The 240,784-nt window shown below is 33.3% G+C and overlaps 4 protein-coding genes across 4 annotated transcripts; 3 read left to right on the top strand and 1 right to left on the bottom strand.

The window, feature by feature from the left end:
- Positions 1-13,681: 13,681 nt before the first annotated feature.
- On the bottom strand, positions 13,682-26,663 carry LOC123665726 (guanine nucleotide-binding protein G(s) subunit alpha). The gene is made up of 9 exons (XM_045599987.1): positions 26,559-26,663; positions 23,789-23,950; positions 23,063-23,146; positions 21,646-21,779; positions 20,844-20,972; positions 18,960-19,139; positions 17,708-17,906; positions 14,588-14,744; positions 13,682-13,836 (listed from the first exon to the last, which is right to left on the bottom strand). The coding sequence occupies exons 1-8, from the start codon at positions 26,661-26,663 to the stop codon at positions 14,598-14,600; spliced, it is 1,140 nt and encodes a 379-aa protein (XP_045455943.1). The 3' UTR covers positions 13,682-13,836; positions 14,588-14,597.
- A 33,728-nt stretch (positions 26,664-60,391) lies between these two features.
- LOC123665638 (origin recognition complex subunit 6) lies at positions 60,392-64,285 on the top strand. The gene is made up of 5 exons (XM_045599912.1): positions 60,392-60,539; positions 60,983-61,171; positions 62,037-62,092; positions 62,804-62,964; positions 63,865-64,285. Exons 1-5 carry the CDS (start codon positions 60,468-60,470, stop codon positions 64,161-64,163), a joined length of 777 nt encoding a protein of 258 aa, XP_045455868.1. The 5' UTR covers positions 60,392-60,467; the 3' UTR covers positions 64,164-64,285.
- Positions 64,286-64,383: 98 nt separating this feature from the next.
- LOC123665358 (sodium/hydrogen exchanger 10-like) lies at positions 64,384-90,694 on the top strand. Its single transcript, XM_045599671.1, has 22 exons — positions 64,384-65,652; positions 65,725-65,950; positions 66,505-66,658; positions 66,937-67,111; positions 70,468-70,703; positions 71,118-71,239; positions 72,321-72,447; positions 73,254-73,332; positions 73,967-74,067; positions 74,413-74,546; positions 75,508-75,611; positions 77,842-77,953; positions 78,344-78,519; positions 79,170-79,288; positions 79,777-79,921; positions 84,635-84,738; positions 85,044-85,191; positions 86,313-86,466; positions 87,261-87,352; positions 88,667-88,697; positions 89,806-89,888; positions 90,620-90,694. The coding sequence occupies exons 1-22, from the start codon at positions 64,384-64,386 to the stop codon at positions 90,671-90,673; spliced, it is 3,945 nt and encodes a 1,314-aa protein (XP_045455627.1). The 3' UTR covers positions 90,674-90,694.
- A 9,288-nt stretch (positions 90,695-99,982) lies between these two features.
- LOC123665717 (RNA-binding protein fusilli) lies at positions 99,983-226,712 on the top strand. Its single transcript, XM_045599978.1, has 14 exons — positions 99,983-100,251; positions 148,751-148,843; positions 186,826-186,908; positions 193,607-193,782; positions 196,795-196,884; positions 198,251-198,305; positions 219,367-219,477; positions 219,789-219,921; positions 220,938-221,075; positions 221,475-221,690; positions 224,452-224,619; positions 225,194-225,274; positions 225,607-225,723; positions 226,117-226,712. The coding sequence occupies exons 1-14, from the start codon at positions 100,123-100,125 to the stop codon at positions 226,669-226,671; spliced, it is 2,145 nt and encodes a 714-aa protein (XP_045455934.1). The 5' UTR covers positions 99,983-100,122; the 3' UTR covers positions 226,672-226,712.
- The last annotated feature ends 14,072 nt before the right edge of the window (positions 226,713-240,784 follow it).

Below are 240,784 nucleotides of genomic sequence, written 5' to 3' on the forward strand. Positions count from 1 at the left end.
TATATATAATTAGCCATAAGTGCGCTTGTCTTGTACTCTGCAGGGCATTTGTGTGTCTCGAATTTCTACCTCGACTGATTTCTTAGTCACCTTAGTGGAACTAAGTGCATTTTTTTTAAAAGTATGAACTATGTTTAGGTTTAAGATTTCTTTGTAAAATTTGTTTTGTACTGTATTTTAAATGTTTTTGATTTTGACATTTTTCAAGATACGTGAGTTATCATTTAACTGCCTTATTCTTGACAAAATAGATTCTCATTCAAAATTTTAACTTTTGTATGTCGATTAATGACTTTTTTTATCTTTGCTTTTTTGATTAAAAAAGTATTTTTTGGTTAACATAAAACTAAAATTTCAGGCTTTAAAAGCTTGAATTTTTTATTTTTTTTATGTGAAGGGTTGTGTTTTTTATGTAATATTTTAGCCAAGTATAAGCTTGTACAGTGTGTTTGATAATTTTCTTTTCATTTTTAAGGCCATATCTAAAGTAATATAATTTGTATTATGTTAAAATTACTCTAAAAATTTGTTTAACTGTAATGCTTGAACATATTTATAGCAAAATTGCATTTATTTCAAAATGTACTGAAAATGATTTTTAAAAATATTTTTGATAAAACGCTATAACTTTTTCCATGTTGGAATAAATAAAATAAGTGTACATTTGGTAAAGTTACAATACTCTCATGGTAAAAGAAAAAGGCTTTATTACTCGTATTTATTTATTTTTTTATATTTTGATTTTGTTTTTAATATTTCTGAGACAGTTTTGCATTTTTTATAATTTTAATTTACTTATTCTACTTCTCGATTATTATACTTGCCTTCTTAATTATCTGCTTTTTTTATATATTTCTAAATACACACTAAAATTTAAAAAGTTAGAATTTTTTAAACATTTTCACAATACTTAAAATACTACAATAGTAAAAGCAATCCTATCTTGCCTTTACTAGATTTTTAAATGTATGTAAAAAACATTAGATGTTTTAAAACAAAATAAAATAACATTAAAAGGATTCTTAAGTATACAGATAAAATTGTTTATGTACTAACAATTTTATTTAAATAATCCCAGGGACCAATGTCAAGTTAAGAAAATGCAAATAGGCTAAGCTTTTGTCGTATTTTCATTATAAATTTATTTTATAGTTTAAAAAGCGTGTGCCAATATTATAAATATGTCTCAAAACTTAACGTTTAGAATATAAATTGCCATTTGAAATTTAATATATTAAGTTTTGATGTATCATTTGATTAAAATGTTTAGAAAAGTAATGATTATGCGTATGTATTATTCAACAATTTTATATAATGTGAAATACTTAAATTATACTATTAAGGAGAATGTACAAAAATGGCCATCTACATAATTAAACTTTATGAACTAAATAACATATTTCTACTGAGGATTGTAATCAATTTATTTACTTTGAAACATAAAACAGTATATTCAAGTTTGTGCCTATTTTAAAAAATGTCTATTACTTTCAAATTTAAGTGGAATTGTGGAAAAGTAATTTCAAAATTAACTCCTAAATTCTAATGGAATTAATTTCACGTCATTTTAAATGTCAAAAGTAGACATTGGACATATAGCCAATAGTCTGCTAGCTAGCAACGCTAGGTGCTCTATTGACATCAAACTTAAATTAAATGTTTGTTAATAATTCATAATATAGGTTAAAGATCTTTATTTTCTCATTTAAAACCATACAGTCATTTGCATGAGAAATAACATTATATGACAGATTTAGTTACAGTCCAGTATGTAGGTGGCAGACCTGGTCTGTGATTTTTTAAATCGTACAACCAACGCGTGTAAAAAATGGAATATGGAAAAAAATATATATAAAGATGATATTTAATTTATTCTTAAACTGAAATTCAAGGATCTGGAAACCGATATTATAACTGCTCATAAAAAAAAGTTGAATTGAGAACCTCCTCCTTTTTTAAAGTCGGCTAAAAAGTACTCATCTGTTGGCCAGTTGAGATGTTTTTATTAAAGTTTGGTATAATTATAGACTACATTCCAAATTAGCAGGCAGTTTTGAATTTCGTATTAAGAGATCTAATTTTTAATATAGCGTTAAGAGTAATTAATGCTTTAAATAACATAAAATGCTCTCTAAGCTCTCTCTTTACTAGGCCAGTTAATATTACCTGCTAGTGTAACAAAATGAAAAAATTAGGATTTACATAAATTGAAAATCTGTTTCTCGTATTATATATTAGTGTTATAACACTTACAGGGGCCTGTTTCCAATTGTGGATAACGCTATTTGATAGATGATATCGAATAGATAAAGTTCTTGATGTAATTTTCTTTTCCACCAACGAATTTCACTGTATTTATCAGATGTTTGCATTTATTCACCAAAATGAATTTTGTAAGTTGTAGTTGTTAAGTTGAAACTTAAATGTCCTATTCTACCTCCCGCTTAAATAGTTGTTATTAAAGTCTAATCGTAACTTATTTGCCGGATAAACTATCCACAACTGAAACAGGCACTAACATTTTCTAGAACTTAGTTGCAAACAGATCAGGAATAACAATTACGCTTAAGTTTGTCTACTTTACAAGTAATTAAGTTTAGTTTTAATAAAGTTGAAATAGTCTTTGCTTTTTGTTTAGTCATGTGGCCACTAAGTCTTATAAAATAAGGGTTTTTTTTTAAAAATTTTCGTTATCACAAGTTGTTTGCTAAGACCATAATTAGGTGTTTATATTTTACTGTATGAACATTTTTGCAACGTTAAAAGCGGAGAAAAGACCTTTGTAATAAAAAAAAAATTAGTATGTTAATGTAAAGTAATACGTAAAAAGCTTAACATCAGATGGTTTGTGACATGTGGAAGGCAGATTTGATTAACTTTCAAAAATTGTAATTTAAAAGTTAAATTTTTACTCAAAACTTCAGATTCGTCTATTGAGTACTTGAACCCAATTTAATTTCTTTCAATGTAGACTATATAGTGTTAATGTAAAAAAAATGGGCTTTTACAAACGAGCTAAGTTTCAAATGTTGTCAGGTGGATTTGTTGAAAAATTAACTAGTTTTGAAAATGACTTCCTGATTATATTAAAATGGAACACAGTAAGGAGACAAAGACAATACAAAAATATATTTTAATTAAGCGTCATAATCTTCCACTCATAGATTTCCAACTATCGAACTCTTGAATGAATAAGCTAGTGAAGTAGGTTGTTATTTAAGGTCCTAACAGAGAACTGGTCATTTTGAAATTCAATCCGCAAATGTATTGTTACAATTTGAATTGCATAATTCAAATTTATAAAGCGTTTCATGTAATAATAAAGTTTTTGAGATTTTTACTTTTATTTGTAATTCGTTTAATGTATACGCAGTTGGAACATTTATTTCTACTGTATCGATATTCGTGGCGAGTCCAAAGATGTTTCGTACCTATACATTGCCATAGACTTGTAAATATTTTTTTTTTGTATTTGTTGTGTTTTAATTTACAAACATGGATTTGTGCAAACATTCAAGTTTCATACAGATTACTTCTACATGTTGACATATTTTTAATTTTGGATGTAGTTTTTGAGACAATGCGCTTATGTCTTGGTTTTAAATAAAAGCTATTTTTGAAATATTTTGAGTTTTTTTTTTCATAAAGTACTTAATATTTCTCCGTACCAAACTTTTATTTTATACTAGCGGACCCGGCAGACGTTGTCCTGCCCGGAAAACAGCTACCAAATTTGATAGCTTACATACCGATAGCAGCGCCACCTAACGGGTCCAATTGAGATAAAATCTAACATATCTTTCAAGTCAGACAAAATTACAGATGCTTACAAAATTTGATAAAAATTGGTTCAGTAGTTTCGGAGTTACATACTGATAGCACCGCCACGTACCAGGTCCAATTGAGATAAAAATTACCAAATCTTCCAAGTCAGACAAAATTACAGATGTTTACAAAATTTGATAAAAATTGGTTCAGTATTTCGGAGTTACATACATCCTTATTGGGCATGAGTTACCCAAAAAGCCACATCGATCATTTCTATATCACATAGGTATAGAAGATTCGTACCAAATTTTGGAGTCGATAGTTTAAAAACGGGAATTTTCCATTGTTAACGCCCCCGCAACAATATAATAGGTAATGTGAAATAGTTAATACCATTTTTACTGTATGTAAATTAAATTAAAATGCGGTCTACGAACAAGATCAATTTAATCATTAATAACTTACGTAAAATGCTCCCTAATATAATATTTAGCATGAACTTTACTGAATAGCAATAAAGTTCAAATTGACTCTACATTTTAGTTAGAAAACGTTGGTATAGGAAAAAGAAAAAGGCTGTTTTTAGGGTTTTCACGGAAATTATTCGAATTTTTCTCGCCGTAAAAACCATCGAGATTTTATACGAAAACTAGCTGTCTCGGCCAACGTTGTCTTGCCGCTAAACGCTATTTTAAAATAGGGGTTGGTGGTAGAAGGGTAAAAATTTAGGGTTGTATGTATTTGTTAACGCCAAATCATAATAAAATAATAAATAAATAAATTATCTAAAAATTAAAAAAAAGGTTAGGGGTGGACTACTCTTAACATTTAGGGGGATGAAAAATAGATGTTCGATTCTCAGATGTAACCGATATGCACACAAAATTTCATGAGAATCGGTCAAGCCGTTTCGGAGGAGTTTAACTACAAACACCGCGACACGAGAATTTTATATATTAGATTTTACAAACCAATTCTTATTTAATCTAAGTTATAAAAAGAGCTAGAACGTTTTTTAACTCAACGATTTTTTATCTTTTATATTACATGGATAGATATTTTTTAATAATAATAATTATAGGTACTAACACCTTGTGCGATCTTACCTGCATTGAGTTATGAGTTAGATTGATTGACATGGTTCTCGCTGCTCAACTCCTTAGTTATTTCAGCCTGAGGATCTTAATAACCTTACATTTCATTCTTTTAACGCGAAAGTTAAATGAGCAGCAGATCTTGAGATTGGTTTATTCAAACAAAGTGTTTATTGTATTGAATTAGATAAATTTATGATGTGAGGGATCTGTGTCAAATAGACATTTTTTTATGTAAGTAATATATATATCCACGGGCTTATAATGCCCGTGCTTTTGTCTATTACTGTGTGTGTGTGAGTTTAGGGTGTGTGTGTGTGAGTGGGACGCTCATGGACCCTGTGACCCGTTCTGCAGACGGTAGACTGGTCTGGTTGAACGTCGCTTAAGTAGGGTGGCCTGGGGGTCGGGGACCTTCAGCTGGCTTGAGACCCCCCACCCGTCGGAAGGGGTGGTCTTACAGGTGCCGCTCCTCTGGTGCCGGGGTCCAGATATTCTCATTCGAGCCAACCGCTGGTGTGAGGTGGTGCATGCTAATGCGACCCCACCTCGCCCCACTCACGTGAGTCAGGCGGAGGTCTGCTCACACGTGGTGGTTTTTGGTCAGCAAGACTCTGGCATAGCCTCTCCGGTAACCCGCGCCAGAAGGTATCCTTGATGGATTTTCCCCACGTTAAAAAAGGCTATGTCCTCAGTCAGATATAGTAACAAATATTGTGAGCAGGTGACATGTAGTGATTTCGGTACATACGACTGCCTTGTGTTTATCCTGATCATCTCATGGCTATACTGTTTCCGTTACCGTCTTTTTACCCGACTGCCAAGGAAGGGTTATGTTTTTCGCGCGTATCTTGTATGTATGTATGTATGTTTGTATGTAATATTCTTTACTACCTCATATTTCCAGAACCACTGAACGGATTTACATAATTGAGGTATCGTTAGGTTCGTCTTAGCTGCCCAAGTGTTCTTAGATAGGTGACATTAAAAAAAATCAAACATGGCGACTGCGCGAAGCCATTGTAGTTAATGAAAAAAAATTTTTTTTTCTCGAATACTACAATATGGGTATCAAATTGAAGGGCACAATACAAGGATTTTAAAAAGGTATATCATGATTATTATTATATAATGACTTGAAATTTGAATAGAGTACAGAGTTTTTTTTCTTCTCGGCCTACACTAGGGACGTTACATGAAACAAATAACGTTATTTATTTTATCATTTAATAAAGCTGACGCCGAAGACGGGCAGCAGCGTCTTCGGTGCGACAAAGCCAGTACTGCGGTCACCAACCCGCCTGCCCAGCGTGGTGACTATGGGCAAAACACATGAGTTCACGTTATTTTTGGCGTAAACTTGTGGAGGCCTATGTCCAGCAGTGGAATGTATAGGCTGTAATGATGAAAGCTGACGCCGCGTTGGCGCAACGGTCACAGCTACGGATTGTGCCTGTTGCGCTGGCGGTTGCGGGTTCGATCCCCGTTCATGACAAACATTTGTATTGGCCATACAGGTGTTTGCCGTGGTCTGGGTGTTTGTGCAGCTCTTGTGGGTCTCCCCACCATGCCTCGGAGAGTACGTTAAGCCGTCGGTCCCGGTTGTTATCATGTACACCTGATAGCGATCGTTACTCATTGTAGGGAATATATCCGCCAACCCGCATTGGAGCAACGCGAAAAGAGGCCTATGCCCAGTAGTGAGATATTACAGGCTGAAGCGTATAATAAAGCTGATGAATTAACAGATGGTGTTGAAGATGTCTACCGACATAATAGAGAATAATTTAGTAGTGTTGTATTTAACTTAATATATAATAACAACAATACATCTTTTAATTATTTTTTTTTTGTATTCCTTAATGATGTAAGTTTACTTTGATGAAGATAGTTCGTTAAAATTTCTTAGTTTTCAAAGAAAAATATCGCTTTTAAAATTGTGCTTATTTGGAAAATATTCGTAACTTTAAATTTTTTTATCGTTTAATAGAGATACAAATGGAATACAAATCTGTGATAGTCGATATTTTTTTAAAATGGTTTCAACGTAGAGGTTATTGAAAAGTAGGACTTCAAAGTATACATTGCGACCGTTTACCCTGGGAGGAGGCTGATGAAAAGGTTAATAATTTTATACACATAATATAAATCAAAATTCTGATCTGACTATCGACTACAACAAAGGTTGTTCTATTATATTTCAAGAATATAAATTACATTATTGCATCCAACACTGAGATTAACGACGTCAAAATATTACAATTTCGCGGATCGTTACCGATTTTTGTGAAATGGCTCTTAATTGATTTTGCTACCATGACTTTTTTAAATAGATTTTTTGAAGTGTGTATAACCTTATAGCCAAGTAGATTATTTCATCCCATTTACAAAGCTTAAGCAGTAAGAATTTAAAAATACTTTAGCGAAGTATCTAGTCATTAAAACAATTCAAAAGTAATGTCACACAATTTTTATTAAGGAGATTTAAATTACATTGCCCTACGTAGGATGTATAGGATGGGGTTCAATAAATAAAAAATCACAATTTAAAACAACATTTATTTTTACATACATTAAGTCGGATTCAAAATACCTGAAACATACTGATTTTTGTGTACACATCAGTTATAGATTATTAATTTCATGGACAGTAAATAATATAATTATTTCCTTTGCGTTTTTCTTGAAACGATAAAATTATAAGCGTTCGTTATTAATAATAATCACCTCGCAGTAAACACTACTATACACGTAAATATTAAAAGTTTCTTTTTAATGTTTAGGAATTTCATTTATTATGTATATTTTTTTTAAATTAAATCGTTAAAAATATAGATTTATTTTTGAGTATATATTTAAACGTAGGTAATAAGAGTAAATACACCATAATCCGCAGTCCGTCGGTAACGAATAAAATGTTAAGTGCTGATCTCGAATACCATAAAAACGAAAGTGTTTGAGCTATGCTACTTAAATTTTTTTATATTTATTTAATTATACTTTTTTTATATATAAAATAAAACTACCAAAAATTGAGAGAAAACACGTTCGTGCTACAATGGAAAAAAATCTATGAGCACTAATTTAAATGCCATCATTATAATATCTAGAGCGTCAGACGTGACAGGGTGACAGTGACAGACGTAAGGGCTGGCGGACGAGTCGGCCTACGACGAGTAAAACGTTACCAAAAATATTTGCACTTTTGAGAGTTCCAACTAAAGTTAACCGTCCTCACATACGTATTGTGCGCAAGTACATTCACTTAACTACTATGAAAGATATATCAAAAAAGGAGGAATCGTTCAATACTATTCGGTTATTGGCAACGGACGACACATCACCTACTTAGTCGGGAGTCGAGCGCGCGAACTAAACTTACTGCACTACGCGGTACAGAGACACGACTCCGGCAGTATCATCTACATATCGAAAAACATAGAAAATATTCTAAGCTACTTTATACATACATGAATCACTTGTTTATTGCGTATTCTTAATTATAAGAGGGATAGGTTCGAATCAAATTTACGGGTACAAATTAACGCCGTTCCGGGCCACGGTGGGCCACAGCGGACCACGAATAACTTCCATAGTCATCGCGTTTTATTCGATGAACGACGTTATAAATGTCCCAAACTGCGGTATAGTGTTAGAACTTTACGCGACCGCGCCGTTACTGAGTGAGATTCAAGAAATTCAAAGACAGGAAGCTGTTTTTTTATTATTATTTAAATATAACGCCAAGGTTATTATCGTACGTTGTACGCGTCTCGCACACAGTATGTTTAGATACCCTCATATTATTAACTGGCCAAATACAAAATGTCACAAAAAATGTAAATCCTACAAAAACCGTAACGCTCATTTTACCGGAGAATTAAAACCGTTTAGCTATCGATTTGCATCCGACTATTACTGGACAGTAGACCGGGGGGAGTGTGGTTTCGAATCGGCAGTCTACATTAATATTAAATGTTTTGTTACTTCTGCATCCTCTTCAATATCGCGATAAATCTAAAACTTAATTAAATAGCTACCAAATATATTTTTTTTAAGTTACATATACATAAGTATATAAGACGCCATGTTATTTCACAGTGATATCTAAGATGCTATGCGGGAATCGCTCTTATTGCACATAGTCATACTATATATTAAGAATATTTTAAAGTATCTAAATATTAAAAATCAAGTTTAGACACAGCAACACACAGTTTTCTACAATTTCGTGTATAATTTAAATTTTTACATAGTTTGATTAAATGTAAAAACAAATGTAATTTCAAGTCACTTTTAAGCAAATACACTAAAAGTTATATATATAAATACTAAAATCAGAAAGAAACGAGCGACTCCCCGCTGCATAGTATAACATACTCGTTCAACATACATCAATAATTCCCTACTTACAATCAAAAAATTAAAAACAAGAGATAAAAAAGAAATACATCATTCATAATTCATATATATATTAAAAAAAACTATAATATAACGACATGTTATCATTATAAAGCAAAAATAGCGTTAATTTACAAGTTACTAGGAAGGATCTGCTTATATTATAGACATATTTGTAATTATATATATATAAATATATATATATTTAATGGTAACATTATGGTGTTTCCGCTAGCAACACTTTAATTATGGCACATTACACTAACCAGCACATCAGCATTGTATATTAAGGACCATACCATAAATATAATAATTACAATTTAATATATTCACTAAGCGTGTTAGGAAATGCGAAATAATAATAATAATAAAACAATATATTAACTAACCTACCGACTCTTAATTAATAAAAGAAATAACGAAAAAATAGATCTCTTTGATTCACTAACAACGCATTTTTGTAAGTACATAAACCAATTCTATAAATAATATATTATTATATTATTAATCATTAATTTATTTAGGGCGATAATGTTAGTAACATTTGTACTTAGGTCTAAATATGTCCTAAAAGTAAATGGGAAACATTATATAAATTATAATGAAAAAAAGTACAATAAGAACAATTCAAGTCGAATACTGCTACAATCGATATTTTAAGTGCCGCATCCGACACTACCAACTCTTTGGACCTTAATAGTTAAAAAAAATTCACATAAGCTATTCTATAAATTAAATATATATATTAAAGTTTATGCTTTTCGTTATTTTAGTCCATGTGCGCTTTATTCAGCGTAGGTCATACAATAAAACAAAAAAGCTACAAAATGGAAGACGCTTCGTAAAACTAAACGTTAAATTAAGAACGCGCGAAATGACACGCTTAAATATAGAATAGAAATCTCCTCAAAAATATACAGACAGAGAAAACAATGTTTGAGAATCAAAACTTTTTCTAAAACAAGAAAAAACCAAAATTGGCATATATTATTGTATAGAAACTTTTTCTAAAAAAAACACAGGCATACATTATTGTATATTTATCTAAACGAATAATCAACATTTACAGATCGAATACGAAATAATTTGGTCTAAACTTGGGTTTTTTTTTTTTTTAATTATATTTACAGTCTAACACACGAATGTATTTTGGTGCAATAAATTTTAGATTTTACAATGACATCAAGATTTTACAAGATTAGACTTTATAAAACATTACAATGAAGTAACAAGTCATTATGTCCTTAATGTTAAAAACATACATTAATAAGTACTTAAGTAGGGTGGGCTGTCAAATATATAAATATAAAAAGGTTATTCTATTTCGCAGATTATAAGAACATACTTTTTTTTTCTAAAACAAAGCTGTGCTTTACTTCAAAAGTAAATTAGGAACAATTTTTTTTTTTTTTGTAAAATAAAGCTAAATGTAACTAATTATAAGAGTATACTATGATGAAATATATGATTGGTAACCATATAATATCCCTAGGTTTTTTGAAGTGGAACTTCTTCAACCCATGAGAAGGCGCGCTATGAGCATTTTGCTCACCAAATTTTATATCAATAATTTTCTATGTTAATCGCACTGTGTAGTCGCCAGCTTCTCTGTACCTTCCTAAATATTCCTCTCCTTTATAATGCGCATGACAAGATGCTACTAAGGCCCAAGGCAAAAAGTGCGGCATTTTGCTCATTGCGTGCCCATCCGTGTACATATTTTCTTCTTTCTGAGATAATATGTTTTGCAATGTTTAAGTGTCAGATTTTCACAAATTAAGCAATAACAATGTACATTATCAGTCAACAAAAAATATTAAGATTAATGACTGACAAAATCGTCTAAACATATTTAACGGATTGGTCAATGGATGTAATTAAGAATTTGGCTAAAATTAAAATTAGACCTAATTTCCTCGAGATAAATACACAAATTTTATAGAAGATCCTGAGAGACCTCTTATATACGCATTAATTCCATAAAATAATCAAAGAGCAAAATTCAAAGGAAAAAGGTGATTAGTTACGATATCAAGAAATATAAGTGTATAAGGTGAAGCTTAAGGATGCATTTTTATATTGAGAAAGAAAGGGCTGTTTTTTTTTTATACGAGGAGTTTGGAGAAAAATTATCCACTTATCAGGAGTTAAGCAGGACGATAAGAATTCATAAACTACAAAATAATGCAACCTTACAATATTTGGCAATACAGTTGGTAACGTCACATATATTGTGACTAAAATGTGTGCAAAGCATAACGATCTTAAAGTTAGAAGGTTTACTCAGATTTTAACCTAATTATAAAGCAATGTGTACCTGTTCTTAGTGCTAAAATCGAACCCGGACCTAGTACACCTTTTCCAAGTTAAAGTTACAATGCACCAAGTATGTGACATTGTAGTGTAGTATGTATAAGGAAAACACACACTTCTCACGATTGCAAAGAAGAATAAATAATTCAAATATATTTAGAATTTGTTATTTTGTAGATTTTTTTAAGTCTGCCAAGAACTATGAACAATTTTTTTTTATTCGTTCATAAAACTACATTTTTAGTATATTTTTAATTAAATAGATTGAATAAAAATTGAATGTTGCTTTGCTTATTACAATTATTTTTTACGGAAATACCATATTATCTTTACAAATAATAATTTTTTAAAGGGCGCACCTTCTCACGAGTTAAAATCGTTGTGATTTGAAACTCGATGAAACGAAAACTGTGTCAGGATAAATAAAGAAACATACATGTATAGGAGATAATTAAATACAGTACTGCTTAAAACGCGTAAGCGACTCATTTTACATGGCGCTTAAGACCTTTTTCATGAGACAGTGATCCTCGTCGATAGAACAAACCGCAACACACGACTTTTCAGAAATTTAACTTATGCCGTGTATGAATTGCACACATAGTTTTTTTTTTTTTTTTTTTTTTTTTTTTTATAACTACTGTTATTAATTTTTTCTTTCTTTGAAGTATAGCTTTCGTGTGTTAGACTTTATTCGAATAATTTTATTACATCTATGGTACGTATATTTCATTGAGTCCCAAGATTTAGTCAATGATAAAACAAACAATAAAAAAAAAACAATCTGTCAACAAGGAATAAAAATGTTACTAGGTATATTGTTTAGTAAAAGCAAAAAAATGTGCTTCTTCACATCAATACTAAATCTAGCCTCCAGTTAAAATAACACTAATGATCCTTAATATAAAATGGTATTCAAACGCTCGCTAACCACTTCATTGTTTTAAATACATATTATTGCATTGATTTCTTTGGTGTTATAACTTTCGTAGATCGTAAAATTTTATATGTATAGACTAAATGTTGAAACATCAAATAATAAATAAAAATTTAAAAAAAAATATTTGACAGGTGGCGCCATTTCATAGTACAGACTAAATAATAAACGAGAATAGACAAACTATTTTTTTTTTAATGAAGGCGTCAAACTGCCCTACATCGAGCGAATGTATATATATATGTATATACATATATTTTTTTTTTAAATTGAAAACAGAAGTTGCCAGCGTGCTGAACGTTCGGAAACACCACGTGAAAGGAAATCACAGTGACACTGGCCGCTCGGCGGTCGATATAATAACACTAGCCACGCGACATATATAAATAATTCTATTACATGTATAAAAATGTAGAATTAAAATGTTTTCCACATACGCTTATTTATTGTACTACATTCTGTAATTGTATTGTGCGACATTGATTTCTATTCGGTTAGTGTGCGATGCTAAAATAATAACCAATCTATTAAATAACGCGACTATAACGCCACTTTAACTTTTTTAATTATATCTGTGTTGGTACAATAAAAGGAATACGTTTGACGTTTACTCCCGTTTTGCCATGCGACAGGGACAACTATATATTTATCAACCACGTCTTTTCTTACATGTTCTAGTAAGTTCGATTTGAAAGTTAACGCTTGAAATAGATATAAATAGCGTACAACTTCTATCGCGTTACAAAGAGACGTCAATATACGTGTTACAGGGAGGCGAGGACTTACTATCGCATGACAAAAAGGAATTGACGAAAACTGTCACTACTTACTGTAATTGTGGCATTTGAAGATGTGGCACTCATAGTGCTGCCGATACTTTTAGTACGGGCTATATATTATTACACGTTATTAACGGTATTTGTTGCAGATCTATCGGCACGGATATTGAGCTCTCGGCAACAGAGAACAGCTCTGCGCATTTAGCATGTGTCGTAAACATAAGACAGTTTTGTTCAGTACAAAAACAAATATATATATATATATATATACAAAACGTATCAGTATTTATCACTTATTATACAGCTATACCAACGTCCATAATATGTTACAAGTAAAATTGAAGGTGAACGTTCAATATCCGTGCCGATAACTATACTGAACGTACTTGAAGCGTAGTACTGGCGGTGTTTTAGTTCTTTGATGGTACTTGTAGTACAGTGGGTCTTTGTAGTTCTTGTCGCGTGGTAGTCGCGTAGCGGTGGTACTACTGTGTCGCCGACTGTCAAGCCAGTGTCGGCGCGCATCGGTCTTCTCTTTTGTCTTCTATAAAATATTTAAAAATATATTTCTATATCAATACCTGTAGGAAAGTTAAGGAATATCTGTAGGTAATTAATAACATCTTAAAAGCTGTTCTTTGAAGCTTAAGCCAAAGAATATCACAAACAAATAACATAGCTCTCAAGTAGTATCGTTTTCCTGTGGTGAGTGAGGTGGTCAGAGCCAGCGGCATATTCTAAGATTTAGCGCCCTGTGCCAAATATATTATATTTCGGCTCACCTTTTTTTCACGGCGCACATTGAGTAAAAGGAAAATTTCCGAAATATATTTCGGTTGACCTTTTTTTAGAAACAAATCGATTATAGCAAATAATTATCGATTCTTGTAAAAATCGATTATTTTTCCCATCCCTAGTACGTATGCTCGGTTAGGGCCGCCACTCTTGCTCGGCCTACGCCGCCCTAAGCCATAGCCTTTTTGATCCTAGAGTAAATACACCCACAGTCAGAGCTCCTGGGAAGGGTCGGGGGTTCAGCAACCAAATTTAACTGAGGTAGGTAGGAGGAAATTTCCTGTTAAAAATATGGAGACTCAGGCGATTACAGCTAAATAATACTGTTTTCAAGCAGTGCTGTGTTCCAATTAGTGAGTAAGGTGACCAGAGCGTCTGGTAGAATTGGGGACGGGGTCGGCAATGAGCTTGCGATGCCTCTGATGATTCAGGCATCTCTAGACTACGGTATCCGCTTATATAATACGGTAAGCCAATATAAACAATAGCAAAAACAGTACCGGGGGCCCGTTAGAGCAGCTCGTACTGGCGCAGGTGCATGCGCTGTATGATGTCGCGGCAGTCGTTGAACACGCGCTTGATGTTCTCCGTGTCCACGGCGCACGTGAAGTGCGGGTAGCAGTAGTGCTTGCCGTCGCCGCTCGCCGTGCTGATGCGCTGGGGAGGGGGGGGGGGTCACTGGTGCTGGTATTACTGGTGCTGGCATTACTAGCGCTCGTGGGGCGCCTTCAGCCTGTATTATCCCACTACTGGGCATATGCCTCTTTCCCCATGTAGGAGAAGGATTTGAGCTTAATCCACCACGCTGCTCCAATGCAGGTTGGCAAATATATTACCTACTGTGAGTAACGATCGCTATCAGGTGTACATGATAACAACCGGGACCGACGGCTTAACGTGCTCTCCGAGGCACGGACTGCACAAACACCCAGACCACGGCAAACACCTGTATGGCCAATACAAATGTTTGTCATGTGCGGGGATCGAACCCGCAACCGCCAGCGCAACAGGTACAATCCATGTCTGTAACAGTTGCGCCAACGCGGCGTCAATTACGTATATTGTTTCCTAATGTTTACGGGGATTTCACTCATAATAAAGCGACTTATTCGGATTTTATAGCGGTTTATTAAGTTTTTTAGATGCTCGTCGTTTCGGATAATTTATGGCAAACATGGGCACGCGAGGACTTACGTGGTAAATAAACTATCTCTAGTTTCTCTAATCAAATATTAAAATGTTTGCGCGCGTTGGGACACACAACGACAGCTATAATGTTGTACAACCCGAGTGTGGCTGGTCCGCCACTGGTGCTTCTGGTGATACTGGCCTTATTGGTGTTACCGGCGCTACTGGCCTTATTGGTGTTACTAGATACATGTTTGTATCTTTTCATATATATTAACCCGTATGAGCTCAACTTTTTTTTTTCGTAAAAACTGATATTTTTTCGTTTTATTCTAAGTCCAATAAGCATAAAAATTAAGGTATTCTGAAAATTAAATAAAAAAAATATGCCGTTTTGGACATTTTCACCGCCCCAATTTTGGGGCGCTGAGCACGGCAGATGACGTCTATAAACACTCCTTAATTTTTTCAATTGCATTTATTTTAAAGGGTAATATTAATAAAATAACTGTTATAGAGATTGTAAAGAAATTTTTATTACATCTAAGAACATCTATACACATCCAAACATCAGAATAATACCACTTTTTTTATTTATACTATTGCGGTAGCAGCCTATATTTTGATCTAGACGATCTACTCCGCCCATATATTGATTATACATTTGAACACAAAAGGGCTGTTGAATCGAAGGTTTTTTTTTCAGCACTTGACCATCGCTTGCGGATCCAACTGGAGAAACACCTTCACAGGTCGAAGCTACGGTAACGACGTTACTGACGTTGTGTCGCACTAGGGACACGCCTGATGTTTCATCAATGATTTGATGAAACATCAGGCGTGTTGATCATAGCTCCCACGCTGTTTTTTTTTTATGTTGTCGATTGACTCTAGCAGCGCATTTTCGACCCTTTGGCCCGTATTATTCATGTCCCCCGGTGACCAAAATCCTTCAAAGCGTTAAGCAATCTAAACGATGTAACGAAATTGTCTATGTAAACATGAACTTGAAAATCTGTAGGCAATTTGGCCGCCAAGTTCGTAATGACAGATCCTCCAACACCTAGATCGGGATTAGTGTTACCTGTGCTACCTCTTTTTGGCGCAGAAGTGGATGTATCTCCCGATAGGGATATCTTGTCGTCATCAATCGAGTCCACTTCTATAAGTTATCTTTGTAAAAGTGAACCCGATTTGCGCACACATACAAACAGCGCCTCGGCTCGTAGTTGATTGCCTGTTAGGTGATTGATATTACCTACAAGCACATTTACTTCGTCACTATCGCAGTCTCTCGCCAACATTTGGTTGCTGGGCTATGTGTAGATAGTGTCCTCATCTTCCGTCTCCAATAAGTCGATAATTTCTGCCAAACTCAACCCAAAACAACATAATAAATATAAAAGTATAACATATAAAGTACCAATATAACTGAAAGTTGCTATAAACAATGTAAATAAAATATAACACATATACTATGAAGTTTGAAATCAACATGCAAGTACGTGCCCAGCGCCCCAATAATGGGGCGCTATAAATAATGCCTCTAAAAAACTAAATCTCAACCGAAAGAATCGATTTTTATCACAAAACTAATCAAATATAAAATAATACATATAAAAAAACTGCTTTACACGGTTTTACTTATAAATAAATAAAAAATAAACTTACTTTTTATTCCCGCCATCGTGAACACCACACTTGCACTTTCTATTCTTCCAAAAAACAGAAAAAAATGGCGCCAGCAACTTTTCGTTTTTTTTTTTTATAATGTCAAAATGTAAACAAAGCGAACAGTACCATTCAATAATCAAACCACAGTTTAAGTTCGACACAGAAAATAAATAACCTGCCGTTTTAAAAATGGGGCGCTGAGCACATATGGGTTAAATACATTTGGCATTCAGTAGCTGATATTAGTATCAAGATTATTAGCTGATCATAATGAGACAATAGTGATAGTTGATATCAGTATAGGCTCATTATAACAAGTATAATCGTTATTTTTATTACTTTTAAATGGAGTTTTCAAGAGTCTTGATTTATTTTAAGTCCGCTAGCTGTCGTAAACGATAATATTGTGTGGTTGTGTCTATTTGTGTGCGTATCCATGTGTTAGAAGTGTACCTGATTTTGCTTATGTATGTGTGTGTTCGTTTGTGCGTGCATGTGCGTACGTGTGTGTGGATGTGCGGGTGCGTGTGTGTGTGTGGATGAGCGGGGGCGTGCGTGTGTGGGTGGATGTGCGGGTGCGTGCGTGTGTGTGGATGTGCGGGTGCGCGTGTGTGTGTGGCTGGATGTGCGGGTGCGTGCGTGTGTGCGTGGATGTGCGCGTGTGCGGGTGCGTGTGCGCGCGTGTGTGTGTGTGTGGATGTGCGGGTGCGTGCGTGTGTGTGTGGATGTGCGGGTGCGCGCGTGTGTGTGTGGATGTGCGGGTGCGTGCGTGTGTGAGTGGATGTGCGCGTGTGCGTGTGCGTGTGCGAGACACTCACGAGGAACTCGTCGCGTATGAAGTACTTGGCGCGCGACACCTCGGGGTGGTCGCGCGCGTCGGGGCAGGCGTCGGGCGGGGTCTGGTAGCGCGAAAATTCCGCGAAGTAGTCCTCGAGCCGAGACTTGCCTGCCAGTACTTTCTCAGCGAGCAAGTCCTGCTTGTTGAGGAACAGGATCACGGATATCGTCCGGAGCCACCTGCAAATATATTTTAATACATTGTATGATTGATTCAGCCTATAATCGCACCAATAAGCATTGACCTCGTTCTCCATGCTCCTACGTTAATTATTTAAATACTTAATACTTACTTCTTACTAATACGACGCAATTTAGCAGGTAAAATCTTTTAAAACATACATTAGTTCGGGAAGAGTATCCTTCCACATTGGTATAGCAAAATGCAGGTAACGGAAATAATCACGGTGTCCGATTATACGGGGACATTTCTAGAATTTAGGGATCTGAGTGACTATTCGAGTGTGATATAGATATATATCTTCTTTAAGGTTGAGGTACTTCCCAAGTCAGGCTGCAAATTTTTAGCAAGATGTTAATTGCTTTTGCCCTATACCAAAAAACTTACTGAAATGATGATGATCTAAAAACTTGCTTTAGTGTACAACAAAACATCCCCTTTACTAGTTTGGGTAAAACTTAAAAGAAGATATAACCTTCAAGGCGTTTTATCCAGCCCTTGCTCATTCTTCTAAGCTAAAAGAAACAGCGATGTCAATTGATACTTTGAACTGTGTGTAGGTGTTTTACATGGCTAGCATTCTGTTCTAGGGGTTGTGGATTCTATTTTCACCGCTGTGTAATATATATTATATATGTATATTTATCAACAAAAGGTATATCGTCCCAGCTGTCACTTCAAATATTGCCATTTAGTTGCCTACCCTACGAACGGACTACCGTGTCCATATGATATGTATATAATATACATCATTACAGCCTATACAGTCCACTGCTAGACATAGGCCTCCACAAGTTTACGCCAAAAATAACGTGAACTCATGTGTTTTGCCCATAGTCACCACGCTGGGCAGGCGGGTTGGTGACCGCAGGGCTGGCTTTGTCACACCGAAGACGCTGCTAGTCGGTCGGCTTTTTAAGTTCCAAGATGGTAGCGGAACTGTGTTATGCCTTAATCGCCTCTTACGACCCCCACGGGAAGAGAGGTGGTGGCTATATTCTTTAGTACCGTAGTAGCCACACGGTACAAGTAGTATATAATATACAAGTCACCGGTTATTCCATATGCTCTTGAAGAGGTCGAGGGACTCTCTTAGGCGGTTCTGCGTAGGGTCTTCACGGAGCACCATGTTGTATGAGGAACACGCCGTCACGAAGATTATGGCTGTCACGTCATTAAAACATTGGATCCACTTGCGACGCTCATCCCTCTGACCACCCACGTCGAACATGCTGATAGACAAACAGACAAAGTTTTAAGGCCAGTTCTAATGTACAAAAATCGTTTCGTTCGATAATAATGTTAAGAGGACAGATTGCACTCCTTTATGAGCAGTCGGAAGGTGTCTAACAAGGCTCGTTTGGCTGTGCATGAGGGGGTGTTGGTTTGGTTGGCTGGTGTTGGTTGGGTTGAGATGAGAGCGTTAAGAAGTTAATAATGATAGGAGTTAAACTGAGTGACAGGATAAGAAATAGTGAGATAAGGAAACATTGTGGTCTGAAAGAAGATATAGTGACAAAAATTGAGAAAGGTATGCTCAGATCGTTTGGCCATGTCGAGGCCATGAGTGAAGAACGATTGACAAAAAAAGTGTATAAGGTGAGTGTGAATGGAAGGGTTGAAAGGGGTAGACCTAGACGGACGTTTCGAGACCAAATAAGGGACGTTTTGAAAAAAGGCCAGGTCAAGAGTACCCTAAACTGAAGAGCATGTATGAAGGGAATAATAAAAGTGGAAGCGAAACAAGTATGTAAGAATCGTAGCAAGTGGAAAGAAGTGATCTCTGCCTACCCCTACGGGAAAGAGGCATGATTATATGTAGGTACTACAGACTTTTGGCTTAATCCAAGATGGGACAACTCAAAGTAAGATTTTAGGCACTGTGGTAAAAGGTTTTCTTGCATGGATAGGATTTTTTAAACCGATTTTCAATACTTTGGGTATGTGGTAGACAGTTGGGTATTCAATTTTGCTGGGTATGGTTGTTAAAAACAAAATTCACATTTGGATAATGTGAATTTTTATCCTCTCGACAAAAATAAAGATATTATTATATCGTTAAGGTGGCAAACAAGCATAAGGTGGCCCCTTGTGGACAAGCGGCTACCGTAGCTTAGGGTCGCCTCCAGTGTTATTTAGCTGTGATCTTCTCTAAGGTCGAGGTGCTTCCCCAGTAAATTTTGAGCAAGATATTTCCTGCTGTGCCCTACCTCAGTTATAAACGTTACAACCTTCGTTGTATTACTTATTGTGGAAATTAAAGTCGGTTTTTTTTTTCGGGCACACAATTACTATTCATTTTAATACATTTTTTCACAAGTCACCCATCAAACTAAAACCAAAACTTTTGTATTTTGCTGGAGAGATTCAGTGATATTCTTTACTATTTAGGTGATAAGTAATAAATAAGCACATTAGACTAATATTAAATAAATAATATATTTAAGTAAATAACTGATTTTGAAGAATTTTACAAAAAAAAAAACTTAATCACCTGTCGTTTTTGTTGTACTGTATAGTTTTATTCTTTTTATAGTGAATTTTATTGGAAATAAATATAAAAAAAGAAAGTTTTTGTTTTGGAAATAATAAGAAAATTTTCAAAGTGTGACATGTGGGTGCGTGGACGCAACACACGTAGAATACTATTTATACATTTTTAGGTGGACTTCAACTGAGCACAGCAGAAAATATCCTGTTCAAAATCTGGATCAACCCGACAGGGGTAGTACCTTACAGAAGACCACAGCTAAATAATACTGATCTCACTGTTGTGTTCCTGTTGTGAGTAAAATATACAGAGCTCCGCCGAGCCAGGAGGTTACGCGCTTGCGATGCTTCTGGTGTTGCAAACGTCTATAAACTACGGTAATCGGTTACAATCAGGTGAGGCGTACGCTTGTTTGCCAACAAAAATGTATTACATAAAAACTTACTGAAAATTAACTTTGTCGACGACGAACTGCGTCTCGAATATACCGGAAGTGAGCACTCGGCAGCGCAGGATGTCCTGCTCCGAGGGCGTATAGTCCGGCCGCTTGATGATGTGTACTTGGTCTAGGAAGCTGGGGAAATCACAGGTATTAGCTAGTATAGCTAAACTGGTTTATCGCTTTTACATAACTATAAACGCGTAATGTAATTAAATAAATATTTATTTTACCAATGGTTATTTCAAGGGCACCTTCGAATCGTCATTTTTCAAATTAAAATTCTAATTTTCGTTTAAAGTGTTGTTACCACTGATTCGGAATGTAGATTCTGCAGAGAAGAATCGTCAAGAAACTAAGCAGATACTCTTTAAAAAAAAAAACTGAGTTGTAATATAAAATCGGTAATATTTTGCAAGAAATATAGCATCACTATATTCACATATCTTCCTCTATCTTCTATATACATAAAAATGAATGTTTGTCTCTGTGTCTTTTAATAGAATCGTGAACTACGCATTTGATCATGTTATGATCTTCAGCAAAGTGTTGTGCATGAGCCCACAAAGGTTTCGGAGTTGGTACGATCAAAAAAACGCGCGCAGGGTACAGCTAGTCATAGATATAATCTGTTTTTTAACTTTTTTTCTATTTTGTTTTTAGGACTTTTTCAGTCCATCAGTCCCATAAAGCCCTATATCACAATCCACAGATACAATCTTGCACCGTATAATAAACTTTAGCTATAAATTTCTTTATATAAAAAACTTTCATAATAAAACCCCAGTAGCATTCCGCCAACACTCACTACTTGGCACAGTCGATGAGCTGGTACTCGTTGCTCCGCTCGTAGGTGCGCTGGACACCTTGATCCTTCCAAAGCTCCTCCGTGTGCTCGTAGAACTCGGGCGGGTAGTCGAAGTCCGGTTGAGAGGCTACGTCCTGGAAAAAGGGCAGATAGGGTCAGAAGGTCATGTCATGTCATGGTAGGGACATGGGAATAATCCGCTGGACCGACGATCTACATAAGATTGCCAGTGTAGGCTGGATGAGGATTGCGGAAAACCGGGATGTCTGGCGCGAACTTGGGAAGGCCTATGTCCAGCAGTGGACTGCGATAGGCTAAAGTGAGGAATAATCCCATCATGAGCGTATCCAGAATTTGGTAAAGGGTGGGGCAGAAGCAAATAAATGTAAAAATTCAATAAGTACATAGTAGAAAATTTAAAATACTTTTTTATTACCTTTACTATCTAAACTATTTCCATAAGATCCTGCGCTAGTTTTTTCTAATCTATAATTTAAAGTATATATTCAAAAATTCTGTTATTAGCTTTGAGTCAGGGCCCCATCTTGTTCCACTGTGGGTACGCTCATGTATTGACGGGATATCGCGAACCTTGAAACATGTGTACGTCATCTGTTCTCTTGTATTGGATGAATCTCAGTTCTTGTATTTGGATTGTGTAAAAAAAAATTTTACTAGTTCTATATCAAAATCAAATACTTTATTGAAATAGGCTTCAAAAGAAGAACTTTTGAATCGTCAACAAGTTATTTAACAAAGTTAAGCTATAAACTCCGAAGTTACTCTTTTTAAAAACTGCTTTTGTTATAAAATTGGTCATATCATATAGTATACATCTCTGCAGTATAATTGTAGGTCTGTAATATGAGATAGGGTACAGAAGCTATCCTGCTCAAAATCTGGAGCAGATCGTCTGGGGAAGTACATCAACCTTACAGAAGTATTGCTCTCAAATAGTTTTAATTGTTGTTTTCCTGTGGTAAGGTAGCTGAGCTTCTGGGCAGAGAGTAGGATCGGCAACGCGTTTTTTTATACTGTTTGTGTTGCAGGCGTCCACAGGCTACAGTATCCGCTTACCATCAGATGGAGCATATGCTTGTTGCCATTGTTATAGTATAAAAAATGCGACTCCGCGCATAAGTGAGAACCCCTTTCTTTCCTTCCCAAAATCTACCCAAGACTTTGAAGGCAGTTGTAACATTTTTATGGTCGCACTTAAGAGAAATTAATTTGTGACGGTGAATGACATATCACATTATTTAGACATCTATAGTAAAGACTGGGGGTATCGCGAAGTTATTGATAGGATGATAGGACTGTAAAACATCAAGGTCTAAATTATAATAATCTACATAACAGAAAACAATAAAATCAATATTGCAAGTGTAAGTAGGTCCTACTGGTACTAGGAGTTTACCTGTATATAATCTACGCGAGCCTTATTTTCCGGCTTCTCCAACGGAATGGGCGGAGTTAGGGTACTCATCGCCCCAGTAATAGTCTGAAATAAGAAAATACAATATTATCACTAAGCCTAGATAGATCCATACAGTATTTGAAGGTTGGGAGGTTCAAATCAAGACCACTATCCTTTGAGGCTTTGGTCAACAGTGAAAGACAATGTCCGTGACATGTGTACAATAAATTAAGTTTAAATCTTCTACTTAAAAGAGGATTAAGGAACTTTTATTGACAGTAGTGTACTTAGGGACTATAAAAGCGAAGTAATATTACATTCTTATGAATAGTAAAAAAAAACTTTTATTGCAAAGAAAGGATATATATACTATAAACAGTTTATTATAATAAATATTCATTCAACGTTCCGAAATCCCAAGTTATATTTCTTGGGCCCATAATTACCACAACCCCAAAGTATGGATACAAAAGTAAATCTCACATCACAGTTGAAATTCATTACTCAAACCCAAAATGTAAATTTATTGCAGCAAGGTACTTTTCCGCGAATACTTAATTATTCCAATAGCAAGTCATACTATTTCACTGCGGATTGACTGGTCAGGAGTTTTCCTGAGATGTTAATAGTTCAGTTTATAAATATAGAAAATTTACCTCTAGTAATCTTTCGGGATATTGTTTTGATATTAGCCTATAAAAATTACTATAACTTTAGTTCACTCACAAGTATGGCATCTCGAATGTTCTTCTTGATGTCTTCGATTTTCTCACGTCTCTCCTTGTCAGAGAAGCCGTTGACATGGAGAATGCGCATTTGTTTAACGATAGTCGACTTTCCCGACTCGCCTGCTCCTAGTAGTAGTAGACGATGGGTTGCGCGGTATAGCTGGAAAGGGATAATTATGGGAAACAATTAGAACATGCATTGAAATATTTTTTTTATACCACTCTAGTAGTGACAACCATCCAGCCTAATTTGATGGTAAGGGGTTGTAGCGACATCTATCTACACCCTGTTCCTCATATCCCCAAAGGCTTACCGTAGCGTATAGACGCCTACAATACCTGAGCCATTGCAAGCGCGTTGCCTACCCTCCCTACCCTACTCTGGCTACCTAACTCAACACAGAAACACAATACTACTTGAGACCAATATTATTTCGCTGTGATCTTCTATAAGGTCAAAGTACTTTCCCAGTTTGGGGTAAGTACTCCAGATTTTGAGTAGGATATATATTGTAATGCCCCAAGTTAAAATTTATTACATCTCAAGTACTTTCAAGCAGTGTTACGTTCTTGTGGTGAGGAAGGTGACCTACGATAATCACTTAGCATTAGGTGAGCCGTATGTTTGTTTGCCGACCCAGTTGTATTAAAAAATATATAAACTTAAAAACAGCTATATATTTGTTTCTTTTCTTAGCTTAACTTAATGATAGGAAACAGTTTACCTTGAGCCACATAAGATAAAAATATAGCAATAATACTGTTGCCAAAAAATCCAAATTAATTAATTACAAAAAATGAGCTTGAGATTATCTAAGATGATAAATCAGAATTAGTAGATAGATCATGTCAAAAATTAATGAATTCATGACTAGATGGTAAAAAAAACGTGAAGAAGAAAATTCGTGTACCTACCAATGTATACGAAGTAGTGATATGTTAAATAAAGAGTTAAATGTAAATATGTAATTATGTTGCAAAAAAGTAAGTTAAACAATAAATTCTTTATACAAAGTACAATGTAAAACTATGTTAGTTTATATTAGGTATAAATTTGATTGACTTGCATATTATTGAAGTTATACTTCTTTTAGAATTTTAAATTAACGTCTTAAATAGTGTCATTAGTTACAGTGAGATAGAATCTTAGTGACATTTTTGTTATTATTAGAATCAAATAACAATGATTAGTTTCTCTGCTTTCCATTTTACTTACAAGGTAATTCATTATATTTAAAAGATGCTTTCAATTATTTTACATTTTGTCATAAAAATATCTATTTATAAATCTACTAGCTGACCCGGCAAACGTTGTTTTGCCAATAAACTATTTACTTTAAGTGAGCGGGGATTTACTTATAATAAGAAAGCGTTGTAGACAATGAAAGTATGCTTTATTTAGTGCAGAGAAAAATTAAATTTAATACGTATCACAGTCACTGTTACGATCGATACACAAATAAAACCAAAAAAAAATGGCCGAAAACGGTATAGTCAGTAAGACCAGCTTCATTCTCATCCCTACCCCGTGATTTTTGCTGGATGAGAGGTGACAGCGTTAGACATCTAGCGGGCGATTGATAGTTATCGACCGGCGAAGGCAGAAGATCAAATTGAATTGAGAAAAAAATCATAATTAAAGGAAATTATTAAAAATAATAAAAAAAAACAAAAATTGCAATTGAAAAATAGGGGTTGATCGTAGAGAGGTGGAAAATTAAGTGTAATATAATTTTTTTTATTCTAAGTCATGACAAAAATCTTGCTAAAAAAATTATAATTAACAAATAAAATATAGGGGTTGATCGTAGAGGGTTAAAAATTTAGGGTGGTATGTACTTTTTAATGTTGTATCATAAGAAATAAATAATCTAAAAATTAAAAAAAAAATTATGGGTGAACTACCCTTAACATTTAGGGGGATGAAAAATAGATATTCGATTCTCAGACCTACCCAATATGCACGCAAAATTTCATGAGAATCGGTCAAGCCGTTTCGGAGGAGTTTAACTACAAACACCGCGACACAAGAATTTTATATATTAGATTTTCAAATATGATAATGACTATTCTTTTGATTGTGTAATTTTACTAGTTTACTCTCTATGCAGGTTTTTTCCTATAAGGAACGTATATTTGTAATTTGTGTTTATTTTTGAGCCCACACAGCGATTTCTCTTCGCAGAAATAAATAACTTGTAAAGTCTCAGTCATACAATGTACATGTTTTGCGAAAAAAAAAGGAAATGTCAGTTATACGGTACGTCCAAAAATTTGTCGGGAGCGAGAATAATATGGATTCTTGGCACTAGCCAAAATAACATTTCAAAAATTATTGCTTGCTATAAGTGAGTCTAGTCAGAAGAAAGATTACATACTTTTAATATGTAATGTGGCAGATGAGAAGAAATAAAGAAATCTACGGGATAAACTATCTCTTGAGCATTTAATATATTTCAAAGTAACTAATAATTAGTCAGATAATATTTTACAGTTTCGTTGTTAAATACGCAACCATTACAAAACAACTGACAACTTAATGACGCAGCGGTCAAAGCAACTGATTGATCCGCTAGTGATCGCGGTTTCGATTCCCTCACATGACAAATACTTTTAAAAGTCATACAGACGTTTGTCGTCTTCTGTGCGTTAGTGCTTGTGTGCTGGTCGTTTCCAGACGACCGACACAAAATCCTCGTACTGGTAACTGGGAGCCGTTATTCTATATTGTGAAGTATAGAATGTTAAAAAATATTCAGATTGTTCACCTGCTTATCTTTCTGAAGTTGGCGGGTGATGGCGTCACTACGTCGCTTCTGTGACTTGGCGTCATCCTCGCCGCTCTTGGCGCCCGGTGACCCGAAGCAACCCATGGCGGACCACGCCGCCCACCTGGAACCAAAACAATTCTCATTAAAATATATAATTTTTAATTCTCATTAAAAATTATTGACAATATGGTCGCTCGAGAGCTTGACTAGGGAAATACCTCCAAGTTACCGAAGATCACAATAGTAAGAGTAAGGTGACCAGATCTCATATTTAAAAAAATTGAGATTAGGTATTGTGAACCTGAGTTATATTGATGTATGAATATTAATTTTTATTTAAATTTAAACCAAACGGTAGCGAGCGCATATTTTCGTTGTTTCTTTGTTATTTTATGAAGATATTATAAGACACGGACATCCGTAGATATACCATAGAAGAACGTGGCGGATTCACCTGCCCTTAAAAAAGATGGCCTTTAGCAAAAGGTATAATATATATATTGTTATTTCAATAAGATTTACGAACGCTATACCTTACATATGCTTCCATACCTATAGTCAACTCTATATAGCCGTAGTAAATAACTTTCGTTTTCAAAGTCGTAACACGTCAACAGGCATAACGTGGAGATTATAAAGATCCGTATACGACCTCATCCGTCCATCCGTGCCGTTCGTCAAACTGTTTGTAGTCAAAGAGTTTCTTAACACCGTTACTAGGGCATTATGTTATTTTATTGAAATGATTTAACTAAATTTTAGTAATTATAAATGATTTTATTAATTATGGCATAACTAAGTCCACTACTACCTTGGAACTTAAAAAGCCGACCGATGGCGGGATAACCATCCAATTGCTGGCTTTGAAATACACAGGCCGAAGACGGGCAGCAGCGTCTTCGGTGCGACAAAGCCAGCCCTGCGGTTACCAACCCGCCTGCCCAGCGTGGTGATTATGGGCAAAACACATGAGTTCACGCCATTTTTGGTGTGAACTTGTGGAGGCCTATGTCCAGTAGTGGACTGCGAAAGGCTGCTGTGATGATGATAATGAAGATGATAACTAAGTCTGTCATTAGTATACAAAAACGAGCATAAGTTTGATATAAATAGTTCTATTCCTACGCAAAATATATAAGACATATTTAAGTTCATCATAGAATCAACATCAAGAATAATGTATCTTATGTACACATATTTTTTTTCATCGTTTTTGACGTGTTGGCGCAGTCGTCAAGCAACTGGCACATGCGTTAGCGACCAAACATTCAATTTTGGATGTTTGTCACTGCCTGGTCGTTGGGTCTCTATTGTGTGTTTCCAAGTCCCCAACTCAGGATTTTTATCCTATCGTTATAGCCGTTGAATGTAGGCGTTTGTGTCTCTGTTCTGTGTGTTTCCAAGTGCCCGTCACAGGATTTTCATCCTACTGTTATAGCCGTTAAATGTGAAACATTTATTTCTCTTGAAATCTATGGTCTAAAACGGTAATGTATAATGTTGAACGATTAAAGAAACATTTAAATATAAGAAGAGTGATACGAAGTTTGCAGTTCCCTGAAATATCTTACAGTAGCCTGGTATCTAAGTTTTAAATCATTTTTGATATCAATAAGACCGTGTGATGGATTGGATTGGATGGATTTATTTTTTTCGTATCGTGTTTTAAACAAACAAAACGTATGACGTACTGTTGTCCCCATAACGTAAGAAAAGCGTCCAACACGCTCGCTCCGCGACTAATAGGGCAATTCATCGGATAACTCACGCGCGTAACGCTGCAAATATGCTAATGTGCTCATTATGAACGCCTTTTGTCGTAATGCTAAACGATTTCGGCGGCTAATTCGATCCTTGCTTTTGGACAGTCCCTGTGGTTGAGGCGTTTTGTTTATGGTTTACGTTTGTCTTCGAACGCAATCGCGCTAATTATCTATGTATTTGACATCTATTGTCTATTGTCAATGACGGGTTAGTTTGAGTTAAGTTGTAGCTTGTAATGTTTGGATAAAGCGTGTTGGCTCAAAGGTTTGTTTTAGCCCCGTTCCTATATTAAAAACGATTCGTTAATCGTGAGCAAAACGACGACGACGACGCTTTGGCACAGCACAGGTTGTGGTTGTTGCGCTAGCGGTTGCGAGTTTGATCCCTTCACATGACAAATATTGACCATACAGATGTTTGCCGTGGTCTGTGTGTTTGTGCAGTCCTTGTGGGTCTCCCCATCGTGCCTCGGAGAGCACGTTAAGCCGTCGGTCCCGGTTGTTATTATGTACACCTGATAGCGACCGTTACTCATAGAGGAAATATATCCGCCAACTCGCATTGGAGCAGCGTAGTGGATTTAAGCTCTGATCCTTCTCCTACGTGGGGAAAGAAGCCAATGTCCAGCTGAGCTGAGATATTACAGGCTGAAGCGAGCGAGCGAGCAAAACAAATCGTTAGCTACACAAAATAGAACCTTTAATAGTTTCTAAGGTTTTTTCGAAAGGCTTAAACACAAATGGAGTTTTGCTCATTAATAACAGTACCTGGGTGACCGAGCTTAGCTCGGTATTTTAAATAAAACGTGTTTTTTGGAAATCATATTTTTTTTACCGACAATAATAAAAAATATAAACAAATATAAAAAATCGAAAATAAATAAAATTATTAAAGAATAATAATGATAAAATATGAACATATTTTTTTTGATTTTACCGACATAATAATAAAAAATAAAAACTGGCTATTTAAATTTAAAAAAAAAAACGAGTGCAATTAGAAAAAAAAAGATAAAATAATAATCGATCTGGAAATTTGAGGATTTAAACCGTGGTCTTTTCGGTCGATCGCGACCGACCGATTTTCATCTGCGTTACTAGGCACAACTTTATTGACAAGTGCGAAATTTACTTTCGTATTATAACGATATTGTAGCCATTTATTGACTGTCTAAAAACTGGGATAAAACGACACTTTCTAAAAATAAATCCTAGCTAAATTTATTTATCTCCCCCGAAATCCCCTGCATACTAAATTTCATGGAAATCGTTGGAGCCGTTTCCGAGATTCTATATATATATATATATATATATATATATATATATATATATATATATATATATATATATATATATATCTATCTAAAGAACTTAAATAATATATATATCTTAAGAACTTAAACTTACTAAGATATTTACAGCCACAATATATAAATACAATATCATCTCTTTTGCCCCTAGGTTGCCTGCCAGAGATCGCTTTTCAGCGATAAGGCCGCCTTTTGTACCTTATGATACTTTGTTAAAATCAATCTGATATGTATTATTTCTGTTTTGGTGTACAATAAAGTGTATTTTTATGTTATGTTATATTTAGAACATTTTTAAAACGTATTTAAGTTAAAATCCCGCGTTCTCATTTTTCATTTTCGATTTGAGGTATTATTTTGAAATATCACTTGATTGAATTAGGAAATATAAGCCTTGTTTAAACTTTTAACGTCTGTCATCGTCACCCATGTTGTTGTTCAATGAATTCTATTAAATGTTTTACATAGTTCACAACCATCTTGTTTAATTAAAATATTTAACGTATATATAGTAATAAACTTACAGTTTAAACTTCTAATATAAAAATTAAAAAGCATCCAAACACTTAACCTTCTTCGTACCTAATGTCTATATAAATAAAAATAAATCGCCGTCATTCATGTACACCCATAACTTTTGAACGACTGCGCCAAATTGAATAATTCTTTTTTTGTGTTCATTATTAACAGGACAAAGTTTAAATAAAAGAAATTAAAATAAAAAACAATATTTTCATAAAAAAATCATATAGCGGTACGAAATTCACCGAGGTAGCTAATTCGTTTTTTTTTTTTTTTCATTTTTCAGAACAATCGATCATAATACAAATAAACACAAGTTATATATATGCGAATGGGAATTTTCCACTTATAAAAAGGAAACTAGACCGATCCATTGTCTAGACAAATCATACCTTTCATAATCGTACAAGCGATTAATTATAAACAGAGGAGAGACAATGGGATGTCCATTTATTGATGACACACACGAACGACGCCGACGCTTCTATTGTGTGAGTTTGTATTGAGTATTGACTATTTCATACTTAAAATAAATATATAATATAAAAATAAAAATGTTACTAAGAGCAAAACTCGAGAATTGCTACAATTTACTGATCGAATATATACTTTGTAGAAGGTTCTGACGGAATAAAAAATTAAGAAAATTGGAAAGTTTCAAAAAACAAATTTACTTCATTGACGCGCTTGGATATTTGTAAACCTTTATCAATTACTTAGTTTATTTTATAATTTCAAAGCAATAATATTTTACAAGTTGATAAACTACTATTAAACTAGTTATAGTTATTTTGTTAAGCCTGCGGTCACCAACCCGCCTGCCCAGCGTGGTGACGAACCCACGAAGCCGACCGATGGCGGGATAGCCATCCAACTGTTGGGTTTGAAATACACCGGCCGAAGACGGAAGCAGCGTCTTCGCTGCGACAGTCAGCCCTGCGATCACCAACCCGCCTGCCCAGCGTGGTGACTATGGGCAAAACACATGAGTTCACTCCATTTTCGGCGCGAACTTGTGGAGGCCTAAGTCCAGCAGTGGACTATATTAGGCTGAAGAGATGATGATGAGTTATCTTGTATACAATTATATAAATATCTCTATGTCTATTATTCAAAAATACAACATACAAAAATACAGTTGTGGTGCGTGTGCCATGTACGCGCCTAACAATAGACGGTTTGCGAGATCGTTTCCCGCCGTTCGTTCCGTTTTTTTGTATTAGTACAAATATTTCTTTTTGGTTTGGACGCCTGTCATTGTGGATCTCACCAGTGCCTCGGAGAGCACGTTAAGCTGCCGGTCCCGGTTGTTATAATATTCACCTGATAGCGATCGTTACCTCAAATTTGCTTACAAGTTCGACTTTCTCTTTACACGACTGATATAGATCTCGGCTACTTGACTTGTTGTTTATTTATCTTTTCCTATGTGTACTACTAGTAACTAGTTTGGAACCGCAACTTACTTTCATATAATGACATGTGAGGATACAAATCATTCTGACGGTTTCATTATTCTTAATTAAACAAGACAAACAAGCAGTAAAGAATATAGCCAACCCCTCTCTTCCCGTAGGTGTCGTAAGAGGCAACTAAAGGACAACACAGTTCCACTACCACCTTGCTGCAACCATCCGACTGCTGACCTTGAAATACACTGACCGAAGACGGGCAGCAGTGTCTTCAGTACGACAAAGCCAGCACTGCGGTCACCAACCAGCCTACCCAGCGTGGTGACTACACATGAGTTCACGCCACTATTAGCGCGAACTTGTGGAGGCTTATGTCCAGCAGTGCTATAGGCTGAAGTGAAGTGATACAAGACTTTCAAAAATGTTTGTATCATATTGTTTTTTCGGGACGTTTTAGATCAATAGAAGATAGATAATTATATTATTTAAGTAATCCAAGAAATTGACAACATGTCAAAGGTTTATTGATTGGGTATCGAACTATCTTCTTTCACGAGCGTTTTGAACGCTAATTACTACCACTGTTATGTCTTTTTTTCCATTAAAACTCCAGATTATTTCTACTGAATATGTATTAATACGATTAAGTGACAAAAAACAATTAAAAACTTTAGGTCCTTAAACCAGATTTATGTTTCGACGTTTACAACTAAATACGTCTAAGTTATATATAAAATAATGTAACTTTAAAAATAGTTATCTTGTGTAAACAAGTGGTATTACACACAAATATTTTTTTCTTTATTCGTTCAACTATTATTATTATAAGCTGGTTACAAAAAAATTGTATATCTGTGTGAGTTCTATTGTGTTGCCATCTTCGTCGACTATACGTTACATATTATACAGTTTGTCTTAGTATGTTAGAACTTCGGAAGTAAGTAAAATTTAAACTGAATTCCTTTGCAAAGTGCTAACTTTTTAACGTTTAACAGTTTAAATTTTTTTTTTAATTATCGTTTTTAAATATATTATATAGGTATTACTGTTTGTGTATACTTTTCAATAAATTTACGACTATTTAAGACTAAAATAAATAAGGAGGGTAGGTATCAGTTAAACTGTATTTTTTATGTCTCTTACCTCATAACTCTTTACCTGGTGGGCCGATTTAGATGATTTTTCTTTTTAAACGAAAGCTGGTGCTTGCCATGTGGTCCTATTTAAATGTTATCGAGACATTAAGCTAATTACTTTTTGAATTATCTCTAATAATGCGTATTTACTTAACTATTTTTTCGTCTACCTACGTTGTATTAGTGGTCGATGTAATTGTAGGTAGTTGGGCCTTTTTCGTTTGCGAGCAAACGCAATTTGGTTTGTGTGTTTTTGCTTAGCAACACATTTAGTTATTTATTTTTATTGATATAAATACTAGCATCCCGCCCCGGCTTCGCACGGGTTTTTAACATTAATAGAATTTTTTTTCATTTATTTTTGATAATGTAATATAGCCTATTTCACCCGCGGACAGTGTAACTTCCCAACAGTGAAAGAATTTTTCAAATCGGTTCAGTAGTTTCGGAGCCTATTCAATGCAAACAAACAAACAATAAAAACTTTCCTTATAATATTAGTAGGTATGATTGATTATTAATACGCAAATAGCCGTATCATACAAACGCAACCGCTTGTAAAAGCAAGCACAATTACATAAGCTACACATGGCTGTATATTGTAATTCATGCGCGTGCTCAGTGACGAAAGCAATGAAGCGCACCGCATCACTTATCACCATGTATGGGAAAGTCATGGCCCTCGTTTTATCTGCGGCATCTTACTCGAAAGTGAGAATGTGTTACAATACTAATAACGCCCTGCGATTCTGCCCGAAAGGAGGGCTCGTTAATTAAAACGTTACGTCGAAGTTACATAGGGGTGGGAAAGTACAAAAATTTTCAAGTTGCATTATGTACTTGAATAATTGAATGTACACTTAACTCGATCGAGTGAACTTTAGTAGGTTAGAGATTGACCAGCCTATTGCCGTTATTGGTAATGGTCATTACTTGCTTTCTGTTCTAGATTTTTGGGCCTAATTACGACCTGAGTTCGGGTCTAATAATTATATGTATATTCTATTTTTTTGGAATAGTATAAAATATTGTAAGTATAGTAAAGTGAAACAAAGAGCAAATGAATGAACAATATTAATAAGACATAGACGAATATAAAATTTATTTTATGTTCAAATATTTAACGCTAACATATTGCTAAAATTATTTCAAAACCTATTAATATATTGAATATTTTTGCTAAGAATTAGTAGAGGTACAAAACTGCGAAATATATATATATATCGAAATATATATATATATATATATATATATATATTAATCGAGCATCGAGCATAAAAGGAAGGCAACAAATTTATATTTCGTTTATGTGAAATGGTCGGTAAAAAACTATTAATATTATTGTCCCATTATTTGTATTTACTATGAATAAAAAACCTTGCGCGGACGGCACACTCTCATTGGGTAATCCTAAGATTGAATCATCCTAAAGTCTCAATTTTTTTCCCTGTGAACTACAGTAAACTTTTATGCAATTGCTATGTGGTATACTTTAATATTATATGGGATAGCGTTAAAAATGTTCAGGGTGAAATTGCTATTCAGAAATATTCATAATATAAAATAAAACCTTTACAATGAACACTTTACCATAAAACATTGACATTTATAATATTTTGTAATCATTTTTTTGCGCTAAACATAAAAAAAGATAAAAAAACAATTAATAACAAAAAAAAAAAACAAACTAATAACAAATCGCTTTACGGTAACATTATTTAACAAATTATAATTCGTGAAAATTTAATATATAGGTAAAGAACATGGCCTATTTTATCGCTGATGCTGTTCATTCACTTATACACTCATTCACCTCTAAAAATATTATGACCACATCCCTATTTGCCTTTTAAAAAAAGATATTGAAATGTCATATTAAAAAATATTAGTTATCTGTACTCTCGGGATTCGTATTTTAGTTGTTTTGTGTTTAAAATGATAAATTGATATTTGTTTTTTGTGAAATAAATTGTAAATGGAGTTTTACAAATGTCCGTAAGCTAGTGTGTTGTGAAAGTGGGTGATAAATGCAAAAAAAAAACGTGAATAGGGATTGACAGGGGTTTGTTTACCAAATAAGAGTCTTCCAAAAAAACGGAATATATGTATTATACATAATATAAACCTTCCGCTGGAATCACTCTATTTACTAAAGAAAATTGAATCAAAATCCGTTGCGTACTTTTAAAGATTTAAGCATATAGACAGCGGGAAGTGACTTTGTTTTAGACTATGTAATGATTAGTGACTTGTAACTCATTAATGTTATATTTTCAGGTTGTTAAAGAAATTTTTAGTTTCTAAGATTTTTTTACTTTAATTATACCTCAAACCAATTCGGTCACCAACCCGCCTGCCCAGCGTGGTGACTATGGGCAAAACACATGAGTTCACGTTATTTTTGGCGTAAACTTGTGGAGGCCTATGTCCAGCAGTGGACTGTCTGTATAGGCTGTAATGATGATAATGATGATACCTCAAATGAATTTGTTGTACTGTAATTTCAACCTCAGACATCACACACTACTCTGTCAGTTATTACTGTCACTTAATGTGTCCAGTAATTATTTGTTTGCAACTTGTTTTCTCAAACAATGCCAAAAATAAATTTAAAAATTACTACTCAAATAATTCAAATTAAGCATTCAAGAAAATATGAGAAGCGGAAAAACCGAAGCAGAGACATGCTCGGATTTTTTTTTGCTCGAATTTTTTAAGGTCGAAGTACTTTATTATTATATAGACCATAATCCTATATAGTAGGTAGATTATACATATTTGTTTAAGTTCAGGGTTTTACCCTTTTTAACTATACCTATGACCACAGAAAGTATCTCTTCATAATCCTACTAATATTATAAACGCGAAAGTTTGTATGTATGGAATTATGGTTGTATAGATGTATGGATGTATGGATCTTTGTTACTCTTTTACACAAAAACTACCGAATGGATTTTAATGAAAGTTTACAGTAATATAGCTTATACATTAACATAAGTCGATTCTATAGAATAACACCTAGGCTATAATTTTTTGAGATAGTGTGTGAATTGTCCAAAATATAACTGTAATTATCAAGTAAATTGGAAAAATTCTGCCATCTGCGAGCTATTCTGGCGAAAAACTGTGGAGTTTACATGTATATATAATGTATAGGCGAAATGTTTATATCAATTAGTCCTACAAAAAAGTTCGCGACAGTATATATCTGAGGCTTACTCATAAAAGATAGATCTTTTATGAGTAAGCCATTATCGCCAAAACAGTGAACCATAAATACAATAAAAATTGATAATACATTTCTAATGCACATTAGGTAGTAACAAATTGATTAAACGGTTTTATTTAGCTCACCCCGTTTGTTTTATTTTTTATTTATTATTTATTCTTGGGTCAAATTTAGTAATTCAAATTTCACCCTCTTCCTGTCAACCGATTAATCTGAAATTTTGTATACACTTTGGGTTTTGGTGACAATACAATTATGTTTATTCATTATCATTATAAATTCAAGATGGCCGCCGCTACAAAATGGCGGATAATTTATGTTTTATTAATCCCATCAATATGGGTATCAAATGAAAGGGCTCAACAAGCAGAATACAATATACTATAAAAAATTGAAATCCAAGATGGCGGCCGCTACAAAATGGCGGATAACGTAGGTTTTATCAATCCCATCAATATGGGTATCAAATGAAAGGGCTCAACAAGCAGAATACAATAAACTATAAAAAATTGAAATACAAGATGGCGGCCGCTACAAAATGGCGGATAACGTAGGTTTTATCGATCCCATCAATATGGGTATCAAATGAAAGTGCTCAACCAGTATAATCAATGTACTATATAAAATTAAAATCCTAGATGGCGGCCTCTACAAAATGGCGGATAACTTAGGTTTTATCAATCCCATCAACATGGGTATCAAATGAAAGGTCTCAACAAGTAGAATACAATTTACTATGCAAAATTGAAATCTAAGCTGGCCGCCGCTACCAAATGTCTGATAACAATTTTTTATCAATCCCACCAATATGGGTATCAAATAAAAGGGCTTGACAAGAAGAATACAGTGCACTATACAACCTCAATATTTAAGATGGGCCTTGCAATAATGAAGCACTAAATGAATTAAACAGAATGCGAAATAAAAACTAAAAACTAGAAAATAAAAATAGGTAAAAAAACTTTTTAAGTTAAACGGTTTTATGTTAAACATACATTGCAATGTTTAAGATAAATGTACTAAAAACCAAAAAATAATAAAATAGATACAGTCGTGGGAATTATAAACATATGCATAGACTAGACTAAAATAAAACCGTGGGGCACGTCAATTGTCTACAAATTATCGACTTAATGTGCGATAGAAGAATCGTTTAATTCGTCGTTAAAATAGGCAGTTGGCCCGCAGACGGTGAGGAAATTACTTACTATTTTCTTGCTCATGGAAATTCCAATAGTTATACACTCCATGTAAATAAAAGAGATGTTTCAACTAGTTTATCGTTGGACATTCACACTGCTGGCTGGCGAGGAATCGTTTCACTGCTCGTAGTTTGTCTTTAATCGACAAAACATATGATAAAAGTACTACTCGCTCACCACTATGAAACCCTAAAACTCGCTTATAATCGAGCTTGCTAGCTTGTTTCCACATTCTAGCCCTACTTATCACACGTCCATCGTTGTCGGTTGAACAACTGCCTTATTATAGTGTAACATTACAAAACAAACATTTTAATCAACGATTGTAGACAATTGACGTGCCCCACGGTTTTATTTTAGTCTAGTCTATGCATATGTTTATAATTCCCACGACTGTATCTATTTTATTATTTTTTGGTTTTTAGTACATTTATCTTAAACATTGCAATGTATGTTTATTTTTATATCAAAATAAATACTTTTATTAAACTTCGTCTTTTACACTACATTATTTAGACGATACATTACACAAACCTTATACATATAAATAAAATTGGAGCGTCTGTTTGTAATATTAAAATAACCGCTTTATACTAAATGCATATATGTTTGTCTGTCTCTCTGTCTGTTCCAGCTAATCTCTGAAACGGCTGGACCGTTTTTACAGGACATTCAGTGGTAGATAACTGATGTAGCAAGAAGTAACTTAGGCAACTTTTCTTTTATAAATTTATTTATTCTATAACTCGGCGAACTAATAATATTAGAAATACATAATTTAGAAGTTCTTATCCAAAATAGTTTCACAAAAGACCATTATTCTTGTACGACATAAGTAACATTCCATTTCCGTTTATTTTCCTGTTTTTCCCGCATCGCTTCAAACCGATAGACGCACATGAAAAATGGAACAAAAGCATCTGTCAGAGCGCATGTTACGTTCATACGTGTCATGTGTAGTGGCCTCTTAAGGTACCTATACTCTTTTTAAATGCTAATGCCTTATTAAAATTTCCTTTTAAAAATAATATCGTGCTTGTTGTATATGGCAACACACCTCTATTGTTATTAGTGTTAATAATAAGGTTGATGGCACTGGCAACATTATAAGAGTTAGAATATGAAAACTATGTAGTCAAGACGTAATAAAGATGGCTCGTTGCAAGAACTCTTTTATTTAAAATACCACAACATATAAAACATGGTGTCAGGTGTAAAAATAAAGAAATAATAGCCGAACATTCAAGAAATCGACAGGGAGAAACATAGAGAGGAGAAAGAAACAGTTAAAATTGTGTAAAAATATACGCAAAGATGGAGGGGTTAAGGCCGCCAATTAATCTGATTTTATCAGGGTCATCAGAAAACTTTTATACGTTTAAAAGAAAATTTTTAAATTACATAGAAGCTGCGGGCTTGACTGAAAAGTCAGAGGAGCGAAAAATGGCGTTGTTTCTGAATTTAGCGGGGGATGACGCCATGGATGTCTATACCACGTCGATGGAATGTTTAAAGGTAAAAAGCTTAGAAAAACTCTTAGAATTATTTGAAAAGCACATAAAACCGAGAAAAAACATAATCGCTAACAGTTATAAGTTTTTTAACATGTCACAAGCCGAAGGGGAGACCTTTGAGCACTATGTAGCAGAATTAAAGAAACAAGCTAAACTATGTGAGTTCAAAGAAGAAGACAGGCTTGTGAGGGACATGATAGTGATTGGAATAAAGGACAAAGGTGTACAAGAAAGGTTACTACGGGAGAGTGACTTAACTTTGGATCAAGCCATCCAGTTTGGAAGAGCAGCAGAAATAGGGAAGATACAGGTAGGAGCATTAAATGAAAAGAAAGAAATAGACAGTATACATAAACAGAGAGTAAACTACAGGAAGGAGAAGAAGAACTACAGAAATAACTGTGGGAAATGTGGTAAAGTACATGAACCGAGAAAATGTTCAGCGTTTGGTAAAAAGTGTGTGTTGTGCAATAAACTGAATCACTTCGCTGTGATGTGTAGGAATAAAAACATACTCAGGAAGAAGAAGCAGGCGTACAGCTTGGAAAAGGAGGAAAATAAAAGTGAAAGTGACAGCGATCATAATTATACAATAGGAAGTTTAAACTATATAGACAATATTAAGTTACAGTGGAGAGAAAAAATAAATATTCTAGGTTTAAATATAGAGTTTAAGCTAGACACGGGTGCGGACTGTAATACGTTGTCTTTAAAGTTGTTCAAGTGTATTAATAAAAATAATAAGTTAAGTTTGAAACAAACACCTGCTATTCTTGTTGTTTATAATGGAGAGAGAATTAAGACAGCGGGACAAGTAGAACTAAGCTGTGTTGTAAAAGGGATAAATAAAAAGGTATGTTTTACTGTAATTGATTTAGATGTACAACCTGTAATAGGACTACCAGATTGTATTAGGTTAAACTTGTTAAAAAGGATTGATGAAATACAAAGTGATAAGTTGACAGAAAAGGAAAAATTTATAAAAGATAATAAAGATATTTTTCAGGGTCTAGGGACGATAGGTACTTACCAAATAAAAATTTTAGATGATGCAAAACCTGTTGTTAAACCTATAAGACGAATACCTTTAGCCATAAAAGATAGACTTAAGGAAACATTAAATAATTATGAAAACAGGAATATTATAGAGCGGGTAGAAGGTCCTACTGAGTGGTGTAATAACCTAGTTATAGTGGAAAAACCAGATAAATCTTTGAGGTTATGTTTAGATCCTAAAGAGCTTAATGAGTATATAGTAAGAGAGAGATATTTTATTCCATCTCCAGAAGAAATTTATAATAACTTAGCAGGTAAGAAAGTGTTTACTGTTTTAGATATGAAAGATGGATTTTTTCAGATAATGTTAAGTGATAAGGATAAATTGTGTACTTTTGGCACTCCATATGGTAGATATAGGTTTAAGAGGTTACCGTTTGGTATATCATCTGCTCCAGAAGTTATGCAAAGAACAAATACTAACATTTTTGGAGATATTAAAGGAGTAGAAATATACTATGATGATATAATAATAGCAGGGAAAAATAACTCTGAGCATGATGATATATTAAATAAAGTGGTAGAAAGAGCCAGAAAATATAATGTAAAATTTAATAAAAATAAAATACAATATAAGTCGGACCATGTTAAGTATGTGGGATTAATAGTATCACAGGAAGGTATACAAGTTGATCCCGACAATGTAAAAGCTATATTAGAGTTGAAGGAGCCTAGTAATGTAAAACAGCTACAAAAATTTTTAGGCATGTGTAACTATTTGAGTAGATTTATACCTCATTATTCTGTAATTACAGAACCTTTAAGAAACTTACTTAAAAAAGATGTTTTGTGGGAGTGGTCTGAACCACAAGATAAAGCATTTAAAGAATTAAAAACTAAGTTAAGTAATACACCTACACTAGCTGTCTTAAACAGTAAAGGTTCTATAGTGTTGCAAACTGATAGTTCTAAATCTGGCATGGGAGCGTGTTTGTTACAAAATGGTAAACCTATTTCTTTTTACTCAAGGGCTTATACCGAATGTCAAACTAGATGGGCACCAATAGAAAAAGAATTATTCGCTATCTGTGTTGCATTAGATAAATATCATCAGTTCGTGTACGGCAGGAACATAACAGTGGAGACTGATCATAAACCCCTGGTCACAATAATTAATAAAGATATAAATAAAATAAGTGCTAGACTACAGCGTATGATTTTGAAATTGTTAAAATACGATATAAATATAAAGTATATTCCAGGTAATAAAATGTATATTGCAGACTACTTGTCAAGAAATTATATAAAAAATAATGCAGAGATAGATCCAACAACACAGGAGTTAGTGCATTGCTTTGAAACAGATTTAGCTATAACAGATAGTAAATTAGAAATGTTACAAAAAGAAACTAAAAATGATATAGATTTAATACAAGTAATTAATTGGTATAAAAATAGTTGGCCTAAAAATAATAAACTAATACATAATAAAGAATTAAAAATATACTACAGTTTAAAAGAATATATACATGTAAAAGATAATATAGTGTACTTACAGGATAAAATAGTTATACCAAAACATGTAAGAAAAGAAATGCTTATGATTATACATACAGGACATGCAGGTATAGTGAAGTGTAAAAAGAGAGCTAGAAATGTTATGTATTGGCCGGGAATGTCACAAGATATAGAGAGATTTGTGTTGTCATGTAGTTCTTGTGAAAAGTATAGACCGTCTAATAGTAAAGAACCTCTTATGTCTCATGATATTCCTAGCTTACCGTTCTACAAGATAGGTATGGATATATGTACTTACAGCAGAAAAGATTACCTAGTTGTTGTTGATTACTATTCAAAATGGATAGAAGTAAAACATTTAAATGATAAAACAGCTGATAGTGTAATTAAAAATTTATTGACTATTTTTTCTACTCATGGCATACCAAAATATATTGTAAGTGACAATATGCCGTTTGGAAGTTACTCTTTTAAAAAGTTTACAAATTCATTAGATATTCAATTAATTTATTCAAGTCCTAGATATCCTCAGTCTAATGGTTTAAGTGAAAAAGCAGTAGGAATTGTAAAAAACATGATGAAAAAATGTGAAAACAATAATGACTATGATTTTTGTTTGTCTCTGTTACATTATAGATCTACACCAGTTGCAGGATTGGATTATAGTCCATCAGAATTATTAATGTCTAGACTTTTGAGAACTAACTTACCTTGTACTAAAGATCATTTAAAACCTAAAGTTGTTAATGTGCAGGAAAAAATGTCACTCAACAAACAAAAAACAGAATTTTATTATAATAAAACTTGTAAAGTTAGAAATGTAAATTTTAAACCAGGTCAAAATGTTGTGGTGCAGAATAGACCAAACAGGGTGTGGTATCCAGGCAAAATTATAAAGCCAGAGGGCCCGAGATCTTTTATTGTCAAAAGGGAGGATGGAACAGAAGTCAGGAGGAATCAAAAGCACATAAATTATTCACCTAATCAATTTAATGTCAAATCAGAAATATTTAATACTCCGTTGATTACTGTTCCTTCACAAAATAGTAAGAGTTCTGAAAATGTTGGTCATAAAGTCAGTAGGTATGGTAGATTAATAAAACAACCCTCATACTTCAAAGATTACACACAATAGTAATGTTTAAAAAAAAAAAAAAAAAATATGTCTTGTCTTAAAATTTTATTTTGTTAATTTAAGTTGAATTTATGTTTAAGTTAAATTTAAAACTAAAAAGGGGGGATGTTGTATATGGCAACACACCTCTATTGTTATTAGTGTTAATAATAAGGTTGATGGCACTGGCAACATTATAAGAGTTAGAATATGAAAACTATGTAGTCAAGACGTAATAAAGATGGCTCGTTGCAAGAACTCTTTTATTTAAAATACCACAACATATAAAACAGTGCTCAAAATATTACACGAAACCAATGTATTTGACGCAATTAGTAGTAGACTCTACACTTCCTACGGGTTCGATTCCTCCCCAATGTAACAGATTTATATTTGTTTTAAGTGTAAATAAATTTATTTAAAAATATATATACAAAAGCTTTTGAAACCTACCTCAATAAAGTATTTTTTTTTCTTACAGAAACATGAATGACATCACAACAACATCTAATTTAAAATATTAAAAAAAAAACAGTGTATAAATTTCTCGTAAACGAAAAAAAAACCCACTTCAATTACATCGACCAGTGTTAAATACAATGTAGGTAGACGAAAAATAGTCAAGTAAATAATTATTATTAGTTAACTCAAGAAGTACTTGTCAGATCACAATTAAACTGAAATGGGACCACGCGACAAGCACCAACTTTCGATTAAAAAAAAATTATCGAAATCGGTTCACCCAGTTAGACGTTCGAATTGAGAACCTCCTCATTTTTTGAAGTCGGTTTAAAAAAAACGTAACACCTAAAAATACTTTCGACTATTCCAAAGAGTCAATGAAGATAGCCATCGTTGTAAGTTATAAAAATAGACATGCATATTACCAACACAAAAACGTGTGTTTATCTTCGAACATCGCCGTCTGTACGAAAAGGAATACTTTATGCCATTTTCCTCTTTGATCTTTAAATTATGCATTTCCAGAAATAAAACTTACCCAAAATAGCAATAGGAACAATCGTACTATAGTAAAAAACCTAGCATCAAGATCGGAAGACAGAAGCGTTGCGAATTAGCAAAAAATTGACAATTTTTTTTTTCAGAAGATTTTGTTGTTTCCTTATTGTTTTTCTTTTTTGTGCAGTCTAATTTGTTTGTATATTTAATGGGTTAATCTTACAAGCTGTACTGAATATATTTAGTTATGGAAACCTTTAGAAAACTTGAGCCTTGAACGGAGCCAGGAAATTGAGGGCGCTGTATAAACTCCAAAAGATGGAGCTTGAGTGGACATTTAAGTTTAGAAAATAAATGACAATAGATATATAGAACAGCAACTAGTTAGATATAAAGAAAATTATTTGCCTCTATCTACTATACTATCTGTATATGAATGTAAGCTTATAAGCTTCATAAATTACTAGCGAACTTCGTATCACCTTATTTTTTTTTCATAAATATAATAATTTCATATATCAAAATAAAATATAGCCTGTCTTTCAAGTTGGATCAAATTGCACACGGTGTGCAAATTTGATTAAAATGGATTAAGTAGTTTAGGAGTCCATCGCGGAAAAACAACGTGACGCGTAATTTATATATTATATTAAGATGACAAAAATTAGTATGTAGTACGTAATAAAACCTTAAATTAAACTTAAGGTAGTTTACTCAAAACACTTTGTAAAACTTAAGTATTACTTAAAACAATTAAAAGGCATCCAAGTAACAGATATGCATAGAGCGCAGATCTCAATAAATCAACAAAACTTTGATTTACGCTTTCAATATTTCAACTCAAAATATATATATATATATATATATATATATATATACTGTAAATAATACGAAATTATTCCAGTTCCGTAACAGCTTTTTTTAACTAGCAACCCACGCGATTTCGCACGTTTAAAAATAAAATTAAACCGGTCAATGAGTGTCATACTCTTTTACCGATACATTTTTCGGCTGCATATTTTTCCTCTTACGTTTCTTCAGACATGTTGAAATTTTGTAATGAATGCTTTAAACTATAAGTAAAAAATGAATGTGCCAAAATAAATTAAAAATGTTCACGTTTTCCTGTTTATAATACAAGTAGCAAAACGTGGTTTCACTCGCTGTTATACTTAAAGCTACTGTTCCGTTACCACCCTACACTCAATGTCTCCCAGTAAGATGTTTTTACTGTACGAGTCCAGCAACAACAACTCAAGCACAAATGGCCAGACCACGACAAACATCTAGCCCGTACAAAATTTTTGATATGTGCGGCGATCGATCCAGAGAACGTTAGCTATTCAGCCAGTTGTTATGACCACTGCGCTAACGCGTCGTCGAATAAACAATAAATAAATTGTAATCGGTAAGACAAAGCCAGCCCTCAACCAACCCGCCTGCCCAGCGTGGTGACTATGGGCAACACACATGAGCTCACTCCATTTATGACGTGAACTTGTTAGCCTATGTTCAGCGGTGGACTGTGATAGGCTGAAGTGACGAATCGGTGTATTTAATTAAGAATTATTTGATTGCAGCACTCATCATAATTACAGTAGTTACGAGTTGGTAGGTAGGTACTTCCGCTGAACCCTACAATAATCATATCATCATCCATCAAGTGTCACCACGTGGTCATACGAGCTTTATACGTAATACTGCCTACATGTTCGATTATCTGTCGCTTACGCGTTCGTACGTCATTACGATACTTCGACAAAGCTGTAACAACCTGTGTTAGCTAGTTTAAGGGCTGTGTGATTTTATACAGAGTTGACAAACTTCAAAATAAATATTTCTAAGGACTCTCTTTATTCTTTACTACCGTAACCAGTACTCGGCATTATCATTATAAGGTAATTTTTTTCAAGAATATGGCCATAGCCGAAAAATCTAGTCTTTGTGTCTTTCAAACATCGAAACATGAATCTAAACAATTTTCAATAATAAAATAATTATGTTGCTATCAATATATATAATAAAAATGTAACGGGTCGCTGTCTGTACATTTAAGATATTTGGAAAAAAAAATATTGGAACCTTTATCAACGCAGATAGCACTTAAAACAATGATTGTCAGAATTTTTGTCTGTTTATCTGTGCGTTTGTGCACGCTAATCTCAGAAATGGCATATCCGATTAAGATGTGGTTTTACTAATAATTAATGTTTGTTTCATGTCTGTTGGTTCAGGAATAAAAAAGTTAAGCCAATTTAAAGAATCACGTTGAACATATATGTAAAATCACCGTTCCACGCGGACGAAATCGCAAGCACAGCTAGTTTATTACTAAATATGATGGTCTAGACTAAATAACGTATAATATGAAGTAAAAAAATAGTTTATTATGAATAATTATGACGTTAAGGCTAAATGCAAACCGACGCAAATTCGAAATTTTAGACTCGTGTCGCAGTGGTCGATAAACGAACCTTTTTATTCACTGAAAAAAAAAATAGAAATATATTAATTAAATTACACAAAATTATTACTCATTATTAAAATGTAACTAATAATAAATAGGAAAACGCAGAAATTACAATAAAATTTCCACAGATATTTATTTTATTGATTTTTAAACACAATACTAAAACAATGAAAACAATTTTGCGTTGGAGTTTTATTATTTTACGTCAGTTAATTGTCTATAGTAGTCTAAGGCTTAAATGAAACAGACGGTTTAGGTGAAACTGTTTTGTATTGATACATATTTAAAAAGGTCGTCAATAAACCGACCACCTAGACGAAGAGTTAAGCTTAAGACTATAAACATAACGCAATATCATTGATGAATCATTCTCTGTACTAATTAAGAGTCGAACACATAGGGGTAGAAATCCGATGACAATGAAATATACAAAAATAAACTTTCACACGCATCCTCACTATCACATTACGTCAATCTAATCTCTATACACATAAATAATATTATATCTTGTTCACGTGATACGCGCGTGTTAACACAAAAAATCATTAATGAATACCAAAATAAGACCTTTTAAATGATGCCTTTCGTTAATATATAAAAAAAAAAAACATTTTGTTTAAGACAAAAATAAGTCATTTTTTATAAATACGCAAGCCTGAAATCTTGTATCAAAAGTACCAAGTTCAGGACCCGAGGTCGTAAATTGTAAAGATGGGTAGGATGATCTGAAAGCGACAAATGATTGAGAATGGTGACAATATTCAGTGATGGCTCATTAGAAGCCGTAAGGCACACCGAAAAAGGGACATACTTTAATTACAAATAATTATCAAAAAAACACCTAAGTAGGTAATTATGAAAAGTTCGGAATAAAATTTATATTATTATATACTAAAAAAGATTACAATAATAGTACTAAATAGACAAATCAAAACAGTATAATAAATACTAGCAATACCCGTGCGAATAATTCAGACTAAATAAGTAAAAAAATTACCGACCGTCATTCATGTTGATGTTGTTTCAAAATTAAAGCCGTTATATTTAATGTATAATTTTAAAAATTAATTAATTTACAAAAATAAAACCAACAATAAATTATTTAGTTGTGGATGCCGGAACAGCAAGCAATCATCTATAAAATGATATATAATTTATGTGGAGTAATTGTGAGGGATTTTCTAAAAAGGGAGGCAAACATCTTAAAACAACCTTAGCGTATTAATATATATATTATGTTTCACGTACACACACGGTCGTCTGTTCCTAAGGTAATAAAAGAACATAAAAATAACACATATATGAATAAATATATACTATCATAAATAGAACCAAAAATTCCCGGAACAGAATGCAGGATCACTGCAAACTGCGCCAAAGGCGTAGTCGTTGTTATAAAGCAACTTTATAAACTAATTGCCTATCACTACCATTGTTATAACGAGGAAACCCATTTAAATATATATTATTCATTACAAAGAGATCGATCGAATAAAAAACAGAACAATGTGTTTATCGTGAGAAACGACATCCTTAGTTATAAAAATAGTTAGATAATTTTCTTTGAAATTGGCGATCCGATGTTAAGCCAGCGATGATGTTATACTTACTAGCTGACCCCGCAAACGTTGTTTTGCCATAAATGATATTAAACCCCTTAATCCTCTTCCGCCCCCCTTGTTACTTGGGTGTATGAAAAATAGATGTCGGTCAATTCTCAGACCTACCCGATATGCAAACAAAATTTCATAAAAATCGGTTCAGGCGTATCGGAGTATGGTAACTAACATCGTGGACACGAGAATTTTATATATAAGATATGTAGTATATACGCGACTATTATGTTATAGATTCAAAATTAATTGAAAGTTACAGATGATGTAAATAATATTCAGAGCTAATTTAAAAAAAAAAACTCGAAAAGTAATATAAATATTAAAAAATAATCGATTAACTTTTATCGAATCTTTATCAAATATTGCGATTTTTTTTTGAAATTAAATAGTTTTCTGAATTTATTTTAGTTACAAATACAACTCATAATACTTATTTTACTACTATATACTTTTTAATACTACTTTACATTGTGATTCATAATAGTATGATCTAGGCATAATTCAAGATTTGTCTGTTATTAAAAGTAGAAAAGTTATTTGTATACTGACACGTGCGATTTTAATTAATTCAACGTAAGGTTGTTTTTATAGCCCATGACATATTCGGTTATTTTTTTTAAATTACATAATTGTGTTTGCTCGCAAACGAAAAAAAAACCGACTTCAATTACATCGACAAGTAATACAACGTAGATCGACGAAAAAATAGTCAAGCAACTACGCGTTATCAAAGATTACTCAAAAAGTAGTTATCAGATCTCGATAAAATTTATTTGTGACCACATGATAAACATCAGCTTTCGATTAAATTAAAAATTATCAAAATCGGTACACCCAGTAAAAAGTTATTGCAGATTTTCAAGAGTTTCCCTCGATTTCTCTGGGATCCCATCATCAGATCCTGGTTTCCTTATCACGGTACCAAACTAGGGATATCCCCTTTCCAACAAAAAAAGAATTATCTAAATCGGTATATCCAGTAGAAAGTTATGCGGTATAATACAACGTAGGTCGACGAAAAAAGCGTCAAGTAAAAACGCATTATTAGATATAACTCGAAAAGTAGTAACCTTTCGATTAAAAAAAAAATTTGTCGAAATCGGTCTACCTGGTCAAAAGTTCTGATGTAACATACATAAAAAAAAAAAAAAAATACAGTCGAATTGAGAACCTCCTCCTTTTTTGGAAGTCGGTTAAAAAGTTCCTATTTTGTATCATATATCACGATTATGATTCAGAATGTAATATCCCACAGCTCCTAGACCATAGGTCTCTTTTACAATATAGGAGAAGGTTCGGAGCTTAATCCACCACGATGTTTCACTGCGGGTTGGCGAATAAACTATCGTGTTGCATTATGAGATGCTGTAATATAATAAAAATTAGAAACTGTACGTTTGTTTGAATGCGCAAACTCAAGATCAACAGATTTAGATTATAGCATTTATTTTTGTGTTATAGATACATACCAATAAATCAATCAATCAATCAATGTAACAAAGTTATATATTGTAGCAAAGGGATTTACAAAGTAATAAAAAAAATATCGATCCAAGTTATCAACAAAGCATAACTAAAGTTAAAATAATAAACTCCGGTAATATACTTGTTACCGAGTGGCAACGATTAATAAATCAATGGACAGACGCTCGAGGTACAAGAAACGGCTTACTGTTAACAGCTGATGTTTCAAGGTTACATATAAAGTTTTAACACATAAAAACCGACGCTACACATTCGTGCAAATATCCGGTTCAAAATGAAGCTTGAAAAATTATGTTTGAGACGACGAGAATAGTTAGGAATATTTTGCAAATTTTTTATAGGTATACATACTTGACTTTTTTTTTCTAGTTTAAAACACTTAGTTGTCAATTTCAATTTATTTTGGATTAACAGTGCCAAAACAGCACATACGATTTTAAAATAATAGAACACAAGAAAGGTTGAGATGACTCATTTCGACGAATTATTTGAACTAGGATTTCGTCGAGATATTAGGTGGCGTTTAGGCATCGCAAAATTTTCACAAGTAATAAAACTATCAACATTGCATTTATATTTAAGTTATTAAATTTTATCGTAAATCCTGCAAAATGAATGCGGATTAAGTTTTGTATTGGAATTTTACTGGCAAAGCATTATTCAGTAGTAAATAATGAACAAACTAATAAAAAAAATTGTAAACTGAAGTTTTATAGTAAATACTAGCTGTGACCGCGGCTTCGCCCGCGTTGAAATCAGTGTGTCACAAAGTTTTCCCTGCAAACTTCCAGTGAAACTCTCATCGAAATCGGCTTAGCCGATCCGTAAACCTTCCCCTTGAAGCCATCTCCCCATTGGTGAAACCGCATAAAAATCCGTTCAGTAGATTTTGAGGGAATCGATCACATACACTTTTGGGGACTTGGTTTTATAATACACTAACTGTTGCCCGCGACTACGTCCGCTTGGTTATGAAGACATGCATTACTATTAAGATTTTTAACGCAAATAATTTTTTCATTTCAGTCACTTGAAATGCTTATCACACTGAGTAACTTTTTAAAAAGGCACAATTTAGTATAATTTAATAGTCGTTTTTATAAAACCTCTATAATACACCACATTCTTAGTTTTATTTTCAGGCTGCAGTATAAATAACCTATCAGGTGAACTTATAGCTGTTGTATATGTTTCATACAAACTATCAACACCAATTAAGCCCCTTACCGGTGGAATATCGCAAAATCCGTTCTTAGCGGACGTCTACTAACTATAATCTACCTCTCTGCCAAATTTCATCTTTGTCCATCGTAGATGGATGAACCCTCCAGCGGTTTTTGAGTTCTCGTGATGAGTGAGTCAGTGACCTTTCTCTTTTATATCTTATAGGTTACGATGCATTATTTGGACACTTCCTCACCATCTATAGAGCATACATTTTAAATGTCAAGTCTCTTTCTTCAAAAACATAGGACTTTTATACAAACTTCCAACCCCCGTTTTACCCCCTTAGGGGTTGAGTTTCGTAAAATCCGTTCTTAGCGGTAGTTTACACCCTGTAAGGAACCACCCTGCTAAATTTCAAGTTTGTAGGTGTTATAGTTTCAGAGATTTCGTTATGAGTGTGTCAACCTAACATCCCCCGTTTTAACCCCAAAAGGGAGTTGATTTCTAAAGATACATTATTTGGACACCTTCTCATCATCTATAGAGCATACATTTTAAATTTCAAGTCTCTTACTTTAAAAACATAGGACTTTCATACAAACTTGCAACCCCCGTTTTACCCCCTTAGGGGTCGAGTTTCGTAAAATCCGTTCTTAGCGGATGTCTACGTCCTATAAGGAGCCTATCTGCCAAATTTCAAGTTTTTAGGTGTTATAGTTTCGGAGATTTCGTGATGAGTGAGTGACCTTTCGCTTTTATATATATTATTATAGATTATAGATTATAGATTATAGATATAGATTATAGATATAGATTATAGATTATAGATATAGATTATAGATTATAGGTTATAGATTATATTTGTTTCTTTTTTTTTGTATTTAAATCTTTATCGGTTTATTTTCATTCGTTATTGTAACTTATTATTATCGTTCGTTAAAATTGTTTACGTAGTTTTCTATAGACTATTGACAGTCGAGACGTTCCAGTGCGCCGGAGAGCGTCCCACACTGCGTTTGCCAACACGCGGTCTCCACTCCAGGACACGTCTGCTCCAGCGATCATCGGTTCTGCGACACAGGTGACCAGCCCACTGTCACTTCAACTTGTTAATTCTGAGAGCTTACTTTCGTTCTCACGCGGATAGTTTTACTCCTGATCCTATCTTTGAGAGAGACCGTAAGCATAGCCCGTTCCATTGCATTTTGAGTGACTTTAAACTTGTGGACTAGTCTGCGAAACTTTTGTCTTTAAGCATAGCGAAATCTTTGATGTGAAGACTCGACGAAGCCTGCCAAACGCCGCTCAGTCTAACCGAATCCTCCTATCAGCTTCCTGTTCGAAGTTGTTTTGGCCTGTTGAATGGTATGACCTAGGGAGACATAATCCTGAACAACTTCGGGAAGTGTACCATCGACTGATACCGGTCTCGGTATGAGTTGGTCTTAACCCAGGATGAAGCAAAATGAGTGTTATTCGCTGGTCTTGGATACATACACGGGACGGTCATCGTCGTTGCATCTTACATACACCCCAGTACCTCTATATATTGCCAGTCGATATGCAATCTCTGCAAGAGAATCCAGGACAGCGCAGGTCTCGATAGTGTTGGGTGGCAGTCTCCCTTAACCCAGTGATTCTTAGCACCCTCCGCCCTATCGTTACCGCGACTGCTCCCGTAGCCGGCACTTTTGTTGTTCTGTTTGAAGCCTAATTATTGACAATACTTAGGGTTTCCGCAATGCTTGAAGACAAAATTAATCTAATAAACAAATAAAAAATAAAACCTTTCGAAGACGATAATTACGAATAATTTATGAACGTATTAATGATACCAGTTATATTTAGTAATATTTGAGAAAGTCTCTCTAATTGTTTTCTTAAATACGTTGGAAGCATGTAGGCCTGATGATCTTGTCAATTTCACTTATTCATATATACTGGAATTGGAACATAAAATAATGTTACATAAAAAATGCGTATGTATTTATATAACTTCCTAAATTTCTTATTTTCACAAAATTAATGAAATAGCAATGAGAAAGCTAATTATTTACAACTAAGAATTTTTGTCTGGGAGATTAGTCAATGTGTCGAAAACGCCAATTATTAAAATTTAAATTTCTTTGTGTCTACGCAAAAATCTTGCAAGATACTGCTTTTAACATAGGCTGTAAAAAGATCACAAATCTAATCGGAGCAGTAGCTGGTAACTCAAGGTTAGGCTAATTAAAAAATAACTAAAGATACGAAGACAAGTGTATATTATTTATATACATAGATAGATCAACATTATTAATATTTATATATACATAATATTCTAACATCTAACATATTTTATAATAGAAATTAGTACGTTCGGTGAGTTGAACAGAGATATATTGTGTGCTTGAAATTAATCCGAAGTGAATCACGCGTCGGAGCGTCGCGAACATAACTTAGAAATGTTTATTTTCTTTTTAATACCTATATTATCAATGGACCATTTTAAATAATGTTAAATTTATAAACGATCACTTTATAGTGCAAATAACTGTACGAGCATTATAATTTAAAAATTTTGTATAGTGTAGGGTAGAGAATGAATATAACGACGTGGGGAAGTACCTTAATCTTACAGAAGATCACAGCAAAATAATACTGCCTAATAGTGTTGTGTTCAAGCTTCACCTTTCTATATGGTCAACTAAGGCCTCGTTCCTATACTCAAAAAATGATCCATTTAACTCACCAACGTAGATCACGACGTAAAGAAAGACTAATCGTTTGATGAATATAGAAACCGAGGTTAACAGATTTTGCCTAATACTGGAATGTTTATAGGCTAATTCGGGTCAGTTTAAATAATATAGATATTTATATAACAAAATTTATTAATCAGGTTATCTTCTAAAATATAATATTTCAAAGCAGTCACTTAATATTGTATATAATTAGTATATGACCAGTCAAAAAAGCGTAACACAATCCAAATACAATTCCTATAATTTACCGAACAGTACTTGACTCGACCAGAACAAGAACTGAGAATCATCTAATACAAGATAAAACAGATGTACGTCTAACACACGTGTTGCAATGTTCACAATATTCCGTCATTGGATTATTCCTATGTCCCTGCCATGACACTGTTTTCGGTTCATGGGGATATTGCAGCCATCATCATCACTAACACATCTATGTATTCGAGACTAAGGTATCTGCGATCTGTCTTTCTTATTTCAAAAAGGTTTAAGTACCAAAAAGTTTTTGTAATATAAAAATTGCTGTTTTTACTTCATTGTGTGAAAAGGAATACTTTTTATTTTTATGTGTTGCAAATGAAATAAATATAAGCATAAATAATGTGCAAATTGCAAATGTGTTAAAAGTTCCTGCAAAATTCAACTAAATTTAACGAATTAAATTTTAACTCTGTCGAGAGCAGAAGGTACATCGACCATTTAATCGTGTTCTCTTCATTCTACAGGATATTGCCTAAATATTATGTACTAGTATACAAAATTAAGAGCAGACAAGTAACCATAATATTTGCTAATAGTGAGAAGTATATACTGTATCCAGTAATGTAACACGGCGATCTATTGAAGTGTTGAGGCGTGAAAGACAAACAAAATTACTTTAAGTAAACAGATTTAATGCTAGCTGTTGTTTATGGTTCTACGCGTAACTACTAATTAAAAATATATGAACTTGCAATTTAATTCATATTTAACTTGCAATGCATGTAACTGCGTTTGTTAGGGTGGAATCTTGCAACTCAAATTTTGAAGGATTTCTTCAACCGTTTTAGCTGAAATTTTGTATAGGTACAGGTTTACTTAAGATGACAATGCATGGTTAGCTGTGTGTGTGAAGTCATTCTACATTCAATATGACGGAACATCCAAGATGACGGACTAGTTACTTTTAATGCACTCCTATAATATGAGTATCAAATGAAAGGGGTTGCTGAGAGTAACTCGAAAAATAAAGTGACGTCACTCTAAATCCAATATGAAGGTCTTCTAAAGATGGTGGACTAAGTTTTTATGCTATTTTACAATATGAGTATCAAATGCTGCTTGACATATAAACTCTGTTATGACGTTGTATGTTAAAAGTCAAAGTTTTATAGGTACCGTTTATTTTATTCTTTTCAGCGAGTTCATATAGAAGCTTGCTTCTTAAAGTGAAGGTTAGTTTTACTTTTATTTTATTAGTACTCATCAGCTCAGCTACAATTTTATTGACATTAGACACAGCAGAAAATATCTTGCTCAAAATCTGGAGCAGACCGACTGAGTAAACGTCTCCGTCTTATTCACGGCTACTGCTTTTGAAATTATCTGACTTTGGCACAAGAAATACCTAATTAATAAATATCAAATCAAAACTGATTTAAATTTAAGACATAAAAAGACGTAACGTTGAAGAAAGTAAAATATTTGACATGTTAAAAACGCGAACTTCCGTAATAAACCTAAAATACTAATAAATATCATAATAATTAATTAAGTACGGACTTACTCTTTTCGTTCGAAATTGTAAAAGCTATATAGATCCTTTAATATGTTTATGGACTTTAAGTTATTACAGCTATTTTGTAACTTGAAAAACGAACATACTGCGGTAATAACGTACAGCAATTAGTACAATAATAATGCATGATTCATGACATTATTCTATAAACCAAATAAAGGTATATTTAGAACGAGCGAAGCTAAATTTTTTCGTTGCTATGTGTGTTATCACTTTTTTTTATGAAAATGCATTCGCTACAATTATCTTAGCCGAGTCAACATTGTATGTAATGTGATAAAAACGGGTAAGGAGTCTGTATAAATATAGTCGTAAGAGTCGTAACTCAAGTCGCTTGCGCGCAGCACGCAAAAACTACAAACGAACTGGGTTGGCGAATTTTCCTGTTGGCATATTGCACTGTTACCGTCTGTTAGTGCATTTTTTATCCGTTAAATTCTATCCTGCACATAAGTTACTAATAAGCTTTATTAGCAGGAGGTAAAATAAAATAGGTCGTTAGGGTCGGTTACACCTCAAATTATATACTACAACTTTTAAATTAATAAATTACGAAAATAAATTATTACATTTCTAAAAAAATAATTGACATTTGATGGTGATAATTCATCTAATAGCTTTATCAGCAATCTGTGGAAAATACCCTACATTTAACTGTACAAAGAAGACACAAATACATAAAATTTTAATAATGCCCAATAATACAAGGAGTACTACCCGCCTTTACATGATATATGTACATGTATATTCCTACAATGCGATGTACACATAATGTTCTAAAATCACAGCATTGCATACCAAATTTAAACTTTTTTTTTTTTTGATATCGCAGGGTAACCCATTTACGGGTGATATCCAGGATGCCCGGGTAGGCATTCCCAGACCGTATGTCGGCTTAGCACTTGGGGGTGCACTACCGACCAAAACCCCTGCGGGAGCCTTCAGCCGCTTTAATTGGAGGGTCCCGGAACTGCAGGCAACAGGATCCCTCCAGCGACAGGCTGGCCTCGGCGAAAAGACCGGACTTCTCCTCCATGGGACTGTCCGGCTCACCTCTGAACAATCCCGACGACGCCATGTCTAGCAGGACCGGGTTCCCATCCCGGCCCGACATGGGCATAGGGGCGTTACTGGAGACGCATTAAGTAGCGCCTCCTACGCACCCCCGTTCGTCGCCTGCGGACGGAGGCCTCGTCGGCGGCCCCCTCTCTCATCCGCTCGTCGTTCTCCTTCTGAGACATTACTGTCTCGCAGAAGGAGACCATCGCCTTCCAGGACTCGTCGTCACCGAGCATCGCGGTGATAACGCTCGGCAGTGACAAGTCCCCTCCGAGGACTGTCGTCAGATCGCGACGTAGCGCCGCCCATCTCGGGCACACCTCGAGGGTGTGCTGGGCAGAGTCCACCGCCGCGCCACAATCGTGACATTCAGTCGTCGGCTCCCTTTGGGCCGTCCGACACAAGTATTCACCAAAGCAGCGGTGCCCGGTGAGAACCTGCGTCAGACGGAAGGTGAGGGGTTTGCGCTTACGGCGCATCCACCGCTCAAGGACCGGGCGCAAGGCAGCCGTTACGCGTGTGCCATACTGCTGCTCCACTAGGTCCTCCCCCCACCTCCGCATTAATGCTTCTTGCCCCATCCGGCGCACCCGTAGGATCCCGTCCAACGTGAGGTTCTCACCGAGAGCCCTCCTACCCGAGACGTATGAGTAGGTCTCGGCAAGGACCTCCGCATACCAAATTTAAACTAACGATAGTTACGTATGACTCCAATTTAATATGGGTAACAATGTATTATATTTTCTGGGTTTATGTATGGCATATATTATATGGATTCATAAATTTTTATTGTATTTTTTTTGGATAAACTTAGATTTAACCTATGAAACTTCCAAAATACTATTATACGTAACAATACTACATACGGAAAGAATGTGAGGTCTTTTGTTTTTTTGGCATGACATGATATATCCGTAACTCAATACTCCAATACCAAAAATAAGTTAATGAATTTGAAATCCGAAAAAAGAATAGTTGGAGAAGATTATAGGCTATCAAATATCATGTAGTGTACCTGTGAGCATTTGCTACAAATGTTAACCAATATTTTAAGTACTATGATTCATGATACAATGCAGGTGAATTAAGCAATGTATTGTAGTAATATTATAATTCAATGCAGGTAAAACTGTAATATACAGTTTAAACTTATAATAAAGTTAATTATAGAAAAGGGCCCCTAGACAGTAATTATAAAAATATTATTAGATATACGATTATAGAAAATGTTTTATTTATAGCACTCTATATTGTCTGTCCCTAGACAAGAGTGGATTCATAATTTTATAATTATACTTGAACCAATATAAAAAAAAGGCTGCTAATCTATTTTATGGTCTAATCATCTATTCTCGAAAAAAAAAAAAAAAACAAAATTTGTCCAGTAGTGGTTCTTAAAACAGTATATTTTATTTAGAAAACTACAGAATTTTACATTTATGGTTAAGAAATGTTTTAGAACTTAGTAATATAGTAATGGTTTTTTTAATTATAATACTATAAAAATACCTAATTAGTCTGACAATAAATCTTGATAATAGTAATTTGAATCAAACAAACACAAAAACTTTGTTATACATATATAATATAGATAATTATTGTAAATAGTGGGAAAATGTTATGGTATATTGTTTCTTATTTCTATTATATTCAGAACTCAGAGTCAACTAAGAATCAAAAAAAAGTATGTCGGAAAAATTCTGAGCAATAACACAGCACGTACATATTTATATTTTTCCTTCTTATAGATCTTTTTCCTTTTTGACGTAAAAATGTTATCATTTAGTATACAATAAAGCATATTTGTATTGTATTGTATGGTATAGAATTTAGTATATATTTATAATACTGTTTTTTATCGAGATATATAATAAAAAACTATATAATTATATATCAATACTAATCATAAAGATGAAAAATTTCTTTGATAGTTTGTTTAAATCAGCTAACATCAGGAACTATCGGTTCGAACTGAAAAATTACTTTTGTGTTGGATTGAGCTCATTTACAGAGGAAGGCATTTTTTTTCCACAAATTAATGTGTTAAAAACTACGGGCACAGCTAGGTTTATAGAAAATAATCTCATCATGTTTATTACTTGCTCTTTAATAACCCATTAGTCGAACACCAGTATCACGAAAAGTTTTACAATTACTTAGAAATTTGAACATAGTTGTGAGCTTCCCATACTTTTTTTTAACACAACAATTTTACTTTAGATTGGCCTTCGATAAAAATCGGTACTTTACCATAGAAAAACAAAACAATAAACAAAATAAAATTTTACGAGTGGATAAATATTGCACTTCAATGTTTTACAACTTCAACAATCAATCAGCCAGTTGCCATGGCTTTAACAAAACACGTTAAAGTCAGATAGTGGCTTGTACTTGCAAAATTTAATATTGTTAATTTTATTACTTTGATTAGATTATATTTTTTTGTTTGCCCCTGTCTTACCTTGTTTCTCTGTTGTAAATATATCTATGATATAAATTTTATTGTCAATAATTATTTTTTTGCTCATTTATATATTATGACAGGATATGTTATACAAGCTTACGGTATAATAGTAAGCCTAATATTTTTTAAGGTTTTTTTATATAATGACATCGTCATATTACCTATACATCTAGTAAACATTAAATTACATTTTATAAGATAAAAAAAGTTCTGATTTTATTGATTTTGATGAAGAACAATGATTTGATAAAACAGTTCTCAGTGTATAGAACTATATTCACTATACTACCTAATAATACTAAATTTTACTTTACGCGTAGAAGGCAGGGGTGATGTAAAACTGAATTATTTGATGAAATTTCAACATTAATATTTAGAATAGTCATACAGGGTATATTATACTATCAATTCCACTAAAGCAGTATTCTGGAATATTTTGTACATTTTCAATGCTTTCATAATGAGTATGCATTTGAAATTACATTATTTTACACTTTGAGGTGGTATATTTATATCTTTCTATAAAGTATAGTTACGCCTAGCTATCTATCTATTCTCTGTTTATCTATTTGGTTGTTTACAACATATCTTTTAAGATAGTACCAGAAGGCAACCTGTTTTCTCTTGTTTATACTATAGACAGATTAATCTTCCACATATAACTCAACAATATCAAAATCTAGACAACTCTCTGAGACACGATTATGTTTGTACAAGGAGTGTGACTTACCAGCAAGTAGGAGTGGCGTTATCCACGGTGTCTTGGTTGGCCTGCGAAGGAGACTCGGCTCCCCGCGCGCCACCCGCCACTGAAGAAGCCGTGGTGCCGCTGTGCCCACTCACTGCGCCCACATCATTCACCACACTTTTATTATCTCCACCAAACTGACACCAATCGCATCTCTACCTGAAAACACCACTCGGTTGCACTTCCAATGACCACTCGAGTTCGCGTATGCACTTGAAACGAAACGAAGACACTCGCGGGATGTATTACACGCGGAAGGACTACGAGAGCGGTACGATGGAACGATCACGCCCAAAATTCACGAATATATCCCTAAAAAAATGGCAACCTTCAAATATAATGACCAGACTCATCTCGCGAGTCCACCATGGATTACTGTAATATTTATAAACTTTCACGTTTTAATTATAGACTAGACGTTACTAATAACGTTTGAACATAAGTAAAAGATGAGAAAATAATATTTATAAATAGATTCGGATTATTTTGATACAAATCTATATCGGTCGTATATCACTGCATACACACCCTCGATTCGGGTGGAGTGGATCCTCTTCTCTCTCTCAATAATAGTTTTAATATCCAAAACTTAGCACGGATTAGTTAATAAGACTACAATTAAATGACCTACACCCTGATAACTACAAAGACATTTTTGTAGCAATGACAGCGATCCGTATCGGCTTCACAGAACCTACAGAAAAAATCAACATGTCGCCTACTGTGATATTACGAAAAGGTGTTTTATCATTGCATATTCTGTTGAATAGAGATAAAGGGGCGTGGTCAACTAAAATTCAAGATGATGCAAATGATCTTGATATCAGTGATGACTTGATAATTTATTAGAGAGTTTATTATACATTTTGATAATTATATTTAAGGTATTTCATATGAATATCACATTGCGATTGTATCATAGTCAACAAGTGAAAATGTGTTATCAACAATTATTTAATGATATAAAATTGTATGTTCATATTGTATAATTGTAATATTCTACATTTACCACCATATTTTTTATTTTTACTAGCTAATGTAATGAAAGTACGTTACCGTCTCATGAAGTACCATATTAAACAAGTATTTAAAAATAATTTCATACCTTTTTGTTAAATGATAGTCATGAAAATAAAAACGAGCTTGTATATTTATACAAACAGAAACTTGATTTTCATCATGACTTGCAAATATTAAATAAACCAATTTAAACTAATCCTCATAAAAAAAAAATTAAGTGCTAGTCTAAAATATATGCAATTCGAATCTAAATAACCACAAAGAATTCAAATCTTTTTAAAAAGAACGCGTCAGCTGTTTACTTGTCATGTCGGTGACAGTTTGACGTATGAACTACAAATTTACGCGCGTAATTCTAGTGCATTTTTGTTTGTAAATTATAAAAGAAAATTAAAAATTTGTCGAATGAAAAAAAAAAAAACACAGTATTTTATTAATTATATATAAACGTCATGGCTACACATCATAAGACATTAAAGATGATTGCCACTAAGTTGGGACTTGGTGAAGAAGACAAAGTTATTAAGTAATTTTCAAACTAATTTATTGAATTGCGCCATAAAATAATAGAAAAATCCCCTGTTGCTTAAAATACTCCTTATTGTTAATACTTATGATTTTACAGTAAGGCAGCCGAGTTCGAAAGATTACTGCAAACGAAGTCGGTTGCCGGCAGTAGTATGACAGACACTAGTAAAGTTGTGATTTGTTTGGACCTAGCTGCGTCTATTTTCGGAGCTGATCTGGATAATGTAAGATAAACAAAATTTATATAAAACAACTTTCAGTACTTTTTCACAATTCAAAATTGGCCCCAATCTGAGACATTATTATTCAAGGAAAATATAAACATAACATCTCAGTTGTTTATGTGGTTTTAAACTGAACATTCTGATTAACATAATACACAATCAGTTTATGCAATTTTCAATTCAATTTCATCGTTGTATGGTTTTTATCAGTCTACTCATTCTTATATTCTTATTATTTTCATTTATTTAAACTCTAAGTTCATACTGAAATTTGAAAAATGTCAATTCCTTTAAAAACAAGTAAATATAATTGAAAGCAACTAATTCAAATTAATGAATAAAACAAATATCAAGTAAATAAATAAAAAGTTTCCATACGAAACGAAAATATTTAAATGTTTCATAGTATATTTTTTTATGATTAAATAATAATTTTATTACAGAAAGCAGCAATCAAATACTCAGGCTTGAAAGGTCCAACATATACAAACTGCAGGAAGATTGTTGAAAATCTTTTAGAAATTAATAATGAAAAACTAAGTATCCATTTCCTGTGTGTATCATTACAATGCTCTGGTGTACAAAGTTTGGCTGAAAGAATACTCGAAGAATACCAAAGACAAGCTAAAACTGTAAGTAATTTAGCTATTATTATTATATTTTATTTATTTATTTAAAAGTAACTTTATGGAGTTTTTTACACTCTGTATGAGGAGTGAGTGTTGTAAAATATAAAATACAAACCTGCTTTATTTTATATGCTAATGATACATAGGATAAAAGCAATAAAAGAAAAAGACATAAATATATAATTATGTAACGTCATGTATAAATCAGATGATAATCTTATATATAAAATTCTCATGTCACAATCTTAGTTAACATACTCTTCCGAAAGGGCTGGATCGATTTTTATGAAGTTTTGTGTACATATCGGGTAGGTCTGAGAATCAACCTACATCTATTTTTCATACCCCTAGGTTATAAGAAGGATTAAGGCGGTTAAAAACATATATGGCAAAACAATGTTTGCGGGATCAGCTAGAAATTTAATAGAATGTAAACAGCACTATTAATTTCCCCTTTTTAATGTTAAATATATAAAGATGTCTTTCCTATAATGAAAAATGATAAACCAATAAGACAAGAATGATAGTCTAAAGCACGGGTGAGCAACCTGCGGTCCGAATAGAGATTTTGTGCGGTCCGCCAGAAGTTTTCAAGTTTTCAAAACTGTCAATTTTATTATAATAAGGCACCAAAATTCAATACTTGTACCATTGAGCCTTATTATTTTCCATTATTCTGTGCTTTTGGCCTGAATGTCAATTCTTCAAAATTTTGCAGCCCTCTAGTAAGAACGGTTGCTCACCCCTGGTCTAGTGTTATCATCAGATTATTATTCATTGTAGTTACAAAATGGTACTAATTTTTATTTTTATTTTATTTTATTTTATTTTTTCATTTGATAATTTATAAAATGTACATTTTTTTCAGAATATTGATTTAAATTTGCCTCAGTATGTGTGTATGGCTGTATATCAAGCATGCAGGTATGTTATACTAGTTAGAGTAAATGCTTAAATTTTGATTATATTTAAAACATTGTTTAACATAGGCATATTTTAGGGGACTGCAAAATTTGCCTAAATATTATTTTTGAAACATTATATAAAAAATAAAAAAAGAGTAGCCGAAATATATTTTGCCTTGATTCAAGAATTTTATGGAATTATGGAAACATTATTTCTATGTGGTGGCTATATTATTTACTACCGTAGCCACAAAGCTTAATTCAGAATAATAGAATGGGTGACCCAAAAAAAGATTAGCTAAAATAATGGCGACTAGCAAGGCTGTTGAAATGTCAGTAGGGATGGCAAAAATTAAACAGTCTACAGGTGGCAAATTTGTAAATCCACCATTAATTGTTGCATAGTTTTATATTCACCTATCTGCTATCTGCAATTATTTAAACTACTAGATAATTTGCCTCTTGTTGACTTGTAAAAAATTCATAAATTTTAGTATTGTTCTTAATGATGTGGAAGAAAGAATCTTTTAATAACAAAAGTATTTTATTCTGTGTATAATTATAAAGCAACAATTATGTGAAGTTTCAGTTTTTCAATGATGTGAATTTTTTGTCATGCCAGACATTTATAATTATTAAATTAATGCTAAAAAAATTCTCCTTGTTATTTCGCATTGAAAACATGCGTATGATTTACATTTCAAGTTTAAATAAATAAATTACTTTTTAGAGTTAATAAAGTTAAAGTTCCAAAGACTAAAATATTAGAAAAGTCAAGATTAAAACCAGCACAGTGGGCAAAATTAGACGCTGATTGGACAAAGCTGGTTGATGAAAAGTTTGCTACTCTAAAAAAAAAGGGTAGACCTGCTAAAAATACTGAGCAAAATGGTAAGTATTATTAAAATAAAAAATAGCTTTATTGAACGAGGCTTTTCAAAAGCACTTTCGAATCATTCGTATTGCAGTAATAAGCCTAAAGCTAAGTCAGCCTGTTTATTTAAAAATAAAAAATAAGCAACTGAAAGAAAGTGAAAAAGAGCAAGTGAAATTCATACTGCCATTTTTTCGTAATTTTGTTTTAATTTTTTAATAATAAAAATTTTCTCTTATAAAAACCTTACCCTATGACGAACTATGACGGACTATGACGAACGCAAAAAAAGGATAAATCAATTTTTTGCAGTCATTCGGAAGTTATATGTACATACATACATTTTGGTGATTCATTTTTATAGTTTTAAACACAACCATATAGAGTTAATTATCAATTGGATAGGTTCTTAGGTGGTGACTATGGGCACAACACATTAGTCCACGCCATTTTTGGCGCGAACTTGTAAAGGCCTACGTCCAGCAGTGGACTGCGATAAACTGAAGAGATGATGATGATGAGGTTCTTATGTGCCTAGACATTCAGTGTGATCAGTCTGATTTGATACTTTAAACTGTACATAAACTTTATATTGAATTGATTAATTAATTAACATTTTGTTATAATTAATTAAATAAATAATTAATTAAACAATTAATTTTGAAACTTATTAAAATTGTGTCCTAGTAAAATTTAAATTGCAGTGGAAACACCTAATATTAATTTTTCAGTCTATAATAATGGAACTTTTTTAAAGAATTCTTTTGAACTGTATTAGGTAGACATTGAAACTGAGCTTGGTTTTTCTTCATAAATATTACTAAAGTGGTACAGATATATCTATGTGTGCATGAGCAACACATTATATGGATTTTTTGACAGAAATCACTTTAAAATGTGATTTAATACATTTTCAGAGGAAGACCAAATCATGGAAGTAGATAGTCAAAGTCCTAAGGAAGAGAAGCCAACGGAACCTCAGATAGAACCTTATGAAGATTGGAAGAAACGAATGCTAGAAGCTGCCTATAAGGAGTTAAAAGCGTTAGAACTGAAAAGAAAAGAGGCAGAAGAGAAAGAAAGAGTTAAGAAGATAAAAGAAGTGATGACGTCACCAAGACGATCGCCTCGAAAGACACCACAAAAGTTTTCACCTTACAAAAGCCCTGTAAAACCTGTTAATGGAATAAGGCTCTTGTTTCCGCGGGAACTATGATTTTTATTGCCATACTTTAAAAAATTGGACATCGTGCCTTTCTGATTACAATTTAAGTTTTATTTATGAAAATTTATATAAATTAATTAGAATTTAATTTTAAAATTATAAATTTGAAACTAATAAAATGACTTTTCTTAATATTTTTTATTTATTTACTGTGATATAATTTACCTTCACACATATCTATATGGTCATGGATACGTTTTGATCTGCAAAAATGTCTTTTATAATTTCTTTTATTATAGCTAACCTTATACCCGTCTTTGTGACTGATACAATCAAATCAGAAAATGGTACAAATGAAGAAATTAAATTTGATGACCCACACCGACCGACGTTGGCGTACCCAACGTCTTTGGCCTTCCTGTTCTTATTTACGACACTTCTTATCGGTGTTATAATAAGGGCTATAGTACTTTGGACAAATATGTGCATTCCGTATAGAGTGATAATGTTTTCATTTGGAGGAATTGCAGGATTTTGCGCCAACGTTTACCCAACGTTCAAACCAATCGTCCAAATTTGCTACATCGATGTTGATTTGTTATTGCTTATATATTTGCCAATAGTAGTTTTCTATACGTCGTATACAGTGGATTCTCATTCTTTTTGGAAGTGCTTTCCTCAAATTTTACTAGTTGGTGTCCCGGGTGCTGTACTAACTGCGTTAATGGTGGCCTTTATGGCGTACAACTTGATCGAACCGTCTTGGAATTTCTCTACCGCTTTTCTGTTTGGGGTGGTTTGTTCACCGATCTATCCCATGGAAGTTGTAACACAATTAAAAGAAATGTCTAAAGGGAAGTATATAAGCGTTTTGCTTCTAGGCGAAGGTTTAATAGGAGATGTGACAGCCATGATCGAATTTACTGCTGTTTTTGGATACTTAGCCATGGCTTTAACAAATGCGTCTCAAATTTCGATACTACTGCTTCGCTTTGCAGGAGGGGGTATTCTGTTGGGTTTAGTTATGGGAAAGATCATTGCTACGTTATTGTCTATTACATATTATGACTTACTATGCGTTGTTACTGTTACCTGGGCGGGTGCGTACCTTACATACTATATTGGTGAGAAATTTTTCTACGTGTCAGGGTTACTGGGAACTGTCATTGCCGGTGTTATGGTTAGTAATAGGAAGTCAACAGTTGCCGGCGACGTGGAACACATTGTGGCACACTTCTGGAACATTCTAGCTCATGTGGCTAATACGCTAATCTTTACAATTGTCGGCGTGGTCATATTTGAAAAGCTAAGTTACGTGATAAGTGTACGTCAAGTGGCGTTAACTTTTGTTACATATACCACAGTGTATTTTTCGAGATTACTGGTATATGTGGCAATGACTCCCGTATTGAGGCACATTGGATATGGAATATCCTGGCAGCACTCGATGGCATGCGTTTGGGGAGGATTACGAGGACCATTATCGCTTTGCTTGGCTTTGATTGTACTTCAAACACCATCTGTAGGTGACGCTGGTGAGGTAAGGAGACCCCTTTGTGCCTAAGGAATATAATTTCAAAAATAGTTCTTAATAATCTTGGTCATATTTTAGATATTCATTATACAAACAGCAGGTTTAGTGATAATATCATTACTTGTAAACGCAACATCAATGCAAAAAGTACTAAAGGTATTGGGCTTAGCTGAAATATCTCTGGCTAAAAAAGCAAATATGACTAACAGCGTGAAACGGATAATGGCGACTAGGGATCGTTGTATATCTATGCTGAAGATGGACAAGTTTTTAGCTGACGCCAATTGGGAACTTGTTCAAGGAGGTGATTTTTTAAACTGTTATTAGATTCTTCAAATAATTACAAATTGAGCCTTTTGTCAATATCAGGCAAGCGTTGGAGTTTAATTCATAACGGCGCTCCCCTGTAAATTAGCAGATAAATAATTTCCATTCCATAAGAAACTATCCGCTGCTAGAAATTCAAGACAAAAACCAAGACCGACAGTTTTACGTGTTCTCCAAGACACGGGCTCTAGTGAATGCAAGGACATACGCCAAGATCACATTTGTGTTCTAGTGTCTATTGTTGATTTATTCATATTTAAAATTACTTGTGTGATGAAATAATTGTTTGCTTGCAAACGAAAAAAAAAAACGACTAATTTACATCGACAACCTCGACAAAATTTAATTAATACGGCATGACAAAAGTTAATAAAAAAAAGGTGCATCAAAATCGGTACACATTGCAAAAATTTATATGGCAACTCAAATACAATCAAATTGAGAACTTCCTCCTTTTTTGCTGTAGGATAAAACTTTTTTTTTTCTTTCTTCAAAGCATAAACACTTCATTACGTAATTGTATATTTAAAGGTACAACAATAAAACACCCGTATCAGATTCAAATGTCTCGAGACGAGGACAGCGAGGACGAGACCTACATGGGCTACCACTACACGACCTGTCCGGACTGCGAGAGGGAAATTCCTAATGAACCTACAAAAAAGGAGTTTGCGGAAATGATGAGGTAATTAGAACTTTTAACGATTTTTTTTTTTGCTAAAATCTTCTGATTACTCGTATGAAACTACTTGGTGTTGAATTAATATACACTATACATTATATTTCTTTTACATAATCTTAGATAATCAGACTTGAAATTGAAATGTCGAGCTTTAAAATTTTTACTTATCCTATGTAATTACTAATGGGTAAAAATGTCCTGAACAATATAAACAGACTAATCCCACTCTTTTTTAATAAAAAAGATTTTGGGCAAAAATGTAACACTACTGAACTTTGTAGAGAAGCAAATCAACGCGTACTTAAAGCGATGAAGATTTCCTACTGGCGTCAGTACGAGCATGGTAAGATAAGTAAAGACGGGGTGCGGACGTTAGTACAGGCAGTAGAAATAGCGGCTGACGCTGATGATGGGAGGATTAATTTGGATCAGTTGGGCACGTTGTGGAGGCCGAAGGTAAAAATATATTTGAGAAAATTTAATTTTGAGTAAAACAAATACCAATGGTAGGTAGCCACACAAAATACACACAATACCTTACTGCGCCTCGGTAAACGATTTAGACTAAGTATTTTACTTAGACCTAATCTGGCCATGGACCAATCATAAAAAAAAAACAGGTAAAAAGACATTTGGGTAAGTCTTTAGATAAAGAGCCGTCGAATTATCTAAGCTCAAAATTTGACCGTTTATCGACATAATTTCGTTACAAAAAAATAAATAAAAAATAACCCTAACCTATCTAACTTTAAAATGACGGTTCTTAATCTAAAGACTAGCCGACATTGCGACGTACGTTTATTACAAGCATTCTTAACAGCGCTATATAGTATTAAATCCTGTTTCAAGGGTTCAAAAAAAACACAAAACGGAAATGTCCAGACATCACAGCCAATACAAAGATTTGACATGTGCATCAAATAACTTAATAAAAATTTAGTTTCCAAGCCCTAAAAAAATAAAACTTAATATTTATTATTAACAGTTCAAATTGTTACTGGTAAATTACTGTAATGAAATTCTTACTACGCTTGGGTTTTTTGTTCTAGACGAAGTCACGGTGAGTTTTACATTTGGCTTGACACCGACTTCAAACCTAGCAGTAGATAGCACATACAAATACTTAATAATATTTTGTTAAGGACTAGCTTCTGCCCGCGACTTCGTCCGAGTGGAATAGTTACTTTGGGCTAACGCTAAATTTAATAATTTGCGAAACTTTCACTGTTTACGCAACGCTCAAAAGGAAAATAAATCCCAATTTTAAAACATTCTTCATTGGTGCTCCGCTCCTATTGGTCTTAGCGTGATGATATATAGCCTATAGCCTTCCTCGATAAATCGGCTATCTAACACTGCAATAATTTTTCAAATCGGACCAGTAGTTCCTGACAAAAGCGCGTTCAAATAAACAAACAAACAAAATCTTCAGCTTTATAATATTAGTATAGATAACAAGTATGTTGCATTTCAAAGAATTCATCATCTTCCTGCCCTTATCCCACTTATGTAGGGTCGGCACAACATGTTTTCCTCTTCCATTCCTCTCTATTATTCGTCACTTCAGTGCTTACTCCTTTCTTTCTCATATCCTCACTCACACAATCCATCCATCGCTTTTTCGGTCTGCCGAACGCTCTTCGTCCTTCGACATTCATCCCTAACATTCTTTTACCGACATAGCGGTCATCCCTCCTCATTACATGCCCATACCACGCTAACCTATTGCTCCTCATTTTCTCTGTCACGGGTGCTACTTTCAAACTTCCCCTTATATACTCATTTCTAATCCGATCTTTCCTCGTTACTCCACACATCCATCTTAGCATTCTCATCTCGGCTGCGTGCACTCTTCTTTCATCCGTCACTTTTGTTGCCCAACATTCCGATCCATACATTACGACAGGTCTTATGATCGTTTTATAGATTTTCCCCTTAAGTTTAAGGGGCATTCGTGGATCACAAGCTGTTCCAGAGACCTGTCGCCATTTCATCCATCCCGCATTTATTCTATTTTTCACGTTACGGTCTATGTTGCCGTCATTTTGTATTAATGACCCAAGGAAGCGGAAGTCGGAGCAGACTGGTAGGGATTCACCATCCAAGGCAATATGGGAAAAACCGGACGAACCGCTGAAATCGCAGAACAAGTGCTCGGTTTTAGACCTACTTATCCTCAATCCCGCGCCCTCCAGTCTTTCCTGCCATTTTCCCAGTCTGCTCTGTACCTCAAGGACATTATCTCCGACAAGAACAACGTCGTCAGCAAACAGCATACACCAGGGTGCTTCCTCCTGTATGTCTGATGTTAGAACATCCATTACCAGGAGGAATAGATACGGGCTTAAAGCCGACCCCTGGTTCAAACCTACAGCCACACTGAACTTGTCAGTTACCCCGGCTTCGGACCGGGCGTGGGTGCTATATATAGCTCTATCATACATCGCCTGAACAAGTCGTACATACTTCTCTGGCACTCCTTTCCCTTTCATAGCCCACCACAGAACCTTACGGGGGACCCTATCGTATGCCTTTTCCAGATCTACGAACACCATATGTAGGTCTTTTTGTGCGAGTCGATGTTTTTCGCAGAGTTGGCGGAGTGCAAATATGGCGTCCGTAGTTCCCCGGCCCGGCATAAATCCAAATTGGTTCTGTGTGACCTCACATTCTTCTCTCATTCGTCGCGCTATCACTTTCTCCCATATCTTCATACTATGTGACATGAGCTTTATTCCCCGATAGCTGCTGCAGTCCTGTATGTCACCTTTATTTTTAAAAATGGGCACCAGTGAACTGTAGCACCATTCCTCGGGTATGACCTCTTCTTGCAGCAACTTATTGAAAAATAAAGTCAGCCACTTCCATCCATCCGCCTTCAAAAACTTCCATACTTCCGCTGGTATACCATCTGGCCCAACTGCTTTTCCATTCTTCATACTCTGCACTGCCATCTTCACTTCCTCTATACTTACCTCTTTCACCATTCCTTCATTACTTCGCACATTTTCTAACACTCCGCTCCATTCATTTTCTTCATTCATCAAGTTATTAAAGTATCTCTTCCAGCGTTCTTTTATTTCCTCATCGTCCGTCAAAATCTTCCCCGCTTCGTCTTTTATACATTTCATATGGTTTACATCTCTTGCATTCATCTCTCTCTCTCTTGATATTCTAAATATATTTTTTTGACTTTGTGGGCTCTCTAAAAAATGATACAACTTATCTTGAGCCTTGGCCCTTGCGATAGCGACTGCTTTCTTAGCCTTCTTTTTAATGTTTTGGTAATCTGATCTCAAAGAATTGCGTTTTTAAATAATAATTAACTCTTCTTTGGGTATCTTAAAATGTTCTTTTTTATATTACACCACCTACCTATTCGTCCTCTCAATGCTAACTCTTCCTTGCTGAAAGAAATCGTTATCGAGCGATAGGAAACAAGTTTTGGCTCTCTTTGGTTGTAGGAGTGAGGCCAAAGGCAAGGTATTATAGTGCCGTACAATGATTGGCCAGTCTCTTTTTGGGCTAAAATTGATTCGTGGGCTTTTCGTAGTTGGTTCCTTTACTCTGCACCTAGAGAGCTAAACCTTAAGTATTAATTAGTTTTTCCTAAGATTATTCTTAAAGATAATGATATTAATAATAAACGCGTCGCAATCAACGGTTCCTATAAGATTTTCTCTTGTGTCGGAGGTCCGGAAACATAGAAAATACACCTACACGAACGCCCAGACCATAACAAACATATATATATGGTCCATACAAATGTCTTTCATGTCGCCTTATATACACATATTTCCCCATGTCCAAAGGCTCACGCAGTCTGGCTCCGTCGAAAACTAGTAGACATGATGATGCCAGCCCCAGCCAACGCTCAAGTACCGAGACACAGATATCGCCAGAATTGCTACCGCCTGGTCTCCAGCTTGTGGTTCGATGGGTTCATCTACCTCATGATCCTCTGCAACACGCCAGTTATCCTCTGTGAAGTTATGCTGAAGCCTCCCGTCACTGCCACGGTGGTGTTCACGATTAAAGCTCTTAATTTGTGAGTTTTTTGCTTTTATTCAGCCTATAACATTTTGCTGGACAGGCCTGTTTATCCGTGGAGGAAAATGGTCTGTGAGTAATTTGGCTGAATTTTTGAGATGATGCAAAAGTATCAGTAAATTTTAAGTTTATTTTTGTCAACTTTTGAAAATTTAATCGTCACTAGTTTTATATATTTCTAATGTTACTTTAAAAAAAAAGGGGGGGGGGTTCTGTAAGTGATATAAGATCACGTTTACTTTTTCAATTCATTGTCATATAAAATTTTAATTTTTCGCCTTAAAAAGCGTATAATATCGCCCTTAAACACCCAATTTAAAGGTGTTTTTATTTATTTATTTTGTTTATTGTTGTAGTTTTTGGATAATTCATAGATTATGATGATATTTATGTCCCAATTACTCATTTCCAGATTCTTCTACATAATATACGTACTTGAAATGGTTATCAAAATGTTGGCTCTAACTGTCCGCGGATATTTTAAGTCTCATTGGAATAAGTTGGATTTCTTCATAATCGTTATGGCTACGGCTGGTGAGTTTAACCTCTTTGTAGATTGTATTTTTCTTTTAGACAATGTGGTAAAAAAGTGTGTCTTGTATTTATATAGAGGTAAGTAATGGTTTATCGTTATTTTTATTATTTTATGTATCTCATCATCAATAAATCTTCTGTACATAATTGAAATAGACATATTTTCCAGTAGTAATTGGAGGTTATGATAAACCGGATAAGTTTATTCAAGAAATTACCGAACCACCTACACGCATACAGACATCCAAACCGAAAAGAAATATTTGTATAAATAGAAAAAAATTCATCCCGAGCGGAATCGAACCCGCAAACCATTGGTGTTTTAGGCGACTACGAGCACCACTACACCAGAGCGATTGATACCTTTTGTTATATTAAAATTAATTTATATAAGTACCTATATGATTTTAACTTCATAAAATCCAATAGGTTTGTTAGATTTAAATAAAAAATGTTAGGTTAGGATTTTATCGCGGTTTATTAACTTTTTTTTTTATTCCCGACGTCTCGATTACTTTACAGCAACCATGGTCACGGAAGGACTGAGGTGTCAGACGTCCTAACGTTACAAACTACCCGACATACATCAATATTTTATTTAGTCCTATCTACGCAGAATGTGCTAATTGAGTCTAATCTGTGGTAAATTATGCTTGGTTTTTGATTTAATTATATTAATAATGGGGTCCCAAGCAGGTGGTAATTGCCAGCCATCTTCTCTATTGAAATTTGGTTTTTTAATTTCAATAGCCTCACGGATCTTCCTTGGTTGGAGTCGGTGTTCTTTTGCGAGGATCTGTGGTTTATCGAATCTAATATAATGACTTGCTGTGTCTAGACTGCGGACTTAGTATTGTTTTTAATTCTTTGTATTGGTCAGGGTTAAGGTTTTACCATAAACCTAATATTTCTATCGCCCTTATAATACTATTGAGATTGCACTCTGGACTGCACCGATCAATCTCAACCGTCTTCTCCATTCTACGTGTCACAAATACTTGGGACTATTGGAACCCAAATAAACAAATTAATATAAACTAAAACATTCTTCTTTATTATAAGTGTATTATGTTGCTTGCAGACCTGATCTTGGACATAATCGACGCGGTTAGTTCGTGGGACAAGTGGAACAACACCAACTCCAGCGTGCTCACTGCAACCAAACTGCTCCGCATGCTCCGCTTTGTAAGGCTCTGCAAGCTGGCCAAGTGAGAACTTCTCTATCTACCTTCTATCCTATCGTACCTGTACCTATCTATCTCCTGTCCTACCTGTACTTGTCTATTTCCTATCCTACCTTTACCTGTTTCTATCTACCTGTATCAATAACGTAGTGCTCCATTATGTTGAATATTAAATTAGTAACAGAATGATGTCGTCAGCTTTGAAACATATTTTACCATTTCAAATCACTAATAATAGCTAAAATAATATATTTACGAGTATAAAATTAGGTTGGTTGACGAAATTATTAAACAACAACAACAACAACAACAACAATACACTTTATTGTACACCAAAACAGAAATAATACATATTATGAACTTAAACAGAGTATCATCAGGCACAAAGGGCGGCCTTATCGCTAAAAAGCGATCTCTTCCAGGCAACCTAGGGGCAGAGGAGATGGTATTGTGTCAGTGTAGGTGTACAAATTGAGACATAAACGTTTGAATATATTTACTTATTTACATACATACATACATACACATATACATACAAATATACATAAACATATACATACACAAACACATACATACAAACATACATACATACATATTTTACCTTATATTAAATTTTATATATATTATTTTATATAATTTAATAATTATATATTAAATTTTACCTTATATATCGATCATAAAATGAACTATAAAATATAACGGTATGAATTATTTAAGTGGGCTTAATAATCTATGGCGTTGAATTAAGCTGCCATATAAAAGATTCTAAAACAACACAGAGTCAACTTCGTAATAATACTAATAATATAGGCTTTTGTTTTATTTTGTAGAGTATCCGTTCCTAAAATAATGGCGTACATAGACAGAATGATTGACATACAACTAGCATTTGGATATGACGTTGGAAAGGTAACTCATATTAATTTCTTTTTTTGAAAATAAAATCTTAAGAAGTTTTTATTCTTCCAGAAAAATACAGAAAATAAAACTTTTGGTAGCGCAGAGACAATCATAGTGTACAAATATTTTTGGTTAACATTAAATAAATCAATAATTAATAAGTATATCAATGATCGTACCTAAATAAAAAGTAATCTGTACCCTATATCTGTATTCTATTATTGTCTTTATAGAAATTTAGCGTAATATAAAAGTATTTTTTTACACAACTAAGTCGGAAAACAAGCGCAGGACTCACATGGTGGTAAGCGATTACCGTACCGTACCGTAGACGTCTGCAACACTACAAGTATCGCAAGCTCGTTGCCAACCCTATCCCCCCAGAAGCTCTGGAACCTTACTCACCACAGGAACACAACATTGCTTGAAAGCAGTATTATTTAGCTGTGATCTTCTGCTGCATGCTGCTCCAGATTTTGAGCAGAATATTTCCTACTGTGTGGAAATGATATATAGTAATATAAAATTTTTAAAGAATTTAAATTTAATTCCGTTGTTATTTAATATAGATACTATTATCATATATAATGTATAAATAATTTGTGTAATCTATATTTAAATTGATTTTAAAATAATGTTTTAGGGCTTTGTAACAGGTGAACAGGAAGTATGCAATCTCCTTCCCCAGCTGATAGACAATAAGCAAATACAGGAAACTTTATATAGCAGATTAGAAAACGATAGGTAATCTTTATTATCTAGACCTTTTCGATGGGCCTTAATATTATAATCTAGATATGACAAATTACTAAATTTTTGATCTAGTAGCGTTAACTGCAAATTTAGACGAACTATTTTTTTTTCATTATGTATTATTTATTTAAACTAAACAACTTGCGTCGCCCGTTATATCTGTAATATGATTTTTTAGTCTATAATGTGGTCTATCAACATTATTAAAACAGTTTTAAACCAGTCTAAAATTCTGACGTGTACAATCAGACATTTTTTTTGTTGTTTATGGTTTCTTGTGTACCATCTTTTTTTGTTTATGGTTTTTTTTTTCTTTTTTATGGTTTTTGTTGATAGGTTGTCGGTGACTCGTCAGCTGGGGCTGCTGCAGCGCGACAGGCCGTGGACCGCCATGACGGTGAAGACGCGCCAGGCGGTCTCTTGCACGCTCAACGTGATGTTGCTGGACGCGGGGCAGCTCAAGGAGGAAGGTGGATATTATCATTTCCACCACCCAGTAATAGCCTACCTTCTTTGAGTTGTATCCAGTAGGAAGGCAGGCTACTCCTTTTTGATGCTGGAAATACGCCATCCTCTTGGAAGGCAGCCACTCCTTTCCGTGATCTGATGGAGACACTCTGAAACATGCCCAGAAAGCATCTACGTCAGTCTAAAGGTCAGTAATACTCCGTGAAGCTTTCTGACCCAGCGACCAAGGTGGAAACGTATTAGTAGAAGATCCGGAGTAAGGTCGACCTTCAATCGACCTTACTTCAGATTTTAGACTACGACGTCATTTATAGAGTATGGTATTTTTCACTGACGCATCTGGACTCGGCTGTTACGTGGCATTTAGGTCTCGTAGAAATCAGCCAAGTTATCAAAGTCGATATGTGTATTTTTGTTGATAGTGCCATTTGTTCACTGGATATCCTCAAAAGTCACCATCATTTATTTTTTGGACACGAGGGTAGCAATTTTTCAGGCGAAAAAAAAATTATAATATTTATAGTCTTTAATACGAACAGTACAGTCATATAGAAACTACTATTGAACTGAAATAATCTGTAAATATCTAACCGTTGAGTAAATGTCTCTCTTATACAAGAAAAGCATCAGAACTTAATCGGCCACTATGCTCCACTACGAGTTAGCGAATTCATAGTTTTCATGAATAGAAAAGAGGTAAATAAATACTCTATGGCTAAAATGGCAGGGCTTCTAGATAATGTAAACCACATAATTTGAGCAAATAAAACTATTTTATTATTAAAAAAAAAAAAAAAAAAAAAAAAAAAAAAAAAAAAAAACTTGAAAACAGCGTTTTTAACGAAAGAAAAGTTATTGTGGGCTTTATTGAAAATAACTTTTTAGCAAAATAAAAATTCTAGCCAGTTTTTATTGTGGACTTTTGTTATTATTACTAAGCTTCTATCATCATGCTTTTCCTAGGATTCTTAGACGAAGTGGAATATCGTCTTTTAATAAACGCTATACAAGATAAAGTTCAGTTGTGTCGACATAAAGGCAGCCTCGTGGCGCCCTCTTCACCGGAAGTGAGTTTCTTTATACATTCAAATCATCACTACATAGTTAGTACTCAATATAAAACAAAGTCGCTTTCTCTGTCCCTATTTCCCTATGTCCCTATGTATGCTTAAATCTTTAAAACTACGCAATGGATTTTGATGTGGTTTTTTAAATAGATAGAGTGATTAAAGAGGAAGGTTTATATGTATAATAATATCCATTAAATAGTGGAGAAATACTGTTATTTTTGAGGTTTCTAATGTGATGTCGTAAATAAGTACATTTTTTCCGCTTACGTTGCAAACGCAGCCTGAACCCTACGAGATTTATCAAAATAATGTACTAAGTATTGTACACATTGAAAAGGTCTACAGAAAACTCCGCTATGGTATATGGCTATCTCTTATGGATATCTCACAATAACATTTTTTGTCGTTTACTTTTTACGACAAATAATGGCTAATTTTCGAAGCGATTTTAACCAATACAGCATTAATCCTTATCTAATTAAATACCTTTAATACGTTGTTGATTTAATATAGATCTATAAGGCCCTTTACAGCATATGATTTAAATGAATATTTTCTCTAGGCTTTTACTTTACTTACTTTCTCGGCTTTTACTCTAAAGTTAACGCGTGCGGGCCACGGGCAGTAATGAATAAATCAAAACTACTGGATCGATTGTAATCATTTTTTCAGTGAATCACATACGCTATTATTATATTTTATACCCGTGCGAAGCCGGAACAGGTCGCTAGTTTATTATATTATGAACTTGAAGAGTTTGTTTGTTGAATGCACCAAACTCAGGAACTGCTGTTTTGAATTGAAAAATTATATTTGTTTTTACGGAACCAACTTCGTCGCCCAACGGACTATCCGTTGGGCGACGAAGGCTATATGAAACTTGAGCACGTTTTTTCCTTAAATTAACGCGAATGAAACCGCAGGTACAGCCAGTAGCTATTACAAGACATCCATAATAATGAATAATAAATAGCTCATACTGCTCATGCTGTAGTCACATTTTTACTGTCACTCGTACCATTTTGAAGTATAATTGACCCGATTTTATTAACCTTTGTATAAATTAGAATTAAATAATACACCCATAATAAGCTAAAAATTACGATACCTATTGAATTTTAAATTGTATGTAATTAGTATTTCTTTATTATTATTTCTTTAGCGTTAAAATCTAGCGGTCTTTCTGTTTTCTGTAGGATATGTGACTGAATTTTTTATTATTTGATAATAATGTATTCACGTTTATTTAAGACTAGCTGTGCTCGCGACTTCGTCCGCGTGGAATAGTGACTTTACATGTTCAACGGGATTCTTTAAATTGGCATAACTTTTTTATTTATAAATAAATAAAACAAACAAATAAAAATTACAACATACACACACGGTCGTCTGTTCCTAAAGTAAGCAACTTAATGCTTGTGTTATAGGTAACAGCCGACTGGTATAGCTATATTTTTTTTTAATGATAAACAAACATATAAATAATGCATATATAAATAAATATATATATTTCACACAGACTCGAGGTGGAAATCGAACCCACAACCCCCGGAGCAGAAAGCACTACAAACTGCGCCAACGGGCTAGTCATTATGAACTGATAGACATGAAACAAATAAGTGGATCTTACCACAATATATTAATGAAAACCACATCTAAATCGGATAAGCCGTTTTTGAGATTAGCGTGCACAAACGTACAGACAATCACAAAAATTCTAACAATCATTGTTTTGGGTGTTATTTGCTTTGATAAAGGTCCCAATAATATTTTTTCTCATATATCTTCCATGTACAGACAGCGATCCGTTACATTTTTATTATATGTATTGAAGAGTACCTGTAGAATTTGTAACTGATTTTTGTCAGCTGAGTCAATATCGGAAACGGTGGTGGTTTACATTGACAATAAATAAATAATCAAAAACGTTTTAAAATGACGAAATAAAAAAATGGTTATCTGTAAAGTTGGTTTACGGACGATAGTTTAACGTGACAACGTCATAATAAAACATCTCCTCGGACGTATAGGCCAATCGAGTGGAAGAGAGATAGATGCGGCGCAAGCGTACAATGAGCGTAACGGGACAACGATTCATCCTTTTTCGTGCATGCCGCCGGCGTTCATCGATTTATTAGACGTTGTCACGTCAAAATTTATTGATTTGCACATTTGTTTTTGGGAACGAATAATTGAAGGGATATAATTATATGATTATTTACCGTAGACTCAATTACGAGCGGTGTCGTGGTTACAAGGCAACGAGCGTGTTGCTGATTTTTTCATAGAAAACTCTGAGATTCACAATTACAACCTTAACGACATATTAATATCGAGGGGTGAGTGGAGATTTTTAAATTCTATATATCTATGATCGAAACCTCTTTGGTAGTTTACATTCATATCGTTTATTACATAATGGGCCGTTAATAACGTAATATTCAGAATATATTTATCAAAACAATATCGGTCACTTGATCTGTAATCTATAACAAACTACAGATAACTTTTTGTAGGTTTTATTTAGTATTTTTATGTAACATTTGAATACATTATGATTTTGTTATCAGTGCTTTTAAGTTTCTGAATTGTTTTGCTAAACTCCTATTTTAAAACGATAACTCGCGCCGCTACCACAGAGCAGTTATTAAGAGTTTTAAAATCAGAACAGTTAAAGCTGATAACTGAAAAATCCTGAAATTCAGCTAATGCATTAATTACAATCGTAGGTGATAAACCAAGAGGCCTATACATCCTCGTATCTGGACTGTGTGAAGCTACCTACATACCCCCTGAAGGGGACATGGATGAAGCCATCCCCAATTATGAGTTCAGAACTGATCTGAAGTTCATGGAGCCCAGTAAAGACTATATCGTGTCTGGAAATGCAATTGGAGTTTTAGGGGTTAGTTTTAGAATTTGGGCTTATGTTTTTATTTTTGGAACTAATTATATTTAGACTAGTAAAATATATATAATGATCACATTAAATGTGTTCTATTGTAATGTACCTACCCAACATACTCGTATATATATTTTTTTACTTTAATTTTTGTAATGACACATCAAGCTTTGGTATTCATAAAATATCGTTTCGTGTGTTAAGTTTTACTTTGAAACCAAAAAATAGGGCATAAACGCTAAAATAATTTGTGTAAGAGATGTGACGCTTAAATATAATATTAATGTATTTATATATCTCGTTACTGATAGAATGAGAGGGAATAATATTAAGCTAAAAAGTTTTAAAGTAACGCCATTTTGGTCATCAGCTTCTTTATTAATTTTTATCTCAAACAAAACAAAGTTAAAATTTTTAAAATGCTTTTAACAATAGAATTAAAAAAAAGAGTGTGCTTTAGACCACACGACTGAAGTAAAACTTCTGCACAATAGCCCTGCATTGTGTCTTAGATATACGAAACGTGACTGGCTATGAGAGAAAAAGAAAAAGAAAATATGTACTTTCGTAACGCTCTCGTCACGTATTCACCAGTTTACTCCCCAAATCAAGCGTTTGTAAAGAAGTTTTAGTTAAAATATATATATAACTAGGTCCTCACAAACCGTCCGTACAGCTACACAGTGAGGTGCGACTCGGCCGTACAAGCCTACTACATCACAATGCCCATCATCAAGGAAGCGTTCAATCTCGCACCTAATCCTATTATGGGGTAACTTTACTGCTTTTGTCAATTCTTCGGTATCATATTGTTAAAAAAAATTATTTTAAATTAGAATTTTAGTTAAATAGCGATTATTATTAAATGAAAAGTTGCTATAAAGCCAGCCCTGCGGTCACCAATCCTGCCCAGCGTGGTGACTATGGGCAACACACGCGAGTTCGTGCCATTTTTAGCGAGAACTTGTGAAGCCTATGTCCAGCAGTGGACTACGATAAGGCTGAAGTGAAAAAGTTATGAGTTGGCACACATAAAAAATACAATCGAATTAAGAACCTGCTTTTTAAGTCGGTTAAAAACTTCATAAAAGGAAGTCATAATTCATTGATAAACCCCAAAAAAAAAATACTTCATCTTTTTTTAAGCGATAAAACCTCTTTTATTATATCCTGTATCTTTTTAATAATAACATTTTAATTAAAAAATTTATGTATTAAACTTTTTATTAGTTATAAATTTATTTAAATAAAATATTCCAGTTTAGAAGCGGCAATGTGGCGCGAAATCGGTATAAAACTGTCAATGATGATATTGCCCACCGTGCCTGCGTATCACAGCTGGTCGATAGAAAAGATTAGTATGCGTTTGGAAAACGCTTTCGTGCCTTGCCTTAAGGCTTTCAAGGTATTCATTAAAGAAATACGTTCGAATTTTTTATTTGGAAATATGTAGAGTCATTCGGGGCAACTGTGCGCACTTTTGCCTTTCATACGATACTGTGTCTTAAATATTAAAGATAAAGAAATATAAAGTTTATCTTTAAAAAGAGCATTTATTAGTCTATAAATGGAAATTAAAAATTAAACAAATTTAAAGTAATTCTTTTTGCAATAAACATTTAAAGAGAAAAAATCGGAATGCGTTCACTTGACCCATATTGCGGGTAACTGTGCGCATCACTATGGGGTAAGTGAACGCGTATGGGGTAAGGAAACGCATTCTGCAGTAAAACACACAAACAATTACAAAAAAAAAAAAATTGGAGACAATATTTTCTGGAAGATCCTATTATTAATTCAGTCTGCATTTTCAGTCGCAAGGTAATTTAATTTAGAATAGTTTTTCGAGATCAATCATATTTATCTTAATCACAGAGTTCAGTAACGTTAAACCTTATAACGTAACATTTATTTTTCACTAAATAAAGGTCACTAATAACAATCCAATTAAAACTAGTTTCAACGAATAACAACAAAAACAAACGACTATTATTTCTTATTATTAAATTTTTGGAAATCAAGATTGTTGCCACAGCCAGTACTTATTTAGTTAAGAGTATCAATATATTTTTTCTTAAAACCTACAATACTCGAACATTATTAATTTTCAATACAATTATCACATTCAAAAACGCCTCTTTCATAAGCAGTGCACTGTTCGTGCCACAATTCATTACAAGCATTACATTTGATCCATTCCTCTGTTGGTGGATCTTTGTATTTTTCTTGACAAAGTGGACAGTGGCGTTTTAATAAACATGCAACCAAGTCACGCCCTGCCATTTTTGAAGAATAATTAAATCTGTGTGCTGTGTGGCTACGGCTCCAAAGAATATAGCCAGCCCCTCTCTTCCCGTGGGTATCGTAAGAGGCGACTAAGGGATAACAAGGTTCCACTACCACCTTGGAACTTAAGAAGCCGACCGATGGTGGGATAACCATCTAACCGCTGGCTTTGAAACACACAGGCCGAAGACGGGCAGCAGCGTCTTAGGTGCGACAAAGCCAGCACTGCGGTCACCAACCCGCCTGCCCAGCGTGGTGACTATGGACAGCACACATGCAAAACGCGCATTTGTGGTGCGAACTTGTGGAGGCCAATGTCCAGCAGTGGACTGCAATAGGCTGGAATGATGATGATGATGATCAAATCTGTTATCGATACTATTCTCAGAAGCGTATTCATATGCCAATCTCCTTAAATCATTTATGGTAAATCCAAAAAATCTTTCATCCATTTTCTTACAATGAACGACAAACCCTTTCTCTTGTTCACTGTTGATTGTTGACATAAAACGATTCATTGAGTATGCGGGTTTATCTATGTTAAGGAACGTCTCACATCTTGCGTTGCAACTCTTGGTTCACATCGTGTGGTCCGCACTTTAATTTATCGGTCATCGGTGTGAAGTGTTTATAAACTGTGAGTGCAATAGACAATCAGTGATGTGACAGAACGTTAGGTATATAAGACAGTGATTTGACATTTAAACTCTCTTTCCCATATTTCTTCTCGTCGTACGAAGTGTTTGCTAAACAATGTAATTTTGTAATACAGTAATCTATTCTCTTCCATCTTTCATTTCTCCAACTCTTCAAACAATAATAAAATACAAGCAACAAACAATACAACGAAACAATCTAGTTTAAGCCTCTTGCGCAAACTGGATTCACTTATACCTATGGCAGCAGCAGGAACGCGTTTGTTTTGTCCATTTCGGATAAGTTCTTTAGCCCTAGCAAGTTGTTGTTCTGTCACTGGTGCTAGTTCACGTTTATTCCTAATATATGTTCACGGCATTATGATAAAATCTGCAACATTAAAAAATCAAAATACATAAGCACCTTCAAGAGGTGTAATTAGAATTTTATCTGTTAATCAACTAAGGCGTTATGCCATCAAAAATTTACTAATGCGCGGGTAAGTGTACGCGTGCGCACACTTACCCGCGCACACTTACCCCAGAAAGCCAAAATACAAATAACTGTTCATAAAGGATTTTGACAGCGAACATAACTTCAATATTCTTTTTCACAAATCTACAAGAATATGCTTATTATCATGCAAAATATGACTTACCTTTACTGGATTTAAAACTAAGACGCGACACGAGTTTCCAAAATGCCAAAAATTAACAATGAAACTGATAAGAAGTAAATAAAACGTCACGCTGCGCAATGTCATGTCACAACTAGTTTGATGCTCCAGCGTCCTTGTTTCACCCAAACAAACCACCCTTCCCGCGCACCTCCTTCCAAAGATATACACAGTGCGCTCACTTACCCACTGCGCACGGTTACCCCTAATTACTCTAGGTGTCGGGACGGTTTTATGATGGACGGTGTAAGAGGAGAACCTCGTACGTTAAAACAAAGTGAAATTCCTATAATTGAGTAGGAATTTTATTTTGTCGCGTTAAATGACCTCATACATAAGACAATATATAGAAGCCGGACGCCCTATCTTTTTTTTATGTCACTAGGTCGACAAACAAGCGTACGCGTAATCATAAAGCGTAATCGTAATCGTAAGCGTAAATCAGTCGCCTAGAAAAAGTAAATAGCAACGCTAATGCATAACTGTGCATCAGCAGGAACGAAATCAGGCGCTATTAAAAATATATGCTACAAACCTGGCTACAATAACAAATACAAACAACACACACACAACAAACAAGTACAAAAAATATTATTAGATATGTCAAAACAATAACAGAATAATAACAGTATTCAACCTAATTAGTCAATGAAACAAATTATGAAAGAAAACTGAATACAACTTACGAGTAGATACTAGAGTAGTTATTGTTTTACTTGGCACCAACTTCAAAATTATAAAATATTTATTTAATCATTTCTGATTAACTAAATCAAAATACGAATTACTTTGTACTAAGTAAATTTATTTTTCACTTTTTAGTTTCCTTTTTGAAGTCGGTTTTTTTTTGTTAAAAATTATTTTTCTCTTATGTCGGGGGTTCGGAAACATATACAATACACAAGTACAAACACCCAGATCATGACAAACATCTATATGGCCAATACAAATGTCTGTCGTGCGCGGGGATTGAACCCACTAACGCCAGCGCAACAGCCGGTGCTGTGAATGCTGCGCTAACGCGTCGACATACTATGAGTAAAGTTCGCTATCAGGTGTACGTAATAACAACCGGGACTGACAGCCTAGCGTGTTCTCCGAGGCTACGTTGGGAGAACCACAAAGATTAACAACTAGACTAAAAATAAATATTTATATAAACATAAATATCCACTCCGAGCTGGAATAGAACCCGCGACCGTCGGTGTTTAAGCGCCGCCGACACGGCACATGCCACCATTATATCAAAGCGGTCGTCAAACAGCAAAAGGTAACTGCTGTAAATTGTTGAGAAATTCCCTCGAGTGTTTATGGGCTCCATCATCAAACCTGATCCTGCGACACAGATGATCACACAGCAGGTAATTGCTATAAATCGTTGAAAAGTTCCCTCGACTATCTTTCGTCTCCATCATCAGACTTTAATGGCACTTGTAACTCATATAGGTGCAAAGTTCTCATCAATAGAAACAAATTAAGTTCAAACAGCAGGTAATTGCTATAAGTCGTTGAAGAGTACCCTCGACTATCTTTCGTCTCCATCATCAGACTTTAATGGCACTTGTAACTCATATAGGTGCAAAGTTCTCATCAATAGAAACGAATTAAGTTCAAAAAGCAGGTAATTGCTATAAATTGTTGAAGAGTTCCCTCGACTATCTTTCTTCTCCATTATTAGATCGACTCCAGACCTTTAGTAAATAGTAGTGCTTTATAGTACTTAATGAAAACATGATTAAATTTACTAGTCACCCTTACGATTTTTGAAAGTTTCCCTCGATTTCTCTGGGATCCCATCATCAGATCCTGGTTTCCTTATCATGGTACCAAACTATGAATATCTCCTTTCCAACAAAAAAAGAATTATCAAAATCGGTTCATAAACGAAGAAGTTATCTCCGAACATACATAAAAAAAAAAAAATATATATATATATATATATATATACGGTCGAATTGAGTAACCTCCTCCTTTTTTTGAAGTCGGTTAATAAAAACATTAGGTTACAGTTATTGTTGGTCTGTATATTTGTGTCCTCAATATAAAACATATAACTGCATAAAACCTAGTGCAGTTTCCCCAGTTGTTATCGAGATGGCCATGCCAAATATTTGGTTTAAATTTCTTCTTAGTACATCATCTAGCAGTGAAATCATTCATGTTATGGTACAAGTATCTAAGTCCTAATTCCGTTTCAACGAAAGTAATACAAATATAATAATAATTTAACTGAGGTAGGGCATGGCAGGAAAAATCCGGAGCAGCGCGATTGGGGAAGTTCCTCGACCTTACAGAAGATCACATCTTAATAATACTGTTTTCAAGCAGTGTTGTGTTTCTGTGGTGAATAACGTGACCAGAGCTCCTGGCAGGACTGGGGGTAAGATCGGCAATGCGCTTGCGATGCTTTTGGTGTTGCAGCTACGGTAATCGGTTACCACCAAGTGAGCCGTACGCTTGTTTACCGACTTAGTTGTATAAAATATAGCTATATGTATAAATAGAATAATGTTCTCGTAGATATTTGTGGTGAATGAACTAATGGAAGACATTATTCTGATCGACGGTATCTGTCAAGATACTGCGACTAGAGAGGTGTTCCAACCGCCGTGCTATATTCCAAGGTTTGATATTATTATATTTCTGTACCACTAGGATTAATTATCAGCTCATGGCAAGCCCTTACTATAAGCCTATGGAAGCCTTCAACATCAGGAGCATGGCAAACATGTTGCCGACTTACCCCCCACCCTCTCAGGAGCTGTGGCCACATTTCTCACCACAGGAACACACCTGACAGCAGTGTTATTTAGATCTAATCCCTTATAAGGCGAAGATACAGCGATTAGTTGACGCATTGGCTGCTCGTAACAAAAAGAGGTCTCCGGCAAGACGGTTGACACGACAAAATATGGATTAATTGTTCCAGAACAGTCCATCGCCTGATCTTCCCTAAGTCATCTCAGCTTATCGTCAGTGGGTCGTGCCCTGAAACCAAACTGTTAATCGTTCCTGCCAAAGACTCAGATGAATTGGACATTATGGAAGATGAATTAGATGACTTGCAGTGCGAATTGGTAAGTAAACATAATAAATTACCTCACACCCAGCGACCTCCCCCCCCCCTTGATAAACTTTTCTGTGGGGGTCCTGGAATACACCCAATACCCACATCACGGCAAATATCTGTGTGGCTTAAATAATTATTTGCAACAAGTGAATCAAACGCACAAGCGCCAAGCGACAGCTACCCCTAAGCTTTGTTTTTGATACTTTAATTGGAACTACTCTCCGCGCCATTTATTTACATTAGCCTACAATTATTACCTTACATGCTATCGTTGGTATTGATAGGATTTTTTTTTGGTGGACAATGTTTAGACGAAAGATTAAAAATAACAAAAGAATAAGAATTATTTTTAATCTTTCAGTAAGAATTTTTTCGTTCTTAAAAGTATATTTAAAGTAACAATAGTGAATCTATCTGCTGGGTGGTTACGGGAGTAACCAACGCCACTCTTCCCGTGGGTGTCGTAAGAGGCGACTAAGGGATAAGACAGTTCCGCTACCACCTTGGAACTTAAACAGCCGACCGATGGCGGGATATCCATCCAACTGCTGGCTTTGAAATATACAGGCCGAAGACGGGCAGCAGCGTCATCGGTGCGACAAAGCCAGCCCTGCTGTCACCAACCCGCCTGCCCAGCGTGGTGACTATGGGCAAAACACATGAGTTCACGTTATTTTTAGCACGAGCTTTTAGAGGTCTATGTCCAGCAGTGGACTGCGATAGGCTGAAGTGAGTGATAGTGTATATGTATACTAATACATTTCATTTGGAATATTTTTGAAGTAAAACTTCTTAACGCACGGTTGACTTGGGGAGTAAGCTGGTGAATGCGTGACGAGAGCGTTACGAAAAGTGCCATCGGGCGAGACGATTGGAAGTTGAGAAGGAGATTAGTTAATGAAGATAGAAAGAGAGAGAGTTAGTTTTACTTCAGTTGTGGTTCTGAACATCGTTTTTTTTTTTTTTTTTAATTAATCTCAGGAACTATTGGTTCGAATTGAAAAATTATTTTTGTATTAACCACTAACCGACTATAGGATAACTAATATTTTAGTACGCCTTTTCCACGAATTAACGCTTGTAAAACCGCGAGGTAAAGCTAGTAAATGTATTCTTTTCCACTTTCAGGTGTCAAACGTTTCTTCGAGATGTTTGTATCACAGAGTGGCTAAAAAGCTGTCGAGTGAGATTCGAGGCAAAAGTGCCTTGAGGATCAGGAGCAAGCGACGCCGGGGCGCGAGACGGGTCAACTACAGGGAGTCTGTTTGGGCGAACAAATTGTGTAAGTCAGATGTTTGTTTTCATTTGGTAATTATTGTGTAGCCTATAATTGTTATCACTGAAAGTTCTCATAGAATTGGATTAAAATGCTCCATACCTAATAATATAATTTTTGTGATATTTGCGTTTATAATTTTCTTGAATATACTTAATTTTTATGTAGGTACTGTAGTTTTGTGTACGTCATTAAAATTCTAAAACAGGGATCATCATTATCATTCATCATTACAGCCTATACAGGCCACTGGACATAGGCCTCCACAAGTTTACGCCAAAAATAACGTGAACTTATGTGTTTTGCCCATAGTCACCACGCTGGGCAGGCGGGTTGGTGACCGCAGTACTGGCTTTGTCGCAACGAAGACGCTGCTGCCCGTCTTCGGCCTGTGGATTTCAAAGCCACCAGTTGGATGGTTATCCCGCCATCGGTCGGCTTTTTAAGTTCCAAGGTGGTAGCGGAACTGTGTTATCCCTTAGTCGCTTCTTACGACACCCACGGGAAGAGAGGGGGTGACTATATTCTTAATGCCGTAACCACATAGTAAAACAGATAAGTACCAGACAGTACAGTAAACAGGGATCAGATTTTGATTAAAAATTTCTTAGGCAATTGTCTTCGTTGCCAAGTTATATACTGTTGAACATGATACATGGCGCTATAATTAACTTCTAAGATGTTTGTAGAAAGGACAATGTTCGTTGAGTCCGCTAATATAATAATTATATTTAATAGATTTTAAATTAAACAAAATTTAAGATAATTTACTTATATATAATTATTATTTATATATAAAGCATCAGTGACCGTCACCGTACCGTCGATAACGGGCGATCCGAGCGAGAAGGAGATTAGCTCCAAGTATTATAAACCAAGTTTTGCTGATATGGTAAGAATTTAATATGTTGATATTTAAGAATAAATGTATTATAAATCTGAAGTTGTCCATAAGGTATGTTCCACCGGTTGCTGACAAACTTAACTGAGGTAGGGCACAGCACGAAATATCCTGCTCAAATCTGAAGCAGCCCGGCTGGGGTAGTACCTCGATCTTGCAGAAAATCTCATCTAAATAACAATGCTTTCAAGCAGTGTTGTGTTCCTGTTGGTGAGTAAGGTTACCAGAACCCCTGCGGAGAATTGGTGGTAGGCTGGGCAACGCGCTTGCGAAGCTTCTGATGTTGCAGGCGTATATAGGCTACAATAACCGCTTACCATCAGATGAGCCGTAGGCTTGTTGGCCGACATAGTTGTATATATAAAAAGTTAAGCTTGCGCATAAGTGGGTCTATACTGGTGGCAGGACTGGCAAAATGCCACGGGCCTGAGAGGCTGCGAACACAGAAGTGACCTAACATAAACAAAATTTAGTATAAAATATAAATTTTACAAAAGTACGATTTTTTTTTGGGCCCTATCACATGAATTTGCCACGGGCTTATATTTTTTTGACATTTATTTTTGTTATCTATATATATCCTCGTTGGTCTCCCGATAGCATCTCAGACAGCTGGTAGAGCTATCTGCCCCAGTCGTTGTCATAGACAGAGAGCCTTGAGAGATTTCAAAGATGCGAATAGAAATATCTGACAGATAAAGTGAAGGTTAATGAAGAAAAATTTTACAACAAGTTCTTTATTATTTGACAGCATGATGTCAGATAGCCTATTTAGTTTCTGATGAAAACAGGGCCTTACTCTAACAATAAGTAGTATTAACTAATAACTATAAAAGGGACTAATACACTAGCGTGTGAACACAGCAACGGGCTAGTAGATGGCGCTAGCGGTCGCAGGTTCGATCACCGCACATGACAAATATTTGTAAACTATACAGATGTTTGTCGTGGTCTGGGCGTTAGTCACTGTGTTATATATATATATTTTTTTTTTTTTTTTTGTAGACTGGCATAGGATTCACATTCTGCTAAATGTATATTTGTATGGTTGACTTATTTAATGTACTATAAAAGTGTGTACGTGTCCCACAAATGGGTAAAACATTTTTCTGCTTTTATGGAAAAGTATGAGAACGTAATTTGCCACACTGCTTTAATGTGAATTGTTAGATATATGGTATGTAAATGTCTCAGTTTCCTGAAAACAACTTTCATATTCTAAATTTTCTAGAAACATCCAGAAGATAAATTTTATTTAAATGCATAATATTTATATATATTAACTGTACTTTTTTTATGTTACAGCCTGAAAAGCTGCAGTCGACAAGACAAAAAGGTTAGTGGTTTAGTATGATGGAACTCAAAGTAACTCTATTCACAAAAGTCCGAATATCGATATAAAATCGATATATTTTATAATGTCGGTTCCCTAAAATAAATAATAAATAAAAGTGTCTTCACACTCAACGGCCCCCAGTATGATCTCATGTATCAGGGGTCTATTACTAATTATAATAATGAAGTTGGTGTTTTTATTATGTATATATAAATATAATATAAAGAATGCTTAAATTATAATCAAATGTCTTAACTATTAATCATTATTTGTTGTATTCAATAAAAGTAGGTAGCGAAAAGTTAGCGAGTAGTAAAAAATATATAAAGAAATAATTGGTAAATAAATCATGACTTATGTAATATATGTATGTAAATAAACGTTCGCTAACATAGTTTAAAGGTGAAGTAAAACGTGCGAATAACGTACCTTTAGAAAATAATGACAAACAGTAATAATAATTTAGTTATATACTATGTACAATGTACATAGTATTGGCGCAACGGTCACAGCACTGGTTTGTAGCTGTTGCGCTGGCGGTTGCGGGTTCGATCCCCGCACATGACAAACATTTGTATTGGTCATACAGACGTTTGCCGTGGTCTGGGTGTTTGTTCAGTCCTAATGGGTCTCCCCACCGTGCCTCGGAGAGCACGTTAAGCCGTCGGTCCCGGTTGTTATCATGTACACCTGATAGTGATCGTTACTCGTAGTAGGGAATATATCCGCTAACCCGCATTGGAGCAGCGTGGTGTATTGAGCTTCAACCCCTCTCATGGAGAAAAAGGCCTATGCCCAGGAGTGGATGTTACAGGCTAAATCGTGATCATAATGTGAGTAAGGTAGCCAGACATCCTGGTGATAGGCGTCCGTAGCCCCGTAATGCCCAAAACGCTAATTTATGGACAAAATTTAGCCGTCGAGATATAACGTATCTCGATCAAATTTGAATGGGCCTACGGGACAAGCACTACCTTTGGGTTAAATAAAGAATCATCAAAATTGGTACATTCAGTAGAAAATTATGAGGTAACACATATAAAAATACAGTTGTATTACGAACCTTCTTTTTTGGAAGTCAGTTAATAATTTATACACGTAATACCAGGCGAAATAAAGCCTCCGCAGTCGGTCGGAACTCCAAACCAATCTCAAGCATCGTCTATGCCCGCACAGATGTCTGAACACGAGGTAATATTGTTACCTTATAATAAATAATAACTAGCTGACCTGGCGAACTTCGTACCGCCATATTATTCATAAATATTATAATTTTTCCATGAATATAATAATTACATAATATATCAAACTAAATATAGCCTTTCAAGTTGGATCAAACTGCACACGGTGAGCAAATTTGATTAAAATCGTTTAAATAGTTTAGTAGTCCATCGCAACTTCTTCACGCATGCTTGAGCTGGTGAATGCGTGACGAGAGCGTTACGAAAAGTGTGATTGAGCGACGCGAACGGAGCAAGAGAGAGAGGTGCGAGCACACGATTTTCTCTCTCTTTCTCTCATAGCCAGTTACGTTTCGTATATCTAAGACACAGTGCAGGCCTAGTGTGCAGAAGTTTTACTGCAGTCGTGTGGTCTAAAGCACACTCGATTTTTTTACGATTTATTTATGTTTTGGATAGGCTTATTTTTTTTGTAGAAAGCTGCGTTTGGAATGTAAAAGAAGATCCAAATAGGTTGATAACACTTTTACCATTACAGTTACATCATTCACGTTAATAATTTAATAATTGTTCACTCCTATGCAGTTTGTAATTTTGATAAATCTAAATGTATTCTTCTTTTACCAATATTAATTAATTATTAATTTCTAATATTTCTTTTATTGATTAGTACAATTTTATTACGATTTATTTTTACGTTCCATTTTTTTTTTCATTTTTGATTTCTTTTATTATTTACAGATTTACAACACGATGCTGACGAAAAATAAAAGAAAATCATCTGACAACAAGTAAAATAAATAGTTTGGTTAAAACTTTTATTGTTTTTATGAAAACCTACATGTATGTCCACTACTTTATTTGCTTAATATACCCCGATGTTTCCTATCACTAAGACTTAAAATACAGTCAAACTTAAATCCGACTTTTTTTACAAACATCCTTTTTTAATATTGTATGAATTACATTTACAACTTACAACACACTTTGCTTATTTTATACCGATCCTTATTAATATGTCTCCAATGTATAAATAAAGTTACTTTAAATTATTTTGTTTGCCCGCACATAAAAAAAAACCGACTTCAATTATATTAACAAGTAACACAACATAGCTAATCGAAAATATAACCAGTAAAATACGCATTATTAAAGAATTCAAAAAGTAATCGTCTGATCTCGAGTAGATTTAAATTGGACCACACAAGCACCACACAACACCCGCTTCCGATTAAAAAAATACGTTATATAATATGTAGAGATCAAAATTGGTCCACCCCATAAAAAGCGATGTGTAACACATAAAAATGTAGTCGAATTGAGAATCCTCGTCCTTTTTTAAAGTTGGTTAAAAAGATTTCGACTAATATTATAAAGCTGAAACGTTTGTTTGTTTAAATGCGCTAATCACAGGAACTGGTTCGAATTGAACAATTCTTTTTAACCGACTTCAAAAAAAGGAGGTTACCTACTCAATTCAACCGTATATATATATATATATATATATTTAGGAGAAACAAACTTATTTATTTAAAAAAAAGACAGAAAACCGAACACTTAACTTCTATTTATTACTCATTTTTACAAATATAACAATTATCACAAAAATTAACCTTAACCACTAACTTAATCAAAAATAATGACCGAGAATTACAATTTTAATTAACCAAGCAAACAACCGTTACTTTGAATATAAAAATGATCAACGCACTCGTCATGAAACAACGACCTATCGTTTCGAAAGCCGAGAAGCAAATGAGCCCTCTGAACGGGTAGGGACTGCTTTTATTGACGTTGTTGCATGACGTTACAAAACGTATTAGCGGGTAGGGAACTATTTTTATTAACACTGTTGCATAACGTCACGAAACGTATTAAAATAATCGAGATTATGCTAACAATATATATATATTCGGGGATAACTTCGTCGTTTATGAACCGATTTTGATAATTCTTTTATTTTTTGGAAACGAGATCCCAAAGCTGGAACCATGATAAGGAAACCAGGATCTGATAATGGAATCCCAGAGAAATCGAGGGGCACCCTCGAAAACCGTACTGACGACTAGCGCGTTTGTTATTTATTTTTTTTTGTCGACTTGTGTTGTATTACTTGTCGGTGTAATTGCAATCGGGTTTTTTCGTTTGCTAGCAAAATACAATTATTGTGTTGGAGTTGTCCACTTAACGAGGAAATTATGGGCTAACTTTTTTCCTCAAATTAACGAGTGTGAAACCGCAGGGCACAGCTAGTAATTTTATATACCTAAGACGTAATAGTGGCGTAATATGATTTGGACATAATTTTGTAACAGGTAGAAAAATTATTCTGAATTTTAACTTCTAGAATGACTTTTTAATTTTTATTTAATTTGATCCTCTACCTTACCTTTTTTGGTTGCATCGTAAAATAGCACATACGTAAAAAAATATTATGCGTTTAAAAGAAATGAGAAAATTTATGATTGAAATGAACGATATTATTAAAGGCTTATTCTGTCAAAAAAAAAAATGTTTTAAATATTCGACAGTGGAAGCCTTGAATGCACTAATAAATCTCTGTAACAACAAGTGTACGTTTTAAGCCTTAACTGCCTCCAAACAACCTTCCATTAAGTGCATTGAGGACAAGTCGAGAGTTCCGGCTGAGATACAACGGCAGGTATATAATTATATTACTTTTACTGTGAACTTAACACACGTAATGCCACAATAATGGCGTTGATGAAGCCGTTGTAGGGGTAGCTGGCTATTAGTTCTGTCTCAAATTCTGTGATCACAAGGAAAAAGGGGATAAGTCAATTTATAGTCAATAAATAAAACTTTGAAAAATGAGATATTTGCACTTATGAGAGTTGTCACTAATATATTTAACACAAGCTGTGCCCGTGACTTCGCCCGCGTGGAATTTAACAAAAAAAAGTTATTGTTCAGTTCGCAGTGTTATAAAATAAATAAATGTCTAGAATAAAAGTAGCCTAGTTTACTCCTTATTACTTCAGCTATCTGCCAGTGAAAGTCCCTTCAAAATCGGTCCAGCCGTTTCAGAGATTAGCTGGAACAAATCGATAGATACAAAAATTGTGAAAATTTTTGTATCTATCTCTATCGTTATTTTGGTATATGTACCACGTGCATCCATATACAATGAGTAAAAAACGGTTATTTAATATTACAAACAGACAAATTTTATTTATTTTTATTGACGAATAGATTAAATAAATTACAATTTGCTTATGAATCACATGACTTTTTAACTAATTAATAACCCATTATGAACTAGTTCAAATATATGTACTTATCTCCTTTTTTCTTAACACCACAGAATTGGTAGCGTGATCGTGACCTATCTTCGATTTTGATTTAGTTTGTTTCTATATCCTTAGCACGTAATTTCACTATTCTTTATAACGTTCTATCGCTTCAGTCATTAGACTGAAGCGATAGATCCCACTGCTAGGCATAGCGTCGTCTAATAAGCATTATTTTCTAACGGCCTCCAGTAGGGTTTTCTCCTGTGTCTGGAGTCCGGTAACACACACAATACACGAGCACAAATGACTGACACCACGTGAGATGACATCACGACAAACGTCCATATGGCCAATAGCAATGTTTGTCATGTGCAGGATCGAACCCGCGACCGCTAGGGCAACATAAAGTGCTGTGACCGCTGTGTTAACGCGTCATCTTATTGTCCAATCTTTCTTCTCATTAGATAAGACGACTTTTTTCTACGACTAGGATGACAGACGGTTAAATGTCTATGGACGCTTGCAAACACACACACACACACACTTCAGCCTATCGCAGTCCACTGTTGGACATAGTCCTCCCCAAGTTCGCGCCACACATCCCGGTCTTCCGCAATCCTCATCAAGGATTAGAAATGAGACTATCCGCGAGAGAACGAAAGTAACCGACATAGCCCACAGAATTAGCAAGTTGAAGTGGCAGTGGGCTGGTCATCTGTGACGCAAGACCGATGGCCGTTGGAGTAGACGGGTCCTAGAGTGGAGACCGCGTCTTGGCAAACGCAGTATGGGACGTCCTCCGGCCCGTTGGACCGACGATCTAGGTAAGATTGCCGGTGTAGGCTGGATGAGGATTGCTTGCAAACGTTTGGTATAAACTTCACGATCCTTCCCAGGAGCTATAGCTAAGTGGCTACTTAACTCGTCAAAAAAACAGCACTTCGTGAGTCCATTACTTAGCTGCGATTACGTAGATGTGAGAAGTTTTGCAGATTATTATTGTACAGGAGTAATTTTATTGCAGAAACACCAAAGGAAGAAGTTATCCTTGAAGAAATAACTGCTGTTAAGGCGCTTCGAATGTGGGATAATGTCTTGTGGGATCATGTTTTACAAGACCTGTAGGTACCTAATAGTAAAACAAACTTTTTTATGATAATCGTAGCATCGTGATAGACGTTTTAAATGAGCCTTTACGTACGGCTAAAGTCTAAGCTTAAATTACACTTAAGACAATCGTGTTGAATCAAAATATTTCTTGTCGCTATTGTGTTAACAATTATTTCGGAATACCCACTAACAACTCTTTATTAATTAATCCTGGTTTTGTTCTGTTTAAACTTTTGAAGTATGTTGTATTAAAAATTTATAAGAAAATGACCAAACATGTAGATAGTATGTATTATATTTTATAACAATAATGTAGGACAGTAGTATTGGTAGGTATTTGAACAAGATTTAGTCTTAATGTATCTTACTATTGAAACTATTATATTATTTATATGTTTATGATTAAGCTTCTATCCTTGTTCTGTGCTGTGTGGCTACGGCACCAAAGAATATAGCCACCCCCTCTCTTCCCATGGTTGTCGTGAGAGGCGACTAAGGGATAACAAGATTCCACTACCACTTTGGAACTTAAAAAGCCGACCGATGGCGGGATAACCATCTAACCGCTGGCTTTGAAACACACAGGCCGAAGATGGGCAGCAGCGTCTTAAGGTGCGACAAAGCCAGCCCTGTGGTCACCAACCCGTCTGCCCAGCGTGGTGACTATGAGCAACACACGCGAGTTCGCGCCATTTTTGGCGAGAAATTGTGGAGGTCTATGTCCAGCAGTGGACTGCAATAGGCTGGAATGATGATGATTCTATCCTTGTCCTACCCGGAGAAAGAAGCCGAAGCCCAGCAGTGGGATGTTACAGGCTGAACCGTGATATAGACACCTACAGTTTTATAATTTAAGATAAATAGGAAATTGAAAATGCATGTTTTTAAACGAAAATGAATATTTAGTGGAGTAAATAATAATCAAATTAAAAAAATGAAAGAATAATTGGCGGTACCTTATGTAATATCTGTAACGCATTATAGCGAAAAATTAAATCCTTTACGTCTATTAAAATTATTGAATCAATAGATATTAGGTTACATTAAAATTCAATGGTTTTGTAGGAATTTGTAATAGGTAATTTATATTTGCTAAATATGTAGATTTCTTGCTTGAGGATGTGACTAGGAATATCTCTGCAATGACCACGAAGGCGTTGGACCACCTGTTGGTTTTTACGCTATGGTACCTAGTATATACATACATATACTCTCTAAATTATGGAAAGAGAATGCACAACCCACTCATGTACCTACAATAGTTACAAGCGCGTGAAGTTGGCGCAATGTTACTCGAAGAATGTACTAGTAACAAAATTATGAGGCTTAAAAGTTTTTCAAAAGGAATTCAGTCGCTAGAGATATTTTGATTTTAACTTACAAACGTACTGGCTACGCCTCGTGCTTTTATCCGCGTAAGTTCCGATCCCATGGGAATTTCGGGTTAAAAAGCAGCCAATGTGTCTCGATATCCAAGCTATCTACGTAACGGACTTTTGGAATTATAGTTAAGGTTTAGTTCAATAAAATTTGTGGGCAGTATTGTACGTACTCTAGTAGGAAAAAACTTAGGGGTCACTCAAGCATTACGTAAGCAGAATTTTAGTAATTTTTAACCCCTTCCTATCCGTTGTCAGCGAAAGTCAGCAAAATTATACCCCTATGCTTACGTAAACATTGTTATACATATTTTAATATCTATTCAGATTTCTTATTAATATTAAAATTTTTATTCAAGAAAGTTGTTAACATTCATAAACGTATCATGTATAGGTGTTTTCTAGTAAAAACTTGCAACGAAATCTTTTTGTTTGTAACTGGCTGGTTTTAATTACAAGTAAAGGTGACATTATAAAATGAAATTAAAAATTATAAAAATAGAGCAACGCGTCCTGCCCGTGTTAACATACGGAGCCGAATCGTGGTCACTAACGAAGGAACTGGTCCACAAGTTGAAAGTCGCGCAATGTGCAATGAAACGGGATATGCTTGGGGTTTCTCTCAAAGATAGGATCAGAAGTAAGACTATCCACGAGAGAACGAAAGTAACCGACAAGCCCACAGAATTACCAAGTTAATAGCCGTTGGAGCAGACGTGTCCTAAAGTGGAGACTGCGTCTTGGCAAACGCAGTGTGGGACGTCCTCCGGCCCGTTGGACCGACGATCTACGTAAGATTGCCGGTGTAGGCTGGATGAGGATTGCGGAAAACCGGGATGTATGGCGCGAACTTGGTGAGGCCTATGTCCAGCAGTGGACAATAGCAATAGGCTGAACTGAACTGAACCGAACAACTAAGGAGATATGTTTATTTTTATGAATGTAGTTATGTTACAGTTCGCATTTTTTAAACTCTTTTTGATTAAGAAAACTAAAAAAAATACAACATACTCGTAAAAGCGTGTGAAAGCGCATATATCGTCTAGTTAATGTAATAAAGCGGTAGACCTTGTTATCGGTTTTTGCCTCAATCTGTTAAACGTGGATATAATTAAACAAAGTCAATTTTTTTATATATTATTATAATATAATCTTTATTACGATAACGATGCTTGACGACAGATGGCGTAAGGTTTTTAATATAGACTTTATGTTGATTTTAATTAAATTTATCAATTAACAATGCAATTATAAAGCTTTGGCATTAACATCAGTATCATCTCAGTAGGATAAAATTCTGTGTAGTAAAACCGGAAATACAAATATTACTCAATAATATCAACGTCAAGGGTCTTGTCAAAATAAGGTTTGCATGGTCTATACAAAAGTTTGTAAGCAGGAATTGCCAACTCATAGATAGTTGATAGAATAAAGCAACAAATTCGAGCGGCGTCTAAGCCAACCACTGATTATGCACCAAGCTTTTGCTATGATTATTTGCATTTTAGCGTCAAATTCAGAACCCTGACAGGTAACACTAACAGTGATTAAAGGAACAGGCACGTTTCTAAAATTAAAATTCACCTATAAAAAATGGATACAATGAGAACATGGTATTGATATGACGTTCTCAGGTAAGAACGACCCAAAGTTAACAAATCTATGAAAGTCTTCTATTGTTCTCAGTAGGTAGTTTGTTATAAATAGGAAGTTGAAATAAAAGGAATAATAAATAAAATAAAAAAATGTTTATTGTTTAAATGCGTCATTTTAAGCCTTGTCAGTTTACAACGCATTGCAATTATTTAAAATGTTAACCGTTCCTAAATCATTAAACAAACTGGATTAGATAGGGCTATTGTTAGACTTTTTGTGAACTAAACTTAGTTTTCTACCTGTTAACAATTTAAACCAACCCTGCCCAGCGTGGTGGCTATGGGCAAAACACATGAGTTCACGTTATTTTTGGCGTAAACTTGTGGAGGCCTATGTCCAGCAGTGGACTGTAATAGGCTGTAATGATAACAATTTAAAGATTTGTAAAGTTACAAATTAATAACCGCTCTGGTGTAGTGGTGAGGACAGTCGCCTAAAACACGATGGTTTGCGGGTTTTATTCCCGCTCGGGATGGATATTTGTATTTGTACAAATACTTGTTTCCATCTCCAACCGTGTCTCGGAGAGCACGTTAAGCCGTCGGTCCCGGTTGTTATCATAAATACCTGATAGCGATCATTACTCATTGTAGGGAACATATCCGCCAACCCACAGTGGAGCAGCGTGGTGGATTAACCTCCAATCCTTCTCCTACATGATGTAAGAGGCCTCCGAGTTCCCACCAGTCGGATGTTAGTCTGAATGCAGATTACAAATTAACAATGCTCATACACGTTTGCATATATGTATCTAGATTCATACACTCAAAGTTCACATAACAATTTAATTATAGGGCAATGTAATTTAAACTTTAATATGAGCGTTATTCAGTACATAACGATGTTTATGCAAAACTGTAGGCAAACACAAATGGGTCACCGGGAATATTTATTGTTACAGTAATCCGAGTTGTGGGCGTCCATCTTGGATTTAACGCTCGAGCGAACCAATCAGGTATAAGAACGACGGGGCGGCGCGCGCGCTTAGATTAGTGACAGATTTATCTTTTAATTACTTTTGAGTTCAATTTCGTGTCATATATTTTCTGAGATATTGTATGAATACTGCTAATTGAAAAAAGTTTCTTATATTTTATTATATACCTATACTTTTTGGATAAAACTTGAGCAAAGGAAGAAATCCGTCAACCCGAATTAGAGCAGCGTGGTGGATTAAGCTCTGATCCTTCTCCTACATGGGGAAAGAGGCCTGTGCCCATCAGTGGGATATTACAGGCTGAAGCGTAAAGGAAGAAATATCTTTCCAATTTAATTTTACGTTTACGTTTTTATTTTTTTATTTATGATTATTTATTAAGGAACATTGTAGTGACGAATGCATTTTATTTTAATTTTCCGATTAAATTAAATATTCAGAGCAGAAAAATTGAATTACCAAGGTACCTACCTACTAAGAATAACTTGCTGTAAATTCTGGAATATTTTTTTTATATAAAGCATTAAAACTTACTTTTTACAATAATTAAAGTAATCATTCAATAACAAGTAATAATAAATAAGCAAGTAAGTAGGTAGGTACGTATTACATATTTGTATGTGTGTGTAGGTTAAAACGACACATTTCAAGAAACCAGCGTTGTCATTCTGTTGATGTGTTGTTGGGGTCACAAGGTCTTCGAATTAAAATAATTATACTCGTAATAAATTTACCTAAGTACTTAATTTAAATTAAACCATAATATACTCGTATGTCGAAAAACGTTATCCCTATTTATACAAGTACATTTTAAGCAGTATACTCAAAGTGTGAATTACAAATATGAATTTGAATGACATAACGTTAGTAATCTCAGGTTCATGATTAAAGATTCACCAGTAGGTATTTAGTAATTTTGTTAAAAAAGACAAAAAAGAATGTTGTGATAGGCATTAACAAATCGATATTAAAAAGTTGATATCCACCCACGTTATTGCATGTTAACACTGCCGGCGCTGCTTTCAACAGTTTCAACAAACCGTTAACCGACAATAAAATTACAACGAAATCAAATACCACTTTCCCTCCATAACCTTAACAAGGCCGTGGAACAACGAACGCAATGTATGAACACGCTCACAACAAAATCCACATCTAGATAAAAACCTTCACAAACAAATTAATCTATGACAATGTATTGACGGAATAACGAAGCGTGGTTATTTATTATACATTGCAGCGTAAACGTGCTACGTGCATTTATGGAATTGTGTTCGAAAGGCGTTTTATTGTGTGCAAAGCGTTAAGTCCGTCATGACGCGGCAACTATCTCATCAATGATAATGCGCGGTTTGGCAACGCCGCTTCGCTCACCTGGCGCTTACCTGCGCAGTGTCAACGCGGGGCAAGTCAGCGGCAGTCGATCCTACGATCCGACGGACATGAACGTGTCGACATAAGTTAGTGACCGTTTCATTTTATAAATATTTACAATATTATCCATCAAAACTTATACCTCTCCGCACACATCGAACGAAGTGAAATCAGTGACTGAAACGAGAAGTTCTCAAGCGTATCCAGGACTGGAACGAAAATACAAATCTCGAATCGGCAACAATCGAGCAGCCATTCGACTTTCGGGCACGAATTCGTGTATCGGCCGAATGTGATGTTAATTCCAGATTTTCACTTACGGAAACGGCTTACGTAGACGACTAGCGGTAAAACGCCGAGCGCGCCGCACGCGAGTTAAGTAACCGTCAGGTTTCTAAAGTGCTTTCGGAGTCGTGAATTTTCGTTCGTTCGGGACTCGAAACTATCCCGTTAGCGACATTAGTATGCGAGTGAGCTGTTAACTGGTCTCGGTGGACGGTGTGTTAAGAGTGCAGTGAGAAAGTACATGGCGCGATGATTAGCGGAGGTTGGGTGTGCGCGTTGCATGTCCGGACCGCGGGGCTCGGAGGCGCCGCGCTCGGCTCCGACGAGGAAGAGATCGTGTACCTCGCCTATGTCGTCATTGACGTCCTCACTAACCAGGTAAGACAATAAACTCGATCACACCTCTAATTTGGACAATTACTACATCTCTGTTGTTGAGCGTTGAACTTGTGATTGAAATGTCTGTTCGCGTAATTCGAATGAACAAGGAAGCGTCGAATGATCGTAATTATCTTAATAAGTTTAGTAACAGACTTCTGATGAAATTTTTTATTAACCGTTGTAAAAGCGATATGGCAAACGATTTGCATATTGTGTGAACGTTTATGATACGTATAAAATACGATATAAAACTGGCACGAAATGAATTCGATGTTGTTTTCAAACTTAAAGCGCCAAATTTAAAAATATTAGTTGCGCGAACAAAAATGATTCCAAAAGTAATAAAAGACTTACGTAACGCTATTAAAACAGTAGCAACAACAATAAAAATGATAATAAGTCATGGAGGCATAGTATCGCAGTTTCTTATAAAGCGGAATCGTAGACTGTAAAGATTAAATTAATATTGTTAGTAAATGAGGTAAAATGTAAGCCTACCTACGTTATAGGTATATAACGTCGCATAATGGCGAAATACTTATATAATAATTGTGTTTGCTGGCATACGAAAAAAACCGACTTCAATTACATCGACCAGTAAATACAACGTAGGTAGACGAAAAAATAGTCAAGTAAATACGCGTTACCAAGGATTACTCATAAAGTTGTAATCAGATCTCGATGAAATTTAAGAGTAACCAATTTATAAACATTAGCTTTCGATTAAATTAAAAATAATCAAAATCGGTACACCCAGTAAAAAGTTATGCGGATTTTCGAGGGTTTCCCTTCATTTTGTCTGGGATCACAGCATCAGGTCCTGGTTTCCTTATCATGGTACCACACTTAGGATATTTCCTTTCCAACAAAAAAAGAATTATCAAAATCGGTTCATAAACGAGGAAGTTATCTCCGAATATATATATTGTCGGTCGGACAATACGGTCGAATTGAGTACCTAACATTCTTCTTTTTTGAAGTCAGTTAAAAATGTTAGCTAAAAGTTTTATTTTAGAATTCATTAATAAAATATTTTGATACCGTTAATAGACCGATTAAGCCGAACTAATAATATTCTTTATCCGACTGCGACGAAGTCAAAATGACGCTATTTTATTTCTACGTATGTATGTAATCATAAATATACATATTATTGTCTATTTCTATATTAAATTAAAACTTCTAAACGGATTGATTGAATTCGACAAATTATTCATTGCTAGACGTACCCTAATGGCGTATCAATGTGTCCATTCAAAATAAGTAAAAAAAGTATGTAAATATGATGGCTGAAAAAGTGGTTTTAACTTTTAATTTTTATGTTCATCGAGTCAGATACCAATAGGATAAAAGATGAGTATAAGAAGATTTACCCACAATTTGATACATATTTTTATTTGCTGTGCAGTATAGTGACAGCGTCGTATGTTTATTTAATATTAATAGTCGAGTAGTGTCTTCTATTAAAAAAGTTTAATGTTCTAAATCTTACCTCACCCATCAATTAGCTAATTGACTTTTAATAATGGATTTCAGAGAAGCAAACCGACAAAAATGTATAAAACCTGTTTATAAGTACCTATTGTAATAAAACAAATTGCAATAAACTTAAGTTCTTTACTCATTTGGAGGGCTAATTATCATCAACATATTTGATATCGAATGAACAAGACAATTTGGAAATTACTTTAAACAAAAAAAAAAACCGAAAAGTGCGACAGGAAAAAAAGGAAAACAGTTGATATTATTATTTACTGTATTAATTACAATGGAACACACAATAGCATTCAAATAAACTGAAGAAAAGCCGGAAGCAGAAATAACATCTTATATTAGATACCAGTACAGAAATTATTACATTATTATTCCGATAAAAATATCGTCGTTGAAACTGCGATACGCGTAAGCAGCAGTAGCAAGAACGTCGTAATTACACTGTGACAAATTTTACAGGAGAGAAAAACTTCTTATTTTCTTTATTTGTGAACTTTAACATAAGAATTTACGTATTTTCCCCTTTGATTCATTAACCGTTAAAACCTTTATTAATTAATTTGTGGATTAAAAAACAGTTTCGCGGTAAGAATTTCATATTCAAAAGTTTATCGAAATTGACTATTTCTGCAACTTACGCGGAATTGTTACAAGAATGAAATAAACGATTATATAATAAATTTTATTATTTATAAGCACATTTTTTATAGTTAACATTTTGACAACATAGTGTAGCTGACAGAAATATTTCAAGCAATTAGTTTACAACATTAATCAGTTACCAGAAGACCCTCGTTAAGGAAACAGTGACAATCGTATTTCTCGATCATCATCAGATTGCTCAAACAGATGATTACTAATTAATGAGGCACTAATAAGGTGTTTAGTTTTGAATAGATAAATCTGTCAACTAATTCGAAATTCTCTGTTTGTTGTTGTCTTATTTATAAGATAATCGACGATTTTCTTGATATTGATAGGACAAAGATATGGACGAGACAATGTAAAGCTATTACCTAGTTTGTTTATACACTATATACCTAGTATATATAGTAGCTATTTCTTGTGACTTCTCTCGTTTGTATACTTAGATGTGGATATTTGAGATTTAAACAACTAAGTTATTAAACATATGTATATCTGAAGGAGTTTTCTGCTGGAATTGTACAATTTTTTGGGATAAGACGTAGTCTACGAGCTCGTATGACATTCCTGGCCTTTAAACTACGAAAATGCTAGAAAATATGTCGATTCTTTGCTAAGGTAAAAACAAAGCATATTTATTCCAAGGGAACCGTAAATTTTTGCGATATAATTAGTGGTTTAGTCCCATTCCAGACTCTAATTCAATCGAATCTATCGGTATTCCAAATTTCATCCACCCAACATCACGTTCTAGCCGCTAGAATCTAGCGTAATTGAGGAACATACCTACATCCGTTTTTGCATTTACAACAGTAGCACGATTGTGGTAATAGAATTCATAGCTATTAATTTGTATATTTTTAGGAATTAAATCGAACCATTTTGCCTGAGTCAACAAGCTGCACTTCTCGTTCAGTTTCTGTAAAAATTCTGCGTAATTTATTTTGCGCAATTCATCACTAACCTGCGAGTAATTCAACGGAATTAACGAGTAAAAAATGTAAGAAAAAGTATTCGTTTGTTACATTAATGCAAATAAACAAGAAATAAAGTTTATTAAGCGAAAAATTCACACAGATCTGTGTATAATATTACATAACATCTTCAATAAGAAGTTCGTTTTAAACGTTTAATTCTTTTAAATATTCTATTGTTATGAATTATTCTTCTATTATTCATTATATTATTATTCTAAAAACTAATAACTAGCTGGGATTTAAAGGAAATTTATGATATGAAAGCCTGTTGTTTGTTATTCTGGTATTCCAGATGTCTAAATAACAAGTTTTACGTAATCAAATCCGTTCAGCAGTTTTGGCGTGATTGTGGATTATAAGAAAAATTGTTCCCAACACTATATGGGCAAGTCTCGAAATAAAAATTATTATTGTGTAACAAACATTCGTGTAAACGTTCACATTTATATTCTAATGGCCTGTTTCACCGGTTGTCGATAAAATTTATCCTGCACATAAGTAGCAAATAGACTTTAACTGCAGGAAGTAGAATTTACCATTAGGACTTGATATATGACCAGAAACTATAACTTTTAGATCCACAATTTCGAATAGAAATATGCCATAAATATATGCCGTGAACGATATTTTTCACCATCGAATTCCACTACAGTAACGTAAGTAATTCTGTAAATGGGTTCCCTGCGATACCAAAAAAAAAGTTAAGTAAATAAGTGACTTAAGTGCTTTCAATAAGTAATGAATATTTATATCATAAAATTAATAAATTTCAATGACAAAATGTAAATTAAGTAGGAATCAAAAACAACGATACATGTACAAAACTTTGATTTATTTTAAACTACTTGCCCTGGCAAACTTACACCGTAATCTTTTTGTGATAATAATACCAGTTTTTTTATTTCTTTTATACAAAACTTGTTGTGACAAAACAAAAACAAAAAAGAATTCTCCGATTTGGTGCAGTTGTTGGTAATCTCTATATTTCAACGACCCATTTTTATTTATCTATAGGTACAAATAAATAAAATTGGAGTGTCTGTTTGTAATTTTAAAATAACCGCTTTTCACTAAATGCATATGGATGTATACACGGTACATATACCAAAATGACATTTTTTACAATTTTTGTCTATCTATCTGTCTGTCTGTCTGTCTGTCTGTTTGTTCCGGCTAATCTCTGAAACAGCTGGATGGATTTTGACAGGACTTTCACTGACAGATAGCTGATGTAGTAAGGAATAACTTAGGCTACTTTTATTTTAGAAATTTATTTATTGTATAACTCTGCGAACTGAACAACAACGTTTTTGTTAAATACCACGCGGACGAAGTTGCGGGCACAGCCAGTATAAACATATAATACAATATCAATCAAAACATATCATAAAATAAATACTAAGGCTTTATCCCACAATTACTTAAGGTGAGATACAAGCCATACCTACTTCTAAAAATAACATTAAAACTAATATTACCTACTTCCTCTACGTTTTATTTATTTTATAACTGATTAAATATTAGTTGTGTACTGTACAAATACAAATACAAACATTCTTTATTGTACAACCACAAACAATACATGTAACATAAAAATATTTTTGATATGATATTAAATAAATATTTATTAAAAAATGTGAGAAAAAAAATTAACAAATAAAGAAATGTACAAAAGGCGGTCTTATCGCTAAAGAGCGATCTCTTGCAGACAACCTTTAGAAAAAGGACATGAATAAAAATAAAGCGACATTAAGGTGTACTTTAAAATAATATATTATATAACTTATACATACTGTATCTGAGATAAATCACGTTTGTACAATAGAACTGTTTGTTTTGAATTAAAATAACGTAAAACTTATCTTCAAATGTAATTTAATTTTGGTGATAATAATATCTGAATGGTAAATAATCAATCTTTATTAGATAATGGAAAATGATGATAATTGATTTCAAATTAGAATTACAATACATAAGTATAATATAAGCGCGTAACTTAAAGAAGATAAACAACCTTTTAAATATACCTCGTGCTTTCGTCAAATCACTAACATGGCGTAATGTTATACAGCTCTCAAAAAAGTTTAAAATATATATTGTATTTATTGTATTTTATTTTGTAGGTACGTGTACTATAACATTAGTAGTCCAAAATCTGCTTCAAAGTATTACAATAATCACTTTGATTATTTGAGACTCGATGTCGTGAAATTTAATGATATAATTAGTTAATTCATATATTCATTTGAATTAATGACTTTTCCTGGTCCCGAAAAAGTTTAAATATAAATAATATTTAAAGTAACCTACAATGTAAAATGAACACTGGTTACATTTAAATTCTATGATATAAATAATAATTAATTTTTATGTTTTATTAAGTATGTCGGTAATGATTTTATGTTACCATTTAAACTTTTATGCAGTTGTAAGAAACGAGGTCATAATTTTTTTATTTGATTACATTTAAAATAAAAATAAACGAAGTATATTTAAGTAAATTACGAAGTAATTAACAAAAAAATTATCTATTTTTACATTATTATTATTGCTATTTAATTACACTATCCATTTTAGTCCATTGGGAAAATTTCTTATGATGATATCATTAAATCATTTGTGTGACACTACACAACTCACGCACACAAAAAAAGACTACATTCGAGCAGATACCAGAACATTCGAATTTCGTACGAGTCGTGTTATTATAAACTAGAATAGTTTTTAATTATAATAAACATAAGTAGAGTATTTTACCAATTGTTGATATTTATCTGACATTCAATGGTATTCCACAGATAAAACTTCCTGATATGTTTTTCAACATTAAACTTTATCTTCTCAGTCAGTCATTTCTATTCAGACTGTGAATCCAGAAGTGATAGTTTATGAGTTAAGATAAAAGAGTTAGAGTTATTAATAAAGGATTAAGATAATTTATCTTATTTTTTTTAATAATACAGAGTGAATATAACCAGATAATAAACTGTGAAAAAGAACAATGATTTCTTTTTGACATCATTAGTCGATTCCTTCAGAAGGATGAATATTGATAAGTACAAATTAGTATGATAATTATTGATAAAATAATATTCAATTATAAATATCGTTGTCCATTTAATCTTATTTTATTATACTGTCATTTGAGCAACTTTTGAATTTCGGTGCCTATTTTCAGCAACGGTTCGTTTTACATACTAACCGTTATATTGGAACTCAACATGTTCTAAATTTAACTTTTCGAAAGAAAAGTAACTGTTTTCTGAATATAGAAACCGGGTATGAATGGATATATTAGTACAAATATAGTCATAGGAGATAATTAGTCTGGAATAGCACAAAGCTACTTTTAACCTACTTCAAAAAGGAGATTCTCAATTCGAATGTACTTTGTTTTACATCAAAACTATACTGGGTGTGCAGATTATGATGATTCTTTATTTAATCGAAATCGGTACTTGTCATGTGGTTCTATTTAAATATATTGAGATCTGACAAGTATTTTATTACTTATTCGTAACAATGCGTATTTAATTGAGTGTTTTATCGTCTACCACATGCTACCCACCTAGTTGGCTAATAAAATTTGGTTTACAGAAGAAAAATTACGTACTTCGCAAATCATCCTTTCATTACACTGCTTTAGTTTGACGCGTCATGATAGTTCCCATATAAGCGGGAAACAAAAAAAAATGTTCGACAAAAATGTCGTTCACAGCTTCGATTTAATTGGTCACGACCTAGTCAAAAGTTTCCGCCCAATCAATGATCGTTAAATAAGTTCAACAATTGCTGTCTTTTATCAGCAGAATGTACAGTCTGAGTCAGTAATATATATACCAAAAATATATTTAAGATAAAAATGAAAACTGTGAATTTTCATGAATACTACTTTTATACGTAAAACCGTGCCGTGTACAAGAATGATTAAGAAAAACTGGTAGATTTTGATACAGCAGAAAATATCCTTGCTCAAAATCTGAAGTAGTCCGACTGGCATCCGCATTACAGAAGATCACAGCTAAATAATTCTGCTCTTTAAACGAGAAATTTATAACAAGTTTTATAAGTATAGTTTTTAAGTTTTAATAATAATTAATAATTAATTCTTAAAACCGCAGTATAAAAAAATAAGACTGACTTTCACATGTATTCATTTCATCATGACATTTGGTCTTGCTTTTGCTTTTCTGCCAGTCGGAAAGTGACGTTATACAGCCTATAACAGGGATGTCCAAGATACGGCCCACGATCGATGTCACAGAAAGAAGAATCATGTCCTCACTCGATTTATCTACGGAAGTTTTAAAATGGGCACACTATACGCACACTAAATTTTTTTAAATTTGAATTTGGCCCGCCTAGACATTCTAAATTTAATATATGGCCGGCTCTCTGCAAAATTCAATTTGACACCCCTGATCTACAACTTTACTTGACTGTGAAGTGTTTATTTATAAATCGATCTCCGGGTTCTCGCGACGCTCAATCGAATAATAATAAAACAACAACTATTTCATAAACTTATTGAAAATAGATAAGTGTTTATATAATTGTGTTTGCTCGCAAACGAAAAAAAAACCGACTTCAATTACATCGACAAGTAATACAACGTAGGAATGTAGGTAGCAACCTAAGTAGACGAAAAAAAAAAATTTTTGAATATCATATCAAAAATTGACCGCTCCAGCTCCAGCAGCTCCAGCAGCAAATTTCGCTCTAGCGGGTACATCGTTCCATAGCTTAATTGGCTAGAGCGCCGACACGGTATGTCGGAGACGCGGGTTCGAATCCCGCTGGAGCGGTCAATTTTTGATATGATATTCAAAAATGTTTAGAATTCCTAATTGTGGGTAACACAAAAATAAAATCGTACATATTAAAAAAAAAATTACAAACGCACTACTCTTTTCTCTGTAATTTCATCATCGGATCCTGGTTAACTTATCATGGTATCATACTTGGGACATCTCCTTTCCAACAAAAAAAGAATTATCGAAATCGGTTCATAAATGACGAAGTTATTCCCGGACATACATAAAAAAATAAAAAATAAAAATATACGGTCGAATTGAGTAACCTCCTCCTTTTTTGATGTCTGTTAAAAACTATTTTGATAGTTATAAAACAATCTTTTTTTTTTCATTTTCTAGGCATATTTCGATCACTATATATCTCTTATATTATAGATATTTGAACTGGATTCTGCCTCCTTTTCTTGACAGCCTTGACTCCTCTCAACTTGTAGTGAATGAAGAATAACAAAACAACCATTTATGTAAATTTTTACTGTGAACAGAGATTGAAAATAAACTTAAAAAAAAATCACACGATTGACGTTAGTACGTAACGCTTGCGTCATGTGCTCGCCTTTATGTATGTCGTACATGTAAACAATCATATTAAAGTAATTTTTATTTAAAATTTTGCGTGTGTCTTTATTTACAATTTTTGAAATCCGCCATACTATGTGACGTATGGTTTTTTGTTTAGTCTTTGACTGTAATAGGTCTAAATCTATACGTCAAACTTGTGTATCTCGAGTAATTTTTGGAGAACTCACAATATACGATTTTATGCTACGTTGGTTATGATATGATGCTGCGTTGTATACTTGTATTTTTTTATCTATATATTCTTATAAATTTGTATAAAAAATCATTACATCCCCATAGCATTGCATCGTCATGTACTTTGGTACTTAATTAACTTAGGTTCTATGTTTTTTAAGTATTTTATTAAAAAAAAAAAAAAAAAAACTGAAAAATTGCATGTCTGTATGCAGTCAATAATACTTTAATTTGTAATTTCGATTTTAATGAATTGTTAATTTGCTTAACTAAACATTTATTAGTAAGCAAATTTCAATAAACGCACTTCCGTAAAGTAGAAGTGTAGAACAACGTTAGGTATTTTAAAAACAAATAGGAAATATACAAATGTCGGCGTTTTCCTGGCAACTTAAGGGCAGAGGAAATTATGCAACCGGTGGACTTGTTTTCATGTTGCAATGTAAAAGTATGTATAATCCAGGTTAAGATTGTGTTTGTCTTAATAATTGTAATTGATATAAATAAATATACTCGCTGAAAGGTATGTGACGTTTAGCATCCAAACGACTTCGCTAAATTTGATAACTCGCTTTTTTTAGTTCTTTATTGCATTACAAAGTAATTAAGTATAAGGTTTGTATAAAAGAAAAAAAAAAAATAAGGATGATGCGTATTTCATCGAGATATATTTCTAATTCTAACAATTATTAAAACATTGGATTTTGTATTGATATTAATCTTATTGTTTATTCGTTTAATATCGGAACAGTACAAAGATATCGTACACAACATAATTTATTTACGACTTGCTGCTCGAACAGACTTCGTTTTGTCAAAAGTTAATAGTAAAAATATTTTTTTTTTATTAATTTTTTTAGTATTAAAACCTTCCGTGGGCCTTTAGGAACAAAAAGAAAAATTGCTGAATTGGTCGAGCCATTCTCGAGTTATGCGCTTAGCAACATTCATTTTTATTTATATAGATTGGTCAGTCGCTATCTTTATTATTTGTTTTGCTGGGTAGTTACACAATAAATACTGTTATCACTTATGCTTCTAATAATTTTATAAGGTCGTAGTGTTCTTACTGTGATTATTTGTCGAAGTACCGGAAGAGCATAAACATGGATACACCATCTTCCGAATAGTCACTACTAATATTATGATTGGTCAGTCTCCATCTGTGTCGTGTATTGGCGGGATTGTAGTCCTATAAATATGATAATTTGTAAGAGAAGAAGCAGTTATTGTTCAATTATTGTGCGGCTAACGTACTCGATAAGTGGCGTATAAGTGATTAGTGTGATAACGTATTCAATGTTGCAAAAGTGTGTATTGTGAATGAATAACTATAGATTTGAAGTGAGAAATAAGTGTTTCGTTGAGTGTTCTCAGTCGTGTTCTACACGATATACTTTTATATTTGTGTGTTAAATTTTCAAATAGTAGTGATAGTAGAGATAAATCTTCGTATACAAACACACATAGTTATCTTTATAATTTAAATTGATATAGATAAGTGGCTAATTTTAAAACCATGAACAGTCGCACACTACTGACGCGTTTGCATTAAGTATTTACGCGTTTCAATTTAATAGGAAGAGTAAAAAAAATATATAAATTGGATTTTTTTTGTTAATAAACAATGGACTCTAAATTGCCTGCGTCATTTGTTGGAATTTACTCCCTAATCCGCATTGCATCCGCATTTGTGCAGTTAACATAATAAAATAAAAAAACACGACAAATAATAAACAAACACAAATAAGGGACATTAGTGTGTTATGTTTTTGATGCAATTAACTGTAACGGGTTTCACAATATGACAGCTCGTTCCGCCATATTGAATAACCGGTGACGTCATTAAGCTATTCGGGATATTAAATTTTAAATACATAACTTATATTTTGTTGTCGATTAACACACAAAAAGTTATCGTGATAACAGTCAATCGACTGATAAGCGTCGCAGTGTGTCATGATAAGCTTTATTTGAGAAGTGTTCGGCCTTTCCTTCTTATCGTTTACTAAATAGCCCTTGTGATTCCGTCTTAGTTAAATTTATATAGTTTAAATTTGGATTGGAATTTACTGCTGCTACATGTATCTATCAGATTATCAGATTCTCTTGAATATTACAAATTCTGTAGAAATATGACTGCATCGGTTAAATTTTTAATACTTCGATGAAGTTCGTTAACCAACATTTTATGCCAACAATCGATGTCTTATTACTAACATTCAACAACATTTATACCTTCGGATACTATTGATGATGTCGTAGGTAACAAATCATTCATCGATTTCTAATTTCAGATTATTTTTAAATAACTATATACAAGGTACCATAAGCAAATAATATTTTTTATTTATTTAATAATATACTTTATTTTAATGTTTTTCTTTAATTGTTTAGACACAAAGTCACACCTTAAAAAAAAAAACTTTAATATAATATTGACGACGACGGCTGTTGGGCTGGCGGTTGCGGATTCATGATAGCGATCGTTACTAATAGTAGGGAATATATCCGCCAACTCGTATTGCAGCGGCGTGGTGGTTTAAGCTCTGATCCTTATCCTGCATGGGGAAAGAGGCCTTTGCCCGCCAGTGGGGTATTACAGGCTGAAGCGTATAATATTCACGTGTCAGTAATTCAGTAATTATTTGCATTAAAGTCTTATAAGATAACAACGGAAAAAAACAGATTAATTCTATGTTTTTATTTACATTTGAAATAACTTCAGTTACACAATACGACTTAACTCATGTACGTACGTAACAACTCATTTTCATATATCATGACACAATATTTTTATACAAAGCTATATTTACAGCTAAGTTAACTTTAAAGCCAATATCACACATATTTTATTACCTATATTAATTAAAACTGTAGTCATAAAGAAAACCATAAATAATAAATCAACGAATAGAAGCCTTACTCTATGACCTCTCATTGAATAGAATCCTGAGTCAGGAGCTTTGGCCAATTCAAACATCTATAATAATGAGTACACTTTGTCAACCAACTGTAAAAGATTCTTCTAGCTACATTTCTAGCGGAATATTTTTATACCAAAAGAACTCAAAAAACCTTAAAAGAATATTATTATATTTTAATAAACTATTTTTATACAACAAATATGTATAAATTGTTTCTGTGTGTTAATATCATAAGTATACTTTCAGAATCAATTTATCTATACAAATAAATAAAATCGGAGTGTGTAATATTAAAATAACCAAAATAACATATTTTACAATTTTTGTCTGTCTGTTTATCTAGACGGGACTTTCACTGGCAGATAGCTGATGACTAACTTTGGCTACTTTTATTTTAGTTTTTTTTTTGTTACATTCCACGCGAATGAAGTTGCGGGCACAGCTAATATTGAAATAAAAATAAATAACACTACACTTTTTTTACATCGGGGTCAAGTACCCATCTATCTTATACCATCAGAAACGGTAGTCATTGTAACTGACGATCCGCTGGCGCAACGGTTGACGCACTGGCTGTTGCGCCAGCGGTCGCGGGTTCGATTCCCGCTCACGACGGACATTTATATCGACCATATAGATGTTAGTCGTGGTCTGGGCGTTGTGTTTGTGTATTGTATGTGTTTCCGGACCCCAAGTACAGGAGAAAATCCTACTGGGGGATCCGTTGAGTGTGTAGCGTTTAATAAAAAAAAAAAAAAAAAAAACTGTTTTATTCTTTAAAAAACCATATAAACAGAATTTCTGTACAGCTAACCACTTTCGACTATTACAATTATTATTCTAAGCGCGCCATTTGCCAACTATCAAGAATGTTAAGATTCAAATTGTAAACATGTTCAGTTAGAGTACTCCACTTCTCAAAAAAAGTAATATTTTCAATTCTAGACCTGTACTTACAGACAATCATTAGAATACGTGAATGGAATTGAAGTTATATTAAGTTAGTTTAACTGTGAAGGTGAAGGGATTTTACTAAATTATTGATATTATGATATAAATTTAGTCACAAATAAAACACCTAATACACGTCTAAAACCATATCGAAAATCTACAGACCTATCTTGTACCGAAATATTACATGTACTTTACGAAAAAGATTAATACTAAAAAAAAGTTGCATACCACTAAAAAGGGGTGGGCATGAAAAACATGGGAAGACATGTGCACTTGTAAAGATACAATTTTTTTTTAAATATGTATGCATGTGTGTGTGTATTTTTGATTTTCTTTCTGTTTTTTATTTTAATCTGTACACTCTTTCCGCTTTTTATTCGACTTCCAGAAAAGGAGGAGGTTCTCAATTCGACTGTATTTTTTTTTATGTATGTTACTTCAGAACTTTTGACTGAGTGGACCGATTTCGACAAAAAAAATTTTTAAACGAAAATTGGTGCATGTCATTTCTCTCTGTCGTTCATATCTCTTTGTCATGAAAATAGCTATTGAACCAGATATATTTAGTGTGATACTAGAGATAAATGAACAAAATTAAAGTTCAATAAATAGATTATAGAAATTGACTGCTTATAGACCAACTCGTTGATGAATAGATCATCGCTTCACCCTATCGCAGTCCATTGCTGGACATAGAACTCTCTAAATTCGCACCGAAAATGGCGCGAACTCATGTTTTTTTGCCCATAGTCATAGTTAGTCACCACGCTGGGCAGGCGAGTTGGTGACCGTAGGGCTGGCTTTGTCGCACCGAAGACGCTGCTGCCCGTCTTTGCCCGTCTTGATTTGATGAATAGATCGTTCAATTAGTATTATATTAAAAAATAATAATAAATCTCATCATCTCTTTCTCAAAGACCCATACTATGCTATACATTTAACACAAGTGTTGGACTCTAAAAACGCACAACACACAAACGCCCAGACCACGATAAGCATCTGTATGGCCTACACGAACTGATAATACATAAAGATAAAACTATGCCTATTCATTTGTCATGTATAAAGAGGAATAACTTGGCAACTAACGTGTCAATCATTATCCGTGGCAACTTTGCCAATGCATCACAAAATGACTAAATACGTGTAAGGGCACGAATATAGCAAAATTAATAAATTATTTTTAAAATCATACGAAGTCAAGCAGTTCGTCTAGTGTTAATATAATGTTATTTTATGTGTGAATAATTAACACTTCGTATATAATTAATCAAACGCAGTCGCCCTTCAAGCGACCATAAAACATCAAAACTGAATTCCTCACTTTAACCTCAATAAAGATTATACTACTTCGAATGCATCGACTGTATCTAATACCTCGTGACTTGCTGACAATTAATATTTAACCAACTTTAAAATAGGAAGGCTCTGTATTAACTTGTATTTGTTTCCTTTGTTTTTTAATGAATACCTAATTTCGTTGAGTTTGTAGCGTTTACTGCTTATGTAAAACTATTCGCAATTGTATCAAAAATCAACTATATACCATTGTAATGTATGGTACATTATTTTGTATATAATTGTAATGTGGAGGCGTTTTTTTTTTTTTTAGTGTGGGGTAATAGAGCATTGAAAAATGTCACAGATCTTAGAGCATGAGTCATCGAAAGAACAGCAGCGATGACTTTTTTTTAATTTAATTTCTTGTTTTTTTATTAAACACAGATTATTAAGATAAAAGAGGATTAGAGTTACTTTAATTAAAGCATATTAAACAATTCATACTATATCTTTATATAACAAAATGTAGGTTAACTCATTTAAAAATGATAAGTTTGCATATTTTTAGCTTGTGACAGCGTAATACGATCTGCACGTATTATTTGTCAGTCTTAATTTTTTAACGTTTCGTCAATATATAAAACAATAATATAATATGATCAAAATAAATATTTTACTGAATGCATTTAATGTCAGACAATGTTTACAAAGAGTTTATAATTATAATTTTTTTTGTGTCTGTCTGTTTGTGTGTAATGAACTTAATAGTACAATATCTTACAGCATAACCATAATATTTATACCACCTTAAATACATAAATCGTATTAGTCCGATAAAATTAGACATGAAAATAGTGATCAAAACACACACACACATCAGCCTATCGCAGTCCACTGCTGGACATAGGCCTCCACAAGTTCGCGCCAAAAATGGCGTGAACTCGTGTGTGTGAGCCCCAAATGTCCCCATCGATTCCATGTGTGCTAAAAGTTGTTCAAGGTCAAAGGTAAAAATTTTCGGTTTTGTATTTTTCTCGAAAAACATTAAGCTTAAAAAAATATAGCTCAGATAAAAGTTGTAGATCATAAAATTATCTACAAAATGGTCTTAATCCTTTTATTGACAATCACCATTCCTAAGATAACGCGATTCTAAAAGCTGAAGGTGTCACATTCTACATTATATTTACACATTTCCACATCACCTGTGAGGTAGTGTACTTGGCGCGTTTTATTTAACGTGGTTCAAATTGGCATTGTACTCGGTGAAGTTAGGTACGTATTATCACAGTGTACTAAAAATACAGTGGTCCCAACGCCTTTGATGTTTGACAAGAAGACATCGCATGTCGTACCCCGCAGCACGCAGGGTTGTCAAAAGTTTTGTTTTTAGTTTAATTTAATTAAAATATAATATTATTATTTACTTCTTGAAGTTTTTCATAGCAACGAATACACTTTGTATTTCGCGGAGAGAGATTTAAATTTTACAATGTTTTATATAATATATAATAATCAATGAATAATAAATAAACTTTCAAATCACATATCTATTATACATTGGCAACGAATAAGTATTTTCGCTTTCTAGATTTACTAGATTTGAATTTTTTGTTATTCAACAATTATTAAAGATTTGACTTTACCCTAACAAACATACATGCATATTTATAATACATACTTACGTTACATTGAAAGTTAAATAAAAACCTAAAAAAATATACAAAATGGCTAATGTTTTGTCTAATATTTTTTGAGATGTTTCTATCTTTTGTGTAATATTTGTCTTTTTTCCGGCATCTTGTTTACGGTGACATAATTAAACATATGACAAAATGTATAAGCAGTATAAAACAATATTAAAATGGATGAAATTGCAGTTCTCTATTTATGCGTAACCACGACGTGCAATCTCTTACAGCACCGGTAGTATGAACCATTTCAATTGCTTACAAATTTAAAAAAAAAAGCGTTAATCCTAAAGGTTGTGTCCCGAGCTACTTACTAATTCGAGCAGCAGCGGCGTATGCAGCTGGGGCTCGCCTACCTGCGTCTCACCCCTCCACACCCCGCATAACTGCTCTGTCAGGACAGCTTCCAAGGTCTAGGGTCTAGACTAAAATTCAGCCCTCGGAGTTTGTGTGATTTGAAATATCTATTAATTATATTAATGTACTAATATATATTCGAACTATATTTACGATAACCCAACATGACTAAAAAACATTATAAAAAATAAATGACGTATAACCTTGAAATCAAATCTAAATTTATAGACATAAAATGTATACATTTATCTTGTGCTATATTTGCATACAGAAAAACTAGGGAAATTATACCGTAATAAATTATAATAATAGTGTCAAGTGGTTTTCTTAGTAAGACAGTACACGTGGACTACGCAAAAACTATTATAATTTAATAGATATTACGTCAATATGTGCTTTATGAGGGTAGAAGCTTCGAAGTAATTAAAAATAATATAATAATCGATTAATTAAAAAAGGTTTATTATAAAAGGCATATTTTTTATATTTAAAAATATGTAAATATTTTAAACATATAAATATTTTTTGGCCCACCAAACTTCATGACAGTTTATTGGCGGAATTGTTTTTATTTATTTGTTTTAGTGATCCGCAACTCTTTTTGTGATGTTTCGATTCTATTTACCTCTATCTATATTATTTAAGTATCAATTTAGCCTCATTATTATTCCTTCTTTCATATTCCATGTATTTAAGTCGATGACTGATAACATATTATGAACGAAAATTGATAACAAAATTAACAAAAAAAAAAGTACTAAAGTAATGAAGAATTAGTAAAATTGGTTTCAAACGATTTTATCGACTGGAAAGTAAGGCTGTCGGCCACGGTTGTTATAATAGGCACCTGATGGCAATGGATACTCATAACAGGGAATATTATCTGCCAACCCGCAGTGAACTGATTAAGCTCCAAGTTCCAACCCTGGATGGAGAAAGAGCCCAATGCCTAGGACTGAAACGTTACAGGCTAAATCAATTTATTATCGATCAAGCATTTCTTTTGTATGTACATAATAAAAATATACACTTCTTAGAACTATTATTATTAGCAATTTACATCGACGGCTTAAATTATTCTTCATTTATAGGAGAATACATAAATTATTGTTCAAACGCTGCTGTGTAAAGATTTATTACTACAATTGTATAAACATAATGGAACTGTAATTTTAAGAAACTTTTATTAGTTACAAGAATTATTGAGAAATTCGAATTATAAATTGTATTAAACTACGACTTGAGCGCGGATGAAACCGCAAGGAATGGTTAACACAACAAAAATATTCAAGTGAGTATATATATTACAGTATAAAATCATAGATGAAGTAAAAAAAGTAGATAATGCGCGGCCTATGTTGTTACTGAAGCCACAAAACTCGGCTCCTTCAAGTAAACACACGCACTCACGCACACATATGCATCAAACTACGCTCATTTTCGTTAGTATCTCACGGGACCTCGTACAGTAACTTTGCCTTCAAAATGCCGTTCTTATGTAATTAAATGGTGCAAAAACAATACCAAAGTGAATAAAAAGTCTCAAGAAATATCGTTTCACACGTAAGTACATACAAAACTTTATATTTCTTGTTATTCCAAAATAATATTGAGGTTATTCGGAACTTATAATTTCGATGTCCCGAAATGACGTACCGAGGGAGTGTTACCAGTAATTTTTATTTCCATTAGCCCAAAATGCGGGTAAGTAAATTGTAGGCAATCATAGAAAAATAATTAAGTAGAAAGTGGACATCATTATTGTGTTTTTTTTTATCGTGTGATTTTATGTTTTACCTAAATTGAAGTCAATATGAATTTTTAACTCGTTTTTGTCTGTTTAAATTTGTGAATTAACTACTCATATTTTACTACTAAATATCATGATTTTAGGTTTCCAACGAATATTTTAATAGGAGATAGATAGAATAGGTAGCTGCTGTGCGACTGAGCTGAAATGAACTACAACGACAGCCATCCTCATCTAGTGTGGTTTGTTCAAACCATTTTGATAAAGCTGACATGTACGGTACAAAACGTGGACTTGGCAGAGTATCATCACGTGTATACTACTACTTACTACTACGTATTTTAATGTTGTATTTTTTGTTCTAGGACCTATCGGATGAGTTTAAAATCAATCAATAACCAAGATTCAATCTTTGATACACCTAGAAAACATAAACTAAGAGAAAAGTTTAAAAGACAGGAACTTTATTTAAAAAAAATTAAATCATTACAGCAAAGAGTTAGACGTCTTTAAAACAGGGACTTGCCCTTCAGAGAAACCATAAATTACTTAAAAACACAATTTTCATTGACACAGATTTATATAATTCATTAAATCAAAACATGGCTGCAATAGATTTATTTAACAATTTGAAGCGAAAAAAGGAGTAAATATATTTAAAACTATAAACAGGTTTTTATTTTCACGTACCCATTTTACCTATATTAAATTAATTGTTTAATAAAAATTTTAGGGACTTTTTTTAAAAAGTGTCAACACTTCACTCACTCACACATATTTAAAAAAGTGGCTTCACTTTTTTGTTCTAAGTGCGTTATCTATATTTTTTACTTGATCTATGTATAAAATTTAGTATTATTATTTGTCTTTAGGCGCAAAGAAAACCGAACGAATATAAAAATATTTTGCTAAATAAAGTTAAGCCCTATGAACATAAGGATAAGGAAAAAATATTATTTTTAATTCGTACTAATTTATTTTTGTGTTACCCACACTAAACCGGAAAAAGAACTACTATAGACGCATAGATCAAGTAAAAAGAATAGATAACGCACTTAGAACAAAAAAGTGAAGCCACTTTTTTAAATATGTGTGAGTGAGTGAAGTGTTGACACTTTTTAAAAAAAAGTCCCTGAAAATTTTATTAAATGGGATTAAACACAATTAATTTAATATAGGTAAAATGGGTATGCGAAAATAAAAATCTGTTTATAGTTTTAAATATATTTACTCCTTTTTTGCTTCAAATTGTTAAATAAATCTATTGCAGCCATGTTTTGATTTAATGAATTATATAAATCTGTGTCAATGAAAATTGCGTTCTTTTTTTTTTTTTTTTTTTATTACGATATGGGCTTACTCTTGACCTCAGTCTAGCCCTAGAGCACAGACGAGGTCGAAGATGGAGCGAGTTCGCCCAGAAGAAGCCTGTTCACTCGCGCTTTAAATATGTTCGGGTTATATGAACTCGGAAATACAGACGCTGGCAGGGAATTCCATTCCTTGGCTGTGCGCATTAAAAAAGATGATTCGAAGCGCTTTGTACGTATGAAAGGTATATCAATCAGGTAGGAATGAAAGCCTGCGGTACGTCTGAAAGTCCGATGGAAGAAAGGAGATGGGGGTATGAGCTCGTGCAGCTCCAGGGCACACTCTCCAAAGTACAACCTGTAAAAGACCGTTAGACTGGCAACCTTTCTTCGGTGAGCCAGAGTGTGAAGAGATTTCACCAAACTGGCATTACCGATAAGCCGCTTGGCTCTGCGTTCCACTGAGTCCAGTGTGGCGAGTTCTTAAGTAATTGATGATTTCTCTGAAGGGCAAGTTCCTGTTTTAAAGACGTCTAACTCTTTGCTGTAATGATTTAATTTTTTTACATTTTTTTTTAAATAAAGTTCCTGTTTTTTTAACTTTTCTCTTAGTTTATGTTTTCTAGGTGTATCAAAGATCTTGGTTAACGACTAATTTAAGACTCATCCGGTAGGTCCTAGAACAAAAAATTCAACATTAAAATACCTAGTAGTAAGTAGTAGTATAAACGTGATGGTACTCTGCGAAGTCCACGTTTTGTACCGTACATGTCAGCTTTATCAAAATGGTTTGAACAAACCACACTAGATGAGGATGGCTGTCGTTGTAGTTCATTTCAGCTCAGTCGCACAGCAGCTACCTATTCTATCTATCTCCTATTAAAATATTCGTTGGAAACCTAAAATCATGATATTTAGTAGTAAAATATGAGTAGTTAATTCACAAATTTAAACAGACAAAAACGAGTTAAAAATTCATATTGACTTCAATATAGGTAAAACATAAAATCACACGATAAAAAAAAAAAACACAATAATGATGTCCACTTTCTACTTAATTATTTTTCTATGATTGACTACAATTTACTTACCCGCATTTTGGGCTAATGGAAATAAAAATTACTGGTAACACTCCCTCGGCACGTCATTTCGGGGCATAGAAATTATAAGTTCCGAATAACGTCAATATTATTTTGGAATAACAAAAAATATAAAGTTTTGTATGTATTTACGTGTGAAACGATATTTCTTCAGACTTTTTGTTCACTTTGGTATTGTTTTTGCACCATTTAATTACAAAAGAACGGCATTTTATAGGCAAAGTTACTGTACGAGGCCTCGTGAGATACTAACGAAAATGAGCGTAGTTTGATGCATATGTGTGCGTGAGCGCGTGTGTTTACTTGAAGGAGCCGAGTTTTGTGGCTTCACTAACAACAAAGGCCGTGCATTATCTACTTTTTTTTACTTCATCTATGTATAGACGGCGCCGCAGTCGCTTAGAACCGAGTATACCTAAAATCATCGTATCAAAAATTTCGACCTAACGGGTACATTGTTCCATAGCTTAATTGGCTAGAGCATCGACACGGTGAGTCGGCGATGCAGGTTTAATCCCTGCTGGAACAGTCGATTTTTGATATGATATAAAAAAAAAATTGTATCTGTGATGTAGATGTAATCATGTATTGTTTAGTCTATGGAATGTGTATTTACACTTGAGTCACCGAGGAGTTTTTATATTATGTGCGTTTCCTTTAAGAATGTTATTAATTCAATACTATAATGTTACTAGCTGATCCCGCAAACGTTGTTTTGCCATTTATATTATCAACCCCCTTAATCCCCCGCCCCTATAATTTAGGGTTATAAAAAATAGATGTTCGATTCTCAGACCTACCTGATATGCACACAAAATTTTATGAGAATCGGTCAAGCCATTTCGGAGGAGTTTAACTACAAACACCGCGACACGAGCATTTTATATATGTATATAGATAGTTTTACTGTAGTTTTAGATTTGAAATGGTATTCGTATATTTTTTCATATTGTCATACTAATTGCGTCTTTTTATTTTTAATTTTGACACTAGGTTGTTGACATTACGCAGTTGTTCTTATGAAAAACCATAATAGAACTTTTAGACTAATGGTACCTTTAAAACTAATAATTATGTTAGTACTCAAAACATTGCTTTTAGTGAAAACAATTGAAACGTTACAAAATATTTAAAAATTATTCCTTTATATGTTTATATAATAAAAACAACAAATATCCTCGAAAATGTAATCTTTATTTTCAAACGTATAAAACAAATTGAATATAAAAAGGGTTTTATGCAAAAACTTAATTTAAAAAAAGTTGTTTATCATCGTTTCAACTCGGGTCTATTGTCTGTAAGTCTAGATCTTCAGGTTAAACTTTGTCTATAATAAGTGTAATTTAAACACCGCTCCTTGACGGCTTTGTTGTGAATTTGTGAAATATATGTTGCAGTACCAGTTTTGTTGGTGTTATGTTGGAAATTTACTTAAAATACTTTTTAAAAAGTAAAATTTATGTGTATAACGGTATATATACATATAATACTGCGTTTGTTTATATAGTGGTGTAGGTTAAAGAGTATTATTATTATTTATTTAATGTAATACCTGTATAAAAATAACGCATAGATTATGTCCTCCTTGTATCCACCTTTATTAAAAATAACATGCAGGTATTGTATTATTGTTACTTGTAAGTACTTTGTTTATGTAACTCAGTATTTTAGTACTTTTTGTTGACTGAATGACCACATGCGGTGTTTTCGGGTATCTCTTAAAGTTTTTGTTAACTTCGAAAAAATTATATTTCTATTTCGTTTCGGTTTTTTGTGGTGTATGTTATGCGATATTATCCGAATTACCGATTTTAATGATTCATTATCTACTACATCATTTGTGTGGATTCACTCGGATTTAAAATAATTTTACATTCCTTATTGGACTATTAAATGTTTTTTTTTTTTTTTTTAATAATTACATTAAAGTGTATTTAAAAAGATTTGTCCATTTGTGACAGTCATATACGACAGTCTGCATGGACGCAATATTAGAAAGCTCTTTATAAAAATAGCTGATTGTACCTGGTTGCGGGTTCGATCCCCGCGCCTAACAAATATTTGTATTGGCCATATAGGTGTTTGCCGTGGTCTGGGTGTTTGTGCAGTCCTTTTGGGTCTCCCCACCGTGCCTCGGAGAGCACGTTAAGCCGTCGGTCCCGTTTGTTATCGTGTACACCTGATAGCGATCGTTACTCATAGTAGATAATATATCCGCCAACCCGCATTGTAGCAGCGTGGTGGATTCAGCTCTGATCCTTCTCCTACATGGGGAAAGAAGCCTATGCCCAGTAGTGGGATATTAGAGGCTGAGGCGTTATAAAAATAACTAATGGGGAAAGAGACCTATGCCCAGTAGTGGGATATTAGAAGCTGAAGCGTTATAAAAATAATTAGCTGACCCTGCAAACGTTATTTTGTTTATATTAGTTATTAACCCCCTTAATACCCCTCCCCCCCCGCTTTATAGCATAGATGTTGGCCGATTCTCAGACCTACCCGATATGCACACAAAATTTCATATTAATCGGTCCAGTCTTTTCGGAGGAGTATTGTAACTAACATTGTGACACGAGAATTTTATATATAAGATTAATACATCTATCTACGTATGTATAGACGTGATGAAGAGACAATTATGTCGCCAAATACACATGAACACAGGAAAAACCAAAGGACACAACTAATATGTACACCATCTAAAGAATGTCTATTCATAATAAAATTACATAATATACAAGTCTGACCAAGTTTTATAAATCAATGCTGTACATTCAAGATATATAAGAGGATAATATGGCAATACCAGAAATTATTTATAAAGAAACTGGTTTATGACAATAGTTCTAGTGTCGACTGTAATTTTTATAATTATGATCTACGGGTTCGTACAAACAACGTCAATTTCTGTGGCATTGGATAATTCGAATGTATTTTTATTTATTTTTTGCGACTGGTTCTCTGATTATACTTAGAAGCTCACACCTTAATGGCAGAATGGAATCTGTTTACGAGTTACAGCGCAAGCGTGTTTCATTTGTATTAGATATACATATATAAAAAGTCCTTCTCTAGATTCTAATTTATCTTTAGATTAAATTGTATAAAATCAGACCAGCAGTTTTTGAATACTTATGAATGACCGCTACTTTCATATCGTCCATATATAAATAGAAATAAATGTTGCTAAGCACATAACTCGACAATGGCTCGACCAATTCGGCTAATTTATTTTTTTGTATTTTCCTTAAGGTCCACGGAAAGTTCTAATAAAAAAATAAATTGATTTTTACTATTAACTTTTGACAGAACGAAGGCTGTCCGGGCAGTTAGTTTATAATATTTGTATTTGGAGATTATGTTGAACATATTTTTTTCTAATGTTTACGCGAATTTCATTATAATGATTGTTTTAAATTAAATGGTGTTAAGTATATTAGTTATAGCTTAGTAGGTACCTTAGAAACAAATGACTATGTGTATCAAAACGTGCCAATTATGAAATTTTTATTCATCGTCTTCGTTGTCACCATATTAATGAGTATAAAAAAATCAAGTTGCTTAAAAGTCCGCTATAAAGCTATTAGTTATATATAACTTAGACGCGTGGAAAGTTCCGCTAAAATCATAGTTCAAAAACTTGTTTTAAGCCCTAATATCTTCGGGGCCCTTGGGTAAGAGGTCAAAATACACATTTACGGAGCTGACACAATCACGGATATCCAATACTTTATTCTTGTTTGCTATTTAATATATTCGTAAATGAAGAACTTTGGACCTCTTGAACCGACTTCAAAAAAGTAGGAGGTTCTCAATTCGACTGCAATATTTTTTTAATGTCTTTATAACTTTTTACTGGGTGTACCGATTTTGATGAATCCTTCTCTTATCTTAGGACCAATAGGTCCTGAGAAAGAGAAGAGAAGAAAGTTCCTGAGATTAGCGTGTTCAAACAAACCAACAAACCCTTCAGCTTTATAATATTAGTATAGATGTGGTTAATAATCTTTTTAAAACATTGTGTAATAAAAAAAAATGTTTATATGTGCAATGGTACATCATATACACCGCAGACATTTGTGATTAAGATTTTTATACAAACCAAAAGTTCAAAAAAGATCTAGGCGAATAATTAAAAGCCAAGTTTAAGTAAAAAACACCCATTATTAGTATATATTTTATACATTACTATATCTAATATTATATTCATTTTAATAATCAATATAGTTTTATGTATAAAGGAGTTTAGTTACTAACCAAGTTTCTCTTTCATACGATAGGTCTCTAGGTCGGCAAACAAGCGCACGACTCACCTGATGGTAAGCATTACCGTAGCCTATAGACGCAGAATCATATCATGATAATCATCTATAGATCAGAAGCATCGCAAACGCGTTACCGACCTTGTCTATAATCCTCCCCAGGATATCTGGTCACCTTACCACAGTTTACCATATAGGCGCGCATGTATGTATGTTTATTGTGTTATGTTAAAATGATTAAAAAAAATATTTAGAATAAATTAAAAGTTTTTTTTTCTAAGTTTGTGACACCTGTTTTATATGCATTTAAGATAACAGTCGCTTTGGAACAAAGCAGTGAAATAAGGCAATTTATTTCGTAACAGAAAATTAATTTCAGATATAATGACAATGTAATCGAAGCGGTTTCCGTTGCGAACTCTTTATTAAATTTTAATGATTAGTTCTAGAGATAGTGTCATTATAAATAAACTTTGTTTCAATTTTTACAACTGCTTTTAAGGAACTACTTAATACTCGTCATTTCACAATAGTTAAATAAAATATACGTACCTTCAAAATAATGTTATTCATTTCGATTGGTCGCCACGGAACCCGTCTCTTGTGTAATTAATTAATTAGGCACAAGAGTGACCGTGATTTTAAAACTGTTAAAAAAAACTGAATGTAGTTTATGATTTTAAAACTGTTAAAAAATACAACTGAATGTAGTACTTATATATAAATTGAACATTCAAAGTTATCAATATATACTATAATAATATTATAAAGCTGAAAAGTTTGTTTGTTTGTTTGTTTAAACGCGATAATTTTAGGCACTACTACTTCGAATTGAAAAGTTCTTGTTGAATCGGATAGCCTATTTACCGAGGAAGGCGAGGGGTAATTATTCCTCAAATTAATGCGGTGACACAGCTGGTAAATGTATAAACCGAACATTCAGTTTTCTGTTCAAAATAAAAGATTGTAAATAAAAGTAAAAAAAAAAATGCTCCTGTGATTTCTATTAAATGTGAATAATACTCGTACTATGTAGTTATAGAAAGGGGAAATTTTACGTTCGAGGCAATAAATCAAAGTTTAGAAACCGGCTGAATCTTTACTAAGCGAACAGTTAGGTATAAAACGACGCTATTCATTATAAAAAAAAAAAAAAAAAAAAAAAAAAAAAAAAAACAGACTAAATCTCGAGAACACTTGAATTTTAGTTACGTTGAAATTATTATTTTTGTTGTCTGTTAGATTATATAGAATTTTTAAGTTATATAAGCGTACATAGATGTTATATACTGATATTATTGTAATGTGTTTTGTGTTATTTGTTAATGTAGCGTATTATAATAATTCTTGACTTAATTTATAGTCTTGTTACACTTTTATTAATATTTAAGTAGCCACTATAGTTTGTTATATTTATTAAATCATTTATTTATTTATTCATTTATGTAGAACTAATATGTACGATTTTATTTTTGTGTTACCCACACATTAGGAATTCTAAACATTTTTGAATCACTTCAGCCTATCGCAGTCCACTGCTGGACATAGGCTTCCCCAAGTTCGCGCCACACATCCCGGTCTTCCGCAATCCTCATCCAGCCTACACCGGCAATCTTACGTACATCGTCGGTCCAACGGGCCGGAGGACGTCCCACACTGCGTTTGCCAAGACGCGGTCTCCACTCTAGGACCCGTCTACTCCAACGGCCATCGGTCCTGCGACACAGATGACCAGCCCACTGCCACTTCAACTTGCTAATTCTGTGGGCTATGTCGGTTACTTTCGTTCTCTCGCGGATAGTCTCATTTCTAATCCTGTCTTTGAGAGAGACCCCAAGCATGGCCCGTTCCATTGCACGTTGAGCGACTTTAAACTTGTGGACCAGTCCCTTCGTCAGTGTCCACGTCTCGGCTCCGTATGTTAACACAGGTAGGACGCATTGCTCGAAAACTTTTGTCTTCAAGCATTGCGGAATCTTCGAAGTGAAGACTCGACGGAGCCTGCCAAACGCCGCCCAGCCCAACCGAATCCTCCTATCGGCCTCCTTCTGAAAGTTGTTGCGGCCTAGTAGGATAGTATGGCCTAGGTAAATATAATCCTGAACAACTTCGAGAAGGGTACCATCGACCGATACCGGTATCGGTATGACTTGGTTGTTAAACATAACTTTCGTCTTATCCAAGTTCATACAGAGACCGACACGTCGGGAGGACTCGTTTAGGCCGGCCAGCATTTGGCCTAACTCATCCAGCGTCTCCGCAAAGATGACAATATCGTCGGCGAAACGAAGGTGAGAGATGAATTCACCGTTGACGTTGATGCCTCGTTCCCCCCAATCCAAGGTCTTAAAAACATCCTCTAGCGCATCATCTCGATTTTTGAATATTATATCAAAAATTGACCGCTCCAGTGGGGATCGAACCCGCTGCATCCGCATCTTGTTTTCTAACTACCCATTATACAATATAAAGTTATGGTATTACAATGTATGTATTGCAAATGAAAATCTTTCAGATGTCTGCTCACAGGACATCGAACAATAACTAGAAAAGCAATTTAATATTTTTTTACGGAACTCACAAAAAGTATCGTATTTTGGAGGTTTGATTATTTCGTATCGTTTACAGTCTTTCTAGAATAGAAATTGTTATGTAATATAAAAAGAAAATTTAGATATGTCAATTTTAGGATAATACAAGTAAAGTAATGGAATTGGCACAAAAAATTTGTTTAAAGACATGTCACCGTTAGATTACAGGCCAGTTTATTTCGTTTTAAAATACCGGTTTTTCGTTAATCAGCCGAATAAAGTTTCATATATTCACATATATATTTAAGGTCAACGTTCTCTTTTGAATATATATTATGTTGACAAAACGATTTATTATAATGTTGTACTATTCAATAAAATTTATATATATAAATATAATATATATAGTATAAAAGTAGAAAACACCATTTACTGATTAATCACGAAATCTCAGAAACTATAACACCAAGGAAACTTGAAATTTGGTGGGTTCCTTATAAGGTGTTGACATCTGCTATGAACAGATTTTACGAAACTCCACCGCTAAGGGGGTAAAACGGGGGTTGGAAGTTTGTATAATTGTCTAATGTTTTTATCTTTTTTTTATTTTTACCTTTTATTAGGTATTTAGCTACGAACACGCGTACGAAGTCACGGGCGGCCGCTAATGTATTGATATGTATTTTATATGGAAATAAAATACTTTGAAAATATACATTAAAATATGAGATCGCAGTTTTTTTTTTCTTGACAAATAAAAACAAGGAATACATATAGTATATTGACAATGGCACGCAGTAATAGTAATAAAAAAATCTAATGTATGGAAGTCCATTGCGAATTAATAGGTGGGGTCGATAAAGCGCTGTATGAAACCCTAAAATATTTCTTAAAAGTTATAATGCCTTTTAGTAAATGGTACTTTTCAATAGCTTTTGAGATTTTTAAACAATAGTTTCACTCGCCAAACGTATCAATAACTAAGTAGTTATGCCGGTATTTAGTATTTAGTATTTAGTAAAGGCTATTCGTATTACGTTTAAAGACGTTATGAAAGATATATATATATATAGGTATATATCTATATATTATAATACGTGAAGGAAAAACTTTGTACCTCTTACTACGAAAATTTGAGGAGTTTGAAATTTCGCACACCTATAGTTTTTACAGAGAAGGAGTGATGATGAATGATGATGATGAGTCTGTAGTCAAATTGTCTGTAGTAAATTTTTAAAAAGATTCTTTATTTTCATAATTTTTTGGTTTTCTTTATATGTAATTACTTAATTAGTCGTTGTTTCTCTGAGTTTTTATAACAAAATATTGTTGAAAAACTTCGCCTTGAATCAAAATCTTGGGTTTCCCAAAGCATGTGAAATTAAATATTGCGCTTCTATCTTATCATTCATAACATTGTTTGATATGTTGATTATCTTGTGAGCTGTTTGTATACATCTTAGATATGTATACCAATAGTTGATTTGAGAGCAATAGCTGGAGAGTAAAGATAAAGAGTATTTATTTATCTATTTTAAATGTAAGTAATTTGTTAATAGGAAAATATCTAAATGAGTATGTCGAAGTTCGTTACTCCTTCTTCAGTAGTGCATAATGCGTTCCTAATTTTTAAACTGTAATAAAAAAAAAATACTTAAATTTCCGTAGCCATAAATTTAAAGAAGTCTATATTTTTACAACAATGCCATGAATATTAATGTGATCGCAGATAAAAAACAACGTGTTTAAATTTCGAATTATGTTTTATTTTCAGTTATCAAGCTCTATACTCGTACGTTTGAATCATCAAAAATTTGAGACTAAAACAACAACTGTATTAATAAAATAACCAATTTAAATTAAGACGAAATTATTAAAGATGAAGAAATAAAAACTATTATGATGTCCTTTTATATAGGTAACGCGTTACTTTTACACGTGACTTCATTAAAACTTAAAAAACGCAAGGGAGCATAAAATAAACGGTACCTTCAATGAAGTCTTCTGTATATTCTGGGTTTAAAATTAATTGTTTTGGAATTTAATTTTTTTTTTTTGTATTATAATAATTCCGTTTGCTCGCAAACGAAAAAAAAACTCAATTATATCGAAAAGTTACTGCAATTTATATCGAAAAGTAATACAACGTAAGTACCTAGTCGAAAAAAAATGTCAATTAACACATTATTTATATAGGGATGGCTCAAAAAGTTCTCGTCAGATCTTTTTATATCGGTTAAAAAGTAGGTATATATTCGGAATTATATTTTAAATTAACTAGCTCAGTATACATTTATGAGAATATAAACTTGATTACATGTTTTTAATAATTTGCTTCCGTTCGCTTTCCACGGCAATGTACACTGAATTTAAATGTTTTAAGGTCTACCCAAGGCTGTAATTATAATAAGGAGCAAGTAAATATGAAAATGTTTTTGAGATATAAGAAGAAAATAACAAATGCTACAATAGGCCTGCACTACACAGTGCACGTAGATATACGGAAAGTAACTACGGCTGTGAGAGAAAGAGACAAAGAAAATGTGTGCCCCTATCTCTTGCTCCGTTCGCCTCGCCCGATCACACTTTTCATAACGCTCTCTTCACTTCGTATCGCCTAACACAAACTTTATCGTATGGTATTAAAGTTCAAATTGACTTTTAAGTATTATCACAAATCTTTTGTATGGGAGTATAGAAGTGTTGTTTTTAGACTTTTGCAGGAAATTTAATTTTTTTTTTTTAGAATTTTTCTCTCCGTAAGAACCATCCTCGTACTTCAAGGAATATTTTAAAAAAAGAATTAGCGAAATCGGTCCAACCGTTCTCGAGTTTTGCGCTTAGCAACACATTCAGCGACTCATTTTTATATTATAGAATAACATCAATTAAGGTTCTCACAGAATTTCAGCTATATTATTATTGGACGAAATGTTCTAATTATCGGCTACACATATGAATTTATAGTTTAGACTAGCTGTGCCCGCGACTTCGTCCGCGTGGCATTTAACAAAAAAAGTTAGTGTTCAGTTCGCAGAGCTATAAAATAAATTTCTAAAATAAAAGTAGCCTAAGTTACTCTTTACTATATCAGCTATCTGCCAGTGAAATTGTCGTCAAAATCGGTCCAGACGTTTCAGAGATTAGCCAGAACAAACAGACAGACAAAAATTGTAAAAAATATTAATTCGGTACATGTACCGTGTACATGCCCATATGCATTTAGTAAAAAGAGGTTATTTTAATATTACAAACAGACGCACCTATTTTATTTATTTGTATAGATAACAGTTCCATGTTTCCGACTTTTAATACAAATATTAACCTTTTTTAATTTTAATTGTATCAATAATTAAAATATCGACGTCCACCGAGGTCAGTTGAGTTGAGGTCTTAAAACTGGCCAGTTTACTTTTACGAACCTTCGCGCATCGCTCCCTTCGCTTTGGTGTTTTTAACTCTCGTAATTAAAAAAAAATACATTACGTTTACACTGACTAAAGCTAATTTTATGCACTACTGGACATAGGCCTCCACAAGTTCACGCCAAAAATGGCGTGAACTCATAATGTGTTTTGCCCATAGTCACCACGCTGGGCAGGCAGGTTGGTGACCGCTGGGCTGGCTTTGTCACACCGAAGACGCAGCTGCCCGTCTTCGGCCTGTCTGTTTCAAAGCCAGCAGTTTGATGGTTATCCCAAAAAAATAATTTATAAAACATATAAAAATTAAATAAATAAATAAATAAACAAATCCCGCCATCGGTCGGCTTTATAAGTTCCATGGTGGTAGTGGAACTGTGTTATCCCTTATAGTCGCCTCTTACGACACCCACGGGAAGAGAGGGGGTATATATATATATATATATATATATATATATATATATATATATATATATATATATACAGACTTCTTTCTGTCAAAAGTTAATAGTAATTTTTTTTTTTGTATTTAAACCTTCCGTGAACCTTAAGGAACATACAAAAAATAAATTAGCCGATTTGGTCGAGCCATTCTCGAGCTATGCGCTTAGCAACATTCATTTTTATTTATATAGATATATAAATACTGTAATTTTTAAAAAGGCGGCGGTTGATTGATGTTCCTGGTGTCCATAGGCTACGCAACCGCAACGCAACAGGACCGCACGCTTGTTTGCCACCTTATTGTCATAAAATATGTATATCACGACAAACGTACATACCAAGTTTCGTTTAATATATTTGTTTCCCTGACAGCTTCATAAATATCTACCGTTACAACATTTATGTTGAATATATTAATAGTATGATAATCATTCCATTACTATGTGAGACGCGATGGCGGTGAGATATTAGTATCAAAGGGAAAGTTATTTTATTAGGTTTTGTCTTTTGACATAGTTTTTAACCGACTTCCAAAAAAGGAGGAGGTTCTCAATTCGACTGTATTTTTTTTAATGTATGTTACATCAGAATTTTTGACCGGGTGGACCGATTTCGACAAAAAATTTTTTTAATCGAAAGGTGGTGTGTGTCAATTGGTCCCATTTAAATTTATTTTAGATCTAACAACTACTTTTCGAGTTATATCTAATAATGCGTTTTTACTTGACGCTTTTTTTTTATCGACCTACGTTGTATTATACCGCATAACTTTCTACTGGATGTACCGATTTTAATAATTCTTTTTTGTTGGAAAGGGGATATCTCTATTTTGGTACCATGATAAGGAAATCAGGATCTGATGATGGGATCCCAGAGGAATCGAGGGAAATTCTCGAAAATCCGCAATAACTTTTTACTGGGTGTACCGATTTTGATAATTTTTAATTTAATCGAAAGCTGATGTTTATCATGTGGTCACATATAAATTTTATCGAAATCTGATAACTACTTTTTGAGTAATCTTTAATAACGCGTAGTTACTTGACTATTTTTTCGTCGATCTACGTTGTATTACTCTTCGATGTAATTGAAGTCGGTTTTTTTTTCGTTTGCGAGCAAACACAATTATGTTGTAGTTGAAATGAGGTTCAGTTATTATAATTAATAATCATTTTAGTCTTTAATTTCTATTTCAGCCTTAAGATGTACCACTATTGGGAAGAAGCCTCTATTGCCCATAATATTAATACCATACAGAGACGCAGCAATATTAACTACATGCTTATGTTACAGAATTCTTTTACGAACAGAAATTAATGATGTATAGTATGCGTAGTTATTGACAGTAACAGACTATTGCGCTAACGTTCGCGGATCTAACACCTACCCATAACAAAGTTTCTATAGCCACTGATGATTGTCGTGGTCTCAGATTTTGGACAATGTTCCGGACACAGGATTTTCATTCCACTTGGGATTATCTAAAACAAAGCGTTTACAAGTTTCTCCCCTGTTTATCTTTAGCACCCAGTTCAATTCAAATGAAAAATATTTAGCACTTATTTAAAACCTGATGCGCCCACCCAGATATATTTGAACACGCGATCTTTAGTCACCTCAAGCACATTTAATAAGTATTTCGTCTGTATTTCAAAGTCGCGTTATGTCATAACTATAATAATCACAATACAGTTTGTAAATCAGTTACTTGCAAATAGTAATTACATCATTTATTTACAGAGCGATCTTGGACGTATTGTGTATCTATCGACTCGTTTCAAAACAATGAGGATGCAATGGATGCTGATCTCAGCTTTTCGTATTTATAGTACATTTATTACATACAATAATATACATATTCTTATTCATATCTATGTACTACTAGTATGGTACTTATTAAACAAAGATAACACATTTATTGAAGACTGACAAATAAAGTTACTTAATAGTAAATAAGCTGTGTGGTACGGCAGTAAAAAATATAGCCGACACGCCGTGCGACAAAGCCAGCCCTGCGGTTACCAACCCGCCTGCCCAGCGTGGTGACTGGGCAAAACACATGAGTTCACGTTATTTTAGGCGTTAACTTGTGGAGGCCTATGTCCAGCAGTGGACTGTATAGGCTGTAATGATGTAAACTCAAAAGCCAAACAGCAAAGCATTTGTTAAAGTTTTTGATTAAATAATGTTTGAAAAGAACTGTTTCATAAGACCAGTTTTTACTAGTTTCAAAACTGCATACAAAACTACATATTTATTTATTTTTTCATATTGTATTAAAACATTAGCTAAATAAATACTTAATAATAAGTAGGTTGATGTATGGACTCGGATGCTAGCACGAGATAAATCTTCGCTCATTACATAAATATTACAAGTAAACGTCGGTGTTGCCTTGCATAAGAGAGCGAGAAGTAAATCGCTACACTTCCGCGATTATTATAATTCGTATATGGCAACACATCAGCATATAGAATATTCTTTAATGAATGTATAATATTAGAGCTTTAGAAAATTCATTGTTATATATTCTTGTATGACGATATGTAGTATTACAATATAACTAGCTGACGTATACGTTGTTTTGTCATATATGTTATTAACCCCCCTTAGTCCCCTCCCCCCATAACTTAGAGGTATAAAAAGTAGATGCTGGCTGATTCACAGACCTACCCGATATGCACACAAAATTTCATAAAAATCGGTCCAACCGTTTCGGTGGAGTATTATAACTAACATTGTGACACGAGAACTTTATATATAAGATTGTGGAAGTTATAATATAGTTTTATTTTAAACTCATGAATACACGATTTTGGATGTTCCGATATCTCTCGTTAAGCCTAAAATATAAATTGTTCCTGAGTTTTTTGACTTTAACCATAAAAAACAAAAAAAGTACTCTGTACTTGAAAAGCTTTATTTCAAATTATCCTCGTGATTGTTTTACCCTCGTGTAATTTTCGATTTCAATCCTAAGTTTTCCGGGTACAAAATTTTGTGTTTGTGTCTTTTGTTATTTTTTACTAATAATATCTTTATTTATGAAATCTGATTGCAATATAAATTGTACTGAGTCTTCCCAATAAGTTATCGGGGATACTTGGATACTTGCGAATGACTCGCAACTTCCCAAGTCTATAACTAAGGTTTCATACAAACGGTACCAATATGACACAATTTTACTAAAACGCAGAAATTTTGTTACCAAATAAATAAGACCCAGAGTTACTCGTAGTTATAATTATTATGAAAATGCAAATCCTTGCTTACATCCGTTCATTACAATCTATTCCTATAGTAACTAATACAAAGCAGGTACAGTATAATTACGTATGCCTTAACCCTTAGCCCGGTGCGGAATATAGTTATTTTTAAATTGTAATTAACTGTGTTTTTCTCACAAGTACGGTGTCAAGATCGTGACATTGGCTCTACTTTAATAGCGGTGTAAAATGTATTCTCTTTTTATACACGTGTATCGATCGTCGACTATTTTTTTTAATATAAGAAATTAAATTAAAAATTCAGTCGATATACGTAAAATGATATGAAAATAAGGCCTGAAAATAAGGCCAATTTTGTACATTCAATACTGTCTCAAAACAGTATTTAACCATAAGTACAAGTACTTATGTTACAGTAAAAAGTAACTTTCTAGAATTTTCGTTTGTATGACGTACAAATCTTATTTTTGATGAAACTAAAGTATAATTATTAGCTGATATATCTGGTCGTAATATTGGCTATAAAAAATTACGTTATGACTCATAAAAATAAAGCAATAGACATTAAAATCAACGCAGGTAAAACCCGAGCATGTGGAAGAATTTCTAATATTTTTTACTTCCTCACTGTTGATGGCGCCCTGGTAATATGAATTGCAATTTAGGTAACAAGTCGAGTTTTTAATTACGTCGCATAATATGTATATTTCCATATATCCCATATATTTTTTGCATCTAAATTAGGTCATCGAGATATGGCACGAGAGGAACCTTGCTTATAATCTAAAGCAGCCGAAATGGGAAAGTATCTCAAACCTTATCATTATCACAGCCATAAAATATTGCTCTCAATTAGTGTTGTGTTCCTGTGGGGAGTAAGGTGACCCAGAGCTTCCGGTGAGAGTCGTAGGCTTGCGATGCTTCTGGCAGGCGTCTATAGGCTACGGTAACCACTTACCACCAGTTGGACTTTTTGACACCCTACCAAAAAGGTTGACATTTACTATTTTACTTAAATGTCATTATACGAAGGATGCTACGTCAGCTGTTTACGTATCGCTATGATTAAATAATGACCGATCTTTGACTTCATACATATTTACATTCTTACAAAATAGTAGATTTATCGCAACAAAATGATACATCCAAAATAAGATGTTGTTTTTTTTTTGTTTTTAATTTTGAACATTAATAAGCCAATCAAGGTTATTTGTTATTTATTGTTATTGTTTGTTAGGATTTTTTTTTAGGTCAAAGTTATACTCTTTTAAGCACTATTTATATATTTACTTTCTTTCATTTGAAACCGTTTTGTTATTTGTAACGGGTATACAGTTATACATTAGAAAACAACTAAAGAATGTGTAATGCTGACTAGCGATCATTATTAATTTAAAATTAAAACTTAAATATTTGAATATCCACAAAAAAAAAATGAAATTAAAAAGAACTATATAATTTTTAATCACAATAACTAAGTTTAGTTCTGAAACAGTATCAATATAATTTACTAAATATTACGTAATAATAACAATTTATGTTAATTATAGGCTATTAAATTAAAGAAATTCAGGTATGTGTTGTGTTAAAAATAATTACCTAAACTTTTAAGATCAATTTTCAAGGATCTGCGTTTTTATGCATCATTTTTGACAAAAGCAGAAAATCAACATTACAAAGTTATTAACTGCAGAGGTGATCAAAAGTTACGAGTACGAGTACAAGCAATGACTGAACGAAATCAAAATTGGATGCGGTTAAGATGAATTTATGAAATTATATGCTAAAAGTTTATGTGGTGCCCACACTTCTCATTGTAAGGAGTCGGAATAATTCGTGTGATGTACGTGATTTGTTACATTACATGACTATTACAGAAGTTTTGTATGTAATTGTGTATTGAGCGTTTTTTTACCGTGCTAGGTGTAGTTACTGGCACGGATAGTGAACTTTTTCCGCTTGCGACCCCTACTCGATGCGCAAAAAGATCCCACAAAAAGATCATTCTATCGCATTTAATAATAATAATATCCGTGCAGATAACTGTAAAAGGCAGCACCTAACCTTCATTTACTGCTTTCGTAAAATTTTGACGCCATTACATTTTATGATTACTGATGAGTATTTAATTGATTAAATTTTCGACTACACGTGTTATATTACTTGTCGATGTAAATTGCGAGCAAACACGATTATTTTCAAACAAAATGGAGATCAAGATATCTGTTGGAACCTACATGATCTAGTGTAGCAAGGAAGCGTACTGTCTCACTGATGATAAGTGGTTACCTATCCTCGTAAGGCCCAACCTAATTTTAGGTACCTATGCCATTCTTCCGCAGTCACCTGTTGCTTTGATTTGTCACTGATTTTATTTGTTTAGCAGGCGACTGCGTGAGATGCCTTTTGTTAATAATGATGTATTGAATTTAAGAATGCTGTGTGAATACGGCATCAAAGAATATAGCCACCCCCTCTCTTCCCGTGGGTGTCGTAAAAGGAGACTAAGGGATAGCATAGTTCCACTACCACCTTGGAACTTATAAAGCCGACTGATGGCGGGATAACCATTTAACTGCTGCACATGAGTTTGCGCCATATTTGGCGCGAACTTGTGGAGGCCTATGTCCAGCTGTGGACTGCAATAGGCTGAAATGATGATGATGATGATGAATGATGATGCATTAATTTGTGAATGTAGATCTTGAATCGATAATAATTGTGTTTGCTCGCAAACGAAAAAAAAACCGACTTCAATTACATCCACAAGTAATACAACGTAGATCGACGAAAAAATAGTCAAGCAACTACGCGTTATCAAAGATTACTCAAAAAGTAGTTATCAGATCTCGATAAAATTTATATGTGACCACATGATAAACATCAGCTTTCGATTAAATTAAAAATTATCAAAATCGGTACACCCAGTAAAAAGTTATTACGGATTTTCGAGAGTTTCCCTCGATTTCTCTGGGATCCCATCATCAGATTCTGGTTTCCTTATCACGGTACCAAACTAGGGATATGCCCTTTCCAACAAAAAAAGAATTATCAAAATCGGTACATCCAGTAGAAAGTTATGCGGTATAATACAACGTAGGTCGACGAAAAAAGCGTCAAGTAAAAACGCATTATTAGATATAACTCGAAAAGTAGTTGTTAGATCTCAAATAAATTTAAATGGGACCAATTGGCACGCACCACCTTTCGATTAAAACAAAATTTGTCGAAATCGGTCTACCCGGTCAAAAGTTCTGATGTAACATACATAAAAAAAAAAATACAGTCGAATTGAGAACCTCCTCCTTTTTCGGTTAAAAAAACGCCATAACACAGACTTTCGTATGACCAAAGTATCGCGAGCTATTTTAAAAATCTCAGATATTATTGTCATTGTTACCATTAAGTTCACATAACGTATTATTTTTCTTGTATTTTATTCATATTGTTTATAAGTGACAAGTAAAAGATTTATTTAGTACGTTACGTGACACCTACTTACCTATAGTGGGTATGTAGTCCTTACAATAATAGTTTGTGAGGTAAAATTATTAGTAGGAGTGGTCGCCTCATGGTCGAAATTCGACCACAATTAAAAATTTAACTAAAAAAAAATTAGTGAAAATAATAATCTTTTTTTTAAGATTTCACTACAGACTGACAATCAATAAAAGAGTGGTGTATGCGTGTGCGTGTTAAATACATGGTAGTGGGTGTAATGTTTTATTTTTATCAATTTAATATATTTTAATGCATAATTTAAAAAAAATAGTATTCTGTACTCCTTCTCTATATAAACTATAAGTGTACAAAATTTCATACTCCTCCGTCCGAAATTTGCGCAATTTTCGTAAAAAGGGGTACAAAGTTTTGCTTCACGCAGATATTTTTTAATTCTTTAGCCACAAACTCGTTTAGGAGATATATTATTATAATTGATTTAATTGTCATGTTAAATTACGTTAATTTATAAATCGTTTTTTTTTTTTTTTTTTAATTATTCAGTTTTCTGACAACCGTGACCAAGATTTTAACATCCGGATAACACGTAAAAAAAAATTAATTCGAGTGAAATAATTGTTTCAATGTCTTTTTTAATTCCTTGTTTTTTTTTTTTGTTTATAATATTATAGTAACAAAACCATAAATCCAACTTTAGGATAATTAATTTTCTGACAGAGGTAAACGGAAGTTTATTAAAATTTAATTATATGTAAATGCAGTTTTTATAAAATTATTATTAATAACTCACCGACCCGACAAACTTCGTATCGTATATTGTTTTTCACAATATTTATATTTTTGATAAAAACCTCGTCCTGACAATAAGGACCAAAAAAAAAGTCACCAATTCGGTGCATACAATGTATACATACCTACATTTCGACGCCTTTCAGATACCTCCAGTAGGAATTTTGTGTCAGAGATCGGAAACACACTCAATACACAAGCCCAAACGCTCAGACCACTTCAAACATCTCTAAGTATGTTCAATATACACATGTCTTTAGCGGACTTTGTTTATCCCTGTACTGTGATATTTGCGTCAACCTGTTGGCAATATAATAATGTGTTTGCTAACAAACCAAAAAAAAAAACCGACGGCAATTACATCGACAAGTAACACAACGTAAGTAGACGAAAAAAATTAAAAACGCACTAGTCGCCACTACGATTTTCGAAGATTTTCTTTGATTTCTCTGGGATGCCATCCTTATCATGGTACCACCCTTGGGATTCTCCTTTTAACAAAAAAAAAAAAAAAATGAATCAGCAAAATCGGTTCATAAACGACGAAAGTCATCAGCGAATACATATAATATATATACATATAAGTACCTGGGTGCCCGAGCTTAGCTCGGTACTTTTAGTAGGTAAGTCGTGTTTTTTGGAAGTCATACTTAAATACGAATTACATATATTAGCAAATATGAATAATATTTTCCAATTTTACCGGCATAATAATAGAACGTTATTTAAATAAAAAGTCACGAGTACAATTAGAAAAAAAAGGAAAAATAATCTATCTAGAAGACGTCATGGGGATTTGAACCATGGTCTCTTGGTCGATCCCGAATCGGAAATCACGTGGATGAAACCGCTTGTTACTTGTATGTGTATATATAATAGTTTTTTTTTTAGCTTGTGTGTTCGATCATACCACAGAGTAAACAGTAGACTTTCATTTAAATAATCTTAGCATTAATAATTTTTAATATATTAATGATTTATTATAGTAGTTGTAGGTACTATTTTCATGACAGTTGTACATAAATAGGTAAGCATAGATCGAAAATCAGATAGAAGATTTCGTCAATGTCATCTACAGTTGGACGAAGGTGATGCTCTGTGTGATCGAGATTGTAAGCTTTATTATATTTTGAGGATATTGAAATTGCAAAAAAAATAGCATGTTTCAGGCATCAATTAGCATGTTCAGTTGAAAAGTGTTGCATTACATAATTATTTCGGTTGTATATGAATTTCCATATCAAACCATGTGCCGCCGCAATGGTTTGAATGTTCGTTTCCTAATATTTAATTCACAGAATTAATGTAATTATTAAATTTAAAATATTAAATTGTTCATTGGAAGAAATAACGAAACATTTCGTGGATTTTGTAGCTTGCATTGGTGGTAAGTAATTATTTAAAATAAAATAATAATAATATATTTTATAATGACATGCTGAGTTTACATTAAAATCAAGGTTTCTGTAATTATTTTTATTATCAAGATATTCAGAGGCCAATTCGTGTACGTCGAAACTTATAATATATATTTTTTGGCGTGTACATTGTGTAAAGTACCCATACAATCGTATATTCACACGACATCAGTATTCCGTATATAAATATACTAATTATGTTATATAAGTCAATTATTAGTAAATATGTTTTTTATATAATTTTAATTAATAATTGATTGAAATATAAATAAGTTTAAATAAGCGTACATAATTTTGTTTTTACTGTGAGAATTACAGATCCACAGTTCATCAATATTTTTAAGTTATACTGAAAGACAAGTTACTTTACATATTATGTAGGTATTAACGTTATAAATTAAATTTAAAAAGAGGAAGACAGAAGAGGAAAAGAGGACAAGGCAAAGGCTAAAAGCACTGGTCTAGCTAGACCTCTATTGGCTTTTAAAAAAAAATAAGTATGTCTACATAAGGAATAGCTATATTTGATATTAAGAAATAAGAAGTTTTCTCTCTAAAGCAGAAATTACTCTTACTTTAGTTGGCTTTGTTGAAATGACATACCTAGATACTAGTTCTTTTTTAACATTGCTTTCCTTATGTAAATAGAATATTTTTGCCACTGTAACTTACGCGGTCTTAATTTTACTATTATTAATTTGCTTGTTATCGTCACCTGTAATTGTGCTGGCACTTAGTTATATCTTTGTTGATTATAATATTTTATGTAGCAACAGTGTACAGTATGTTTGTGATCTTATAAATAAATAAATAAATACCGATTCCATCTAAGCGCGAAATCTTTTTTTTTTTACATAATGGCTTGACGGAGGCCCGGTTCCACAGTAGAGGAGACGAGAGATGTGCCTTGAATAACTTATTAGATTTCGTTATGTCCACATCTCTTCGCTTAGCTTCGGTGGAAATGGATTAGCCGAGAGGAGAGATGTCTCATTTTTCTATAGAATTATGTTTCGCGAGTCAGCAAGCGGCGCGGCTGAGCGGAGATGTGTGTCTGTTCTGATGGCTCTTCTGTAATTAGTGTTTTGCTTTTGTATGAAACCGTATATCCATGCGCTTTTATAACATCATGTGACTCGTAGAAATTGTTCTTTGGTACCCTGTAAGATATTTCAAAACTTTCATCGTTATTCGCCCTAACTGGCATTTTATATGGTTTTTTATCTGGGATTTGTCTTCGGCGATGGTTTATATATTGAAAAATTGATTATGTTTCTTCAACCTCTGATTCTTCTCCCTCAAATAAATTAAGACATTGCTTTTATAACGACATGACCTCTTCCTGTCGTATACAGATTTTTCCGCTACGCATATATATAGCTTCGCAGCACGTCTTCTCTCATCTCCTATATATATAACTAAACAAGTAAATGATGGACGCTAATGGCGCGAAAACGACTTGTTAATTGTCACAGATAATGTTATTTTTTGCTTCACATTTTCCTCCTAAAGGGGATTTTTGTTTGTATTATACATATACCTAATATAATCTAACTTCTAGCTGCGGTTTCAGTAGCTCACAGCTAAATAATACTGCTTTCAAGAAGTGTCGTGTTCCTATTGGTGAGTATGGTGACTAGAGCTTTTGGGGGGAATTGGGGATAGGTTCGGCAACGGGCTAGCGAGGCTGCTGGTGTTGCATGTGTCTATAGGCTACGGTAATCGCTTACCATCAGGTAAGTCGTACGCCTGCTTGCCGACCTAGTCATATATTTAAAAAAAAAGCTATATCATATGAATACTTTTTGGCAACTATATTTATATAGTATGGTTAAAAGGGGGAATAACATAAAACCAAATACCAAATCTATCAGTCAAATAGAAGCATTAGTTTTAGTTTCAAAACGATTTTTTACATCGACAAGTCGTTGTATTGCTTTATTCAATGCAACGTAATGGAAAAAATCATAAATATTACATTAAGGTTAAGATGTTTGCCTCCCTTTTTAGAAAAAAACCTCACAATAACTCCACATAAATTATATACCTATGTCATTTTATAGATAATTGCTTGCTCTACCGGCATCTTACAAAATTAAAAATTTGCTTTTGATTTTGTGAATTAATTAATTATTAAAATTATATATATGACGGCTTTAATTTTGAAACAATGTCAACATGATTGACGTTCGGTAAATTTTTTGTTCAATTTCATACTTTTTAATAATTAATAGCTAGTAATCAATATTATAAAAGCGCTCGTCAGATCTTAATCTTTTAATGGGTTTTCAAAATTCGAAAAAAAAAACAATAAAAAAAAAATTAGAAAACTTTACGCGTTTGATAAATCCCAAAACACGACAATGTCTGTCGGGTCAGCTGGTAATAAAAATAAATATTAGAGAGTTACAAACACACGTTGTTATAAAAAATCGTGAAAATGTAATGTCTGTGCTTTAGTATGATTGTAAACGCTAAGCATATATAATGTAATCATTGATCTACTCGTAAATAATAAATTGATACAGTAGTGGAATTCAACTAATTATTTTCTAAGAATTCGATGAAAAACCTCTAAAGATTAATCATTTATTTTTTAAATTACGTATCTAAACTGTTACTAGGTATGTAAATGTCTAAACATGTCTTTATGCTATAATAACTGACACTCAATATGAGGGTAGTGTGAAAACATAGCTGGGCGGTACCGCATCGCGTGCGCGTGCGGCCATTTCCTGCGATACACTGATATTACATGAAATTTGCGAAACAACGAAGTCAGTTTATAAATACACCAAACATCTCGCTCGATTATACGTATTTCTATTTTGTTGAATGCACCATTAAATATAGAATTTTTATTTTTCTATCATCGTATCGCAAATGATGTTAAATGGAGAGGAATTTTAAAATTAGAAAATGATTTTTTCGTCGGGTACCAATATTATAATCAAGGGCACGGATATTGAGCGCTCGGCGTCAGTAGTCATCGCTTTGCTCACCGTGAAGGGATCGCAAAACAGGGAATAGCTAACATAAAAAATAGAAAAATACAAAATGTAAAAGTATGTATTCATTAAATATCTATTATAAGGTTGAATGAAAGTTGAAGGAAGGGCACAATATCCGTGTCGATAACTTCATATTTAAATTCTAAATGTACCAGGGAATGATGAACAATGAAGAGGTAACAAGCTAATGGAGCACTAGACCGTAACAGGTGACGCTAACAACTTAAAGGATACTTAGTTAAACATCAATTACACTTAATTTACATGGCATTCTTTGCATATTTCTCGGATATACTTATTATACCATGTTCAAGATCCGGTTATAATTTCGAAGAAACAATATGGATTATGGACCCTCCGTCATTACTAGATCTCATAAACACATCACCAATTATTTATAATTGTAATTGGTTTTTTTAAAATAATTAATACTTATTTCAAAGGAACTAATAATATGGCACACCTACCTATCTATACATATTTTTAATCGACTTCAAAAAAGGAGGGGGTTCACAATTAGACTAATTTTTGTGTCCTCAACTTTTTAAAAAACCTTGTGCTTATAATGAGGTCCTATTTAAGTTTGAGCAATCTGACAAGTATTTTTTGAGCTGTCACTAATAATGCGTATTTAGTTGTCTACGACTCGATGATGTTATCAATTATTACTTGTCGATGTAAATTGAAGTCGGTTTTATTCGTTAAATAACAAATACAATTAATGAGATTTAGCATCGAACAATTTTTAAGACGATCTGACAAGATTTTACATTAGGCACTAATGACGTGTCTTAATAGGACTAGTTTTTACAAAAAAAAAAATTGATCCAGGAAGCAGATTCAATAAAAAATGGGGAATATTTTGATTAAAAAATGTTTAGGTAATAAATTGACTCCAAATGAAAAAAAAAAAATTAAAGTACGTATAGCTAACCTATACATACTATTTTGAAGTATAATATCTCTACTGTAATAAAAACATATAATTTAGTTTCATCGACAAGTAATACAACGTAAGTAGACGAACAAAATTAACAAACACACTAGTCGTCCCTACGATTTTCGAGGGTTTCCCTCGATTTCTCTGGGATTCCATCATCAGAGTCTGGTTTCCTTATCATGGTGCCACACTTAGAATATCTCCTTTCCAACAAAAAAAAAAAAAAGAATTATCAAAATCTTTTCAAAAATGACGAAGTTATCCCCGAACATACGAGTACATTAAAATATATGTATTTACGGTCGAATTGAGTAACCTCCTCCTTTTTTGAAGTCGGTTAAAAATAACTATTACATTGTATTTATTGTCTGTCAATTGTCCTTCAAAATTATTGTTAATTAAAAAAAAATAAAAATAAACAAAAAACAGTCGACTAAAAATAGATTTATTTATTAAAAAAACACGTTTTTATAAATATTTTACATAATTTTATAAAATAGCAACTTAGGTCTATTCGTCTTAGATTCTGCGATTAAGCTTACAGGTACAAAATGCAAGGTAACGTAAAAGGTGTGTTGTAATAAAAAATACGATTTGCATAATAAGTTACTTATATTTTTTTAAAACACTACGAGTCAAAAAAGTGTGTAATACATTTTTTTCTCGTTGTGACGTAAGTAGGTGCTAATAACGGATACACAAAATTATAATAATTTAGAAGGTTGATTATAAAAACTTTAACTTAAATTTATTGTTAAAAGTCATGTTTTTGGTGATGCCCATAACGAAACAATCCGCAAAGTTCCAAAGAAATGAATTTAATATGTTTTTTCATTTAATAATGTCGTAGGATGTTGGGATAAATAATAAAGCAATTAGATTTCTATAAAGATGTTTTATGTTTTGAAATTTAAACCAAAGGAAATGAGAGAAAGATAGAGAGAGACCACCAAAAGAATAATCCAAATGTAACAACAAGCTATATCCATAGCTAGAAAGCGAATCCTTGCCATATTTAGGGTATTTCATTTTCAAATGATATTCAAGCATGTAATTGACCATTTATATAATTGTGTTCGCAAACGTTAGTGGAACTAAACAAGCATCAGTTTTCGATTAAAACAATAATTATCAAAATCGGTACACCCAGTGCGAAGTTATGCGATTATAATGCAACGTAGGTCGACGAAAAAATAATTAAGTATTATGGATTACTAGATATAACTCGAAAAGTACATCCTCAAATTAATTTAAAATTAACCACATGACACGCACCACCATTCGATTTAAAAAAAAATCATCGAAATCGGTCCACCCAGTCAAAAGTTCTGAGGTACATAATAAAAAAATACAATGTAATTAAGAACTTTTTTTTTTTCGAAGTCGGTCAAAAAGCATCAAATAATCCCACAGATATAGCTAATATTTTGAAGAGCGTTGAAGTCATAATTTTAAGTTAAGAAACCTCTTGTCACAGACTACAGTTATTAATGTGAGCTATACTTCATTTCGTTTGAAAATTATAATATATGAAAACCATTTATAATTAACACGTTTCGATATAATTGACCTCGAATCCTAATGTTAATAATAATTTCGAAAAAAATTAGTATTCAATAATTTATAATTTATTTAAAGTGACTTTTACTTTCGCTTTTTTTTACTAACTTTAGTTCATTAATGGCAAATCCACGGAAAAACGATAATAACTTTTAATATATTTACTAAGTGTTGTTTTTAAACTAATTCTAATCATTGTATTATTATTGCTGTGTGGTTACGGCAGTAAAGAATATAGTCACGAACTTGTGGAGGCCTATGTCCAGCAGTGGACTGCGATAGGCTGAAGCCTGTAATCATTGTATTGGCTCGCAAATGAAAAAAAACGGACTTCAATTACATCTACAAGTAATACAACGTATACAGGCGATAAAATAGTCTATTAAAGACGCATTTATATAAAATACTAGCTGTGCCCGCGGCTTCGCCCGCGTTGAAATCAGTTTGTCACAAAGTTTTCCCGGCAAACTTCCAGTGAAACTCTCATCAAAATCGGCTTTGCCGTTCCGTAAACCTTCCTCTTGAAGCCCTCTCTCCATTTGTGAAACCGCATGAAAATCCGTTAAGTAGATTTTAAGGGAATCGATCACATACGCTTTTAGGAACTTTGTTTTATAATAAACTAACTGTTGCCCGCGACTACGTCGGCGTGGTTATGAAGATATGCATTACTATTAAGATGCTTAACGCAAATCATTTTTTTATTTCAGTCACTTGAAATGCTTATCACTCTGAGTAACTTTTTCAAAGGCACAATTTAGTATAATTTAATAGTTATTTTTATAAAACCTCTCTATACACCACATTTTTAGTTTTATTTTCAGGCTGCAGTATGAATAACCTATCAGGCGAACTTATTGCTGCTGTATATGTTTCATAAAAACTATTAACCCCAATTAAACCCCCTTAGCGATGAAATATCGCAAAATCCGTTCTTAGCGGACGTCTACTAACTATAATCTACCTTCCTGCCAAATATCATCTTTGTCCATCTTGGATGGATGGAGACCATCCAGCGGTTTTTGAGTTCTCGTGATGTCAGTCAGTGACCTTTCTCTTTTATATATATAGATTACGATGTATTATTTGGACACTTCCTCGCCATCTATAGAGCATACATTTTAAATTTCAAGTCTCTTACTTCAAAAACATGGGACTTTCACACAAACTTCCAACCCCCGTTTTACCCCCTTAGGGGTCGAATTTCGTAAAATCCGTTCTTAGTGAATGTCAACGCCCTATAAGGAGCCTTCCTGCCAAATTTCAAGTTTGTAGGTGTTATAGTTTCGGAGATTTCGTGATGAGTAAGTCAACCTACCATCCCCCGTTTTAATCCCAAAAGGAAGTTGATTTCTAAAGATACATTATTTGGACACCTTCTCATCTTCTATAGAGCCATACATTTTAAATTTCAAGTCTCTTACTTCAAAAACATAGGACTTTCATACATACTGCAACCCCCGGTTTACCCCCTTAGGGGTCGAGTTTCGTAAAATCCGTTCTTAGCGGATGTCTACGTCCTATAAGGAGCCTACATGCCAAATTTCAAGTTTGTAGGTGTTATAGTTTCGGAGATTTCGTGATGAGTGAGTGACCTTTCGCTTTTATATATATTATATAGATTATAGATTATAGATAACTCAAGTAAGTACTTGTCAGATCACTGTAATCGACCACATGACTAACACCAGCTTTCGATTAAAAAAAGAATCATCAAATACAATCAGTAAAGTGATGACTTAACACAAATAAAAAAATATAATCGATTTGAAATATCCTCCTTTTTTAGTATAAAAATTTATTTTTAAAATCTTATTTAAGTCAAACATATAATTCATACCGTCATTAGCTCGACGACAACGTTATTATTATCGAAAACGAACGTAGATCATAAAAAGAAAATGGCGTCCTCAGCGTACGTTTTCCCGCCATTGTCACCACATGACATTTGACCGGCGCATGCGCAATGCGTGTCGCGACCTATTACGTAGGTCGCTTTACATACAATGGCTGAAGAAAAACGTTGTGAAGCAATATACAAAGGAAATCGCTTGAAATTTTATCGTTTCGTTTTTATTAACTTGATTTTAAGTTGTGGCGTCGTTAGATATTTTTGGTAAACTGTCTAACTATAGTTACAATAAAGACTTGAATTGTATATTAGCTTCTTTTCTTTTCTCCTCAATATCTGATTAAAAAAAAAATGATTATAAATATCCTTTCTCTTTATTATATTTTATTCTGCATTTATCTAACGATAAGTATAAACAAGAATAAACACAAAAATCGTATGTTATTATGTTGTCAATATGGTGAGTCACAAGTCCAAAACATCATGGCATCTTGTCATGTCGTGATGCTATATCTCATGGAATCAAAGCCACACAGTACAATATACTTATGTCAAATAAACAGATCAAAAGAAACTACATATTAAGACACGATAATTAATATTAATAGGTACCTAATACAAGTTATCGATGAAACGACAATATTTTAATTGACACATTAATTTTAAAGATTTTAATATAAAATATGTATATGTATCTAATTGGTTTGTTTTTAAAATATAATAGTTTTAAGTGTATCAATCAATAGATTAACATTTACTTTTATTCAGTTCTTTTGTAGCAGTTACCACACATTTAAAGCAGAACATCAATAATGAAGTCAACAATCCTCCATATTGTTTTCATATGACACCGTTAAGCGATTGGTCGGTCTCGCGCATGCGCACTGGGAGCGATCTGATTCGTCGGATTGTTCTGAAATTAGAAACGTAGGGACTTCCATTATGAACCATTTTGTTATAGGACGTGTTTTAACTGACTTAAAAAAGGAGGAGGTTCTCAATTCGACGGCATTTTTTTGTGTTTCAACTCATACCTTTTTACTGAATGTATATCCTTTTTTATTCGAGAGCTCCCATTTAAATTTGAGTGAGATCTAACTATTTTTTATTCATTCTTTTAATAATTGTAGGTAAATATACTCGTCGATGTAAATTAGTATGTTTTTTTTTCTGTTTAAGCGGCAACAAAATTGTTTAACTATGTGTGTTATTGTATTTATGTAATATTAAAGAGGTGTATGGTGTTTTGATTCTATAAATTGAATTCCCAACAAGAGAAAGTTCGCAATCGCTTTTATTTTCGGTTCGTATTTTTGTTACCTCAAATCTCTGTCATTGAAGTAATGTAGTCTATTTAATTTAAATTTTAATAATATAATCCGTGAATAAATTTTTTCGTGATACGCATCATGAAAAAAACTGCACAACGGCAAACCTCTAAATTTTTTTTCCCATTTATACGACAATACACAGTACTATGTAATGATATATTAAATAAATATAAAATTGTTTGTTGTTTCAGGTTATAGGAGAAAGGGAATACGCAGTGCGTCCTACGAGGCGACCCTCAGAAGAGTTACAGACTGGACAACCTCTAGACATAGTCATACAACAAGTGAGTTTCTTATATAAACCAATGTTTTATATTTTATATTCACAGCAGAAATATTGGCCCATAATCTAGAGTCAAAGAGTTGGCTGAGCAAGAGCATCAATACATTCTTACTATGAGTGCTTACTTTAATTGACTTGGGGACAACGGGAAAATTATGTATGGTTTAAAAGCGGAAGTTACGCCCCTGGGGAAGTACCTTTTTTTTTGCTATCGAGCGAACCCACCCACCCCGTCCTCCGCGCGGGGGAAAGTCCAGCAATTCCTTTCCTTGGGGCCTAAGCTCCTTGGGGGTCTGGGCGTGGGGAAGTACCTACCTCAAGCTTACAAAATATTACTACTAAATAATACTACCTATACTTAAATAGCATTAGGTGTCTGTGGTGAGTAGGTACAGAAGCCAGAACTCTTGTATGGGCGTGACAACGGCGATAGGGTCGGCAACGCGCTTGTATGCACTTTATGTTCCAGTCATCCCTAGGCTACGATAACTGTTCACTGCAAGGTGAAACTTACGCTTAATTGCCACTATATGGAACAAACTTGCGACTACCTTACATTTAGTCACTGTTGTGACTACCAATTTGTTTGTTTGTTGCTTGTCGTTGAGTGGCCCTGAAAGGCACATTTTCAATACAAACAAGGATGTAGTATAAATACTAATATTATGACGCGCCAACATTACTCCTAAGTAACACTCGATAAAGCAACAAAGTGGTGGTAATAAATATTAATTATAAATCAATTTAAAGGGAACTTTGACTCTTAACTCACATAAACACGACTTGAACTATAAAATTATTTTAGTGTCATTAAAAGACAATGTGTATTAAGTGTCACAATGTGGATAAGTGATTTAATTTCATACTAGTGGTTTACCCGTGGTTTCGCGCGCATATTTCTGATCTCGTGGGAGTGTCAAGATAAAATATAGGTGTGAAAAATATGTATGTGTGAAAATGTATGTGTGAAAGGCCACAGCAAAGTTGGAAGGTTTTGGACTCAACAAAAAACAAAAGTTTGACCTAAAGATATTTGTCTTGATGTTGTTTTATTTTCTCGTGTGTGTTAGGATGACTACTGGGAATCGTTGAGTGAGAAGATTTTTTTTTTCATTATTATTTTAACTAACCTTATTTTAAAATTCATAATTGCAACATAATGTAACAATACAGCTACTATATAATTACATAATCACTATCCCATACAGTCAATTGTGCTCTCGGTTCATGATGAACTACTTTTCTTCTTTATTGATACTTTAGCCTGTATGATAAATTAAAACTGTACATTGTTTCCGCCATGATGCCAAAGAAGCGTACGAAATAATAAAGAACTTATACCGAATTATGTACCCAACTAAATGCTTCAATAAACTTTTATATAAATAAATATAAATATCATATAACATACACACACGGTCGTCTGTTCCTACGGTAAGCAACTTAATGCTTGTGTTACAGGTAACAGCCGACTGTTATAACTATTTTTTTGATAAACACACAGAAATAGTACATATATAAATATATAAATACAAATATTATATTACACCCAGACTCAGGCGGGAATCGAACCCGCAATCCGCAGAACAGAAAGCAGGGCCACTACAAACTACGCCAACGGGCTAGTCAAATATTTAATTATATTACATGATTTGTAATTAATAATCACTTTAAACAAGTCTCTTGGCCTAAATAGACTAAGATCCGAACTAAATACGACACACACATCTCCTAGTTGTTATTAAAGTATTGTCTGCTAAAAATCTGGTTTGAGTGGCGGTTAATAATTATAATACAGGCTGGCCAGGATTTGATTTGGCTTACTCGTTCGTAATTTATATTTTTAATCTACTAAATTAAAAATAAAATATTTCTATCCGTTAAACAGATGAACGAAGGTCATTTCTACTTCGGATCTCAGACTCAGAGCGACAATAGGATATACCTATCAGCTCTGAGGATGAGTGTTTTTTTTTTATTTACACGTAATATCCTTTATTAAACTGACATCCCATTAAGATATGGTGAATTAGGTGTATTGAATATTCTATGAGCAGATACATTTTAAACGGAATTAGAATAAGTAGCAATCTTCAATGTAAAAAAATAAAACAATGCTTAAAGATATAAAGATGTGGAAAAGTTTAAATTCATTACAAAAAGTAACAAAATCGCGTCGAGGTTTAAAGAGCCTTGAATCTGTTTCCGTATCACTGGGTCATTTTAATAAATACACGTGCATTTTTATTAACATTTTATTTGTTTAAATAATTTAATATGCATCTCAATATAATATTTATCTAGTTATTTTTAAAGTTAGCCAACAGTTGTTTATACTGATTTATAAATATTTAACATAGAGAAATAATACATTATATACTTACAAATGCAACAAACACTTAATAAATAACAATAAAGTAAATTATTCTGTGTGGCTACGGCATTAAAGAATAAAGCCACCCCCTCTCTTCCCGTGGGTGTCGTAAGAGGCGACTAAGGGATAGCACAGTTCCACTACCACCTTGGAACTTATGAAGCCGATCGATGGCGGGATAGCCATGCTAGCTTTGAAATACACAGGCCCAAGATGTCCATCTTGGGCCTGTGTATGTGTGTGTAGCAGCGTCTTCGGTGCGACAACCAGCCCTGCGGTCACCAACCTGTCTGCCCAGCGTGGTTACTATGGGCAACACACATGAGTTCATGCCATTTTTGGCGCGAACTTGTGGAGGCCTATGTCCAGCAGTGGACTGCAATAGGCTGAAATGATGACGATAATGAAAGTAAATTAAAACTTTATCAAAATGGACATAAATCAAATAAAATAATGCATATAAATGTTTTACATCAAAAAATCTGGTTGTAAGCTTGAATACTTACACAAATTATGTAACTAATTAATAATCAATTAATATCAAATAAAATTTTAGAATTTCATCAAATTACATTATAATGTCATCATTACAATATAATAGTTTCAAATTTGGTAGAAATGGATGTGCATAAAAATTGATTCATCAATATAATTTAAAAAAAAAACAGCAACACACAACAAGACACAAATATGTTCACATTTCACAATTTACAGAAACATAATAAATAATTTTAAAAACTTAATTACATCAAATTTAACAAGATCAACAAATCGTATTCCATTAACAAAGCAACTACTGCCATTACATAATGGAATTAAAAATATATATAAAAACAGTACAAACTACATTCCCTTATAATACCTACTATATTTATATACTGGGAGTAGTTGCGGAAGAAGTTGAAACGACTAAACGACACAAATATTCGTCACTAATTACAAATTACATCTTTGTGCCAATTGCAGTCGAAACACTTGGTTGGCCCTTGGAGTAGCTGTGCAATTTTTTTTTTAAAAGAGTACCTAACTCCTCGCCTTATTGCCTCCACTGGTGACAAGAGGGCTGGTTCATTTTGTGCCCGGAGAATAGCCATAGCGATTCAACGGGGAAATGCTTCCAACATTCTTGGCACCATTCCACTCGGACATAATTTGTACTATAAGTGTTCCGTCATCGTACATTTTTCGTAATTTTACCGTTGTAATCGATGTTCTGCGTAAGTAGATTTATGCAGCAACAAAACGCAGCCTTGAAAAGCTGTTATGCGCTCACTGCCCGCGAGTTGAGATTTTTGACAAAACTTGGGGGTATAGTAGCAACTAGGTGTGGCACACATGATCGCGCCGCGAACGCACGTCGTCAATTCGGAACTCGACCGCCACGCGAGCTTCTATGCGCATGTGTTATCGTGAAACTCTAATCGTAATACAATAAACTCGTAGCAATAAGTATCGGTAAATATTTAGTTTTCAAGTTGTGAATTGTAAATATGCATAATATTTTTAATACATAAATTTGTATATTCCCTTAGATATGAGTTTTGTTTTAAAAGAGTATTTATTTACTTAGTTTTTTGTCAATATCCTCTGTGCTTCAAATAATACCCGACTAATATACATTTTTTGTAATAAACGTACACGTAAACAATACGACACGTGGAGCCAACTGCACCACCGCGCCACTGGCCAAAAACATCATTAAATAACATTATGCAAAAAACTATAAATATACAATAACAAAATTTATTATTAAATAGAGCATTGCCTGTAGTAAAACAACGTTAAATTACGTAATGTAAAATAATAACAATTTTATTGTACCTATAATGTACCTATATTTTAGTTTTTCACGTTATTAGTTAGTTTTTTAGAACATTACGTTATTTAACGTTATACTATATATTATAATTATCTATTGTCAGCAATTTAATTAATATTGTCTTCATTTATTTATTTAACTAAAAGCTTATTAGTCTGTAATACACATACTTTATAAATACACATTATAGCCTAAAACGTGTTTACTTTGTCTGTTTGCAAGTGATTGCACATTGATACAAGCAACAACTACGTCAAAGTCTTCATCAAAATATAATTTAAATAAACATCAACAATATTTCTAGACTAATATATGTAAATGATACAAAACAATTTTTGCTAACTTTCAATAAGTTTTTCATTAATTCTTGACGTCAAAACACTATTTTTTTTTTCTAAAGTTTTAAATAATTCCGAGTTAACCTGAATAGTTATTATGTAAATTATTCCCCAAATTCTAACTAACACGCTGACAAGCAATTGTGATTATAAATATTTATAATCTGGAATACAACAAATAATATATAATAATAACGTTATCTGTCAAATAGCATTATCCACGATGGGTGATATAGGCCCAAAATTGTGTTCGAAATTCGGCCATTGTGTATTTTGAATTGTGTTGCCATGAACAAATACGTTAAGTAATGGGAGTCTAAAATCTTTTAAAGTCTAAGACTTTATAAACCCTAAAAGCTTTTCATTTAAATAATATTGGATAAAATATATATATATATATATATATATATGTATTGTGATATATATATATAAATCACAATACATAATAATGACAAAGACGCGTCCATATAAAATCTATTCAATCACTGAGTATAGTTAAATTTGATTATAGTCGTTAAGCAAATAATTTTAAGGCCCGGAGCCATATTTTATTTTGAAGCACTTGACAGCTTCAAACAAATAATGTTAACTTTGAAAAAAGTATTAATTGACTTATTATAGATTTTAACAGTTTTAAAATAGATATGTATTAAATTTTTTGTGGAAGTTGTATGGTTCTGTTAAACCTTTATATACGAGTAGGTCGGAAGACGATTTCATGTAAGTATTTTTAAATAATATAAGCGCACTCATCACCATGGGACATTACAACAGTGCTGGAATACCGATAATTCAGAATATTTATGACAATAAATATGGCATGGCATATGGCAAATATAATAATATTATTATAGTATCTAATAAAATGTAAAATATTTATATATATTTTTTAAATTAAAGCAGACCGTAGAATAAAAAAGTTCAAGTAAAAATTTAAAAACAATTTTCATAATTTTGTGTGGTCAAAAAACGTCAAATCGTATAAATTCTCATAATTTCGATCGAGATGAATTAGTATTTTGTCCCACATGTGTACGAAAAAAAAACATAAGTACAAACTTTCGCAATAATTATCTGCCTAAAATCAAAATTCGAGTGCATTGGTCTCATTATATAAAAAAGTGCTCCACTTTTTTCTCGAACCTTCATTATATTGAAACAGGACAAGCAGGTTCCTAACTGTTCATGAAAAAAAAAACCTGTAAGGAAATCGGCCGTTGCTTCCATTTTGGATTCGTTTCACCTTTTTTATATGTCAGTGTTTTTTTTTTGATTCGCCGACAGATTTCGGCGAGTAATGCAACAGAATAAAAATTGGACGAAATTTGTTGTTTCAAATGATTACATTACAAAATTTAATTTTATGTTAAAAAGAAAATGTTTTTGTAAAAATAAATATGTATCAATAAAAAGAAGTACAAAGTATTTTTAATTTATTTATTTCCATTATCTGAATAGTTAACGTGCATATTTAAGTATATATTATACATAAACTTAAATATTAAAAAAAAAGAATAAGAAAAAAATAAAAGAGTTCAAAGATAATCTAATTTTTTTAAACGTACATTAATTAGCGTCACCTGTTTGATTTATTAACTAAATTTTGACAGAGACTGTTCGCCTAGAATTTGTTATATTATGTTAAGCCATCAAATGAAGTAAAATTAACCGTCTTTGAAACATTTTACTTCGCTCGTATTGGTGATTTTACCGCCTTATTGCCTTTCTCGATGAATCTTTTTTAACACTAGAATTTGTTTTTAATTCGTATGAGTAGTTCCCGAGACGATCGCTTACTCTTCAGCTTTATAATATTAGTACAGATAGCTGGCTGGTTTTTTTTGCAACAAATATTAATATCCTATTTAAATGTTATTGCTTTATTTCTTACTAGCTGCGTGTCGCGGTTACAATCGCAGTAATTTAAAAAATATAACAATAATAAACCATTAATGATATGTGATTAAGCTTTATTTTATGAATTTTATGCCTTCCGAAATCGTCTTCAAACTATAGTTAATTAATTGTCAATTGTCAAAGCGTTCCGTTCCCAGCGTATTATGCAAAATTGAAGGGACTCGAATGAGACAATCGCCTCCATGTTTAAACAAGTTTTTGAATCTTACGTATACCTAAATAAATTTGAGTAAAACAAATATATTATTATAGGTTATGTGTTTTTATAGTAAAGAAAATTGGAAGTAATGTAATGTATATAAATCCGAATAAAATAAGTACGTAAAAGTAAAAGTTGTGACGGTGGACTGTGGGATGTTTTGTTTGTCATATTAAAAGTAATAAAAAAAAAGTCAATGTGAGATTTGGTACTTAAATATTTAAAATTATTTAAAATCTAGCATTAACGAATAAATACCGTTTCAATCTCAAAATTTAAATCCCGGATTTAGCGAACAGAACCGTGAGTGTCAGCCAGTCTTTGGAGTGCTGACAAAGAGACAGAATTAATAATCATCTGACTGTTAAAAAATGTATATATTTATATATATAAGTACTATAACATACTTCATTGTCTTTGTACATCTTTCATACATCTTTCATTTTATGTTTTCTTTTTGTTTCTTTTAATGGTGTACAATAAAGAGTTTACTCTTACTTATTATTATTATACTTCAATTGACATCGACAAGTTGAAAATCGAAATAATAATTAATTAAAAAGTATTATTAAAGAAAACTCAAAAAGTACTACTCAGATCTAGATCAAACTTAAAGAAGGGATATATGACAAGCACCACTTTTAGATTAAAAAAGAATCTGACAGCTGACAAAGACACAGAAGTCTTCTGACTGTTGACAGAAAAAAAAAACAAATAAATAAAAACAAAAAAAAAAACAATTCAGGAATAAATTTTGTTTTAGATGATCACCTGAATTTCCAGGCGAAAACAGTGGCTTACATAGTCTCCTGTTTAAATATACTACTAACATGTCACGTTGCCTGATCTCGAAGTAATCTTAAATTGCATAAATTTTTATTGTAATTTATAAAGATAATTGTTAACTCAAGGTGACTTTCAACTTAATATTCCTCGTTTTTTTATATTCAAATTACGATCGTCGAAAATTGATAAAATTACGCTGATGTGAAAATATTAATTCAATTGTTCTTAAGTTTCTTGAAACTAACTCAAATTATTTTAAATAAGTGCCACGGATTCACTTGTCTCGTTTTTGTATACACGTTTTGTTAACAATAAAGAATACATCATCTACATCTTTGTATTTATGTGTTTGTGTGTATTTATTTAAGTTATTTATAGAACGATGCGTCTGTATGAGAATTTACAAAAGGCTGGCTTAATACTACTTCATTTTCTACTAGCCTAACTCGGTAGAGAAATGTAAAATGTAGTACAGTGTGAGTGTAAAACACCAATCATTTTATATCTTATAATAATATAATAAATCAGAGAAGTTTATTTGTTTAAACGCGCTAATCGCTCAGGTTCTAACTACATACTGGTTCAAATAAAAAAAATGTGCTCGAATAACCCCTTCATCGAGGAAGACTAGGATATTTTTTTCCTCAAATTGACGTGAAATCGCTTGGCGCTTAGTATATAATAAATAAATATAATATATAATAAAATATATAATAAGTTTATTGTATCTGTAGGTGTGCCTGTTATGTTATAGTTATTCTATACTTGTCTAAATTATTTCCTACTATCTATTGTGTAATATTTAAGCATGTACTGCATAAAACTCAAAATATATGAAATAGTATGCGCATAGTTAAATCTATGTCAATTTTTTATACTTATTACCAGCGAGCGTGGAAATATTTAGAAATTGTTGTTAGCGCTGAGACTTTTTTATTTTTACTTTTTCTTTTAATGTTATAAATATATATAATTATAATTGATTATAAGTACATTTTATTAAAGATATTTATTATTATCGATTGCTAAGTACACATCTTTTTCTATTACATATTTGTCAAACAAAATATCTTTCTAAACATTTAATTTTATTATAATATATAAAAAAATTTAACGGAAACTGGTCTTTACGAGTAACGTTAAAAAATTCTTTCATACATAACAACTAGCGACCTCTGTTTGTCCATATTTTTTACACGATAAGTAATCACCAACATATCATAATTATACTAAAAACTTCTCCGAAACACGCAGCGTCTTATGGTATAAGTATTATTCCGATCCGTAGTTAAAGCTAAAAATGTGTTAAAAATAATTATTACCTACATTAATATGTTAAATAGATGGTTTTAATATTCATAAATCAAGTTAATGAGGATTTAATATTTATTAGTTTTATTGAGCGGTTGAAAAAACAAAATTTTAAATTTCTATTGATTTATGTTTTATATTTAAATATTTAATCCATACTAATATTAATATTAATAAGCTGAAAAGTTTTTTTTAACAGGCTAATTTTAAGAACTACTGTTTGCAGTAAAAAATTACGTTGTTATTACTTGTCCTTGTAATTGATGTCGTTTTTTTTTTTAATCTTAATTATCATTTTTGTTAATTTAGACATTTTAATTAATTATTTATTACATCATTTATTTATTTATACATAATTAAACATTAACGCTTCAGCCTGTAATATCCCACTAATAGGCATAGGGCTCTTTCCCCATGTAGGAGAAGGATCAGAGCTTAATCCACCACGCTGCTCCAATGCGGGTTGGCGGATTTATTCCCTACTGTAATGATTTTGTAATAATTTCAAATATTTTATACGATTTTTATAAAAATATCTTTACAATGAGTAGTGATTTTGACTATTTTTGGTGCTATGGATCTGTGTTTACTTTTTAATGAATTGTTTGTAAAATCAAATTTATTTTGTATTATACATTTTATTTTATATTTTCATACTTATTGTAAGCAAATAATTATTTGAGAAGATTGCCTTTTTATTTCTTAAATACGGATTGTCAAAAGCATTTGTTTCCGGTCGTTGGTTATAAATAGTTGTTGGCTTATTAAAAAGGGCAGTCTTCTGATATCAACGGGACAGACTAGAAGTCGAAAAAGAAGTTGTAATAGTAAAGTTGAAGTAAGTTGTGTGAAGTGGAGGATATCAAGTGTGAATAAAGTTATTTGTAACAACTGGATTTTGTTATTTCTCTACAAGTCAGAAGTGCGATCAGGACCCAAGTTAAGGTATGAAAAAAAAAAAAAATTATGACCATAAGTTTTTAGGATTTTTGGTTCTTCATAATGGATTTTATATATGATTTTGAATTGGATGTTTTCTATAAAGTTACTTTAGATAAATAATTTTTCAATTTTTATTATAGATTACCCACATATATGTAACATTTTATTGGTTTATGAATTTTATTAAGTATTAAAGATTATTAAAATGAAGTGATATTAGAATTATTATGTATGCTCCAGCAATAATTTTACGTGTATTTAAAAGCCAAGTGTGCTTATCGATAGAGGTCATGTGTACCTAGCGAGCCATGTGAGCTCTAGTTATTTAGAAGACAAGTGTGCTTATCGATAGAGGTCATGTGAACCTGGTGAGCCATGTGAGCTCTAGTTATTTAGAAGCCAAGTGTGCTTATCGATAGAGGTCATGTGTACCTAGCGAGCCATGTGAGCTGTAGTTATTTAGAAGACAAGTGTGCTTATCGATAGAGGTCATGTGTACCTAGCGAGCCAAGTGAGCTCTAGTTATTTAGAAGACAAGTGTGCTTATCGACAGAGGTCATGTGTACCTAGCGAGCCAAGTGAGCTCTAGTTATTTAGAAGCCAAGTGTGCTTATCGACAGAGGTCATGTGTACCTAGCGAATTTAGGAAGCCAAGTGTGCTTATCGACAGAGGTCATGTGTACGATGTGTACTAGCGAGCCAAGTGAGCTCTAGTTATTTAGGAAGCCAAGTGTGCTTATCGACAGAGGTCATGTGTACCTAGCGAGCCATGTGAGCTCTAATTATTTAGAAGCCATGTGTGCTTATCGATATATCAATAACAAGCTAAATCTATCAAATTAAATGAAATCTTAGGAGGATTTATGTGTATAGAAAAATATTTTACGTACATTTTTTATTTAGTTTTTATTTTAATGATATGAATCTAATATTGATTTTTTTTGTGGCAATGAACTCCGACAAAGTGATGACTCCTAAGGAGGAGCGCCAAGGTCAAGGAGAAATCAAAGGAAGCGAAATTCCGCGACTAAGACCGATAAGGTGTGGTCTGGGACTAAATCAAAGAGGAGACGGCGGGCTGGAGCCCAGCCCGTCCGCGTTCAGCAGTGAATATTCGAGTGACGACAGGTCAGATGAAAAAGAACTTGCAATTGGTCCACAAAAGAGGTATTGCAACTATTTGATACCCTACAAAAAAATATACGTCACATAAGGTAATATAATTGTTATAATATAATTGTCATGTTGGTATTCGGTCCGGCTAGTAAATCTCAAATTATTTATAGTGGTATTAAGAAAGTACATGAATATGCTGCCATTTACGAATGAAATAAGAAGCAGACCATACATTTTACTTTACAAAAACTTTCTGGTTAGGCAAAGAGGTAGTTTGATCCTCTTCCAAGCGTTAAGAGGGCGTTTCCTAACGAGTAAAATTATGGTCAGCTTCTTGAAGAAATGTTAGCCCGAATCACTAGGAATAATGAAAATTTACACGAATATTTTACGATAAGGTATTTTATTTTAATAGCTGTGAAATGAGAGGTAAAAGGCCGTAGATTGTGTGATTCGATATCAGACAAGTCAATTAGAAATAGTGCCGAGGCATTAAGATGTGATGAAACCGGAAGACTTATTGAATTTTCTCAGTTCACAACGACCAATATAAGTTTTCGGTACATTTGTAGGTAGGAGACGTAGCGACAATATCGTGTCAAATCCGAACAAGTAGCGTTCAACTTCAAATAATTTAAATTATGATTTTGAACATTATTATGGTTTAGTTGTCCAAGACTATTCTTCTATAAAAATAAAAAAAAGGGTATATATGCGTGTGTCAAATACAAGGTAGTGGGTGTAATGTAAAAAAAAAAAATAAAAAAAAAAAATAAGAATAAAAATAAAATAGTGGTAGTCTACACTCCTTCTCTATATAAACTATAAGTGTGCAAAATTTCAAACTCCTCTGTCTGCGCAACATTCGTAAAAATATGTTACAAAGTTTTTGATTCATGTATTAATATATAGAAAACCTTATTAGTTTCTCAATTGCCGCTTAGGGACGCTCTTACTTTAGATGCCCAAGTCCCTTCTTAAATGCTCAGTTTCACAGAGAAGACTATAACGATAATAATTTCAAGCTTAATCCCTTAACTTTACGAAACGAAATCAAACAAAATATACTATTTCGACCACAAATAATGCTGGAAACAAATTTTATAAACATGTAAAAGTTAATAATACAAATTTAGTAGCTTTTATCGAATTTGGTAGTGACTCAAGCTTATTTCGTGAATCTGGTTCTTAAAGCTTTTTATTTGCTAAAATACTTAAACTTACCTGCTATCAAAGGATTAGGCGATTCAAAAGGTTTTACATTTTACCTATATTTAGGAGTAGCGTTGAATTAAAATTAGATGAATTTGTGGCTAGCATAGAGATGTTGGTAGTCAAAGCCGAATTTCTACAATCATCCGTGCTGATAGGTCAAAATATCACTGAACTTGCTTGTGAGACTGTTTTTAAGGATGATATATATCATACTGATTATTATCAGTTTATTATTTTACCCAAGTCCTAATGTTAATGATAAATCTCAGTCTTCGGATTGCCTACAGTTAAATTTGGTTACTAAAAATAATATTACGATGTCAGAATTAGTCGAAGTTGTCACATCTGACCCAAAGTTTAGTGATGATATAGCTATAAGACTGAAAAATAATATCAAATACAGCAGCGTTCTTATACGAGTCGATAATGGTAAATAATTACTAGCAATAACTAAATTGTCCATACCCTCTCCATTCGTTTTTCTTGTTGAGAGTTCAAGGAAGTTTGAAATTAGCGAGTCCCTCACACGTTACCGATCCGATTTGAAGTAATAATTGCTTTTATTTAAAAACAATTTTCAATCGATTTAATGAAATATTTTAGTTTAAAAATATTAATTATTCGTTTATTAGTTACTAGCGACCCGTTGCGTCGTTAGATTACACGTTGTTACAGAATGCGTTGAAGAAATAAGGGTTCACTGCTCGTTCCTCGTAGGTGATAGCGTAATAATTTGTAGCCTATATGTTGACCCGACTTCTTAATAATATTCGTGCCAAATTTGAAGTAAATCCATGCAGTAGTTTTTGAGTTTGATTAAGTAGTTTTCGCGTGAAAGCGAAACAAACTAACAGCTTGTTTTTTTAAACAAATAAGTAGGTAGGCATGTGATTTTCTAAGTATATTTATTAGTAAACTTAAGTTACACTTTATTAACTGTGCGTTTGAAAGTTAAATTTCACTAGCTCTTGAATTTTACATTTTAAGGCAGTCTTCAAAGGATAAATGAATGAACAGAGTTATTGTTCTTTAATAGAGATTAGACTTAACTAGATTTTGACTTAATTCCTTGCAAAAAAAAAAAAAAAAATCAATATTGGAATCATAGATACTTTCTTTTGTTTCCTTAGTTCTGGTTGTTTGTTAAGCATAGGGAACTTCACTTATTATACTCATAATTTGATGGTACATTTATAGGCGTGAACTGTCAAGCGGGTTAGACAAGGTATAATCAGACCTAAAAGTTTCCAGACAAATGTCACGTAGTTAGGTTATGCGTTGATTATAGGGCCCTTGATAATGAGACTAGAAAAGATTGTTTCAATTTACCCTCTTTCGAGTTAGAAACGTTAGCAGTCGTGTGCGCGTTAAAGAAATTTAGATTTTATTTATGAGGGTTAGAATTCCAGGTAGTGACAGATTGTAAAGCTCTCTGTACTACACTAACCAAGCGCGATCTCATTCCCCGGATTGCGAGATTGTAATTTTTAATTAGCGAATTTAATTCCAGTATAGAATACCTTCCAGGGGCTCGTATGGGTCATGTAGATGTATATAGCCACAATACTTATCTATAATACTATCACCTTACGTGACTGAAAACTCAATAAACGTGTATAGTATTAAAACTAGTGATTAGCACTTAACCTTACAAATAACTTATCCAAATATTTCTCGAAAAGTAAAATTCTCTTCTTAAATTAATCATGAGTCTGATAAAGGAACTAAAGATATAAAGAAGAATTACGTTATTAAGAGTAATAGGGTGTATAGGAGAGTAGGCAAAAAGCACTTATCTAGCTGTACCTGCTCGTGTTTGCTGGCAGATAGTAGGTCTAATTACGATGACTCCGGTTACTTAGGTTTTCCCAAAACAACTGATACAATTCAATATGTTTACTGGTTTCCGAAATAGAGAAATAGGAGAGTAGGCAAAAAGCACTTATCTAGCTGTACCTGCTCGTGTTTGCTGGCAGATAGTAGGTCTAATTACGATGACTCCGGTTACTTAGGTTTTCCCAAAACAACTGATACAATTCAATATGTTTACTGGTTTCCGAAATAGAGAATAGTTTGTTAAAAATATGATTAAACATGTATTAAATGTGCATATAATAAAGACGACACATCACGATGTAAAAATGGCCAATTAGCCTCTTAAAATACAAAACCACTACTGTATTTATGAAATATTTTATGACTTTGTGTTACCATCACGAATAGTGTCGGATCGAGGTAGCTCATTCACTTCAACAGGTTTCATATTGTAAATGCAGTTGCGAGGCATAAGCACTAATCAGATAATTCTAGGTTCAATATATGTATGTGTATAAAACCAAAATCAATTTGAGACCAAATAATGACCGAATGTAATGATTAAAACTTCAACAATGATTATTAAATAATAATCCGTTATATTTGTACGTGCGTCAGGAGACCGCACGTAGTAGGACGGCCGAATGTAATGATTTTGTAATAATTTCAAATATTTTATACGATTTTTATAAAAATATCTTTACAATGAGTAGTGATTTTGACTATTTTTGGTGCTATGGATCTGTGTTTACTTTTTAATGAATTGTTTGTAAAATCAAATTTATTTTGTATTATACATTTTATTTTATATTTTCATACTTATTGTAAGCAAATAATTATTTGAGAAGATTGCCTTTTTATTTCTTAAATACGGATTGTCAAAAGCATTTGTTTCCGGTCGTTGGTTATAAATAGTTGTTGGCTTATTAAAAAGGGCAGTCTTCTGATATCAACGGGACAGACTAGAAGTCGAAAAAGAAGTTGTAATAGTAAAGTTGAAGTAAGTTGTGTGAAGTGGAGGATATCAAGTGTGAATAAAGTTATTTGTAACAACTGGATTTTGTTATTTCTCTACACTACTATGAGTAACGATCGCTATCAGGTGTACATGATAACAACCGGGACCGACGGCTTAACGTGATCTCCGAGGCCAATACGAATATTTGTCATGTGCGGGGATCGAACCCGAAACCGCCAGCGCAACAGGTACAATCCATGGCTGTGGCCGTTGCGCCAACGCGGTGTCTGAGTATTAAACATTACATTATCATTACTAGACACACCTTAAAATTTCAACCAACTATGTATGTAAATAAAAAATATATTGTGTGTTTGAAATTAGACTCGGTTTGGTGGTTTTTTTTTTTTTTTTTTTTAATAAAAAATACTAACCCTAATGTTAAAAAGTAGGGGAAGACACTTCTTTTAGGCCTTAATATTTTATTTTTTATAATATTTTTATACACGTTTGTAATTAGCTTTAAACCCTTCCTGTTTCACAGACTGTATTATGACTAGCAAACTTTAGTAAGTACTAATTACAGCTTTTTGAGATCCTGCGAGAGTCATTAACGTTTTATGACACTAACTTAATGAGGTGTGAAAGTCAGCAGCTGTCCTAAACGGAACTGGTGAATACCTTCAGGCTTATTTGATAGTGTTTGTTGCTTTCCAATATTCAAATCAGGTAGTATTTTTTTGCTTATATAATGAAGGCTTAAACTTAGACCTCATCCAAATTACGTACTGAATAAATTTGTTGAGATAAGCTACAGCAGGAATTATTTTGCTCGAAATCTGTAGCTGGGAAAGTACTCAACCATAAAGAAGACCATAGTGTAAGGTTAATTTTATTAATATATAATTCTTAAGTTTTTTTTAACGCTTTGATGGCAATGATTAGTCACATTAACTAACGAATAATCAAATGATTAATATCGGTCATTCGATTTGTCAGAATCAACTGACAGCAAAGATGTCAACTAACTTTACTTTGTACCGAGCTGTGAGAAGGTTGTGTCGAAATATAAATCTGTTTTAATCCTACAAACTACATTTTATTTCTGAGATAAGGACTTCACTCTTTAAATAGCTAAATAGTACTGCTAGTAGTGGTATGTTACCTTGGTAAGTAAGGTAGCCAGAACTCTAGGGAAAGAAGATGTAGAGTCGGCAACGGGCTTGAAAGACTCCTGGTGTAACAGGTTTCAGTTGGCCACGGTATCTCTTGCTATTATGCCACCCTAGTGAAAGACAAAAATAAAAAAAACATAAATTCATGGACGTTATTTTTTATGGAATCGGTAACATTTATATAGATTTTTTAATGTAATTTAGATAATATACACTATGTAACCTTCACCAATACCAATCCTTACTGGTTTAACAAAAACTAATAACACAAATACCAATTTAGGAACAGACACAGAGTTTTTGTGAACATTTAAAATATATTTCCCGCTTAAAACCGGATAAAACCAGTTTTAGGCGGAAAATAAGCAACTTATTTAGTCTTGATACTATTTTTGTTTGACGTGGCAATTGTTTAGAACAGTGGCGTAGCGTGGTTGTCGGCCGCCCGGGGCGGAAGAAAATTTTGCCGCCCCCTTATTTAGGTATTTCAATTTAAAGTATACTAAAACTTACTTAGCTGAGTGGCTACGACATATAGAATTTAGCCACCCCCTTTCATCCCGTGGGTGTCGTAAGAGGTGACTAAGGGATAGAAAAGTTCCAATAATAATAATGATAAAGCTTTATTTAATTCCATGCAAAATTCATCAATCCTTATCTCAATTTGCCCAAATCAAAATTTCAATCAATTAAATAACAATACAAATAGTACTTATTAGATTTTATTATTAAACGGTTTTATTTAGCTCACCCCGTTTGTTTTATTTTTTATTCTTGGGTCAAATTTAGTAATTCAAATTTCACCCTCTTCCTGTCAACCGATTAATCTGAAATTTTGTATACACTTTGGATTTTGGTGACAATACAATTATGTTTATTCATTATCATTATAAATTCAAGATGGCCGCCGCTACAAAATGGCGGATAATTTATGTTTTATTAATCCCATCAATATGGGTATCAAATGAAAGGGCTCAACAAGCAGAATACAATATACTATAAAAAATTGAAATCCAAGATGGCGGCCGCTACAAAATGGCGGATAACGTAGGTTTTATCAATCCCATCAATATGGGTATCAAATGAAAGGGCTCAACAAGCAGAATACAATATACTATAAAAAATTGAAATACAAGATGGCGGCCGCTACAAAATGGCGGATAACGTAGGTTTTATCGATCCCATCAATATGGGTATCAAATGAAAGTGCTCAACCAGTATAATCAATGTAATATATAAAATTAAAATCCAAGATGGCGGCCTCTACAAAATGGCGGATAACTTAGGTTTTATCAATCCCATCAACATGGGTATCAAATGAAAGGTCTCAACAAGTAGAATACAATTTACTATGCAAAATTGAAATCTAAGCTGGCCGCCGCTACCAAATGTCTGATAACAATTTTTTATCAATCCCACCAATATGGGTATCAAATAAAAGGGCTTGACAAGAAGAATACAGTGCACTATACAACCTCAATATTTAAGATGGGCCTTGCAATAATGAAGCACTAAATGAATTAAACAGAATGCGAAATAAAAACTAAAAACTAGAAAATAAAAATAGGTAAAAAAACTTTTTAAGTTAAACGGTTTTATGTTAAACATACATTGCAATGTTTAAGATAAATATACTAAAAACCAAAAAATAATAAAATAGATACAGTCGTGGGAATTATAAACATATGCATAGACTAGACTAAAATAAAACCGTGGGGCACGTCAATTGTCTACAAATTATCGACTTAATGTGCGATAGAAGAATCGTTTAATTCGTCGTTAAAATAGGCAGTTGGCCCGCAGACGGTGAGGAAATTACTTACTATTTTCTTGCTCATGGAAATTCCAATAGTTATACACTCCATGTAAATAAAAGAGATGTTTCAACTAGTTTATCGTTGGACATTCACACTGCTGGCTGGCGAGGAATCGTTTCACTGCTCGTAGTTTGTCTTTAATCGACAAAACATATGATAAAAGTACTACTCGCTCACCACTATGAAACCCTAAAACTCGCTTATAATCGAGCTTGCTAGCTTGTTTCCACATTCTAGCCCTACTTATCACACGTCCATCGTTGTCGGTTGAACAACTGCCTAATTATAGTGTAACATTACAAAACAAACATTTTAATCAACGATTGTAGACAATTGACGTGCCCCACGGTTTTATTTTAGTCTAGTCTATGCATATGTTTATAGTTCCCACGACTGTATCTATTTTATTATTTTTTGGTTTTTAGTACATTTATCTTAAACATTGCAATGTATGTTTAACAAAAAACCGTTTAACTTAAAAAGTTTTTTTTACCTATTTTTATTAGATTAGTGATCATTATTAAGACATACTATTTCATGTAAAATAAATAAATTAATCAAATATATAAAATTCTCGTGTCGCGGTGTTTGTAGTTAAACTCCTCCGAAAGGCTAGACCGATTCTCATGAAGTTTTGTGTGCATATTGGGTAGGTCTGAGAATCGAACAACATCTATTTTTCATCCCCCTAAATGTTAACTGTAGTCCACCCATAATTTTTTTTATTTTATTTTTTTTTTATTTTTAGATGAATTATTTATATATTTTTTTATGATACATCATTAAAAAATACATACAACCCTAAATTTTCAACCTTCTACGATCAACCCCTATATTTTATTTGTTAATTATAAACTTTATTTTTTTGGCAGGATTTTTATATTTATTTTGCCATGACTTAGAATAAAAAAAAATATATTACTCTTAATTTTCAACCTTTCTACGATCAAGCCCTATTTTTCCATCGCAATTTTTATTTTTTATTATTTTTAATAATTTCCTTTAATTGTGATTTTTTTCTTAATTCAATTTGATCTTCTGCCTTCGCCGGTCGATAACTATCAATCGATCAGTTATCCCCGCTAGATGTCTACATTACGTTGTCACCTCTCATCCAGCAAACATCACGGGGATCAGAATAAAGCCGGTCTCCTGTCTTACTCACTATACTTTACGCGCACAAGCAAGCGCGATGACGTCACGTCGACCGGCCTGCGCCGCCGCCGCCTTCACCGCGCCCCACCGTGTCCTTCTTCCCCCCTCCGGGCCCCCGCGGAGTCGAACTTTGAACGCGAGACTCGACGCACGTTACTTACACATTTTAAAAATTATTGTCTGTTTAATGCGCAATAAAGTTGTCTATTATTACTAATTTTGTTTTGCTGAATTCATCGCAAACAATACTGTTTTCGGTCATTGTTTTTTTTTGGTTTTATTTGTGTACCGATCGTAGTAGTGACTGTTATACGTATTATTTTAATTTTTCTGTGCATTAAATAAAGCATACTTTCATTGTCTACAACGCTTTCGTTTATAAGTAAATCCCCGCACACTTATATTATAGTAGATAGTTTATTGGCAAAACAACGTTTGCCGGGTCAGCTAGTTAATAATATGAAATAGCAAAGTTCCAATACCATTGTGGAACTAGTGAAGCCGACCGATGGCGGTATAGCCATCCTACAGCTAGCTTTTTAAATACACAACCGAAGACGAGCAGCAGCGTCTTCGGTGCGACAAAGCTAGCCCTGCGGTCACTAACCCGCCTGCCCAGCGTAGTGACTATGGGCAAAAACCCTCATGAGTTCGCGGTAGAATTTTAGGCCCTCAGTTCTCGGTAGCCCCACTATTCCCGGCTACAGCAGCGGCCGCGGTAACGGTGGGGCTGAGGGTGCTGAGGATCACCGGGATACGGGAGGCTGCCACTCAAAACTACAGGTACTACGTACCGGCTACGTATAATGGAGGCATGTTACGGCTGGACCACAACTTATCATTCAACCATCAACTTAAACTTAAGTGAAGTATACTGGGGTTGTCTGAAGTTTGAAGAGAGGGCGAAGACACGATGATCCTGGACTCCGGGCACTTGTTCTGCTTCCATGATGGGCTTTCCCAAGGTGGCGTCGATTTTCTGGTCCACAAGACTCTCACTAACAACGTTGTGGAAGTCAGCAATGTGTCGAACCGGATAGCGTACCTTGTACTTAAACTCACTGACAGGTACTCCCTAGAAGTGATACAGCTCTATGCGCCGACCTCAGCACAATCTGACAATGAAGTCGAAGCCTTGTATGACGATATTACTAGGGCCATGCATGGGACTACTTCGGCCTTCTACAACGTTGTTATGGGAGACTTCAACGCTAAAGTGGGAATACAAGACCGCGACGAATCGAGGATCGGACCACACGGGTAGGGGCACAGGAAACGCAGGAGGCAGATGCTCGTCAACTACTACGAGTCAAAGGGGCTCTTCTTGATGAATTCAATTTTTTGAGAAGAAGCCCCAAAGGCGGTGTACATGGCAAAGCCCCAACACTATGATGAGGAACGAGATAGATTCATCATAACGGATAAAAGGCATATATTCAGAGATGTCTCCTTGGTTAATTGGTTTAACACTGGCAGTAACCACCGGCTATTGCGGAGCACTTTAAATATATACCTCCGAAAAGAGCGGGCCCGCTTAGTGAAATCTACTCTCCGACGTACGCTGCCCCAATTACTATGTGGCTCCGAGCAGTTTCAATGGGAACTTCAAAACCGATTCGATTCGCTGGAAACTACTGGCAACGTGGAAGAGATGACCGACAACGTGGTGAAGACGGTGTGTACACTAGGTCGTAGGCACTTTCCGCCGACGAAGTCAACAAAGCAGTCCAACTCTCTTCCGAAGCCTTGGATCTAATGTGGCGGAGGCGCGAGTTGCTCACTGCTCAAGCAGCTTCGCCAGAACAGAGGGCACTTTCCAAGAAGATACGACAACTTGTACGCCAAGACCTCCACTGCTCAAATACGAGAGAGATTGCTACTCTGATTGAGCAGAATAGGGATAACGTAGTTACGACTGAGCTACTTAAAGCCACAGGGCGACCTACCCTAAAAGTCTTGGCGAGACTCTTTCACGCCGTCACCCACCGAGGTACCACGCCAGAGGTGTGGTCCAGTAGTGTGTTTGGTGCTGTTCTTTAAGAGAGGTGACAAGTCTCTGTCAAAGAATTACACATCGATCTCACTTCTGAGCCATATCTATAAGCTGTTTTCGAGTGTTGTTACGAATCGTCTCGCCAGAAGACTCGACGAATTCCAACTACCGAAGCAGCGGGGTTTCGAAATGACTACAGCACTGTAGACCACATCCATACTGTTCGGTAGATTATACAAAAGACAGAAGAATATAATCAGCCGCTGTGTATGGCATTTGTGGACTACGAAAAAGTCTTCGACTATTGCTTCTCAAAATGGAAAAACAAAAAATACTGTTTATCCAAATGTTTTGGATTAAGTTTTAAAATAGCCTAGCAATTAATATTTTTTTTTGTATTAATAAATGAATTTGATGTAATTTTTTTTTATTATTTCACTTTATACGTAGCGAAGCACGTACCGGGCCGCTAGTATTTACTAATTGTTTTTATTATTTAAGTGTTGTTCAATTTTGCCGCCCCCTAAAAAGTGCCGCCCGGGGCGGGCCGCCCCCCCCGCCCCCACTACGCTACGCCACTGGTTTAGAATGAAATATCTTGATAGTTTTTTTATAGATTTTGCACATAAACAATTTTTTTCCTTCTTCTGTAAGATAATAGTAATCTTAATTTAATTATCTAAGTAGCCTTTTTATTAGCCTGAATAGACTATAAATACGAAACAGTTTCACAAGAGTACAGCAATAAGATATAAGAGTACGACGACGTTTCGTAAGAAAAAAAGATAAATAATAATTTAAATTGATGTACATATATATATCTAATTTGATTTGTATTGGAACTTAAAAGAAATTAACCAAAAACATTAAGATCATCATATCATTATCTCCTTCATGGATTAAGAGGCCTATGTCCAGCAGTGGGATGGTACAGGCTGAATCAATGAGCACTTTTAATTTTTTATCTATGTATGTAAGAAATAATGCTTATTTCTCTTCTAATTTCAAATTTCACGCTTTTGACAGTTCACAAGACAAGACATCATTTGTCGTGTCAGCCAGTTAATAACTCTGAAAAATAAATACACAATAAGAAGTCGAAGTTATTTTACAACCAATTCCGCACTTAAAGTAATTAGCTTATGTAAATCTTAAAAGATTTCTAGTGTCTAAAGGTAAACTCGTAACATCCGTGTGGTTTCCGCTACACCTGCTCAAACAAATTCTTCTGCAATTGCGCGAATATCTTAGCACTTATGTACTGGTTGTGATCACAGAGTGCACTGCAAACGATGTGTACTGAGGCTTTTTACTGTGTTACTTGTGACTCGTAGAATACGTTCAGTTTAACTACGTTTATAATGTGGTTTTACCTACGAATCATGAAATTAAGAATGTTTCTCAGTATAACTTAATATAATAGCGTTGTCAGTTGAAGGCTTTTCAAATTACTCACGTATCAATCACCACCTTATGTCCAGTTTATTCTCTAGATCATTAAAAATATATGATTGTATTAGAAACAATAATTTCTCTTAATATACCCTTTTACTCCTTATACGACACTCGTCTTTTCTCTATATGCCGTGTTCTGTCGGTAGAATAGCACCACCCCCTTTTTTCCCGTGGGGGTCGTAAAAGGCGACCGAGGATAAACCTGCCTCAAAATCCTCAAGGTCCTGGAGAAGGAAAACTTCATTTGAAACCCGGAATAGGCTCTCCGTCAAGCATTCGTGGCATAGCTCTAAAATGCGAAAGACTCCTGCAGCCGAACTAGCTCCACACGTATCGACTCGTCGTTCCTGTTGGCCTAGCCAGTGAGGTCGAGAGGGTGGCGCAGAGTTTAGGTAACTCTGCGTTTTCTTGAAGAGTGTCCTAGGCGACACAGTGTCTGTCTGACACTGTCTAAATCGTAATCGTAAATAGACGGACTAAGGCCAATAACTTCTCTCTAAATCGCATCTTATGAGTTTTATTTAGGGGATCATATCTGGGAGGTGTATATTTTTCTTACAATCTCATTTCTACCCACAAAATAATAGTTATATATTTCAAAAAAAAATTGCAATAGTATAAGTTAAATAACTAGACAAAATAGTATTTGTAATAATAGTGTAATGATATGTGTATATTTCAAAAGTTAATCATAAGAGGGCTTACTGAAAATCAACGCCGCAACTATTATAAGTTGGGTAACATGCTGAGTGAGACATTTTCGAGCACTCTATAACAGGTGAACATTGATGACACATTTATTGTTTGCGCCTCTTTCGTATATATCTTTATTTATTTAATTGTTCTATATTAATTTAATAACAGGTAAATAAATAATAACTATTATTATCTTATAATCGATTATAGCATAACGGGCATGAAAATTGAGAGAGGACGTTCGTAGTAAAATCTTTTATTATTATTATAAAAGGCATAAAAAAGCAACTATTAGGGTTGTGTAATGGAAGATTCTGTAAGGCACATTTGCTTACTCCTTTTACGGATGTATTTATTACTACCTTTTTTAATAATACATTTTGTATAAATACATTCGTATTAAATGTAATTATAGATTATTAAGAATCTAATAAAAATATATCTAGGTACAATATACGAGTATGCAAACTATTGAACGTGAATGTAAACTACCGTTTTATGATGTATTAATAACATCGCGGTTTGTACAACTTTGATTTTTTGTACCATCAACATAGTGAACATCATCCTTACTGTTGTATAGACTAAAGCCTTATCCAAAAAATGCGTTTTTTTAATGTGAATTTAGTTCTTCTAATCATCTCGATGGGTTCTGAACTAAATAAATGAAATTTTTAGTTTTGTTATTTTATAAAGATAATTAAGTCGTGATGGTCACTGCGTGGATTACCACGTGATTCGGTACTAAAAGTTTTTGGTTCATTTCCGAGTTTTCATAACTATATATAGCCTTCTTCGGGTTATGGACTATCCAACACAAAAATAATTTTTCAATTCGAACCATTAGATCCTGAGATTAGGGCGTTCATACAAACAGATTCTTCAGTTCATACTAGCGATCGCTGTTCGTCCATATTTTTTAACCGACTTCCAAAAACTTTTTTTTTATGTATGTTACATCAGAACTTTTGATCGTGTGGACCGATTTCGACAAATTTTATTTTAATCGAAAGGTGGTGTGTGTCGATTGGTCCCATTTAAATTTATTTGAGATCTAACTACTACTTTTCGAGTTATATCTAATAATGCGTTTTTACTTGACGCTTTTTTCGTCGACCTACGTTGTATTATACCGCATAGCTTTCTACTGGATGTACCGATTTTGATAATTCTTTTTTTGTTGGAAAGGGGATATCCCTAGTTTGGTACCATGATAAGGAAACCAGGATCTGATAATGGGATACCAGAGAAATCGAGGGAACTTCTTGAAAATCCGCAATAACTTTTTACTGGGTGTACCGATGTTGATTATTTTTAATTTAATCGATAGCTGATGTTTGTCATGTAGGTGTGTGTAGTGTATATATAAATTTTATTGAGATCTGATAACTACTTTTTGAGTAATCTTTGTGTGATTGAGTGGATTTTAACAAAAAATTTATTGTTCAGTTTGCAAATTTACAAAATAAATAAATTTCTTAAATAAAAGTAGCCTAAGTTACTCCTTTTTACATCAGCTATCGGCCAGTGAAAGTCCTGTCAAAATCGGTCCAGCCGTTTCAGACATTAGCCAGAACAAACAGACAGACGGACAGACAGACAGACAAAAGTTGTAAAAAATGTTTTTTTGGTATATGTACCGTATATAAATCTATATCCATTTACTAAAAAGCGGTTATTTTAAATTACAAACAGATACTCTAATTTGCTTTATTTGTATAGCATGTACCTACTAGTATGTATTTAATGTTTACATAAGTACATCGATATTATTAGCGTCATTATTAACACATTAAAAATTATGAGGCGGAATAAAAACTAAAGACGTCCTTATGTAAATATGACTACAAAGTTGCTAGCTGATATCTAATTTAATTACAAGATGCATATAAAATATCACTAGGTGCTATTTACTTAGTATCTTGAAAATTGGTGTTAAAAACTCACACTGAAGTTACATAATTAAATCAAATGCACTAAAATAATCTAATTTATTATACATTAGGGTATTTTAAGATTATTTCGTGTATTTACTGAGAAATAAACAGCTTAAAATAATATATGTACATATAACACAGACAAAATAAATAAAAATGAATCATTCAAGTGTTGCTAAGCATAAAATAAAAAATAAAAACGGCTGGAACAATTCGGCTACTTTTTTATGATTTTCTACTTCCTGATAGGTAGGTTATTATTAAAAATAATAAATTTATTTATTTTTATTATAATTAATTAAGAAAAATTTCCAAGAAAATTAGTAATTTTTATAGAACGTAACGACTATTTAAATTTTTGACAGTCCGCAAGACAAGAAAACGTCTGTTGGGTCAGATAGTAATCGACAAATCAAAAAATAAAGACAGTGCAGTAATGTGAAATAAAAAGTTGTTTAGAAATTACATTATTCACGATAGGGTGGAAATAAAAAATCGAAATTTCATTATATAAGAAAAAAAACGTAGCTTTCAAATTACAGTGTTCAGTTCATCATAAGTCCGTACTATGACTGGGTTGATCACTGTTCGACTACCCACCATGACACGTACTTTAAATTTAAGAGGCGATAAGAGACAACAACTTCATAAGAGAAACATATTTTAACATGACTTTCAACAATAAACTAAATATGAGAACACTACTATAACAAATGCGTTTTACAGTCCGAAAGATCTGTTAAAAGTGTAGAATGAAGTACACACGTATAGACATATCGAGCTAAATAATAAATGCAATTTAAATACATTGTAATATAGTACATAAAACAAATAATTGTGTTTGTTTGCAATCGAGAAATATCGACTTTATTTACATCGACAATGGTAATACGACGTAGGTAGACGAAAAATAGTTAACTAAATATACATTATTAGAGATTACTCAAAAAATACTTGTAGGTCTTGATCAAATTTAATGGAACCACATTATAACCACCTATAAATTAAAAAAAAAAAAAACATGTAAATCGGTTCTACGTTCGGATAACTCGCAAGTATTAATTAATTGGAAGCCCTTTCAAGCTGTTTAAAGTCATACAAAACCCTACGTTCAACACACTAACAAGTTAGCGAGTTACAAATAAACGCAGCTATAGCCAATTGACGCGTTGACTACGAGACTAAAATTAGTTGTATCCGCTATACACACAGTAAGTGCTATTAAGGTAAACGCAGAAACTGTTACCTATATAGGGGTGTTCGTGACAGGAAGCTATACTACGCGATGCTTTAAAATAAATATATTTTTGTGACAGGCTGTAATTTATTATAGCTCTCTAGAAAACTTATTGCAAACTTATTGAGAAAAGGGAATGGTGAAGTAACTAAAAATGTTAAAAGAGGAAACAACTAGAGAGAAAAAAGAAGTACCTACACCTTCCTCGCTTCGTTTTTTTAATTCAGCTTTTAAGTTTTTAGGGTAATAATAGTTCTGTTTACTTAAACTTCGAAACCGTGTTTGCGCTAAGAACAGCTTTAATAATTATTCTACTTTGTTTACTATAGATAGTATTTCGACTGTATTCGTATGAGTTTAATGTCAAAATAAGTTAGCAAGTAAAATTACAAATAGATTTAAAGTACCTTCAAGTTGGTTGGTAGAGAATGCTTTTAGCATCAAACCCACCTTTTGAACAGTTCAATATTCTGTATTTATAATATGTTTTGCGCAACAAAACGTGATTAAACAAATAAAGTACAATGTAACTGCGTCGTAAAAAGTTTTTTTTTAATATCACAACTCTTCAGTTACAACACTGATTATAAAATTAAATTATTCCAAGAGCAAACAATGCGTGATTTAGATATATTATACACAGGAATACATTTCTATTGTACTCTTTAGATGTATAGGAAAAATAGTACAAAAAAATATATAATATTATCTTATTTACATAATTAATTACAAATAATACAGAATTTATTCAATTATAAATAAAATTATTCATTATTTTATTTTATTTACTAGTAGACATGCAAAATCAACACATGAATCTAATCTTCAGTTCTTTTATTATTATTTATAAAGCTGAAGAATTTGTTTAGCACACCTAAAAACGAACAGTTCGAATTGAAAAAAAATCTTAAAGTGCTGGATAGCCTACTTATCAATGGAGGCTGTAGGTTATATTATATTACACCATACTACGGTCAATAATAGTGGAGTAAAAATAAACGAGCTCACTCTTCAAGTCAAATGTGCGTAAAGAAGCTTTACTAAAAGTTGCACGTACGTCACGTACAACAACAAGTGTACAATACATATTTTTAATGAAAATCGAAAAATATGAAATGACATTATAGCTCCGTATATTATAGCTGGAAGGTTACGGTGAGACGGTGATCTAAAATTCCTCGGACAGGTGGCAGGCAAGGTTCGCATCCCGGGAACCAGTTACGGGCTTGCGTAACCGTTGGTTCGATGCCCGATCGAGAGCATTTGGTAAACCGTATGGGTATAAATATACGATTACCGTTTATGGAAGAGTGCTGATGTTGCCTTATAATTATTATATTGCTGGACGTGGAGTAAATTTTTCACGATCGGACTTGAAACTTTTGTTATATTAGTTAGTACTGATTATAATTTAGATTTGATGCTTGCTAAATTAGTTAGTATAGTTACATTAGTAGATATATAAGTTAGTACTAGTTTATTATCAAAGAGTAACTACGGAATTTCTTGCCGATTCTTCTCTGCAGAATCTACATTACCTATCGGTGGTAACTTTACTTTTAACTATAATTAATTAATTTAAACAAAAAATTATTTTGGAAAATCACGGCTCAAAAGTGCTATTGAAGCCTTACTGAATATTTTGATGATTGATTTTATTTTGAGTTTCATATAAACTTTTATGAGAGGCCTATACCCAGCAGTGGGATGTTACAGGCTGAATCGTGATAGTGATGCATAATGTTCACATATCCCTACTTATACCTATTGAACTCACAAATCATAAATAACGAGCACAACTCAGACCATACATTCATAAATAACATATTGCTTGGTATATATGCCTCCTGATTTATTTCGTAATAATATGTAACTAAGGGTAGGTAAGTGAGGGCACTTGCTTCGCCTTTTCCATTGGACATGTCAAAATTATGTTGTTATTTTAGTTTTGAACTTTTTTTCTTCCTGTGCAAATAAATTACTTATTTATTTCTTCAGTTATCCGTTTATTAATATTTATGGTTAAGATGTGTGGATTTAGTGGCGCTCTAACTAAGATATGACTAAATTTATAATTAAATACAGTTCTTTACAAGAGAAAGTGCGGATTTTATTCCCGATTCTTCTTTGCAGTATCTTCTCGGATAGTTTCACTTTTTAAGTGCTCTTACAGAGAAATTAAGTAATTTTAGATTTCAATTATATCAACTGTGCAGTCTCGAGAACACATACACTAGAGTCATATTTGTTGTACAGTTAGATGAAATTTAATCTATTGAAAATAGTTTGTCATTTGAATTAGCAACCAAAATTTAACGTTGGTAATAAAGAATATGCAAATATTCTTTACTTCTTGTTTTGCAGTGAATTAAATATATTGTATGAAAACCGAGTTGCTCTGAAATTAACCTGACCTACAATATATGATTAGCCCGCTGTGGGTTTGATTCGCGTCCCGGGTAACGTAATTTTGATTTCTACAAAATATATTTATATTTTATACATCCATAATCAATACATCTATACAAATAAATAAAATTGGAGTGTCGGTTTGTAATATTAAAATAAGCGCTTATTACTCAATGAATATGGCTGGTACATAGTATACCAAAATAACATTTTTTACAATTTTAGTATGTCTGTCTGTTTGTTCCGGCTAATTGAAACGGCTGGACCGGTTGTGACGGGACATTCACTGTCAGATAGCTGATGTAGTAAGGAGTAACTTAGGCTACTTTTATTTTCTAAATTTATTTATATTATAGCTTTGCAAACTGAACAATAACGTTTTTGTTAAATTCCACGCAGAAGAAGTCGCGGGCACAGCTAGTAATATTATAAATGTGAATGTAAGTTTGTTTGTTGCTAATCTTCACGTGAAAATTACTTAACCGATCATCATGAAACTTTGTAGACATATTCTTGGGGAGGTATTAGAATAAGTAACATAGTATATTTTTTATTAATTTTTTTTATTGTGATTGAAATCACGGCTAAAAGCTAGTTTATTATAAAGTTAAGATAAATACGTACGTAGAAAAGTACCTAATTATATCAGCCGGCTGTTACTTAAAAACAAAGACATTGAGTGGCTCACCCGAGGAACAGGCATGTACACCTACCTATATATTGATAGATATTTTGTTGTTAAAATTTATTTTAAATGTGTGACAAGCATTTGTTATATTTTTTAACATTAAAAAAGCAATATTTTTTACTAAAAAAAAACAACAACAACAAGTACAATACAACAAACAGTAATAATATACATAATATTTTTTTTTTCTTACAAAAAATATTTAAATTGTATAATTTTATTTTATTATCCATTTTATATTCAAACAATCGACAACTTAAATAAAAACCTTTAAGAAAAAAATATGTACAGAAATAATGAAAATAAATGATTATTAAATAAAATAAGTAATTTTCAAAACAATTCAAGTGCACGAATGAAAAGGAGGAGGGACTCAATACGACTGGTTTTTAATAAATTATAAAATTGTAGATAATTTAATCGACATCTGACGAGTACTTTACGTATTTACTTGACCATTTTTTCGTCGATCTACGTTGTATTATACGTCATAACTTTTTACTGTGTGTACCGATTTAACCGCTTATACCGCCGATTATACCGCTGGTGTTTGTCATGTAGTCCCATTTGATCGAGATCTGACTAGCACATTATGAGTTATTTCTAATAACGCGTATTTACTTAACTAATTTTTTCGTCTACCTCCGTTGTATACTGGTCGATGTAATTGAAATCGGTTTTTTTTTTTCGTTAGCGAGCTAACACAATTATCCAAAATTCTACTGGTGGGATTACATTTGAAAGAAAACTTGGTGGTAATAAGCTAAATTTTAAAATAGCCTTAATTTCTAAATATTTTTTAATAATCATTACATAGTATAAAAAAAGTCGCTTCCCGTTGTCTGTATGCTTAGATCTTTAAACCTACGCAACAGATTTTGATGCGGTTTTCTTTAGAAAATAGAGTTATTCCAGAAGAAGGTTGATATGTATAACACATGCATAATATAGTAGAGGCACACTGATAGTTTTTACAACCGTGCGTAGCCGGGGTGGGTCGCTTGTTTAATTAATATAAGACGGCAAAATTTGTCGAATCTGTTAACCCAGTTCTCGGTTTATTTTTATTTATATATCTTGAATGGTAGATGTGGCTAATGGAATCACTTTCAAACCAAAAGGACACTTAAAGACTGATTAATAAACTATTTATTTTATTTTATTTTTTGACTAAACGCAATTATTATAAATAAATAAATATACAAAAGTTATGTCAGATAACTGATATGTTTGATATGTATGATAACAGACATGTTACTTCATAAAGCGATTTTCAAGGAATTATAAAATATGACACAATTCAATCTAAACAAATAAAATAACATTCCAAATTTAAAGTAATTCAAATATAATACATTTAAAACCAAACAGATCAGAGTTGACATGAAAAGAGTATGTATCATCTGAAATTACCAATCAACAATATTGATTATCCTTAGCGTCAGATAAATTTTATTTCGAGAATTTAATGACATGACTACTGAAAATTAACTTCTGATTTCAACTTAAATTGAGTATTAAAAATCAAAGTCATAGTTGATCTCCGTTAACATTACAATACGTAAATACTACGTACTGACGACATTGAAAATAAGAAATATTAATGTGGTACCTAATTTGTTAAATTATCGTCGAAACTTCAAGGTTTCCGAAATTATATGTCATTTAGACGAAGTCTGAAGATTTCAAGGTTATCTGAAAACGATCTTTAATTATTTACTTACGACCATAAGTTATGGGACGATTTGGTTCCTGTGTGTTTGTTTTAGGAAACATATTATTATCTGATTTTAAGTAATTTTTAAAAAATGCTGTATCCATGAAACTTTAAATCTTAAATTTGTTCGGAATGACCAGCACCAGGTAAAGCATTTTAACACCTATAATAAAATCTATACTAATATTATAAAGCTGAAGAGTTTGTTTCTATCCGATTTGAAAAATTCTTTCAGTGTTAGATAGCCTATTTATAGAGGAAGGCTAAGGCTATAAGTATTTCTGTGGTCTGTAGCTAAGTATAGTATTTTAGTATCTCTTTTTTTAAATTAACATTGGTGAAAGCGCGTGGCACCTCTAGTTGATTATATAAAGAATACTTCTGTAATCGTACTATCTAGGACATATCTATACATATAATAAAATGGTAGGAAAGTCAAAACTGTACATTGAATATTTTTTTAAAAGAATACTTGGGATGTGATCTAAAATCGATACCAAAGCCAAAAATATAGTTTTTAGAATTTTTGTCTGTTTGTCTGTATGTCCGGGATAAACTCAAAAAGTACTGCTTGGATTTACTTCAAATTTGACACGAATATTATTAAGAAGTCGGGTCGACACATAGGCTACATATTATCACACCTACGGGGAACGAGCAGTAAACCTTTATTTCTTCAACGCGTTCTGTATTATGTTAAAACCATGCTTAGCTGCTCACTATTAATAAAGATATTCTGTAGTATATTCAGTATCAGCATTGCATCCGTGCGAAGCCGGGGCGGGTCGCTAGTGCTAAATATCAATAAAAAATATAAATTTCATTTTCTTTAGTTTTACTTGTAATTAAATATTAATTATGAAGGATATTCTTAACCTTGAACTTGGGAGTTAAATAAAGCCTTTATAAAATAAATATTAATTACATTACCTGAGATAATGATAAGATAATTAAAATACAAAGGCTTGTTAAAAATAAAGCGGTTATTGTAAGCTCGATAGACTGCGGGAAGGTCGGCTGTTCTTTGTTTAATATATACTCATCGTATAAAGTTGAAAAGTTTGTTTGTCTGTACAATACAATATCAAGTTCTACTTCAATTTTCAAGTTTTATGTGTGTCAATGTCAGTATGACATATCTTAAGACAAGCTTTTGTATCATAAACAAAAAATAAAAATTCCTCCATTCGGGTAGACTAAATAACTCCTGACTCGTCAGTGTTCAAAGTATCATTCATAGTCATTGTACAAAGTACATGTATGCCTTATTTACTTAATTATTATAGTTAATCCTAAATCGGAATATAAATTCAATATATGTATATCGTATTTCTGTTTAATAAGCATTAATCACTACTCTAGTATTAATGACTAGTAAAATAATAAATGCATAAAAGATTCCAATCTCCGTTGAACCTTAACCGCAGACCGCAATGAGAACGAGTGAAAATATAATAATTACCTACAGCTTATATTTTAATATTCTACTTAAACTTCGATATTTAATCTATTTTCTTAAATAACGATTATATTTATCGTGATCTGTAATTATTAATTATTATTTTTGTATATATTTTTTATGTCACTAGGTCGGCAAACAAGCGTACGTCTCACCCGATAGTAAGCGATTACTGTAGTTTATAGACGCCAGAAACACTAGAAGCATCGCAACCGTGTTGCCGACCCTACCCCCGGAGCTCTCTACCTTCTAACCACAGGAACACAGCACTATTGAAAGCAGTGTTGTTTAGCTGTGACCTTTTGTAAATTCTAGGTACTTCTACAGTCGTTTTGTTCCAGATTTTAAGCAGGATATGTCTACTGTGCCCTACTAAAATGTAACACAGTTTTGACGGTTTCTTGTAAGTGTCTGATACTTATCTGGTAAATAATGATATCAGTTAAATAAAAACTGCTTATTTCCGTTTCACCATCAAGTTCAACCATGAGATTTAGTTCGTTAGTAACTGGAGGTCTAGGTCTAGCAGTAGATTATAAGATAGGCAGAAGAGATATAGATTTAAAGTAAAAAGGTGCTTAGTGACTTTTTTACGTTCTGCTGATAGTTTCTGATACCCTATGTGCCACTTATGTGGAAGATAAATTATACTAGGACCCTAAAAATCTAACGATTAAAATTATATAATAACAAATTAAGTATGGTGTTGATTTTTGTAATAAATATTCTAAAGTATACCTACTGAGTTCATTAGCCTAATACTAGGTATACAATGTTTCAAGTCACCTTGGTTGCTGTGTATGTGTATTTAGATACAGTGGCTGAGTGTGCGCGTCAATAGGTACTGTCAAGTGCGTTATTTATTTTTAAAAATACATGTGGATAAAGCCTCCTTTTCAAGCCTTTTTTTAATACAAATAATTACAATGAATCGTAATATCTGAGGTTCACGTGGATCAAATTATAAGGGGCTATACTAAAATACGACAGACGAATATCTAAGCGATCCAATTTTTTTTCCGTATCGTATATTTTAAATCAACAATAAACGTAAAAGAACGCATATTTATATATTATTCAGTCAATTGAACTTTCGAACGCAATATTTCCATAGTAATTCGAAAAGTATAAATTATAATATGAAAGAGCCGCGCCAAAGGTAAGTGGGCAGGTATTAATTTAGAGCCGAACCAATGATAAGATTTTCCCTTTGCATAATATTTGTATGATTTATCTCAAACTGTTGGTTTTATAAGTTAACTTCATAATATGTAAGTGTAACTATAATTTTTGAGGTACAGCACACCTGGAAATATCTTTCTTAAAGTCTGGAGCAGTCCGACTGGGGAAGTTCCTTACCCTCAAAATCATAGCTAAATGTAACTGTTCCTAAGTAGTGATGTTTTCCTGTAGTAAGGTAGCCAGAACTCCAGTGTCGGGGGTAGGTTCGGCAACGCTCTTACTATGCTTCTAGTGATGCAGACGTCTATAGACTACGGTATCTGCTTACCATCAGGTGGGTCATACGCCTGTTTGCTACCCTAGTCATATAAAAAAACCTTAGCATACAAAGTTTTGACTGACCCTTAGACAGTGTCCCTTCCGTTCGGGTTATGTGTTCGATTCCCACGCTCAGTTTAGGTGTATTTTGTATCATATTTATGTATGTATACATTTGTTGAAATTACATTTATGTATATGTTTTGTGTATGTCAAAATAGTTCATTTATATAACCCATATTTTTACGTTATAACATACATTAAAAAAAAATACAGTCGAATTGATAACCTCCTCCTTTTTTGGAAGTCGGTTAAAAAATCCATTTATTGACGAATTTTATAAGCGATATTACATCACTCTACCACTAATATGAGTTATGATTGTAAACGTCGATCAATCTCATACATATCTGTAGAATAAATCTGGTTTAAACCACGAGGAAAATCCGTCGCTTTTATTAAGAATTAGAATTGCATAATATTAACTTCATAATGGCCTAAAAACAAAATCGAATATTTTACTAATCCAGTTTATTACGATGTTGAGTTTATTACAAACAGCGTCTCTATAAAGAAACTAGATGCGACTCGCGTTTTTACTTGCGTTTCGTATCACCTGTTAACGTTAGTCGTTTTAAAATAAAATAAAAATACTCAAGAAACTCAATTTGTTTTCATATCGAAATGTTTATTTGCCATCCATATGAGTATAGGGTCTTATAAAATCATATACGGACTTCCAACTTAGATACCCGTTTCGTGGTACTGCAGACTTCACGTACTCTGCTTAAAAATGTTTAAAGGCAATTAGAGTTAAAGAAACCTTAAATGTTCAGATGTGTAGTTTTAATTAATAATGAACAATATATTTATTTATTTATTATACCAATTATGGTGGTAGCTTCTCTATTAATCACAATTTATAATTACCCGACTGCCAAGGAAGGGTTATGTTTTTCGCGCGTATCTTGTATGTATGTATGTTTGTATGTAATATTCTTTACTACCTCATATCTCCAGAACCACTGAACGGATTTACATAATTGAGGTATCGTTAGGTTCGTCTTAGCTGCCCAAGTGTTCTTAGATAGGTGACATTAAAAAAAAATCAAACATGGCGGCTGCGCGAAGCCATTGTAGTTAATGAAAAAAAAATTTTTTCTCGAATACTACAATATGGGTATCAAATTGAAGGGCACAATACAAGGATTTTAAAAAGATATATCATGATTATTATTACCGTAATACTAATAAATAAATACAATATTAAAGTTTAAAAAATGTGGACTTTGCTCTTTCCCACGCCTATGCCATGCCAAACTCGCCTCCTAGGCGACGATCAACTTCGGGGTGTAGCCTTTCTAATAAAATACAATGGTTAAAAAAACATACAATTAAAATTACAAATAAAAATTAATAAATGTCACACCAATTTACAATTACATTAATAAAATCAATAACAAATACATAATACCAAATACAAACAAATAATTTTAATAATAATTTCATTATATTAAAACTAGTAGTTGTTGACTTAAGCAGTCACCTATTTGCTAAAGGTCAGGCTTACGTTGCTTTGAGCAGAGTGAGATCTTTCTCCGGGCTTGCTATCAGTTCTCTTGACCCTAAAAAATTACTTAATCAACCACATGATGTAAACTGTTTTAATGAATTGAACCGATTACGTAATATGTCTGACTAAAAAGGCATGAAATTGAAGGATAAGTCAAATCATTCTCTCTTTGTGCATGTCTCCGACTGCATGTTATGTACGACGTTGCATAAAGTTTCGAAGGACTACCGTATTAGTATATTTTAAATGTAAGCACAAAATGTTTGATATTGTTTCTATTTATTTCGCTGACTTTGTGTGCATATTGAATTTTTATCTTGTTCCAGCTTTTTCAGTTGATTTTCTATTAGTTGTTCTTCACGCAGGCGGGTTTTTTGTTTTTTTTTTTTTTTTTAATTATTATTTTTATCATTTGTAAAATGACGATTCTAAGGTGCATATGAAGCCTATTTAAATAAAGTTTTTTTTTTATTTTGATTCTAATTCTAAAGTTTACGCAATTTTTACTGATGCTTAACCGAGCTATGCCCGCGATACATGAACAGCGCGTCTCTCACAAAGTGAGCACTTGACTTTACAGTACGCATTGTAACACAAATGTTCACTCAAAGCAATGCCCTCGGTCGCCCTATAACACGTGTGTTGACGTGCCGTTAGGAACCGAGATACGAGCGAACAGAGTAACGAGGGGAATTGTTACTGTACTAATTTGTTTTGTACTCTTAAAATATACGTATGCTTAATAATAGCATACAATGTATAATCTATACAAATAAAAATAAATTGTCGAAATGTACAAGAGCATAACTTCACGTATGTGCTGTGTGGCTACGGCACTAAAGAATTTAGCCACCCCCTCTCTTCCCGTGGGTGTCGTAAGAGGCGACTAAGGGATAACAAGGTTCCACAACCACCTTGGAACTTAAGAAGCGGTCCGATGGCGGGATAACCATCCAACTGCTGGCTTTGAAATACACAGGCCGAAGACGGGCAGCAGCGTCTTCGGTGCGACAAAGCCAGTACTGCGGTCACCAACCCGCCTGCCTAGCGTGGTGACTATGGGTAAAACACATGAGTTCACGTTATTTTTGGCGTAAACTTGTGGAGGCCTATGTCCAGCAGTGGACTGTGATAGGCTGAAATGATGATGATGATAACTTCACGTATTGTCTGGAAGTCTAATAGAAAATTTCTCACATAATTATATGCATGTAATATTTTGTTGTAATATGTTATTTTACATTTTTTTTACTTATATAGTAATGGACGATATTTTACAGCAACCGTGGTCACCGACCGAAACGTCGGGAATCTAAAAAGTTAATAAACCGCGATAAAATCCGAAAAAGTTGTTTCATTTAAAAAAAAATTTGAAATGTTATAATGCCTATCACGAGAAAAAACTTTGCAAAATTTTGAATGCTTGTATGGCTAAATATTTCATATTACTAGAAATACAGATATTAAATTTGGAAGACAATACTTACTTATTTAAGATTTAGGTTGACTATTTAGTATAAAAAGACTCACCATAGGGTCTGTCAGCAGGGATTTTTTTTTAAATATTGCTTAACCGTAGTTCAAAACATGTGACCTCAAGTAAGCACGTCAGAGGGCCTCACGCGGGACCTCCTTGAGTACGAGGCTATGGGCAAATCTGCTTTGTCTATGCTTACTTACGTCATTATTACACCATTACTCATACTGTGAGATATCGGACTGTTCCGGCGAACTTCGTACCGTCATTTCTTTATTCATAATAATCGTGTTTTAAATTGGAGTTAACTCTTTAAGATCGAAGCTATATAAGGCACGCGGTATGAAAATATATGGGTAAATATATGGTAATCGTATGAAACAACGAAACGGCAGTGATACTGAGAGTAACGCTGGAGAGTCGCTGAGAGCAACGCTTTACAGCGCTTGTAGCTGTAGTTGTATATGGGTATAGTTACCAGCATTTATTTTACCAACACAAATAGCAAGCGTCAATTTATATATTCTATATTGTATGTATATACGTATATTTATTGAGGAAGGGCACAGCATGATCCTACTCAAAATCCTGAGCAGCCCAACTGGGGAATTACCTTAACCTTACAGAAGATCACAGCTAAGTAATGCTCTCAAGTGTAGTGCTATGTTCTTATTATGAGTAAGGTGGCCAGAGCTCCCGGGGAGAAGGGTGAGAGTTAGGCTTGCCAACGCGCTTGCGATGCTTCTGGTGTTTACAGGCGGGTAACCGCTTACCATTAATTAGGTGGTCCGTACGCTTGTTTGCGAACCTAGTCGTATAAATGTATAAAAAAAATGACAATGTGCCCGACTACAGTCGGGTCCGATTGTTAGTTTAAAATATCTAACTCTCGTGTATCGTTACAGTTCGACGAGTTCGTGCGCTCGCTGCAAGTGGACCCCCACTCCCCCCTGTTCAGACTCGTCACAGACGGACAGCCACCGCTCAGGTGAGTGTATTAGCATAATATCATTTTTTACCATTTAATCGCACTCGGTGAAGTTGCTTTAACTGAGGTATTATTAATGCCTATAAATTATATGTAATTTAATACATTAAATGATTTTTCTATCATTATCATCATCATCATTTCAGCCTATCACAATTCACTGCTGGACATAGGCCTCCACAAGTTCATGCCAAAAATAGCGTGAACTCATATGTTTTGACCATAGTCACTACGTTGAGCAGGCGGGTTCGTGACCATTTGTGACATGATTCTTATATAATGTTTGTATTTGTCTTCAGCCTATTTTTAATTTTTTGAAAGAATATATTTAACTGTCTACTGTAACCTATTACTCAAGCATTGAGCTGGTTACCGTAGCAACCGACGCCCGTTAATTAATTACAGTTAAAAGTCCATAAAAATCTTTGTATGTTAATACAATCAATTTGTCGTAGTGATGGTATTATTGTGTTGAGATTATAAACAAAAAACTATCACCGATTATATTTCTCTCTATTTGTATTACGGTCAGTTTCATCGATTGCTGATAATGTTTATCGTGCACATAAAAGTTACTGATAGGACTTAAAGCAAGTGGTAAAATTGGTCCTTAGATTTACCTACGTAAGGTAGTTTTACCTACGCCCACTTTTTCCCTAAACTAATGAATTTACAACTTTTGGATGTTCAGGATGCGAATAAAAATACCTGTTAGATTTTGGAAAAAAAAAATGTCATAAGCTTTTGTCCATTAGATACCGTTGGGTAACACAGACCTTTAATAACTTACTAAATCTTAATTTATTATACATTTATGTACCCGAAATTGATTTAGGCACATAGAAGGAACAAATAGAAAAAAAATACTACAAGAGATGACATTTATTGAAACATAATAATCACTTTAAGCCACAATTGTTAATAAAAATAAAAGTTCTGTACCAAAGTCCACAATTAGTTCCATTTTGAATTCTATCCTCGTCGATACTAAATAAAAAAAGGATCATATAAATATTAAATATATTGATTCCAATGTTTTTTACGTTTAGCGGAACTCGTCCGACGCGTGGAAAAAAATTTGACGTTTTTACAATTGACGCACGATTCGAATAACATTCCGAATGCTATATCGTTGCAGAATATTGTAAACACTTCGTTTTATACGAAGAAGCTTATTTACAAATATTTTTACACATTATATACAGCGAATATCTACGATTACTTGTCTTAAGTTAGTTTTAACTTTTTAGTTTTATCTTTTTCTAAATTTATTGATATATTCGGAGATCGTATCAGCTATATTAATGAAACGGGATCCCTAGTCTATAGCGGCCCTCAACATGAATAAGAAAAAAAAAAACCATGAAACCCATTCACAATCTCAAATTCAAAAAATTTAAAAAATCGTTATCCTTATATCTTCAGTTGTGTTCTCTAACAAATTAAGATACTCGTCTTAGACAAGCTACGCTACTGTATAGCAAATATTAAATAATGCGTATAGGTGAAAATTGTGTAAAAGTCGTTAGTCAACTCTTTTTGGGAGAATATAAAAATAATATTATTATTTCAAACTACTAAACATATTAATACTATTCAAGTGTCAATATGCTTGCTTAAAATTTTTACATTCCTCGCATTTATGTATTGCATGCATAATTATAACTAATGCAACCTAACCTTTAATCTTTCGTTTATCACAAAAAAAAAAAAAAATCCTATAACTATTCTTGAAAGTTCAAAAAAATTTAAATTGTATAAAATTTAGATACAGACAGACAAACGATCGACCTTTCGGATCTTTTATATAGAATGTAGATACAAATCTAACCTGACATCCGGCGTCAGTGTTTACGAATGTTTGGTGTTGTTTACAACCGCGATATATGAGATTCTATCGATATTTTTCTCGTACAAAACTTTTAAATATGTCGAACGAGAGGTTTCTTTGATCCTATTAACAGTACAGATGTAAGAATAAAGAAAATAAGATTAACATTAACGTACACATTTTTATTTATTCTTTTTAAAAGAAGTCAGATAGTAGAAATCTAAGTTTTCGTCATATATGGATTACATAATAACTAAACAGTTATCTAGAATTACTATCTGAAGAAGAAGATTAATTATAACCATAGTTAATATAGTTAAGGTGTGAGATATGAACGATAAAGGTCACAAGGAGAAAGACGCAAGAATTCTTTTTTAGATTATAAATTGTTATAAAGTGCTACATTTTAATGGTTCATTGCAGATCCATTTTAGTAATCAGAACTCCTAGTAACAGAGAAAACGCAAATGCTTGGCTGGTTAAAGTAAAAATGAAAAATGCCAGCCAAGATGTGAAATACAAGATTCTAGTTTGTAACTGCCTAGTACAAAACGCAACTAAAGAAAATATCGCTGCTTCTTGCGTATCTTGTGAGACTAGCACGCCATTAACCAAGTAGCCGTACACATTAGTAACATCCAGCTTGGCTTAACCACAATATGATGTACGAAATAGTTGATTTCACAAAGATTATTCAGAAAGAGTCGTAATAACTGTGACCATCATCGCTATTTAAAATTACGCAACTGCAGTTAATGATACACAATCGGTTTGTAATACTTTACCCAGTTACTAATATTTTGACACAAAAAGATTATGTGTAATGAGATCGACTAAACGATTACAGTGATAAATGTGTGTATCATTTCGTAATAGTGAAGTTCGATTATATTAAACGTGTTTGTAATTGAAAAACATTGATCAAACTTAACGAGACTCAAATTTGTAGTTATAAGGTAAACTGCTACTTTCAAAATTTCCTTGAGATATAAATAAGGGTTTACAATAGAATATTTGCGTTAGGAAGATAGTGGACCCATCGCTGTCACTCAGCTTAGTCACGCCTCTTGACCAATTCAATTTTAAGAAGGATTTACTTCAACTAGTGAATTTGAACTTGCCTTACGACCACTTACATATATTAGTAACATAAAAATAACTTCTATATTAATTTTTTTAAGTTTTATTATACTTTGTAAAATGTAATTCTTATGAAACGAAAAGTTATGATAATCACTCAGAAAATTGAAATGTTTCAGAAAATACAAAGATTATTTCAGCAGGACTTTCTAGGACAACATCAACTCAATCAATAATTAGAATAAGTTCTTGAAGAGAAAATGAAATACGAAACAACTTTGTACGCCACTTAGATATTTTGTCCATTGGCGAGTGCTATCATATAACTGATAACAGTTAGTACTTGTAAATAAATAATTGTGTTTCCTCGCAAACGAAAAAAAAACCGACTTCAATTACATCGACGAATAATACAGCGTAGATCGACATAAATAGTCAAGTGACTACGCGTTATCAAAGATTACTCAAAAAGTAGTTATCAGATCTCGATAAAATTTCAATGTGACCACATGATAAACATTAGCTTTCGATAAACTATAAAATTTATCAAAATCGGTACACCTAGAAAAAGTTATTGCGGATTTTCGAGAGTTTCCCTCGATTTCTCTGGGATCCTATCATCAGATCCTGGTTTCCTTATCATGGTACCAAACTAGGGATATCTCCTTTCCAACAAAAAATAATTATCAAAATCGGTATATCCAGTAGAAAGTTATGCGGTATAATACAACGTAGGTCGACGAAAAAAGCGTCAAGTAAAAACGCATTATTAGATATAACTCGAAAAGTAGTTGTTAGATCTCAAATAAATTTAAATGGGACCAATTGACACGGATCACCTTTCGGTTAAAGAAAAAATTGTCGAAATCGGTCCACCCGGTCAAAAGTTCTGATATTAACATACATTAAAAAAAAATACAGTCGAATTGAGAACCTCCTCCTTTTTTGGAAGTCGGTTAAAAAAAGCGTCATTACGCAAATGAATTCGCGCTATTTTTAACCGACTTCCAAAAAAGGAGGAGGTTTTCAATTCGACTGTATTTTTTTTTTATTTTTATGTATGCGATTTCGACAAATTTTCTTTTAATCGAAAGGTGGTGTGTGTCATTTTTTCACCTTTCGATCCACTTTCCACCCAGTCTAAAGTTAATTTAAAAAAATACAATCGAGTTGAGAACTACCTCCTCTTTTGGAAGTCGGATAAGAATTATGAGCCCAGTAAAATCTAGACGCAGACAACAATGGGTGCTGGAAATTAAAATTAAACAAAAAAAAAAACAGTTAGTTTTTGTACTTAATTTTTTCGTAATATCAAGTGATATTTATAAACATGTCCATTTTTTGCCGGACCCCAAAAATAAAAATTGTACTTTTTGTTTGTGAAATAATTCAGCACTAAATTATAATTTTGTTTTACTAATTTTTATTTTAAACATCCTCCATATAACAACGTATGAAGTAATAACAAATTAGTTAAGTTTCTTTTAATTTGAAAAACAGTAAAAACTCATGTTTTGACCATTATAGTAACTGCTATGTGTCGTATTTTGTAGTCTACCTTATTGAACATTAAGCTAATATAAAAAAGAAGAATTCAAATACCCTCGCTTTTTAATTTGTATTATTGGCAATAAGCGATGCTGTAATCTATTTTACATATATTTTTCAAGTCTATTGTGGTTGTAATTATCTTCTCATCAATGTCAAATTGGCGAAATCATTCGTGCTATTTAAGCTCTATTGGAGCCCATTAAATCCTAATGAATGAATTATTTTTACGTCGCCGACAAGTTAATTTTTAAGTCATATAGCAACTTTATCACTGTCAAATCATTCCGAATGCTTGGCTTTGTGTTAAGAATGGGAAGAGACTTTAACAATGTCAGCACAATTATTGAAGTAAAACTTCTTTACGTACGCGTGATTTGGAGTAAGCTGATGAATGCGTGACGAGCGCGTTACGAAAAGTGTGATCGGGAGAGGCAAACGGAAGTTGATATAAGTTAGTGAAGATAGTAAGAGAGTGAGTTACGTTTGGTAATTAATGAAACAACTTTTTTTTCGGATTTTATCGCGGTTTATTATTAACTTTTGATTCCCGACGTTTTGGATACTTTACAGCAACCATGGTCACGGGAGGACTGTAAAGTATCCGAAACGTCGGGAATCAAAAGTTAATAATAAACCGCGATAAAATCCGATAAAAAGTTGTTTCAATAAATGAGTAAAATTCGTGTAAACATTAGAAAACAATACGTTTTGTAAGTTTTACTTCAGTCATGTGGTCTAAAGCATAGGTACTCTTTTTTTTCCCTTTATAACTCTTGTAAGATCTGTTTTGGAATACTGGTCCATTATATGGAATCCTTTTTGCAAATCTCATGTTGATCAGTTAACATAACTATAAATTTATTAATTTTTTATTACAAAGATTTGCCCCATCTTCGGGGTTCTTAGGGTGGAATCCTGCAACTCAATTTTGAAGCATATTTATATCTTTAATTATCTTATTATAAATCCAATATGCTGGACTGGAAAGAAGGCGAACTAATTAAAAAAAAAAAAAAAAAAAACATAAAAATGTTGCCTGTTTTCAAAAAATTTTTGAGACTTATCTCAATCGCACCGACCAGTCTCCTTCGTGTATTCTCCACTCTACATGACATTGGCGGAATCTACCGTGCTCCACTGACACAATTGAAAACCATTATACCCAATAATCAAGTTTTATATGCTTTCCTATATAGAAGATTTTAGGTTAACATGGCTACTTCTATTACTAAAACTATTCATAAACGGGATATTTACCGGGAATAAACATGGTAAATATCCCGTTTATGAATAGTTTCCTATAATATGTGTATCAAATGAAAGGGCTTGCTAAGAAATAACTCGAAAAAAGTGTCGTTACACTAAATCCAATATGGCGGACGTGTTAGGATGGCGGATTAAGTTTTTTATGCTTTCTTACAATATGGGGATCAAATGAAATACCAGACAGACCTGTCCAGTCAAAAACAACTGACCGGCTGACAACGAAACGACTGACGAACCCATCTGTCCACATAAATAAGCTTTTATATAAATACGCTAACATTTATAGAATAAACTTTTCCTTTAAAACTTTTAGTATCAACATATGAAGTCATTACTCAATTTACATGATATAAAAGCTTGTCGCGGGATTTACCTATGTAGATAAACAGAAAAATTAAATAAATTGATCTGATCGATTTTCATTAAAAATTTTCTAACTGAGTATGAGTACTTAATTCTCCCGATAAGTCAATATCATATAAATTGTTTAATGACATCATATTTCGATATGACTGCTCCTATGTCCTCGTATTAAGCGAAATGGTTATCTTAGAAATCGCTCATCAGCGAAAAGATCGCCTTTGTAAATGTTCTTATTCGTTTTTAATTATTTATTTTATACTTTATTGTACACCACAAATATATTACAAACAAAGCCTAAAGATAGTTACAGACAGTGAAGTACAATGGGCGGACTTATGGCTTTTCTTCCAGACAGCCCAGATATTTAAGTATATGATAAGGAATATAGTATTATTATTGTTGTTATTAGCACCCTGCAAAGTGAAATCCTTCTCCTACACGGAGAAAGATGCCTGTGCCCAGCAACAGGGTGTAACAGGCTGAATCGATCAATGAATCATTTGCAGAAGACTGGCTGGATAGATACATTTCATCATCAACATCATCATCATAATTATTGTGTATATTAGTCTCAGAATAACTGCTATAGGCTACAATTATATTCCAGACAATGCCTGCACCCCGAAGCTTGCAGCAAGGAGCTGTCCCTGCCCACGTACTACGCGCGGTTCCACGACCTCCGCAAGGAGTACGTGCGCGCGTACACCCTGCGGGCCGTGACGCGCGCCCAGCCCGCGCCCCCGCCGCCCGACCACCCCGCCTCCGTCGGCGACATGGTTAACTGTATCCTTTACAAGAAATAACAGGTGGTAGAGCACAGCAGGAAGCCTGCTCGAAATCTCCAGCAGTCCGACTAAAAAGTACCTAGATCTTATAGAAGATCACAGCTAAATAATGTTTTAAAGCAGTCTTGTGTTCCTGTGGTGAGTAAGGTTACCAGAGCTCCTATTGATAGTCGGGAGTACGGTCAGCAACGCGCTTGCGATGTTTCTGGTGTTGGAAGCGTCTATAACCTTAACATCAGGTGAACCGTACGCTTGTTTGCCGACCTAGTTGTATCTCCCGATATGTCGTCAACGTTGTAGACGTCGTGGTCACGTGAGTTTTAGTGATAATCGCAGTAAGGATTTGCACACGAACATGTTGTTACTTGACCTGGTATAACCGCAATCATTCTTGTAACGTCTAGTTATAAAATATAGACTATCAAACCTTATATTATTTTAATTATGCTAGTAGTATTACTACGTGGAAACCGTACTGAATATCGATATAAAAATATCTAGCTTATAGGACAGGTTAAAATCAAACTTAGTATCATTGAAATTAAATTAGTAATTTCGACGTGATGATAAAAAAAATATAGTATATGCTTAGAATCGAATATAGAACATCTCTCAAAAGAATTTAAAAAAAATAGGTTTAATTTACAGAATTAGACCTCACTATTTAATTATCAATACAAATAAATAGATACATACTTCTCTGCTACTGTAAATAATTAGCCTTCTCTAAAGTTTTTACTAACTTGAACTCATTAAATATACACGAAAACAAACAACAAAAAAAGACCACAATATTCACATTAATATATTTTTTCACGTACAAAAACGCTTTCAACGTACTTACTACAACGTAAAGCAAAGTTTACTGTTTATTTACGTAGTTTTATAGCGCCATGCCATGATATCATAGAGTGCCATATAAAAAATAAACAAACCAAAAAACAAGGACGAATTTCAAAGATTTAATTAATATTCAAACAAAAATTACGATATTATCATTTGATAAGTTAATGTTCATACATCTGTGTTTGAATCATAATGATTTTTTTTAGATCATAAGTCGTTTGTTTTTTTTTTTTTTCATACTCTTATGTCTGTGGACTCATGTAATGTTTTTAAAACCTTACAAAAAGTTTTTATAATTACACAAGTTTGTTTTACTGTGTATTTTGATTTATGTCAGTTTGATTAATTTTTTTATTTTTTTTTGATTAATTTTTGTCCTATCATTCATCACTTCAGCCTATCGCAGTCCACTGCTGACATAGGCCTCCGAAAGTTCGCGCCAAAAATGACGTAAACTCATGTGTTTTGCCCATAGTCACCACGCTGGGTTGGTGATCGCAGGGCTGGCTGGCTTTGTCGCACCGAAGACGCTTCTGTCCGTCTTCGGCCTGTATATTTCAAATCCAGCAGTTGGTTGGATATCCCGCCATCGGTCGGCTTTTTAAGTTCCAAGGTGGTAGTGAAACCGTTATCCCTTAGTCACCTCTTACGACACCCACGGGAAGAGAGAGGCTGGCTATACTTTTTGCTGCCGTAACCAGAGTCCTAACCTATTAGTAGTGATATCGCTGTTTTATGGCTTGCCTTATAAAAAACGCTGAAAGGCAGAAGGATTTTTTGCGTAACAGAACAGAAGCAAACGATTAAATTTTATCACGTACCTTTATGTCGTTATAAATCTCAAGATAATGTAATAAATTTTTTACGCTGTAAATATAAATAAAAGCAGTATAAAAGTACTATTAAAACTACAGTAGTACGACCTTCTTTTAGTACCAGTAGTCCAGTGTTATTAATACTAAATTACAAATAATTATATTTATTTTATTTATGTATAAGTAAATGAAACGTAAGAGTTTACGAATGCACAGAATGAATCTTGGAAATTTTTTTTTTTTTTTTTGGTTATTACCCGTAAATATCTTCCCACGCCAAATTACTTTGTAAAATGGCACTGTGGTTTTACCAAGTTCCATTTATTGACGCGATTATTAAATATTAACTGTCAAAGTTTCTAGAAAATTCTTTTCTTTTTATTTTCACTCAAGTTGAGTTTAGTCTCCTAGATATTTGATTTCATTATTATGACGGTAACCTTTTTATTTATTTATTTATTTAAAAAGCATACTTTCAATATAAATATAAAAAATTTAAAATTAAACATTATATAATAATAATTTGTCTAATAATATGCATGTCACTTACAAGTGTACATAACACTTTGGAATACTTGGATTAAAAACACAAAAAATCACAAATAATTTTAACCTTAGATAATAAATAAAAATATATTGAAACAAACACATAATGTATGTATATTTATGTAAAGAATATACTTAACAAAATAGATATTCGCGAGTGTAGCCTTATCGACAATTACTTTTAAAGTTTCAAAATAACTTATTTTGAATGCATATTGTACATCGTTACTATTTAAGCTTAGTATTAAAGCCGATTAAGTACATCAATATTAGGATTATATTGATCTTGATTGTTTTTACCGGTTTTACAGTCTCTTTTTATATATACAAGATGTAGTCCCCGGTTTTACCCGTGGTATTGATGAACTGATGATAGGTTAGTTAGCCTTGTTTGCTATGGGTCATTACCTTGTGAGCTATAGATGTAAGTTTTGTATGGTAACCATTGTTTAGCGATGATCACCCTATAAGTGAGTGGGCTGTGATCAATAATGCCTGCCTACTAACTACTACCGGAATGTCTCTATTGCCTAACGATCAATACCTGATTTACCTGCTCGCCTAAGAACACAACATACAAACAAACACAAGTATACATTTGTATATAAGTTTAAATAATAAAAAATACACGGCACCATTTACTACTTAAGTACCTACTAAATTAGAATTACCTTCAAAAATCTAATACATCAAATCATAAGCCTGTTATAAATTAAACCGTCCAAATCATACTTTCATAAATTAATTACAATCGTACGATCCTACAATGATTTGAAAAGAAATATGACCCTTATCGTGCACAGATTTAGGTATAACTCCGTATGCAGGCGAGAACTTCTACGCAGCGGAAGTAAAAGACATGGCCAGCATCATACAGAGGATAATTGCTGATGGTAAGTCGAAATTATATGCGTTATTACTGTTTTAAAAAATTTCGGTTTCGTAATGCGTATGAAACAGAAGGTATATACATATATCATCGAATGCGTGTATCTACGCGCATAACTTCCGAACGACAGCACAGCACCAAATTGAATAGTTTTTTTTTTGTTTTCGTTATTGTCAAGACAAGGTACAAGAAAGTACAGAAGATTGTATAGACAAAAAATTAAAAATATAATCAAACAAAAAAAATAAGATGGCGGTACCAATTTCGCCGACCCAAGTAGTCCTTTATAACTTTTTTTTTTGTATTAGAATGTTAAACGCAAATTATGTTACAATGACTAATATACTTAAAAATTAAATTTACTTAAAAAATAAAACAATGAATACTCAATTGTTATTAAAATGGTGAGCTTAGCTAATATAAAATAACTTAGTTAATAATGCTGAGAATAACTGGAAAAACCCGTGCTCCATTTGTAGCAATATTAAAAAATTATGCTTACATTACTAAGTTAAGTTTTGACAATTTTAGATATAAAAAATTAGAATGTGTGCAAAAATAGTATACTTAATTAGTTGTGACCTCTTTGTTCGTTGCAAAAAATAAGGAAAAACAACTTAAAATTAACGTAAATTAGTCTTAAAATTTTGAATTTTAATGAATAATATCAAAATATAGCTACGATCAACAATTATATATGAATATCATTATATAATTATGTTTTTGTTTTGACGTAATATTCCTGTTTATTTACATCTACTTTTATTTTCAATAAAATCTATGCCAATAAATAGGGAGCCTGTTTTTTGTCACTGCGAAAACTACTGAACCGATTGGAATAATACTTATACCATAAGATGCAGCGTGTTTCAGAGAAGGTTTTAGAATATGATTTGTTGGTGATTACTAATCGTGTAAAAAAATATGGACCGACAGAGGTCACCAGTTGTTATATAAATTCACAATATTTAATTTGATGAAACGACAAATTTAATTCCTAATTTTAGATGTTATGAATCGCCTGATGACAACACTATAATGATACATATATATTATTTAGATAGCATGTTGCAACAAATCTATTTCAGGAGATATGTTAAACAACAACGAAGAGAGGATGCATTTTGTCACCGGACTTAAAACTATCAGTATAGTCCGTCACAATGTAACATAACTTCCAAAAACATTTAATAACATAAGTAAAAATGCAACAATATGTAAAAAAAAACGGATGTGTGATTAGATGTATCAATAAATGTGATAAATGGTATAAAATAGTTGCAATAACTATAAAGTGACTTCAGAACTGAACGTTATTAATTTTAAATGAAAAAGTTTTAATATATATTTATATATATTTTATTTTCTAGGTTTCAGATTAGAGCTGCCCGAGACCATCGACCTAGTTTTAGAAACTGGAATTTGGTAAGTTCAATTTCTATATTTTTTTCTCATAGAAATAGTTACAAAAGTTTAATAATTGTCAAAAAAAAAACTAGACTTACTTCAAATATTATTCGCCTGTGCAAAAAGTGACAGCAAAATGTCACATATATATTATTGCTATTCTGTATTACGGGTACAAGCTATAAACTTAATGACCATAAAATGTAAGTTAAATTTTTATTAATAATACAAAACGTTCACAATTCTTTAATTTTGCGAGTTATTTTTTTTAGGTTATAGGCTGTATAACATCACGCCTTAACATCTATAAACGTAGCTCTGATATAACAGTGGACTAAAACTATACGGTGGCTCAAACCAGTCGTATCTGGGAGATAATAGTTTTACTAAACTATAGACAAAGTAAAACTATAAAAAATCACAAACTTAAAGGATTAACACACTATTATTTATTGTGAAACCGCGGTGAATAACAAGCTATAATTTAACATAAAGTCGCAGTAAATTATTACCTGACACAACTATGCACGTTTACGTAAACTGTATTTACAAAACTGTTAACAAAACAAATAAAACAATTACAAACACTCCAGGTACTTCGAAAATGTACTTTGAGGTACATATTTATTTGTATTATTGGACAATGCGAAGTTTATCTTAATCACAAGATGATGTCATTACATATGATTGTTTATAGAGTAATAACTCCACTCCTAGACGTCAACGAGGTTAAACCTTTAACAGATCCTTAAGACCTCCAGAATCACAATTGAAAACTGCATCCAAAGTGGACAGCTAGTACCTTATAAACTGAGACGACCTAAAACTATATGGCGTTAGGCGTTGTATTACAGCCTAATGATTTTAAACAGTGTTGTGTTCACATACTAAGTAATGTAGCCAGAGCTCCTGGGGAGGATCAGAGCTAGGACGACGCGCTTCCGACGTGTTGCAGGCGTCTATAGGCTCTATTCGCTAACACTCGGACGAACCGTAAGCTTATCTGTAGTATAAAAAAATTACTTCTAAGTGTCGATGTGTACTAACGTATTTCATTCATGATAGTTATCAATCGTCCCCGCGTCCTCTGGCGATCTCGCGTCAATTGTGGAACATTTCACAGTCGTGATTTTATACTGAGGTCAGAGGTCGAGACGGAGGTGACTCGTGACTTGGATGAGTACCTAATATAAATTTTGATATCGATAATTTGAACTATACGAAAAATTCGGAATGCGACAATACTATTTATTGACTGTCTAGCGTTTTAACCACTACTGATTTGTGATACAGATAAAATAGACATTAGGAGTTACGTTTATGTAGCCTAAAACCTTCCTCAGTAAATAGTTGGTTTTATGCAAATGAGAGTTTATAGAAACCTATATTAATTGTAGTGCGTTTGATTAGCAATTTTATTTTTTGTGAAACTACAAATGTAATATGATATTACAGTGAAAACTTGTGTAGTATATAGTATATAGCTGGATTGTTTTATATTGATTATTTTATTTGTGTAACGAGTGGGTATAATTTTCATTGATAAACTAGCTTATTTTATTGTAATTCATTTTTTTATTACATACCGAACTCCATTTATTTAGAGATTAAATCGTAATAAACGATATTTCGCTTCAGCCTGTAATATTCCACTGTTGGACATAGCCATCATCCACTACGCTGCTCCAATGCGGGTTGGCGGATATATTCCCTACAATGAGTAACTATCGCTATCAGGTGTACATGATAACAACCGGGACCGACGGCTTAACGTACTCTCCGAGGCACGGTGGGGAGACCCACAAGGACTGCACAAATACCCAGACCACGGCAAACATCTGTATGGCCAATACAAATGTTTGTCATGTGCAGGGTTCGAACCCGCAACCGCTAGCGCAACAGCTACAAACCAGTACTGTGCCCGTTAATGTCGATATTTAAGTACTGTGTTTGAACGTCTTAATAGAGGATATAAGATAACTGCTAATGCAGATTACAATTATAGGTGATATTTCATTAAAATAAGATAATGTGAAACTGATGTGTCTTCGTGTAATAATTCGAATATTTTGTATGCATACGAATCTAAATAATATTATTAATTATTATATTTTTTAAATTCTGCTTTAAGTTTTATCAGTTGTGCTATTTCTGTATAATTTTTAGAACATTACCCTGTGATCTACCTTGCTATTGCGTAGGTACATTGTTTTGTTTTTGACAGTTTTGAAATTCTTCTAACACATAGGTAGCTACTTTTTTATATATGCCTATATCGACCACGCTGCTCCACTGCGGGTTGGCGGATATATATCCTTGCTATGAGTAACGATTAGGTATTTATGATAACAACCGGAATCAAGAGCTTAACACAGTACTTAAGACAATAATACAAATCGGAAAAAAAAATTTTTACAAATACAAATATACATCCCGAGCGGGAATCGAACCCACCAACCGCCGGTATTTAGGCGCCTACTCGCACCACTACACTAATGTATAGTGACAAATATTAAAAACTAAAGAAACACTAAAAGTATTTTTAAAGTAAACAACGTAATTACTCAAGAATGTAGATCCTGTCAACGAGAGTATAATAAAATTTTGAAAAGGCCTGTAATATCCCACAGCGGGCATAGGCCTGTTTCCTCATGTCAGAGAAGGATCAGAGCTGAATCCATCACGCTGCTCCAATGCTAAATACTATACATCTAACATAAAATCTTATATTGTTCGTATTGAAATGATGATATTACATATGTAAAAGAATTCCTCATTTTTATTTATATAATAGGAGATGATTCTTTGTACTAAAACACAGTTTGTACAATATTATTTTTCAAAAGAGTAACTGCGGAGTTTTTTGCCGATTCTTCTCTGCAGAATCTACATGGTGATAGCTTCACTTTTACAAAAATAATAATTTATTTTTAAATTTTTAATTTGTAAAATGACGATTCGAAAGTGCTCTTGGAGCCTATTTGAATAAAGCTGTTTTTGATTTTGATTTTATATAAATAAAAATTAATTGATGAAAGAGTGTAGCAGTAAAGCACGGGTCAGATGCCCCTGGGGGAATTTGTGTCAAAATTTTGATGACGAAATCACCGTGTTAAGAGGAACATTTCCCTAGGTTACCACACCTCTGAACGCGCTAGTTTTTCAAAAAAAATTTTTTTTCAAATTTTGAAAAAAATTTTTTTTTTCTCTTGCAATATAATATTTATTTGTAATTTTTCTACCAATCGCTAGATACACTAAAGAAGCATTAAATAAGGTACTTTTGAAGTCTTCGTAGCAATTGATATATCGGAATATCACAAATTCAAAATTTTAAAATTTTAAATCTCACGTATTTTAAGAGACACTATCACGAATTTTTTTTATAAATAGCCCTTACTACGCTCTATAAAATATATTTTTTTCAAAATTTTCTCTAGGGTAGATCAGTGTTAAAAAAAATATTATTACTATCCTCATATGAATAATTGAGCATCTGAGTAATACTGCTTTTATTTTTTAAATGTAATTTTAATAATAAGAACAATAATAATAACAATAATAATAATAATAATAATAATAATAATTAACTATAAAAACAGTGACCTAAAGAAAATAGATATTAAGACTAGAAAACTACTAGCGATTAAAAAAGCACAACAACAGAAAGCAGAAGTAGAAAGACTATACTTACCAATAAATCAGGGAGGAAGAGGATTACTAAATGTGGAATACATGTATAAAACACAAATTGTTAAATACAAGCAATATCTAAAAGCAGAAAGCGATCACCTAATCAAAGCAATAGTACAGCATGATACAAGTAGGGATAGATATTCAATAATAAAGGAAGCACAAGAAATAGAAAGAGAACTACATCTACCTCAAGGAAATGCACTAACAGATGAAGAAATTAGGAAATCCGAAGTAAATAGGCACAACGAAATATGGAGAAATAAACAGCTACATGGTCAATTTCCCAAAAAAGTCTTAGATCAGGGTAACATAGACAAGGAACTGTCATTTAAATGGATTAAGAAACATCAGATATCTCCAAGCATCGAATCCTCAATATTTGCAATACAGGACCAAGCAATTATGACACGACAACACCAACGTGACATACTTAAGGAGCCAATAGACGGCAAGTGTCGGCTGTGTGCAAGCAAAGATGAGACCACTCAGCACATAATATCTGGTTGTGAAAAACTGGCAGGGACCTATTATGTTAAACGACATAATAACCTTGTCCAGTACATCTGCTGGTGCTTGGCTCGACACCATAAAATGGAAGTTTCTCACTTATGGTGGAAGGAAACACTGACTCAACCACAAGTAAAAGAAAATAACTCGGCCAAAATTATGTGGGAAATCCCTGTTCAAACTGATGTCACCATAACGCACAATAGACCGGATTTAATTTATACAAACAAAGATAACAACAAAACTTACCTAATAGATGTAACTGTACCGTCAGATTATAACATCGGAGCTAAAGAAATTGAAAAATTAAGCAAATACCACCTACTCAAAACTGAAATCAGCCGTTTGTGGAACACACAAACGGTTGTCATTCCAATAGTAATAGGAGCAACAGGAGTAGTAGCTAAAAGCATAAAAAAGTACTTAGAACAGCTAGATTCCAACATTGACGTTAGCATTCTTCAGAAACAAGCAGCCATACATACAACAATCATACTCAGTAAAGTACTTGGAGACACTGTTTTCGTACACAATATACAAGACCCACTTTCACAAAATACACAACTATCAGTAGATAGAGACACGCAGCAATCACCAGACACACAGCAGTTAGCAGACACACCACACTCTCTCAACACAACTCATGAACCTAGCACAAACAATTTACAAAGACGAGGAAGAGGTAGAGGAAGGAGAAGAAATGGCGCGCAACGTGCGCGTATAGAATAGGAGGGATATAAATGCCTTTTTTCTCGTGGGTTACGAGACGGGGTATTTATTTAGACCGACATAAGTCGTGAAGGTTAGCCAACCATAATAATAATAATAATAATAATAATAATAATAATAATAATAATAATAATAATAATAATAATAATAATAATAATAATAATAATAATTAATCTTCGCCACTGTCTTCTTCAATCGTTACTGTGATATTGTCTTTTGAGAATAATCGACTGAGTGTAAAATATTTTTCACATCTTTCGCTGTAATTTTTGTGTCATAGGAATATATTTTAATTAACTGTAAATCGTCTTCAAAAAACCGATTATTAATTATATGGGTTGAACAACAACGGTTCCCTGTAGGAATGAAAATAGACTTCTTTGAATAACAGTGTAAGCGTGCATTGTCAGGTACAGTAATTAAATCTCTAGTGCTTGAACAAATAAAACAATATCTATGTGTAGATATAGTTCTTGGTATGAAGAGTTCTAAATAATGTTCTGAAAATTCGTTAGAATCACTCCATACTTTATAAGTAACGGATGGGTCCGAATCTGGAATCGGCTCAATTTCTGTTTGATTGAAAGCTTCTGAAGCTTTGCGCTTATACATTTTTATACGACAGGCTCCACATACTGCACTATTTGGAAAAATAGTTTTTGGTTTTTCTAGCACACTTTGACATAATTTGATATCTCCGGGGTTGTTAAAATTTTTTTTTTGACCTTTCACTTTAAACACAGATCTATCACACACAACACATTTGAGATTCTTGTCACTCTGCATTTTTATCAACGAAGATAAATAGCTAAGATCACATGAAATGTTACTATTTAAATACAATGTCACTATGTTACATTACTGCGTTTTCGCCTTTAAATGTTAGTTTTAAATAATTTATTTAAAATTATTTTTATTCAAAATCACAGTATAAAAATATTAGAATCACTATATCAGAATCACTAATATTGAACTATATGGCAGTCAACTTCGTAATAAGATGATTTCGTATCAGCAGACAAAAGAAACATACGTTTAGACCGCGAATTCAAGAAAACAACAAAGTAAACAAACACGCATCAACTTGTCGCGTATTGGGAGCGACGACTAGATGCTCGCTCGAAACAAATGTAACAATAAACCGAGAACTAAAATAGTAACAATATACATATAAATTAACCTCATATAAAACATTCCCAAATAAAACACAAACTAAAAGAATTTCTTTAGACGTAGCTAAAATAATCTTTTAATTTTCATGCCTCTTGAGTGGAAATACAACTTAATGCATAAAACAAGTAAAAGTTTATCATTAAGAATTATCGTATAATTAATAATTAAATTAATTAAATATCGTAAATATTAAAATTACATTTAAAAATTATAGCAGTATTACTTGCTCAGATGCTTAATTATTCATATGAGGATAGTAATAATATTTTTTTTAACACTGATCTACCCTAGAGAAAATTTTGAAAAAAATATATTTTATAGAGCGTAGTAAGGGCTATTTATAAAAAAAAAATTCGTGATAGTGTCTCTTAAAATACGTGAGATTTAAAATTTTAAAATTTTGAATTTGTGATATTCCGATATATCAATTGCTGCGAAGACTTCAAAAGTACCTTATTTAATGCTTCTTTAGTGTATCTAGCGATTGGTAGAAAAATTACAAATAAATATTATATTGCAAGAGAAAAAAAAATTTTTTTTCAAAATTTGAAAAAAAATTTTTTTTGAAAAACTAGCGCGTTCAGAGGTGTGGTAACCTAGGGAAATGTTCCTCTTAACGGTGATTTCGTCATCAAAATTTTGACATAAATTCCCCCAGGGGCATCTGACCCGTGCTTATACTGCTACACTCTTTATGTCATACCCGCGTAAATTCAGAACGACTGCACCTTATTGGTTATTTTTTTTGTGTTCGTTATTGTCAGGACGTGGTATTTTTCAAAGAAAATGTCAACAACAAATCTATATATTTACAAGAAAAATCAGTACGAAGTACGACGGGTCAGCTAGCCATTACATAGTATAAAACAAATCTTCCCGCTGTCTGTATGCTTAGATCTTTAAAACTACGCCACGGATTTTGATGCGGTTTTCTTTACCAAATAGAGTGTATCCAGAGGAAGGTTTGTAAGTATAATACATGCATAATATATTAGAGTAACACTGATAGTTATTGAGCTTTTTTTTTGCTCTTACATTGCAAACGAGATAGATAAAAATAATGTACTACAGTATTTAGGTAGTATTAGGGCGGGTCACTAGTTAAAATTAAATGCAACTACGAATTCCAAAAAGTTTCAATACGATACTTTTGTGTTATAAAAAAATGAAATATATCATTCTAATGTGTCAGTATTTTTTGCTATCGACGAAAAACGTAAATGCAACCCAAGACGATAAGTGCTGACTTATGGAACCGAGTAAACAATCCCCATACCACGAGAGCGATGCAGTTGCGTATCGCTATGCTATCGCTTTTAAATTACTAGTACACCTTATGTTTAAGTACTTTCATACCGAATAAAATACATTTCAATCCGCATTGTCGCGGTTGGTAATCGCGTTGGTAATTTCTCGAATCCTGCATGCTGTTGCTGATAGCTATCTGACGTATAACGGTATCTACGTGAATCCAAAAATTGTAGTTTTTTAATTGAACTTGAAGCGCAGGCATCAAAGGTCTACCTAGGTCTAGGTGTTACCTGCTGCTTGCAATATAGCCTGTCAGTAACATATATTCTTGATAAATATGTCAGCAACAATATAAAAAACACATCACCGGTCGTTGATAAAAGTTTATCCTGCATATAAGTAACAAATACACTAGCAAGAGGTAATTCGATAAAATTATTATCTGTGGGTACCGTCACAGTTCAGATAAAAACGAAAACCGGTGAAACAGACCCTTATTCTGTAGAATATTAGAGTTATATAATTAATTACATGCATTGACTTGATTTTTTTCATAAAAAGAGTTAGTTATGTGTTAAAACAAAGACTGCATTCAATTTAGAAGAGTTCCTTAACGGTTAAGCAGAACTTAACATTAGGTTTAACCTTTCTATATTACAAATAACCTTGCCTTAAGCTTTTAATGAATATATTCACTATTCAGCCTGGAACGTCCCACTGCTATGCATGTCTCTCTCTTTGTGTGAGGATTATATAACATAATAAATATGTTATAACATACACACCGTCTGCTCCTAAAGTAAGCAACTTAATGCTTGTGTTATAGGTAACAGCCGACTGGTATAGCTAGATATTTTTTGTGATAAATATGCATAGTAATAAAACATGTATAAAAATACAAATATAAATATTACACTCAAACGCGATTTGAACCCGCAACCCGCGGAGTAGAAAGCAGGGACACTATGCGCCAACAGTCTAGTCAAGTTTGAGCTGAATCCACCACATTGTTTCATTGCGGGTTGGCGGATATATTCCCTACGATGAGTAACGATCGCTATCAGGTGGACAATGATAACAATCAGGATTGATATCTTAACGTGGGTGGGGCGACCCACAAGACCAGACCTCCAAATCAGAAAGAAATATTTGTACAAATATACATACCGAGCGGGAGTCGAACCTGCAAACCGTCGATGTTTTAGGTGACTACTCGCTCCACTACACCAGTGTATAGTGACAAATATTAGCCACAAAGACAGACATGCAACAATATATACAGTCCTAGTAATCGAGCTGCACAATTATACAATATATTTGAACACATTTTAAAATAGCAATTGACTCTTCACCTTTTTATTTTAGCGTCGACATAAAAATCGGGCATGTTTTTTATATTCGCTGACCACAACTCAGCCTATAAAAAAGTCTTGGACTTGATTACATAAACGTAGAGATAACATTTTATTCCTCAGAGAAAGAGACGAATAGCTTTTGGGTATGTCCTTCAAGAGAAATAATGAATTTACTGATATTAAAGGCTTACCCAAAAAAATTGATCTATATAAATATAACTTATAATTTAAACATATTGGTTAAATATTTGTATAGTTTCTTTCGTTATCAGCGAAGAAATGAAACTTAGGTTACTTGGTACAAGCCGTATCGACTCCTGCGCAACGACAAGCGTCACTAATCGCATTCTTAGGCCGACCGTTGCGCGCTCCGGACGTCTTTAAACTTTAATTGTTTTTTATCAATAATTATTTTTTGCGTTGCCACCACTCGAGGTGAAATAAAAAAATCTCGCTAATGTGATTTTAAGTTGACGACTACGAGTGTTTGTTCTGTGATACTGTTTTGGGAATAGCTTTTATCACTTGCTGGCTACTTCAGATAAGGAGGTGAGTTGTGATAGCTTTAGATAATAATTAGTTCGACTCCTTACTGATACTGGATTTTTAATGCCTATTTGTGTGCTTATGAACACGTTATAATAATTTCATTTTGTGTCCGTATAAATTTAATAGAGGACTTAGAACTAAGAAGGGGGTATATTAAGCGCAATTTACATGAGATTACCCTTTTAACTGATTTACGTATTATGTATAAAGTTTACTATAATGCTACTGTAGTAATGAGGAATTTATTTCAATAAATATTCGAAAAATCCAGAATTCAAGACGCCATAATTATCTTTTTACCAACAACCTCTCTGGTGTAACGCCTAAAAAACCGACGGTTTGCGGGTTCTATTCCCTCGGGGTGGATATTTGTATTTGTACAAATATTTCTTTCCGGTTTGAATGTCTGTCCTTGTGAGCCCCCCACCGTGCCTCGGAGAGCACGTTAAGCTGTCGGTCTCGGTTGCTATCATAAATACCTGATAGCGATCGTTACTCATAGTAGCTAATATATCCACAAACCTGCATTGGAGCAGCGTGGTGGATTAAGCTCTGATCCTTCTCCTACATGGAGAAAGAGGCCTACACCCAGTTTATATTATAAACATTATAAAAAAATACGTCGTAATTTCAACTAAAAATTTCACACAATGTTACACTGAATAGACTTTTTTTGCCACGTTTATATTTCTATCAAAACACGATTCATTCGAACTTCGAACGCGTGAGAACCTACAACAACACATATTATGTAAATTTAAAAGATATTATCGTAAAGAAACTCGCAGACTAAGTTAACACGAATTGTAGCTTTCGAAATATTAATAAGTGTGTTTGTTCGCTAACGAAAAAAAAAACCGACATTAATTACATCGAAAAGTAGGTAAACATAGTAGCATTATTAGAGATACTTTAAAAAGTACTTGTCAGATCTCAATAAAATTTAAATGGGACCAAATGACAAGCACCAGCTTTCGTTTAAAAAAAAAAAAAAAAAAAACATAGTAATTGGTCCACCAAGTAAGAAGTTATAACAACACATAAAAAAAAATACAGTCGAATTGAGAACCTCTTTCTGTTTTGAAGTCGATTAAAAACGATATAATGCGACAGCCCTACTAAATAACAAAACCCTAAGGATTGATTTACGAACGTCAACGTAACGTGACACTCAGGCGGCTCCTAAGCTCAATACCATACCACGTTTTGCAACTAACGGAAGGGACGTTTACAACCACCGGCACCGACAAGAACACGACATTTTTATTATTAAACATGCGTCCTTGTTTAAAAAAATCCCCTTTCGGCTTTAAAAACAAACGTGATGAATTTCTATCGAAAAATATACTCACAGTTTATTTTAATCATTAATTTAATTTTTACGTTTTTATTTAGTGGAAAACAAAAAATATCCTTAAAATTTCGTGTTTATTAAGTAATTACTTGCAAATCCTTTTTATAATGACGACAAATTAAATTTAACCTAGAAAACAGTCGAAATTTAATTCACGACTTAAACTAAAGACGAGAACGCGTGATAAATTTTAAAACACGTTCAATTTTTTATTAAGATTTTAAAAATAGTTCATACGAAAAAACAAGGCATTAGAACTATTTGCAAATGATGATTGTCATTATAATGAAACAAGATGATTGGCATAGTTCAGACTCTCCAGGTACTTACTAGAGTTTATTTACGCTTTTAATTTCGTGGGACGTCGTATGGTCATTTTTAGTTCGGCAACGTTGCTGACGTAATGGTCACTGACGATAAAATAACCGTCACGGTAAGTCCCGTATAAGTCAAATCATTGATAGTGACCATTCTGAAAAAGTTATGTACAACATTTTTTGAGCAAGGATAAATTCTATATGACTCCGAAATAATATATATATACAACGATATAAATATGACAATGAAATGATAATGATGTATGACACTACAGAAGTAACCATAAACAAGGCTGAAATCGCGCGCATATTCTAATCATCAATAATAATGTCATCAGTAATAATCACTTCAACCACTTAATGAGGGATATGACTCAGAACATTTGTTTAAGTAATAATAGTTTAAGCTAAACAAAAACATCAAAAACAACTATTTTGTAAAAAAAAAAAACATTCAAATGTTTTGCAGATTGACCGAACAAACAAATCAAGTATTTATGTGTTATTAGGTTATATTGCAACGACATCTCTTACATGAATACACATACTTTTATTTTGAAAACTACACAAAAACACCACAAAGTATGGTAACAAAAGGAATACGTTTTTCTTTTTTTTTTTTTAGATCAGCTCGTCACGTGACGTATGAACGGTCTTTGTACAGCCGTAGCGTAAACAAAGCGCTGGGCTAGTAATTTTTTCGCTGAATCAAAGCGAACGTTTGCTAAAGATATCATCGTCGTTGAGCAATGTTGTGACAAACTACTGCGAGCTGTGTGTGTTTAATACATATCTATACTAATATTATAAAGCTGAAGTGTTTGTTTGTTAGTTTGAACACACTAATCTCAGGAAAAAGCGGTTCGAATTGAAAAATTATTTTTGTGTTGAATCGCCACTTACCGAGGAAGGCTACAGGCTCTATAATATATTTGTAAGTTTTTTCCTACGCGGGTTAAACCGCGGGTACTGCTAGTCTAGTCATAAAAATCTCGCGTCAATGTGTTTATAGTCGCACTTTTGAAAACGACTCAATCGCTTTTTATGATTTTTGATTTGTGTATGTAGGTATATTTGGTATTTATGAAAATAGGTCCTTAAAGTATTAGGTATATTGATACATTACAAATATACTAGCTGACTCGGCAAACGTTGTCTTGCTGCTAAACGCTATTTAAAAATAGGGGTTGGTGGTAGAAGGGTGAAAATTTAGGGTTGTATGTATTTTTTAACGCCAAATAAGAATAAAATAAAAAATACATAATATATCTAAAAATAAAAAAATAATTTAGGGGTGGACTACCCTTAACATTTAGGGGGATGAATGATCTATTATGTTGTTCGATTCTTAGACCTACCCAATATGCACACAAAATTTTATATATTAGATTTTGTTTCTATCAGTTTTGTTTGATCGATATTTTAATAATACCCGTAAAATGTTCCAATAATTTTGTAACAGAATCTTCTTAATCTTATTACAACGTAATTGATGCTGTTTCTCTTACATCAAAATAGGTTTATACATAAAAGAGTGTTTTATATTTAAAAGTATAAAATACTATTTAAATTACTGTAAAAGTAATAAACAGATTGTTTTTATTATTATAAAATATCATTATATGAGTATCAAGCTCCTATGATGAATAAGACACGGTTGTGTAAAAACAATTCCACATGGTGTTCGAACAGACACAACCGACCATTGTGTAAGTGTTTTGAGTGTGGTATCCGCGCCCAATATAGTCAAAACTTCAAACTTGCGTATACAGATACATTGTTTAAATAATATAGGTATTGTAAATTATAATGATTACAAAATAAACTTCGAAATGTTATTCATCTTCATCAAATTTTAGTTTGTTGGGCTGTCAATTAATCACGTGACAGTTTTAGGAACTTTTTATCGCTATAAATTTTATAAAAATAGGAGGACAGTCCTCTCGTGACCACGGTTGCTGTTAAGTATTTAGAAATGACGGGCGTCTAAAAAACTTAATAAACCGCGACAAAATCCGAAAAAGTTGTTTCATTATAATGAGTGAAATTCGCGTAAACATTAGAACAATATGTTGAAATTTTCTGGATATTATCTATAAACAGATATATGTCACTCACTTACTTCAGCCTATCGCAGTCAGCTGCTGGACATAGGCCTCCACAAATTCGCGCCGAAAATGGCGTGAACTCATGTGTGTTGCCCATAGTCACCACGCTGGGCAGGCGGGATGGTGACCGCAGGGCTGGCTTTGTCGCACCGAAAATGCTGCTGCCCGTCTTCGGCCTGTGTATTTCAAAGCCAGCGGTTGGATGGTTTTCCCGCTATCGGTCGGCTTTTCAAGTCTCAAGGTGGTAGTGGAACTACGTAAACACACAGCAGCAATATATCGAATATGATTAAATTTTTGGAGAAATCAATATCGTGATACAAAATTCCAGATGATATATCGTGTTTTTTTCCGAACTTTTTTCAAGCCGCACGTGATTTACGAACTCCCGCTTACGAATACACAAGTCTTCAAACTCTCACTATTAACGTTTTAATTTTAACAGATTTACCGCAAGTGTCATTTGAAACTCCCAATATTTCGGCGATGTTGCAGTAACTGTTACCATGGCGTCTAGAAAGTATCGTACAGGTATCCGAGCGCACAATATCCGTGCCGCAACTTGTGTTTTTGTGTCGTCGTCGTCCCCTCACACAAATTTCTTATCTCATTCAGTTAAATCCGTACAAGTCAAGTGTGAAGGTGGTGTGAGGTACTTATTTGTTTGAATATGTTAAAAACTTAGCTCTGCCATGTTTTACATTTGAATCGGAAAGGTCTTAGGTCAAAATTACTGATACGCTGTTCGACATCAACTTGACATTGGCGATATCGTGTAGGAAGACGTTCGCGTAAAATGTAATATATTGAATTTATAATCTATATTATCGAATTTGTAATTAATCTCCCAGACACTTTAAATATAATTGTGTTTGTGATCGAAAGAAGCGAACGGAACTTGAGAGGAAGATATAAGTTAGATGGCGCCAAAGAAGTTTTACTTCAGTTGTGTGCACACTCGGTTTTTTTTATACCACTAGGTCGGAAACAAACTCACCTGGTGGTAAGCGATTACCGTAGCTTATAGCCTGCAACACCAGAAGCATCGCAAGCGCGTTGCCGATCCTACCCCCAATATCCCCAAGAGCTCTGGTCACCTTACTGACTACAGGAACAATATTGCTTGAAAGCCGTATTATTTAGCTGTGATCTCCTGTAAGGTCGATGTAATTCCACAGTCGGGTTGTTCCAGATTTTGAGCAGAATTATTCCTGATGTGCCCTACCTTAGTTAAAAGTTAACTTGAAAAAGTAGAGTTAAATACACATTACAAAGTACTACTAGCTTTTGATAAAAATATTACAAAAATTACTTCTTTATTATCTGTTGCTAGTAAGTGAAATAGATGATAACTGTCTCACTCGCAATAAATTTTATAAAAATAGGCCATGTTATCAAATAAAAAAATTAAAAACAAAATGTCTTAATAAATAAAACTTGAAAACAATTTTTTTTTATTTGAAACGTATCAATTTTTTTACAAAAATCTGAGATTTATTATCAGGATTTATAATTTGCATCGGTAACGTTTACTGAGTATATAATTGTGTTGGCAGGCAAGGCAGGACGCCGCGTTGGCGCAACGGTCACAGCCATGGATTGTACCTGTTGCGCTGGCGGTTGCGGGTTCGATCCCCACACATGACAAACATTCGTATTGGCTATACAGGTGTTTGTCGTGGTCTGGGCGTTTGTGCAGTCCTTGTGGGTCTCCCCACCGTGCTTCGGAGAGCACGTTAAGCCGTCGGTCCCGGTTGTTATCATATACACCTGATAGCGATCGATACTCATAGTAGGGAATATATCCGCCAACCCGCATTGGAGCAGCGTGGTGGATTAAGCTCTGATTCTTCTCCTACATGGGAAAGAGGCCTATGCCCAGTAGTGGGATATTACAGGCTGAAGCGTTTAGGCAAACGAAGAAAAACCGACTTCAGTTATATCGACAAGTAATACAACGTAGGTAGACAAAAAAATTGTCAAGTAAATACGCATTATTAAAGATTACTCCGAAAGTTGTAATCAGATCTCGATGACATTATAAAGCTTTAGATTAAATTAAAAATAATCAAAATCGGTACACCCAGTAAAAAGTTATGCAGGTTTTCGAGAGTTTCCCTCGATTTCTCTGGGATCCCATAATCAGATCCTGGTTTCCTTATCATGGTACCAAACTAGGGATATCTCCTTTCCAACAAAAAAAAAGGATATCAAAATCGGTCATAAACAACGGAGTTATGCCCGAACATACATAAAATATATATATACATATACGGTCGTAATATATATAAAGACGGTCGAATTGAGTAACCTCCTCCTTTTTTTGAAGTCGGTTAAAAAATAACTGTAAAGAAGCCTTCTTAAAAATTGGACTCATTAGGAAAGTGCTCAAGGCCTTACAATTACTGAGGCCTTCTTTCTGCCTATAAGATGGCTTATATTGTAGAGAACTTTATTTATAATATATATAATTTAAAAATGTCACTAAGATGCCACATAAACTCATTTCACCTAGTAGAAGATCCAAACCTAAGTCGATCATCAACGAGCTGATAATACAACGAAACATACTTTAAAATAAATTGAGTATATTAGATAATATATTAAAAAAGGGTTGCCTAAAAAATCCTGGACCGACTATTTTTAATTATTATATATATATTTTTAATTATTATATATATATTTAATTGGAAATTGCAAGATCAAGAGGACATCAATGTCATCGACGTTATGAGTAGATACACATTTAACTTAATGCTAAGCACATCATTGCACTATTACATAATAATGTCATTCGGTGCCGAAGTACATAATTTAGGTGCATATAACACATTAAACCTTAATGCCAAGGCATAGTGGTGTGATATTTAGCTTAATGCTAAGAATAACACGAAGAAAGACTAGAGGACAAGATATCAATTCTATCGAGTAGCAATAAACACTACACCAAACTTAAATATGTTTGGACTTAGTGGCACTATATTTCGTGCAAAACTCATGTAATTTTTTACGTCTTTAATTTTTACTGGGTGTAATGATTTTGATTATTCTTTTTTAATCTGTTCGGCGGTGATTTAAATTTGTTTGAGACCTGACGAGTACTTGATTCATACCAAGCAATGAGTATTGTACAATGTCAATGTAAATTGACCGATTTTTCTTTTCTTTTTTTTTGTTTGGAAATAAACACGTTTTACACGAAAATCTCGAAGGAATTCATCCAGCATCTATAGGTTAGTCTTTACTTTTAACGCATATTTGAAAATGAAATTGCGTCGGTAGTGCTGTTTTACGACACATTCACGACGCGTGCTCAGCGTGACCGCGTTCTCATAAATACGATAAAACGAGATTGTTTGGATTTGACTATTAATTTTTTTTACATTGATGTCGTTTTTTTTAAACACCGATTTTTATATTATTTATTCTTTAAAACAAAATATTAGAATTTTAGCTAGGCATAGCATTAATATGACATAGCGTCAATTCAGCGTGACGTGTTTTATGAAGGTAGAAATAGAAAAAAATGATAGAAATCGAAACGTATCATTGCCGAAATCATCGGATCTATTTTGTCTTAACTGAAGCCAATTAAACCAAAAAAAGACGATGTCGAATATGAAAAATGAACTTGTTATTGATTTTCATTCGAAGATTTTTTGTAATCGACTGATTAAATTTAATCCTTTGTAATCTTCGTATAATGCAAGATAATTGTGATTTTTCATTTCGTGTGAGTAATAGTGCTTGTCAACATTTAGTACATATGATTTTAAAGTAAAACTACCTAAGTTTAGTGCATAGTTTATTGTGATAAGAAATAATATTACCGCGTAATACTTTAAACGAGTTGTTTATTGTTTAATCATAATGTTTATTTTCAAACATAACAATAAAACAACTATTTACTTTGTAATCGAATGTAAGATATTACTGTTGAATCGATTTTGTGGTTAAAGAAACTTTATTGTCATATAGAATTAACAAAATCACTTAAATGAGAAACTGAACAAAATTTATTAACTGTTATAGGTCATGTAATATCTCGCTATCACGTATATACACACAACTGGTGTTTAAGCTTGGACACTTTTAACCTCGTCGAGAACGTCGTTAGAAAGATGTCCTGTAATGATTCGTTCAAATGCACATAATATCAAACCATCATAATATAAAAATTATATATGTAATAATCATTTATTTATTTTACAACTTAACCCATAATAATAATTAGGTGACGCATTAGCGCAACGATTACAGCGCTGGCTTATTAACAGACTTCAAAAAAGGAGGTTATCAATTCGACTAGTTTTTTTATGTGTATTAACTTTGGAACTTCTTACTAGGTGGACTGATTTAAAAAAAATCTTTTTTTTTATCGAAAGCTGGTGCTTGTCATGTGATGCCATTTAAATTTAATCGAGATCTGACAAGTACGTTTTGAGTTATCTTTAATCATGCGCATTTGCTTGACTTTTTTTTACGGCGTCTTCATAACTTTTTACTGGGTGTACCGATTTCGACGATTGTTTTTTTAATCCAAAGCTAGAGCTTCTCGTATGGTTCTATTTAGATTTGATTAAGATCTGGAAAGTTCTTTTTGTGCTATCTCCAATAATGGGTATTAACTTAACAATTTTTCCGTCTACCTACGTTATATTATTGGTCAATGTAATTCGTTTTTCGTAAAGTCTGTTTTTCGTTTTGCGAACAAACACAATTATGGTTGCGGATTCGGTTTTCGCACATGGCTCACACTTGTATTGACCGTAGGTACAGATGTTTGCCGTGATCTGGACGTTTTTGATTGTGTATTGTGTTTCCGAACTCCTTACACAGTAGTTAATCTTACTGGGGCCGTCGAGAGTGAGGCGTTTATTTATTTATTATAAAGTAGACGTGTATATCCATATATATGACTTAAACTCTCCCCGTGTGTGTCGTAAGAGGTGACTAAGGGATAACAGTTCCACTACTATCTTGCAACTTAAAGAGCCGACCGATGGCGGGATAACCATCCAACTTCTGGCTTTGAAATACACAGGTCGAAGACGAGCAGTAGCGTCTTCGGTGCGACAAAGCCAGCCCTGCGGTCACTAACTCGTCTGCCCAGCGTGGTGACTACGGGCAAAACACACTACGAGACATAGACCTCCACAAGCTCACGCCATTTTTGGCGTGAACTTATCTCCATAAGTCTCTAAGGTCTATGTCCAGTAGTGGACTGCGAAAGGCTGATGTTATGACTTAAACACTAAACTGTATATACACAATGTTTACATAAGTTAGAATGCTTGAAATTGGGTATCACTCAACATATTATAACCGCAGGCTAGCTTCGGCGCAATGATTAATTCTATATAATATGTAAATTTTATTATTAAGCTACACTAACTACTTTATACACCAGTTGCTAATGATTGACTATATTATCCTTTTTTATTATATCCACTCTTGAACGCCATCTTTTGAGTTTGTAAACAAGCAACTGGCACAGCGCCCTTCATGTTTTTTCGTCCTATGTTAAACACTATTGTATCTTTCCGTTTCCGATAAAATATATTTTAAAATAACCGGCATCAGTACCTAAACTAGTTACTAACTATATTAACGATAGTAATACATAACTAGTTATCTTAAGCCCATTTAAAAACATCAGATTATACACCAAAAGGTCGATAAATTTAATAGAACAGAAGCGCAACGATCGTAAATTATCGATGACACAATTTCGTAATTAAATATTAAAAAATTAAGAAATATTGAAAGCGGACGTCCAATTGCTTAAAATATAATTACATATATCAACGTTACCGATATTTTACAGATTACCGTATTAGTGCTGTCCTATCGGTAACTTATCTTGATAGTAGCTAATGTGAAACTGTTTTAAATATTATGATTAAATTGTGATAATTTTTTTAGTAATTTACTATTTACTCGTAAATTGCGTTGTTTCTTTCGATGGAAAAACAATTATTTGATTTTTTTTTTGCGACGTTATTAAGGATATGTTAAATAACGTTTATAATACAGTAGAAATTTAATTACACTGTATTACTTATACTACTAGTAGTGCTGTGCATATATATATATATATATATATATATATATATATATATAGATAGATATATATATATATATATAGATATATATATATATATATATATATATGCACAGCAGCAAATACCTTGATCTAAATTCGACCCGACTCAACCTTACAAAAGATCACAGCCAAGCAATTCATTCCTGTGGTGAGTGTGTGGTGAAGTTAGTCAGAGCTCCTAGGAAGGGTCGCCCTAGGGTGAAGAGTACCTTTGCTGAGCCTACCCCGCTTGCATTGCTCATAGTACCTATTCCAGGCGTTCATAGACTACCGTTTCTTACCATCAGGTGGACCGTGGACCGTAGGTACGCTTGTTTGCCACCTGACAGTCTAAATTACTAATATAATTCAATCTAGTCGTTTGTTGTTTACAAATTGATTTTAAGTAAATGATTAAGTATTGTTGATTTATTAAGAAAACCTTCACTTTGACTGTAAGTGGCAGTTGTTCCGTTAAGATCCACGTGTTCTAACCACTGAGCCTATAGTCATAATAATTAATAAGAAGGCTTAATTAAATTCATGCTTGAAATATAAGTACGAGCTGGTCACGGCCCGTTTGCTTCGGTTTACATTATAAGGTTAAACTAATTGAACACAACATTGTTGTTATAACTTAATGCCGAAAATATTAATCTAAGTTTATTTAACTCCCTGATCTCAACGATATTTCGGAACAAAATCTTAGCATTAAAACCCGATTTATAGAGTAAGATATCGTAATAAATATAGTATTTGCATTTTAATAGAACCTCATAGCTTGAATGTAATTCGTGCAGTTAAAATTGTTTTGTTAGATCACATGCGTTTTTTACGCAACTACTCTCTTACAGATCATGTATATCTTAAAGTTCTTCATCGCTATTTTTATTTGGAGTAGATGTTTTTAAATTTCTCTTATCAGTAAAATAAACTAATAACAAGCGACTATAAAAGCAATAATTTTATTTCATATTTATTACAATTGACCCAATAATATTACTAGAGTTATTCTTCGATAACGTTCAGATTGAATTGGTTTTTGTTATCGCAATACATCAATATATTTTTATATTATTTAAATGTAAATATTTGCGCAACGAAAGAATGTGATGCTTTAAAATTGTACATCTTTGTATCGTGTATAGTTTATCTTATGGACGTTTATTAATTGTGCGCGGTAGAGTTGATAGAAATACATTTACTGACACACAAAGTAAAGTTAGGAATTAAATGTTCTAAACACAGACTGAAAAATAAATTACTGGTAAGACGTCCAACGGGCGTTATCCACATTTTATCGCCATCACTTGGTGTTTAAATAATCGTTACGTTTCTTGAAGTAGTTGAATTTTCTTCACAATTTTCTTCATTTTTAATTTCGTTTCAACGAAATGTTAGAAAGTTAAAAAAAAAGGTTAAAGTAACCGAAAAAATCCTTCTCAAATTATATTATAGTTGTATCTCAAAGGAAATTAAAGGAAATTTATATATAATAAATAACACAGTGCTGTTGCAAGCTTCGCGGTGATCAGTATACCCGCGTAAACTTAATAATTGATAAGTTGAAAATATATTTACATAGTTTCCCGTTCTATGTATAATTAATGTATTGTATACATTATGGTTTATTTAATGAATAAACGAAGTGCAGTAGCCGCGCCTGTTAACCTAATCTGATAACTATCAAAATATTTAAATAAATCCCTTCTTATCTAATTTAATCAAGAATTAAAAATTAGTTTCTAGGTATATTAAACTAGGTAAAATAAAGTACATACAGATAAACACTATAAATATATGCAGGTATAACTTTTATATTCACACATTTTCCTTTGTTCATAAAACAAAAAACAGTATCAAACAAAGAAAGCTATAGAAGTCGCTTTTTTCTTTGGGTATAGATCACATCACAATAGAAGCAGATGTTTAAAATTATTGTTTCTTTGTTGCAGCTCAAAAGACGATGAAATAGACGGAAACTGTATAGTACGAGCTAGAGGCCTGCCTTGGCAGTCATCAGACCAGGACATCGCTAAATTCTTCCGAGGACTCAATGTTGCTAAGTAAGGCTTGCTGATATAAATATAAAACCTATAGCTGCATGATTTAATATTAGAGATAATACCATTTTTAAATAAAAAATATTTTGTATTATATATGTATATATATGGTGTTATATAGTTTCGCCGTGACATTTACATCCTTTTTTTACTTAATAATATACTTCCATGATCCAAATTCACCTTCTTACTACTTTAACTGTACGTGCTGCTACTCTTTGAAACGAACTTCCTAAAGCGATCCAATACATCCATAAACACTTAAGACATCACTAGTAGTAACTAAGTACCTAATATAAATCGTTCCTGTGTAGGGGCGGAGTAGCGCTGTGCCTATCCCCGCAGGGTCGTCGTAACGGGGAAGCGCTGGTACGCTTCGTATCGCAAGAGCACAGAGATATGGCGCTCAAACGACACAAGCACCACATTGGACCGCGGTACATCGAGGTGAGATTATAATAACACCTAGACATCTAACTCAACGACCCCCACTATGATTATCTCCTGTGTCACTGGTCCGAAAACACAATATACTAGGGTAAACGCTCAGACGCAGGTAAATATCTGAATGACTTATATAAATGTGAGATTACGCCTCACATACGACAACTCTCAATAGGATTTAATCCTTTGTCAGCGGTCCGGCATACATAATAAACGAGTACAAATGCCCAGACCACGGCAAACAGTTGTATGGTCTGTACAAATGTTTGAAATGTGCGTGAATAGACCCGCACCGACGTGTCAAAAAATTATTAGATAGGATGTTCTGAACTTTAGAAGAACATTCAGAACATTCCTTAAAAGTCTTGTCATCAAAATTCGTGTGAATGTCCCTGGATTAGCCTTACATAAGTACAATTGCTTAGCTTCAGCAGAATATTTCTAATAATTAGGGTAAGCTGTCATGGAAACAATAATATGGTTGAGGTATGGCATGGCAGGAAATATCCTTCTCAAAATCAGGAGCAGCCCGATTGGAAAAGTACTACAGACTAAAAATAATACTGCTCCCAAATAGTGTTGTATTTCTGTGCCGAAGAGACCATTGGGTAGGGAGCCAAAGCTCCTTGTCGTGGGTAGGATCAACAACGTGCTTACGATGCTTTTGGTATTGTAAGCGTCCATAGAATACTTTAACTGCTCACCATCGCATGGACCTTAAGCTTATTTAATAACCTTGTAGTAATAAAAAATATTAATTTCAAACATAATTAGGGTACAGCTTAGAAGACGCGAAAGTCTGATTTTTTTCGTACGACTAGATCGGCAAACAAACGGTACAGCCCACATGATGGTAAACCGTTACCAAAGTTTATAGACGCCTGCAACAGCAGAAGCATCGCAAGTGCTTTGCCGAACCAAACCCCGACCTTCTCCAGGAGCTCTGGCCATCTTACGCACCCCAGAATCATTTATTTTTCTATGATTTAATACATAATTTATACCATTTTCCATATCAGGTGTACCGCGCCAGTGGAGAAGACTTCCTCTCGGTAGCTGGAGGTGCCACTTGTGAGGCCGCCGCCTTCCTGTCACGCGGAGCGCAGGTCATAGTGCGCATGCGCGGCCTGCCCTACGATGCGACTCCGCAACAAGTTGTAAGTTACGATTCAGCCTGTAGCATCTCACAGCTGGCCTAGGCCTCCTATTCTATGTAGAAGAAGGGTCAGACCTTAACCCAGCACGCTGCTCCCCTGGAAATTGGTGGATATATTCCCAACTAAAAGTAACGATCGCTTTCAGGTGTCTCCGATAATAACTGAAACTGACAATTTCACGTACTCTCGAGGCACGGTAAGGGTTGTGGGTCACAAGGGCAGTTAACCCCATACTTGAAATAAATATTTCTATAAACACAAATATCCACCCCGAGCGGGTATCGAAACCGCGACTGTCGGTGTTTAGACACCTATACGGCACACGCGCCATTATACCAGAGCGGTCGTTAATATATGTGTCTTAGACGGTAAATGTAACATACTTTTAATAATTTCCAGCTCGAATTCTTTTCGACCGGTGACGATCCAGTCCAAGTGCTAGATGGGGCGGAGGGGGTGTTATTCGTGAGGCGAGCGGACGGCAGGGCGACGGGTGATGCCTTCGTCCTTTTCGCTAAAGAGGACGACTCGCCCAAGGCGCTTTCCAGACATCGCAAGCTCATTGGAGCTCGATATATAGAGCTGTTCCGGTCTACTACTGCAGAAGTGCAACAGGTAACTTATGCTTTAAGATGTTATGTATACCATTCTTAATTTTGTCTCTGAAAATTGATAATATTGATAAATTTCATGTTGTAAATGTTAAAAAGGAAAATAACAATAAGTTATCACTTAATACATAATTTATACCATTTTTGAACGTTGCTCATTAACATTTTACAAAATATGGAAAAAAATCATTCCAGTCCGTTCATTACATTCTGAAATCAATTCTTATAAACACACAAAAACAGCTTCAGTTACAATAAAATACTTTACATAATATCTCATCATAAATTAATAAATTCTTTATTAAAATAGGGTCCGAATACACTTAAGTGTTATTGTTCAAAGTATGATATTCATTAAGTTCTACCTATTTGTTAAAAAACTAGACATGCCAAAATATCCAATAATAGCCAATTACCAAAGAAGACATTATAGCTTTGCGGTAATCCTCTAAGATCAAATTGCCTTTTGCAATTTTGGAATAATATATACATTTATAGCGAACATTTGAACTAATAGCACTCCAACAATAATCGTATTGATATTTCTGGCAAAGATTTTGTACATTCGTGTATATATTTTTTTATTTTCATTTATAAAAAAAAATTTGACCTGACAATAAACAACGCAAACAATAATTGTGTTTGCTGGCAAACGAATAAAAACCGACTTCAATTACATCGACAAGTAATACAACGTAAGTAGACGAAAAAATAGTCAAGTACATACGCATTATCAAAGATCACTCCGAAAGTTGTAATCAGATCTCGATGAAATTTAAAAGTGACCATATTATCCAAGCTTTAGATTATATTAAAAATAATCAAAATCGGAACACCAGTAAAAAGTTATGCGGATTCGAGGGTTTCCTTCGATTTATCTGGGATCCCATCATCAGATCCTGGTTTCCTTATCATGGTAGCACACTTAGGATATCTCCTTTCCAACTAAAAAAGAATTATCAAAATCGGTTCATAAACGAAGAAGTTATCCCCGAACATACATAAAACTATATATATATATATATATATATATATATATATATATATATATATATATATTAAAAACTCCTATAAAAAACTCCTCTTATAAACCTTCTCTTATAAAACTCCTTTTATAAACCTCCTCCTTTTTTGAAGTCGGTTAAAAATAACTTGGTTGAGCCGTAAATAAGTTACACGCTTACATACATTTTATCAATTAATTTTTGTTCCTGTACATATTCAAACAACTTCGCTAGCATATTCATTAGCAACAAAAAGACAATGTTTTAATATGCTTACAACGACTGCAAATATTGTTATATCTTTGCTCTTGAATCGTTTCCTAACTGACGATAAGTAGCCAATTGTTGGCTACAAGCAATCATGACGGAAACAATGTTATCGCCATTTTAAAATTACGTTAAGTTTAAGAATTGTAATGCAATTTTAGTAAATTCAACCTGCAAGTTGCCCCAAGTAACGATAATTAAATATGACTGGAGCAAAAAATTCTAATTTTAATACTGATGAAGGATACATTTTAATTAACATAAAGTAATTTCCATATTTAGTACTATTTTGCTAAAAATTAGTAGCAATTTTACTTTCGAGTTTGTTTTTTTTTTTTTTTGTAAATTGTTCGTCTTTTATTTTAGTATTAGATTTACTAAAAACATACAAACAAACAACTTTTTTTTTAAATACAGAGTCATTGTCGATCTGTATATACATATATGTTACAAATGTGCCGAGGATAATACCTTTATCAAATCTAAAAACTTCGTTTTTGAAGTGAATAATTCGCAAAAGCAACGCAAACGAAAAAGAACCGACTTCAATTACATCGCAAAGTAATACAACAAAAGTAGACGAAAAAAATTAACAAACGCACTAGTCGTTACTACTAGTTTTGAGGGTTTCCCTCGATTTCTCTGAGATTCCATCTTCAGATCCTGGTTTCCTTCTCATGGTACCACACTTGGGATATCTCCTTTCCAACAAAAAAAGAATTATCAAAATCGGTTTATAAACGACGAAGTTATCCCCGAATAACATAAACAAATATGTATATATACGGTCGAATTGAGTAACCTCCTCCTTTTTTGAAGTCGGTTAAAAATACATTTTCTAAACCTCACATAAAGTACGTTGTAAATGTTGACTATTTCATTTGTATGTTAAAGAAACATTACATTCATTTTCCTACTATTTGTCAAGATTAATATTATTATTACCGTGCGACTTAACGTCGAACAATGCATAATTTGACAATTTGTGGTAATTTTGTCGCTTATGTGCAGCCTGCCCTTGGAGAGTACGGTAAGATCACCTTGCTTGGGCGCTTAGCCTTAAAAACATTTAGAAAATCACTAAAAATAGTATGCTAATAGTAAAACCAAATTCACCACATATGATATATTTGTTATATGCTCGATTTCTATAAACCGAAAAAGTTTTGCTTACAAACCATTAAATGAAGAGCATGTCGAAATTTAGTGTTAATACTTTTTTATGTTAGTAAAAAGAAGCGTTTTGCAAACAACTGGGCTTAAGCAATGTACGAAGTTTTTTAGTAATGATGTTCGGGTGAATATAACTCGTAAGATTTTTTTTATTCTACGAGATCTACCGCTATTGTCATTTTGAAACTTCCGATATTTCGGCGGAGTCACCGACACCATGGTCACGAGTGACTTGAGTCACAAAATGACAATGGCGATAAATCCCGTAGAATAAAAAGTGTTCTTAGTGACGGTAGAAATTTATAAACTAATATTTCGTAGGTTCTGAACCGCTCGCTGGAGACCCGCAGCAGTCAGGCCAGTACGCCGGCAACTACCAGTGCTCCGACCGAGGGCCTCTTACCCGTGGCTCTGGTACCTCAACATGTTATCACCTCCGGCACCGCTAAGGACTGTGTGAGGCTCCGAGGACTGCCGTATGAGGCTCAGGTCAGTGGGGAACGTAGCTGGTGAATTAAATGTAGGAAAACCTATGAAATAAGTAATCAACCAAAACTGGTCAGTTGTGGGTCAGATATTGAACACGATAAAGAGAATCAAAAATTATGCTTAACTTGGAACTAATATTTTATTTAAATGTTACACAATTATTACATAAATCTAAAACTGCACAATCAGCAACCAACCATTCCTATTCCCCCGGCTCTTACCTGACCGTCAACCAAATATAGACTATCCAAAATTATGTGCAACATGGGGACAAAATTTTGTTTCATTTTTTAACTTATCTAAGACTGCACACTTGGTAACAACAATCAACAGTCCAGTCCAGATAGTGACGATACTAGTGAACACTAGTATAAATTGAATAGGTGTATAAATTTGAGTTTATAGATTTCAAAATTGTAAACACACATATTACCATTTTCTGTAAATGTATATTTTTCACACTGGTCGGCTAAAAAAACTACGTATATTATCGGATTGTAATAGCGTTTACTCCGAAAATTTTTTTATTATGACAATTGTTGTACACTCAAAACTAATTTATTACTATTCACAGGTTGAACACATACTAACATTTTTGGATGAATTCGCAAAGAATATCGTCATGCAAGGCGTCCACATGGTATACAACGCCCAAGTGAGTTGTTTTTAAACACAGTTATGAAATAAAATAATTTAAATTCCCTTGTAAGGCAGAAGCATCTTCTGACTTCTCTTTTTGGTATATCTATCTAAATCCGTAACGTTACTTCTTAAGATTAAGCCGTTTGGAATTTTGGCCTACTTCCTCAGAATTTCTACAGAGTCTATTTTAACTACTCTACACGACATAAATCTAGAAAATTTTATGTGTACGCAACAATTATTGTTCGTTCAATAAATCGATAGTATAAAGTAGAATAAGACTTGTTCATTTTTAGGGTTTTATATTTTCCAAAAAAAAAATATTCAAATATCAATGTCACCCAGGGTCACCCTAGCGGTGAAGCCTTCATACAGATGGACAGCGAGGCCAGCGCCTTCCTCTGCGCCCAACAGAAACACCACCGCTACATGACCTTCGGCAAGAAACAGCGGTACATCGAGGTAAATTGGCAAATTAAACATTTTTTCTTTTACTTTTTTATACAAGTAGGTCGGCAAACAAGCGTACGACTTACAGGGTGGTAAGCGATTACTGTATTATATACTTATAGACGCCTGCAAAACCTGAAGCATCGCAAACGCGTTGCCGACCGTATCCCTGACCCTGCCAGGAGCTCTGCCATCTTACTCACCACATGTACCCAACACTACTTCAAAGCTGTTATTTAACTGTTATTAAGAAGTCGATACTTACCACCGTAATTACCACCTATTCGGAATGTAGAATCGGCAAGAAACTCTGCAGTTACTCTTTAGAAAAAAACTGTTCTAATATAAGGCCAGTAGTATAAATAAAATGAGCTCGACTGACCAAACCCCCTCCTCCCCCACCAGGTGTTCCAGTGCTCCGGTGACGACATGAACCTGGTGCTGACAGGCGGGGTGACCCCGGCCGCTTCCCCCAAGGTGCTCTCCCCTGGTACGTGCCTGCCCCCCCCTCGCCTGCTGGCTCAACACATCGCCCACCAGAGCCTTCTAGCGCGCCAGCACGAGAGCTTTCTACTATCTCTACGCCCGCCCCTCATGCCCCTTCTCCCACTGCGCGCATCCGCCCCTGCCCCGGCCCCGGCCTACCCACTCCCCGTACTCCCCCAACCAATGTTACCCGCGAAACGTTCCTACGAACGCGCCTTTACCCCCGAAGCCCCACCTGCTAAACGCCCCTACTCCGTCCCACAAATGCCGGCCCTGTCTCTACCCGTGCTGTCGTACGGCACGTCTGCCCCAATTTTCTCATACGCCAACTCCAGCCCTATGCTGTCGAGTTACAGCACGCTGCCCTATGGCTCCCCCTTATCTGCCGGGCTACCCACCCCGCTACCATCCCCCTTCCCCGCCTCGCTGTCCATGTCCATGTTCCCGACCTACCCCTACTACCCTGGCATGTAGGAACACTGTAATCTGTTTGCGTTCGATATCTCGATACCTGAGGATTGAGAAGTTTCGGTAGAGAAGCGCTTACCGTGTGATGCTTGGTTGTTACCTTCAGGCGGTTTATTTTACTAACGAAACGTTAAACTTCGACCATGTCTCGTTCGAAATTAACGGTCCGTCAGGTAAACGAATCGTTTTCTAAATATAGCAACCGAGCTTGAGCCGGTCGAAATAACAGGGTAACGAAATGACAATAAGCTCAAATATAAAATTAACGTTAGTGCCTTCGCGTTTGCGTAGTTTATAAAACTATTTTTTACTTAATGTACTATAAAATATATGAATTTAGATAACGTATTTCTACATCGCTTCGTAGTATGAATTGTGGCAGCTCTTTTGTAAGTAAGTTTACCTTGAAATCAGTTGTTTGTTGATATATACCGACTTTAAAGATTGTTGAACTATGAATAATTTTTAAGTGAGAGAGGTCGTTTTATGACAATTAACGTTTAGTGTAAGTTGGCTTTTATCTTTGAATCTTGTGATGAACAATGTGATTAATGAATTTAGACATTCCATTTGCAATGTTTTTGCCAATATTTTTCAAGGCTGATCGAAAGTCTGAGAAAGTAAAACTAGTACTTATTCGATCGAACGTTTGGGTACTTAAGTCGTTTCATTTTCACGCACTCGTGTTTAGTTTGTACGTTTTGTTTTTTTACATTTCTAGATTAAAGCTCGTTGACGCACTGTTAGTGATGAATTTTAATGTTAATATAGGTTATATAACGCGATTTCGTCGTTAGTTGGCAGCTAATAATTCAATATGAAAGTAGATTATTCCAGGATATTCCAATATATACTCATTTCATTTCCATCTCCTTCCAACTCATTCAAGTTAACCTCTATATAAACGTTTAATCATTGTTCGTTACCTCACACCACATAATTTAGATTATTTTTTATAAAATCTATGTTTATCACATATTTTCAAATTTACAATCATTTTAAAAAACGGTTATGGATTCAGTTTGAAAATGTGTACAATTAAAAATATTATCATTGTCTATGGTGTTGCCATTGTCTCAAATCACTAGGTATTGGGGCTTTAGTCACGATGGTGTAATGGCTAATATTTGTTCCGTCATATTATATAGAATAACTTTTACACTTATCTAACATCTGGTCGATTTCAAAAATGTCAAAGTTCTTAGTATAGTTTAAATATTATAATGTGTTAATTTATTTACCATTTTACTCTGTGCTGGGTGGCTCAGTGGTTGCACACAATGCGGCGACGCAATTAATCGAGTGACCGAGGGTTTTCCTCAAATTGAGCTGCCAATCGTAGAGTAAATTGAATGTCAAAATATATATCCGAACGGGTTGTGTTATGGAAAATGTGCATGGATTTTGAATAAAAGCGGTAAGTGTTGCACTACATAAATAAAAAAGATTAAATAATTACGTGTTCCTATAAAATTCGGGTTTTGGCATGGATGGTTTTATGGAATTATATTATATGATATATGCATGGACGAGGATTTTAAGATTTTTCTCGCTTTTAGCGTTCATTCGACGTTTTCCAGAGCACAGCGCGAGCGGTAACGATCTCGGTATCTCTGTGTTATTGTTTAATACAAATGTACACGGTAAATAGCTTTATCTTGGTCTTTTGGTTAATAAATTATCAGTATGATATAACTAACGCTTATGCCATTTATAATGAAAATAAAAACAGTTATAATATCAATCTATATAAACTTTAGTCAGCGGACTAAACTTAAGTCTGCGAACTAAAGTAAAGCAATTCATCTAAAATTAAGTCCAGCAACTAAGCAACGGTTGTTAATTAACTAAAGTTGATTTCGATCACATTATAGATGGCAGAAGTGTTTCTGAGTTGTTTCTATGACGATATAAGCCCCAAAGGCTCGCCCCTGCTTTATAATCTAAGGATAATAAGCCCTAGTGTCTTCCAATAGTTAAGAGGTCCTCCAGTCATTAACGCGCACAAGCTTCCTATCTACCTCTCGAGCCTTCTTTCGCTTCAATTCCTTGTTATCTACTGGACTGGGATATTTCAATCGATTTACGCTTTTATACTTTTATGAATATATTTTATTGTAATATAATTCTATATATAATAATAAGTTCATTGATAGATTATTCCAAATATGCTTTTAAAGCTTCATATTTTAAACATTTGATATATAAAAGTTTGGATTAGTGTATTTATTATTTATAATAATTTTTCAATATAATTTGCTGAATTTATTGTAGTTTGATATAGATTGAAATATCTTAGCGTGTAGTGACTGGGGGAGGTGGTGTGAGGAACGTGTCGTCAAGCTTGTTTAATATTAGTCGATCTTTCGATAAGGAACTTTGTGTCACATTAAGGTTTTAAATGGTGATATTTTGAACTCATTCTATATTTTTTACTGTAATGGTTACAATAACGCTTCTTACCTCTATGTATCAAGTAGCTTTTGCTGTTATTTTTGTGTATATTTTTTTAAATTAATTATAATTTAAAAAAGACAAAGCGTTATTGCTAAACCATTCCATACAGGGGTCAAAATTAAAATATATATCTTTGATCATAAGTAACATAAAATAGATGTAAGGTAATGTAGATCAAGTTTTTTTTTTATCCAATGATAAATAATGATCTGTTAATTCCGTAAAGAGTTAACATTATATTAGTTGCCTAATTTTAGTTTATTGCGTAATTTTTAATAAATCGATACTTTTTCGTGTTAGACCTTGGTTATTCAGTTTCTCTGCTGTGTGGGTGGTTGTGCTATTATTATTTTATATTGTATTATTATTATTATTATTTTAATAATTATGAGTTGAATATCGCTGTAAGTAGAGTTTCTTGAAGACTTGTGAAGGAGGGCTAATACACTAACATTGGCTTAATCTGTCTTTGGTCGATCAAGTATTATGTATGTTGTACTAACTACACGAGCTGAGGAGTCGACGAGGGTGCACGATCGTATGGTGCGACACTTGTGGTAAAAACTTGTTCTAAATAAAAGTTTTAGGCACTTAATGCGTATAGACTACTATTTATTTAATAGTATAAACAATTACTTCAACTTAATTTGAAGACATTTTTATTTAGTCACGGCGTAAATTTAAAAAAAAATATTTAAAATTTAGAAATAAAATAACTAAATTTATTTTTGAGTTATGTAAAATGGGCTGAAACACTTTAGTTCGTTAATTTTTTCTCAATTGTGAATAATTGTAAAAAAAAAAAATGTATAATATTTTTTTTTATCTACGCCGTGCTTAAAATGTAAATGGTAAAAAGAGATGTCTTAATTCCATCACACATCATGAAACTTAACTTTCCTTCACAAGATAACACAAGAATAGCACAATCATGTCCGCTCCCCCTCCCCCCCCTCCTAACATAGCTTAGTATTTAGAGATAATCTAAAATATAAACCTGTGGGTAAGATTAAAAAGTAAACATGAATCAAAACAGTTATACGTAAAAAGCACTGAAGGCTTCTTTAAAAAAGATCATAATTTATATCTACTGGAGAATTTTTAACCATTTTCTTATATTCACGAAGTTTCAAAGTTATTTTTGTTCTATTTCGTATTTTAAAATTTAAATTTTGGCTTTATAGAAAATGATTAAAATTTCTCGTTTGAAAAAATCTAGTCAACATTATGTGCTTTCTAAAATGCATGGAATCTTCGGTGACAGAATCAAAAATATACAATCTTGTACAATGGGAAAAGTCAGAGCTTAAGTGTGTGTAGAAAGTTTTATGCTGTCTTATATTTAGAGAGGATTAATCGGATGTCATGGGGTTAAGGTGTGGCTCTATTAGACTGAATGTTACAAGTTACCATCATAGTTGCAGGCGTAAGTATCGATTATCATATGTTGTGGGATCACATTCAACTCCTTCCTATTCTTGAGTATCGCATATTATCAGCGACTTCAACTTCACTTTACGAAACTATTAGCGTTGTAATACAATTAATACTCAACTTGTGAAGACATCTATAAATTTTACATAACACACTACACATTTTTAATCGCGGAAATTGGTATTAATTAATAAACACAAAACTTAACAAGTAATTTAGTTGGATTTTTACTTAAAAAATAGTAGTTGAAGTCGCATACCAGTGGTGCTGCGTACATACTAGGGTACTAGGCGAGCATAAGTTTGGTAAAGTCCGCAGACTAGCTTGGTGGTTGGCGGCAACGGCGACGTGTGTAACAGAGTATTGGTGTAAGTTGCGCACTGCTTTGGTGGACTGTTAATGCGTTCTGAGACCCTGGTGAGTGTTCATCAATTTAATTACATTACTTACATTGTGTATGTCCTTTCGTAAAGTGTTTTGCCGTTCGAACGTCCAATACTAATCGATTTTTGTCAATTTTCTATTTTTAAAATATCAACAAGTATTCGTAATTTGTATTTGGGTGGAGAGATTCAGCTTAGTCTCTATTTAAATATGTATTTATGGGAGGTACCACGTGTGACTTATTTTAATTGAGCCTTAACTTATTCAAAATGTACCCCTTAACTCACTGGGTTCTACATTTAATGATCTTCAACTATGTACTACGTATGGCTAACGTATGACAAAAATATGAACCTTATGAATATTTGTGACTAACATTGCATGAGTAACGACAAGCGTAAAAGCACATCAATGAAACAGTTGAAAGATATACCCAATTAGCTACTATAGAGTTATCTACAAGTATTACTCGGTAGGTGGTGTTAACAGAGTGTGTTGTGTAGGTCCGGTGACGTACTACTACCCCGCGATGGGCCCGACACTACCGCCGCCGCTGGTGTACTGGGGCTACCCCACGCCCCCCGTGTCCCCGGCGCACTACTACCACCCGCCCCACCATCCCCAAACTATGGTAACCATTACACAGTAAATGTATTTAACATTAATTATACAGGTAGTATAGTTAAAATAAATTTAAGTTAATGAATTGAACAGATTTTTTTAATTCAACGATAGACCTCAATTTGTGGAATAATTTGGATAAATCTGTATATAATTTTCAGTTTAATTTAGTTTTCATAGTGACAGATCTATTTTGTATCACACATTCTAGTTATAGTGTAAATTAGTTATGTAGCTCAAATTTTTTCCAGATACCAGAAGTAGTTTCAGTGGGAGGAGGATCGCCATTACCCATCCCACCCCCAGCCGCTTGCCCCGAATGGCCGATCTTCATGGTCAACTAGATATACGAAAAGCGTCATTGCCTAAATCCTAGCCAACTTTCAAAAAAGTCATATGAAACATATGACGATTTCGCTCAATATTAGTTTGTAGCAATTTAATTAGTATACCAATAGTAATTAAAATTACTTAAATTTTTAGCTCCCGGGTTGATGACTTAACATTATAATGTAGTAATTACACGCCAAAGTAACAAATTGTTTGCATACAAATAATATGTTTTGAGCTTCTAAAACGATTTTATTAAATTTATAAACTTTGCATTGCCAACTTTAGATAGAATAAAATTACATTTGATGTGTCACGATTATGTTTTTAAATGTTTATAACAAATTACAAAACAAAGCACAACTTGCCAACAAATTCTTGACCTGATATTATATCAGTCAAACAACGGCTCAAATAACGTGATATTATGACATATTTCTCACATTTAGTTAATATAAATTATTATTTTTATAAAAAAAATATTATCATTAAATGCGTAAGTGATAAATATAATAATGTATTGATGTGTAAACAGTTTTATATTATCATGTTCATTTTAATTTTTTTTATTTATTGTTGATTGTTTCGATACTAACGAAGGATTTTATTAAATAAGTAAAAAATAATATATTCTAAGTTAAAACTATAATACATAGATATTTTTTATATTTGTTTTTAAAGCATTTTTTTTCTATTTATTGACTTTGAAAGTCGAATCGCGCCGATAAAATTATAGCTTCATTTTGTTTTTCACAAATAAATTATTTAAATTTCTGTTAGAAAATTTCGTATTTTGTATTTTCTCGAAAGTCAGTGAAATTAAGGTGCTTTTTATTCACGTTTTAGCGAAGAACCAAATATTTACTTGTAATCTTTTGTAAAATTAGTATAAAAACGCTCAATTAGTGTAGATAATAGAAATAACGTTAAGAAATCGAGAACTATAATATTATGCCATAATGTTAAGTTTGTTGACTAAATCTGACTATTTTTAGACAAACTTTAACGTCAATTATTATTTAATATTTTTGTCAAAATTCACTTTTGCTAATATAAAATAAAAAAATATATATCTAATAAAATATCCCGTTCACGAATAGTTTTAGTAATAAAATAAAATATTGGTTGCAAAAATTTTTATCGCTTCATGCGTCTTGTATTGTTTTTTTTTTTTTCTAAATTAAATAAAATATTTTTGGATACACGTTTACAGTTATGTACACCACTAATGTTATATGTTTACAGCAAAATTCTTAATAGTTACGAATTTAGTTTTGTTATAAATTAATAGTTTAATATTTTCCAAGATCAATAAAAATATAAAATAAAAAAAATATACATAAATTTAAATTAAAAAAGATTTTTACTCTTTTTGTACATTTCAACAAATTAAAATATTTCGAGCAGTCACATATCACTTGTAAGGCTATAATGATCATTAATCTCATTTAATTTAATCTAAATAGATATAATTTAATAAGATACTGAATGCCCTACAGCTATTACAGGATAAATAATAAAATATAGTCCTAAATGTTTTTCTATTTATTACAAGAATCGGCATAATACCTTAGTTATAATAATTAGTTGAATAAGGTATGAAACAACAAAATCAAATGTCTTCCAATAGATAATAAAACGTATTTTTAATTCGTCACATGTGATAGGGTGAATAAGTGTAATACTATTGATATTAAAATAAATTAACATTAGTATAGTGAACAAAAAAAGCACAGCCTCCTCGGAGGCGTATAAAATCATTAAACATAGTTGACCTATGATTTCTCTGAAAAATGGCTACTTTCACCGTTTCATATCCACACTATACGAGTACGTGAAACATACTATAATATCTATAATAAGATATTTACAAAATATACAAATAACTACTGAATTCAAAAATTTCTATTACAAGTTAGGCTCATAAAAAATTCTATGCATGAATACTGTTTACATTAAAAGATTAAAGCATTTTTTTTTTAATTTAAAGCAGCTAAAAATTCTTAAGTAAAGATATTGATACATCAAAATGGTGTAAAAAAATAGAAAGACGGTATTTTAAGACTGTTCTTGTATAGTATTCCTAAAATTGTCTAAAGTTCTGGTTTATACTGCATAGTGTCAACCGCTTTGCAAAAGCTGCTAGCTTTATAAAACTTAATGGTCAGTTTTAGAATAATTCTTATTTTTTTATATAAGTACCTAACTTGATATTTTCCTAATTAAGTGTAGCATCACATAATGTTGTTAAAAAATATTAGGAAATAAATAAAAGAAATCCTAGCGATTTTATCCATGACTTTAAAGCAATCATGACTATTTTAATATAAGTATTTTGTTATAAAAATAATAAAAAAATAATAGTTTTATGAATAATGATCGTTAAATCTTTGTTAATTATATTCTAAAATAAAAAAAAATATCAAAAATTAGCTATGAAACTATCCTAGTACTTTAAATAAATATAAATATATACATACTATATAAGTCAGGAACCGAATCTAATTTATGTTTTTTTTTGTAAAATTTTTCATTTTTATACAATTAAATCTATCTATACTGTTGTATATCGAAATCACAGAAACAATTTCCAGTGATATATTATTCTTATGTAAGTAATTGTGTTAGAAAATTTATATAATTGTTACCTACAATGTATAATATATATTTTAAGGCACTGTTGAACATATTGACGAAAATATATATTTATGTTATAGTGTCAATGTCATATCACACTCAAAATAATCTATCAATCGTCAATTACTTATATTTTAACTAACAATCCTTTTGTTGGTGTCAATTAGATTTAAATTTTCCGTTTCAACCTTTAATTAGGCGCACGGGGTCTCAGCGACCCCAGTTAATATTTAGTTGTTAATATTTTTTAAACTATTTTCACTAACCACTTGAAATTTTGCCAGCTTCCTCGTTTGCTAGTTTTAAATAAAACGAGGGAGATAATATGTCACATCTGCCCACAAAATAACAGTTAAACAACGACCATTGAGTGTCGTAAATGAGGCAAATCTGTCTATTGATCTATATAATCTATCTATCTACGCGCAGAAAATTTGATTAATCTTTATTAATTATCTACTTTCGAATACTTTGTAACATTGTCAATATATCTTTAATATTCATTACCATTTTCTTAAATTGTAATAGGGAATAAGTAGATAAATTATAATAAGTAAATTTAATTATACATTACTGGTGACCCCGCGCGACCACCGCGCGAACATTAGTATTTTGGCGCGCCTAATTAAAGGTTAATTGATCAAAGTATTGAGTGTGGTAGAGACCTAACGACTTAGATTAGTCAACATAGATGTGCAATCTTTAGGATTAGATTTTGATCTTTAATACCAAAACAATTTTTGGTTTATCATACAAAGTAGTGAATTGTTTTAATAAATAAATTAATAACATATGTATCTTTAATTTTATCCATCTCCCTTAGAATATATATTTATACACGCTGTAATTTTCTCCTAGGTCTAATGCCAAGACTGCCCAGCCAGCCTGCTTAGAAATATTATTTAAAAATTTCAAAATTAAAATTCATTCCTTAAAATTGACAACTGGGCTAAATCATTCAAGTTGGACATATTTTACACTTATTTTTAATAAACTTGATAAATATTATTTATTTAATTAACACTTTTGCCAAATAGGGAAAAAATAAACATTTCTTTGTACATAATTGTGTTAATATTATTTATTAAGAATTAGTGAGTGAAACTTCTAAAGTCTAAGCAGTCGTTAACCGGCCTTATATGTAAATACAACACTTAGCAAGTCATCTTATGTACATTTTTATCTCGTTATCTTTTTCATTTACTAAACGATGAGATATTCCTACTGCTGCTATAGAGGTTTGCCGATAACTCTTTATAAATAAGACTACCAACTTAGAAATAAACCTTTCGAAAACCAACAATGTACCTACTAGATAAACTTTTGAGAGAAGTAGAAAAGGCTATCGAAACAGAAAAATCATAAAACACCTGACCTAAACAATATCACAAATAAAAAGCTAAATAAATGATTACTCGGAATAGACCTAACAAAAATATTTAACGAAATTTTAGAAAGCAAATACATAGGTACCAAAACAATGGCTAAAATCTACTATAACACTTACAAAAGGGAGCACAAAAGCAAAATTGGCAACTATACACCAATCAGTCTAATATTAAATACATATATACAAAGCTTTTTTGCTAGGTTATCCTTATTAGGCATCAAGGGCGTTTTTTTAAATTATATCAACAACATACCGGGCTCTTAGTTGCCCATCTCATTTGTATTACATTTACATGAAATATATCTTTTACTAGCTTCTGACCGCGACTTCGTCAGTGTGGAATAGTAAGTAACTTTGGGCTAGCTTAGGAAACTCTCAAAAGGAAAAAATGACCCCGATTTTGAAACATTCTTCATTGGTGCTCCGCTCCTATTGGTCTTAGCGTAATGATATAGTTATAGCCTATAATCTTCCTCGATTAATGGGCTATCTAACAATAAAAGAATTTTTAAAAATCGAACCAGTCGTTGCTAAGAAGCGAGTTCAACAACAAACTTCAGTTTTATAATATTAGTATAGATTTACTGGCGTGCGTTTTTCTACAAAAATTTAACTTCAGACCAGCAGTTCTAAAACTGTCTAGAAATGCTATACGCCGGTACCAGGGCATTAGACGATAATTAACCAACAGAACAAGCTGGAATCAGCCGGCCTAGCATGCATACAACGAGATATCTCTTGACGAGAGAGAGAGATAATGTCTACATCGAGTATTTTCTCGATTACCCTAACATGCGCACTACGAGAGACAAAATTCTCTTCCGAAGACTTCGCCTTGTCGAGTAGAGAAACATTATCAACCATAATCACAACTGAATATCATTCTTATTTCTTATGTCGTAAAGTTGAATTTACAAGGTTATTGACCAATCGTGCCAAACCGGGATGAGCCAACGTTTGTATAATTTCAAACGAGTGACACATGTTTTATTTAACAATGTTCTCGGCCTTTTGGCTAAGATAAAAAGTGTATATCTAATTTAAAAAATCTAATATGGAAAATAAAACGGCGTAAGTAAATGAATTTAATTATATATGTAAAACAATATGCTCGTGTTGTGCTTTATATCTTGTCGCACATTAGATAATTGTAATTCTATCACGCATTGTTTATTTATTTATTTTTTTAATTTTTAAATTTTTTTGAATTTTTGAATTTTTTTTTTTTGATTATTGATTTTACTTTTATTCTATTTAATTTTATTTTTACTTATTGATTTTTTTAATATAATTTTGTTTTGTTTTTTATTCTGAATGTTGTCTTGTCTTGTTGTACTAACCCAATATGGACTTATACTTTGGTCTAAAATAAAGTATTATTATTATTATTATTTAGAATAAGAAGCAACAGGGCGCAAATACGTTTTTTGTGTCATTATATGGCACACTTCACTCGACTTTTCGCATTTCCCGCTCTTCGTATACCGAAATTATATAATTATAATAGGGAAACGCCATGGTATACAAAAAATAGGCACCCGATTTTATTTATTTTTTATTTATCGTCTTTCTCGTCGATAATATTGAAAACGAGAAGTTTCTCTTCCTAAAACGACAAAATTCGACAAAATTACGATGTCATGTTAGCTTCCGTAGAGATAAATATCACAGATCACTAAAATTTAATGATTATCTCTTCTATTGACGTAACGAGAAGAGTATCGCGTGCACGCATGTTAGCTACTGTAGACATAGAGAGATAATACGAGAAAAGGGGTAGACAAAATTTTGTCGTGGCGCGCATGCTAGGCCGGCAGGAGTAGATACTCAACACTTGACTATATTTATGTAGTCAAGCAAGTAATAGTGTCTTTTGTTGGCCGATGTGGTAAAATTTTATCTGACCATTACTTGCATCAACGATGTCCTGAAGCTCTAAAACGATTTAGATACCAAAGCAAGATGGTGCGAAGTTAATGAGATGGACCTTAATGTTAACAAATGGTTTGTTATTTCTTTAACAAAAAAGAAATTCCCTATTGATTTTAATTATTCCATAAAAAATTACAATTTATCCAGTAAAACTGAAATTAAAGACTTAGGTTTTATCTTTGATAAAGAATTAAGTTTTCGTACACATTATGACTTTATCAACCAAAAAGCTTCTAGTTTGTTTGGATTCATTCTAAGAGTGTCTAAACCTTAAAGACTTCATCTTATTTAGCTTTGTATCATGCTCTCGTAAGAAGCATATTGGAGTACAACACTGCGATTAGGTCGCCAAATTACTTTCGTCTCAACCTTCACCGCGAGCTCCACTTACGAAAAAAAAGGAAGAAAAAGTTCCAAATGATATCTCTAGCCTGTCGTCGTAAATATTTATATCTTACGACGATTTACAATATAATTAATTACTTCATTGACTCACCATACTTGCTGTCTCAACCTAACTTTAACATAAACTATCGTATTAGAAGGCCTAAGGTGTTCTCTCTTGACATTTATCGTAATAACACCTCTTATTGTATATCTCGTGTGTCGCCAGTACAACCAGCTTGACAGTACGTGTATCGATATAGACATCTATCACTGTTCTCTAACCAAACTTTTAATAAATATAACTGGTTATGCAATTTTAGTTTTTAGGTTTCAGTTTATATATGTATATTCCATTGCACCCACTTGTTGTGCTTAGTGTATTATTTTATTTTATGTCGTGCACATTATGGGTTTCAACCTAGACATTACGTTATTTATGAACTATTTCTGTATCTTTTAATGGCTCTAACCTGTTCTGTAAGTGATTAAATAAATACATAAATAGAAAAGAGTAAGGAGTTTACTGCTGCGGGTTTGATTTTCAGACATGACAACATTTGTATTGGCCATACAGATGTTTGTCGTGGTCCAGGTTGTAAAGTCCTTGTGGGTCTCCCCAACGTGCCTCAGAGTACGTTAAGCCGTCGGTCTCGTTTGTTATCATGTACACCTGATAGCGATCGTTACTCATAGTAGAGTATAGGAATAGCACCGCTACAGTATAACTAGACAGAAGGCAATGAAATAAAAATAGAAAGAGGAGTGCGTCAAGGCGAGCCGCTATTACCGAAGACTTTTTCCGCAGTCTTAGAGGAAATATTTAGAATTTTTAAATGGGATAAGTATAGCTTGAACATGAATGGCGAAAAACTTAAACATCTAAGGTTTGCCTATGACTTGAAAATTTTCTCATACACTCCATCGAGCTGACTGAGATGCTTCAAGGATTGGATAATAAAATAAAACACAAAATCGAATAAATTTTAACTTTTATTTGTTAAGTCACCACACTTAGTTATGACACATTACGGGATGGAAATCTTAATTTACAATTAGAACTAACAACTCCGTAAAAACATGGGAAAGAGCAGGCATCGAATATTATTAAAAACACGTTACACCGATTTATATAATAAAGCTTTATGGAAAAATGTACAATTATTTATTATTTTACAAGTTCATTCGCTGGACGCGAGTAATTGTTATAACAAATATTTTAAAAATGTACACAATTTAATACAAAGCTTTTAAAGAAAACAACGACACATTTTTATAATTTTATTTATAATATTTGTTACATCTTACGTATTTTCAATTTGTCAATTTGTACAAAAATGTTTATACACTAAAAATGTCTATCAATAAATTATTAAGTAACAATTTCGTTTAAGTTACGTGTGTACATATTATTATTATAACGTGGCGGTGTAACGCGTTGCTGTAGGTATGTATGCACACAAATCATACCAACTATAACGATACATGACACAATTAAGAAACCATTCATATTAAAATTAACTAAAATTAAGCAATTAAAGCTTTTAAAGTATAAATTAAGTCCAGATAATTGCTAATCCAGTCCAGATAATAGTTCCAACATGAAATAGCAATTGCTAGTTGTTCTCTTATCGGTAAATTTATTTTATTGTCTATTATTATAGAGCATGTGACATAAGTAATTAAATGACGATAGTTGGTACTAATCATTGTTACGCAAATCGCCAAAGGCAGCAGGTATCGCTCAGCTATCGCTATTAGATTGAAATTTAACGGCAATAAGATAAGATGTAAGTGTTAATAAGAAAAGCTCTGAATATGGTCATATTTTGATATAGAATCGGTAGTAAATGTGTATCGTCATTGTTGATACGATTTTTAAACTTAACTGTTCGAATAGTTTTAAATTACGCGGATACTTAAACACTGAGATGTCGAGACTGGCAGGATACATTGTTCGAAACATTAAAGCAAAATTCGGATTTTCCCTACGCTAATTGAACTTACAATAAAAAAAAGCAATAAAAAATCTTGTAAACCCACACTATTCCATCACAACCTCCTAATCTGATCACAGCTTTACTTACCACAATTTTTACATTTATCGATGGTTCTGTACAGAAGATGTTATTTTGAGCATTCTAGAGAACTTTTAAAACTACTGATTAAACTTTGATAATATAAGAAAATTTAGCAATTGAGTAATAAGTAGTGTTGTTTTTTTTTTCTTTAAAATCAGTAAGTAGCTTAAAGTCGGACTTATTTCCATCGTCCCAACAAAAGGAAATAAATATGACCCTTATTCTAACTGCAGGTGACAATAAAAAATCCCCTTACTTGTTCACTTGTATTCAGAAGAAAAAATGGAGCCATAAAAGCCATTACCTAACTAATAACAACGGCATAAGTATCAAAACCCATAAATAGGCCTCTTCGTACAGAACCGAATAACTTTAAAACAGACGACGATATCAGTAGAGAACTATACAAGAATTATATCACTACTATTCCCCGAAATAGAAATGTTGATAGCGCTTCCCAGCACACTAA

The sequence above is a fragment of the Melitaea cinxia genome, chromosome 24, assembly GCF_905220565.1.
Source record: "Melitaea cinxia chromosome 24, ilMelCinx1.1, whole genome shotgun sequence".
Taxonomy (NCBI): Eukaryota; Metazoa; Arthropoda; class Insecta; order Lepidoptera; family Nymphalidae; genus Melitaea; species Melitaea cinxia.

Coding starts and splice junctions, on each gene's coding strand:
- LOC123665726 (XM_045599987.1), bottom strand. CDS start 26,663: ATGGGTTGCTTCGGGTCACCGGGCGCCAAGAGCGGCGAGGATGACGCC. Junction 23,951..26,558: donor AACTTCAGAAAGATAAGCAG/GTGAACAATCTG, acceptor ATCCCTTTCCAG/CTATACCGCGCAACCCATCG. Junction 14,745..17,707: donor TCATACGCGACGAGTTCCTC/GTGAGTGTCTCG, acceptor CCCCCTCCCCAG/CGCATCAGCACGGCGAGCGG.
- LOC123665638 (XM_045599912.1), top strand. CDS start 60,468: ATGACAGACACTAGTAAAGTTGTGATTTGTTTGGACCTAGCTGCGTCT. Junction 60,540..60,982: donor TCGGAGCTGATCTGGATAAT/GTAAGATAAACA, acceptor ATTTTATTACAG/AAAGCAGCAATCAAATACTC. Junction 61,172..62,036: donor ACCAAAGACAAGCTAAAACT/GTAAGTAATTTA, acceptor CATTTTTTTCAG/AATATTGATTTAAATTTGCC.
- LOC123665358 (XM_045599671.1), top strand. CDS start 64,384: ATGTCTTTTATAATTTCTTTTATTATAGCTAACCTTATACCCGTCTTT. Junction 75,612..77,841: donor TGGCGCCCTCTTCACCGGAA/GTGAGTTTCTTT, acceptor TATTTACCGTAG/ACTCAATTACGAGCGGTGTC. Junction 79,289..79,776: donor GCACCTAATCCTATTATGGG/GTAACTTTACTG, acceptor AAAATATTCCAG/TTTAGAAGCGGCAATGTGGC.
- LOC123665717 (XM_045599978.1), top strand. CDS start 100,123: ATGATTAGCGGAGGTTGGGTGTGCGCGTTGCATGTCCGGACCGCGGGG. Junction 100,252..148,750: donor TTGACGTCCTCACTAACCAG/GTAAGACAATAA, acceptor TTGTTGTTTCAG/GTTATAGGAGAAAGGGAATA. Junction 196,885..198,250: donor ACAGAGGATAATTGCTGATG/GTAAGTCGAAAT, acceptor TTTATTTTCTAG/GTTTCAGATTAGAGCTGCCC.